Source organism: Haematobia irritans, chromosome 4 (assembly GCF_050003625.1).
Source record: "Haematobia irritans isolate KBUSLIRL chromosome 4, ASM5000362v1, whole genome shotgun sequence".
Lineage (NCBI taxonomy): Eukaryota > Metazoa > Arthropoda > Insecta > Diptera > Muscidae > Haematobia > Haematobia irritans.
The window spans coordinates 212,615,977-212,898,120 of NC_134400.1; the positions used below are offsets into that span (position 1 = coordinate 212,615,977).

Consider the following 282,144-nt stretch of genomic DNA (forward strand, 5'->3'; position numbering starts at 1 on the left):
GTCCGTCCGTCTGTGGAAATCACGCTAACTTCCGAACGAAACAAGCTATCGACTTGAAACTTGGCACAAGTAGTTGTTATTGATGTAGGTCGGATGGTATTGAAAATGGGCCATATCGGACCACGTTTACGTATAGCCCCCATATAAACCGATCCCCAAATTTGGCTTGGGGAGCCTCCCGGAGCAGCAAAATTAATCCGATCCGGTTGAAATTTGGTACCTGATGTTAGTATATGGTCTCTAACAACCATGCAAAAATTGGTCCATATCGGTCCATAATTATATATAGCCCCCATATAAACCGATCCCCAGATTTGACCTCCGGAGACTTTTGGAGGGGCAAAATTCATCCAATCCGGTTGAAATTTGGTACCTGATGTTAGTATGCGGCCTCTAATAACCATGCAAAAATTGGTCCATATCGGTCCATAACTATATATAGCTCCCATATAAACCGATCCCCAGATTTGACCACCGGAGCCTCTTGGAGGAGCAAAATTCATCCGATCCGGATGAAATTTAGTACGTGGTCTTAGTATACGGTTTTTAACAACCATGCAAAAATTGGTCCATATCGGTCCGTAATTATATATAGCCCCCATATAAACCGATCCCCAGATTTGACCTCCGGAGCCTCTTGGAGGGGCAAAATTCATCCGATCCGGTTGAAATTTGGTACCTGATGTTAGTTTACGGCCTCTAATAACCATGCAAAAATTGGTCCATATCGGTCCATAATTATATATAGCCCCCATATAAACCGATCCCCAGATTTGACCTCCGGAGCTTCTTGGAAGAGCAAAATTCATCCGATCCAGTTGAAATTTGGTACATGGTGTTAGTATATGGTCTCTAACAACCATGCAAAAATTGGTCCATATCGGTCCATAATTATATATAGTTCCCATATAAACCGTCCCCAGATTTGACGTCCGGAGCCTCTTGGAGGAGCAAAATTCATCCGATCCGGTTGAAATTTGGCACATGGTGTTAGTATAATGCCGCTAATAACCATGCCAAAATTGGTCCATATCGGTCTATAGTTATATATATCCGATCCCCATTCACACAAAAATTGGTCCATATCGGTCCATAATTATATATAGCTCCCATATAAACCGATCCCCAGATTTGACCACCGGAGCCTCTTGGAGGAGCAAAATTCATCCGATCCGGATGAAATTTAGTACGTGGTCTTAGTATACGGTTTTTAACAACCATGCAAAAATTGGTCCATATCGGTCCGTAATTATATATAGCCCCCATATAAACCGATCCCCAGATTTGACCTCCGGAGCCTCTTGGAGGAGCAAAAGTCATCCGATACGGTTGAAATTTGGTACAGTTTGTCAATATATGGCCTCTAACAGCCATGTAAAAATTGGTCCATATCGGTCTTTAGTTATATATTTCCGATGACTTATTACACAAAAATTGGTCCATATCGCCAAAAATAATCTACCAAAACTTTATTTCCATAGAAAATTTTGTCAAATTTTATTACTGTAGAAAGTTTTGTCAAAATTTCATTTCTATAGAAAGTTTTGTCAAAAGTTTATTTCTATACAAATGTTTGTCAAAATTTTATTTCCATAGAAAATTTTGTCAAAATTTTATTTCTATAGAAAATTTTGTAATCTACCAAAACTTTATTTCCATAGAAAATTTTGTCAAATTTTATTACTATAGAAAGTTTTGTTAAAATTTCATTTCTATAGAAAGTTTTGTCAAAATTTTATTCTATAGAAATGTTTGTCAACATTTTATTTCTATAGAAAATTTTGTAAAAAATTTATTTCTGTAGAAAATTTTGTCAACATTTTATTTCTATACTAAGTTTTGTCAAAATTTCATTTCTATACAAAATTTTGTCAACATTTTATTTCTATAGAAATTTTTGTCAAAATTGTATTGCTATAGAAAATTTTGTCAACATTTTACTTCCATAGAAAATTTTGTCAACATTTTATTTCTATAGAAAATTTTGTCAAGTTTTTATTTCTATAGAAAATTTTGTCAAATTGTTATTTCTATAGAAAATTTTGTCAAAATTTTATTTCTATAGAAAATTTTGTCAAACTAGATTATATACGTATTTAATCGGCCTTTTATTGTTTAATATATACCCCGTATGGGCTAACTTACAATTTAAAAGGCAGTGTTAAAAAGTTTTACGATACCTTGCCATCGGCAAGTGTTATCGCAACCCAAGTAATTCGATTGTGGATGACAGCCTTTAGTAGAAGTTCCTACGCAATCCATGGTGGAGGGTACATAAGATTCGGCCTGGCCGAACTTACGGCCGTATATACTTGTTTGTTTTCTTTTTTTTCTAATAGTTTAAAAAAAGAGGAAGAATAAATAAATTGGTACAAATTATTCAAATTTTGCCATAAAACTGCTAAATCCATTATAGAAAAATCGATAATTTTGGAAATTATTCGAGGAAAAACGTTTCAAACAAGCGTCAGAATGCATTAAAAATCATAAAAACAATAAAAAAATTATTTATTTGGGAAAATATCACAAAATTTTCAAATTCACATTCAAAACACTGAATTCGGATCTCACCTTAAGAAGTGATGCAAATTCATTGAAACGGCTGTTGAAACGGTGGACATTTGTCCTATGACAAGCTCATATTACATTCATTGCTTCTCCGCCAATTTTGCACCACTTCTAGACCCAAAAAGAACATTTTCACTACTTTTTTGGCGACGCTTTTTCGCAGCATTATTAAGATATTAATTTATTAAAGAATAGTTTTAATATCAATATATCAATCAAAAGGTCAACCACAGCTTTATTTCATAAATATCTGACTTCAAACATTGCCATCGGCAACTGCTACCACAACCCAAGTAATTCGATTGTTCATGGAAGTCTTTAGCGGAACTTTGTGCGATTGAATATACTTGTTTAATTGTTATAAAAATTAAAAAAAACTATTGACATTTATTGAAAAATGGAAAATCATAAATAGAGTTTCAAATTCTGGGGGGGGGGGGCTAAAATTTTTCCGGGGGGGTCTAAGCCCCATCCCCAGAGGCCTTCCTACGCTTATGGTGGTCATATGAGTTTAACTCGTCGGAGATATATCTAAATCTGAACCAATTTCAATAAAATTTGGCACACTTGACTACACTACTAATTGTACTCCTAGTGCAAAAGTTCAACCAAATTAGGGTAAAACTCTGGCTTCTGGGGCCATATAAGTCCATATTGGGTGAAATATATATGGGAGCTTTATCTAAATCTGAACCGATTTCTTCCAAAATCAATAGGGTTCTATTCTGAGCCAAAACACATACTTGTGCCAAATTTGAAGTCGAAGATTGGGCTAAAACTGCGACCTAGACTTTGATTACAAAAATGTGTTCACGGATAGACGGACATGACTATATCGACTCAGGAGCCCACCCTGAACATTTTTGCCAAAGACACCATGTGTCTATCTCGTCTCTTTCTGGGTGTTGCAAACATATGCACTAACTTATAATACCCTGTTCCACAGTGTGGCGCAGGGTATAAAAAATGTTTTCAATAAAAGTTCTTTATAAGACTAGAATTTACACATTGGACATATAATTTCTTTACGGGGGTATACCGATTTCACTTCTTGAGGGTATAGAATGCGCACTGATCACGAAAATTGCTTACAACTGAATATAAAATTTCCAGATTTTACTTCTCGTAATTATTTAAATAATGTTTCACCCCCCATTACAGATCTACAGATTTTAGATTTCAAATCAAGGCGTTATTTCATTATTTTCTTGCACACTTACCACAGATATTAATGATTCTTCTAAAACACCAACAAAAAGGGTTCTTATAAATCCAAAATCTGATATAGTCTTCATAGGTAAAATCTTTCAATTTATCTTCGGGAAGTGTACAAGTTGAACTGATCTGCTTGGGAGAATATCTGTCATCAAACCCTGACACACCCCCACCCACCCGGGAAATTTGAAACGTAACTATAATATTTGATTGATGGTGGTGGGTATTTAATATTCGGCCCGGCCGAACTTACTGCTGCTTATACTTGTTATTATTGTAATATGGATTTTATTCACATCGTATTACCACACATCGCTCTTTAGCTAAATTGCTTTAACAGGTGTTTATGAGATTCTGGGTAATAAACGAAAAATCATTGACCCCAAACCAAAAACTCCGGTGATAGTTAACATTAATCGTTGTCTCACATACAAGGATATATTTTAGTGCGTGAGCCTATCCTGTTTACGTTTTAAGGATATCGTAGGTGTTTAACCATAACAAATTAGGGTTATTGTTTATGTGTGCTCATACAGATGCATAGACCACACACACACACACCCACACAAGTGAATTCACATTTTATATAATCGCATTACAGAAGACAACTAATCCATAATCATAATTTTGATAGACTAACATGTAAGGCAATAACGACACAAGTTTATTATACGCATACATTTGGGTCATTCCATGGTAAAGTGTGGATCCTATGTAAGAAATTTCCTTAATGTTAGGTTATTCGACTTAAAAATTGGTATCTTTGCATGAAAGAAAATTTTGTTTGACTAAGGTCACCTTGACTTTAATAAGTCTCAAAAATTCTTTAAAATTAATGAAATCGTTTTGGTATTGTAGTGTATTATGTAGTGTAGTGTATTATTATATATTTTATTATGATGAAAATGAATAAATTATACAAAATTCATAGAATTTTGGCTTTGACTTTCAATTTGAAGTGGGGATATCATTCATACAAATTTAGGTTGAAAAGTATTTGCAGCGATGTTAATTTTGAATTTGATGCATTTCAATTTGAGGATAACACTTGAGATATTATTGCTAATGTGTTGAATTTCACTGTTGAGGGTAATGTCTGTGTTTTGTTGAGAAAGCGATTTTCTCAACAATTTCTCAACTTGAATATTACCCTAATCCTTTGAAAAAATGTTTGAAAAATTGTTGAAATTTAGCATTTTTCAAACGTGGGTTTTAGAGCAATATTTTGATGTGTTACAAATGGAGTGACAAAGTTAATATACCCCCATCCTATGGTGGAGGGTATAAAAAAATTAAATTAAAAGGTGAGCAATATCGACAAGAAAAATAAAATTTTGACAGAACTTTCTATAGAAATAACATTTTCTCAAAATTTTCTATAGAAATAAAATTTTGACAAAATTTTCTACAGAAAATAAATTTTGATAGAATTTTCTATAGAAATTAAATTTTGACAACATTTTCTATAGAATAAAAGTTTGACAAAATTGTCTACAGAAATAAAATTTTGACAACATTTTCTATAAAATTTTTACAAAATTTTCTATAGAAATAAAATTTTTACAAAATTGTCTGTAGAAATAAAATTTTCACAAAAATTTCTATAGAAATAAAATTTGACAAAAGTTTTCGATAGCAATAAAACTTTAACAAAATTTTCTATAGCAATAAAATTTTGACAAAATTTCCTATAGAAATAAAATTTTGACAAAATTATCAATAGAAATTACATTTTGAGAAAATTTTCTATAGAATAAAACTTTGACATGTATAAAGTTTGACAAAATTTTCTATTGAAATAAAATCTTGACAAAATTTTTTATAGAAATAAAATTTTGACAAAATTATCCATAGAAATAAAATTTTGACAAAATTATCCATAGAAATAAAATTTTGACAAATTTTTCTAAATTTAATTTAAATTTAAATTTTAACAAAATTTTCTATAGAAACAAAATAAAATTTTGATAAAATATTCGATAGAAATAAAGTTTTGACAAACATTTTTATAGAAATAAAATGTTGATAAAAAGTTGTTAATGAATGAAATTCTTTCAGTGTTATTAGCACGTTTCATTGGACTAATTGGAATTTCACAATTTGCAATTTCGAACACTCTTCGTACTCAGAGCATATCTTTTAGTGCATTCTGTGAAATGTAAATAAATTTATTCCGTGAATTTCCTGTATGGAAAGAAGCCATATGTATTGCTTGTATATTTGAATGCTTAAGGGTATGATGTCCATAAATTTATGAGAAGTCAGTTTTGCTGGGAAATATGTAATAGAATTATGATAACATATGGTGAGTGCATTTAGGCGAAGCTTATTAATATGCTTGAATGCCAATGTATATCGCTCTCCCTTCAACGAACTACATTTTCTAGAGATTGTGAATAGAATGAATTGCAATTAAATGAGAAAATTGAAGAATTTCAATTAGAATTATTACAGGTAAATTCTTTGTATAAGTATAATATTGTGATACATTAGGGATTAATATGAATAGGGGAATAAAATGGGTTGGCACCGAAAAGTATGCAATGGTTATGGAAATATAAAAAAAAACTACAATCTCTTGAAGATGGTATATTGAAAAAAATGTTATTGTATTATTTTGAGGCTTTTCAAAGAATGCTACAAATAATTATTCTATATTATTCTAATACAGAGTGGTTGATATGTATTAGAACCCACTTAAGGTTGCTATCCGTTTCGAAATCGCTTGTCTGACTGCTGACAGAAGTGTTGCCGGTGTTTTTGTGGCTCTTGTCACCATATTATGACGTTTTCCTATACAAATATCACCAATTTAAATTAAAATTCCTCTAAAAAATCACCAATAAATTTTTAACAAGTTTGTTTTTATGGAAAAAGTTAAAGACATTATAAAAAATCAGTAATAGTGAAACAATTGAAAAAATATAAAAATTTGGTTATATTAGCTGCAATAAGATCAAGATTTCAAAACACAACACCAGGAGACCGGTGATTGTCTTCCAAATACTCGTGAAATGAAAATAGAAAATCGGTCTTTATAACAGGTTGGCTGATAAGTCCGCGGTCTAACAAAGAAAAACACATTTTTTTTTTAAATTCGTTTTTATTATTCAACATAGTTCCCTTCAAGAGCGATACAACGATTGTAACGACCTTCCAATTTTTATACCCTTCACCACTACTGTGGTACAGGGTATAATAAGTTTGTGCATTTGTATGTAACGCCAAGAAGGAGTAATCATAGACCAACCTTTTAGTATACGGATCGGCTTAGAATTAAATTCTGAGTCGATTTAGCGATGTCCGTCTGTCTGTCTGTCCGTCTGTCTGTCCGTCTGTCTGTCCGTCTGTCTGTCCGTCTGTCTGTCCGTCTGTCTGTCTGTCTGTCTGTCTGTCTGTTGATGTATTTTTGTGTGCAAAGTACAGCTCGCAGTTTTGGTCCGATTGTCCTAAAATTTGGTATAGGGTCCTGTTTCGGCTCAAAGACGATCCCTATTGATTTTGGAAAAAATCGGTTCAGATTTAGATATAGCTGCCATATATATTTTTCACCGATCTGGTCATAATTGGCGTGTATATCAACCGATCTTCCTCAAATTCCGTTCATCCGAATATTTTATGACTCTCGAAAAACTTGCAAAATATCAGCAAAATCGGTTCAGATTTAGATATAGCTCCCATATATAGCTTTCGCCCGATGTACACTCATTTGCCCACAGAGGCCAATTTTTTGCTCCGATTTAGTTGAAATTTTGCATAAGGAGTAGAATTAGCGTTGTAACTATGCGTGCTAAATTTGCTTGAAATCGGTTCAGATTTGGATATATCTCCCATATAAAGCTTTCGCCCGATTTACACTCATATGACCACAGAGGCCAATTTTTAACTCCGATTTAGTTGAAATTTTGCACAGGGAGTAGAATTAGCATTGTAGCTATGTGTGCCAAATTTGGTTGAAATCGGTTCAGATTTAGATATAGCTCCCATATATATGTTTTTCTGATTTCGACAAAAATGGTCAAAATACCAACATTTTCCTTGTAAAATCGCCACTGCTTAGTCGAAAAGTTGTAAAAATGACTCTAATTTTCCTAAACTTCTAATACATATATATCGAGCGATAAATCATAAATAAACTTTTTCGAAGTTTCCTTAAAATTGCTTCAGATTTAAACGTTTCCCATATTTTTTTTACTAACATTGTGTTCACCCTAGTGCATTAGCCGACTTAAATTTTGAGTCTATAGATTTTGTAGAAGTCTATCAAATTCTGTTCAGATCGAGTGATATTTAAATGTATGTATTTGGGACAAACCTTTATATATAGCCCCCAACACATTTGACGGATGTGATATGGTATCGAAAAGTTAGATCTACAAAGTGGTGCAGGGTATAATATAGTCGGCCCCGCCCGACTTTAGACTTTCCTTACTGGTTTTTACTAAAATTGTGTTCCACCCTAGTGCATTAGCCGACTTAAATTTTGAGTCTATAGATTTGTAGAAGTCTATCAAATTCTGTCCAGATCGAGTGATATTTAAATGTATGTATTTGGGACAAACCTTTATATATAGCCCCCGACTTTAGACTTTCCTTACTTGTTTTTTACTAAAATTGTTTTTCTTCCTATAATTTTAGATTTACATTTTAAGTACATACTCGTAGATTTTGTAGAAGTGTATACAATTTTGTCTACACGGTTCAGATTCATATTCAAACATATGTGAATAGAAGCCTTTATATAGCTCGAAACAAATTTAAAGGATTTGAGATGGTATCAATAATTTTTGTCCACAATGTGTTGAAGGGTATAATACAATGAGGCCCGTCCAACTTTGAACTATATTTACTTGTTTGATATCATTTTGGTAGTGCTCCTTCGGTTTTGCCTCAAAATAGGCCTCAGTTTCAGCGATCACCTCTTCATTGCAGCCAAATTTTTTCCCTGCGAGCATCCTTTTGAGGTCTGAGAACAAGAAAAAGTCGCTGGGCCAGATCTGGAGAATACGGTGGGTGGGGAAGCAATTCAACGACTTGTGGCACGGTGCGTTGTCTTTTCTTCTTCATATGGGGCCGCGATTTCGACCTTGAAATGCTCCAATAATGCCATATAATAATCACTGTTGATGGTTTTTTCCCTTCTCAAGATAATCGATAAAAATTTTTCCATGCGCATCCCAAAAAACAGAGGCCATTACTTTGCCACCGGACTTTTGAGTCTTTCCACGCTTCGGAGACGGTTCACCGGTCGCTGTCCACTCAGCCGACTGTCGATTGGACTCAGGAGTGTAGTGATGGAGCCTTGTTTCGTCCATTGTCACATATCGAGGGAAAACTCGGGTGTATTACGAGTTAACATCTGCAAACACCGCTCAGAATCATCAACACGTTGTTGGTTTTGGTCAAATGTGAGCTCGCGCGGCACCCATTTTGCACAGAGCTTCCGCATATCCAAATATTGATGAATGATATGACCAACACGTTCCTTTGATATCTTTAAGGCCTCTGCTATCTCGATCAACTTCATTTTACGGTCATTCAAAATCATTTTGTGGATTTTTTTGATGTTTTCTTCGGTAACCACCTCTTTCGGGCGTCCACTGCGTTCACCGTCCTCCGTGCTTATTTCACCATGCTTGAATTTTGCATACCAATCAATTATTGTTGATTTCCCTGGGACAAAGTTCGGAAACTCATTATCAAGCCAAGTTGTTGCTTCCACCGAATTTTTTCCCTTCAGAAAACAGTATTTTATCAAAACACGAAATCCCTTTTTCCATTTTTTTCACATTAACAAAAGTTGCTTCACAAAAGACGCTCTATCTCACAAACTAATCGACTTACAGACGTCAAATTTTGACACGAATCATTCGAAGGTTGGTACTATATAAAAATAATATACATTTAATACTAGCGACGCCATCTATATGTCAGGCCGGGGACTTATCAACCAACCTGTTAAGCGAAAATTTACTTTTTGTCTTAGCTATGCTGATTATATATATCAGGCTCACTTAGACTATTCAGTCCATTGTGATACCACAGTGGTGAACTTCTCTCTTATCACTGAGTGCTGCCCGATTCCATGTTAAGCTCAATGACAAGAGACCTCCTTTTTATAGCCGAGTCCGAACGGCGTTCCACATTGCAGTGAAACCACTTAGAGAAGCTTAGAAACAATCAGAAATGTCACCAGCATTACTGAGGTGGGATAATCCACCGCTGAAAAACTTTTTGATGTTGGGTCGAAGCAGGAATCGAACCCACGGCCTTGTGTATGCAAGGAGGGCATGCTAACCATTGCACCACGGTGGCTCCGTTGATTCGCATTCAAAACCTGGACGAAAAATACAAGTATATACGGCCGTAAGTTCGGCCAGGCCGAATTTTATGTACCCTCCACCATGGATTGCGTAGAAACTTCTACGAAAGACTGTCATCCACAATCGAATTACTTGGGTTGTGGTATCTTAAAACTTCTTAAGATCGTTTTCTAAATTGTGAGTTAGTCCACACGTGGTATATATTAGACAAAAAAGGTGGACTTTTGCACGGTACGTAGAGAGCCAGAACTGAAATATGGGGGTCACTTATATGTGGGCTATACACAATTATGAACTTGACATGGACCAATTTTTGTGTGATTGGGGATCGATTTATCTGAGTGCTATATATAACTATAGACCGATATGGACCTAGTTAGGCATGGTTGTTAACAGCCATATACTAGCACAATGTACCAAATTTCAACTGACTCGGATGGAATTTACTCCTCCAAGTGGCTCCAAAACCAAATCTCGGGATCGGTTTATATGGGGGCTATATATGATTATGGACTGATATGGACCACTTTTGGCATGGTTTTTAAATATCATATACTACCACCACGTCCCAAATTTCAACCAGATTGGATGAATTTTGCTTCTCCAAAAGGCACCGGAGGTCTAATCTGGGGATCGGTTTATATGGGGGCTTTCAAGGGGCTCCGGAGTTCAAATCTGGGGATCGGTTTATATGGAGGCTATATATAATTATGGACCGATTTCGACCAATTTGTGCATTGGTGTTTGAGGCCATATATTAACACCACGTACCAAATTTCAACTGAATCAGATAAATTTTGGTCTTCCAAGAGCCTCCTGAGATCAAATCTGGTGATCGGTTTATATGGGGGCTATATATAATGATGGACCGATGCGGACTAATTTTTGCATGGTTCTTAGAGACCATATACTAACACCATGTACAACATTTCAGCCGGATCAAATGAAATTTGCTTCTCTTAGAGAATCAGCAAGCCAAATTTGGGGGTCCGTTTATATGGGGGCTATACGTAAAAGTGGACCGATATGGCCCATTTGCAATACCATCCGACCTACCTAAATAACAACTACTTGTGCTAGGTTAGGTTAGGTGGCAGCCCGATGTATCAGACTCACTTAGACTATTCAGTCCATTGTGATACCACATTGGTGAACTTCACTCTTATCACTGAGTGCTGCCCGATTCCATGTTAATTTCAATGACAAGGGACCTCCTTTTTATAGCCGAGTCCGAACGGCGTTCCACATTCCAGTGAAACCACTTAGAGAAGCTTTGAAATCCTCAGAAATGTCACCAGCATTACTGAGGTGGGATAATCCACCGCTGAAAATCTTTTTGGTGTTCGGTCGAAGCAAGAATCGAACCCACGACCTTGTATATGCAAGGCGGGCATGCTAACCATTGCACCACGGTGGCTCCCACCTAAGTCTCAAGTCGATAGCTTGTTTCGTTCGGAAGTTAGCGTGATTTCAACAGACAGATGGACGGACATGCTCAGATTGACTCAGAATTTCACCACGACCCAGAATATATATACTTTATGGGGTCTTAGAGCAATATTTCGATGTGTTACAAACGGAATGATAAAGTTAATAAACCCCCATCCTATGGTGGAGGGTATAACAACACCCGAAATTATCCATAATATAAGGGCCAGATTTGATCGAAATCCACGCCTCAGTGGTAAAAAAAGTTGGTCGTGAGTTGAAAATATCGCGAGAACGGAAGGGACTCATATGGGAAAGTGAGCTTGAAAAAGCCATTGGAGTTCCAAAAAGTACACGATATCACCAATCCATAAAAACAATTAGACTAGAAGGACCCAAGGAGTTTTTTTCGCTTGAACGAAATTGGTCTGTTACCGATGAGAACTCATTCCAAATTGAGCAGTTTGTGAACAAACAAACTCATCGGATTTACATGCCAAAAAGGTCAGCTGAAAATGTACACCTTCGATTGGCCACCAAAATTCGAGAGCCGCAGATGTACAAGCCCCATTACGGCCGGTGGACGCTCTCCGTTCTAAAAAGTAGTATGGAAGCCTTGAATAGACGAATATTTCGGCCGCAATCCATGCACATTCCAATAGGACTTAACACCATTGCATTCAGCATGAGTCAACCAAGAATGGCTGAAACACAAGGTTCTTCGCTTCTTTTCTACCGCCCTGTGGCCACCAAAATCCCTGAATCTCAGTCCGTTGAAGTTTTGCTCCTGGGCCAAAATTTTGGAGAGTAAAGTTGGCATTTAACAATATCAAAGAGTCGATTATCTCACAACGGGTATATACCAAACTAACGCAGATCCACTTTCGTGCAGCCAAAGTAGCCAATTTGAACTAATTCTAAAATTTGATGTTAATTCCGACAATAAGAGTTGAAAGAGTTTACCGCTCTACTTTGTTGCATTACATATCAGTCACCCTTAAAGTCTGAAAGTATACCGTGTTTGTTTAGTTTTTGCCTGATATTATAATTATTACGCCTCACTATATGCTATATATTCTTCATCCATTAGTATTAAACCCCTTCCCTTTTAACTCCAAATATTATGCTACAAATTAACACTCATGACTTTGACGCCTATAAGTAGGCTTCAACATCATCATTATACACTAGACAAAGAATTTTTCGTTATAAAAACATAGTCATCACAAAATTAACTTTCAATAATAATTCATTACGAATGTGGATCATATAATTACCTACCAAACCTCCTCCAAGGATCCTTATACCATCATCATCTCCCACTTGATAAAAACAAACGTTGAATGAAATGATAAATTATGGTCTGTCATATAATGGCATCATATTGTTTTCCTTTGGAAAAGTGAAGAATATATGGAGAATATTAAAGAAGAACAATTAATGAATCTATAACCCTAATGATTTCTGGAATATGTACAGTGAAACCTCTGAGAACTGGATATTATTAAGGTCGCCAAAATTTTTTCGAAATTTGGAAGAGGTATTATATGGGAGGTCAATTATAATGTGCTCAATGTTTCACGAAAATTGTCCACTTTTGAGAGGTTTGATTTCTAAGAGATGTCACTGTATAATTGTTCACTGATGCTTTCGAGTATAAATAGCTAAATATAATTATATGTATGGTATGGATTTAATAAATTTCCACAAATAATACACATATTTACATGAAGTTCAATGACGTGCTACACTCAAAAATAAGTTTACATGACCTTCTCTTAAGGATTTTGGTATTGAATCCGAGCCAAAGATGCGGCTTCTTAAAAAAAAAGAAATGTTTTAGCGACCTATCTGGCTTTAAATCTAGGACCAATAAAATTAAAATTAGGATACAGATCTCATTTATCAAATTTTCATTCTCCTTTTGCGGTTTATTAATAAAGGTACTCTCGTACAAACAAATGCCAGTTTAAAAATTTAAATTATAACGGATACTTCAAAGTAAAAAACGTTTTCTTAATTCGAAAAAACTTTAAACAAAAGACGCTAAATCCTCAAAATAAGTCTTAGCCTATATTTGAAGCGTTTGTATCTTAATTGTAAATTTCAATATTTCAGATAATTTAAGGACAATTTCTTTAAATCAAAAATGTGTTTCTTTAATTTAAGGAAGGAATTAGCCTCAGTTCACAGACATGCGACTTTTATGGAGGGATGCAAATTTACAAAATTTGTGTCCTAAATTTAATGAAAAACAAGTATATACGGCCGTAAGTTCGGCCAGCCTGAAGCTTATGTACCCTCCATCATGGATTGCGTAGAAACTTCTACTGAAAACTGTCATCCACAATCGAATTACTTGGGTTGCGGTAACAGTTGCCGATGGCAAGGTATCTTCAAACTTCCTAACACCGTCTTCTAAATTACAAGGTAGTCCATACGTAGTATATATTAAAATTAAAAAGCCGACTAAATACGTATATAATTAAGTTTAAAATTTCTATAGAAATAAAATTTTGACAACATTTTCTATAGAAGTAAAATTTGGAAAAAAAATTCTATAGAAATAAAATTTGGAAAAGATTTTCTATAGGAATAAAATTTTGACAAAATTGTCTATAGCAATAAAATTTTGACAAAATTTTCTATAGAAATAAAATTTTTACAACATTTTCTATAGAAATAAAATTTTTACAAAATTTTCTATAGAAATAAAATTTTGACAATGTTTTCCATAAAAATAAAATTTTGGTAGATTATTTTTGGCTCGAGTGGCAACCATGAATATGAACCGATATGGACCAATTTTTGTGTGATTGGGGATCGGCTATATATAACTATAGACCAGTATGGACCAATTTTGGCATGGATATTAGCGGCCTTATACTAACACCACGTTGCAAATTTTAACCGGATCGGATGAATTTTGCTCCTCCAAGAGGCTCCGGAGATCAAATCTGGCGAACGGTTTATATGGGGGCTATATATAATTATGGACCGATATGGACCAATTCTTGCGTGTTTGTTAGAGACCACATTCTAACACCATGTACCAAATTTCAGCTGGATCGGATGAAATTTGCTTCTCTTAGAGTCTCCACAAGCCAAATCGGGGAATCGGTTTATATGGGGGCTATATATAATTATGGACCGATGTGGACCAATTTTTGAATGGTCATTAGAGAACATATACCAATACCATGTACCAAATTTCAGCCGGATCGGATGAAATTTTCGTTTCTTAGAGGCTCCGCAAGCCAAATCGGGGGATCGGTTTATATGGGGGCTATATGTTATTATGGACCGATATGGACCAATTTTTGCATGGTTGTTAGAGACCATATACTAACACCATGTACCAAATTTCAGCCGGATCGGATGAAATTTTCTTCTCTTAGAGCAATCGCAAGCCAAATTTGGGGGTCCGTTTATATGGGGGCTATACGTAAAAGTGAACTGATATGGCCCACTTTCAACACCATCCGACCTACATCAATAACAACTACTTGTGCCAAGTTTCAAGTCGATAGCTTGTTTCGTTCGGAAGTTAGCGTGATTTCAACAGACGGACGGACGGACGGACGAACATACTCAGATCGACTCAGAATTTCACCACGACCCAGAATATATATACTTTATGGGGTCTTAGAGCAATATTTCGATGTGTTACAAAACGAATGACAAAGTTAATATACCCCCATCCTATGGTGGAGGGTATAAAAATCTTGAAGTAAAGATTATAAATTTTATTTTAATTTAAATTTCATTATTTTAAAAATATTTGTGCTTAATATTTTGTAAATTTCGCATCCTAAAATTTAGGTTGCGTAATCTTTAATATCACGTAAATATTTTTTCAGTGTCATAATAATTTTATATAAATTTTATGGAAAAGTAAATTTGCTTTTTGACATTTATTGTTGATGTTCAAATATACCCCATAAAAATTCAGCCCAAAAAGATCCTCCGTTTTTTGGATCCCTTTATCTGCTTTAGAAGTTATGCCATGGAAGTTTAATTGATTAAGAAAACACTGAAGAAAAAATCCACCTACTTTTCTAAATATTTTTTGCTCTCAATATACAGGAAAAAAATTCAAATTTAAATTATATATAGCAAAAATTTTATTTGTTTGCAGTTAAATTTTATTCTTTTTTGCAAAATTTTCCACAGCCCAATGAAATTTTCCTTGTTTTAAGTATGTCTCAAACGTTTTATGAACTAATCGTGGGTATAAAGTTTAAAATTTTCGTACGATTCCCAAAAATTTTAAGAATGAACTACTGTATGGTTAAAATGGTCCTAATTTTGAGACAATGATTTTTATACCCTGCGCCACGCTGTGGAACAGGGTATAATAAGTTAGTACATATGTTTGCAACACCCATAAGGAAACGAGATATACACATGGTGTATTTGGTAATAATGTTCAGGGTGGGTCCTTGAGTTGATTTAGCCATGTCCGTCCGTCTGTATGTGAACATATTTTTGTGATCAAAGTCTAAGTCGCAATTTTAGTCCAATCGACTTCAAATTTGTCACAAGTATGTATTTTGGGTCAGAATAGAACCCTATTGATTTTGGAAGAAATCGGTTCAGTTTTAGATATAGCTCCCATATATATCTTTCGCCCGATATACACTTATATGGCCCCAGAAACCAGAGTTTTACCCTGAAATTTTTGTAGGGAGTAGAAATAATGTTCTTGATATAGATGCCGATTTTGGTTGAAATCTGTTCAGATTTACATATAGCTCCCATATATAGCTTTCGCCCGATTTACACTCATATGACCACAGAGGCCAATTTTTTGCTCCGATTTAGTTGAAATTTTGCACAGGGAGTAGAATTACCATTGTAGCTATGTGTGCCAAATTTGGTTGAAATCGGTCCAGATTTAGATATAGCTCCCATATATATGTTTTTCTGATTTCGACAAAAATTGTCAAAATACCAACATTTTCCTTGCAAAATCGCCACTGCTTAGTCGAAAAGTTGTAAAAATGACTCTAATTTTCCTAAACTTCTAATACATATATATCGAGCGATAAATCATAAATAAACTTTTGCGAAGTTTCCTTAAAATTGCTTCAGATTTAAATGTTTCCCATATTGCATTAGCCGACTTAAATTTTGAGTCTATAGATTTTGTAGAAGTCTATCTAATTCTGTCCAGATCGTGTGATATTTAAATGTATGTATGTGGGACAAACCTTTATATATAGCCCCCAACACATTTGACACATTTGACTTTCCTTACTTGTTTGTTCTGCATTTTGATATATGGTATAATTTATTTTTATTTGAAGATTTTTCAAAATATTCCTCCCCAACTATGAAATGCTTTATAAATTTTCTACAGAAATAAAATTCAGAGAAAATTTTCTATAGAAATACAATTTTGACAAAATTTTTTATAGAAATAAATTTTTGTTGTTTTTTTATTTCAGCTTAAAACCATACATTGACTAAACTACAAGAGTAGCTTAACCAACAGAGGAAAAGAATGTTTGTCAAATTTATTTGGGCAAAGCCCTATAGACTGCAAGATGGTTGGATGGACGCACGTTTCGGAATTACCACATTCCTCATCAGCATCCTCTACTTGCAGCAAAACTATCAACCAATTATCAGAATAAATTCAGGCAGTTTATTAAACCCAACAAAAACCACACTTGAACCCTCCGAAAAAAGGTTTTACATTGATAGCCGGCTTATGCCAAATAAATTCGAAACAAACATATCTCTTTTCCTATGCCACTGTCAAATCATCGATTTGAATTCACATGGCTGGGTTTATTTTGAGCGAAATTTTTGACGAAATTTTGTATAGAAATAACTTTTTGACAAAATTTTGTATAGAAATTATATTTTGACAAAATTTCCTAAAGACATAAAATGTTGACAAGATTTTCTATAGAAATAATATTTTGACAAATTTTTCTATAGAAATATAAAACTTTTGACAAAATTTCCTATGACAATAAAATATTGGTAGATTATTTTTGGCTCGAGTGGCAATCGTGATTTTCCTGTGATTGGGAATCGTTTAATATGGAGGCTATGGCATAGTTGTTATCGGACATACACTAGCGAAATGTACCAAACTTCAACCGGATCAGATGAATTTTGCTCCTTCAAGAGGCTCCGGAGGTCAAATCTGGGGATCGGTTTATATGGGGGCTATATGTACCTTTGGACCGATATGGACCAATTTTTGCATGGTTGTTACAAACCATATACTAACACCACGTACCAAATTTCGGTCAGATCGGATGACCTTGCCATCAGTAAGTGTTACCGCAACCCAATTAATTCGATTGTGGATGACTGTCTTGAGTACAAGTTTCTATGCAATCCATGGTGGAGGGTACATAAGATTCGGCCTGGTCGAACTTATGGCTGTATATACTTGTTTTTACTTTCACTTCTCGGTTTTGCTACATGTCATAATTTCTCATTTACCGAGAAATTATTAACACTGATTAATATCCACAACTCTTCTATTGTTAAGGTAACCTCCTGCTGCTCCTCTAGCCCACATCATACAGTCCACAAAATTTACTACCGGATTTGGTGTCCACTCATTTCTGTGCCCAGCATCAATGTCGCCAATCCCCCTTTACTCCATTTTTTAAACAGGCCTATTGAATATATGCTGGTCCCACTAAAGCCTGAGTTTGGTTCAATCTTATGATAGGTCACTGGTTTTGAGATTTTGGTTATTACGAAATTCGACTTGGAGTGAGTTACGAGCTCGCTCCTTGACTGAACTCCATCGCCTGACTACCATTTTTGTTGTGGCCCATTCCCAATGTATCAGGGAGGGCTTATAAAGTATGATGACCCAAAGGCAGATTATTTTCATTGTAGATATTTCAAATTATACAATATATAGCACAATATTGGTATCTTCTATGGATTGTGACCATCAAATTGTGATGGTTGAATGTGTTGGGGTGGCGGTAAATACGCAAATCATAAATATGGCGCCAAAATAATAATTGAAATTCATATGGCATTTGGAATCACAATCACAGAAAGAAATTCAAATGGCTGCTATGGTCCAAACCGTGAAAGGCCTGACAACATAAAATCATCATTAAATCGAAACAGAAATGAATGGCAAACAATTATTGACATTGACAAAATTAATGTCATTTGAGCCCCCAAGGAATGGAGCTCCACTATCATCAGTCTCCTTAAGAAAAGTTCTCGTACTTAAATTTCATGCAAGTAATTGAATGTTTGTAATATTTCTCACACCACCACCACTCCCGTTGGAAATTCTTAGCCTATTGATATTAATGAGCAGGAACAGGAGCAGGAGAATTATGTTGGTAGTCATGCTTTATTTGTCCCTTCATGGTCTGGATCGTTAGAGAACGATAGTCAATTAACCCAGTTCGACGAAAAGAAAAGAATGCCAATGGCTCTATATTCCTGTGGATGGCCTATGGCCTGATGATGGCCTTCTGTGTTGTTATTCCACATTTCATCAGTTTGACAATTTCGTTGAACTGTTTTAAATAGATAATGGAGTAATTTAAGACTTTGAAAATAATGTTGGGGAATCCTTTTGAAGACATTTGTGGTTTGATTACTTTTGTTTTGTTTTTTTTTTGTATCCTTGGTAATGAATGTTTGTTCAATGGAAATTGATCACAATGGGAGTTGGAGAAATGATATCACGGTGGGTGGTCTTTTCAAGCCAATTGGGATTTTCACAACTTTGATAGTTAAGATTCTGGACTAGATTTTTTGATGGGATAAATTTTGATTCTACAGAAATGGCGATAAATGATAAATTTGATTCTACAGAAATGGCGATAAATCAAATTTTGTTATTTGTAGTTTTATGGAACCTACAGGGTAGCCGTAGACGTGCAGCCAAGAAAAGCTTAATATTTGTTGCATTAGGCGCGATAAATACTGAAATATATATAAAACTGTAATTTCAGAAAAGATTCTTGCCGTTTATTAATCAGCTTAAAGTGTCTACATATACTTGGCTGAATTTAGTATTATGTACTTATGGCCAAAAGCTCCCATATAAAGGAAATAATCTTTATATGGGAGCCACGGTGGTGCAATAGTTAGTATGCCCGCCTTGCATACACAAGGTCGTGGGTTCGAACCCAGCTTCTAGGAAACACCAAAAAGTTTTTCGGCGTTGGATTATCCCACCTCAGTAATGCTAGTGACATTTCTGAGTGTTTCAAAGCTTCTCTAAAAAATACTAAAGTGGTGACCATCTTAAGACGACGCTGCTCCGGCATCAAGTTCAAGCACCACAGATGCACTTTCGTTGCGGCTTTGTCAGCCATTTGTAGGCCACAAAAAAAAAAAAAACATCTGATTCAATCACAAAATTACGAGGGCAGTTCGGAAACTTCTCAGCCTAGCACAAAAAGCGCGGTATAAACAGAAAAAAGTTAAGTGTTCCATCTCTTTTATGAACACATGTTAAATTTTGTTTCGATCTGGCAACTCCTTCATACAGAAACAGGTGTCCAAAAAAGACGCATCCGTAACTTTTTTTATACCCTCCATCATAGGATGGGGGTATATTAACTTTGTCCTTCCGTTTGTAACACATCGAAATATTGCTCCAAGACCCCATAAAGTATATATATTCTGGGTCGTGGTGAAATTCTGAGTCGATCTAAGCATGTCCGTCCGTCCGTCCGTCTGTTGAAATCACGCTAACTTCCGAACGAAACAAGCTATCGACTTGAAACTTGGCACAAGTAGTTGTTATCGATGTAGGTCGGATGGTATTGAAAATGGGTCATATCGGTCCACTTTTACGTATAGCCCCCATATAAAGGGACCCTCAGATTTGGCTTGTGGAGCCTCTAACAAAAGCATATTTCATCCGATCCGGCTGAAATTTGGTATATGATGTTGGTATATGGTCTCTAACAACCATGCAAAAATTGGTTCACATCGGTCCATAATTATATATAGCCCCCATATAAACCGATCCCCAGATTTGGTTTGCGGAGCCTCAAAGAGAAGTAAATTTCATCCGATCCGGCTGAAATTTGGTACATAGTGTTGGTATATGGTTTTTAACTGCCATGCAAAAATTGGTCCACATCGGTCCATATTTATATATAGACCCCATATAAACCGATCTCCAGATTTGGCTTGCGAAGACTCAAAGAGGAGCAAATTGCATCCGATCCGGCTGAAATTTGGTATATGATGTTGGTATATGGACTCTAACAACCATGCAAAAATTGGTCCACATCGGTCCATAATTATATATGGCGCCCATATAAACCGATCCCCAGCTTTGGCTTGCGAAGTCTCCAAGAGAAGCAAATTTCATCCAATCCGGTTGTAATTTGGAACATGGTGTTAGTATATGATCTTTAACAACCGTGCCAGAATTGGTCCATATCGGTCCATAATTATATATAGCCCCCATATAAAACATTTGACCTCCGGAGCCTCTTGGAGGAGCAAAATTCATCCGATCCGGATCAAATTAGGCACGTTGTGTTAGTATATGGTCGCTAACAACCATACCAAAATTGGTCCAATCACACAAAAATTGGTCCATATCGGTTCAAATCATGGTTGCCACTAGAGCCAAAAATAATCTACCAAAATTTTATTTCTATAGAAAATTTTGTCAAAATTTTATTTCTATAGAAAATTTTGTCAAAATTTTATTTCTAGAGAAAATTTTGTTAAAATTTTATTCGGTTCATAAGAAAATTTTCATCATTGTCAAAATTTTATTTCTATAGAAAATTTGATCAAAATTTTATTTCTATAGAAAATTTTTTCAAATTTTATTCGGTTCATAATCATGGTTGCCACTCGAGCCAAAAATAACCTACCAAGACTTTATTTCTATAGAAAATTTTGTCAAAAGTTTATTTCTATACAAAATTTTGGGAAAATTTTATTTCTATAGAAAATTTTGTTAAAATTTTATTTCTGTAGAAAATTTTGTCAAAATTGTATGTCTAGTTTGTCAAACTGAATTATATACGTATTAGATCGATCTTTTTTCATTTAATATATACCACGTATGGACTTACATACAATTTAGAAGATGGTGTTAGGAGGTTTTAAGATACCTTGCCATCGGCAAGCGTTACCGCAACTTAAGTAATTCGATTGTGGATGGCAGTGTTTAGATGATACTTGTTTACAATGGAAAAATTAGAAATGCGTGCTGTCATTAAATATTTACATAAAAAAGGTTTACGGGACAAGAAATTCATAATGATATGGTGAATGTGTTAGGTGAAAGAGCTCTTTCATATGCAACAGTACAAAATTGGGTTGCTGAATTTAAATGGACACCCAGATTTGGCATGAGGAGCCTCTAAGAGAAGCATACTTCATCGGATCTGGCTGAAATTTGGTACATGGTGTTGATGTGTGGTCTCTAAAACCACACGCAAAAAAATAATTCTTTCCTCCCAAACGAAATTTTAGACAAACAAAGTTCGTTTCTCATTTGCTTTTCGCTGTAAGGAAGTGTATTTGGAAGAAAAGTATATACTTTTTGTGTTAAACGTTTATTCTTTTCCATTATATAAAAACAATTTCATAAAGACAAACTAAAAAAAAAAACATTGTTTTCTTGCTAATTGCATTATCTCTCACATCTTTCTCACATTCCCGTGATTTTTAGTTCTTATCACCTTTTCCCGTAATACCAACAATGTAGAAGGAATTATACGATTTTATAAATTTTTAAAATTTTTTTTACCTTTTGCCTGGACGGAGAATCGAACCGCGGACCATGCACTTTGTAAGCCAACACACTAACCACTGAGCTGTGTACCTGTTATGGTCATCAATAGATAAATGTCCATATAAGTTTTATTTATATAGCATAGCTTGCGGCGCCCACGAACCGAATAAACAAAGTTTATTTAACAGAAACAAACATTTAGTTTGGCACCGTGAAGCAGTGGTTGCTACGTCCGACTTGCATGCCAAGGGTCGTGGGTTCGATCCTAACTTCGACCAAAGTTTTTTTTTTTTTTTTTTTACATATATTCCAGATATGTTAGCAAGATTCAAAAAAATTTTCAACATTACATTATAGTATATTACATTTTGAACTGTAAAATGTGTCTTATTAAAGACCTAAAGTCAGAAAAGAACAGTGTTTGATATAAACGAAATGGACTGTGTTGTTCTTTCAAACATAACTTTTGTTATTGAAAAAATAAAAATTTGTAACAAACGAATTTGTTTGGTGATAAAAGTTTAAAATTTTCGAAGTAATTCAAAACACTCTAACAAAAGAAAAACGTTTTCGGTACACGTTTTCCAAACGTTTTTTTCTTTGCGTGCATGCAAAAATTTGTCCACATCGGTCCATAATTATATATAACCCCCATATAAACCGATCTCCAGATTTGGTTTTCGAGCATCAAGGAGAAGCAAATTTCATCTGATCCGGCTGAAATTTGGAACATGGTGTTGGTACATAGTCTCTAATAGCCATGCAAAAATTGGACCACATAGGTTCATAATTATATATAGCCCCCATATAAACCGATCCCCAGATTTGGCTTGCGGATCCTCTAAGAGCCAAAAATAATCTACCAAAATTCGATTGCCATAGAAATTGTTTTCAAAATGTTATATTTCTATAGAATTTTATTTCTATAGAAAAATTTGTCAAAAATGAAATTTTGTCAAAATATTATTTCTATAGAAAATTTTGCCAGAATTTTATTTCTATAAAAAATTTTGTCAGAATTTTATTTCTATAAAAAATTTTGTCAGAATTTTATTTATGAAGCATTTCGTAGTTGGAGAGGAATATTTTGCAAAACATCAAGAATTCTACCAATCTACCAAACAGTAAAAAAATCTGCCATTTTTGGTAGACTCGTGTTCATAATTGTATATAGCCCCCATATTTCAATTCTGGCTTTATAATTACGGCACAAAAGTTCATATCGGTTCGTAATTATGTCTTCCCTATGGTCAAAAACCTTTGTTGTTAGCACCCAATTTTTTTATATTTATTTTTCATAATTTATTATGATTGTAAATCTTGTAATAAATAAATATTTCTTCCCTATATATACCCGTCAAGAACTGAATATATACTTATTTAATCGACCTTTCTTTTGTCTACTATATATCCCGCATGGATTAACTTACAATTTAGAAGATGATTAGAACTTTTAAGATGCCTTGCCATCGGCCGCAACCCAAGTAATTTAATTGTGGATGACCGTCTTTAGTAGAAGTTCCTACGCAATCTATGGTGGAGGGTACATAAGATTCGGTCTGACCGAACTTACGGCCGTATATACTTGTTTTAATTGATTCAATTAAAAATTTAATTGAGGTTGATATTAAAACTCAATTACTTTCTTAATTGACTAACGGCCATTTTCATGTAGCTCCGTTAGACTTTAACTCCCATTTAACAGAAAGTAAAATGGAAATATATTATATCCGGTTTACTTTAACTAAAAAATTTTTAGCAGTTAAGCTCCTAACTGGCATATAGAATATATAGGCAAAATGATAGATATGTCCATAGTACGGTTTAAAAGTTCGTTAGCTAACCTAGCACTAACGGAGCTTCATGAAAATGGGGGTAAGAGTTTTTAGTTTGAATAAAAAATTGATTTTTTGAAATAAATTTTTAATAAAAACTTCCATCACTTTTTTTAAAACTTCAATCAATGACTGAATTAACTTAATGTTTCTAGCGTGATTCACAAGTTAATTATATCCATTAATTGAAAAAATGTTCAACTGCAATCACCTTTTTAATTAGAAATATTTTTGTGAAATTTTTTCTGTGCATAATTCATGGAAAAGGTTGCCAATTGGAATAAAACTGATGCTAAAATTGGATTTGATGTTTTGAGGTTTTTTGTTTTTGAAAAAAAAAAAAAAATATATATATATAAAATAACAAATATCTACGGCCGTACGTTCGGCCAGGCCGAATCTTATGTACCCTCCACCATGGATTGCATAGAAACTTGTACTAAAGACTGTCATCAATCGAATTACTTGGATTGCGGTAACACTTGCAAGGCAAGGTATCTTAAAATTGCTTAACACCATCTTCTCAATTGTAAGTTAGTCCATACGTGATATATATTAAACAAAAATAAAAAAGGCCGATTAAATACGTATATAATTCATTTTGACAAAATTTTCTATAGAAATTAAATTTTGACAAAATTTTTTATAGAAATAAAATTTTGACAAAATGTTCTATAGATATAAAATCTTGACAAAAATTTGTATAGTAATAAAATTTTAACAAAATTTGATGAGGAATGTGGTAATTCCGAAACGTGAGTCCATCCAACCATCTTGCACTCTATAGGGCTTTGCCCAAATAAATTTGACAAACATTATTTTCCTGTGTTGTAGTTTAGTCAATGCATGTTTTTAGGTTAAATCAAAAAAACAACAATATTTGCTTTTTTCTATAGGAATAAAATTTTAACAAAATTTTCTATAGAAACAAAATGTTGACAAAATTTTCTATAGAAATAAAAATTTGACAAAATTTTCTATAGAAATAAAAATTTGACAAAATTTTTTATAGAAATAAAATTTTGGTAGATTATTTTTGGGGACCGGCTATATATAACTATAGACCGATATGGACCAATTTTGGCATGGTTGTTAGCGGCCATATAGTAGCACAATGCACCAAATTTCAGCGGGATCGGATGAATTTTGTTCCTCCAAGAGCTCCGGAGGTCAAATTTGGGGATCGGTTTAAATGGGGGCTACATATAATTATGGACCAATATGGACCAATTTCTGCATGGTTGTTAGAGACCATATACTAACACCACGTACCAAATTTCAACCGAATGGGATGAATTTTGCTCATCCATGAAGCTCCGGAGGTCAAATCTGGGGATCGCTTTATATGGGGTCTAATATAATTATGGACCGATATGGAGCAATTTTTGCGTAGTTGTTAGAGACCATATACTAACACCATGTACCAAATTTCAGACGGATCGGATGAAGTTTGCTTCTCTTAGAGGCTCCGCAAGCCAAATCCGGGGATCGGTTTATATGGGGGCTATATATAACTATGGACCGATGTTGACCAATTTTTGCATGGTCGTTAGAGACCATATACTAACACCATGTACCAAATTTCAACCGGATCGGATGAAATTTGATTTTCTTAGAGGCTCCGCAATCCAAATCAGGGGGTCGGTTTATATGGGAGCTATACGTAAAATTGGTCCGATATGGCCCATTTGCAATACCATCCGACCTACATCAATAACAGCTACTTGTGGCAAGTTTCAAGTCGATAGCTTGGACATGCTTAGATCGACTCAGAATTTCACCACGACAGGATATATATACTTTAAGGGGTCTTAGAGCAATATTTCGATGTGTTACAAACGAAATGACAAAGTTCTTATACCCCCATCCTATGGTGGAGGGTATAAGAACAAAATGGAAAATAAATATACGAAATGAACTGTGATTTTGCAGCGCAAATTATTTTTTTTATTGCAGAAATAAACAATTTTGCTACAAAACATTTTTTTGGTAATCAAATTTTCGAAGTATTTCAAAAACCTGTATCAACAGAACAACGTTTCCGATAACCGTTTTTCAAACGTATTTTTTTCTTTCCGGAGAACTCTTTAATTCTGGCCATATAAAGGCAACATTGGGCTTTAGAGTGTTAATAGAGTCGTTTAAATATAATTTTACCTTTTCGTTTATTATTCTACCTTTTACCATGACCATAATGGTTTTATTGTTGATAACAATTATGAAAACATATGCGTGAATGAAATCCTTCCAATCCTTTATACAAACAACAAACAAACGATTGTGTGTGACTGGGTCACATTGGCAACACACACCCACATACACACTAGCATACGAATTTTGTATGCTATAGTAAATTTATTGAAATTATTTTACTTTAATTCTTATCCGACCCTGTCCATTTTTCTTTTAAATAAATTTATTATTCTTAGAATTTTCCACATAAATTCAATGATTTGAACCATTTTTTTTTTTTTGTAACTAGACAATAATTTTCTATTGATATTTTTTTGTTACAATACTCGCAATGAGACACGTGCAAGTTCGATTTAATAGCTGCCTGAAATTGGTCAGGATTTATTTAGTTGACCTATTTCTATTTAATCCGAAAAAAAACAAAAATGTTTTTCTCTTTGTATCTCTGGTTTGTGATAAGGATGTATTTTCCAAACATATTTAGATTGTGTTTTATGTATGAGCGGATGAAACCACTTGTGAGCAATTTAAATGTTTCCCCAAAATTGAGAGTTTATCTATATACAGTGACGGATAAAATTATTCAGACAGAGAGAACAAAAACTTTCATGCTAGTCAAAGGAAAAACTTTATCAATTTAAATTCAATTTTATTGTAACGGTTGTTTTTTATCACTTGGTGGTAACCTTAATTTATGGTTAAAGAGGAAACTTCACTGAAAAAATATTGTCGTGAGGCCAAAGATTTTATGTCCTTAAAATATGAATGCTAATTTTGCATAGCATACACTAATAGAAAAAAATCCATAATCGTGAACGGACGGTGACAAAATGAAACAGAAACGTTCACAATTAATCAAAATGGAATACTGACATTCGTTTTTTTTTTGTTTTTTTTGGCCAACTCCGCCGGTGGTGCAATGTGCTAAGGTAACGGGTATTGTGCAGACAACACAGGTTCGAGCCAATTTGTGAAAAAATGAAAGTTATACGGTGTTCTCATCAAGCAGGTTTTGGGGTTTGAAATGGTTTTCCTTTATAAGCATTTCAAAACGAGTCGTTTTCCCTATACCAAAAATCAAGTTCAAAACATAAGTTTTCCTCAAAAACACGTCAATTTTAATAATAAATAAATAATAAAAGTGTTTCAAAACCTTTGTGTATCCGTTTTTTCTATGAAATTGATTTCTATAATTTTACATTTATTTTGAAAATGTAAAATTATTGAAATCAATTTCATAGAAAAAACCGATACACAAAGGGATGTGAAAACAAGTATATACAGCACTAAGTTCGGCCGGGCCGAATCTTAAATACCCACCACCATGAACCAAATAGTAGGGTTTCCTTTGAAATTTCAGGAGGGCTTGAGGACACTTCCCGAAGATAAATTTAAAGATTTCACCTATGAGGACTACATCAGATTCTGGATTTGTAAGAACCGTTTTTGTTTGAGTTTTAGAGGAATCATTACCATCTCTTGTAAGTGTGCAAGAAAATTATAAAATAACGTCTTGATTTGATATCTTAAATCTGTAGAAGTAAAATCTGGAAATTTTACATTGAGTTTCAAGCAATTTTCATGATCAGTGCGCCTTCTACACCCTCAAGAAGTGAAGTCGGTCTATATGGAGACATTACCAAATGGACCGATAAAAACTTAATCCGATACACGTTTTTGTGAGCCTAAAATACCAGAATATTTACAATTTCAGGAAAATCAGATAAAAACTACGGTTTCTAGAAACCCAAGGAGTTAAATCGGGAGATCGTTCTTATGGGGGCTATACTAAAATATGGACCGATACTCACTGTTTTCGGCACACCTCTTTATGACCCGAAAATACCTCTAGATTTCCAATTTCAGACAAATTGGATAAAAACTACGGTTTCTATAAGCCCAAGACCCCAAATCGGGATGTCGTTTTATATGGGGACCATACCATAACATGGACCGGTACTCAAAATTTTTGGCACACGTATTTGTGATCCAACAATATCTCTAGATTTCCAATTTCAAGCAAATTGAATAAAAACTGCGGTTTCTATAAGCCCAAGAAGTAAAATCGGGAAATCGGTCTATATGGGGGCTATACCAAAACATGGACCGATACTCACCATTTTTGGCACACCTCTTTATGGTCATAAAATACTTCTAGATTTCCAATTTCAGGCAAATATGATAAAAACTTCGGATTGTAGAAGCCCACGAAGTAAAATCGGGAGATCGGTCTATATGGGGGCTATACCAAAATATGGACCGATACTCACCATTTTCGGCACACCTCTTTATGGTCCTAAAATACCTCTAGATTTCCAATTTCAGACAAATTGGATAAAAACTGCGGTTTCTATAAGCCCAAGAAGTAAAATCGGGAGATCGGTCTATATGGGGGCTATACGAAAACATGGACCGATACTCACCATTTTTGACACACCTCTGTATGGTCCTAAAATACTTCTAGATTTCCAATCTCAGGCAAATTGGATAAAAACTACGGTTTCTATAAGCCCAATAAGTAAAATCGGGAAATCGGTCTATATGGGGGCTATACCATAATATGGACCGATACTCACCATTTTCGGCACACCTCTTTATGGTCCTAAAATACCTCTAGATTTCCAATTTCAGACAAATTGGATAAAAACTGCGGTTTCTATAAGCCCAAGACCCCAAATCGGGAGGTCGTTTTATATGGGGACCATACCAAAACATGGACCTATACTTACAATTTTTGGCACACGTATTTGTGGTTCTGCAATACCTCTAGATTTCCAATTTCAGGTAAATTGAATAAAAACTGCGGTTTATATAAGCCCATGAAGTAATCTCGGGAGATCGGTCTATATGGGGGCTATACCAAAATATGGACCGATACTCACAATTTTTGGCATACGTATTTGTGGTCCTACAATACCTCTAGATTTCCAAGTTCAGGTAAATTGAATAAAAACTGCGGTTTCTATAAGCCCAAGAAGTAAAATCGGGAGATCGGTCTATATGGGGGCTATACCAAAACGTGGACCGATACTCACCATTTTTGGCACACCTCTTTATGGTCATAAAATACCTCCAGATTTCAAATTTCAGGCAAATTGGATAAAAACTACGATTTCTATAAGCCCAAGACCCCAAATCGGGAGGTCGGTTTATATGGGGACTATATCAAAACCTGGACCGATATATCCCATCTTCGAACTTGACCTGCCTGCAGACAAAAGACGAGCTTGTGCAAAATTTCAGCACGATTGCTTCAGTATTGAAGACTGTAGCGTGATTACAACAGACAGACAGACAGACAGACAGACAGACAGACGGACAGACGGACATCGTTATATCGTCTTAGAATTTCTCCCTGATCAAGAATATATATACTTTATATAGTCGGAAATCGATATTTCGATGTGTTACAAACGGAATGACAAACTTATTATACCCCCGTCACCATTCTATGGTGGTGGGTATAACAAGTAAGTAAAGTCTAAAGGCAGGCGGGGCCGACTATATTATACCCTTCACCACTATGTACTCCAAAATATGTGTTACCATCTCAACTTCTTCAAATTTGTTTGGAGTTATTATGAAGGTTTATATTCCCATATTCAAATATCTATATCTTAACCGATTTGATAATATATGGTCTATTGTGGGTTATGATATATTATTTGGCCAAGTCGGGCGATATTTCCACAAGTCGGAGCCTTATTTAAAACTCAACCATTATGTGTAAAGTCTGGCATTACAGTGTGTAAGATATGATTACACAGAAAAAAATTTCACGAAAAATTTTCCAATTAAAATTTTAATTGAGTTTTAAAAAATATTCAATTAAAAATTTAATTGAATCAACAAATTTTTTAATTGAAACAAAAATCAATCACAAAAATTAATAGTATCAATTAATTTTTTAATTGGATCAATTAATTTTTTAATTGACCTTCAATTAATTTTTTAATTGATACTATCATTTCTGTGATTGAAGACATTTCAGTTAAAAAATTAATTGGATCAATTAATTTCGTGATTGAATCAGAAAATTTTTTTTTGTGTGTACGATATTGGGAAATCATCACAGAATTTTGTGTAAAATGTGGGTATTTTTGTAATATTTGTATAGACCGGAAGAACTACTATATTGAGCATTTATTTAAATCTGAACCAAATTAGATCACAATTGACACACTTAAATAGCGAATTAATGATATTCTCTGTAGAAATTATCAAGTCAATTGGAGGAAAATGCCATTAAAAATGGGATGAAAATATGAAACATTCTACCATATTTCCCCAACTCTGGCGTACACATACATGGGAGCTGTATCTAAATCTGAGCCGATTTTGACCAAATTTGACATGCATAGTAAGAATAATAATTCTGCAATCTCTGCAAAATTTCACTTAATTGGGAGTATAACTTTGGACTCCGTGGTCATATAAGTTCAAATCGGACGAAAGATATATATGGGAGCTATATCTAAATCTGAACCGATTTCAACCAAATAACGATACCATCAAACGTACCCCTCGTGCAAAATTTGAAGCAAATCACGGCAAATCTCTGGCTTTTGAGGCCATATAAGTTCAACTCGGACGAAAGATATATATATGGGAGCTATATCTAAATCTGAACCGATTTCAATCAAATTTACCAAGCATTGGTAGAATATCAATACTGCTCTCTGTGCAAAATTTCACGAAAATCGGCAGTAAACTTTGGCCTCTGTGGTCATATGAGTCGAAGACTCATAAAATATTCTGATGTACGGAATTTGAAGAAAATCAGTGGATAAACACGCCAACTATGACCAGATCGGGGATAAATATATATGGCAGCTATATCTAAATCTGAACCGATTTTTTTTTCAAAATCAATAGCGAGTGTCTTTGAGCCAAAGTAAAACTCTGTGCCAAATTTGAGGACCATCGGACTTAAACTGCGAGCTGTAATTTGCACACAAAATTACATATACAGACAGACGGACGGACACACAGACAGACGGACATCGCTAAATCGACTCAGAATTTAATTCTAAGAGAATCGGTATACTAAACTATGGGTCTCACCTTTCTTTCTTTGTTGGCGTTACATACAAATGCACAAACCCTGTACCATAGTAGTGGTGAAGGGCATAAATATGGGAAACATTTAAATCTGAAGCAATTTTAAGGAAACTTCGCAAAAGTTTATTTATGATTTATCGCTCGATATATATGTATTAGAAGTTTACGAAAATTAGAGTAATTTTTACAACTTTTCGACTAAGCAGTGGCGATTTTACAAGGAAAATGTGTTTTGAGAGTTTTTTTCGAAATCAGAAAAAAATAATCGATTTTAACCAAATTTGGCACGCATAGGTATAATGCTAATTATACTCCCTGTGCAAAATTTCAACTAAATCGGGGCAAAAAATTGGCCTCTGTGGTCATATGAGTGTAAATCGGGCGAAAGCTATATATGGGAGCTATATCTAGGTTAGGTTAGGTGGCAGCCCGATGTATCAGGCTCACTTAGACTATTCAGTTCATTGTGATACCACATTGGTGAACTTCTCTCTTATCACTGAGTGCTGCCCGATTCGATGTTAAACTCAATGACAAGGGACCTCCTTTTTATAGCCGAGTCCGAACGGCGTTCCACATTGCAGTGAAACCACTTAGAGAAGCTTTGAAACACTCAGAATGGCACCAGCATTACTGAGGTGGGATAATCCACCGCTGAAAAACTTTTTGGTGTTCGGTCGAAGCAGGAATCGAACCCACGACCTTGTGTATGCAAGGCGGGCATGCTAACCATTGCACCACGGTGGCTCCCGAGCTATATCTAAATCTGAACCGCTTTCAACCAAATTTGGCACGCATAGCTACAATGCGAATTCTACTCCCTGTGCAAAATTTCAATTAAATCAGAGTAAAATATTGGCCACTGTGGTCATATGAGTGTAAATCGGGCGAACGAGATATATGGGAGCTATATCTAAATCTGAACCGATTTCAATAAAATTTGGCACACTTGACTACACTACTAATTGTACTCCTAGTGCAAAATTTCAACCATATTGGGGTAAAACTCTGGCTTCTGGGATCGTATTAGTCCATATCGGGCGAAAGATTTATATGGGAGCTATATCTAAATCTAAACCGATTTCAATAAAATTTGGCACACTTGACTATAGCAAATTAGGGTAAGTTTTAAGCAAATTAGGGTAAAAGTCTGGCTTCTGCACGGATGAAAAAGACTGTTTTTCATAAGTTTGGCTATAAACATTATATGTTTGGAACACAAATTTTTAAACACAATATTTTTGAGTGCTAGCATATAATGTTCATAAACTAGCATAACATGTTTGGGACATATATGTTAATATGTTAGAACATATTATGTTTGGGATATAAAATGTTTGTAAATATAATATGCTTGGATGCAAACATATATTAATTAAGAAATAGCCTATAAACATATATGTGTTTAGTAGCTTGGAGCGCTATTTAACAGGGAGCGATATTGAATTAAGTTGGTGGTTGTTGCTTGTTGTTACAAAATTAACATTTTATTTTTCCTTGGGCAATTGATCAGCTACTTCTTTGATCCTTACAAACTGTGTGGTCCGCTGTTCGAATCCCCGTCCGGCAAAAGGTAAAATTACAATAAAAAAAATTATACAATTGAATAATTTCTTCTACAATGTTTGTATTACAGAAAAAGGTGCTAAGAACTAAAAAATCTCGTGGAAGTGAGAAAGATGTGGGGGAATATACAATTGGGCAGAAACAAAATTTTGAGCATTCAGGTCGAAAACCTATGTTGTTAGCACCTATATTACCTGTTTTTTTCATAATTCATTATGATTGTAAATATATAAATAAATAAATAAAATTTTGAGCACAATATTGTTTGGGAGAATTTTTTTTGAGCATATAATATTTTTGGTTGCAAAATGCTTCCAAACATATTATATGTTCACATATTAACATATTGTTTTTTGGATGACAACATTATTGAATTTGGATGCAAAAATACAAAATGTTTGGAACTTAGACTACCCAAACATATATTGTTTAGACCAATATGCTTTCAAACATATTATATATTGGAAGAGATCAAACATATAAATGTTTGGGCAATACCCAAAAATATATATGCTTGAAGCAAAATATGTTTGGGAGTATATGTTACAGAAGCGATTTTTTGTGAGCGTGTGGGGCCATATAAGTCCATGTTGGGCGAAATATATATATGGGAGCTATATCTAAATCTGAACCGATTTTTTCCAAAATCAATAGGGTTCTATTCTGAGCCAAAACACATACGTGTGCCAAATTTGAAGTCGATTGGACTAAAACTGCGACCTAGACTTTAATTACAAAAATGTGTTCACGGACAGGCGGACATGGCTATATCGACTCAGGAGCCCACCCTGAGCATTTTTGCCAAAGACACCATGTGTCTATCTCGTCTCCTTCTGGGTGTTGTAAACATATGCACTAACTTATAATACCCTGTTCCACAGTGTGGCGCAGGGTATAACAAATTCCTTTGCATCCGCGGTATTTATTTGAGCACACGTTGCATATTTTTGATTTAGTACGTAAATGGGAATTTCTAGTCTAGTAGACGTTTTGGAAAAACGAGTGAGTGAGAACATAGCATAAATGTATTTTTATGAAGTTTCGTTAAGGCAAATTAATTTAAAGCCATTGTGGAATGGTTCCACATGTACTATAAAAATCACATCTGAGACAAACTCTTAAACGGTTGACTGAAAAAAATATTGTCGTGATCCCAAAGATTTCATGTCTTTAAAATACGAAAGCAAATTTTGCTTAGCATAGAAGACGCATTTCTCTAATATAAAGTTTATTTCCTTGTCCAAAAGTCGACAAACTTTTCAATGAAGTCGTATTGTCCTTATAATCATAAGTGATTTGCCTTAAAAATGGGTACTATAACATGAAAGAAAATTTTTTTGGGATAAGGTTAACTTGACTTTAATAGTTCTGAAAAATTCTTTAAAATTAATGAAATTGTCTTTAAATTTATTGTCTTTTTGCATCTTGACTACAAAGCAAAAATTCGTTAAAAAATAGGACATGTTTTTTTAACACTTTATTTTAAATGCGTTTTTTACTTGAAACATAGCAAAAATTCTACTGAAAGTCGAGTGTAAATTTGGAAAATAAAGTTGTCGTTAACTCCTTTTTAATGGACTTTGATGGCTTATGAAAAAAAATCTGAAAAAAAATTAAAATTTGCTTCCTAGAAGCACTTACACAAAACCCAAATTTGAAAGAGAATTTTGTCTTAAAAGTATCCTTACTTGTATTCTCCGCTTCTTTGGCTCGGAATCAATACCAACATTTTTAAAGTAAAGCCAAAATCTTTGGAACAGAGTATGTTTTTTTTCAGTGTTGTCCAAAACTGGTTCATGGTGATTTCTCTATAAACTGCTCCTTGAGATGAGTTCAAGGCATGTCCTAAGTTATAAATTTACTCTGTCATACCACTTTTGGTATGATTTTTTTTTATACATTTCCTATTTAAATTTGAAAACAAAAAAAAAAAATTAAATTGTTTTCGAATTTATAATGATGATGAATCATGTTTCTTTCATTTTACATTGCCTTGAAGAAATTCATGTATATTTAATTTTCCCAGAAATTTAATTTATTTTATGAAGCGTTGTAATTTCTTCTATTTGTACATGGAACATTGCTATGTAATGGTATCAAATACATATCCTTGTGGTGTAATTGTTGCGGGCAAAGCAATCTCATTAGCACCCATTTGCGCCAGCCAAGGTATTCTTGTGTAAATTGCTTACGCGATGAAATGATATGGCATTTTAAAGAAAATGTGAAAACATTAGCAGCTCCTCGCTGACGACGAAATCTCAAAATGCCAACAAACAATGTTTAATCCTTTATCCTATTGATACGTATGAAGCTTGAGGTTAGAGTTGCCACTCTCTAGCACTTTTCCTCAAATCAGGACGATTTCTCCACAAAAAGTATCCAATTTGAATCCCCAGCTTCCGTAACCTTGTACCCTTTAGTTTTATTAAAGACGGAAATTCGGTTTATTTCCACTGTTGCTACTCGAGCAATTTTGTCAACATTTTATTTCTTCTTTAAAAAAATGACCCATTTGGTAACAATAAAAGCATGATTCGGTAGGGCGTATGGGCTTCTGACAGAGATTCTTCATGTGACCGAATTGAGAACAATTGAAACAACGTATGATTTTTGCGTTGTTGGCATATGCAGGATCACTGGATTTATTTGAGCGACGCTTCTCGTATCTCTCGATTCTGCATAATAATGAGTTTGATCCATAGAGAATTGCTATATTATTAGATTTGTCTTCAATTCCGTCAATAATTATATTAATAAGTTCTCTTAGTCGATTTCGGCATCCGCAGCTATAGTTTGCATTGCGACAATATAAGCGACACAAGATTCGGTTGGTTTTAATTTACGCAATCGTAACCTGCGATAAATGTCTTCTCGTGTAATTGTTCTCTTAAATATGCCTAAGAGAGATTTTCTTTAATTCTGGATAGCCAAGAGTTTAGTTGGTTGGTAGAGAGTTGGCTGTACCAACCAACAAAACTCTCATGCACAAATATTTGTCATGCTCCCTCATGTTTTCAATATAGGGGTCGAATATATTAATCCATATCACGGTCATCATTACCAGAATATTTGGGTAATGATGCCCCAATACCAGAATATTGGAAAGTTCTTCGTAATTAATACGTCGTGGGGAGTTTCCTGCATCTTTTTCTAGAATATCTATTTGGTTGCGAAAGGTCAACTTTTCTTGCTTCATTCTTAAAACTCTTATCTCATTTTCGAGCTCAGAAGCTTCTCACGACAACACATTAGGATTGACGGAAACAGCTTCCAATCTTGTATTTGGCATAGTTACGGAAGTTTCAGAAAATTCTTGTGAAACCAAGTTTACGAGAACGGAAGTAGCGGTTACGGAAAAAGGGACGGAATTATTTGGTTGCGGAATATTCTCACAGTTTAAAAGGTCTGCACATATTGTCGAGTTTTGTGTTCCATCAGCATGTGTGGGCGGAATCTCAGAAATTGTGGTTATAACTATAACAGATAACAATTGGATAACAGATAACAATTGGTTTTGAATTCTATCCATGTTATCCTCACCAGATGATTGACGATGGTTGACGATTTGAACTTTCATTTTCAGGATTGACACGTAATGAATCGTAGATAACTCTTAGCTGAGCCACTGATGTAGTGTCTGGAAATGGGACATTCGCTACCTTCAAAGCTTCTATAATCTTCTGTCGAGATTGGCGCAATTCCATTATATAGTAATATTTTTTTTCCAACCCCACAACTGAATTTTAATATTGCTGTCGATGAACTGAATTTTTATTCTTTTTTATACCCTCCACCATAGGATGGGGGTATATTAACTTTGTCATTCCGTTTGTAACACATCGAAATATTGCTCTAAGACCCCATAAAGTATATATATTCTGGGTCGTGGTGAAATTCTGAGTCGATCTGAGCATGTCCGTCCGTCCGTCCGTCCGTCTGTTGAAATCACGCTAACTTCCGAACGAAACAAGCTATCGCCTTGAAACTTGGCAAAAGTAGTTGCTATTAATGTAGGTCGGATGGTATTGCAAATGGGCCATATCGGTCCACTTTTACATATAGCCCCCATATAAACGAACCCCCAAATTTGGCTTGCGATTGCGCTAAAAGAAGCAAATTTCATCCGATCAGGCTAGAATTTGGTACATGGTGTTAGTATATGGTCTCTAACAACCATTCAAAAATTGGTCAATATCGGTCCACTTTTACGTATAGCCCCCATATAAACGGACCCCCAAATTTAGCATGCGATTACTCTAAAAGAAGCAAATTTCATCCGATCAGGCTGAAATTTCGTACATGGTGTTAGTATATGGTCTCTAACAACCATGCAAAAATTGGTCCATATCGGTCCACTTTTACGTATAGCCCCCATATAAACGGACCCCCAAATTTGGCTTGCGATTGCTCTAAGAGAAGCAAATTTCATCCGATCCGGCTGAAATTTGGTATATGGTGTAAGTATATGGTCTCTAACAAACACGCAAGAATTGGTCCACATCGGTCCATAATTATATATAGCCCCCATATAAACCGATCCCCAGATTTGACCTCCGGAGCCTCTTAGAGGAGCAAAATTCATCCGATCCGGTTGAAATTTGGTACGTGGTGTTAGTATATGGTCTCTAACAACCATGCAAGAATTGGTCCGTATCGGTCCATAATTATTATAGCCCCCATATAATCGATCCCCAGATTTGATCTCCGGAGCCTCTTGGAGGAGCAAAATTCATCCGATCCGGTTGAAATGTGCAACGTGGTGTTAGTATAAGGCCGCTAATAACCATGCCAAAAGTGGTCCATATCGGTCTGTAGTTGTATATAGCCGATCCCCAATCAAACAAAAATTAGTCCATATCGGTTCATAATCATGGTTGCCACTCGAGACATAAATAATCTACCAAAATTTTATTTTTATAGAAAACATTGTCAAAATTTTATTTCTATAGAAAATTTTGACAAAATTTTATTTCTATAGAAAATTTTGACAAAATTTTATTTCTATAGAAAATTTTGACAAAATTTTATTTCTATAGAAAATTTTGTCAAAATTTTATTTCTATAGAAATTTTTTCCAAATTTTATTTCTATAGAAAATTTTGTCAAAATTTTACTTCTATAGAAAATGTTGTCAAAATTTTATTTTGTCAAAATTTTATTTCTATAGAAATTTAAACTTAATTATATACGTATCGGCCGTTAATCAGCCTGTTTTACTTTAATATATACCACGTATGGACTATGTGGTATATATTACGGTGTTAGGAAATTTTAAGATACCTTGCCATCGGCTTCAGTAGAAGTTTCTACGCAATCCATGGTGGAGGGTACATAAGCTTCGGCCTGGCCGAACTTACGGCCGTATATACTTGTTTTTCATTCATTCAATCAATTTAAATTCTTAGCCTACTTAGTCTACATACTTATTAAATACAGTACATAAATAACAAGTTGCACATTACAATAGAAAATTTGTCAAAATTGTATTTCTATGGAAAATTTAATCAAATTTTATTTCTATAGAACATTTATGAAGTATCTATTTGCAAAATCTACCAAAGCACAGGCTAATACTTTTAAATACCTGCTGAATTTTATTTCAATAGAAAATTTTGTCAAAATTTAATTTCTATACAATTTTTTGCCAAATTTTAGTTTTATAGAAAATTTTGTCAAAATTTTATTTCTATATAGAAAATGTTGTCAAAATTTTATTTCTATAGAAAAGTTTGTCAAAAAAAGAAAATTTTGTCAAAATTGTATTTCTATAGAAAATTTTGTCAAAATTTCATTTTTATAGAAAATTTTGTCAAACTCTTATTTCCATAGAAAATGTTCTCAAAATTTTATTTCTATAGAACATTTTGTAAAAATTTTATTTCTATTGAAAATTTTGTCAATATTTTATTTCTATAGAAAATGTTGTCAAAATTTTATTTCTATAGAAAATTTTGTCAAAATTTAATTTCTATAGAAAATTTTGTCAAAATTTTATTTCTATAGAAAATTTTGTCAAACTTTTATTCCTATAGAAAATTTTGTCAAAATTTAATTTTTATAAAATTTTTTTGCCAAATTTTAGTTTTATAGAAAATTTTGTCAAAATTTTATTTCTATACAAATTTTGGTCAAAATTTTAGTTATTCACAAAATTTTGTGAAAATTTTATTTCTATACAAAATTTGGTTCTTTTCAAAATTTCGTGAAAATTTTATTTCTATAGAAATTTTTATCAAATTTTTATTTATATAGAATATTTTCTCAAATTTTTATTTCTGTAGAAATTTTTTTCAAAATTTTATGTCTATAGAAAATTTTGTCAAGAAAAAGAATTTTGCCAAAAAAAAGAAAATTTTGTCAAAATTTTATTTCTATAGAAAATTTTGTCAAAGCCTTATTTCTATAAAAAAATTTTGTCAAAATTTTATTTCTACAGAAAATTTTGTCAAAATTTTATTTCTTGTTGTTGTTTTTTATTTCAGCTTAAAACCATACATTGACTAAACTACAAGAGTAGCTTAACCAACAGAGGAAAAGAATGTTTGTCAAATTTATTTGGGCAAAGCCCTATAGACTGCAAGATGGTTGGATGGACGCACGTTTCGGAATTACCACATTCCTCATCAGCATCCTCTACTTGCAGCAAAACTATCAACCAATTATCAGAATAAATTCAGGCAGTTTATTAAACCCAACAAAAACCACACTTGAACCCTCCGAAAAAAGGTTTTACATTGATAGCCGGCTTATGCCGAAATAAATTCGAAACAAACATATCATAGGAAAAGAGATATGTTTGTTTCGAATTTATTTCGGCATAAGCCGGCTATCAATGTAAAACCTTTTTTCGGAGGGTTCAAGTGTGGTTTTTGTTGGGTTTAATAAACTGCCTGAATTTATTCTGATAATTGGTTGATAGTTTTGCTGCAAGTAGAGGATGCTGATGAGGAATGTGGTAATTCCGAAACGTGCGTCCATCCAACCATCTTGCAGTCTATAGGGCTTTGCCCAAATAAATTTGACAAACATTCTTTTCCTCTGTTGGTTAAGCTACTCTTGTAGTTTAGTCAATGTATGGTTTTAAGCTGAAATAAAAAACAACAACAATGCTTAAAGAACAAAACCAACAATAACAAAACAAAACAAATGGAAAAATTTTATTTCTATAGAAAATGTTGTCAAATGTTTTTTTTTCTATAGAAATTTGTTTCAAAATTTTTTTTCTATAGAAAATTTTGTGCAAATTTTATTTCTATACAAATTTTGGTCAAAATTTTAGTTCTATACAAATTTTGATCAAAATTTTAGTTTTATACAAAATTTTGTGAACATTTTATTTCTATAGAAATTTTTGCCAAAATTTTATCAAATTTTTATTTACATAGAAAATTTTATCAAAATGTTTTTTCTATAGAAAAATTTGTCAAAATTGTATTTCTATACAAAATCTTGTAAACATTTTATTTCTATAGAAAATTTTGTCAAAATTTAATTTCTATAGAAAATTGTGTCAAAATTTTATTTCTATAGAAAATTTTGTTAAAATGCTATTTCTATAGAAAAAATCGGCAACATTTTATTTTAATTCTATAAAAAATTTTGTTTCTATAGAAAAATTTGCCAAAGCCTTATTTCTATAGAAAAATTTTGTCAACATTTTATTCTACAGAAAATTTTGTCTAAATTTTTTTTATATAGAAATTTTTGTCAAAATTTTATTTCTATAGGAATTTTTGTCAAAATTTTAATTCTATAGAAAATTTTGTCAAAATTTTAATTCTATAGAAAATTTTGTCAAAATTTTAATTCTATAGAAAATTTTGTCAAAATTTTAATTCTATAGAAAATTTTGTCAAATTAGATTTTTTATAGAAAATTTTGTCAAACTTTTATTTCTATAAAAAATGTTGGCAAAATTTTATTTCTATCGAAAAAGTGTGAAGCACCTATTTGCAAAATCTACCAAAACATCAAGAAATCTACCATTTTTGGTGGAATTCAAGCAATAATGGCAACCGTCTTTCTTTTCCCAAATTGATTTTAATAATATGCCACAAATGATTTTATTTGCTAGTACAGTAGTGGTGTTTTTACGGTGTACCGGGCCGCCCGAGTTTCACTTTACTCACTTGGTTGTCATATCAGTCGAACGGAAGATTTAGTGCGACTTAGAAAAACTGGCAATACTATTACTAGCTAGATTTTTTAAAAATCCGCAAATTTCTTAAAATACCCCGTCAAATTCCCAAGTGCAAATCTGTAGAATATTGTCCTCATTTACAGGGAAAAAATCTTCAAATTGTTGACACTGCATGAGGTCCATGGAGAAATGCTACAAACATTATTGTTTTACTGTCATGTAATTTTAACCCAAAATCATTGTCGTCGTAATCGTTAGTGGGACTAAGAGAAACTGACTGTTACCAATACTTAATAGATTTCGGAAAATGCCAAAATTTCTAAACAATTTTGTCCAAATTCACAGGAAAAAAATTCCAAATTGAGAAAATATCCCTAGTACTGGCAACCCTAGATGAGGTGAAAGGAGAAATGCTATATAAGCGTATAAGCATTATTATCAACATAAGCAAATTGTTTTACTGCTAAGTAATTTCCCCCCGTAAGCATTGTCGAGATAATCGCCATTGTTTTTGTTGTTGTTACTGTTATTTAAGAAAACAATCACGCCATTGTCATATTTACATATCGTTTTGAAGGAAATCTACCATCCCCCTTTACTCACCTCGTTACCGGCTAATATGGATTGAATTAGCAAAAAGAGGTTTCTTAGAATGTAATCTCATTGTCATACAGATTTGTCTCCTTCTTGGAGAGACACATGCACACACACACACATACGTAATATATGGTCCTAACATTAATAGGCCCTTTTATAAACATTTGTATAATTAAAATCTGTACAAATTAATTCCAAGTCATCATTAAAATAATATATACATATACATATACACATATGTATATCTACATATACATATATGTATATCGGTTTACTAAAAGTAAGCTAATCTTGAAATTGATTGTGCCAACGGCATTCATTAGACTACCAACTCTCACCACAATATTTTTGATATTGCATACTTTCAGGCATTTAATATTATATATTCAGGGGTAATTGCTTTAAAACATTAACCTTGCCCTCCTTTATTATACGAATGGTGAGGCTTTAAGGATTTGTTGCAAAAATCTATTTTTGCAAATAAATTTTATGTTATTACTTTGATATAAGTTTTTTGTTTGTTGCCCATTAAAGGCTTACACCATACTTAACTGAATGTTAAGCTTTATGGATATTTTGTAGACAAGAGATTGTTACTTTAACTATCTTTTTCGAGAGGGGAAAAAGCTAAAGAGATACAATATTAAAATATTTCCTTGACTGTATTTCTAAGAATTATTGTTTTCTGTTTTATACATCTTCGTTTTTTTTCTATTGTTAAGCATTTATTTTAAAATACTGTTGTTTGTATGGGTGGTTCCATGATATTCTTGTTTGTGCGAATGCTCTAGTTATCATCTCGATAATAAGGTATTTGCATTTAAATTATAAGGCAGAAAATGATAGAAGAACTGAAAATTTCGCATGAAATATGTGCCAGCATAATTCAGTAGCGACGAAATGTGAAAAAAGATTTTTTTCAGTTTTTCTTTTATTTATTAAAATTAAATATGAAATAGTGATGTACACTGAAAAAAAGCATGCCCTGTTCCACAGATTTTGTCTTTACTTTAGAAATTTTGGTATTGATTCCGAGCCCAAGAAGCGGAGAATACAAGTAAGGATATTTTTTAGACACAATTCTCTTTTAAAGTTGGGTTTTGTGTGCTTGCTTCTAGGAAGAAAATTTTATTTTTTTTCAGCTTTTTTCCTTCATAAGCCATCAGAGTCCATTAAAAACGAGTTAAGGACAACTTTATTTTCCAAATATAGAATCGACTTTCAGAAGAATTTTTGCTATGTTTCAAGTAAAACAAGTATATACGGCCGGAAGTTCGGCCAGGCCGAATCTTAAGTACCCACCACCATAAGCGTAGGAAGGCCTCTGGGGAGGGGGCTTAGACCCCCCCAGAAAAATTGTAGCCCCCCCCAGAATTTGAAACTCTATTTATGATTTTACATTTTTCAATAAATGTCAATAGTTTTTTTTAATTTTTATATAAATTAAACAAGTATATACAATCGCACAAAGTTCCGCTAAAGACTTTCATGAACAATGGAATTACTTGGGTTGTGGTAGCAGTTGCCGATGGCAATGTTTGAAGTCAGATATTTATGAAATAAAGCTGTGGTTGAACTTATGATTGATTTAGTTTAGTCAATTTAATTAAAAAAATAGTAATTGATATTAAAACTATTCTTTCATAAAGTAATATCTTAATAATGCTGCGAAAAAACGTTGCCAAAAAGTAGTGAAAATGTTCTTTTTGGGTCTAGAAGTGGTGCAAAATTGGCGGAGAAGCAATGAATGTAATATGAGTTTGTCATAGGACAAATGTCCACCGTTTCAACAGCCGTTGCAATGAATTTGCATCACTTCTTAAGGTGAGATCCGAATTCAGTGTTTTGAAAGTGAATTAAAAAATTTTGTGATATTTTCCCAAATAAATAATTTTTATATTTTTTTTTATGATTTTTAATGCATTCTGACGCTTGTTTGAAACGTTTTTCTTCGAATAATTTCCAAAATTATCGATTTTTCTATAATGAATTTAGCAGTTTTGTTGCAAAATTTGAATAATTTGTACCAATTTACTTATTCGTACTCTTTTTTAATCTATTTGAAAAAAAAGAAAACAAAAAATTACACATTAAAATATGAAAAAAATGAAGTAAAAAAACTTCCTGTGTAGTTAAAATAATTGAGGACATTTTTGGAAGCACTTCTAAAGTTGTGCCTTTAGAACAACTCACAATTTTTTTGCTGGGAAAAGTGTCGAACTACTTTTAGTTGCTTTATTATAAATTAATTGTCGAGTTATTTTGATGTCTAATTTTTTATTCAATTTTATGAAATAAATCATTAATTGAACCTATAAGTTCAGTCTGTACATTTTTAGCTAGGGGGGCTATAGCCCCCCCTAGGAACATTGTCTAGCTACGCTAATGCACACCACCATGAATCAAATATAATAGTTTCCTTTGAAAATGTCAGGCGGGTTTGATGAGAAATATTTTCCCCAGCAGATCAGTTCAACCAGTACGCTTCCCACAGATAAATGTAAAGATTTTACCTATGAAGACTAGATCAGATTCAGAATTTATAAGAACCATTTTTTGTTTGAGTTTTAGAGGAATCATAAACATCTTGGTAAGTGTGCAAGAAAATGATGAAATAACGCCTTGATTTGAAATCTATAATCTGTGGATTTTCATCCCAATTATATAAATGACTACGAGAAGTATATACTTGTCTATTACAATACAGTACATTAAATTATTTTTAATTGATTTTTTAAGATTTTGTGAATTACAAGTTCTCAGCCGCAGGATACATACATCTCATCCATCTTCCCATAACTTTTGCTTACTCCTTCCCGTGCACAAAAATTACCTCTTTTGTTTCTTCGATAAGGGAATGTCGGGTATCTCATAAAAACCTGGTGTATTATTCCAATCACGTAAAAGACATTAACATATTTTATACTTTAGCCATCTAAGGGATAGAAAAAGGAATACAAAACAAAGCAAAGCCTTTATCTTTATCCTTTAATCGCATTTTATATAGAGATGGTGGGATGAATGAAATCTACCTGGGAAAAAAGTCATACAATTTACAACCAAATATGGATGAAAGTCGTCGAGGAGATTTGATACAATTTTCTAACTCTTTCTGGATTGTAAAAGTGGGTGTGAGTCACCCCATATATGATTCCTGTAACCACCACTCACCCACTAAGACTCAATTGCCAAAACCACAATCAACTTGCCACGTATTGTTGTCAAAAAGTTTGACGTGATTGTCATCATTGTTCGAATGTGACGGAATGATGTTAAGATTACCGTTGATGTTTTAATAACAACACGCACGTTACTCATCGTTGTCATTGCTTTGTGATGAGTTCGGATGGGGTGGGAAAGATAGATCGGTTTTTATGTGCGGGCGGATAAAGACATTGTAGTGATATCTTTACAATATGCTAAATAAGTACTAGGTCCACATATCCACGCATATTAAAAAAATTCGGGGAGTGATTCTTATAAATATAATTTTTTTGCGTAAATTTGCTATGATTCGGCATTTTGTTTAGATTGTTGGAGGTTCCACTTTGGCAGGTCAAATTTACCCACTCGTAGAATCCTCTAGGCTTCAACAATAATAAAAAATATTTTTATAACCTCCACCATAGGATGGGGGCTATATTAACTTTGTCATTCCGTTTGTAACACATCGACATATTGCTCTAAGACCCTGAGTCGCTCTAGCCACGTCCGTCCGTCTGTTGAAATCACGCTAACTTCTGAACGAAACAAGCTATCGACTTGAAACTTGAAACAAGTAGTTGTTACTGATGTAGGTCGGATGGTATTGCAATCGGACCATATCGGACCACTTTTACTTATAGCACCCTCTAGGAGAAACATATTTCGTCCAATCTGGCTGAAATTTGGTACATGATGTTGGTATATGGTCTCTAACACCCATGCAAAAATTGGTCCACATCGGCCCACAATTACATATTACCCCCATATAAACCGATCCCCAAAATTTACTTGCATGCAGAGAAGGAAAACGATCACCTCAAACATGTTTTAAGAGCAAAATGTTATTTTCGTATGGTGACCATGTTTTGCCACTAAAATGTTATTTTTTCATCAAATATAACCTGCTTGCCGAAATCAGATGCAAGATTTTCGAGAAAATACCATGTTACATGGTCACCACCCAAAAATAACATTTTGCTCTTAAAACATGTTTGAGGTGATCATATTCCTTCTCTGGGTGTGCGGAGCCTCAAAGAGAAGCAAATTTCATCCGATCCGGCTGAGCAAAATTAATCCGATCCGGTTGAAATTTGGTACATTTCGCTAGAGTACGGTCCGTTTCGATCTATTTTATAGCCCCCATATATTATATTTCTATAGAAATTTTTTGTCAAAAATTTATTTCTATAGAAAATTTTGTCAGAATTTTATTTCTGTAGAAACTTTTGTCAAAATGTTTTTTCTATATAGAAAATTTATGAAGCATTTCATAGTTGGAGAGATTGATGTTTTGGAAGATTTTGCAAAATCTTCAAAAACATCAATCTACCAAACAGTACAAAATCTGAATATATACGTATTTATTGGGAGCCACCGTGGTGCAATGGTTAGCATGCCCGCCTTGCATACACAAGATCGTGGGCTCGATTCCTGCTTCGACCGAACACCAAAAAGTTTTTCAGCGGTGGATTATCCCACCTCAGTAATGCTGGTGCTGGTGACATTTCTGAGGGTTTCAAAGCTTCTCTAAGTGGTTTCACTGCAATGTGGAACGCCGTTCGGACTCGGCTATAAAAAGGAGGTCCTTTGTCATTGAGCTTAACGTGGAATCGGGCAGCACTCAGTGATAAGAGAGAAGTTCACCAATGTTGTATCACAATGGACTGAATAGTCTGATACATCGGGCTGCCACCAAACCTAACCTAACCTAACCTACGTATTTATTCGACCTATCTTTGGTCTACTATATATACCGCATGGACTAACCTACAATTTAGAAGATGATGTTAAGAAGTTTAAAGATGCCTTGTCATCGGCCGCAACCCGAGTAATTTAATTGTGGATGACCGTCTTTAGTAGAAGTTTCTACGCAATCCACGGTGGAAGGTACATAAGATTCGGTCTGGCCGAACTTACGGCAGTATATACTTGTTTTTGTCTAATATATACCACGTATGGTCTAACATAGAATTTAGAAGACGATGTACAGACGTTTTAAGATACGTTGCCATCGGTAAGTATTAACACAAGCCAAGTAATGTGATTGTGGTGGACAGTCTTTAGTAGAAGTTTCTACGCAATTCATAGTGGAGAGTTCATAAGATTAGGCCTGGCTGAACTTACGACCGTATACGCTTGTTTAAACTTAAATATCTTCAAAAGACATATTGGCTAATTCCATTGAAAAATTATTACTATATGTCACTTTCGCAACATTTTTTGAATTTGATACATTTGTGCCATGAAATGCCATATTTTTTAAAGTTTTGTGCCACCTTTATGTCATATTGTGCCACCTTTCAATTTCGCTAAGAGTACGGATGTAATCAGTACCGTAATGCATAATCAAGTTAAAAGCGTCCTATGCTTTTAAAACTGTAAAGCATTCAAACGAAGGCGTGTATAGCCTGAAAGTATGCAAAGCAATATTTATAACATTCGAACGAAACAAGCAAAATTGGGTAGGTAATGATTATATACAAATGGTGGGATGTCCTCAAAAATTAATCTGGCTAATGGACTTAGCATATTCAACCAATCGCTTGGGGAGTATTCATATCTACCCCTTTTATTTTCCATTACACATGGGAAAAACCTGAAGTGAAAATAGTGAATACTAAGTTTACCTATAAAAGAAAATGTTCAATTGAGGATGAAGAATTCCGGCATGTGTGTTGTATTTGTAAAGAATTTTAAGAAGTTTTGGAAACTTGTACAAAATAATCGTAGTTCGTTAAGAGTGAGTAAATGGATAGATTCGGTTGGGTTGTATGAATAACTAAAGCCTTTACCATTTATTTTATTTCAAAGGCATTTAAATTTTATTTTGGTATAAAATTAGATAATTCTGAAGTAATTTTGAAGTTAACGACAGAAGTCATTTTATAAATTATAATGGGAATATTGTTTTCTTTTTCACTTACGACATGCACAGTCTTACACAAGTTTACATACGATTAAAGAATTTGTATTTTATTTAAATAATAAAATGTTATAAATATTATAAACTATGCATATATGTTACATGCTTTCATTTTTGTAAAATAATTTGAAAAACAAAGTATTTGTTAATTTTTAACACAAAATTGTTTAGTGTGGTTTATAAACAACAACAAGCAACATGTTTAGTTAGAAGGTTAAAAACTCAGGGGTATGTAAACTTGTGTAAGACTGTTTATGTATATCAGGGAGCAAGGCCGTATTCAGGTGGGGGGGGGGGGGGGTGAGGGGGATCAAACCCCCCCCGAAATGAATAAATATTTTTATATAAATAAATATATATTTTTAGCTGCATAGAAAAATCTTATCGAAGATGTTGAAGAAAAGCTGGAGGTTTTATTTTGAAAAACGCTTACCTTTAAAACTTGCACAAATCATAGAATACTAGTTGAAAAGCCCGCCAAACGATGGTCGAAAAAAATTGATTGTTTTTGTTCTCGCACCACAAATTTCATTTTTGGAAAATGTCTTTCTGCTTTTTATTTGTGTTTGTTGTTCTTTTTGTGAACATGACTCGCTTTGTTTGGCCATAGCAACAACAACGAAACAGCCAAACACACATGTGTAAATGAAATGGCGCAAAACCTGCGAAAAGAACCTGCCTAATTCAGCGATGGAAGCACTTGGAGAGTGCAATAAAGAGATATTTCCAAACGTGCATATTCTTTTAAAAATTTTGGTCACTTTGCCAGTTACTCAGGGATGGAAAATACAATTTTTAAGGAAGTACAAAAAAGGTATTTTTTGAGCGGAAAGGTACTTTTTACTAAATTTCAACAAAAATTTCACTGGAAAATTATTGTCAAGAGACTAAATTTTAAAGAAAATAAAATTTTGACAAAAGTTTCTATATAAATAAAATTTTGCAAAAATTTTCTATAAAAATAAAAATTTGCAAAAAAATCTGTAGAAAAAAAATGTTGCAAATTTGTTTCTATAGAAATAAAATTTTGCATAAATTTACTATATAAATAAAATTTTCAATTGAAATAAAATTTTGACAAAATTTTCTATAAAAATAAAATTTTGCAAAAATTCTATATAGAAATAAAATTTTGACAACATTTTCTACCGAAATAAAAAATCGATTATATAGAATCGCATTCTTTTTTCGACTAACACATTCTTGATGTTCAATAAAATCCTGTTTTTGACTATGTCTTTTACAAAATCGAGATTTGCTTCCCACATGAACATGTCTGTTTTGCCATATTTGTAAAAGACTATTAGCAAATAAGGTTGATAAAGACTTTCTCAAAATATTAAAATATTTTGTCAAAGCTATTGTACCATAAATCTGATATCGACTCAAAAATCTCTACACAAAAGGTACTAAATCATTCGCGGGGGTACTACGGTACTGACCGGGGTGAAAAAGTATTGAAAAAAGTACTATAGTACTGCATTTTCAACGTACTCATCCGAACTTTCATTTTCAACAATGAAGAGATTAAAGACGTATCTTAGAAATTCGACTACCCTGCCAACATTTTTTGAATTTGAGGGCGCTTCTGAGAATCCCCACTACGTCGAAAACAATCATATACGACATCAAAAACTCGTCGGAAAAGCGCCGTCACTATTGAGAAGTTGTACCACGCCAAGTTACTACGAAAAAGTTTCTCATCAGTGCAATTATTAGGTGCCTATTTAGATCAATTTCGAAGGACGCCAATAAGAACCCCTGCAAACTATCATAAAAAGTGCATTTTAAGGTATTTGTAGAAGAATCATTGTGGTCATGTAAAACACGATTGTGTAGATGTTTATTGATTTGATTAAACATTTATAATTTCTTATAAATAAAACATTTTTCGGTTTATCTCATCACATTTAACATAATTTTTTGCATTAATAAAAGACTGATGTTGAGTTTTAAGTAGCAAGTTACATATTGCAGAGTCTATCAGCCAGTTTGTTTATTTTCGATGGAGACAGCGTACCTGGAAATATATTTGAAAAACGATCACTTTATTCTATTTGGAAAGTCGAAAATTGTTCACCATATACCTTTCACAATTTTAAGCGTAATATCTATGTCTTCAATACTTTATTTTCGTTTTTATTTAAATAAAATATAACAAGCTGGTTGCGCTTGGCGTTTCACAAAAAATAAAATGGCTCTTCTAACAGTAGTGATGGCAAAATACTTTCATGTACATTTTGTACTTTTTGATATGCTTCCCCCATCACAGTTCGCGATGGTTGTGGTGACATTTACGAGTCTGTAGTAGCGATGAGGATGAAATGGAACTTTGAAATGCTGGCAGGGTAGCGAGAGTAGACTCAATGGATTGGTTCATCACCGAATAAATGTGCCGACTGAAGAAGTAATTGATTTATTTGCTGCCCAAAAAGCCCGTCGGCTCAATTTAATATTATAAAAATATTGTATAAATAAAATTTTCTACACATGAGATTATATGAATATTTTTTTTTAAGTTGAATAAACTTGACGTATTTATTTCAATTTTGCATTTAAAAAACCTGAACACCCCTCATTTTGAAGGTGTATGTGTAGAATGTTGCTCCTATTTTGATTCTGGAATTCACTCTTCAGTTGTCAAAATGCCGTCCAAGCAAGAAGAGCAGCGTATCAAAATTTTGCTCGAGCATCGCGAAAATCCGAGCTACTCGCACGCAAAGCTGGCAAAATCGCTAAAAGTTGCCAAATCAACCGTTACAAATATAATTAAAGTGTTTGGGGAACGTTTGTCGACAGCCAGGAAGTCTGGATCGGGGGGAAATCGAAAACCGGAAGCCGCTGAGACGACAAAGAGAGTTGCCGGTAGTTTCAAGCGAAACCCTAACCTCTCTCTCCGAGATGCCGCAAATAAGCTGGGTGTATCGTCTGCAACCGTGCATCGAGCCAAAAAACGAGCCGGACTATCGACTTACAAGAAGGTAGTGACTCCAAATCGCGATGATAAACAAAATACGACGGCCAAAGCGCGATCCCGGAGGCTGTACACGACGATGCTGACGAAGTTTGACTGCGTGGTAATGGACGACGAAACCTACGTCAAAGCCGACTACAAGCAGCTTCCGGGACAGGAGTTTTATACGGCAAAAGGAAGGGGAAAGGTAGCAGATATTTTCAAGCACATAAAACTGTCAAAGTTCGCAAAGAAATATCTGGTTTGACAAGCCATCTGTACCTGTGGCTTGAAAAGCAGCATTTTCATAGCTTCCGGGACTGTCAACCAAGAAATTTACGTGAAAGAGTGTTTGAATAAACGTCTGCTGCCTTTCCAGAAGAAACACGGTTGTTCCATACTGTTTTGGCCGGATTTGGCATCTTGCCATTACGGTAAAAAGGCCATGGAGTGGTACGCCGCCAACAACGTGCAGGTGGTTCCCAAGGACAAGAACCCTCCCAGCACGCCAGAGCTCCGCCCAATTGAGAAATACTGGGCTATTGTCAAGCGGAACCTAAAGAAGACCAAAAAAAAATGCTAAGGACGAGCAGCAGTTCAAGGCACAGATGCTCTCTGGACACGGATACATATTGCCTCTACGAAGAGGAGAATGTCATCGATGATGCGCATCACACGTTTTTCACGTGCATTCGATAGGGCACCGAAAAATTGGAATTAGAGAGACAAGTAGGCGAAATAGATGAGCGGAAACTGAGAAAAAAAATGACGGCAGACGAATGGCATCGCGAAGTATTGCGAAGTCTTATTGAGGAGGAAGAAGATTGTCCTTGGCAATACAAGGGCTACACACACTACGGAATGAGACGGAATGAAAATCTACGGTCTGGACGCAGACATGGTAGACGAAAAGGTCCACCTCGAAGTAATCTGGAAATGGTACCGAAGTGGAGCAACAATCCAGGAGCGATAGGGGTCGGAGTTTTATCCGCTATTATCGATTGGGTCTGGCATACGATGGGAGACGTTCTTGTCTTGTGCGTAAATGTATTTTTACCCACCCTCTTCCCAAAACAAAAAACTGACGGCTGTATGTACTGGTTATACTGAACATATTTCGAAAAATTCCCATAAATATCTGAAAACTCCTTATTAAATCGTCCAACCAAAAAATTTCGTCCCCAGTCATAAAGAAAACAAGTTTATACGGCCGTAAGTTCGGCCAGGCCGAATCTTATGTACCCTCCACCAAGGATTGCATAGAAACATACATATACTAAACACCGATGGCAAGGTCTCTTAGAACTTCTTAACACCGTCTTCTCAATTGCAGTTAGTCCATACGGGATATATATTAAACAAACAAAAAAAAGCCGATTAAATACGTATATAATTCTGTTTGCATAGTAATAAAATTTAGACAGAATTTTATATAGAAATAAAATGTTGACAAAATTTTCTAAAGAAATAAAATCTTGACAAAAGTATGTATAGTACTAAAATTTTGACAAAATGTTCTATAACAATAAAATTTTGACAAAATTTTGTATAGTTATAAAATTTTGACAAAATTTTCTATAATAATAAAATGTTGACAAAATTTTCTATAGATTTAAAATTTTGAAAAATTTTTCTATAGAACTAAAATCGTGACAAAATTTTGTATAGTAATAAAATTTAGACAGAATTTTGTATAGTAATAAAATTTAGACAGAATTTTATATAGAAATAAAATTTTGACAACATTTTCTATAGAATTAAAATCTTGACAACATTTTCTATAGAACTAAAATCTTGACAAAATTTTGTATAGTAATAAAATTTAGACAGAATTTTATATAGAAATAAAATGTTGACAAAATTTTCTATAGAATTAAAATTTTGACAAAATTTTCTATAGAAATAAAATCTTGACAAAATTTTGTATAGTAATAAAATTTAGACATAACTTTATATAGAAATAAAATTTTGACAAAATTTTCTAAAGAAATAAAATCTTGACAAAAGTATGTATAGTAATAAAATTTTGACAACATTTTCTATAACAATAAAATTTTGACAAAATTTTGTATAGTTATAAAATTTTGACAAAATTTTCTATAATAATAAAATGTTGACAAAATTTTGTATAGAAATAAAATTTTTACAAAATTTTCTATATTAATAAAATTTAGACAGAATTTTGACAAAATTTTGTTAAGAAATAAAATCGTGACAAAATTTTGTATAGTAATAAATTTTTGACAACATTTTCTATAATAACAAGTAAGGGAAGTCTAAAGTCGGGCGGGGCCGACTATATTATACCCTGCACCACTTTGTAGATTTAATTTTCGATACCATATCACATCCGCCATATGTGTTGGGAGCTATATAAAAAGGTTTGTCCCAAAATCTGAAGCAATTTTAAAGAAACTCCGCAAAAGTTTATTTATGATTTATCGCGCGATATATATGTATTAGAAGTTTAGGAAAATTCGAGTAATTTTTACAACTTTTCGACTAAGCAGTGGCAATTTTACAAGGAAAATGATGGTATTTTGACCATTTTTGTCGAAATCAGAAACACATACATATGGGAGCTATATCTAAATCTGAACTGATTGCAACCAAATTTGGCACGCATAGCTACAATGCTAATTCTACTCCTTGTGTAAAATTTCAATAAAATCGGAGTAAAATATTCGCCACTGTGGTCATATGAGTGTAAATCGGGCGAACATTATATATGGGAGCTATATCTAAATCTGAACCGATTTCAATAAAATTTGGCACGCGTAGCTACAATGCTAATTCTACTCCCAGTGCAAAATTTCAACTAAATCGGAGCATAAAATTGGCCTCTGTGGTCATATGAGTGTAATTCGGGCGAACGATATATATGGAAGCTATATCTAAATCTGAACCGATTTCAATAAAATTTGGCACCCTTGACTACACTAATAATTGTACTCCCAGTGCAAAATTTCAACCAAATTGGGGTAAAACTCTGGCTTCTGGGACCGTATTAGTCCATATCGGGCGAAAGATATATATGGGAGCTATATCTAAATCTGAACCGATTTCAATAAAATTTGGCACACTTACCGATACTGTTAAGCGTACTACTTGTGCAAAATTTGAACCAAATCACGGCAAAACTCTGGCTTTTGAGGCCATATAAGTTCAAATCGGACGAAAGATATATATGGGAGCTATAACTAAATTTGAACCGATTTCAACCAAATTTGGTACACTTACCGATACTATTAAATGTACTCCTTGTGCAAAATTTGAACTAAATCACGGCAAAACTCTGGCTTTTGAGGCCATATAAGTGCAAATCGGACGAAAGATATATATGGGAGCTATATCTAAATCTGAACCGATTTCTATCAAATTTACCAAGCATTGGTAGAATGTCAATTCTACTCTTTATGCAAAATTTCACGAAAATCGATAGTAAACTTTTGCCTCTGTGATCATATGAGTCTAAATCGGACGAAAGCTATATATGGGAGCTATATCTAAATCTGAACCGATTTAGCTGATATTCTGCAAGTTTTTCGATACTCATAAAATATTCGGATGTACTGAATTTGAAGAACATCGGTTGGTAAACACGCCAATTATGACCAGATCGGGGATAAATATATATGGCAGCTATATCTAAATCTGAACCGATTTTTTCCAAATTCAATAGCGATCGCCTTTGTCCCAAAAAACGACCCTATGCCAAATTTGATGACGATCGGACTTAAACTGCACCCTGTACTTTGCGCACAAAAATACATGAACAGACAGACGGACATCGCTAAATCGACTCAGAATTTAATTCTAAGACGATCGGTATACTAAACGATGGGTCTCAGACTTTTCCTTCTTGGCGTTACATACAAATGCACAAACTTATTATACCCTGTACCACAGTAGTGGTGAAGGGTATAAAAAGGCCGATTAAATACGTATATAATTCAGTTTGCCAAATTTTCTATAGAAATAAAATTTTGACCAAATTTTCTATAGAAATAAAATGTTGACAACATTTTCTATAGAAATAAAATTTTGACAAAATTTTCTATAGCAATAAAATTTTGACAAAATTGTCTATAGAATTAAAATTTTGACAAAATTTTCTATATAAATAAAATCTTGACAAAATTTTGTATAGTAATAAAATTTAGACAGAATTTTATATAGAAATAAAATTTTGACAAAATTTTCTAAAGAAATAAAATCTTGACAAAAGTATGTATAGTAATAAAATTTTGACAAAATTTTCTATAACAATAAACTTTTGACAAAATTTTCTATAACAATAAAATTTTTAAAAAATTTTGTATAGTTATAAAATTTTGGCAAAATTTTTTATAATAATAAAATTTTGACAAAATTTTCTATAGAAAGAAAATTTTGACAAAATTTTGTATAGAAATAAAATTTTTACAAAATTTTCTATAGTAATAAAATTTAGACAGAATTTTATATAGAAATAAAATTTTGACAAAATTTTCTAAAGAAATAAAATCTTGACAAAGTTTTGTATAGTAATAAAATTTGGACAAAGTTTTCTATAATAATAAAATTTTGACAAAATTTTGTCTAGTTATAAAATCATAGCGGTCATATACTAGCGCAATGTACCAAATTTCACCACGTACCAAATTTCAACCGGATCGGATGAATTTTGACCTTCCAAGGGGCTCCGGATGTCAAATCTGGTGATCGGTTTATATGGGGGTACATATAATTATAATTATTTCTGCATGGTTTTTAGAGACCATATACTAACACCACGTACCAAATTTCAACTGACTCGGATGAATTTTTGCTCACCCATGAGGCTCCGGAGGTCAAATCTGGTGATCGGTTTATATGGGGGCTATATATAATTATGAACCGATGTGGACCAATTTTTGCATGGTTGTTAGAGACCATATACTAACACCATGTACCAAATTTCAGTCGGATCGGATGGAATTTGCTTCTCTTAGCCAAATTCTCCGCAAGCCAAATTAAATTATGGACCGATATGGACCAACTTTTGTATGGTTGTTAGATACCATATACTTACAATACAAATTTGGAAGGTCTTCTTAAAATAAAGAACATCTCCCAAAGATGTTCTTTATTTTAACTGCACAGGAAGTTCATTTGAGTCAATTTTTTATAACTCGCTTTTTTCATATTTTTAATGGGAAATTTAAAATTTTATTGTTTCAAATGGTTAAACACATATCAAAAATTAATAAAACAGTGCAAATTATTTAAATTTTGACGAAAAAAAATGCTAAATCCTTTCTAGAAAAATTGCGAATTTTTGAAAATATTTGATGTCAAACGTTCCACAGAAGCGTAAGAATGCATTAAAACTCATAAAAATTTTTTAAAAATTAGTTATTTGTCAAAATATCACAAAATTTCTTTATTCACATCCAAATCATTGGATTCGCATCACACCTTAGGAAAAGATGCGAATTCAGTGCAACGGCCGTTGAAATGGTGGACATCCGTCCTATGACAAGCCCATGTTAAAATCATCGCTTCTGTGCCAATTTTGCACCACTTCGGGTCCCAAAAAGGACATTTTCACTACTTTTTTGGCGACGCTTTTTTGCTGGGCCGAAATGCCCCATTTGCAATACCATCCGACCTACATCAATAACAACTACTTGTGCCAAGTTTCAAGTCGATAGCTTGTTTCGTTCGGAAGTTAGCGTGATTTCAACAGACTGACGGACATGCTTAGATCGACTCAGAATTTCACCACGACCCAGAATATATATACTTTATGGGGTCTCAGAGTAATATTTCGATGTGTTACAAACGGAATGACAAAGTTAATGGGGGGTAATGGTGGGGGTAGATGGGGGTATCATCCTATGGTTGTGGGTATAAAAATACCAATTCGCAGAACAATCTCCTATATTGTTAACACTGCCAAAAAATAGTAAGATCTAGCTATCAAATAAATAATTTGGCATCACTGCCACTGATTATACACACAAATTTCAAAGGTTACAGAGATATGCGCATTATAGGATGTGGAAAACGAAAAAAACATTCTAGTTTTCTTCAAATTTCATTCCATGTGGAATTTGTTCTATAAACGTATACGAATAAACGGCTATAGTCTTCCATTTGATTAATACAATTATTCACCATAATTCTTTTTGGGCTCATTTCATTTTGGCCATACATTATATTTGACCCATACAACATGGAAATGCTGTAAGAGAAATACACATACATCATGGAGTTTATGACGTTATTATTATATGGCTAAGATATATGATCACACACATTAAATTACATTTTTATTAGCTGCTCAATTTCACTTCATAGGCTGCTGGATGCCACAAATTTCTTCTCACCGCCAGAACTAAAGACCTACTATGTGTATCTACTTTAAATGCTCTATGAAATGAGCCAACTTAATCTTAATTTAAAGGACCTACAAATGTGTGTGTGTGTGGTTTCTTGTTGTCAAATACTGAGGATATTACATTGTGACATAAATTAGCATCCCACACAAATATCCTAAGAGCCTATTTGCTGGAAGGCTGCTTTCAACACCTTATAAAAATATGCAGACATGTGTGAAGCCACACGAAAACGCGATAAGTCACATACTAAACTGTCAAATAAATCTCTGATGGACTCACGTTTACACATCTCAGACAGTCATTGCTCACATCCAACAAAGAGAACTTTAGGAATGGTGGCTATCTGAAAATCGCTCTTTTGCCAGTGTCATATGGAAGTGAGTAACCATCCTTTTTACCCAAGTTAATCAGTAGAGTATTACATCTACACCTCAAGAAATAAACTCTCGGTTTGGTTTATAAGATTTTTGTATTTTGCTGCCACAAAGAAATGCCTCACTGGTCTATATTTTCTTTAAAATTTCACTTAAATTTTTGAAACATAACAAAATGGTTTTGTTTGCTTTAAAATTGATGGTACTTGGTTTTTCATTTTGGATTTTCTTAAACAAATATTTGTATACGTAAGTATTTGTTGCCGAGTTAATAACAAATTGTGCAAACAAATATCCTTAGCAAGACAAAGAAGTAATCCCTTTTGGGCTAAAAAGAAGGAAATTCTGCATGCATTACCATGTGACGAATTTGGCTGCGGATAAAAAATGTTGGAAATCTGTTAATGTGGGATATTTAGTAAATTGTAGATACTTCGAAATTTTATTATGGACATATGAGGCCATAACTTTCATATAAATACTCGTATTTTTCAGTGAAATTACTTTAAACAATGTAATGGGAACATAAATTCGAGTTTTTGAAATAACGATGAGAGTCCCTGCAGACAAGAGAGACACGACCGCTGTCCGTTCACACTAGGTAATGGAAACTCAAACATGCCGCACTAAACACTTCGGCGTATAGCTTTCTTCCGCACTAGTAGCATCGACAACTAGCTTGCTTCCGCATTAATTGCTTCGGAGATTAGCACACTTTCTCACTAAGAGCTTCCAATAAACTGGCTTCCACACTAATTGTTTCGGCAATTAACTTGCTTTCGCAAGAACGAATCTTAAATCTTAAAACTTCTTAACACCGTTTTCCAAATTGTAAAATAGTCCATACGCGGTATATATTAAACAAAACAAGTAAGGAAAGTCTAAAGTCGGGCGGGGCCGACTATATTATACCCTGCACCACTTTGTAGATCTAAATTTTCGATACCATATCACATCCGCCATATGTGTTGGGGACTATATAAAAAGGTTTGTCCCAAATACATATATTTAAATATCACTCGATCTCGACAGAATTTGATAGACTTTTACAAAATCTATAGACTCAAAATTTAAGTTGGCTAATGCACTAGGGTGGAACACAATGTTAGTAAAAAACAAGTAAGTAAAGTCTAAAGTCGGGCGGGACCGACTATATTATACCCTTCACCACCATGTAGACCAACATTTGTGTTACCATCTCAACTACTTCAAATTTGCTGGGAGCTAAATATATAAAGGTTTGCATTTCCAGATACAAATACTTATAATGGAGACAATTTTTTGTACTTCTACAAAATCTCTAGAATTAAAATTGAAATCGGCTAACGCCCTGGAATGAAACACAATGTTAATAAAAAACAAGTATATACGGCCGTAAGTTCGGCCAGGCCGAAGCTTATGTACCCTCCATCATGGATTGCGTAGAAACTTCTAAACATTGCCATCCACAATCGAATTACTTAAGTTGCGGTAACGCTTGCCGATGGCAAGGTATCTTAAAACCTCCTAACACCATCTTCTAAATTGTATGTAAGTCCATACGTGTTATATATTAAATCAAAAAAGATCGATCCAATACGTATATAATTCAGTTTGACAAAGTAGACATAAAATTTTGACAACATTTTCTACAGAAATAAAATTTTAACAAAATTTTCTACAGAAATAAAATTTTAACAAAATTTTCTATAGAAATAAACTTTTGACAAAATTTCCTATACAAATAAAATCTTGGTAGATTATTTTTGGCTCGAGTGGCAACAATGATTATGAACCGAATAAAATGTTAACAAAATTTTCTCTAGAAATACAATTTTGACAAAATTTTCTATATAAATAAAATTTTGGTAGATTATTTTTGGCTCTAGTTGCAACCATGATTATGAACCGATATGGACCAATTTTTGTGTGATTGGACCAATTTTGGTATGGTTTTCAGCGACCATATACTAACACTACGTTCCTAATTTTAACCGGATCGGATTTTGCTCCTCCAAGAGGCTCCGGAGGTCAAATCTGGAGAACGTTTTATATGGGGGCTATATATAATTATGGGCCGATATGGACCAATTGTGGCACGGTTGTTAAAGATCATATACTAAACCCATGTTCCAAATTACAACCAGATTGGATGAAATTTTCTTCTCTTGGAGACTTCGCAAGCCAAATCTGGGGATCGGTTTATATGGGGGCTATATATAATTATGGACCGATGTAGACCAATTTTTGCATGGTTGTCAGAGACCATATACCAACATCATGTCCCAAATTTCAGCCGGATCGGATGAAATTTGCTTCTCTTTGAGGCTCCGCAATCCAAATCTGGGGATCGGTTTATATGGGGGCTATATATAATTATGGACCGATGTGAACCAATTTTTGTATGGTTGTTAGAGACCATATACCAACACCATGTACCAAATTTCAGGCGGATCGGATGAAATTTGCTTCTCTTTTAGGCTCCACAAGCCAAATCTGGGGATCGGTTTATATGGGGGCTATATATAATTATGGACCGATGTGGACCAATTTTTGCATGATTGTTAGAGGCCATATACAAACACCATGTACCAAATTTCAGCCGGATCGGATGAAAGATGCTTCTGTTAGAGGCTCCACAAGCCAAATCTGAGGGTCCCTTTATATGGGGGCTATACGTAAAAGTGGACCGATATAGCCCATTTTCAATACCGTCCGACCTACATCGATAGCAACTACTTGTGCCAAGTTTCAAGTCGATAGCTTGTTTCGTTCGGAAGTTAGCGTGATTTCAACAGACGGACGGACGGACGGACATGCTTAGATCGACTCAGAATTTCACCACGACCAAGAATATATATACTTTATGGGGTCTTAGAGCAATATTTCGATGTGTTACAAACGGAATGACAAAGTTAATATACCCCCATCCTATGATGGAGGGTATAATAAAAAATATGGGAAATATGAAGCGAGAGAAATTTTGAGGCAATTGTACAAAAGAGCATTTGCGATTTATCAGGCGATACTTATGTATTCGAGATATAGGACAATTTGAGTAACATTTACAATTTTTGCTACTCAGCAGTGACGATTTTACAAGGATATTGGGTAGATCTTGCCAAGATATGTGGTCAAGTGTGGGTTGTGATATATTATTTGGTCAAGTCGGGCGACTTTGGAGCCTTATTTAAATCTCAACCGTTCTGTGGAAAGTCTGGCATTACAGTGTTTGGGATATGACTAAGATATGGGGAAATTATCACAGAATTTTGTGTAAAGTGTGGGAACTTTGGCCATATTTGTATAAACCGGAAAAACGAATCTATGGAGGCTTTATCTAACTCTGAACCAAATTTGATCAAAATTTCTGCAAAATTTCACATAAATGGGAATTTAACTTTGGCCCCCGTGGTCATTTGAGTATAAATCGGGCGAAAGATATATATGGGAGCTATATCTAAATCTGAACCGATTTCAACCAAATTTGGCACACTTACCGATACTGTTAAACGTACTCTTTGTTCAAAATTTGAACCAAATCACGGCAAAACTCTGGCTTTTGAAGCCATATAAGTTCAAATCGGACGAAAGATTTATATGGGAGCTATATCTAAATTTGAACCGATTTCAACCAAATTTGGTGCACTTATCGATACTATTAAACGTACTCCTTGTGCAAAATTTCAACTAAATCACGGCAAAACTCTGGCTTTTGAGGCCATATAAGTGCAAATCGGACGAAAGATATATATGGGAGCCATATCTAAATCTGAACCGATTTCAATCAAATTTACCAAGCATTGGTAGAATGTCAATTCTACTCTTTATGCAAAATTTCACGTAAATCGGTAGTAAACTTTGGCCTCCGTGGTCATATGAGTCTAAATCGGACGAGATGTATATATGGGAGCTATATCTAAATCTGAACCGATTTCAATCAGATTTACCAAACATTTGTACAATGTAAATTCTACTCTTTATGCAAAATTTCACGACAATCGGTAGTAACCTTTGGCCTCTGTGGTCATATGAGTCTAAATCGGACGAAAGATATATATGGGAGCTATATCTAAATCTGAACCGATTTAGCTGATATTTTGCAAGTTTTTCGAGACCCATAAAATGAATTTGAAGAACATCGGTTGATAAACACACCAATTATCACCAGATCGGGGATAAATATATATGGCAGCTATATCTAAATCTGAACCGATTTTTTCCAAAATCAATAGCGATTGTCTTTGTCCCAAAAACGACCCTATGCCAAATTTGAGGACTGCGACCTGTACTTTGCGCACAAAAATACATGAACAGACAGACAGACAGACAGACAGCCAGACAGACAGACGGGCATCGCTAAATCGACTCAGAATTTAATTACAAGACGATCTGTATACTAAACGATGGGTCTCAGACTTTTCCTTCTTGGCGCTACATACAAATGCACAAACTTATTATACCCTGTACCACAGTAGTGGTGAAGGGTATAAATATGGGAAACATTTAAATCTGAAGCAATTTTAAGGAAACTTTGCAAAAGTTTATTTATGATTTATCGCTCGATATATGTATTAGAAGTTTAGGAAAATTAGACACATTTTTACAACTTTTCGGCTAAGCAGCGGCGATTTTACAAGGAAAATGTTGGTATTTTGACCATTTTTGTCGAAATCAGAAAAACATGTATATGGGAGCTATATCTAGATCTGAACCGATTTCAACCAAATTTGGCACGCATAGCTACAATGCTAATTCTACTCCCTGTGCAAAATTTCAACTAAATCGGAGCAAAAAATTGGCCTTTGTGGTCATATGAGTGTAAATCGGGCGAAAGCTATATATGGGAGCTATATCTAAATCTAAACCGATTTCAACCAAATTTGGCACACATAGCTACTATGCTAATTCTACTCCCTGTGCAAAATTTTAACTAAATCGGAGTTAAAAATTGACCACTGTGGTCATATGAGTGTAAATCGGGCGAACGATATATATGGGAGCTATATCTAAATCTGAACCGATTTCAATAAAATTTGGCACACTTGACTACACTACTAATTGTACTCCTAGTGCAAAATTTCAACCAAATTGGGGTAAAACTCTGGCTTCTGGGACCGTATTAGTCCATATCGGGCGAAAGATATATATGGGAGCTATATCTAAATCTGAACCGATTTCAATAAAATTTGGCACACTTGACTATAGTACTAATTGTTCTTCTTGTGCGAAATTTTAAACAAATTAGGGTAAAACTCTGGCTTCTGGGGCCATATAAGTCCATATCGGGCGAAATATACATGGGAGCTATATCTAAATCTAAACCGATTTCTTCCAAAATCAATAGGTATCTATTCTGAGCCAAAACACATGCTTGTGCCAAACTTGAAGTCGATTGGACTAAAACTGCGACCTAGACTTTGATTACAAAAATGTGTTCACGGACAGACGCAAAGATAATAAAAGAGGAAGATGGGAGATTGGCTTGCGTCATACCAAATGTTGCATTTACCAGATTATTTTAATACATGTTTGTAACATTTTAGTTGTTTTTAGTTTTTATTTTTTAAATGAAAAATTTAATTTTCTTAATGAAACAATGATAAATTTTAGGCAACAACAAAAAAAAATACATTTTTCCATTTATGGAAATTTATTTCGTGCTCTTAATTTCTTTTTATGTGCATTTTAATGCTATGTCAATACTTGTCGTATACGCGTTTGGTTCGAGTATTAAACTAATGTGGTAAATGGTTTGATGTGCTCAGTAGCCAATCTCCCATCTTCCTCTTTTATTATCTTTGGACAGACGGACATGGCTATATCGACTCAGGAGCCCAATCTGTGCATTTTTGCCAAAGACACCATGTGTCTATCTCGTCTCCTTCTGGGTGTTGCAAACATATGCACTAACTTATAATACCCTGTTCCACAGTGTGGCGCAGGGTATAAAAATAAATAAAATGTGGGAACTACTATTGTTTGTGTTACACGACAAGAGTAACGTATGCATATGACGTTGACGAACTTTTCAACGCGTCGAGTGCGTTGACAACAGTAAACATCATGTAAACAAATCAAACGAAAAACAATCTAAAATATGAACGAGGACTTATTATGGAAGTTAAAAAACATAAAGTCCTATATATTAAAGAGTGCTTTGAATAAAAACCTAATAAAAAGCGCAGAGGCGAGGAATGTAATCAGCAAATTTATCGATGTTCCGACGCATGCTGTATAACTCAATTGAAGAATCGTATTCGACAACGCATTCCAATACAATGTACGCACGCATGACCGCATGGTATGTAATTCCACCTTTTGCTTGCTCACGAACTAGTTGCTTTGGCAATAGCCTTTTCGATAGCTTGCTGGTAGACTACGTGTTTCGGTAATTATCTTGCTTCCGAAGCACTGAACAAACAAGCTGAAAGCAGAATTATTGCGTCAATGAACTTATTGCCGAAGCAAGCTAGTTGTCGAAGCTATTAGTGAGGACGAAACAAAAAGTGCAGAAGCAAACTAAAACCCGAAAAGATTAGTGAGGAAGCAAGTTAGCTTGTCGAAGCTACTAGTGCAGAAACAATCAAAATGTCGAAGCAATTAGGGCGGTATGTGAAGTTGCTATTGCTTAGTGTGACTATAGGTCGTTCCAATCGTCGTGTTCATACCCTTGGCTGTCGGGACTCTTCTTTTAATAACTCGAAGTCGTCAGTTAATCCGACCAGTTCGTACAGAGTGCAAATATCGCTCCTTCTTATCTTCGTGCCGTTGTCAGCATATACAATGTGTAGTCTTTCGCTCTTTCCCGGTTAAACTGTCTTCGGCTATAAAGTGATTGTTCAAGTTGTGCATGTCTCTTCGATAAGAAAACTCTCTGGTTCAAGGCGGAATTCAGCTCAATTGGAAATATACCCTCTCTTAACGCGGAACCACCTTAGGGCATTTCCTTGCAGTACCTTAAAAAGGTTTGGTAACAGTCGGTCTGTTGAGAGGCGTTTACACTCGTATAATTCCTCCATTCCTACCAGGAATACCAAAAATCGACCTCTCTAGTAGAGGCGTGCGCGGAGCACGAAATTATCGGGATACGCGTGAAGCACGTGAGTCGTGTCCAAAGCAACTCTCGTGAATGTGGATAAATGGGACTAAATCAAATATGTCGCGATTGAAAAATAATCTTGATTCGTGATTGTGCGTGAATAAGATTTCTAAAAAAGCAGGAGTACAATGTACTCACTGTCCTAGTATACTATTGGTATCATTTGTGCACTGTGGTCATTACCTCGTGGTTAGGAGGTTCGGGTTTATTCAGACTAAAGCTCGGCGCGTGTCATTGGGGTACGTCGTTTGACATTGGTTGTACAGTCTCATTCTCTTCGGATCGCGTAAAAGATCCTCCGATGAAGTTTTCATTCTGTTAGCTCGAACAAATTTTGCTAACTCAGTCCGAAGGCGCTCCACTGTTGACCCATCAGTAAGTGTATTGGCCGATTTACATTCGCGTTCTTCAATAAGCATTTCCATCCTAGGTTAGGTTAGGTTAGGTTAGGTTATGTTAGGTGGCAGTCCGATGTATCAGGCGCACTTAGTCTATTCAGTCCATTGTGATCACATTGTGAACTTCTCTCTTATCACTGAGTGCTGCTCGATTCCATGTTAAGCTCAATGACAAGGGACCTCCTTTTTTAGCCGATTCCGAACGGCGTTCCACATTGCAATGAAACCACTTAGAGAAGTTTTGAAACCCTCAGTCAATGTCACCGGCATTACTGAGGTGGGATAATCCGCCGCTGAAAAACTTTTTGGTGTTCGGTCGAAGCAGGAATTGAACTCACGACCTTGTGTATGCAAGGCAGCATGCCCGCCATTGCACCACGGTGGCTCCCATCCTAAAGACTCGGTGGTCAAGTGCTTAGAATTATTCGTCGTCGTGTGTTGGACCGATATCATCCTTGTTGGCGGTTTTGTTATGGTTTTACGCAGTGCGATTTTAACCCGATCCCTGCTCGGGCGCCAGTTTGTAAGATGATAGGCTCAAATGGCATGGTTTCCGGATATAAATTTGAAGTTTAAGATTTGTAGATTTTTTTTTTTCAATTTTCACAGAGAGAGACTTAATATTCATGACCAAGGGTTCAAAAAATCCTATGAACATATCGGCTTTCATATGATTCGAGACCTAAAAAAGTTTACAACCGCAATTTGCTGTCCATTTATTTCTATGTCCAATTTTAACTGTATTAATACCAGGGATGGAAAATGCAGTACTATAGTACTATTTTCAATACTTTTTCACCCTGGTCAGTACCGTAGTACCCCCGCGAATGATTTAGTACCTTTTGTGGAGACATTTTTGAGCCGATATCAGATTTATGGTACAATAGGTTTGACAAAATATTTTAATATTTTGAGAGTCTTTAACAAACTTATTTGCTTATAGTCTCTTACAAATTTGACAAAACAGACAAGTTCATGCGGAAAGAAAATCTCGATTTTGGAAATGCCATAGAACAATATTTCTTAAATTTGAAGAAAGTTTTAGTAGAAAAAAGCATGTGATTCTATATTACACATCCACACGAACACTTTCTAAATAAGAAGTTATCGATCGCGTACTAAAATAATGCAAACCATTACAGTCACGGTCGAAACTTGAGATAAAAATAATCTACCAACACTTGGAGAAAATCTTATCAAATACTACCAAAAAAGTATTAGTTTTCAAAAATATATTTCTTCAGAAAGTTGTATCAAAATTTTATTTCTACAGAAAATTTTCTCAAAATTTTATATCTATCGAAAAGTTTGTCAAAATGTATTTCTGTGGAAAATGTTGTCAAAATTTAGTTCTATAGAAATTTTTTTGTCAAAATTTTATTTTTATTGAAAATTTTGTCAAAAAAAAATTATAGAAAATTATGTCAAAATTTTATTTTTATTGAAAATGTTGTCAACATTTTATATCTATAGAATTTTTGCAAAAATTTGATATCTATAGAATTTTTGTAAATTTTTTTTCAAATTTTTATTTCGGTAGAAAATTTTGTCAAAATTTTATTTCTATAGAAATTTTTTTCAAAATTTTATTTCTATTGAAAATTTTGTCAAAATTTTATTAGTATAGAAATTTTGTCACAATTTTATTTCTATAGAAAATTTTGTCAAAATTTTATTTCTATAGAAATGTTTTTTTTTTCAAAATTTTATTTCGGTAGAAAATTTTGTCATAATTTTATTTCTATAGAAAATTTTTTCAAAATTTTATTTTGGTAGAAAATTTTGTCAAAATTTTATTTCTATAGCAAATTTTGTCAAAATTTATTTCTGTGGAAAATTTTGTCAAGGTTTTATTTCTATAGAAAAATTTTCGTAAAAATTTGATTTTTATTGAAAATTTTGTCAAAATTGTACTTCTATAAAAAAAAAATTTCAAAATTTTATTTCTATAGAAATAAAATTTCTACCAATCTACCAAACTGTAGAATTCTACCAACTGTAGCGACCGTGATTACAATGCTACGGTAGTCTTTGTAGGCGGATATAAAACTAAACCAAAAAATATATTTAAAATTGAGGTCAACTCAACAAAATTTTATTTTCGTTAAAATTCAGTCTAATGGAGCTCTTGTCAACAATCTCCAATGGAATTTTTGTTGATTTAGGTGAAAAGTACTTTTTCGATCAAAAAAATACCTTTTTTGTACTTTCTTAAAAATTGTATTTTCCATCCCTGATTAATACCTACTTTTTCTCGATTTGACCCATTTGCCGTAGCTCGTCGGTGTACTCTTCCAAGATTCTCATTAAGGTTTCATACATACCATATCCATCTTAAGACTCGGTGGTCAAGAGCTTATAATTATTCGTCGCAGTGTCATCGTATGTAAGGCCGATAACATTCTCGTGAAAATTTAGGTTTTGGTTTTCCGCAGTACGATTTTTACCTGGTCCTTGCTCGGGCGCCATTCATTTTTTCCAACTTTTTTCAATTGCAGTGTAATTGAATTACACTAAAAAAATAGTCTCCAATTAGCCGCAATGGGTTAATTTATTTGCATTAAACGAACCGACAAATTCATGTCGGTCTGCTACATCTCTCTAACCCCTTAATTATTGTTGGTGAAATACTTGCACACACACACACACATTACTTGATGCATACACATGTACACATGTGTTTATCTTCATCTACATTCCAATTGGATTTTTCTCCAACAACGGGAAATTGTTATCCCAATAAAGAAAAACAAAATTCATATCGCCATTATTTTGTTGGAGTCCCTTGAATACGTAAACAATCTCAATGATACTGAAAATTGAGAGCTCACAGAAGAAAAAAAGGGAGCGGAACAAACAAATCAAACGCAACAATGATGCTAATAAAAGTAAATTTAAAAATTTGTTCGCTTCTACGGGCATTCATGAAAAAGGGCACCGGATATACATTTGTTTAATTTGGATTTTCTGTTGCGTGGATACATAAGGGATTTATATTAAATTTCTTTGAGAAATAGAAGTTTAGGCTTTTTTTAAGGAAAAATGATTTTCATTCATTTTTGTTTTTTATTGTTGGTTTGTACTTCAATCATAGTTGTTGTTTTGATCTCAGCTTTAAAACCATTGCGTTGACTAAACTACAAGAGTAGCTTAACCAACAGAGGGAAAGAATGTTTGTCAAATTTATAGGCAAAGCCATATAGACTGCAAGATAATTGGATGGACGCACGTTTTGGAATTACCACATTCCTCATCAACATCCTCTACTTGCAGCAAAACTATCAACCAATTATCAGAATAAATTCGGGTAGTTCACTAAACCCAAAGTGAACCACACTCGAACCTTCCAAAAAAAAAGGTTTATGATAGTTGGCCTCTCTCTCTTTTCCTTTGCCACTGTCAAATCGTCAATTTGAGTACAGTTGGCTGGGTTTATACTGAGCGTGCTTCCTCTCAAAATAAACCCTTCCAAACAAATTTGACAAATATTATTTTCCTCTGTTGGTTAAGCTACTCTTGTAGTTCAGTCAACGCAATGGTTTTAAAGCTGAGATCAATAGAACAAATATGAAAACATTATTTTCTTTTAAAGAAAATCAATTAAAAATGGCGACGCTGAATTTTATGTACACCCCACACAGGAAAAATGACATATCTCGTGCGAAAATTGAACTAAAGTATATTCCAAATTTTGATATTCATTGAATTAACGAAAATTTTCTGACATTTTTGGATTTTTAACTACCTTTTACGAAATGCGCCCATCTCAAAAAGCAAAAATGAACTAAAAACATGTATAAACGGCCATAAGTTCGGCCAGCCCGAATCTTAGGTACCCTCCACCATGTATTGCGTAGAAACTTCTATGAAAGACTATCATCCTCAATCGAATTACTTGGGTTGTGGTATCTTAAATCGTTTTCTAAATTGTGAGTTAGTCCATACGTGGTATATAATAGACAAAAAAGGTATGTGTAGGTAAGTCTACAAATAATTAGGAATCGATATGGACTTTTGCACGGATCGTAGGGAGCCATAATTGAAATATGGGGGAAGCTTATGATGCGGGTTATGATTATTTGTACCACCACGTACAAAATTTCAACCAGATCGGATGAATTGTGCTTCTCCAAAAAGCACCGGAGGTCAAATCTGGGGATCGGTTTATATGGGTGCTATATATAATTATGGACTCATATGAACCAATTCATGCATGGTTGTTGGATACCATATACTAACATCACGTACCAAATTTCAACCGAATCGGATGAATTTTACTATTCGAAGGGGCTCCGGAGGCCAAATCTGGGGAACGGTTTATATGGGGGCTATATATAATTATTGACCGATTTCGACCAATTTTGGCATGGCCATTAGAGACCGTATACTTACACCATGTACCAAATTTCAGCCGGATCCAATGAAATTTGCTTCTCTTAGAGGCTCCGCAAGCCAAATCGGGGGATCGGTTTATATGGGGGCTATATATAATTATTGACCGATGTGGACCAATTTTTGTATAGTTGTTAGAGACTATATACTAACACCATGTACCAAACTTCAGCCGGATCGGACGAAACTTTCTTTTCTTAGAGGCTCCGCAAGCCAAATCTGGGGATCGGTTTATATGGGGGCTATATATAATTATGGACCGATGTGGACCAATTTTTACATAGTTGTTAGAGACCATATACTTACACCATGTACCAAATTTCAGCCGGATCGGATGAAATTTGCTTTTCTTAGAGGCTCCGAAAGCCAAATCGGGGGATCGGTTTATATGGGGGCTATATATAATTATGGACCGATGCGGACCAATTTTTGCATGGTTGTTAGAGACCATATACTAACACCATGTACCAAATTTCAGCCGGATCGGATGAAATTTGCTTCTCTTAGAGGCTCCGAAAGCCAAATCGGGGGATCGGTTTATATGGGGGCTATATATAATTACGGACCGATGCGGACCAATTTTTGCATGGTTGTTAGAGACCATATAACACCATGTACAAAATCTCAGCCGGATCGGATCGGCCGGATCGAATTTGCTTCTCTTAGAGGGTCTGCAAGCCAAATTTGGGGGTCCGTTTATATGGGGCTATACGTAAACGTGGACCGATATGGCCCATGTGCAATACCATCCGACCTACATCAATAACAACTACTTGTGCCAAGTTTCAAGTCGATAGCTTTTTTCGTTCGGAAGTTAGCGTGATTTCAATAGACGGACGGACGGACGGACGGACATGCTCAGATCGACTCAGAATTTCACCACGACCCAGTATATATATATACTTTATGGGGCCTTAGAGCAATATTTCGATGTGTTACAAACGGAATAACAAAGTTAATATACCCCCATCGTATGGTGCAGGGTATAAAAATAAGAAAAACTCTCAACCGCGCTGTAGTTCATTCTTACTCTTGTTTAGAAGTGTACGAAAAACTTCTTCTGTTATATATAGAAACTTTTTATCCGATTTGCCTTAAATTGAAAATCTAGAGGACCAAAAATTGGTGTGTCGAAAATGGGGTTATCGGTCCATGTTTTGGTATAGACCCCATATAAACAGATCTCCCGATTTTACTTATTGGGCGTCTAGAAACTGTATTTACAACCCTATTTGCCTGAAATTGGGAATCTAGAGGTATTTTGAGACCATAAAGAGGTGTGTCGAAGATGGTTTTTATCGGTCCATGTTTTCGTACAGCCCCCATATAGACCGATCTCCCGATTTTATTTCTTGGGCTTCTAGGAACTGTATTTTCTTTCCAAATTGCTTGAAATTGAAAATCTGGATGTATTTTAAGACCACAAATATGTGTATCGAAAATAGGGAGTATCGGTCCAGGTTTTGACATATCTCCCGTATAAACCTCCCGATCTGGGGTCTTTAGCTTCTAGAAACCGTAGTTTGTATTCGATTTGCCTAAAATTGAAAATATAAATGTATTTTAGGACCACAAATAGGTGTATCGAAAATGGGGAGTATCGATCCAGGTTTTGACATATCTCCCATATAAATAAACCCCCCGATTTGGGGTCTTGAGCTTCTAGAAACCGTAGTTTGTATTCGATTTGCTTAAAATTAGAAATCGAGATGTATTTTAGGACCACAAATAGGTGTGCAGAAAATGGGGTGTATCGATCCTTGTTTCGATGTAGCCCCCATATAGACCGATCACCCAAATTTACTTCTTGGACTTATAGAGCCCGTAGATTTCATCCAATTTGCCAGAAATTAGAAATCTAGAGGTATTTGAGAAACATTAAAAGGTGTGTCGAAAATGGTCCGTATCGGTCCAAGTTTTGGTATAGCCCCCTTATAGATTGATCGCCCGATTTTACTTCTTGGGCTTCTAGAATTCGTAGTTTTTATCCAATTTGTCTGAAATTTGAATTCTAGATGTATTTGAGGAACTTTACGAGGTGTGTCGAAAATTTTGAGTATTGGTCCATATTTTGATATAGCCCCCATATAGACCTACCTCCCGGATTTATTTCTTAGGCTGCTAGAATCTGTAGTTTTTATCCACTTTGCCTGAAAATGTAAATATACTGATATTTTAAACCCTCAAAATTTTGTATCGCATTTATTTCTACCGGTCCATTATGTAAGACATTGATCGATCATCTGATTTCACTTCTTGAGGGTATAGCAGGAGCACTGATCATAAAAATTGCTTGAAACTAAAAGTAAAATTTCCAGATTTTACTCCTCGTTATCACTTAAATAATGGTGGTAAAAATCTACAGATTTAAGATTTCAAATCAAGGTTTTTTTTCATCATTTACACGATATGTTTATGATTTCTCTAAAATTCAATCAGATCTAGATCAGATCTAGTCTTCATAGGTAGAATCTTTAAATGTATCTTCGGGAAGTGTACTGGTTGCTTGGGAAAATATCTGTCATCAAACCCCCTGAAATCCTACATATATTATCAAGATACCCGCACCGACGAAGAGTTTTCAAAGGAAACTATTATATTTGATTCATGGTGGTGGGTATTTAAGAGTCGGCCCGGCCGAACTTACTTCTGTATATACTTGTTTTGCAATAATTTTAGCATCAGTTTTACAACTTTTTTTTCTGTGCACCATGGATTGCGTACAGAGTTCTATTAAAGACTGCCAACCACAATCGAATTACTCGGGTTGCGGTAACAACTTCCAATGGCAAAGTATATTTTTATTTCTTATCATTGTCTTTTAAATTTGCAATTAGTTCATATAGAGCCCATGTCAGATAATAAAGGCACAAATAAGCCTCTTTAGTTCTCGATAGGCTTATATAGAGGAGTCCATACATATTTTTGAACCAACTTTTACATTGGGACTTTTAATTAAGGACCACACATACCAAATTTCAACCGGGCGGGATGAAATTTACTCCTTCAAGAGGGTCTGGAGGTCAAGTCTGGAGATCGATTTATATGCACGCTCACAAAAAATCGCTTCTGTAACATATACTCCCAAACATATTTTGCTTCAAGCATATACATTTTTGGCTATTGCCCAAACATTTATATGTTTGATCTCTTCCAATATATAATATGTTTGAAAGCATATTGGTTTAAACAATATATGTTTGGGTAGTCAATTTCCAAACATTTTGTATTTTTGCATCCAAATTCAATAATGTTGTCTTCCAAAAAACAATATGTTATTATGTGAACATATAATATGTTTGGAAGCATTTTGCACCCAAAAATATTATATGCTTAAAAAAAATTCTCCCAAACAATATTGTGCTCAAAATTTTATTTATTTATTTACATATTTACAATTATAATGAATTATGAAAATAAACAGGTAATATAGGTGCTAACAACATAGGTTTTCGACCTGAATGCTCAAAATTTTGTTTCTGCCCAATTGTATATTCCCCCACATCTTTCTCACTTCCACGAGATTTTTTAGTTCTTAGCACCTTTTTCTGTAATACAAACATTGTAGAAGAAATTATTCAATTGTATGATTTTTTTATTTTAATTTTACCTTTTGCCGGACGGGGATTCGAACAGCGGACCACACAGTTTGTAAGGATCAAAGAAGTAGCTGATCAATTGCCCAAGGAAAAATAAAATGTTAATTTTGTAATAACAAGCAACAACCACCAACTTAATTCAATATCGCTCCCTGTTAAATAGCGCTCCAAGCTACTAAACACATATATGTTTATAGGCTATTTCTAAATTAATATATGTTTGCATCCAAGCATATTATATTTACAAACATTTTATGTCCCAAACATAATATGTTCTAACATATTAACATATATGTCCCTAACATGTTATGCTAGTTTATGAACATTATATGCTTGCACTCAAAAATATCGTGTTTAAAAATTTGTGTTCCCAACATATAATGTTTATATCCAAACATATCAAAAACAGTCTTTTTCATCCGTGTGGGAGCTATATACAGTTATGGACCGATATGAACCAATTTCGGAAGGTATAAAAAACTTCCACAATTATCGGAGATTTCTCGTAACCTTACTGTATTGCAGTGATGAAACGATCTACAAATTGATGAAGATTGGCACAAAAATGTTTTTTTTGGCAATGCATTACCATAGGTTAGGTTAGGTTAGATTAAAATGGCAGGCCGATTAAGTTTCAGGCTCACTTAGACTATTCAGTCCATTGCATTAGCTAAACATTAGCTAAAAGTACGTATTACATATGGGCACTTCTAGTTTTAACCGCTGAACCTTCTCGATTATTTTCTTATCTTGAAGCAACCAGATTGTTCTAAAAACATAAGCAGACGGCTTAAGCTATATGCCTCTACAATACCCTTACGCCTTCCACAAAATGCAGCTCACTCACACAAGATGTGTTTAATTGATTCCTTTTCCTCCGAATCGTGACAGCTCATACAATAGTCGTAATACTTCGCACATATCAGGAGTGATATCTGACGTCTCGAGAAAACTAGCATAACAGGTTGGCTGATAAGTCCCCGGTCTAACAAAGAAAAACACATTTTTTGTCAAAATTCGTTTTTATTATTCAACATAGTTCCCTTCAAGAGCGATACCACGATTATAACGACCTTCCAATTTTTTGATGCCATTTTGGTAGTACTCCTTCGGTTTCGCCTCAAAATACGCCTCAGTTTCGGCGATCACCTCTTCATTGCTGCCAAATTTTTTCCCTGCGAGCATCCTTTTGAGGTCTGAGAACAAGAAAAAGTCACTGGGGGCCAGATCTGGAGAATACGTTGGGTGGGGAAGCAATTCGAAGCCCAATTCATGCATTTTTGCCATCGTTCTCAATGACTTGTGGCACGGTGCGTTGTCTTGGTGGTACAACACTTTTTTCTTCTTCATATGGGACCATTTTGCCGCGATTTCGACCTTCAAACGCTCCAATAACGCCATATAATAGTCACTGTTGATGGTTCTTCCCTTCTCAAGATAATCAAAAAAATTATTCCATGCGCATCCCAAAAAACAGAGGCCATTACTTTGCCAGCGGACTTTTGAGTCTTTCCACGCTTCGGAGACGGTTCACCGGTCGCTGTCCACTCAGCCGACTGTCGATTGGACTCAGGAGTGTAGTGATGGAGCCATGTTGCATCCATTGTCACATATCGACGGAAAAACTCGGATGTATTACGAGTTAACAGCTGTAAACACCGCTCAGAATCATCAACATGTTGTTGTTTTTGGTCAAATGTGAGCTCACGCGGCACCCATTTTGCACAGAGCTTCCGCATATCCAAATATTGATTAATGATATGACCAACACGTTCTTTTGATATCTTTAAGGCCTCTGCTATCTCGATCAACTTCATTTTACGGTCATTGAAAATCATTTTGTGGATTTTTTTGATGTTTTCGTCTGTAACCACCTCTTTGGGGCGTCCACTGCATTCACCGTCCTCCGTGCTCATTTCACCACGCTTGAATTTTGCATACCAATCAATTATTGTTGATTTCCCTGGGGCAGAGTCCGGAAACTCATTAAGTTTTTGCTTCCACCGTATTTTTTCCCTTCAGAAAACTGTATTTTATCAAAACACGAAATTCCTTTTTTCCATTTTTTCACAATAAAACAAGTTGCTTCACAAAAGACGCTCTATCGCACAAACTAATTGACTTACAGACGTCAAATTTTGACATCAAACATTTGAAGGTTGGTACTATATAAAAATAATATGCATTTAATACTAGCAACGTCATCTGTGTGTCAGACCGGGGAATTATCAGCCAACATGTTATCTAGTGTGCGGTTTAAGTTTAAATGGGGCCATATTTGTTTGGTGTCGTTACAACCTTGGCAATTCTCCGATCGAAAATTTGCCATCATAACAGCCTTCTAACGCAGTAAGGGCTTGCAGGTAGCCAGAGGCATACCAACAGATTCTAGTTCCCCTGGAATATGTAAGGTAGTCCTTAGATTTGCTAACTCATCCGCTTCGCAGTTCCGCGGTATGTTCCTATGGCCAGACACCCATATTAGGTGAATATTGTGCTGTTAGCCATCTCATTGAGAGATTTGCGGCAGTCGATGGCCGTTTTAGAGTTAAGCAACACAGACTCCAAGGATTTTATTGCAGGTTGACTGTCTGAGAATATATTAATGCCCACATTTTTTGGAACATTACTTCTCAGCCAATTCGCCACCTCTCTTATTGCTAATATTTCAGCCTGAAAAACACTACAGTGATTAGGTAATCTTTTCGCTATTCGAAGTTCCAGATCATTAGAATATACTCCGAAACCCATTTGTCCATCTAATTTGGAGCCATCAGTAAAGACATCTATATGACGTTTATTCCCCGGGGTCTGTGTGCACTACGCCTCACTGTTGGGGATTAGAGTCTCAAACTTTTTGTCGAAAAGTGGTTTCGCCAGAGTGTAATCCCCTACGTTTGGCACATCTGGCATTATTGTGAGGACCGAACTGTGACCGTAACTTTTTTCCGACTACAGCGATAGCTCGCGCAACCGCACAGCCATTGTTACAGCTGACTGTTTGGCCAAAATGTCTAAAGGCAATAAAGGGTGATACGGTCAAAATTTGGTCAAGGGAAAACGCTTGTAAATCGGTGAAATCGTTTATTTAAAAAATCAAATTAAATTTCTTTTTCATGTTCAATTAGTATAAAATTCAGGAAAAATATTTTCCAAATCCGAATTGCCGGGCCTCACGCTTGAAACCTGCCATCAGATTTTGTACAGCCACCTTGTCCACCTTCTTTGCCGCAGAAAGCCAGTTTGCCTTGAACTGCTGCTCGTCCTTAGCAGTTTTTTTGGTCTTCTTTAGGTTCCGCTTGACAATAGCCCAGTATTTCTTGTCCTTGGGAACCACCTGCATGTTGTTGACGGCGTACCACTCCATGGCCTTTTTACCGTAATGGCAAGATGCCAAATCCGGCCAAAACAGTACGGAACAACCGTGTTTCTTCAGGAAAGGCAGCAGACGTAAATTTCTTGGTTCACGTAAATTTCTTGGTTGACAGTCCCGGAAGCTATGAAAATGCTGCTTTTCAAGCCACAGGTACAGATGGCTTGCCAAACCAGATATTTCTTTGCGAACTTTGACAGTTTTATATGCTTGAAAATATCTGCTACCTTTCCCCTTCCACTACGTTTGGCACATCTGGCATTATTTTGAGGACCGAACTGTGACCGTAACTTTTTTCCGACTACAGCGATAGCTCGCGCAACCGCACAGGCAAGATGCTAAATCCGGCCAAAACAGTACGGACGGCAGTTTCACAACTGAAGAGTGAATTCCAAAATCAAAATAGAAGCAACATTCTACACACACACACACCTTCAAAATGAGGGATTTTTTAAATGTATCACCCTGTAGATGCAGCATGACATTATGGGAATCTGTTCCTGTCTTACTGAATGCGCCTGAGATACACAAACATGCCATACGCTGAAATTTGTCTAAACTTTTGGGCTGCTGAAGTGCCGGCCATCAGACTACAACACCGTATAGCATTATAGGTCTAACCACTGCCGTGTATATCCAATGTACAATTTTCGGTTTTAGTCCCCACTTTTTCCCTATTGACTTTTTGCACGAGTACAAAGCTACTGAGGCTTTTCTCGCCCATTCTTCAATATTAAGCTTAAAGCTCAGATTCCTGTCCAAAATAACGCCAAGGTATTTTGCACACTCACCAAAGGGAAATTCAATACCCCTTAAGGATATGGGCTTAACCGTGGGAATTTTGCGATCTTTGCAGTACATGACTAGTTCAGTCTTTGCAGGATTTAACCCAAGACCATTCTCTGTCGCCCAGTTCTCATTCATCCGGGGGGCTCTCTGTATTATATCTCTGATTGTGGATGGGAATTTTCCCCTGACTGCTAGCGCCACATCATCTGCCACTACCTTTATTCTTTCTTTTTCTAGGGAAACCAGAAGGTTGTTTATAGCAACATTCTAAAGAAGAGGTGATATAACTTCTCCTTGGGTAGTGCCTCCGTTCACATACCTTTTATATTTGATTGTCGTAGTGTGGCTGAAATATATCTCTTCATTAGAAGTTCGTTTAACAGCCTAAGTATACCTGGATCAACATTCATAGTTTTCAGTCCATTTAATATCGAGTCCGGATGAGCGTTATAGAATGCCCCTTCGATGTCTAGAAACGCCACGATTGTGTATTCATTGACAGATAGTGAGCTTTCAATAATGCTGACTAGTTCATGCAATGCGATCTCAGTAGACCTTCCCTTCGAGTATGGATGTTGTCGTTTCGAGAGCAAACTTGAATCGACACTAGAGCTAAGATAAATATCTATCATCCTCTCCAGAGTTTTAAGTGGGAATGAGGATAAGCTGATTGATCGGAAATCCTTCGCACTCGAGCGGGAGGCTTTTCCCGTTTTAGGTATGAAAACTTTTGTTACCCTCCACTTTTCTGGAATATATGTTAAGTTGAAACATCCTGTATTTAGAGCCGACAACCAGGTGATAATTCTGTCAGTCACTGCTTGTAACTTCGCCGGAGTAATTCCATCAGGTCCGGGGGATTTGAATGGTCCAAAGCTATAACCATAGCACCACGGTCAACGCATATCCGACTTGCATATAAACGGTCGGGGTTTGATAAAATTTCGAAACTGGGTCTGCGGTATTTGGAATTTGGAGTTTTGGACAATTTGGAATTTTTAGTGACCATTTTTCCCTCCAATATGCCTCAGGCGTGTCAAAGTCCATCGAATTGAGAGCACGGTTGCCACTCTTGCCAAAGATAACATACCACAATTTTAAGAAGTTATTGAGAGACGGAGACTTTGACGGCCAATCTGCAGTAGAAATAAAACGTCTCTTGCTGAAGGCAATGGCGCTGAGTCCTGTTGGAATGTCTATGGTTAGGTTAGGTTAGGTATGCTGCCCGATTCTATGTTTATATCAGTGATAAGGGACCTCTTCTTTATAGCCGAGTCGAAACGGCGTTCCACATTGCGGTGGAACAACTTAGAGAGCTTTGAAACACTCAGATATGTCACCAGCATTACTAATGCGCTTTACAGACTATCAGTTATTCCGGACGGAATGTCGGTGTTTGTTAAGAATCATACAGTGTGTCGGATCGATACGACATGTCGGCGATGACTAAATAATCGGTAAATGTGTTATCGATCCCATAAACATACAGCAGTATCGATTATGCCTTCGGACTTAACTTATAATGTGCACAATATATGGGATATGTTCGACACAAGCACTGTCGTCCGGAATAACTGATAGTCTGAAAGGGCATAAAAGGGGTTAATATACCGCAGAAACAACTTTTTGCTGTTTGGTCGAAATTGGGATTGAACTCATGACACGGTGTCTGCCTGGAGTGTCCTTGGTCAGCGGCCGATATGATTGTGTGTCCAGGAGTTCAATACTCTCTTTAGGAGATTATTTCCGATAATATTGGACATTTATTTTGACCCCCGCGGTTGAAAAATAGAAGCGAGGAGCTACCATCGTTCGTTACGGCGGCGTTTGAGTTCTGGTGGCCAATCGAAGGTGTAGATTTTCAGTTGACCTCTTTGGCCTGATCATTTTGTTTGGTCACAAACTCCTCAATTTGGAAAGGCTTCTTTTGGGAGAAAACGAAATTTGCGAAAACCTAAGTTTGTGAAAGCAAAGCATCTCTGAATCGGTGAGCTTTTCCAATTTTTGCAAATCCAATGGATTTTGCCCAAGCTTATTTTTCAAATAGGTGGCATCCTTTCTCGCGATATGTTTAGCTCACGAGCAAGTATTCTACTACGATCAAATCTGGTCTTCACTTTTCGGATCATTTCTGGTGAATTCCATCATAAATAACTTCATTTCTGAATGTAATTGATCAAAATTCTTTTGTAAGCGGGAGCCACCGTGGTGCGATGGTTAGCTTGCCCGCCTTGCATACACAAGGTCGTGGGTTCGATTCCTGCTACGACCGAACACCAAAAAGTTTTTCAGCGGTGGATTATTCCACCTCAGTAATGCTGGTGACATTTCTGAGGGTTTCAAAGCTTCTCTAAGTGGTTTCACTGCAATGTGGAACGCCGTTCGGACTCGGCTATAAAAAGGAGGTCCCTTGTTATTGAGCTTAACACGGAATCGGGCAGCACTCAGTGATAAGAGAGAAGTTCACCAATGTGGTATCACAATGGACTGAATAGCCTAAGTGAGCCTGATACATCGGGCTGCCACATAACCTAACCTAAGCTTGTAAAATGAATTGTCACTAGAGTAAAATCGTTTAGAAATTATAACAACCTCTAGTTGATTGCTATACATATCATTGCGAAATCATCTAATCTTCATCATACTCCTTCTAACCCAATTTTCATATTAAAAAAAAGTTGCATACTTTTAGGTTTTTTCTTTCTTCGCTTAAAAACTGTAAGATATGAGAAAGGATGGAAATCAAAAAGCGAAAAATCGAATTTTTAAATCCGAGAGTGCTCGCCAATACATTCAACGTTTCAATATTATCATAAGATATAACTAAGATGGTTGAATACTAACTTTTTATCGCTTTTCATTCAATTTCATGTTGCATAGTATAAGGGGCAAGTCACTGGTAGTTGGACATTACATCTTGTAATATACACCACAGAAATAATTTTACACCTCACCCTCAACACTACTCTTTGGGTGCTGTGTTCGGACATCAATCATTCTTCGCTTTCTTTTCAGGGCTTTTAAATGATTTAATCAAAAGAACTTTTCTATCTGTTTACACCAATGACACATGGAATATCTGTAGACTTTTATCGTCTATCTTTTTATGGATATCTGTCTACAATGAAATTTGTTCTCGTCCATGCCATTGTCATTTTCTTTTCATTTGAATTCGATAGACGTTGTCAATGGACAAATAATGATGATGCTGATAATGACGATGCACACTTCTTTCTAGTCCTTATCGCAATTTTTCAACTTTAACTACAGAAGCTTTGTGTTCATGTAAACTCAGAAACTCAATCAAAATTGAGGATAATTTTTACACCATTTAGGTAAGAGGGTCCTCTTCAGTTCTTGTCATGACAAAAATCGTTAATGATTTGCTTCGTGGTTCAAATTATGGGGGCGATAGAGGGTTTGTGATATCGTTTACTGCGTTTACCCGTCTAGCTTTTGTAAACATATTTCAATAATGATGTTATAGTATTGAATTTTACTCACAAAAAAAAATCCATTAAAATTGAGTCAACTAACCTTTTCATGGGCAATGAAAATGTTCATTACTAATATGTAATACTTCGTTATTAAATCAAAAATTCACAACAATAACGAAAGCTTTCATTGTATTTATGAAATAGTTTCCTTGGCTCAATTTTTATGAAAACAAGTGGTATATGACCGTAAGTTCTGTCAGACCGAATCTTATGTGTGTATCTTATGGACCGATAAGGACCAATTTTTGCATGGCTGTTAGCAGAACTATGGAGTTGGAGTCGGAGTCTGAAGATTTTGCTGGAGTCGGAGTCGTACAAATTTTGCTCGACTCTGACTCCGGCTAAACTAAATTTTTTAAAAGACTTCGCATTTTTGTAACTAAACAAAAAGTGTTTACGCAAATTAGTTTCCATTGCGTTATTCATTCGATCAATGTACGGTCTGACAGTAAATGAAAAGCGATTTCCAATTACTGAGACCATTATACCCTGCACCACACTGTGGAACAGGGTATTATAAGTGAGTGCATATGTTTGCAACACCCAGAAGGAGACGAGATAGGCACATGGTGTCTTTGGCAAAAATGCTCAGGGTGGGCTCCTGAGTTGATATAGCCCGTCCGTCCGTCTGTCCCTGAACACATTTTTGTAATCAAAGTAAAGGTCGCAGTTTTAAACCAATCAACTTTGGCACAAGTATGTGTTTTGGCTCAGAATAGAACCCTATTGATTTTGGAAGAAATCGGTTCAGATTTAGATATAGCTCCCATATGACATATATTTCGCCCGATATGGACGTATATGGCCCCAGAAGCCAGAGTTCTACCCAATTTGCTTGAAATTTTGCACAAGGAGTACAATTAGTAGTGTAGTATGCCAAATTTTATTGAAATCCGTTCAGATTTAGATATAGCTCCCATCTTTCGCCCGATATGGACTTATACGGTCCCAGAAGCCAGAGTTTTACCCCAATTTGGTTGAAATTTTGCACTAGGAGTACAATTAGTAGTGTAGTCAAGTGTGCTAAATTTTATTCAAATTGGTTCAGATTTAGATATAGCTCCCATATATATCGTTCGTCCGATTTACACTCATATGACCACAGAGGCCAATTTTTTGCTCCGATTTAGTTGAAATTTTGCACAGGTAGTAGAATTAGCATTGTAGCTATGCGTGCCAAATTTGGTTGAAATCGGTTCCGATTTAGATATATCTCCCATACATAGCTTTCGCCCGATTTACACTCATATGACCACAGAGGCCAATTTTAACTCAGATTTACTTGAAATTTTACGCAGGGAGTAGAATTAGCATTTTAGCTATGCGTGACAAATTTCGTTTCGCGCACGGCGATGAACTCATAAAAATTGCTTAAAATTTAAGCACTTCCCTTTTGTGCGACTAAAGTCGCACATTTTACATCCATCATACCCACAGAACATATTCTTTATAAAAATTCATTAAAGAAAACAATTTCAATGTGGACAAAAACGAGTAGACGGCTTTTGTCCTCACAATCCATTCTTGTAACAAAAAGTGGGTTAAAAATTTATATATTACAATTTTTTTAATTTAAATTCCCTTTAATTAAAACTCTCATAGCTTATCTTTACATAACCGTCAAAAAAAAAATCCAAACATTTTTTAGTTTAATTGTTACACATTTTTGTCACAAACATGGGCCAAATTACCCATAGTGCAGTGTAGAGCAAGTGGGAAATGATTTTCTTTTGTTTAAAACAAAAATGATATAAATAATAACAAATATAGGGCATTACATTATTTCATTACATATCAGCCATCCTGTATATTTTATATGGTTCAAAATCATTACATCGATGTATTACAAATGGAATGGCAAACGTATTATACCTCCATCACTATCCTATGATGGTGTGTATAAAAAAATATGAGCCAATAGAGGGTTAAAGTCCCTCATAGTGCCTTCCAAATCACTGAGTTCTTGTAACCTATCATAGCAAGGAAAGAGTTGTCTAACTTAATGCACTTTCATGATTCCAAGCTTTACCACCTATCATAACTTTCCGGCTTTCTTTGGCACGCACACAGTTCACTTGCACTTGAACACATACCAATAAGTTTTGTAAGTAAGGCTGTTACAAAAATCAATAACTCGATGTGATAGCGCAAAGGCACTATGCCTGAGGTTTTTTCCAATATTTGACGAGTTGTGAACCAAAAACATGAAGAACCAAAAAAAAAAAAAATATTCTTTAAAAACAAAAAAAGAAACATAAATACCAGCAACCACAACCCCCACGGCAAAATTGCAATTTCTGGAGTCTTTAAATCTTAGCCTTGAAATATACTTTGACTTTGAATTTTAACGAACTTTTTGTCACAAGAGCAGTTGAATAAAGTCAGAAACTAAATGGATTGTCGGTGTTCGTTAAAAAATGCCAAAGGGATGAAAGTTATTGGAGAAATTTATGGTATAACAGCCAAACTATAAGTCACACACTAATAGAAAAAATTACGTTCCAAAATTGTGAACGGATGGTAACAAAATGAAATGGAAACATTCACGAAAAATAACAAGTATATACACGCTCACAAAAAATCGCTTCTGTAACATATACTCCCAAACATATTTTGCTTCAAGCATATACATTTTTGGGTATTGCCCAAACATTTATATGTTTGATCTCTACCAATATATAATATGTTTGAAAGCATATTGGTCTAAACAATATATGTTTGGGTATTCTAAGTTCCAAACATTTTGTATTTTGCATCCAAATTCAATAATGTTGTCTTCCAAAAAACAATATGTTATTATGTGACCATATAATATGTTTGGAAGCATTTTGCACCCAAAAATATTATATGCTTAAAAAAAATCTCCCAAACAATATTGTGCTCAAAATTTTATTTATTTATTTATATATTTATAATCATAATGAATTATGAAAATAAACAGGTAATATAGGTGCTAACAACATAGGTTTTCGACCTGAATGCTCAAAATTTTGTTTCTGCCCAATTGTATATTCCACATTCTCACTTCCACGAGATTTTTTAGTTCTTAGCACCTTTTTCTGTAATACAAACATTGTAGAAGAAATTATTCAATTGTATGATTTATTTTTTATTTTAATTTTACCTTTTGCCGGACGGGGATTCGAACAGCGGACCACACAGTTTGTAAGGATCAAAGAAGTAGCTGATCAATTGCCCAAGGAAAAATAAAATGTTAATTTTGTAATAACAAGCAACAACCACCAACTTAATTCAATATCGCTCCCTGTTAAATAGCGCTCCAAGCTACTAAACACATATATGTTTATAGGCTATTTCTAAATTAATATATGTTTGCATCCAAACATATTATATTTACAAACATTTTATGTCCCAAACATAATATGTTCTAACATATTAACATATATGTCCCAAACATGTTATGCTAGTTTATGAACATTATATGCTTGCACTCAAAAATATTGTGTTTAAAAATTTGTGTTCCAAACATATAATGTTTATAGCCAAACATATGAAAAACAGTCTTTTTCATCCGTGTACGGCCGTAAGTTTGGCCAGGCCGAATCTTAAGTACCCTCCACCATGGATTGCATAGAAACTTCTACGAAAGACTGTTATCCACAATCGAATTACTTGGGTTGCGGTAAAGTATCTTAAAACTTCTTAACACCGTCAAAAAAGCCGATTAAATACGTATATAATTCAGTTAGACAAAATTTTCTATAGAAATAAAATTTTCAAAAAAAGCAATAAAATTTTGACAAATTTTCAATAGAAATAAAATTTTGACAAAATTTTGTATGGTAATAAAATGTTGACAAAATTTTCTATAGAAATTTTAGTAGATTATTTTTGTAGATCATGTACCAAATTTGAGCCGAATCGGATGAAATTTGCTTCTCTTAGCGGCTCCGCAAGCCAAATCTGGGGATCGGTTTACATGGGGGCTATATATAAATATGAACCAATGTGGACCAATTTTTGCATCGTTGTTAGAGACCATACACTAACACAATGTGCCAAATTTCAACCGGATCGGATGAATTTTGCTCCTCCAAGAGGCTCCGCAAGCCAAATCTGAGCGTCGGTTTATATGGGGGCTATACGTAAAAGTGGTCCGATATGGCCCATCTGCAATACCATCCGACCTACATCAATAACAACTACTTGTGCCAAGTTTCAAGTCGATAGCTTGTTTCGTTAGGAAGTTAGCGTGATTTCAACAGACGGACGGACGGACATGTATAGATCGACTCAGAATTGCACCACGATCCAGAATATATATACTTTATCATAAGTTTTTTCTGTGGATGAAATTTCAACATTTTGGAAAAAAATACTAGAACTATTAATACATTTTTTTTTATTAATTGTCGGCTAAATTTGAATCGAGATGAGTCGACATATTCGGCAGCGTCTTCAGCCGGTATGCACATCTAGCGACATTTCCACTTCCCATAAAAATTGGTACACACAAAATAATATTATAAATTGTTGTTAAAGAAAATTTTTAAGTTAAACATTTTTTTTTGATATAACAAAATTGGTTGCTAATGTGACAAAATATTACTAAAATCGTAATTGTATTTACAAATTACATAGTTAGCTCAAATTTAAACATAATTTTAATTGTCTTGACAAGAAAATTAATTGATATTTTTCTGTGTTTATTTGGGCAAAGGAAATTTCTGAGGGACGTTGCTATCGATTTTTACATTTTATTATCATACGAAATAAAAACACCGCTCTATTTCGAGCCAGAGCAGTTTGAAACATAAAACGATAGCACTGTTTAGCTGCGACATAAACTATTTTAACTACGTTTTTGAAAAATGCCGATAAAAATGTTATTTGGTAAAGTCCGGTATGTATATCTTACGAAAATTGGTTGCTAATAATACTGTTTTTGCTATTTATTTTATGTGGAAGCAAAATCGATAATAACGCTTCGCAGGACTTTTGTTAACAACGCTTTTCGTATGTGTAGCGGAAGGTGCCGCCTAGAGCTGAATATCGCGGTTTACCAACTAACTTTTTTATCGGTAATTTTTCTAACATGGTGTAGCTCAACAGTATAATCATTGAATTAAATACCCCAATGATTTTAATGTGTGGAACGTAATTTGTACTCTACAGTTTAAATGTCTCTATCAACGGTTTGAAAAGCTCTGCTACTAATTCTCCTGGAAAAAGTACTGTACCTGATTTCTTAAATACCACCATGTAAATGGTTAACATATGTCCCAAAATATTATCCACAACCATAGTGTCCACATTCAGTCCACAATGGAAACCTCCCCTATATTCATATATTCAAACCAAATCATATATTCACCACCAGTGGACTATTTGCAAATTCTTTCTAAATTCTTAATGGTGACAGCGAATTGTCCTAACTATCGATAACATAGTAATCTTTTTTTCTTTAAAGCCCCCTAGCGGGAAATTCGACTATGCATCACGGTTGTCACTCGAGTCAAAAATAATCTGCTAAAATTCAGAGCAAAATTTTATCAAACAAAATAATCTTATATTGTCAAAATTTTATTTCTAGAAAAATTTTTCCAATATTTTATTTCTATAGAAATTTTAGTCCAAATCTTATGTATATAGAAAGTTTTGTCAAAATTTTATTTCTATAGAAAATATTGTCAAAATTTAATTTTTATAGAAAATTTTGTCAAATTTTTTTCATAATTTTATTTTTAAGAAAATTTTTTCAAAATTTTATATCTATAAAAAATTTCGTCAAAATTTTATTTCAATAGAAAATTTTGTCATAATTTTCTTTCTATACTCGTAGGACATTTTGCAAATATTTTATTACTATAGAAAATTTTTTCAAAATATTATTTCTATAGAAATTTTGTCAAATTTTATTTCTATAGAAAATTTTGTAAAATTTTATTTCTATAGAAAATTTTGTCAAAATTGTATTTCTATAGAAAATTTTGTCAAAATTTTATTTCTATAAAAAATTTTGTCAACATTTTATTTCTATAGAAAATTTTGTCAACATTTTATTTCTATAGAAAATTTTGTCAAATTTGTATTTTTATGGAAATTTTTTCTAAAAAAATTTATTGAAAATTTTGTCATTTTTCAAATTTTGGTAATTTTTTTATAGAAAATTGTGTAATATTTTATTTTTATAGAAAATTTTTTAATATTTTATTTTTATAGAAAATTTTGTAATATTTTATTTTTATAGAAAATTCTGTCAACATTTTGTTTTTATAGAAAACTTTATTAAAATTTTTATTTTCATAGAAAATTTTGTCAAAATTTTATTTCTATAGAAAATTTTTTCAAAATTTTATTTCTATAGAAGATTTTGTCAAAATTTTATTTCTATAGAAAATTTTTTCAAAATTTTATTTCTATAGAAGATTTTGTCAAAATTTTATTTCTATAGAAAATTTTGTCAACATTTTATTTCTATAAAAAATTTTGTCAACATTTGTATTTCTATGGAAATTTTTTCTAAAAAAAAATTATTGAATATTTTGCCATTTTTTTTAATTTTTGTCTATTTTTTTAAAGAAAATTTTGTAATATTTTATTTTTATAGAAAATTTTTTCAATATTTTATTTTATAGAAAATTCTGTCAATATTTTCTTTTTATAGAAAATTTTGTTAATGTTTTATTTTCACAGAAAATTTTGTCAAAATTTTATTTCTATAGAAAATTTTTTCAAATTTTTATTTCTCTAGAAAATTTTGTAAAAATTCTATTTCTATAGAAAATTTTTTCAAAATTTTATTTATATAGAAGATTTTGTCAAAATTTTAGTTCTATAGAAAATTTTATTTCTATAGAAAATTTTTTCAAAATATTATTTCTATAGAAATTTTGTCAAATTTTATTTCTATAGAAAATTTTGTAAAATTTTATTTCTATAGAAAATTTTGTCAAAATTGTATTTCTATAGAAAATTTTGTCAAAATTTTATTTCTATAAAAAATTTTGTCAATATTTTATTTCTATAGAAAATTTTGTCAACATTTTATTTCAATAGAAAATTTTGTCAAATTTGTATTTCTATAGAAATTTTTTCTAAAAAAATTATTGAAAATTTTGCAATTTTTTTTTAATTTTGGTCAATTTTTTTATAGAAAATTGTGTAATATATTATTTTGATAGAAAATTTTGTAATATTTTATTTTTATAGAAAATTTTTCCAATATTTTATTTTTATGGAAAATTTTGTTAAATTTTTATTTTCATAGAAAATTTTGTTAAAATTTTTTTCTATAGAAAATTTTGTCAAAATTTTATTTCTATATATACTTTTGTCTAAATTTTATTTCTATAGCAAATGTTGTCAAAATTTTATTTCTATAGAAAATTTTGTCAAAATTTTATTTCTATAAAAAATTTTGTCAACATTTGTATTTGTATGGAAATTTTTTCTAAAAAAAATTATTGAAAATTTTGCAATTTTTTTTTTAAATTTTTGTTAATTTTTTTAAAGAAAATTTTGTAATATTTTATTTTTATAGAAAATTTTTTCAATATTTTATTTTATAGAAAATTCTGTCAATATTTTCTTTTTATAGAAAATTCTGTCAATATTTTGTTTTTATAGAAAATTTTGTTAAATTTTTATTTTCATAGAAAATTTTGTCAAAATTTTATTTCTATAGAAATTTTTTTTCAAAATTTTATTTCTATAGAAAATTTTTTCAAATTTTTATTTCTATAGAAAATTTTGTTAAAATTTTATTTCTATAGAAAATTTTGTCAGAATTTTATTTCTATAGAAAATTTTTTCAAAATTTTATTTCTATAGAAAATTTTGTCAAAATTTTAGTTCTATAGAAAATGTTGTCAAAATTTTATTTCTATAGAAAATTTTTCCAAAAAAAGTTGTAGAAAATTTTGCCATTTTTGTTTAAATGTAGTCAATTTTTATACTCACCACCATAGAATGGTGACGGGGGTATAATAAGTTTGTCATTCCGTTTGTAACACATCGAAATATCGATTTCCGACTATATAAAGTATATATATTCTTGATCAGGGAGAAATTCTAAGACGATATAACGATGTCCGTCTGTCCGTCTGTCTGTCTGTCTGTCTGTTGTAATCACGCTACAGTCTTCAATAATGAAGCAATCGTGCTGAAATTTTGCACAAACTCGTCTTTTGTCTGCAGGCAGGTCAAGTTCGAAGATGGGCTATATCGGTCCAGGTTTTGATATAGCCCCCATATAAACCGACCTCCCGATTTGGGGTCTTGGGCTTATAGAAATCGTAGTTTTTATCCAATTTGCCTGAAATTTGAAATCTAGAGGTATTTTATGACCATAAAGAGGTGTGCCAAAAATGGTGAGTATCGGTCCATGTTTTGGTATAGCCCCCATATAGACCGATCTCCCGATTTTACTTCTTGGGCTTATAGAAACCGCAGTTTTTCTTCAATTTACCTGAAATTGGAAATCTAGATGTATTGTAGGACCACAAATACGTGTGCCAAAAATTGTGAGTATCGGTCCATGTTTTGGTATGGTCCCCATATAAAACCACCTCCCGATTTGGGGTCTTGGGCTTATAGAAACCGTAGTTTTTATCCAATTTGCCTGAAATTTGAAATCTAGAGGTAGTTTAGGACCATAAAAAGGTGTGCCGAAAATGGTGAGTATCGGTTCATATTTTGGTATAGCCCCCATATAGACCGATTTCCCGATTTTACTTCTTGGGCTTCTAGAATCCGAAGTTTTTAACCTCTTTGCCTGAAATTGGAAATCTAGAGGTATTTTCGGGTCATAAAGAGGTGTGCCGAAAACGGTGAGTATCGGTCCATATTTTAGTATAACCCCCATAAGAACGATCTCCCGATTTAACTCCTTGGGTTTCTAGAAACCGTAGTTTTTATCTGATTTGCCTTAAATTGTAAATATTCTGGTATTTTAGGCTCACAAAAACGTGTATCGGATTAAGTTTTTATCGGTCCATTTGGTAATGCCTCCATATAGACCGACTTCACTTCTTGAGGGTGTAGAAAGCGCACTGATCATGAATATTGCTTGAAACTCAATGTAAAATTTCCAGATTTTACTTCTACAGATTTAAGATTTCAAATCAAGACGTTATTTTATAATTTTCTTGCACACTTACAAGAGATGTTAATGATTCCTCTAAAACTCAAACAAAAATGGTTCTTATAAATCCAGAATCTGATATAGTCCTCATAGGTGAAATCTTTAAATTTATCTTCGGGAAGTGTCCTCAAGTCCTCAAGCCCTCCTGAAATTTCAAAGGAACCCCTAATATTTGGTTCATGGTGGTGGGTATTTAAGATTCGGCCCGGCCGAACTTACTGCTGTATATACTTGTTTATAGAAAAATTTGTCAAATCTTTATTTCTATAGAAAATTTTGTCAATATATTATTTTTATAGAAAATTCTGTCAAAATTTTATGTTTATAGAAAATTTTGTTATATTTTTAATTTTATAGAAAATTTAGTTAGCATTTTACTTTTATAGTTAGCATTTACTTTTATATTTTTAATTTTATAGAAAATTTAGTTAGTATTTTACTTTTATAGAAAATTTTGTCAAAATTTTATTTTTATAGAAAATTTTGTCAAAATTTTATTTGTAAAGAAAATTTTGTTAAAAAATTATTTGTAAAGAAAATTTTGTTAAAATTTTATTTGTAAAGAAAATTTTGTTAAAATTTTATTTTTAAAGAAAATTTTTTCAAAATTTTATTTTTTTAAAAATTTTTGTCAAAATTTGATTTTAATAGAAAATTTTGTAAAAATTATATTTTTATGAATATTTTAGTCAAAATATTATGAATGTTAGAAAATTTTTTCAAATCTTTATTTCAATAGAAAATTTTGCCAAAAAAAAATATAAAAAATTTTGTCAATGTTTTTTTTATAGAAAATTTTGTCAAAATTTTCTATAGATGTCATCCGCATAGATGTCATCTGCACTCCGCACGAAAATATTCACTTTTAATGAGAATTTTGCCGTTCATAAGAAATTGCTTCGTTTAATAGCGATAGAAATTATCGACTGTTTACATTTCTCCCGTAACAACCGGTATACAATCCTTGCAAAAATTCCTATTACATGTCAACAATGCAGTTGGGATAACGATCGATAACAATGTGCTAAGTTAATATCGGTAGCAAAAAAGCCAAATGGATTTTTTATGGTTACCTGAAATTTCGTTTGATGTTTAAAGACACACGTGGCAAAACACAATTTTAGTTACTAAAAAATAGTTATGTACTAAAAAATAGTAATGGAGGAACAGTTTTATTTTATGATGAAAGAAATTTTATTCTATTCGAACTATCTTCCTTAAGAATATTAATTAAATTTTAAATGTTTCCTTTTGGATTCTTCTCAAATCTAAGGTGGAGCCATTGGTGACAATTTATTAATGCGCAGATGAATTGGTTGATACTTTCGTGAAAGTTGTCGAAAATGTGATGCTTCGCCTTGGTATTATTGTGGGTGTAGTGCCAAAACTAAAAAAGAAATAATAATTTTTGATGGGATTTACACTAGGAAAAAAAAGAAATTAACTGCATAATACGTACCACTTTTTAATTGATTCGAAAACATTTCCTTTGAGAACAAATAGGGCAAATATTGAAACTCCTTGTATGGCATTACAGAAATCAGTGACCATGAATAAATGATTTGCCCATTTGTAATAACGCAGGCAAAACGATATGATATCCATAATCCAAGATATACCCATGACAATGAAGAGTCTTAGAATAACAACGCCACTAGAAAAGAATAAAAACAAAATAATTAATTCCAAATCAAAAAATTAAAAATTCGTAATTAATTAAAAAATAATGGAATAAATTACTCTTTCATAATTGGAGTCGACATTTGGAAACTCGAATAGTACAATTAAAAAAAAAAGTCCTACTTCGACCTTGGCAAATTTTTTTTAAACTTAAAACCTTTGTTTTTATACCCTGCGCCACACTGTGGACAGGGTATTATAAGCTAGTGCATAAAGTGTGATACGGTCAAAATTTGGTCAATATAAACTTGACGTATTTCTTTCAATTTTGCATTTAAAAAACCTGAACACCCCTCATTTTGAAGGTGTGTATGTGTAGAATGTTGCTCCTATTTTGATTTTGGAATTCACTCTTCAGTTGTCAAAATGCCGTCCAAGCAAGAAGAGCAGCGTATCAAAATTTTGCTCGCGCATCGCGAAAATCCGAGCTACTCGCACGCAAAGCTGACAAAATCGCTAAAAGTTGCCAAATCAACCGTTACAAATGTAATTAAAGTGTTTGGGGAACGTTTGTCGACAGCCAGGAAGTCTGGATCGGGGGGAGATCGAAAACCGGAAGCCGCTCCGAGATGCCGCAAATAAGCTGGGTGTATCGTCTACAACCGTGCATCGAGCCAAAAAACGAGCCGGACTATCGACTTATAAGAAGGTAGTGACTCCAAATCGCGATGATAAACAAAATACGACGGTCAAAGCGCGGTCCCGGAGGCTGTACACGACGATGCTGACGAAGTTTGACTGCGTGGTAATGGACGACGAAATCTACGTCAAAGCCGACTACAAGCAGCTTCCGCGACAGGAGTTTTATACGGCAAAAGAAAGGGGATATTTTTCCTGAATTTTATACTAGTTGAACTTGAAAAAGAAATTTAATTTGATATATATATATATATATATATATATATATATATATATATATATATATATATATATATATATATATATATATATATATATATATATATATATATATATATATATATATATATATATATATATATCAAATTAAATTTCTTTTTCAAGTTCAACTAGTATAAAATTCAGGAAAAATATCCCCTTTCTTTTGCCGTATAAAACTCCTGTCGCGGAAGCTGCTTGTAGTCGGCTTTGACGTAGATTTCGTCGTCCATTACCACGCAGTCAAACTTCGTCAGCATCGTCGTGTACAGCCTCCGGGACCGCGCTTTGACCGTCGTATTTTGTTTATCATCGCGATTTGGAGTCACTACCTTCTTATAAGTCGATAGTCCGGCTCGTTTTTTGGCTCGATGCACGGTTGTAGACGATACACCCAGCTTATTTGCGGCATCTCGGAGCGGCTTCCGGTTTTCGATCTCCCCCCGATCCAGACTTCCTGGCTGTCGACAAACGTTCCCCAAACACTTTAATTACATTTGTAACGGTTGATTTGGCAACTTTTAGCGATTTTGTCAGCTTTGCGTGCGAGTAGCTCGGATTTTCGCGATGCGCGAGCAAAATTTTGATACGCTGCTCTTCTTGCTTGGACGGCATTTTGACAACTGAAGAGTGAATTCCAAAATCAAAATAGGAGCAACATTCTACACATACACACCTTCAAAATGAGGGGTGTTCAGGTTTTTTAAATGCAAAATTGAAAGAAATACGTCAAGTTTATATTGACCAAATTTTGACCGTATCACACTTTATGCACTAGCTTATAATACCCTGTCCACAGTGTGGCGCAGGGTATAAAAACAAAGGTTTTAAGTTTAAAAAAAATTTGCCAAGGTCGAAGTAGGACTTTTTTTTTTAATTGTACTATTCGAGTTTCCAAATGTCGACTCCAATTATGAAAGAGTAATTTATTCCATTATTTTTTAATTAATTACGAATTTTTAATTTTTTGATTTGGAATTAATTATTTTGTTTTTATTCTTTTCTAGTGGCGTTGTTATTCTAAGACTCTTCATTGTCATGGGTATATCTTGGATTATGGATATCATATCGTTTTGCCTGCGTTATTACAAATGGGCAAATCATTTATTCATGGTCACTGATTTCTGTAATGCCATACAAGGAGTTTCAATATTTGCCCTATTTGTTCTCAAAGGAAATGTTTTCGAATCAATTAAAAAGTGGTACGTATTATGCAGTTAATTTCTTTTTTTTCCTAGTGTAAATCCCATCAAAAATTATTATTTCTTTTTTAGTTTTGGCACTACACCCACAATAATACCAAGGCGAAGCATCACATTTTCGACAACTTTCACGAAAGTATCAACCAATTCATCTGCGCATTAATAAATTGTCACCAATGGCTCCACCTTAGATTTGAGAAGAATCCAAAAGGAAACATTTAAAATTTAATTAATATTCTTAAGGAAGATAGTTCGAATAGAATAAAATTTCTTTCATCATAAAATAAAACTGTTCCTCCATTACTATTTTTTAGTACATAACTATTTTTTAGTAACTAAAATTGTGTTTTGCCACGTGTGTCTTTAAACATCAAACGAAATTTCAGGTAACCATAAAAAATCCATTTGGCTTTTTTGCTACCGATATTAACTTAGCACATTGTTATCGATCGTTATCCCAACTGCATTGTTGACATGTAATAGGAATTTTTGCAAGGATTGTATACCGGTTGTTACGGGAGAAATGTAAACAGTCGATAATTTCTATCGCTATTAAACGAAGCAATTTCTTATGAACGGCAAAATTCTCATTAAAAGTGAATATTTTCGTGCGGAGTGCAGATGACATCTATGCGGATGACATCTATAGAAAATTTTGACAAAATTTTCTATAAAAAAAACATTGACAAAATTTTTTATATTTTTTTTTGGCAAAATTTTCTATTGAAATAAAGATTTGAAAAAATTTTCTAACATTCATAATATTTTGACTAAAATATTCATAAAAATATAATTTTTACAAAATTTTCTATTAAAATCAAATTTTGACAAAAATTTTTAAAAAAATAAAATTTTGAAAAAATTTTCTTTAAAAATAAAATTTTAACAAAATTTTCTTTACAAATAAAATTTTAACAAAATTTTCTTTACAAATAATTTTTTAACAAAATTTTCTTTACAAATAAAATTTTGACAAAATTTTCTATAAAAATAAAATTTTGACAAAATTTTCTATAAAAGTAAAATACTAACTAAATTTTCTATAAAATTAAAAATATAAAAGTAAATGCTAACTATAAAAGTAAAATGCTAACTAAATTTTCTATAAAATTAAAAATATAACAAAATTTTCTATAAACATAAAATTTTGACAGAATTTTCTATAAAAATAATATATTGACAAAATTTTCTATAGAAATAAAGATTTGACAAATTTTTCTATAAACAAGTATATACAGCAGTAAGTTCGGCCGGGCCGAATCTTAAATACCCACCACCATGAACCAAATATTAGGGGTTCCTTTGAAATTTCAGGAGGGCTTGAGGACTTGAGGACACTTCCCGAAGATAAATTTAAAGATTTCACCTATGAGGACTATATCAGATTCTGGATTTATAAGAACCATTTTTGTTTGAGTTTTAGAGGAATCATTAACATCTCTTGTAAGTGTGCAAGAAAATTATAAAATAACGTCTTGATTTGAAATCTTAAATCTGTAGAAGTAAAATCTGGAAATTTTACATTGAGTTTCAAGCAATATTCATGATCAGTGCGCTTTCTACACCCTCAAGAAGTGAAGTCGGTCTATATGGAGGCATTACCAAATGGACCGATAAAAACTTAATCCGATACACGTTTTTGTGAGCCTAAAATACCAGAATATTTACAATTTAAGGCAAATCAGATAAAAACTACGGTTTCTAGAAACCCAAGGAGTTAAATCGGGAGATCGTTCTTATGGGGGTTATACTAAAATATGGACCGATACTCACCGTTTTCGGCACACCTCTTTATGACCCGAAAATACCTCTAGATTTCCAATTTCAGGCAAAGAGGTTAAAAACTTCGGATTCTAGAAGCCCAAGAAGTAAAATCGGGAAATCGGTCTATATGGGGGCTATACCAAAATATGAACCGATACTCACCATTTTCGGCACACCTTTTTATGGTCCTAAACTACCTCTAGATTTCAAATTTCAGGCAAATTGGATAAAAACTACGGTTTCTATAAGCCCAAGACCCCAAATCGGGAGGTGGTTTTATATGGGGACCATACCAAAACATGGACCGATACTCACAATTTTTGGCACACGTATTTGTGGTCCTACAATACATCTAGATTTCCAATTTCAGGTAAATTGAAGAAAAACTGCGGTTTCTATAAGCCCAAGAAGTAAAATCGGGAGATCGGTCTATATGGGGGCTATACCAAAACATGGACCGATACTCACCATTTTTGGCACACCTCTTTATGGTCATAAAATACCTCTAGATTTCAAATTTCAGGCAAATTGGATAAAAACTACGAGCAGCTTCCGCGACAGGAGTTTTATACGGCAAAAGAAAGGGGATATTTTTCCTGAATTTTATACTAGTTGAACTTGAAAAAGAAATTTAATTTGATATATATATATATATATATATATATATATATATATATATATATATATATATATATATATATATATATATATATATATATATATATATATATATATATATATATATATATATATATATATATATATATATATATATATATATATATATATATATATATATATATATATATATATATATATATATATATATATATATATATATATATATATATATATATATATATATATAGATATATAGATATATATATAGATTTGGTTATGTGGCAGCCCGATGTATCACGCTCACTTTGACTATTCCGTCCATTGTTATACCACGTTGGTGCACTTCAAACTTTTTTTTAAGAAGTTTATTTCATTATTTCCAACATTATATATTATGATACCTCCTAAACTTTTGGCGTATATAAATATCCCTTGATTGTAATGTTTTACATGTCCTTTGAGAAAAATTCAAATTTTTGGAGAAATTGAATTTAAAAACAAGTATATACAGCACTAAGTTCGGCCGGGCCGAATCTTAAATACCCACCACCATGAACCAAATATTAGGGTTTCCTTTGAAATTTCAGGAGGGATTGAGGACTTGAGGACACTTACCGAAGATAAATTTAAAGATTTCACCTATGAGGACTATATCAGATTCTGGATTTATAAGAACCATTTTTGTTTGAGTTTTAGAGGAATCATTAACATCTCTTGTAAGTGTGCAAGAAAATTATAAAATAACGTCTTGCTTTGATTTTCACCCGAGAAGTATCTGAAATCTGAAAATTTTACATTGAGTTTCAAGCAATTTTCATGATCAGTGCGCCTTCTATACCCTCAAGAAATGAAGTCGGTCTATATGGAGGCATTACCAAAAGGACCGATAAAAACTTAATCCGATACACGTTTTTGGGAGCCTAAAATAATATTTACAATTTCAGGCAAATCGCATAAAAACTACGGATTCTAGAAACCCAAGAAGTAAAATCGGGATATCGGTCTATATGGGGGCTATACCAAAACATGGACCGATACTCACCATTTTTGGCACACCCCTTTATGGTCCTCAAATACCTATAAATTTCCAATTTCAGACAAATTGTATTTAAACTACGGATTCTATAAGCCCAAGACCCCAAATCGGGAGGTCGTTTTATATGGGGACCACACCAAAAAATGGACCGATACTCACAATTTTTGGCACACGTATTTGTGGTCCCACAATACCTCTAGATTTCCAATTTCAGGTAAATTGAATAAAAACTGCGGTTTCTATAAGCCCAAGAAGTAAAATCGGGAGATCGGTCTATATGGGGGCTATACCAAAATATGGACCGATACTTACCATTTTCGGCACACCTCTTTATGATCCTAAAATACCACTAGATTTCCAATTTCAGACAAATTGGATAAAAACTACGGTTTCTATAAGCCCAAGACCCCAAATCGGGAGGTCCTTTTATATGGGGACCATACCAAAACATGGACCGATACTCACAATTTTTGGCATACGTATTTGTGGTCCTACAATACTTCTAGATTTCCAATTTCAGGTAAATTGAATAAAAACTGCGGTTTCTATAAGCCCAAGAAGTAAAATCGGGAGATCGGTCTATATGGGGGCTATACCAAAATATTGTCCGATACTCACAATTTTTGGCACACGTATTTGTGGTCTTACAATACCTCTAGATTTCCAATTTCAGGTAAATTGAATAAAAACTGCGGTTTCTATAAGCCCAAGAAGTAAAATCGGGAGATCGGTTTATATGGGGGCTATACCAAAACATGGACCGATACTCACCATTTTTGGAACACCCCTTTATGGTCATAAAATACCTCTACATTTCTAATTTCAAGCAAATTGGATAAAAACTACGATTTCTATAAGCCCAAGACCCCAAATCGCGAGGTCGGTTTATATGGGGACTATATCAAAACCTGGACCGATATAGCCCATCTTCGAACTTGACCTGCCTGCAGACAAAAGACGAGTTTGTGCAAAATTTCAGCGCGATTGCTTCATTATTGAAGACTGTAGCGTGATTACAACAGACAGACAGACAGACAGACAGACAGACGGACAGACGGACATCGTTATATCGTCTTAGAATTTCTCCCTGATCAAGAATATATATACTTTATATAGTCGGAAATCGATATTTCGATGCGTTACAAACGGAATGACAAACTTATTATACCCCCGTCACCATTCTATGGTGGTGGGTATAAAAAAATATGGAAAATTTTGTCCAAAATTCATTTCTATGGAAAATTTTCTCAAAATTGTATATCTATAGAAAATTTTCTCAATTTTCTTTGTCAAAACTTTATTTCTGTAGAAAATTTTCTCAAAATTTTATTTCTATAAAAATTTCTGTCCAAATTTCATTTCTAGGGAAATTTTCTCAAAATTTTACTTCTATAGAACATTTTATTTCTATAAAAAATTTTATTTTTTTAAGTTTGAACAATTTAATTTCTATAGAAAATTTTCTCAAAATTTTGTCAAAATCTTATTTTCACAAAACTTTATTTCTATAGAAAATTTTCTCAAAATTGTATTTCTATAGAAAATTTTCTCAAAATTTTATTTCTGTAAAAATGTTTGTCAAAATTTTATTTCTATAGAAAAATTTTATTTCCATAAGATAATTATTTACAATTTTATTTTTTAGAAAATTTTGTCAACATTTTAGTGTTTAGAAAATTTTGCCAAATTTTATTTTTTAGAATATTTTGTCAAAATTTTATTTCTCGAAAAATGTGTGTCAAAATTTTATATATTTTAGAAATTTTTGTCAAAATTTTATATATTTTACAAAATTTTATCAAAATTTATTTAGAAAAATTTGTGAAATTTTTATTTTTATAGAAAATTTTCTCAATTTTTTATTTTTATAGAAAATTTTGTCAAATTTTTATTTCTATTGAAAATTTTCTCAAAATAAGATAATTATTTACAATTTTATTTTTTAGAAAATTTTGTCAACATTTTAGTGTTTAGAAAATTTTGTCAACATTTTAGTTTTAGAAAATTTTGTCAAATTTTATTTTTTAGAACATTTTGTCAAAATTTTATTTCTCGAAAAATGTGTGTCAAAATTTTATATATTTTAGAAATTTTTGTCAAAATTTTATATATTTTACAAAATTTTATCAAAATTTATTTAGAAAAATTTTGTCAAATTTTTATTTTTATAGAAAATTTTCTCAATTTTTTATTTTTATAGAAAATTTTGTCAAATTTTTATTTCTATCGAAAATTTTCTCAAAATTTTATTTCTATCGAAAATTTTCTCAAAATTTTATTTCTATAGAAAATTTTAACTAAATGACAAATGTTGCATACCTTATATAGGTAGGTGGAGGCAGCGGTGCCAACTCTGACGATTTTTCGTCATTTTGACGATTTTTGACGGTAAATTTTGCCTTTGACGATTTGACGACGATTTTAAACAACGTAGTTATGAGTTGATGATTTTTTAAAATGCTCGACACAAATGTTTCTTTTTAAAGTTTTTTTATGACGATTTTACGATTTTTCAAAGTGATCAAGTTATAAGTTTACAAATTTCATAAGGTGTAATGTAAACAAGCTTTTTTAATCTCAAAATATGACAATCGTCTCCAATGTAGAAAGAAATTTCAAAGCAATCAATATAAATAAACTTAAAATGTGGAATTTCTTTGAAACTTAAACATTGCAAGGTATTCTTTTGTCTTGGTTTAGTTAAATTCACTTTATTCAGAAATAAAAATTATACTCGAGCCAGTAATAAGGATTTAAATTCGCTTGGAGAATAGGGCATTTTTCTGTCAAGAAAATTTTTTTAAACAATGTAGTACATGTAGTCACAATCAGAAATATTACTTTTAATTAATTAAAAATTTAATTTAATTAATCTTCGTTAAAAAAAACTGGAAACTAAATGACTTAATTCGAGAGTTAAACGGAATTATTAATGTTTTTTTAATAAAACTTTTAATTTGTTCCTTTTTCAGGTATTTTATGGTTGACGATTTTCAGCCCAAAACAGTTGGCACCACTGGGTGGAGGGTGTGTATAAGAAATCAAAAATGTATTGCACTTACTTCTCATGTAAGAATTTCTGCTTCTGTGTCATTACCCCTATATTACGACGTATTCGGTAAATGCGCATAGACAAATGGGCAAATGTTACAATATTGCAAAATATAATAATTAAATTTGGCCAATAGAAATATATTCCAGCAGCCCATTTATCAGCTATAATAAAAATTAAAAACAAAGAAAGGAGAGAGAGAAAAAACAACTCAAAATATTAATATGCTCATTTGTGGCTTCATCAATGTCATACAATACAATATGAGAACTTACTATCTATCCAGCATATTTCGACACCAATACCAGGTTTATAATACTCAGGAATTGCAGATGAAAATTGAGACCATATGGTCAGTCCGGTCAACAAGTAAGCCGTACCCCATGCATATAGGGAATACCATAGGAAACGAAATAATTGTTTGTGTTTTGAGTAAACCACTTGGTGATCCTTGAAATTAATCCATATATCGAAGCATAAGACATTCAACCATAAAAATGCCGCCATAAAAAAGAAGTAACAGGTAAAACCTAGATAAATAATCAAATAGTTAGTAGTTAGGAGAAGTGAACACATATAGAGGTTGATTTTTAGCGTTTATCTTTTTGTCACCACTGGTTTAAACAGCTGACAGACGTTTTATGTTTTGTTTCACTGCCACACATTTTCAGTTTGGTTTATAATTTAACCATGAATCGTCTCAAAAATAAACAACTCTTGCAAATTATTGAATTTTATTATCAAAATGCGTGATCTGTAAGGCAAGTTCATCGCCCTTCTCCCATGCTTCAAAAGTTTATTTCTAATTTTGTAAAAATTTTATTTCGTTTTTGTTTTTATTGTTGGTTTGTACTTCAATCATATTTGTTGTTTTGATCTCAACTTTCAAACCATTGCGTTGACTAAACCACAAGGGTACACGCTCACAAAAAATCGCTTCTGTAACATATACTCCCAAACATATTTTGCTTCAAGCATATATATTTTTGGGTATTGCCCAAACATTTATATGTTTGATCTCTTCCAATATATAATATGTTTGAAAGCATATTGGTCTAAACAATATATGTTTGGGTAGTCTAAGTTCCAAACATTTTGTATTTTTGCATCCAAATTCAATAATGTTGTCTTCCAAAAAACAATATGTTATTATGTGAACATATAATATGTTTGCAAGCATTTTGCACCCAAAAATATTATATGCTTAAAAAAAAATTCTCCCAAACAATATTGTGCTCAAAATTTTATTTATTTATTTATATATTTACAATCATAATGAATTATGAAAATAAACAGGTAATATAGGTGCTAACAACATAGGTTTTCGACCTGAATGCTCAAAATTTTGTTTCTGCCCAATTGTATATTCCCCGACATCTTTCTCACTTCCACGAGATTTTTTAGTTCTTAGCACCTTTTTCTGTAATACAAACATTGTAGAAGAAATTATTCAATTGTATGATTTTTTTTATTTTAATTTTACCTTTTGCCGGACGGGGATTCGAACAGCGGACCACACAGTTTGTAAGGATCAAAGAAGTAGCTGATCAATTGCCCAAGGAAAAATAAAATGTTAATTTTGTAATAACAAGCAACAACCACCAACTTAATTCAATATCGCTCCCTGTTAAATAGCGCTCCAAGCTACTAAACACATATATGTTTATAGGCTATTTCTAAATTAATATATGTTTGCATCCAAGCATATTATATTTACAAACATTTTATGTCCCAAACATAATATGTTCTAACATATTAACATATATGTCCCAAACATGTTATGCTAGTTTATGAACATTATATGCTTGCACTCAAAAATATTGTGTTTAAAAATTTGTGTTCCAAACATATAATGTTTATAGCCAAACATATGAAAAACAGTCTTTTTCATCCGTGTAGCTTAACCAACAGAGGAAGAAAATGTTTGTCAAATTTATTTGGGCAAAATTATTCAGTTTGACAAAATTTTCTATAGAAGTACAATTTTGACAAAACTTTCTATAGCAATAACAGGTAAGGAAAGTTTAAAGTCGGGCGGGGCCGTCTATATTATACCCTGTACCACTATGTAGATCTAAATTTTCGATACCATATCACATCCGTCAAATGTGTTGGGTGCTATATAAAGGTTAGTCCCAAATACATACATTTAAATATCACTCGATCTGGACAGAATTTGATAGACTTCTACAAAATCTATAGACTCAAAATTTAAGTCGGCTTAGTGCATTAGGGTGGAACACAATGTTAGTAAATAAGCAGTGGCCATTTTACAAGGAAAATGTTGGTATTTTGACAATTTTTGTCGAAATCAGAAAAACCTATATATGGGAGCTATATCTAAATCTGAACCAATTTCAACCAAATTTGACACGCATAGCGCCAATGCTAATTCTACTCTCTGTCCAAAATTTCAACTAAATCGGAGTTAAAAATTGGCCTCTGTGGTCATATGAGTGTAAATCGGGCGAGCTATTGGAGGAGCAAAATTAATCCGATCCGGTTAAACTTTGGTACGTGTTGAAATTTGGTACATCGCAGTAGTATATGGTCCATATCGGTCTATAGTTATATATAGCCGATCCCTAAAAATAATCTACCAAAATTTTATTTCTATAGAACATTTTGTCAAAATTTTAGTACTATACAAAATTTTGTCGAGATTTTATTTCTATAGACAATTTTGTCAAAATTTTATTTCTATACAAAAATTGTCAAAAATTTTATTGCTATAGAAAATTTTGTCAAACTGAATCATATACTTATTTAATCGGCCTTTTTTAATATATACCCCGTATGGACAAACTTACAATTGAGAAGACGGTGTTAAGAGGTTTTAAGATACCTTGCCATCAGCAAGTGTTACCGCAACCCAATTAATTCGATAGTGGATGACAGTCTTTAGTACAAGTTTCTATGCAATCCATGGTGGAGGGTACATAAGATTCGGCCTGGCCGAACTTAAGGCCGTATATACTTGTTATACCCTGCGCCACACTGTGGAACAGGGTATTATAAGTTAGTGCATATGTTTGTAACACCCAGAAGGAGACGAAATAGACACATGGTGTCTTTGGCAATAATGCTCAGGGTGGGTCCCTGAGTCGATATAACCATGTCCGTCTGTCTGTCTGTCCGTCCGACCGTCTGTCTGTGAACACATTTTTGTGATCAAAGTCTAGGTCGCAATTTAAGTCCAATCGCCTTCAAATTTGGCACATGTTACTAATTTGGGATAGAATAGAACCCTATTGATTTTGGAAGAAATCGGTTCAGATTTAGATATAGCTCCCATATATATATCTTTCGCCCGATATGCACTAATATGGACCCAGCAGCCAGAGTTTTATACCGATTTGCTTGAAATTTTGTACAAACATAGCTCTTAGTCGTATAGTCAAGTGTGCAAAATTTGATTGAAATCGGTTCAGATTTAGATATAGCTCCCATTATATCTTTCGCCCGATATGAACTAATATGGTTCTAATAGCCAGAGTTTTGGCCCAATTTGGTTGAAATTTTGCACACGTAGTAGATTTACCATTGTAGCTATGCGTGCCAAATTTGATTGAAATCGGTTCAGATTTAGATATAGCTTCCATATATATTTTTCGCCCGATATGGACTTATATGGCCCCCAGAAGCCAGAGTTTTGGACCAATTTGGTTGAAATTTTGCACATGGAATACAATTAGTAGTGTAGTCAAGTGTGCTAAATTTTATTGAAATCGATTCAGATTTAGATATAGCTTCCATATATATCTTTCGCCCGATATTGACTAATATGGTCCAAGAAGCCAGAGTTTTGGCCCAATTTGGTTGAAATTTTGCATTAGAAGTACAATTAGTAGTGTAATCATGTGTGCTTAATTTGGTTGAAATCGGCTCAGATTTAGATATAGCTCCCATATATATCTTTCGCCCGATATGAACTAATACGGTCCCAGAAGCCAGAGTTTTACCCCAATTTGGTTGAAACAGGGAGTAGAATTAGCATTGTTGCTATGCGTGCCGAATTTGGTTGAAATCGGTTCAGATTTAGATATAGCTCCCATATATAGCTTTCGGCCGATTTACACTCATATGACCACAGAGTCAAATTTTTTGCTCCGGTTTAGTTGAAATTTTGCACAGGGAGTAGAATTGGCATTGTTGCTATGCGTGCCAAATTTGGTTGAAATCGGTTCAGATTTAGATATATCTCCCATATATAGCTTTCGCCCGATTTATACTCATATGACCACAGAGGCCAATTATTTGCTCCGGTTTAGTTGAAATTTTGCATAGGGAGTAGAATTAGCATTGTTGCTATGCGTGCCAAATTTGGTAGAAATCGGTTCAGATTTAGATATAGCTCCATATATATGTTTTTCTGATTTGGACAAAAATGGTCAAAATACCAAAATTTTCCTTGTAAAATCGCCACTGCTTAGTCGAAAAAATGTAAAAATGAATCTAATTTTCCTAAACTTCTAATTCATATATATCGAGCGATAAATCATAAATAAACTTTTGCGAAGTTTCCTTAAAATTGCTTCAGATTTAAATGTTTCCCATATTTATAGATTTGTAGAAGTCTATCAAATTCTGTCCAGATCGAGTGATATTTAAATGTATGTATTTGGGACAAACCTTTATATATAGCCCCCAACACATTTGACGGATGTGATATGGTATCGAAAATTTAGATCTACAAAGTGGTGCAGGGTATAATATAGTCGGCCCCGCCCGACTTTAGACTTTCCTTACTTGTTTTTTAATTGACTTTGGTGATTGATACTATCATTTATTTGATTGAAGACATTTCAATTAAAAATTAATTGGATCTATTAATTTCGTGATTGAAGACAAAAAATATTTTTTTGTGTGTAGATGGACATAATTTTTACTCCACAAAAATTTATTTTTAGGTGATACATAAAGTTGCACTACTTCCGGATCCGAAAAGAAAATTTCCATTGCCTTTTCTAGCTACGCTTTTTTTGCTGGGTAAACATATAGTTGACTGAAATGATTAATAGATGCAATTGACTTACCCAGTGCTGAACAGGTCTTCTCATCTAATATGGCACCGGATATATTAATGAAGCTTATAATGGTATAGCATCCAATCAATGATATCAAATAGCAAATTAAAAGTTTCCCCCGCATATTACATCTAAGATCGTAAACCGATAGATATATCAGTACGGTGGGTACTAAAAATACAACTGATATGGCCATGGCTAATGCAAGAGAGGGAGAGAGAGAGAGAATATGGAATTTATTTTTTAATATAGAGGTTTCATACAAACGATACTTACCATAGGTATTCAAAAGTAATACAAATGTCGGTTCATTGGGCATCGGACAACTTAAAGCGACTAGATCATATTTATCGGTATTGTTTTTTCGATATGGTGATAGACAATAATTGAGGATATCGAGATATTGATCATCGTTATAGACATGCAATTCACCTTTCTGAAAAAAAACGAACACATTTTTAATAAAAGACATCACATTCTCAATGTATTTGGAGCTGTATTTATATCTAATCCAAAATCGCAATCTCAATTTGGACCCCAAACTTGTGATCTGAAACAGTATTGATGGCAGTCCGATGTATCAGGCTCACTTCGACTATTCAGTCCATTGTGATACCACATTGGTGAACTTCTCTTTTATCACTGAGTGCTGCCCGATTCCATGTTAAGCTCAATGACAAGGGACCTCCTTTTTATAGCCGAGTCCGAACGGCGTTCCACATTGCTTAGAGAAATGTCACCAGCATTACTGAGGTGGGATAATCCACCGCTGAAAAACTTTTTGGTGTTCGGTCGAAGCAGGAATCGAACCTACGGCCTTGTGTATGCAAGGCGGGCATGCTAACCATTGCACCACGGTGGCTCCCGGGGTGCAGATAAAAATTTCGGCTGCAGACCCTAGGCATTACAATTGGACACAGTACGCGTCAACCAAGAATGGCTTAAATTGTCATTCTTGTATCTTCAAAAAAATCGCCTCTATAACATAACTATATAATACGTCCTCCATCATACATACCTCGGTTAAAGCCCAGCTATCGCCATCATGTGTTAAACTTTCTGGTTCATCACAGGGTCTTCCCACTTGGGGTATGAAATGATTGAAAATATTCACCAAGTCTTCATGACCATCAGCCATCACCATATTCATTTCATTAGGCATGGAAAAATTCTCTGGTATATCCTCACATTCATAGGTATCCTCATTGAAAAATTGACCGATCTCACAACACAATTTTATACAACGTTTAGGATTGCCACATACACATCCACGCAAATGGCTATCCGTTTCCCGTTCTTTGTAACGAAATTGTATTGTATAATTGTATGCGGAAATTTTAGTATCCGGTATTAAGATATTGTGATAGAGGTACGATCCATTTTCGTAAGGTTCGTAATCGGTAAGATCTACTGTATCCTTGAAGGGACATATTTCTCTAGGTTTTAATTCCAGTTGAGTTTCGTCATAACCTTGTATTAAGGCTCCGTTAATCAATAGAATGAAAGCGGCAAGTATTATTGAGATGTTGGGATTATCTCGCGATAAATGCATAATGGAGACTGATTATGTGCTTCATCATCAGTGGGTGATTTCTTGCAGAGAGAAGCTTATAGATGTAAACCGCAAATATTAAAATACATTGTCTGTGTATTAAAGTGGTTTTAGAGGCATTGCTCTATTAATATTTTAATTAATTTATATAGAATTAAACTACAATAACAAACAACTAAATCAGGAAAATGCTTTCTTTACATAGTGGATTGAAACTGAAAAAGTTTTCAATCGCAAAATTTATAAATAAATCATTAATTAAATTTGGGAAAAATATATTAATTTAAATTCTATTTTTTTTTAATTTTTGTAGTAAAAAATTGATTATAAAAATTTAGATCTTTCTTTCTTGTTTTCTTTTGATAAAACAAATTAAATAAATTAAGTCACCCTAGCAAAGTTCATAAAATTAAACTACAAGAATAAAGAATTTTTAATTAAACAAGTAAGGAAAGTCTAAAGTCGGGCGGGGCCGACTATATTATACCCTGCACCACTTTGTAGATCTAAATTTTCGATACCATATCACATCCGTCAAATGTGTTGGGTGCTATATAAAGGTTTGTCCCAAATACATACATTTAAATATCACTCGATGTGGACAGAATTTGATAGACTTTTACAAAATCTATAGACTCAACATTTAAGTTGGCTAATGCACTAGGGTGGAACACAATTTTAGTAAAAAATATGGGAAACATTTAAATCTGAAGCAATTTTAAGGAAACTTCGCAACAGTTTATTTATGATTTATCGCTCGATATATAGGCATTAGAAGTTTAGGAACATTAGTCATTTTTACAACTTTTCGACTAAGCAGTGGCGATTTAACAAGGAAAATGTTGGTATTTTGACCATTTTTGTCGAAATCAGAAAAACATATATATGAGAGCTATATCAAATCTGAACCGATTTCAATCAAATTTGGCACACATGACTATATTACTAATTGTACTCCTTGTGCAAAATTTCAAGCTAATTGGGATAAAACTCTGGCTTCTGGGTCCATATAAGTGCATATCGGGCGAAAGATATATATGGGAACTATATCTAAATCTGAATCGATTTCAACCAAATTTGGCACGCACAGCTACAATGCTAAATCTACTCCCTGTGCAAAACTTCAACCAAATTGGGCCAAAACTCTGTCTTCTGGGGCCATATAAGTCCATATCGGGCGAAAGATATATATGGAAGATATATCTAAATCAGAACCGATTTCAATCAAATTTGGCACACATGACTATACTACCAATTGTACTCCTTGTGCAAAATTTCAAGCAAATCGGTATAAAACTCTGGCTGCTGGATCCATATTAGTGCATATCGGGCGAAAGATATATATGGGAGCTATATCTAAATCTGAACCGATTTCTTCCAAAATCAATAGGGTTCTATTCTGACCCAAATTAGTAACATGTGCCAAATTTGAAGGCGATTGGACTTAAATTGCGACCCAGACTTTGATCACAAAAATGTGTTCACACACAGACGGACGGACGGACAGACGGACATAGTTCTATCGACTCAGGGACCAACCCCGAGCATTATTGCCAAAGACACCATGTGTCTATCTCGTCTCCTTCTGGGTGTTACAAACATATGCACTAACTTATAATACCCTGTTCCACAGTGTGGCGCAGGGTATAAAAATTTCCGTAGTTGAACTAACGCTAAATTTCACTTATTTTTATTAAAAAAAAATTATTTGCTTGTAGTTAAATTTATCGAAATTTTCACAGCTTAATGAAATCTTACTTTTTTGAAGTATGTCTCAAAAATTTAATGAAGTAAACGTGAGTACAAAGTTCAATGACCGTACACATAAGTTCAATATGGACTAAAGCAAAAGAAGATTTTCGTACGATTCCCAAAAATAGTAAGAATGAGTTGGTATATGGTCTCTAACAACCACGCACAAATTTGTCCATATCGGTTCATATTAATATATAGCCCCCATATAACCCGATCCGCAAATTTGTCCTCCGGAGCCTTTTGAAGGAACAAAATTCATCCGATCCGGTTGAAATTTGTTACATTTCGCTATCGGCCATACGATAACAAGGCTAGGTACACTTGTTTGTGGACCTAAACTACCTCTAGATTTCCAATTTCAGGCTAAAAATTGCGGTTTCTAGAAGCCCAAAATGTTCTAATCGGGAGATCGGTCTATTTGGAGGCTATACCAAAACATGGACCGATACACACCATCTTCGGCACACTTATTTATGGACCTAAAATACGTCTAGATTTCCAACTTCAGTCAAATAGGATAAAATTTGCGGTGTCTCGAAGACCAGGAAATACAATCGGGAGATTGGGCTATATGGGCGCTATAGCGAAATATGAACCAATTCACACCATATTCGCCACACCTATGTACGCATCTAAAATATCTTTATTTTTCCAATTTCAGGCAAATCGGATACAAATTGCGGGTAGGGTGAGTAGCGAACGAGACGGATACTCACCGTGAGTCTGTATATACGTATCCCGTAAAAAAACGATAAGGTAAGTGTTTTATTTGTTTAAAATATAAGGGACTTACTATGTGTCGAAATAATGAGGTGAAAAACAAGGTACTTGATTTTTTGTGCCAGTAAGGAGCTTCCCTGGGCCTCATTCTTTAAAATAGTACAAAACTTTCCGCAAAAACCGGTTCAATAGGATTTCTATCTACTTTGTCATATGTTATTTCCGAATTAGAACTTTTTGTAGAGAAATACTGAAAATGAGAAACTTGCAACAGTTTTGAACTAAGTAACATAAAATAATGTTTTCCTACACTCTACTCGTATATGGGCCGTTTTTGCATTATTTGATAAAATTGCAAATTACGATTAATTATTACGAGATTTTTAAAATATTGTTGAAATGTAACTGGGTAGAAGTGCGATTATCTAATTTGAAGGCTATATTCACTTTGTCATTCCGTTTGTAACACATGGAAATATTGCTCTAAGACCCCATAAAGTATATATATATTCTGGGTCGTGGTAAAATTATGAGTCGATCTGAGCATGTCCGTCCGTCTGTTGAAATCACGCTAACTTCCGAACGAAACAAGCTATCGACTTGAAACTTGACACAAATAGTTGTTATTGATGTAGGTCGGATGGTATTGCAAATGGGCCATATCGGTCCACTTTTACATATAGCCCCAATATAAACGGACCCCCAAAGCAAGAGAAGCAAATTTCATCCGATCCAGCTGAAATTTTGTACATGTTGTCATCATATGATCTCTAACAACCATGCAAAAATTGGTCCACATCGGTCATCCGATCTGGCTGAAATTTGGTACAAGGTGTAAGTATATGGTCTCTAACATCTATTCAAAAATTGGTCCACATCGGTCAATAATTATATATAGCCCCCATATAAACCGATCCCCCGATTTGGCTTGCGGAGCCTCTAAGAAAAGCAAATTTCATCCGATCCGGCTGAAATTTGGCGCATGGTGTTAGTATATCGTCTCTAATGACCATGCAAAAAATGGTCCACATCGGTTCATAATTATATATAGCCCCCATATAAACCGATCACCAGATTTGACCTCCGGAGCCTCTTGGAAGACCAAAATTCATTTGATTCAGTTGAAATTTGGTACATGGTGTTATGGCCTCAAACACCCATGCAAAAATTGGTCGAAATCGGTCCACAATTATATATAGCTCCCATATAAACCGATCCCCAGATTTGACCTCCGGAGCCCCTTGGAAGAGCGAAATGCATCTGATTCGGTTGAAATTTTGTACATGATGTCAGTATATGGTATCCAACAACCATGCAGGAATTAGTTCATATCAGTCCATAATTATTTATAGCCCCCATACAAACCGATACCCAGATTTGACCTCTGGTGCCTTTTGGAGAAGCAAAATTTATCCGATCTGGTTGAAATTTGGTACGTGGTGGTAGTATATGATATTTAACAGCCATGCCAAAAGTGGTCCATATCAGTCCATAATCATATATAGCCCCCATATAAACCGATCCCGAGATTTGGTTTTGGAGCCCCTTGGAGTAGCAAATTTCATCCGAGTCAGTTGAAATTTTGTACATTGTGCTAGTATATGGCCGTTAATAACCATGCCTAACTTGGTCCATATCGGTCTACAGTTATATATAGCCCTCAGATAAATCGATCCCCAATCACACAAAAATTGGTCCATATCAAGTTCATAATTGTATATAGCCCCCATATAAGCGACCCCCATATTTCAATTCTGGCTCTCTACCACGTATGGACAAACTCACAATTTAGAAAACGATCTTAAGAAGTTTTAAGATACCACAACCCAGGTAATTCGATTGTGGATGACAGTCTTTCGTAGAAGTTTCTAGGCAATCCATGGTGAAGGGTACATAAGATTCGGCCTGGCCGAACTTACGGCCGTATATACTTGTTCTGTATTGGAATACATCATTAAAAACAAGTAAGGAAAGTCTAAAGTCGGACGGGGCCGACTATATTATACCCTGCACCACTCTGTAGATCTAAATTTTCGATACCATATCACATCCGTCAAATGTGTTGGGGGGCTATATATAAAGGTTTGTCCCAAATACATACATTTAAATATCACGCGATCTGGACAGAATTTGATAAACTTTTACAAAATCTATAGACTCAAAATTTAAGTCGGCTAATGCACTAGGGTGGAACACAATGTTAGTAAAAAAATGTGGGAAACATTTAAATCTGAAGCAATTTTAAGGAAACTTCGCAAAAAATTATTTATGATTTATCGCTCAATATATATGTAATAGAAGTTTAAGAAAATTAGAGTCATTTTTACAGCTTTTCGACTAAGCAGTGGCGATTTTACAAGGGAAATGTTGGTATTTTGACCATTTTTGTCGAAATCAGAAAAACATATATATGGGAGCTATATCTAAATCTGAACCGATTTCAACCAAATTTGGCACGCATAGCTGCAATGCCAATTCTACTCCCTGTGCAAAATTTCAACTAAATCGGAGTTAAAAATTGGCCTCTGTGGTCATATGAGTGTAAATCGGGCGAAAGCTATATATAGGAGCTATATCTAAATCTGAACCGATTTTAACCAAATTTGGCATGCATAGCTATAATGCTAATTCTACTCCCTGTGCAAAATTTCAACTAAATCGGAGTTAAAAATTAGCCTCTGTGGTCATATGAGTGTAAATCGGGCGAAAGCTATATATGGGAGCTATATCTAAATCTGAACCGATTTCAACCAAATTTGGCACGCATAGCAACAATGCTAATTCTACTCCCTGTGCAAAATTTGAACTAAATCGGAGTTAAAAATTGGCCTCTGTGGTCATATGAGTGTAAATCGGGCGTAAACTATATATGGGAGCTATATCTAAATCTGAACCGATTTCAACCAAATTTGGCACGCATAACTACAATGTTAATTCTACTCCCTGTGCAAAATTTCAACTAAATCGGAGAAAAAAATTGGCCTCTGTCGTCATATGAGTGTAAATCGGGCGAAAGCTATATATGGGAGCTATATCTAAATCTGAACCGATTTCAACCAAATTTGCTAATTCTACTCCCTGTGCAAAATTTCAACCAAATTGGAGGAAAACTCTGGCTTCTGGGACCGTATTAGTCCATATCGGGCGAAAGAAATATATGGGAGCTATATCTAAATCTGAACCGATTTCAATAAAATTTTGCACATTTGACTATACTACTAATTGTACTCCCTGTGCAAAATTTCAACCAAATTGGGGTAATACTCAGACTTCTAGGGCCGTATAAGTGCATATCGGGCGAAAGATATATATGGGAGCTATATCTAAATCTGAACCGATTTCTTCCAAAATCAATAGGGTTCTATTTTGACCCAAAACACATACTTGTGCCAAATTCGAAGTCGATTGGCCTTAAATTACTTTCTAATCCCTTGGTTACAAGAATGTGTTCACCGACAGACGGACAGACGGACATGGCTATATCGACTCAGGAACCCACCCTAAGCATTTTTGTCAAAGAAACCATGTGTCTATCTCGTCTCCTTCTGGGTGTTGCAAACATATGCACTAACTTATAATACCCTGTTCCACAGTGTGGCGCAGGGTATAAAAATAGAAAACCCCAATTATATGTTGTTTGTGATTATGACTAAAATAGAATGCATTTTTGCTATTGTGGTTTTGTTAGTAGACATTTAAATCACTCATAGTTATTTTATATATTTTTATAGCAAACATCTTATGCGAAACAACAAAAATGTTCTCTTTTCCTGTTTCCCGGTGTTTTTGATGTCAATATAGATTGATTAATTTGCAATAGTCAAAATTGGAGTTGAATAGAAACATATAATGTCTTGTTATTTGTAGTCTTATTTCAAGAAGAAAAGTATTCACATGGCAACACTATCCCATTTTCCGCCAAGGCGGAAAGGAATGAAAATAGGTCCCAGGAAATTAGGCCCCAAAACCCACATGACACAGATCCACAAATGTGGGCGGCGCTTCATAATGAATATAAGCCCCAACAAAATGTAACTGAAGCATGAAAATCGACCCCAAAAAGAAGTATCGCGATAGCCCACTTTTGACTCTGTCCATAGCAGCAAGCCTTAAACCACGGCCACACCAAAACCAAATCTGGTAAGATACAATGTTATCCAGAAGTTACCACTATTGTTAAATCCCAGAATGCGAAAATAGGCCTCACTTGAAAGCGATGAACAATCCCAATCGTGGTTGCCACAATTGGTAGAATTCTACCAAAAATGCTACAGTTTTTACTTTTGGTAGATTGGTCGAATTCTTGGTGTTTTGATAGATTTTCAAAAATATTCCTCTGCCACTAAGAGGTCTGTACAAATTTCCTATAGTAATTAAATTTTCACAAATATTTCTTTAGACATAGAATTTTGACAAAATTTTCTATAAAAATAAAATGTTGACAAAATTTTCTATAGAAATAATTTTTTTTTTCGTTTTTGTTTTTTATTGTTGGTTTGTTCTTCAATCATATTTAGTTGTTTTGATCACTCGTAGTTTAGTCAATGGTTTTAAGCTGAGATCAAAACAACATATATGAAATAAAATTTTGACAAAATTTTCTATAGAAATGAAATTTTGACAAAATTTTCTATAGAAATAAATTTTTTATTGTTTTTTTCGATTTCAGCTTAAAACCATGCATTGACTAAACAACAAGTGTAGCTTAACCAACAGAGGAAAAGTATGCTTGTCAAATTTCCTCATCAGCATCTTCTACTTACAGCAAAAATATCAACCAATTATCAGAACAAATTCTGGTAGTTCACCAAACCCAAAGTGAATGACACGTGAACCTTACGAAAAAAGGTTTGTGATAGTCGGCTTTTGCCGAAATATAAAATTTTGACAAAATTTCCCAGCAAAAAAAGCGTCGCCAAAAAAAATTTAGTGAAAGTGTTCTTTTTGGATCCGGAAGTGGTGCAAAATTGGCGCAGAATTTAACACGGGCTTGTCATAGGACGGATGTCCACCATTTCAAATGCCGTTGCACTGAATTTGCAGCACTTCTTATGGTGTGATCCGAATTCAGTGTTTTGGATGTAAATTTAAAAATTTTTCAATAATTTGCCAAATAACAAATTTTTATAAATTTTTATGATTGTTACGGCCATTTTCATGTAGCTCCGTTAGACTTTAACTCCCAGTTAACAGAAAGTAAAATGAAAATATCTTCTCTCCGGTTAACTTTAACTGAAAATTTTTTAGCAGTTAAGTTCCTAACTGGCATTTTGAATATATTAGCAAGATGGCAGATTTGTCCATAGTACGGTTTAAAAGTTCGTTAGCTAACGTAGCACTAACGGAGCTTCATGAAAATGGGGGTTAAAGCATTACACTTGTCTGAAACATTTGACATCAAATATTTTCAAAAATTTGCAATTTTTTAACAATGGATTTTGCATTTTTTTCGAAAAAATTTTAATAACTTGCACCATTTTATTAATCCTTATTCTGTTTTTAACCTATTTGAAATCGAAAAAGTTAAAATTTCCTTTCAAAATTATGAATAAAGCGAGTTACAAAAAATTAAATTAAAAGAGCTTCCTAGTTAAAATAAAGAATATCTTTGGGAGAACATTTTTGGAAGTGCTTTTAAAGTTGTACATTCCATTTTTTTTTTTCTGGGAATTTCTATAGAAATAAAAGTTTGACAAAATTTTTATAAAAATAAAAGTTTGACAAAAATTTTTTATAGAAATAAAATGTTGACAAAATTTTCTATAGAAATAAATTTTTGACAAAATTCTCTATGGAAGTAAAATTTTGACAAAATTTTTTACAGAAATAAAATGTTGGCAAAATTTGTATAGAAATAAAATTTTGACAAATTTTTCTGTAAGTTTGTTGTTTTTGGTTTTTGACCTTTTTGTTTATAACCTTCTGTTTTCTTTTTGTAAATTCAAGCTTCTATCGAAATAAAATCGTGACAAAATTGTCTATAATATAAAACTTTGATAAAATTTTCTATAGATATAAAACATTGACAAAATTTTCTATAGAAATAAAATTTTGACAAAATTTTCTATAGAAAAAAAAAATATATATATCGCCCGATTTCGACAAATGGGGTCACGTTGCGCGTTTTTTCAAACGGATCGTCACCAAATTTGGCAAAACGTAATCTTTTCCATCTCCCTTCAAGTCTGCAAAATTTCATCCGAATCGGTTTAGATTTAGATATCTCATATATATGTATCGCCCGATTTTCCCTAATTTGGCCACAAAACCTTTATTTATCAAGCGATCTTACTCAAAGTTGGCTAAATATAATCTCGTATAGCACTAACTATATGTGCAAAAAATCATCAAAATCGGTTCAGATTTAGCTATAGCTCCCATATATATGTATAGCCCGATTTTCCCAAATTTGGCCATAGAACCCTTATTTATTAACCGATCTTACTAAAAGTTGGCTAGATCCAGTCCTCTATAGTACTAACTATATGTGCAAAATTTCATCGAAATCGGTTCACATGTAGATATAGCTCCCATATATATGTATAGCCCGATTTTCCCAAATGTGGCCATAGAACCCTTATTTATTAACCGATCTTACTAAAAGTTGGCTAGATCCAGTCCTCTATAGTACTAACTATATGTGCAAAATTTCATCGAAATCGGTTCACATGTAGATATAGCTCCCATATATGTATCACCCGATTTTGAAAAATTCGCCCCTAATAACCTTATGTTTGACCATACAGGCCTCATTTCTTAACTGATCTTACTCAAATCTTGCACAAGGTAACCTTTTGTGGTATTAATCAAACCCGCAAAATATTATGCAAATTGGTTCAGATTTAGATATAGCTTCCATATATATGTATCGCTCGATTTTTCCAAATTTGGCCATAGTACTCTTATTTATTAACCAATGTTACTCAAATTTCAAATTTTGATGTACTAGCCGATCGTACTTATACGTACTTGTAGCTCTTACATAAGAATATTGCTCGATTTTTACAAATTTGTATTTATTACCCACACTAAATAATTTAACGATTTTCTCTTTTTTAATAATGGACTCAATATTAGTGGCATACTAACTCCGTAGGTGCAATATCAACACGGCCAGTGTTGCTAGAAATAGGGGAAATTCCCTATATGTAGGGTTTTTCTAATATTTAGCGTCTTGTAGGGACGTAGGGCCACAATGTAGGACATTTTCACTCAACACAATTTGTAATAATTTTTACATTTTGGTGGCTCTAGAGGAGGAAATTAGAAGCCAGCAAGAATTGATCTTTAACAATGTGTGGTAAACCTTATTCCTGTAGAAAATTTAGTCAACATTTTATTTCTATAGAAAATTTTGTCAAAATAGTATTTCTATAGAATTTTTTTTCAAAATATTATTTCTATAAAAAATTTTCTCAAAATTTTATTTCTTATTTTTTCAAAAATTTTATTTCTATAGAATTTATTGTCAAAATTTTATTTCTATAGAAAAATTTCTCACAAAAATTGGTTTATAGAAACTTTTTCCAAAATTTTATTTTTATAGAGATTTAACAAAAAAGATTACTAATTTGGGTAGAATTCTACCAACTGCCCGCAGAGAAGGAATATGATCACCTCAACCATGTTTTAAGAGCAAAATGTTATTTTTGTATGGTGACCATGTAACATGTTTGTCACTAAAATGTTATTTTCTCGTCAAATATAACCTGCTTGCCGAAATCAGATACATGATTTCCGAGAAGATAACATGGTTGCGAAAACCATGTTACATGGTCACCACCCAAAAATAACATTTTGCTCTTAAAACATGGTTGAGGTGATCATATTCCTTCTCTGGGTGTGTGACAACCGTGGTGGTAATACAAATTTATATTCTAAGTTATATACGTTGCATATTCATGTTTTAAAATAATAAAGTACTTAGAACCATTTTTGTTTTGAAAATTAAATTTAACGAAAAATATAGTAGGGAAAATTATTTGGGAATGTATGGGAAAGTAGGGAACTTTTTTTGACCTTGTAGGGTAAACCGAACATTTTCCCTGGTAACATTGACTATGAGCTATAGTCAGATTGACACAAAGCACCCATAGACATGTACCCCTTAATTTTCTTAAATATGCAACTGCGGTTTATCTCCCAGACCTATATGTTGCCCCACAAATGCTTATGATTACTAATTCTGTAATGGTGGTTTAGGGTATGATATAGTCGGCCCCGCCCGACTTTAGACTTTCCTTACTTGTTGTTTATTTAGATTTGATCAACCACTACAAATACATACAGTGGTCTTATACCCATCTACACACAAATCTCACTATTTATATCAATGCACAAGCAACGCTAACAATCAAACTGTTCTATTTAGAGGTCACATTGTTGGACACACACAAGTAGATTAAAATAAACTTTATTTAAAGGAAAGAAAGCTTCAAAGAAAAATTTGTAAACGGAAATAAAATAATTTTTAATATTTTCCAAATATTATCACATGATTTTCCGACAGCATTCTAGAAGCCCAAAAAGTAATATAGGGAGATCGGTCTATCTGATGGCTATATCAAAACACCATTTTTGGCACACCCCTTTATGGTGCTAAAATACCTCTAGATTTCCAATTTCAGGCAAATTGGATAATAACTACGGATTCTAGAAGCCCAAGAAGTAATATCTGGAGATCGGTCTATATGGGGGCTACACCAAAACATGCACCGATACCCACCATTTTCGGCACACCTCTTTATTGTTCTAAAATACCTCTAGATTTCCAATTTCAGGCAAATTCGATAAAAACTACGGATTCTATAAGCCCATGACCCCAAATCGGGAGATCGGTATAAATGGGGGCTATACCAAAACATCAATCTATAGTCACCATTTTTGGCACACCCCTTTCTGGTGCTAAAATACCTCTAGATTTCCAATTTGAGGCAAGTTGGATAAAAACTACGGTTTCTATAAGCCCAAGAGTAAAATCTGGAGATCGGTCTATATGGGGGCTATACCAAAACATGGTTCGAAGCCCAACATTTTCAGCACACCTCTTTAGTGTTTTAAAATAACTCTATATTTCCAATTTCAGGCAAATTCGATAAAAACTACGGATTCTATAAGCCCAAGACCCCAAATCGGGAGATCGGTCTATATGGGGGCTATACCCAAACATCAACCTATAGTCACCATCTATGGCACACCCCTTTATGGTGCTAAAATACCTCTAAATTTCCATTTTCAGGCGAATTGGATAGAAACTACGGTTTCTATAAGCACAAGACCCCAAATTGGGAGACCGGTTGGGGGTATGGGGACTATATCAAAAGCTGAACCGATATAGCCCATCTTCGGACATGACCAGCCTGCAGACAAAAGACAAGTTCGTGCAAATTTTCAGCACAATTGCTTCATTATTGAAGACTGTAGCGTGATTACAACAGACAGATGGACGGACATGTTATATATGTTATATATATATATATATATATATATATATATATATATATATATATATATATATATATATATATATATATATATATATATATATATATATATATATATATATATTTATATATATATATATATATATATATATATATATATATATATATATATATATATATATATATATATATATATATATATATATATATATATATATATATATATATATATATATATATATATATATATATATATAGTCGCAAATCGATATTTCGATGTGTTACAAATGGAATGACAAAGTTATTATACCCTCGTCACCATTCTATGGTGGTGCGTATAAAAATTGTTCCATGTCGGTTCATAATTTTATATAGCCCTCATATTAAACGGATACCCAGATTTTACCTCTAGGGTATCATGGAGAAGTAACTTTCATTCAAACCGGTTGATTATCAATTAGTAAGGGTTCTTCATGATTTCTAACCACCACCACAAAATGAGAAACAAATCGTATATAAAATTGAAACATATACTCGTATATAACTGTCACAATTCAGTTTTATGATGACGACACCAAAAGCGATTTCATCAAAGCATATACTTATATATATATATTTTTTTTTTTAAATCCAATCCCTTTCAATTATAAGAACTCCAACTATTCAAATCATATTATGGCAAATTAAATGTGGGTACTGTAGGTGTTGGAGGAACGGTGGATGCAGAAAGTTTTGAGAATTGAGTTGTCATTGTGAAACCACTTTTATGGGATCTTCCCGATGTGTTCTTGATACCAAATCTAGAAATAACAAAACAAGGAAAAGTTAATGCATGACGATACTAAGACTACAGCATATTGTACTTACCTAGCTTTAATTAGAACGATAACCTTCTGTCTCATTATGAATAGGAAAAATATCAATACACCCTGGGAGGCATTGCATATATCGGTTAAAACAAATATATAATCGGCCCAGGGGTAATCCCTTAGGCAATAGGAGATAATGTCAGTTATCCATGATACACCCATAATCAGGAAAAGGCGCATGATCACAATTATACTGTAAAGAAGAAAATGAAAATGAATCAAAACATTATATATGTGCAACGTGTAAATTTATGTTCTAGTCTTATAAAGAACTTTTATTGAAAACATTTTTATACCCTCCATCATTGGATGGGGGTATATTAACTTTGTCATTCCGTTTATAACACATCGAAATATTGCTCTAAGACCCCATAAAGTATATATATTCTGGGTCGTGGTGAAATTCTGAGTCGATCTAAGCATGTCCGTCCGTCCGTCCGTCCGTCTGTTGAAATCACGCTAACTTCCGAACGAAACAAGCTATCGACTTGAAACTTGGCACAAGTAGTTGATATCGATGTAGGTCGGATGGTATTGAAAATGGGCCATATCGGTCCACTTTTACGTATAGCTCCCATATAAAGGGACCCTCAGATTTGGCTTGTGGAGCCTCTAACAGAAGCCTATTTCATCCGATCCGGCTGAAATTTGGTATATGGTGTTGGTATATGGTCTCTAACAACCATGCAAAAATTGGTCCACATCGGCCCGTAATTATATATAGCCCCCATATAAACCGATCCCCAGATTTGGCTTGCGGAGCCTAAAAGAGAAGTAAATTTCATCCGATCCAGCTGAAATTTGGTACATGATGTTGGTTCATAATCATGGTTGCCACTAGTGCCAAAAAAAATCTACCAAAATTTTATTTCTAGAGAAAATTTTGTTAAAATTTTATTCGGTTCATAATAAAATTTTCATCATTGTCAAAATTTTGTTTCTATAGAAAATTATGTCAAAATTTTATTTATATAGAAAATTATGTCAAAATTTTATTTCTATAGAAAATTTTGTTCAAATTTTATTCGGTTCATAATCATGGTTACCGCTCAAGCCAAAAATAATCTACCAAGATTTTATTTCTATAGAAAATTTTGTCAAAAGTTTATTTCTATAGAAAATTTTGTTAAAATTTTATTTCTGTAGAAATTTCATCCGATGAGGCTGAATTGTGGTACATGATGTTGGTATATGGTCTCTAAAAACCATGCAAAAATTGGTCCACATCGATCCATAATTATATATAGACCCCATATAAACCGATCTCCAGATTTTGCTTGCGAAGCCTCAAAGAGAAGCAAATTGTATCCGATCCGGCTGAAATTTGGTAAATGGTATTGGTATATGGTCTCTAACAACCGTGCAAAAATTGGTCCACATCGGTCCATAATTATATATAGCGCCCATATAAACCGATCCCCAGATTTGGGTTGCGGAGCCTCAAAGAGAAGCAAATTTCATCCGATCCGGCTGAAATTTGGTACATGGTATTGGTATACGGTCTCTAACAACCATGCAAAAATTGGCCCACATCGGTTCACAATTATATATAGCCCCCATATAAAACGTTCTCCAGATTTGACCTCCGGAGCCTCTTGGAGGAGCAAAATTCATTCGATCCGGTTCAAATTAGGAACGTGGTGTTAGTATATGGTCGCTAACAACCATACCAAAATAGGTCCAATCACACAAAAATTGGTCCATATCGGTTCATAATCATGGTTGCCACTAGAGCCAAAAATAATCTACCAAAATTTTATTTCTATAGAAAATTTTGTCAAAATTTTATTTCTAGAGAAAATTTTGTTAAAATTTTATTCGGTTCATAATAAAATTTTCATCATTGTCAAAATTTTATTTCTATAGAAAATTATGTCAAAATTTTATTTCTATAGAAAATTTTGTTCAAATTTTATTCGGTTCAAAAGTTTATTTCTATATAAAATTTTGTTAAAATTTTATTTCTGTAGAAATATTTGTCGAAAGTTTCTTTCTATAGAAAATTTTTATTTCTATAGAAAATTTTGTGAAAATTTTATTTCTGTAGAAAATTTTGTTAAAATTTTATTTCTGTAGAAAATTTTGTCAAAATTGTATGTCTACTTTGTCAAACTGAATTATATACGTATTGGATCGATCTTTTTTGATTTAATATATCCACATATGGACTTACATACAATTTTGAAGATGGTGTTAGGAGGTTTTAAGATACCTGGCGATCGGCAAGCGTTACCGCAACTTAAGTAATTCGATTGTGGATGGCAGTGTTTAGAAGAAGTTTCTACGCAATCCATGATGGAGGGTACATAAGCTTCGAACTGGCCGAACTTACGGCCGTATATACTTGTTTTTCTTATTTTATCTACACTTTTGTACGTTACTAAAATACATAAATTAAATCTTTACTTAACGTTTACTTTGACAGAAAATACATACTTAAATTTTTAGTCATAGAAAATATTTATATGTGCAAAATTATATTTTAGCTATATATGTCAAAACAAAACAAGTATACGATGGCGGTTCGGAAACTTCTTAGCATATCTATGAAAGAGAATACTTAGTTTTTCAAAAATATTTTTTTTTCAACGAATTTCAGATGATTATATTGAAATAATCATCTGAAATTCGTTGATTTTAGCCATTGTTAAAACACTCTTGTACGCTGGTGCGTTACCGCAACCCAAGTAATTTGAATGTGGATGGCAGTATTTAGAAGAAGTTTCTACGAATCCATGGTGGAGGGTACATAAGCTTCGGCCTGACCGAACTTACGGCCGTTTATATTTGTTTTTGTTTTTTTTTTTTTTGCAGTTTCCTAAATTTCTTTATTCTAATGAACTTCCAAGGCACAACTTCTAAGGCAATGCAAAGCATCAAAAACTGATGTACTTCCGACCTATGACAAGCCCATATAAAATTCATTGGCGATGCTCCAATTTTGCACTACTTCCGGATCACAAATTGCGGATCCAATCTACTTTTTGGAAGCTCTTTTTATACCCACCACCATAGAATGGTGACGGGGGTATAATAACCCAGCAAAAAAATTTGGAAGTTCTTCCAAAGGCACAACTTTAAAAACACTTCCAGAAGATGCACTCCCAATGATGTTCTTTATTTTAACTACCCAGGAAGTTCTTTTAATTCAATTTTTTAAAACTTGGTTTTTTCATACTTTTAATGGGTAGCTTTAACTTTGTTTGTTTCAAATACGTTAAAAACAGAGTAAGAATTCATAAAATGGTTCAAATCATTTAAATTTTGTGGAAAAAATGCTTAATCCAATTTGAAAAAATTGTGAATTTTTGAAAATATTTGAGGTCAAACGTTTCCGTCAGGCATTAGAAACCATTAAAAGTTATAAAAAATTATAAAAATTGTTTATTTGCACTGAAAAAAATATTGTCGTGAAGTCAAAGATTTTATGTCTTTAAAATATGAATACAAATTTTGCTTAGCATAGAAGACGCATTTCCCTAAAATAAAGTTATTTTCCTTGTCCAAAAGTCGATAAACTTTTGAATGAAGTCGTATTGTCCTTATAATTAAGTGATTTGACTTAAAAATGGGTATCTTAACATGAAAGAAAACATTTATAGGCTAAGGTCAACCTGACTTTAATAATTCAGAAATTTTTTTTAAATTTAATGAAATTGTCTTTAAATTTGTTGTTTTTCAAAACTTTATTTTAAAGAAGTTTTTTACTTCAAACATAGCATAATTTCTACTGGAAGTCGAGTCCTAATTTGGAAAATAAAGTTGCCGTTAACTCATATGAAGAAAAAAAGCTGAGAAAGCGAAAAATTAAAATTTGCTTCCTAGAAGCAAGTACACAAAACCTAAATTTAAAGGAAATTGTGTCTTAAAAGTATCCTAACTTGTATTCTCCGCTTCTTTGGCTCGGAATCAATACCAAATTTTTTAAAATAAAGACAAAATCTTTGGAACCGAGTATGCTTTTTTTTCAGTGTGACAAACTATCACAGAATTTTTTAATTTACATCCAAAACATTGAATTCGGATCACACCTAAAGAAGTGATGCAAATTTAGTGCACCGGCTGTTTAAATGAAGGACTTCCGTCCTATGACAAGCCCATGTTAAATTCATCGCTTCTGCGTCAATTTTGCACCACTTCCGGATCCAAAAAGAACATTTTCATTACTTTTTTGGAGACGCTTTTTTTGCTGGGAAGTTTGTCATTCCGTTTGTAACACATCGAAATATCGATTTCCGAGTATATAAAGTATATATATTCTTGATCAGGGAGAAATTCTAAGACGATATAACGATGTCCGTCTGTCTGTCTGTTGTAATCACGCTACAGTCTTCAATAATGAAGCAATCGTGCTGAAATTTTGCACAAGCTCGTCTTTTGTCTGCAGGCATGTCAAGTTCGAAGATGGGCTATATCGGTCCAGGTTTTTATATAGTCCCCATATAAACCGACCTCCCGATTGTATTTCTTGGGCTTATAGAAACCGCAGTTTTTATTCAATTTACCTGAAATTGGAAACCTAGAGGTATTGTAGGACCACAAATACGTGTGCCAAAAATGGTGAGTATCGGTCCATGTTTTGGTATGGTCCCCACATAAAACGACCTCCCGATTTGGGGTCTTGGGCTTATAGAAACCGTAGTTTTTATCCAATTTGTCTGAAATTGGAAATCTAGAGGTATTTTAGGACCATAAAGAGGTGTGCCGAAAATGGTGACTATCGGTCCATATTTTGGTATAGCCCCCATATAGACCGATCTCCCGATTTGGGGTCTTGGGCTTATAGAAACCGCAGTTTTTATTCAATTTACATAAAATTGCAAACCTAAAGGTATTGTAGGACCACAAATACGTGTGCCAAAAATGGTGAGTATCGGTCCATGTTTTGGTATGGTCCCCACATAAAACGACCTCCCGATTTGGGGTCTTGGGCTTATAGAAACCGTAGTTTTTATCCAATTTGTCTGAAATTTGAAATCTAGAGGTATTTTATGACCATAAAGAGGTGTGCCGAAAATGGTGAGTATCGGTCCATATTTTGGTATAGCCCCCATATAGACCGATTCCCCGATTTTGCTTCTTGTGCTTCTAGAATCCGAAGTTTTTATCCTATTTGTCTGAAATTGGAAATCTAGAGGTATTTTCGGGTCATAAAGAGGTGTGCCGAAAACGGTGAGTATCGGTCCATATTTTAGTATAGCCCCCATAAGAATGATCTCTCGATTTAACTCCTTGGGTTTCTAGAAACCGTTTTTTTATCCGATTGGCTTGAAATTGTAAATATTCTGGTATTTTAGGCTCACAAAAACGTGTATCGGATTAAGTTTTTATCGGTCCATTTGGTAATGCCTCCATATAGACCGACTTCACTTCTTGAGGGTGTAGAACGCGCACTGATCATGAAAATTGCTGGAAACTCAATGTAAAATTTCCAGATTTTACTTCTACAAATTTAAGATTTCAAATCAAGACGTTATTTTATAATTTTCTTGCACACTTACAAGAGATGTTAATGGTTCCTCTAAAACTCAAACAAAAATGGTTCTTATAAATCCAGAATGTGATATAATCCTCATAGGTGAAATCTTTAAATTTATCTTCGGGAAGTGTCCTCAAGCCCTCCTGAAATTTCAAAGGAAATCCTAATATTTGGTTCATGGTGGTGGGTATTTAAGATTCGGCCCGGCCGAACTTAGTGCTGTATATACTTGTTTTTGCTGGGTTGATACTCACTTTTCACGAAAATTTTCCTCTCGTGTTGTCATCTTAGAAACGTTCCTTTTAACATTATAAATCAGCAAGGTCAAATGTATAAATGCTCCTATGTTGAAGATCATAATAAATAAATTTGGTACATAGAAATAGATAGCAGCAGACCATCGTCTAGCTAAAATGAGAAAATAATTTTAAACAAATTTACTATTTGCCCATGAAGATTTCGAAAAATTGTCTATTTCGTTACATACTATCCAACCAGCATATATCCAAGCCAATGCCTGGCGTATAGTTTTCCTCAATCATATCGGATTGTTGGGCCCATATGGAAATTATTGTGAATAGACCAGCAATACCCCAAGCATACAGTGAATAAGCAATGAAACGAAGTGCATTTTCTTGACTATCATTATAATCCAAATTGAATTCTTTGAAATTTCTCCACATGTCAAAGCAAAGAACATTCAACCATAGATACATGGACATGAAGAAAAAGTATCCGGTAAAACCTGCAAAAGAAAATAGTTCTCTTAAAGGAAATCGAAACAAACGTTAGTTCTTTTAGAGGTCACAGAAAAGCTATCACCAAAATATTTTCAATTAACAAGCTGACTGAAGTTTTCAAAATGAACACACAAAAAAAATCAATCACGAAATTAATTGAGACAATTAATTTTTTAATTGAAATGTCTTCGATCACGAAAATGATAGTATCAATCACAGTTTTACTTGGACACAAAAAATATTTGATTAAAAAATTAATAGATTTCATCAGCAAATTTCTATTAATTTTTTAATGGAAAAATTAATTGATATTGATTGCAAATCGCAATTATTTTTTTTTATTAAAAACACAACTAAATTCAATTAATTTCTTAATTGACTTAGTCTTCCGAGTTTGATTAAGTTGTTAATTGTATCAATAAACTTTTTAATTAAAAATTTTAAAATTTTCAATCATGACTTAATTAATTTAATGTTTCTATCTTGATAAAAAGGTGATAAACTTTTTAATTGGAAGTATTTTGATGATATTTATCTTAAATCAAATTAAAAAATAAAATAAATGATTGAAAATTTTATTTTAAATTTATTGATTAAAAATTATTATATATGTATTGTTTATTTTATTTCATTGACTATAATTAATGAACTACAAACAAAAACGATATAAAAATTATTAAAATATCATTTTTCCCAATTAACAGTTTAATTAAATAAAAAATATTTCGAATTAAAAAAATCCAACTATTTGTGGTCGGAAAATTCATCAGCAGATTTTGACTTTTAAGATCTTGCACGAAAATTAAAAAAATACAAGTAAAGTCGGGCGGGGCCGACTATATTATACCCTGCACCACTTTGTAGATCTAAATTTTCGATACCATATCCCATCCGTCAAATGTGTTGGGTGTTATATATAAAGGTTTGTCCCAAATACATACATTTAAAAATATCACTCCATTTGGACAGAATTTGGATAGACTTTTACAAAATCTATAGACTCAAAATTTAAGTTGGCTAATGCACTAGGGTGGAGCACAATTTTAGTAAAAACAAGTAAGGAAAGTCTAAAGTCGGGCGGGGCCGACTATATTATACCCTGCACCACTTTGTAGATCCAAATTTTCGATGCCATATCACATCCGCCAAATGTGTTTGGGGCTATATATAAAGGTTTGTCCCAAATACATATATTTAAATATCACTCGATCTGGACAGAATTTGATAGACTTCTACAAAATGTATAGACTCAAAATTTAAGTCGGCTAATGCACTAGGATGGAACACAATGTTAGTAAAATAATATGGGAAAATATTTAAATCTGAAACAATTTTAAGGAAACGTCGCAAAAGTTTAATTATGATTTATCGCTCGATATATATGTATTAGAAGTTTAGGAAAATTAGAGTCAGTTTTACAACTTTTCGACTAAGCAGTGGCGATTTTACAAGGAAAATGTTGGTATTTTGACCATTTTTGTCGAAATCAGAAAAACATATATATGGGAGCTATATCTAAATCTGAACCGATTTCAATCAAATTTGGCACACATGACTATATTACTAATTGTACTCCTAGTGCAAACTTTCAACCACATTGGGCCAAAACTCTGGCTTCTGGGGCCATATAAGTCCATATCGGGCGAAAAATATATACGGAAGCTATATCTAAATCTGAACCGATTTCAATCAAATTTGGCGCACATGACTATACTACCAATTGTACTCCTTGTGCAAAATGTCAAGCTAATCGGTATAAAACTCTGGCTTCTGGGTCCATACAAATGCATATCGGGCGAAAGATATATATGGGAGCTATATCTAAATATAAATCGATTTCAACCAAATTTAGCCCGCATGGCTACAATGCTAAATCTTCTCCCTGTGCAAAATTTCAACCAAATTGGGCCAAAACTCTGGCTTTTAGGACCATATTAGTCCATATCGGGCGAAAGATATATATGGGAGCTATATCTAAATCTATACCGATTTCAATCAAATTTTGCACACTTGACTATACGACTAAATGTTATGTTTGTACAAAATTTCAAGGAAATCGGCATAAAACTCTGACTGCTGGGTCCATATTAGTGCATATCGGGCGAAAGATATATGTGTGAGCTATATCTAAATCTGAACCGATTTCTTCCAAATTTGGTTGAAATTTTGCACAGGGAGTAGAATTAGCATTGCAGCTATGCGTGCCAAATTTGGTTGAAATCGGTTCAGATTAAGATATATCTCCCATATATATGTTTTTCTGATTTCGACAAAAATGGTCACAATACCAACATTTTCCTTGTAAAATCGCCACTGCTTAGTCGAAAAGTTGTAAAACTGACTCTAATTTTCCTAAACTTCTAACACATATATATTGAGCGATAAATCATAAATAAACTTTTACGAAGTTTCCTTAAGATTGCTTCAGATTTAAATGTTTCCCATATTTTTTACTAAAATTGTGTTCCACCCTAGTACATTAGCCAACTTAAATGTTGAGTCTATAGATTTTAAAAAAGTCTATCAAATTCTGTCCAAATCGAGTGATGTTTAAATGTATGTGTTTGGGACATACCTTTACATATAGCCCCCAACACATTTGACGGATGTAATAATATGGTATCGAAAATTTAGATCTACAAAGTGGTGCAGGGTATAATATAGTCCGCCCCGCCCGACTTTAGACTTTCCTTACTTGTTGTAATTAATTTAATCATTTAATTTTTTCTTGAATATTTTTCGAATACATTTAAGATATTAAAAATTTGTTCTAAAAAATCGTTGTGCCTACCACTTACCAAGAGTACTACACACTATGAAGCCCCATCGTGTCCCATCTATGTTGATGAAACTTATTATGGAGTATGAGACGAGCATTGACACAAGATAACATATCTGCATTTTACCGGTGAAATTTGTACGCAATTTCTTAACAAACAAATAAATCAGTATGGTTGGTATCAAAAATATCACAGACGCTGCCATACCTGTAAATGTAAAGAGTGAACAGATTCAGGATTATTTGGAGCAATTATATCGTCTGTTTAGTTTATAGGCAAACAAATGTAATATAAACATGTATCTACAGTACTAAATTCGGCCGGGCCGAATCTTAAATACCCACCACCATGAATCAAATATAATAGTTTCCTTTCAAAATTTCAGGGGGGTTTGATGACAGATATTTTCCCAAGCAGATCAGTTCAGCCAGTACGCTTCGCACAGATAAATGTAAAGATTTTATCGATGAAGACTAGATCAGATTCTGAATTTATAAGAACCCTTTTTGGAGGCCTTACCAAATGGACCGATAAAACTAAATCATATACACTTTGTTATGGGTCTAAAATGCCAGTATATTTTCAATTTGTGGCAAATCGGATAATAACTACAATTTCTGGAAACACTAGGAGTTAAATTTTTTTCTGAGTGTATATATATGTTTTTTTTTCTGAGTGTATATATATATGTATATGGGTATATAAACCTTTATACAGCTTCCAAAATAATTGAATGGTTTTTGGGTTTTTACTATTTTCTTTGAAGCAATGTCTATCTTTAAAATGTATTCTATTTTTAATCATTTTGTGGATATACTAAATATGAATTTAGATTAAACATACTAGTGTTCATACATACTCACTATATGTATTCAAAGTCATTTGAATCGATACTTCAGTCTTGATGGGGCAACTCATGGGAATTAGCTCATAGGGTTTCGAAAGATTTCGACGATATGGTGCGATACAATAACTGAATGTTTCAAGCTCTGCATAATCTGGTAAGACTATATCCTTTTCATCGAGAACTGATAAAACACCATTCTAAGTAAAGAAAAAAGAAATATTATAGAATTTAAACATTTTCTAAACAAATTTTTATTTAATGCTAAAAATGTTCTTTTTTTGTCGTGAACGTCCACAGCAAAAACTCTCATTATCAAATATCCAAAATATGACAGATACATGAAACTAAAAAATATTTTACATATTATTACAATGTTTTCCTAATTAAAAAAAAAAAAAAAAAAAACAAGTATATACGGTCGTAAGTTCGGCCAGGCCGAATCTTATGTACCCTCCACCATGGATTGCGTAGAAACTTCTACGAAAGACTGTCATCCACAAATTTCAACTCACTCGGATGAAATTTGCTCCTCCAAAATCAAATCTCGGGATTGGTTTATATGGGGGCTATAATGATTATGGGCTGATATGGACCACTTTTGGCATGGTTGTTAAATATCATATACTACCACCACGTACGAAATTTCAACCAGATCGGATGAATTTTGCTTTTCCAAAAGGCACCGGAGGTCAAATCTGGCGATCGGTTTATATGGGAGCTATATATAATTATGGACTGATAGGAACCAATTCCTGCATGGTTGTTGGATACCATATACTAACATCACATACTCCGGATACTCAGCCGGATCGGATGAAATTTGCTTCTCTTAGAGGCTCTGCAAGCCAAATTTGGGGGGTCCGTTTATATGGGGGCTATACGTAAAAGTGGACCATTATGGCCCATTTGCAATACCATCCGATCTACATCAATAACAACTACTTGTGCCAAATTTTAAGTCGATAGCTTGTTTCGGTCGGAAGTTTGCGTGATTTCAACAGACGGACGGACGGACATGCTCAGATCGACTCAGAATTTCACCACGACCCAGAATATATATACTTTATGGGGTCTTAGATTAATATTTCGATGTGTTACAAACGGAATGGCAAAGTTAATATACCCCCATCCTATGGTGGAGGGTATACAAATAATTATTAACATTCCAACAAAAAACGAGCTTCCAAAAACGTAGTTTGGATCCCCAATTTGTGACCCGGAAGTACTGCAAACTTGGATCATTTCCAATGAATTTTACATGGGCTTGTCATAGGATAGAAGTACTCCACTTTTGGATCCTTTGCATTGCTTTAGAAGTTGTACCTTCGAAGTTCATTTTGATGAAGAAATTTAAAAAACGAAAAAAAAAACAAAAATTTTTTTTCCAATTTCACTTTTTATTTTTATCAGTATTTTTTGTTACACTTTTATTTTCTTATTATCCAATTTTTACAAATTGAAAAACTTCTTCGCTTCCACCGGCGGTTGAACCTATTTTTGTATAAATATATTTTTCCATTCGATTAGGTTAGGTTAGGTTATGTGGCAGCCATAAGCGTAGGAAGGCCTCTGGGGAGGGGGCTTAGACCCCCCCAGAAAAATTTTAGCCCCCCCCAGAATTTGAAAACCTATTTACGATTTTCCATTTTTATAAAAAATAAACAAACCCAGCCAAAAAAGCGTCGCCAAAAAAGTAATGAAAATGATCTTTTTGGATCCGGAAATGGTGCAAAACTGGCGAAGAAGCGATGAATTCAACATGGGTTTGTCATAGGACGGAAGTCCTCCATTTCAACAGCCGTTGCACTGAATTTGCATCACTTTTTTAGGTGTGATCCGAATTCAATTTTTTGAATGTAAATTAAAAATTCTGTTATATTTTGTCAAATAAATAATTTTTATAATTTTTAATGGATTCTAATGCTTGTCGGAAACGTTTGACCTCAAATATTTTCAAAAATTCACAAGTTTTTCAGATTGGATTTAGAATTTTTTTCGACAAAATTTAATTTATTTGTACCATTTTATGAATTCTTACTTCGTTTTTAAGGTATTTGAAACAAAAAAGTTAAAATTTCCCATTAAAAGTATGAAAAAGTATGAAGTTATAAAAAATTGAATTTAAAGAACTTCCTGAGTAGTTAAAATAAAGAACATCATTGGGAGTACATCTTCTGGAAGTGCTTTTAATGTTGTGCCTTTGGAAGAACTTCCAAATTTTTTTGCTGGGAAATGTGTGGAATTACTTTTACTTGCTTTATGATAAATTAATTTTCGAGTTGTTTTGATGTCAATTTTTTTTTATACATTTTTATGAAATAAAACATTAATTGAAATATAAATAAATGAAATATAAATTTTTAGCTAGGGGATTTTTAGCTAGGAAAATTGTCTAGCTACGCTAATGGTGGCAGCCCGATGTATCAGGCTCACTTAGACTATTCAGTCCATTGTGATACCACAGTGGTGAACTTCTCTCTTATCGCTGAGTGCTGCCCGATTCCATGTTAAGCTCAATGACATTTTTCCATTAAAAATCAACAAAAAATTTGAAATTATCGTAATTTGCAAAACCTTCTCAAAAGAACATACATGGAAGTAAAAAAGTCAAACGGCACAGGTTCAAATCCCAGCGGGGATGCATTTTTATACCCTCTACCATAGGATGGGGGGGTATATTATCTTTGTCATTCCGTTTGTAACACATCGAAATATTGCTCTAAGAGCCCATAAAGTATAAATATTCTGGGTCGTGGTGAAATTCTGAGTCGATCTAAACATGTCCGTCCGTCCGTCTGTTGAACTCACGCTAACTTCCGAACGAAACAAGCTAAAGGGTGATACGTTCAAAATTTGGTCAAGGGAAAACGCGTGTAAATCGGTGAAATCGTTTATTTAAAAAATCAAATTAAATTTCTTTTTCAAGTTCAATTAGTATAAAATTCAGGAAAAATATTCAGTTAGGATTTCGCTTTTCCAAATCCGAATTGCCGGGCCTCACGCTTGACACCTGTCATCAGATTTTGTACAGCCACCTTGTCCACTTTCTTCGCCGCAGAAAGCCAGTTTGCCTTGAACTGCTGCTCGTCCTTAGCAGTTTTTTTGGTCTTCTTTAGGTTCCGCTTGACAATAGCCCAGTATTTCTCAATTGGGCGGAGCTCTGGCGTGTTGGGAGGGTTCTTGTCCTTGGGAACCACCTGCACGTTGTTGACGGCGTACCACTCCATGGCCTTTTTACCGTAATGGCAAGATGCCATATCCGGCCAAAACAGTACGGAACAACCGTGTTTCTTCAGGAAAGGCAGCAGACGTTTATTCAAACACTCTTTCACGTACATTTCTTGGTTGACAGTCCCGGAAGCTATGAAAATGATGCTTTTCAAGCCACAGGTACAGATGGCTTGCCAAACCAGATATTTCTTTGCGAACTTTGACAGTTTTATGTGCTTGAAAATATCTGCTACCTTTCCCCTTCCTTTTGCCGTATAAAACTCCTGTCCCGGAAGCTGCTTGTAGTCGGCTTTGACGTAGGTTTCGTCGTCCATTACCACGCAGTCAAACTTCGTCAGCATCGTCGTGTACAGCCTCCGGGATCGCGCTTTGGCCGTCGTATTTTGTTTATCATCGCGATTTGGAGTCACTACCTTCTTGTAAGTCGATAGTCCGGCTCGTTTTTTGGCTCGATGCACGGTTGTAGACGATACACCCAGCTTATTTGCGGCATCTCGGAGAGAGAGGTTAGGGTTTCGCTTGAAACTACCGGCAACTCTCTTTGTCGTCTCAGCGGCTTCCGGTTTTCGATTTCCCCCCGATCTAGACTTCCTGGCTGTCGACAAACGTTCCCCAAACACTTTAATTACATTTGTAACGGTTGATTTGGCAACTTTTAGCGATTTTGCCAGCTTTGCGTGCGAGTAGCTCGGATTTTCGCGATGCGCGAGCAAAATTTTGATACGCTGCTCTTCTTGCTTGGACAGCATTTTAACAACTGAAGAGTGAATTCCAAAATCAAAATAGGAGCAACACACACACACACACCTTCAAAATGAGGGGTGTTCAGGTTTTTTAAATGCAAAATTGAAAGAAATACGTCAAGTTTATATTGACCAAATTTTGAGCGTATCACCCTTTATCGACTTGAAACTTGGCACAAGTGGGCCTTTCGGACCACTTTTACGTATAGCCCCCATAGAAACCGACGTTCAGATTTGGCTTGCGGAGCCTCTAAGAGAAGGAAATTTCATCCGATCCGACTGAAATTTGGTACATGGTGTTAGTATATGGTCTCTAATAACCATGCCAAAATTGGTCCGTATCGATCTATATTATATAGTCCCCAAATAAACCGATCCCCAATCACAGAAAAATCACGATTTCCACTCGAGCCAAAAATAATCTACCAAATTTTATTGCCATAGAAAATTTTGTCAAAATTTTATTTCTATAGAAAATTTTGTCAAAATGTTATTTCTATAGAAAATTTTGTCAACATTTTATGTCTTTAGGAAATTTTGTCAAAATATAATGTCTATACAAAATTTTGTCAAAATTTTATTTCTATAGAAAATTTTGGCAAAATGTTATTTCTATAGGAAATTTATGAAGCATTTCATAGTTTGAGAGGAATATTTTGCAAAATCTTCCAAAACATCAAGAATTTTACTAATCTACCAAACAGTAAAAAATCTGCCATTTTTGGTAGACTCGTGTTCATAATTTTTGTATCCCCCATATAAAGCGACCCCCATATTTCAATTCTGGCTCTATAATTACCGCGCAAAAGTTCATATCGGTTCGTTCGTTCGTTTCTTCCCTATATATACCGGTCAAGAATTGAATATATACGTATTTAATCGACCTTTTTTTTCTACTATATATCCCGCATGGACTAGCTTACAATGTAGAAGATGATGTTAAGAAGATTTAAGATGCCTTGCCATCGGCCGCAACACACACAAAAATATTTTTCTGATTCAATCACGAAATTAATTGATCCAATTAATTTTTTAATTGAAATGTCTTCAATCACAGAAATAATAATATCAATTAAAAAATTAATTGATCCAATTAAAAAATAATTATATATAGCCCCCATATAAATCGATTCCCAGATTTGTCCTCCGGAGCCTCTTGGAGGAGCAAAATTCATCCGATCCGGTTGAAATTTGGAACATGGTGTTAGAATGTGGTCTCTAACAAACACGCAAGAATTGGTCCATATCGGTCCATAATTATATATAGCCCCCATATAAACCGTTCCCCAGATTTGATCTCCGGAGCCTCTTGGAGGAGCAAAATTCATCCGATCCGGTTGAAATTTGCAAAGTGGTGTTAGTATAAGGCCGCTAATATACATGCCAAAATTGGTCCATATCGGTCTATAGTTATATATAGCCGATCCCCAATCACACAAAAATTGGTCCATATCGGTTCATATTCATGGTTGCCACTCGAGCCAAAAATAATCTACCAACATTTTATTTTTATAGAAAACATTGTCAAAATATTATTTCTATAGAAAATTTTGTCAAAATTTTATTTCTATAGAAAATTTTGTCAAAATTTTATTTCTAAAGAAAATTTTGTCAAAATTTTATTTCTAAAGAAAATTTTGTCAAAATTTTATTTCTATAGAAAATTTTGTCAAAATTTTATTTCTACAGAAAATTTTTTCCAAATTTTACTTTTATAGAAAAGTTATAGGAAGTTTTAAGATACCTTGCCATTGGCAAGTGTTACCGCAACCCAAGTAATTCGATTGCGGATGACAGTCTTCAGTAGAAGCTTCTACCATGGTGGAGGGTACATAAACTTCGGCCTGGCCGAACTTACGGCCGTATATACTTGTTTTTGCTGGATTTATTAATATACCGCAAAAGAGAATGAATGGTCGCTGTTTTGTCGGTGTACTTTCTTCCGGAACGAAATTTTAGACAAACGAAATTCGACTTTGTCAAATAACCTGAATTTGATCACAAGTGTTACAACGATTATTTCCATCTATTCGTTTTATTTTTAAAGAACATTTCTTTGTCTAAGAAAAAAGAAAGAAAACTCTTCCTTCAGTGTAATGACATTGCATATTTTAGTTGATTCACATGTCCATTTATTATAACGTTGACTAATCTTACCTTATTCAAATGCCAGACATCATCTATTAACGGCTCAGGTCTTATGCACGGCCGTTCCACTTTATAGATAAAATGTTGAAAGAGATTAACATTCACTACTTTGCTGATATTTTCCAAACGAATCGGTATATGCGTGGGGGGCCTACTCATAGCCGTCATCATAGCTGGTTCACATTGAGCTGTAGACGAATTGAAAATTTCACCCACTTCACAGCACAGACTTATGCAATATTTTCCCTTGCTCAGATCACAAATGCATCCCCTAAGATGTAGTTCATCGTCTTGCTTTTTACCACGAAATACCAAACGATGCTTGTAGTAGGCCAATTTATCTGGGCCTATTAATATATCGTGATACAGATAGGATCCATTGGATAATTTTGTCTGATTTCGTAGATCCACTGTCTCATTGTAGAAACACTTTTCAGGGGGAATTTGGGAATTTTGTGCCCGTACTGGCACCATCAACAGTAGGCAAACATCCAGAAATAGAGTTAGCAGCATTAGGATTAAGATTTTTTTGTTCAATGGCCTGGCTAATAATCGTGTTGCTCATTCACCGACCCATATAAGTCAACTGACCAACCATGAGAGCGTCTTAGTTTCATGTACCAAACCAATAAGTGCCAGCTCGTGCTGAGCTTCCAAGTGTACATAAATTACTCGGACATTTAATTTGCACATGTCGATCTCTCTCTCTCTCTCTCTCTCTGGAGAACAATAAAACCACATAACTCATAAATGAAAGAATACCCACCATTAGTGTGGCTTTTATACACGTAAAAAATTTTGGTATTTTGGCCATTTTTGTCGAAATCCGAAGAACATATATATGGGAGCTATATCTAAATCCAAACCGGTTTCAACCGAATTTAGCATGCATAGTTACAATGTTAATTCTACTCCCTGTGCAAAATTTCACGTAAACGTTGACATCTGTGTTCATATGAGTGAAAATCGTGGGAAGGCATGCATAGTTACAATGTTAATTCTACTCCCTGTGCAAAATTTCACGCTAACGTTGACTTCTGTGGTCGTATGAGTGAAAATCGTGGGAAGGATATATCCCTTTCCGACCGTGTACGCACAATTGTGCGGGTAAGTTTAAGTCTCTATAATTTCTTTAATATATGACGTACTGCGATAAGAGCGGCAAAAAAATAATTGTGTGTGCTTCTTTGTCTAAGAATGTGAAGAACCGTTCTAAATATTTGTTTTTCATATTAATTTTGTAGTTTCAGCAGTGTACCTTGCGCATTTGTAAAAATGAGTGGAAGAGGTAAGTTTGCAAATAAATTAAAATTATTTAAGTTGTGGAATATTTCATCAAACAAGTGTTTTCAATAAGAAAACATATTAAATATTGTATGCAAACAGTAACTTCGTTATTATTTTGTGTTTTTTGATATTTTTACATCCGGACTTTTACCGGAATTTACCGGACTGCAACAATTATGCGTATCCTGAAAAAACAGGATACAGGATCAAACTGAACAAACTTAATAATTTAAAATGTTCTATGTACACATAAATAACAGAATTCAAAAATTTAGGAAAATCTATCACGTAGATCGGCTATAGGTCGGAAAGGGATATATGGGAGCTATATCGAAATATGAGCCGATTTCAACCAAAATTGGCATGCATATCTGGCACGTTAATTCTACTCCCTGTACATTATTTAAATCAATGCAAACCTCTTGCTTCTGGGGCCATATAAGGCCATATTGGGAGAAAGATATATATGGGAGTTATATCTAAATCTGAACCGATTTCAACCAAATTCGGCACACTTTAAGACTCTATTTACTGCACTCCTTGTGTAAAATTTAAAACAAATCAGGCTGAAATTCTGGCTTCTGAGGCCATATTAGTAGATATCAGGCGAAAGATATAAAATTGCAAGGGCCGATGTTGATTTTGAATAAAACACCAACTATTTAGGAAATTATTGTAATTTTATTTTATTATGATATATTGGTATTACTCAATTATACATGGAACACAATATTGGCCAAATGGATGCCGCGACCTCGGTGGCACACCTTCATCCGATGGTCCAAATTTTCGATGACGCTGAGGCATAATGGAGGTTCTATGCCGTTAATGTGCCGAATTATCTCATCCTTTTACTCTTGAATTGTTGCTGGCTTATCGACGTACACCTTTTCTTTCAAATAACCCCAAAGAAAAAAGTCCAACGGTGTCAAATCACATGATCTTGGCGGCCAATTGACATCGCCATTACGTGAGATAACACGGCCATTGAATTTGTTGCGCATAAGAGCCATTGTTTCGTTAGCTGTGTGGCAAGTGGCACCGTCCTGCTGAAACCACATATCGTCCACATCCATATCTTCCAATTCGGGCCATAAAAAGTTCGTTATGATCTCACGATAGCGAACACCATTCACAGTAACTGCCTGACCGGCCTCATTTTGGAAAAAATACGGCCGCCAGCCAGCCCATAAACCGCATCACACAGTCACTCTTTGCGGGAGCATTGGTTTTTGGACAATCACTCTTGGATTCTTATTCGCCCAAATGCGGCAATTCAGTTTATTGACGAATCCACTGAGGTGAAAATGTGCCTCATCACTGAAGATGATTTTCTTCGAAAATTGATCATCCACTGTTGACATTTCTTGGAACCATTGTGGCCATTCACGACGCCCATGGTTCAAATTGAGTAAGTTTGAAATAGAGAAATGTCAAATAAAATTCGGAAAAAAACTTGGCGTTTAGGTGTGGTTCACATTCAACATCGGCCCTTACAATTTAACCATATGGGAGCTATATCTAAATTTGAATCGATTTCAAACAAAATTGGCATGTATATTGAGAACGTTAATTCTACTCCCTTTGCAAAGTTTCACGTAAATCAGAGTAAAATTTTGGTCTCTGTGGTTGTATGAGTGTAAATCGGGCAAAAGATATATCTGAAACGATTTCAACCAAATTCGGCACACTTTACGACACTATCAATTGCACTCTTTGTGAAAAAATTTCAAAAAAATTAGACTGAAATTCTGGTTTTCGGGGCCATATTAGTAGATATTGGGCGAAAGATATATGGGAGCTATTCATGAACCGATTTCTTCCAAAATCAATAGGTTTCCATTCTGACCTAAAACACATACATGTGCCAAATTTGAAGTGGATTGGACTAAAATTGCGACCTAGATTTTGATCACAGAAACAGACGGACATGCCTAGATCGGCTCATGGGCCGGCCCTGAGCAATATTGCAAAAGACACTATATGTCTATCTCGTCCCCTTCTGGGTGTTGCAAACATATGACTAACTTATAATACCCTGTTCCAAATAAGTAAACATTTTGGCGGTTTTACACAGAAAAAAATTTCACGAAAATTTTTTCAATTAAAGTCTTAATTGAGTTTTAAACACTATTGAATTGAAAATGTAATTGATTCAACAAATTTTTTAATTGAAACAAGTATATACAGCACTAAGTTCGGCTGGGCCGAATCTTCAATACCCACCACCATGAACCAAATATTAGGGTTTCCTTTGAAATTTCAGGAGGGCTTGAGGACACTTCCCGAAGATAAATTTAAAGATTTCACCTATGAGGATTATATCACATTCTGGATTTATAAGAACCATTTTTGTTTGAGTTTTAGAGGAATCATTAACATCTCTTGTAAGTGTGCAAGAAAATTATAAAATAACATATTGATTTGAAATCTTAAATCTGTAGAAGTAAAATCTGGAAATTTTACATTGAGTTTCCAGCAATTTTCATGATCAGTGCGCCTTCTACACCCTCAAGAAGTGAAGTCGGTCTATATAGAGGCATTACCAAATGGACCGATAAAAATTTAATCCGATACACGTTTTTATACCCTCCACCATAGGATGGGGGTATATTAACTTTGTCATTCCGTTTGTAACACATCGAAATATTGCTCTAAGACCCCATAAAGTATATATATTCTGGGTCGTGGTGAAATTCTGAGTCGATCTAAGCATGTCCGTCCGTCCGTCCGTCTGTCCGTCTGTCCGTCCGTCCGTCTGTCCGGCTGTCCGTCCGTCTGTGGAAATCACGCTAACTTCCGAACGAAACAAGCTATCGACTTGAAACTTGGCACAAGTAGTTGTTATTGATGTAGGTCGGATGGTATTGAAAATGGGCCATATCGGACCACGTTTACGTATAGCCCCCATATAAACCGATCCCCAAATTTGGCTTGGGGAGCCTCCCGGAGCAGCAAAATTAATCCGATCCGGTTGAAATTTGGTACCTGATGTTAGTATATGGTCTCTAACAACCATGCAAAAATTGGTCCATATCGGTCCATAATTATATATAGCCCCCATATAAACCGATCCCCAGATTTGACCTCCGGAGACTTTTGGAGGGGCAAAATTCATCCAATCCGGTTGAAATTTGGTACCTGATGTTAGTATGCGGCCTCTAATAACCATGCAAAAATTGGTCCATATCGGTCCATAATTATATATAGCCCCCATATAAACCGATCCCCAGATTTGACCTCCGGAGCTTCTTGGAAGAGCAAAATTCATCCGATCCAGTTGAAATTTGGTACATGGTGTTAGTATATGGTCTCTAACAACCATGCAAAAATTGGTCCATGTCGGTCCATAATTATATATAGTTCCCATATAAACCGTCCCCAGATTTGACGTCCGGAGCCTCTTGGAGGAGCAAAATTCATCCGATCCGGTTGAAATTTGGCACATGGTGTTAGTATAATGCCGCTAATAACCATGCCAAAATTGGTCCATATCGGTCTATAGTTATATATATCCGATCCCCATTCACACAAAAATTGGTCCATATCGGTCCATAATTATATATAGCTCCCATATAAACCGATCCCCAGATTTGACCACCGGAGCCTCTTGGAGGAGCAAAATTCATCCGATCCGGATGAAATTTAGTACGTGGTTTTAGTATACGGTTTTTAACAACCATGCAAAAATTGGTCCATATCGGTCCGTAATTATATATAGCCCCCATATAAACCGATCCCCAGATTTGACCTCCGGAGCCTCTTGGAGGAGCAAAAGTCATCCGATACGGTTGAAATTTGGTACAGTTTGTCAATATATGGCCTCTAACGGCCATGTAAAAATTGGTCCATATCGGTCTTTAGTTATATATTTCTGATGACTTATTACACAAAAATTGGTCCATATCGCCAAAAATAATCTACCAAAACTTTATTTCCATAGAAAATTTTGTCAAATTTTATTACTGTAGAAAGTTTTGTCAAAATTTCATTTCTATAGAAAGTTTTGTCAAAAGTTTATTTCTATACAAATGTTTGTCAAAATTTTATTTCCATAGAAAATTTTGTCAAATTTTATTTCTATAGAAAGTTTTGTCAAAATTTTATTCTATAGAAATGTTTGTCAAAATTTTATTTCTATAGAAAATTTTGTAAAAAATTTATTTCTGTAGAAAATTTTGTCAACATTTTATTTCTATACTAAGTTTTGTCAAAATTTCATTTCTATACAAAATTTTGTCAACATTTTATTTCTATAGAAATTTTTGTCAAAATTGTATTGCTATAGAAAATTTTGTCAACATTTTACTTCCATAGAAAATTTTGTCAACATTTTATTTCTATAGAAAATTTTGTCAAGTTTTTATTTCTATAGAAAATTTTGTCAAACTAGATTATATACGTATTTAATCGGCCTTTTTTTGTTTAATATATACCCCGTATGGGCTAACTTACAATTTAAAAGGCAGTGTTAAAAAGTTTTACGATACCTTGCCATCGGCAAGTGTTATCGCAACCCAAGTAATTCGATTGTGGATGACAGCCTTTAGTAGAAGTTCCTACGCAATCCATGGTGGAGGGTACATAAGATTCGGCCTGGCCGAACTTACGGCCGTATATACTTGTTGAGCCTAAAATACCAGAATATTTACAATTTCGGGCAAATCGTTCTTATGGGGGCTATACTAAAATATGGACCGGTATTCACCGTTTTCGGCACACCTCTTTATGACCCGAAAATACCTCTAGATTTCCAATTTCAAGCAAATAGTATAAAAACTTCGGATTCTAGAAGCCCAAGAAATAAAATCGGGAAATCGGTATATATGGGGGCTATACCAAAATATGGATCGATACTCACCATTTTCAGCACACCTCTTTATGGTCCTAAAATACCTCTAGATTTCCAATTTCAGACAAATTGGATAAAAACTACGGTTTCTATAAGCCCAAGACCCCAAATCGGGAGGTCGTTTTATATGGGGGCCATACCAAAACAAGGACCGATACTCACAATTTTTGGCACACGTATTTGTGGTCCTACAATACATCTAAATTTCCAATTTCATGTAAATTGACTAAAAACTGCGGTTTCTATAAGCCCAAGAAGTAAAATCGGGAGATCGGTCTATATGGGGGCTATACCAAAACATGGACCGATACTCACCATTTTTGGCACACCTCTTTATGGTCATAAAATACTTCTAGATTTCAAATTTCAGGCAAATTGGATAAAAACTACGATTTCTATAAGCCCAAGACCTCAAATCGGGAGGTCGGTATAGCCCATCTTCGAACTTGACCTGCAGACAAAAGACGAGTTTGTGCAAAATTTCAGCACGATTGCTTCATTATTGAAGACTGTAGCGTGATTACAACAGACAGACGGACATCGTTATATCGTCTTAGAATTTCTCGCTGATCAAGAATATATATACTTTATATTAGAGGTGTGCGCGTGACACGAAATTCTCGCGACACGCGTGATTCACGCGTGAATCACGTGAGTCGTGAACAAATTCCAAATCAAGTCTCGTGAATGTGCGTGAATGGGACTAAAATAAATATGTCGTGCGTGAGCGTGCGTGAGAAATAAAATCGGTTCGTGAATGTGCGTGAATAAAATTTCCGCAAAATCACGCTCACGAAAAAAATCAAGATTTAATTCATACTCGTATTTTAACTGAAATTAATTTAGCTTTCGAACTATATTCTATTTTTGAAGTTTGTTACCTTCGCAGATTTCCGTTTGGAAAATGTCGTGAGGTTCGTGAATCACGAGAATTGTCGTGAATCGTGCGTGAACGTGAGTCTTTAAAAGTAGTTCGTGCGTGAGCGTGCGTGAGTACTGGTTTTCATTTCGTGAATGTGCGTGAGTGGGATTGGCTACAACACGTATCGTGCGTGAGCGTGCGTGAATAAACATGTTGTTTCGTGAATGTGCGTGAGTGTGAGTGAAATTTCAGTCACGCGCACACCTCTACTTTATATAGTCGGAAATCGATATTTCGATGTGTTACAAACGGAATGACCAACTTATTATACCCCCGTCACCATTCTATGGTGGTGGGTATAACAATAAGCAATTACCAGAATTAATAGTATCAATTAATTTTTTATTGAATTTTAATTAATTTTTTTTAATTGATATGATCATTTCTGTGATTGAAGACATTTCAATTAAAAAATTAATTGAATCAATTAATTTCGTGATTGAATAAGAAATTTTTTTGATGTGTATTGAACAATTAATTATTCCAATTAATAATTTAATTAAATTTTTTTGCAAAATTCCATTAACTGTTTATCTAATTTTATTAAAACGTTATTTGGAAATTGGATTGAAGTTTAACTAAATAATTATTAAAAAAATTAAAATTAAATTAATCGATTAAAAACTGATTCAATTAAATTTTTGATTGAATCAATTAAAAAATTAATCGTTTTTGTTAATCAACACCAATTAAAATTTTAATTGAATCAATTAATAATTTATTGATTTTTGCAGTCAACATCAATTAAATTTTTAATTGAATCAATTAAAAAAGGAATTGAATTTTTCAAATCAATTAGTTTTTTCAATTAAATATTTCTTTTATACCCAATTAAAACTGTGATTGATACTATCATTTTTGCGATTGATGACATTTCAATTAAAAAATTAATTGGATCTATTAATTTTGTGATTGAATCATAAATTTGGTTTTAAGTGTATCTAACACTTAAATAAACAGATCCATAGATTTGACTTCTGGAGCCTCCAGGAGGAATAATTTTAATTTTATCCGGTTAAAATTTGATACGAAATGTCTGTTTATGCCCTATAATAAGCACGAAAATGAAAAGTTAGAGATCATATCCATCTTTAATTTTATATAGCCCCCATATAAACCGTACCCCAGATTTTACTTCTGGAGCCGCATGGAGAAGCATTCCATACGGTTGAAATTTGGTACATGATGTCTATATATATCTCCCAAAAACTATTGGTCCATATCGGTCTATATTTATATATAGACCCAATCTAAACCGATTCCCACATTTCACTTCCAGAGCCTTCCAAATTTCTGCAGTGGATTATCGCTTCTCAGCACTGCTGGTGACATTGTGTGGTTTCAAAATCACAACGAAAAAACAACAAAAACATAAAAACACAACAATAACATATATTTTTTTCAGACCCACATATATTTATTTAGAACCCAGCAAAAAATTTTGGAAGTTCTTCTAAAGGCACAACTTTAAAAGCGCTTCCAAAAATGTCCTAACAAAAATGTTCTTTCTTTTAACTGCACAGGAAGGTCATTTGAGTGAATTTTTATACCCTGCGCCACACTGTGGAACAGGGCATTATAAGTTAGTGCATATGTTTGCAACACCCAGAAGGAGACGAGATAGACACATGGTGTCTTTGGCAAAAATGCTCAGGGTGGGGTCCTGAGTCGATATAGCCATGTCCGTCTGTCCGTCTGTCCGTGAACACATTTTTGTAATCAAAGTCTAGGTCGCAGTTTCAGTCCAATCGACTTCAAATTTGCACAAGTATGTGTTTTGGCTCAGAATAGATCCCTATTGATTTTGGAAGAAATCGGTTCAGATTTAGATATAGCTCCCATATATATATTTCGCCCGATCTGGACTTATATGACCCCAGAAGCCAGAGTTTTACCCTAATTTGCTTAAAATTTTGCACAAGAAGAACAATTAAAACTGTAGTCAAGTGTGCCAAATTTTATTGAAATCGGTTCAGATTTAGATATAGCTCCCATATATATCTATCGCCCGATATGGACTAATACGGTCCCAGCAGCCAGAGTTTTACCCCAATTTGGCTGAAATTTTGCACAGGGAGTAGAATTAGCATTATATCTATGCGTGCCAAATTTGGTTGAAATCGGTTCAGATTTAGATATAGCCCCAATATATAGCTTTCGGCTGATTTACACTCATATGACCACAGAGGCAAATTTTTTGCTCCGATTTAGTTGAAATTTGGCACAGGGAGTAGAATTAGCATTGTAGCTATGCGTGCCAAATTTGGTTGAAATCGGTACAGATTTAGATATAGCTCCAATATACAGCTTTCGGCCGATTTACACTCATATGACCACAGAGGCCAATTTTTTGCTCAGATTAAGTTGAAATTTTGCACAGGGAGTAGAATTAGCATTGTTGCTATGAGTGCCAAATTTGGTTGAAATCGGTTCAGATTTAGATATAGCTCCCATTTATATGTTTTTCTGATTTCAACAAAAAAGGTCAAATTCCAACATTTTCCTTGTAAAATCGCCACTGCTTACTCCAAAAGTTTAAAAATAACTCTACTTTTCCTAAACTTCTAATACATATATATCGAGCGATAAATCATAAATAAACTTTTGCGAAGTTTCCTTAAAATTGCTTCAGATTTAAATGTTTCCCATATTTATAACCTTCACCACTACTGTGGTACAGGGTATAATAAGTTTGTGCATTTGTATGTAACGCCAAGAAGGAGTAATCATAGACCAACCTTTTAGTATCCGGATCGGCTTAGAATTAAATTCTGAGTCGATTTAGCGATGTCCGTCTGTCTGTCTGTCCGTCTGTCTGTTGATGTATTTTTGTGTGCAAATTACAGCTCGCAGTTTTAGTCCGATTGTCCTAAAATTTGGTATAGGGTCCTGTTTCGGCTCAAACACGATCCCTATTGATTTTGGAAAAAATCGGTTCAGATTTAGATATAGCTGTCATATATATTTTTCACCGATCTGGTCATAATTGGCGTGCATATCAACTGATCTTCCTCAAATTCCGTACCTCCGAATATTTTATGAGTCTCGAAAAACTTGCAAAATATCAGCCAAATCGGTTCAGATTTAGATATAGCTCCCATATATAGCTTTCGCCCGATTTACACTCATTTGCCCACAGAGGCCAATTTTTTGTTCCGATTTCGTTGAAATTTTGCACAGGGTGTAGAATTAGCATTGTTGCTATGCGTGCCAAATTTGGTTGAAATCGGTTCAGATTTGGATATATCTCCCAAATATAGCTTTAGCCCGATATGGACTAATACGGTCCCAGAAGCTAGACTTTTATCCCAATTTGGTTGAAATTTTGCACTAGGAGTACAATTAGTAGTGTAGTCAAGTACGCCAAATTTTATTGAAATCGATTCAGATTTAGATATAGCTCCCATTTATATGTTTTTCTGATTTCGACAAAAATGGTCAAAATACCAACATTTTCCTTGTTAAATCGTCACTGCTTAGTCGAAAAGTTGTAAAAATGTCTCTAATTTTCCTAAACTTCTAATACATATATATCGAGCGATAAATCATAAATGAACTTTTGCGAAGTTTCCTTAAAATTGCTTCAGATTTAAATGTTTCCCATATTTTTTTTACTAACATTGTGTTCCACCCTAGTGGATTAGCCAACTTAAATTTTGAGTCCATAGATTTTGTAGAAGTCTATCAAATTCTGTCCAAATAGAGTGATATTTAAATGTATGTATTTGGGACAAGCCTTTATATATAGCACCAACACATTTGACGGATGTGGTATGGTATCGAACATTTACATCTACAAAGTGGTGCAGGGTATAATATAGTCGGCCCCACCCGACTTTAGATTTTTCTTACTTGTTTATAACTCGCTTTTTTCATATTTTTAATCGGAAATTTAAAATTTTATTGTTTTAAATGGGTTAAAAACATATTAAAAATTAATAAAAATAGTGCAAATTATTTAAATTTTGCCGAAAAAAATGCTAAATCCTTTCTAGAAAAATTGCAAATTTTTAAAAATATTTGATGTCAAACGTTCTAGACATAACGCTTGCATTAAAAATCATAAAGAATTTTAAAAATTATTTATTCGTCAAAATATCACAAAATTTCTTAATTCGCATCCAAATCACTGGATTCGCATCACACCTTAAGAAGTGATGCAAATTCAGTACAACGGCTGTTGCAATTGTGGACATCCGTCCTATGACAAGCCCATGTTAAAATCATCGCTTCTGCGCCAATTTTGCAATACTTCCGGATCCAAAAAGAACATTTTCACTACATTTTTGGCAACACTTTTTTTTTGCTGGGAAGTGAATAATTGTTTACTCGCAAGTAATCATATTAATCAGTACAAACCCCAAAAACCCCTCAATGAAAAATCTTTAACAACTAAAGCTTCTTTGGATTAAAATTTGACTTCTCTTCTTTGCGCGTGGCTCAGTTGTAATGACAAATTTCATTAACATTACGAAGCTTTTTTCTGCCAGTGTATGTGCTTAGTGGTTTCGGTGTTCCTTATCAACTTCTTTTGTTTTATTATTTTTTTTTTTTTGTTATTGGACTAATAATTTTAATTTCATTTCATTTGAACAGGCTCCGTGTTAAATGAATAGAATAGATGAAGAGATTATAATTTATATGAACTGTGCGTGCTAAACAAATATATGTTAGAAATTCATTTTGTAATTTTAGTTAATTCATTATCATTGAGGACTCCTGTGCTAGCTTTTTCAGGGAATATCTTACGTTTTTTTCACATCAACTAAAAGTGTGTTGGATTTCGCATTAGGAATATTAAAAGTTTATTTGAGTGTTTGTATGTATAAATCCCCGGCCTGGCATGTGGATAGATGTTGTACACATACATCCTTCGGTTTTTGGATTTTAATCAGAGATACCACATTCTGAGCTTTTGATTAAAAACAAAAATAAAAAAAACCTATTTTTTCAATTGTGTCTCTTACAAGTTAGGTAAATTGTCCTTAAAGACCAGAAGTTGGTCCAAAGCCTTAATATAATACACTGCATGCAAGAAAAGTCTAAAGTCGGGCGGGTCCGACTATAATATACCCTACACCATTTTGTAGATCTACATTGCCGATACCATCTCAAATCCTGCAAATTTGTTGGGTGGTATATAAGGGTGCAAAGGTTTATATATTTAATTCTGAACAAAATTGGACAACATTTTCTTCAACATCTACAAAATCTCTATACTAAATCTCAATACTACCCAGAAAAACAAATTTTTTCACAACCATTTCCCAGCAAATAAAAGTAATGAAAATGTTCTTTTTGGATCCAGAAGTGGTGCAAAATTGACGCTGAAGCGATGAATTTAACATGGGCTTGTCATAGGACAGCTGTAGCACTGATTTTGCATCACTTTCTTTAGTTGTGATCTGAATTCATTGCTTTGGATGTAAATTAAAAAATTCTGTGATATTTTGTCAAATAAATAATTTTTATAATTTTTTTTTTATTTTTGTAATAGATTCTAACGCATGTCGGAAACGTTTGACCTCAAATATTTTCAAAAATTCACAATTTTTTCAGATTGGATTTAGTATTTTTTTCATCAACATTTAAATTGTTTGTACCGTTTCATTAATTCTTACTCAGTTTTCAACTTATGTGAAACGGAAAAAAGTAAAAATTACACATTAAAAATAAGAATAATTAAAATAAAAAACAAGTATATACGGCCGTAAGTTCGGCCAGGCCGAAGCTTATGTACCCTCCACCATGGATTGCGTAGAAACTTCTACTGAAGACTGTGATCCACAATCGAATTACTAAAAAAGGCTGATTAAATACGTATATAATTAAGTTTAAAGTTTCTATAGAAATAAAATTTTGACAAAATCAAATTTTGACAACATTTTCTATAGAAGTAAAATATGGAAAAAATTTTCTATAGAAATAAAATTTTGACAAAATTTTCTATAAAAATAAAATTTTGACAAAATTTTCTATAGAAATAAAATTTTTACAAAATTTTCTATAGAAATAAAATTTTGACAAAATTTTCTGTAGAAATAAAATTTTTACAAAATTTTCTATAGAACATTTTGACAAATAAAATTTTGGTAGATTTTTTTTTTGGCTCGAGTGGCAACCATGAATATCAAACGATATGGACCAATTTTTGTGTGATTGGGATCGGCTATATATAACTATAGACTGATATGGACCAATTTTGGCATGGATATTATACTAATACCACGTTGCAAATTTCAACCGGATCGGATGAGTTTTGCTCCTCCAAGAGGCTCCGGAGATCAAATCTGGGGAACGGTTTATATGGGGGCTATATATAATTATGGACCGATATGGGCCAATTCTTGCGTGTTTGTTAGAGACCACATTCTAACACCATGTTCGAAATTTCAATCGGATAGGATGAATTTTGCTCCTCCAAGAGGCTCCAGAGGACAAATCTGGGAATCGATTTATATGGGGGCTATATATAATTATGGACCGATATGGACCAATTTTTGCATGGTCATTAGAGAACATATACCAACACTATGTACCAAATTTCAGCCGGATCGGATGAAATTTTCGTTTCTAAGAGGCTCCGCAAGCCAAATCGGCGGATCGGTTTATATGGGGGCTATATATAATTCTGGACCGATGTGGGCCAATTTTTGCATGGTTGTTAGAGACCATATACTACCACCATGTTTCAAATTTCAGCCGGATCGGATGAAATTTGGTTCTCTTAGAGCGATCGCAAGCCAAATTTGGGGGTGCGTTTATATGGGGGCTGTACGTAAAAGTGGACCGATATGGACCAATTTTTGCATGGTTGTTAGAGACCATATACCAATACCATGTACCAAATTTCAGCCGGATCGGATGAAATCTGCTTCTCTTAGAGCGATCGCAAGCCAAATTTGGGGGTGCGTTTATATGGGGGCTGTACGTAAAAGTGGACCGATATGAACCAATTTTTGCATGGTTGTTAGAGACCATATACCAATACCATGTACAAAATTTCAGGCGGATCGGATGAAATTTGCTTCTCTAAGAGGCTCCGCAAGCCAAATCGGGGGATCGGTTTATATGGGGGCTATATATAATTCTGGACCGATATGGACAAATTTTTGCATGGTTGTTAGAGACCATATACTACCACCATGTACCAAATTTCAGCCGGATCGGATGAAATTTGGTTCTCTTAGAGCGATCGCAAGCCAAATTTGGGGGTGCGTTTATATGGGGGCTGTACGTAAAAGTGAACCGATATGGACCAGTTTTTGCATGGTTATTACAGACCATATACTAAAAGCATGTACTAAATTTCAGCCGGATCGGATCAAATTTGCTTCTCTTAGAGCAATCGCAAGCCAAATTTGGGGGTCCGTTTATATGGGGGCTATACGTAAAAGTGGACTGATATAGCCCATTTGCAATACCATCCGACCTACTTCAATAACAACTACTTGTGCCAAGTTTCAAGTCGATAGCTTGTTTCGTTCGAAAGTTAGCGTGATTTCAACAGACGGACGGACGGACGGACGGACATGCGACCCAGAATATATATACTTTATGGGGTCTTAGAGCAATATTTCGATGTGTTACAAACGGAATGACAAAGTTAATATACCCCCATCCTATGGTGGGGGGTATAAAAAACGAATTATAAAAAATTGAATTAAAAGAGCTTCCTGTGTAGTTAAAATGAAGAACATCTTTTGGAGGAAGGGCTTTTGGCAAAGACACCATGTGTAATTAATGGAGGATCCCAGGATGCCCTTAAAAAAAATCTTTGCGGGACAACTTCCAATTTGTTTACTGTGGTATCTTAAATAATTTCATTTATTTGCTCATTTATAAACAACAACAAAAATATTGTGGTAAAATATGCATAAATACAATATATAATAACTCAATTGTTATGACGCTTTATTTGTGTATTGCGGTTTTTATTTTGCCTTATCGTCAGTCTTAATCTGGTCAAAGTCATCACATATTTGTGGTCATCGATGCTTGGCTATTGTAAACCATTGACATACCGTCTGTTCTTGGTGTGCCAAGTAATCTAGAAAAAAAAACAAACGTTGTGATAAATTTTCAAAAATAGTTTCACAGACGACTCTTTTTTATCTCCAAAGAGACGTGTAGAAATTCTAGAGAGGTTACTTACCTATCCTTTAGTAACCACAGTACTTTGGGTTGCAACACGAAGAGAATAAATATCAACACTCCCTGAATTGCATTACAAAAATCAGTCAACAGGAATATAAATTCCGATTGTGGATAATTACGGAAGCAGTATGATAAAATGTCCATTGTCCAGGATATACCCATAATTATGAAAAGACGTAGTAGAACTACAGAGCTGAAAATAAATATTATTATTTAAAAAAAATTGAATATTTAAGTAACCAATGATTTTCAAATAACAAAAAAAATTGGTGTTTATATCCATACACAAAAAATAAGCATTTTTTCTATTTTCAATCTCGCAATTAATTGATCAATTAATTTTTTACTTAAAATTTTTTCAATCACGAAAATAGCCACAGAATTAATTAGCAAGTTAAAAATTATAATTGATTAAAAAATTAATTGATTCAATTAATAAAATAATTAATCTTGATTGAAAAACTCAATAAGTTTTTTTATTTAAGACACGTATTTTTTTTATTGTATTAATGTTTATTTATTTGTAAGTATTTTTCCTTAAGGTGAAATAATTTCGTGTAATTTTTCAAGAGTTTATACTTTGTTGTGAACTTTCCGATTCATGAAAATAAGCATCAAAATCTAAATCAAGTATAACCCAAAAAAAAATTTGCAAACGGACAACAATTTTTTTATATATTTTTGGGTGTAACTTTGTTTTATTTTTAGGGCTCAGTTGCATTATGAAAATAAACCCAAATATTTCAAATGAACATGAACCCCAATTTCATTATTTGGATTGGTCGAACTCTCACTGTTTAGTACATTGGCCGAATTCTCTATGTTTTAATAGATATTGCCAAATATTCCTCTGCAATTAGGAGGTCCATCACAAACTTTCTATAGAAAATCAAATTTTGACAACATTTTCTACAGAAATAAAATTTTCTATAGAAATAAATTTTTGACAAAATATTCCATAGATTTTTTTTTTGACTAAAGTTTCCACAAAAGTAAAATTTTGACAAATTTTTCTACAGAAGAAAACTTTTGACAAACTTTTCTTTAGAAATAAAATATTAACAAAACTTTTCTATATAAAAATAAAATGTTGACAAAATTTGCTATATAAAAATCACATTTATATATAAATAAAATTTCTATAGAAATAAAATTTTGATCAAATTTTCTATAGAAATAAAAATTTGAAAAAATTTTCTATAGAAATAAAATTTTGACAAAATTTTTTATGAAAATAAAATCTCGACAAAATTTTGTATAGTAATAAAATTTTGACAAATTTTTCTATAGAAATAAAATGTTGACAAAGTTTTCTATAGAAATAAAATCTCAACAAAATTTTGTATAGTAATAAAATTTTGACAAAATTTTCTGTAGAAATAAAATCTCGACAAAATTTTGTATAGTAATAAAATTTTGAAAAATTTTTCTATAGAAATAAAATTTTAATCAAATTTTCTATAGAAATAAAAATTTGACAAAATTTTCTATAGAAATAAAATTTTGACAAAATTTTCTATAGAAATAAAATTTTTACAAAATTTTCTATAGTAACAATATGTTGACAAAATTTTCTATAGAAATAATATGTTGACAAAATTTTCTATAGATATAAAATTTTCAAAATATTTTCAATAGAAATAAAATTTTGACAAAATTTGCTATAGAAATAATATGTTGACAAAATTTTCTATAGAAATAAAATTTTGACAAAATTTTCTATAGAAATAAAATTTCGACAAAAGTTTCTATAGAAATAAAATTTTGACAAAAATTTCTATAGAAATAAAATTTTGACAATATTGTCTATAGAAATAAGATTTTGACAACATTTTCTATATAAATAAAATTTTCACAAAATTTTCTATAGAAATAAAATTTTGACAATATTGTCTATAGAAATAACATTTTGACAACATTTTCTATAGAAATAAAATTTTGACAATATTGTCTATAGAAATAAAATTTTGACAATATTTTCAATAGAAATAAAATGTTGACAAAATTTTCTATAGAAATAAAATTTTGACAAAAGTTTCTATAGAAATAAAATTTTGACAAAATTTTCTATAGAAATAAAATTTTGACAAAAGTTTCTATAGAAATAAAATTTTGACTAAATTTTCTATAGAAATAAAATTTTGACAAAATTTTCTATAGAAATAAAATTTTGACAAAATTTTCTATAGAAATAAAATTTTGACAAAATTTTCTATAGAAATAAAATTTTAACAAAATTTTCTATAGAAATAAAATTTTGACAAAATTTTCTAAAGAAAAAAATTTTGACAAAAGTTTCTATAGAAATAAAATTTTGACAAAATTTTCTATAGAAATAAAATTTTGACCAAATTTTCTATAGAAATAAAATGTTGACAAAATTTTCCATAGAAATAAAATTTTGAAAAAAAAATCTATAAAATAAAATGTTGACACAATTTTTTTTAGAAATAAAATTTTGACAATATTTTCAATAGAAATAAATTTTCTATAGAAATAAAATGTTGACAAGTTGTATATAGAAATAAAATTTTGACAAAATTTTCTTTAGAAATAAAATGTTGACAAGTTGTATATAGAAATAAAATTTTGACAATATATAGAAATAAAATCTATAGAAATACAATTTTGACAAAATTTTCTATAGAAATAAAATTTTGACAAAATTTTCTATAGAAATAAAATTTTGACAAGTTGTATATAGAAATAAAATTTTGACAAAATTTTCTGTAGAAATACTATTTTGACAAAATTTTCTATAGAAATAAAATTTTGACAAAATTTTCTATAGAAATAAAATTTTGACAAAATTTTCTATAGAAATAAAATTTTGACAAAATTTTCTATAGAAATAAAATTTTGACAAAATTTTCTATAGAAATAAAATTTTGACAAAATTTTCTATAGAAATAAAATTTTGACAAAATTTTCTATAGAAATAAAATTTTGACAAAATTTTCTATAGAAATAAAATTTTAACAAAATTTTCTATAGAAATAAAATTTTGACAAAATTTTCTAAAGGAATAAAATTTTGACAAAATTTTCCATAGAAATAAAATTTTGACAAAAGTTTCTATAGAAATACAATTTTGACAAAATTTTCTATAGAAATAAAATTTTGACCAAATTTTCTATAGAAATAAAATGTTGACAAAATTTTCCATAGAAATAAAATTTTGAAAAAAAAAATCTATAAAATAAAATGTTGACACAATTTTTTTTAGAAATAAAATTTTGACAATATTTTCAATAGAAATAAATTTTCTATAGAAATAAAATGTTGACAAGTTGTATATAGAAATAAAATTTTGACAACATTTTCTTTAGAAATAAAATGTTGACAAGTTGTATATAGAAATAAAATTTTGACAATATATAGAAATAAAATCTATAGAAATACAATTTTGACAAAATTTTCTATAGAAATAAAATGTTGACAAAATTTTCTATAGAAATAAAATTTTGACAAGTTGTATACAGAAATAAAATGTTGACAAAATTTTCTATAGAAATATAGAAATAAAATTTTGACAAAATTTTCTATAGAAATAAAATTTTGACAAAATTTTCTATAGAAATAAAATTTTGACAAAAGTTTCTATAGAAATAAAATTTTGACAAAATTTTCTATAGAAATAAAATTTTGACAATATTGTATATAGAAATAAAATTTTGATAAAATTTGCTATAGAAATAAAATTTTGACCAAATTTTCTATAGAAATAAAATTTTGACAAACTTTTCCATAGAAATAAAATTTTGAAAAAAAATTCTTTAAAATAAAATGTTGACACAATTTTTTATAGAAATAAAATTTTGACAATATTTTCAATATAAATAAATTTTTGACAAAATTTTCTATAGAAATAAAATTTTGGTAAAACTTTCTATAAAAATAAATAAATAAAATTTTGCACAATAATATTTTTTTGATAATTTTTTTTTCCACATTTTGTTAGATTATTTTTGGCTCGAGTGGCAACCATGATTATGATTCGTTTTCAAGTGTGGCCTATTTGCTCTTTCTGGTATTTGATATTTTCAATCACTTTCTTAACTGACTTGGTAGCCGTCCGAGGTTGACTAAAAATTTAATTGAATTAATGAGTGTTTTAATTGAAAAGGGTTTCAGCTTCAGTCAACAGTTTAATTGGAAGTATTGCAGTGACATTTTCTGTGTAGGTTTCGTATTCAAATCCAAAGTGAAATTCAGTCCTAATTCTGCATTGGGTCCATATTCATATTCTTATTTTTAAATATATATTTAGAGAAAGTTTTTCTGGTTCAATCATGAAATTCCTTAATCCAATTAATTCTTTAATTAAAATGTATTCAATCTGGAATATTATAGTATCGATCAAAGAATTGATTCTTTTTCGCCACAATTATCGAACATTAATTTTTTAATTGAGGAAATTAAATATTTAATGTTTTTCTGTAGTATGAAACAAACTGTTTCCAAATAAATTTTTCAATTATTTTTCCAATAGAAAATATTTATTTATTTAATTAAAATTTTAATTGTAATTAATAATATGTAACTGTCTACGTGGTGGTAAAATTTACCCCCTCAACACGTGTTTTCTATGTATTAAGAATTAAGAATTTTGAAATAAAGTGCCTGTTAATTTTGGAAAGTACATATAATATTGCGAAATATGGTTTTATTTTCATTAAATATAATGTGTTCTAATCAACCCATGTACTAATAATAAAAAAGGAAAAATTTATAAACCAAAAATATTATATAAAAGAAGGGTCACATTTGCCGCTGTTACAAAGTACGCAGTTAAGTACACCAGTTAAACGTTAATATCTTAATTGAAAATTTAAAAATTTCCTTCGATCATTTTCTTAATTAACTTTATTTTTAATTATAATAATTTTCGTGATAATTTTTTCTGCGTATAATGAAATATTTCACTATTGAAATAAAATGCCCTTTAAATAATATTTCATTGTATATTACAGAATTACTTACTTTTCCTGGAAGAAATTTTGACTTTCAATTGTTACATTGGAATCATGACTTTTGTACATAGTACATATCAAATAGACGAAAGTTATAATACTGAACATTAAAATAATCGTATTTGGTCCATAAAAATAAAAGGCAGCAGACCATTTTCTTGCTAAAGATAAGATTTAATTATTTTAGAACGCAAATACGAAATTAAATATTTCACGATGTACTTACTATCGAGAAAACATATTTCAACACCAATTCCTGGCTTATAGATGACATCAATATGTTTGGACTTCTCGGCCCAAATTACCAATGCGGTTAGGAAAGCCGGTATAGCCCATGCATACAAAGAATATAAAATGAATCGTTTCGTTCGTTGGGATGAACTAGAATTGTAGATACAGAATTTAAGACTATACCAGATGTCGAAGCATAGAACACTTAGCCAAACAAATGCTGACATTAAGAAGAAATAACCCATGAATCCTAAAAGTAAAGAAAAAAAACGAAACAGCGTATTATAAATAGATTGCATATGAACATTGTTCCACAAGTGTGGAACACGCCAAACTGACACCATTCATGGACGATATTCTTATAATTTAATAAAATACTAGAATTGTACTACCTTTAGTTTATGAGCTAGTCTGTAAGGATTTTTATACCAACAGACTTAATAAATATAATAAATTATAATTTTAATTGTTTTCATTTTTATACACTCCACCATAGGATGGGGGCTATACTAGGTTAAGTGACAACCCGATTTATTTTAGGCTTGCTTAGACTATTCAGTCCATTGTGATACCACATTAACTAAAAATACCAGTAATCTAAAGCTAAATTCCCCTTAAATTCTCTTACGCCTTACACAAAATGGAGGACACTCACACAAGAGGTTTTTAATGGATTCCTTTTCCACAGATTCATGACAGCTCATACAGTAGTCATTATAATTCGTGCCAATAGTTTTTGCAAACTAGCAGCGACCACAGTTGCCATTCGAGCCAAAAATAATCTACCAAATATTGGAGAATTTTTTACCAAAAACCTACCAACAACAAAAAAAAATATTTTGCAAAATTTTATTTCTATCGAAAATTTTGTCAAAATTTTATTTCTATAGAAAATGTTCACAAAATTTTATTTCTATAGAAGAGTTTGTCAAAATTTTATTTCTATAGAAAATTTTGTCAAAATTTTATTTCTATCGAAAATTTTGTCAACATTTTATTTCTATAGAAAATTTTGTCAAAATTTTATTTCTATAGAAAATTTTGTCAAAATTTTATTTCTATAGAAAATTTTGTCAACATTTTATTCCTATAGAAAATTTTGTCAAAATTTTATTCCTATAGAAAATTTTGTCAACATTTTAGTTCTATAGAAAATTTTGTCAAAATGTTATTTCTATAGAAAATTTTATTTCTATAGAACATTTTGTCAAAATTTTATTCCTATAGAAAATTTTGTCAAAATATTATTCCTATAGAAAATTTTGTCAAAATTTTATTTCTATAGAAAATTTTGTCAAAATTTTATTTCTATAGAAAATGTTCACAAAATTTTATTTCTATAGAAAATTTTGTCAACATTTTATTCCTATAGAAAATTTTGTCAAAATTTTATTTCTATAGAAAATTTTGTCAACATTTTAGTTCTATAGAAAATTTTGTCAAAATGTTATTTCTATAGAATATTTTATCAAAATTTTATTTCTATAGAAAATTTTGTCAAAATTTTATTCCTATAGAAAATTTTGTCAAAATATTATTCCTATAGAAAATTTTGTCAAAATTTTATTTCTATAGAAATTTTTGTCAAAATTTTATTTCTATAGAAAATTTTGTCAAAATTTTATTTCTATAGAAAATTTTGTCAAAATTTTATTTCTATAGAAAATTTTCACAAAATTTTATTTCTATAGAAAATTTTGTCAACATTTTAGTTCTATAGAAAATTTTGTCAAAATTTTAGTTCTTTAGAAATTTTGTCAAAATTTTATTTTTTTAGAAATTTTGTCAAAATGTTATTTGTATAGAAAATTTTGTAAAAATGTTGTTCCTATAAATAATTTTGTGAACATTTTATTTCATTGGAAAATTTTATGTTTTTAAGAAAATTTTGTCCAAATTTTATTTTTTATAGAAAATTTGTGAAGTACCTCTAAGTTTGAAAGGAATATTTGAAAAAATCTACGAAAACATCAATAATTCTACCAATCTACCAAACAGTAAAGAATCTACCATTTTTAGTAGAATTCTACCAACTGTGGCAAGCGTGGCAGCGACCCATTGTAACAGATATTAGGAGTGATATCTAACGTCTTGAGGACACTAGCATATTTAGTGTGCGGTTTAGGTTCAAATGGGGCCATATTTGCTTGGTGCCGTTGCACACCCAGAGAAGGAATATGATCACCTCAAACATGTTCATGTTCATGGTTTTCGCAACCATGTTATTTTTTCGGAAAGCATGTATCTGATTTCGGAAAGCAGGTTATATTTGACGAGAAAATAACATTTTAGTGACAAACATGTTACATGGTTATCATACAAAAATAACATAACATCTTGAAACATGTTTGAGGTGATCATATTCCTTCTCTGCGTGCAACTACATGACCTAACAACCTTCTCACGCAGTATGAGCTTGCAGGTATCTGCTGGAATATGTAAGGTAGTTCCTAGCCCTGCTAACTCATCCGCTTCGCAGTTACCCGGTATGTTCCTGTGGCCAATCACCCATATTAGATGAATATTGTACTGCTCGGCCATTTCGTTGAGAGATTTGCGGCAGTCTATGGCCGTTTTCGAGTTAAGGAGCGCAGAGACCAAGGATTTTATTGCAGATTGACTGTCTGAGTATATAAAGGGTGATACGGTCAAAATTTGATCAATATAAACTTGACGTATTTCTTTCAATTTTGCATTTAAAAAACCTGAACACCCCTCATTTTGAAGGTGTGTGTGTGTAGAATGTTGCTCCTATTTTGATTTTTGGAATTCACTCTTCAGTTGTCAAAATGCCGTCCAAGCAAGAAGAGCAGCGTATCAAAATTTTGCTCGCGCATCGCGAAAATCCGAGCTACTCGCACGCAAAGCTGGAAAAATCGCTAAAAGTTGCCAAATCAATAATTACAATTGTAATTAAAGTGTTTGGAGAACGTTTGTTGACAGCCAGGAAGTCTGGATCGGGGGAAATCGAAAACCGGAAGCCGCTGAGACGACAAAGAGAAACCCTAACCTCTCTCTCCGAGATGCCGCAAATAAGCTGGGTGTATCGAGCCAAAAAACGAGCCGGACTATCGACTTACAAGAAGGTAGTGACTCCAAATCGCGATGATAAACAAAATACGACGGCCAAAGCGCGATCCCGGAGGCTGTACACGACGATGCTGACGAAGTTTGACTGCGTGGTAATGGACGACGAAACCTACATCAAAGCCGACTACAAGCAGCTTCCGGGACAGGAGTTTTATACGGCAAAAGGAAGGGGAAAGGTAGCAGATATTTTCAAGCACATAAAACTGTCAAAGTTCGCAAAGAAATATCTGGTTTGGCAAGCCATCTGTACCTGTGGCTTGAAAAGCAGCATTTTCATAGCTTCCGGGATTGTCAACCAAGAAATTTACGTGAAAGAGTGTTTGAATAAACGTCTGCTGCCTTTCCTGAAGAAACACGGTTGTTCCGTACTGTTTTGGCCGGATTTGGCATCTTGCCATTACGGTAAAAAGGCCATGGCGTGGAACGCCGCCAACAACGTGCAGGTGGTTCCCAAGGACAAGACACGCCAGAGCTCCGCCCAATTGAAAAATACTAGGCTATTGTCAAGCGGAACCTAAAGAAGACCAAAAAAAACTTCTAAGGACGAACAGCAGTTCAAGGCAAACTGGCTTTCTGCGGCGAAGAAGGTGGACAAGGTGGCTGTACAAAATCTGATGGCAGGTGTCAAGCGTGAGGCCTGGCAATTCGGATTTAGAAAAGCGAAAGCCTAACTGAATATTATTTCTGAATTTTATACTAATTGAACTTGAAAAAGAAATTTAATTTGATTTTTTAAATAAACGATTTCACCGATTTACACGTGTTTTCCCTTGACCAAATTTTGACCGTATCACCCTTTATTAATGGCAATATTTGTTGGCAAATTACTTCTCAGATGGTGATAAAAAACTTCCTTGGGGAGTGCCTCTGTTCACACACCTTTGTATGTGTGGCTGAAATACGTATATTCGTTAGAAGTGGGTCTAACAGCCTAAGTATTCCTTGATCAATATTCCGAGTTATGAATCCATTTAATATCGAGCTCAAATGGACGTTATTGAATGCCCCTTCGATCTCTAGAAAAGCCACAATTGTGTATTCAGATAGTGAGCTTTCAATAAAGCTGACTAGTTCATGCAATGCGGTCTCAGTAGAACTGCCCTTCGAGTAAGCATGTTGTCGTTTGAAGAGCAATCCTGAATAGGTGCTAATTCTATGATAAATATCGATCATTTTCTCCATAGTCTTAAGAAGGAATGAGGATAAACTGATTGGCCGGAAATCCCCACTTTAGGTATGAAAACGACTTTTGTTTAACTCCACTCTCCTGGCATATAAGGTAAGTTGATACATCCTTTATATATCACCGACAACCAAGGGATAATTCTTTCAGTCACTACTTGCAACTCCGCCGGAGTAATTCCATCAGGTCCGGGGGATTTTGTTATATTTTCAGATACAATTTCCTCGATAGGAAATGACCGCTGAGCCACTGTGGCATCGCCAGAACAAGGTTCAACCGTTTGATTTCCAATATGATGGTACTAAGCTAATGTACAATTTGAAGCGCAGTCGCCGTCAACATTTGCATGAAATAATCTTCAAACATTAAATTATATAAATTAAATTTTAAAATTTCGAAAGAAATTTAAAATTTTTATTCATCATCATCATCATCATCATATAAATTCTACTCACCAAGTGTGCTACATGCCAAATAATTAAATTTTGTCTGAGATATATTTATGTATGATATTATTGAGTAACCCACAGCAATGGAGAATAGGTAGGAAATCAAGATACGATTTCCTAGTTTTTCGCGCAAATCTTTCAGGAACAAATACACCAAAATTGTGGGTATCAGAAATACAACCGATAATGCCATTGCTACAAAAAGAAATAGTTTGAAATAGAATTAATAAATAAAACGAAATACTATTATCATACAGTGAAAAAAAAAAATATAATAATAATAAAAAAGATAGTAATATATATATATATATATATATATATATATATATATATATATATATATATATATATATATATATATATATATATATATATATATATATATATATATATATATATATATATATATATATATATATATATATATATATATATATATATATATATATATATATATATATATATATATATATATATCTTGTTTTGGTTTAATCACAAAATTAATTGATCTAAATACACACAAAAAATATCAATTAACTTGATTGCCAATACAATTAAAATTATGTTTAAAATTCAGCTAACAACGTAATTTGTAAATACAGTTAAGATTTTAGTCACTTAACAACCAATTTTGTTATATCAACAAACATTTTGTTATATAAAAAAAAAATTTTTTGAACTTGAAAATTTTCTTCACAATAATTTATTGTTAGCTCAAAAATTATAATATTATTTTCTGTGTAATATTTAATGGATTACCAACATGATAATGGGCTTAAATATAGTGACAGCCGGTTATTTCAGGCTCACTTGGACTATTCAGCCCATTGTGGTTAATAGAGAGTTAATTGGTCGAATTACATAATTCAATTATTTTACGTGGTAGATTCCTAATTTAGTTACATATTTCATTGAATTATTTATTTTTTAGTTGAATATTGGTCTAATCTAATATTATATATAATCTTATCGAATAGTACGTAACATACCATCCACACAAAAAAAATTGTTTTCTGATTCACTCACGAAAATGATAGTGTAGATCACTTTCAAATTGGACATAAAAACTACTTGATTAAAATATTAATTAGCAAATTTCAATTAATATTTTAATTGATTCAATTACCAATTTAATTAATATTGATAGCATATCTCAATTACTTTTTTAATTAAAGATGCAACTATTTTCAATCACTTTCTTAAATGACTTAGTGTTTTTTAGTTTGATTAAAAATGAATTGCTTCAAAGAAATGTTTTTATTCAAAATTAAAAAAACAAGATTCCAACTCTTTATACCCTCTACCATAGGATGGGGGGGTATATTAACTTTGTCATTCCGTTTGTAACACATCGAAATATTGCTCTAAGACCCCATAAAGTATATATTCTGGGCCATGCTGAAATTCTGAGTCGATCTAAGCATGTCCGTCCATAGAATTGGAATAGGTTATATATCGTCTCTAACAACCATGCAAAAATTGGCCCACATCGGTCCATAATTATATATAGCACCCATATAAACCGATCCCCCAATTTGGCTTGAGGAGCCTCTAAGAGAAGCATATTTCATCCGATCCGGTTGAAATTAGGAACATGGTGTTAGTATATGGTCTCTGCTTGGATGCAAACATATCTGAATTTAGAAATAGCTTATAAACATAACAGGTTGACTTATCAGCCCCGGTCTAACAAAGAAAAACACATTTTTTTGTCAAAACTCGTTTTTATTATTCAACATAGTTCCCTTCAAGAGCAATACAACGATTATAACGACCTTCCAATTTTTTGATACCATTTTGGTAGTACTCCTTCGATTTTGCCTCAAAATAGGCCTCAGTTTCAGCGATCACCTCTTCATTGCAGCCAAATTTTTTCCCTGCGAGCATCCTTTTGAGGTCTGAGAACAAGAAAACGTCTGAGAACAAGAAAACAGATCTGGAGAATAAGGTGGGTGGGGAAGCATTCGAAGCCCAATTCATTAATTTTTGCCATCGTTCTCAATGACTTGTGGCACGGTGCGTTGTCTTGGTGGAACAACACTTTTTTCTTCTTCATATGGGACCGTTTTGCCGCGATTTCGACCTTCAAACGCTCCAATAACGCCATATAATAGTCACTGTTGATGGTTTTTCTCTTCTCAAGGTAATCGATAAAAATTATTCCATGCGCATCCCAAAAAACAGAGGCCATTACTTTGCTAGCGGACTTTTGAGTCATTCCACGCTTCGGAGACGGTTCACCGGTCGCTGTCCACTCAGCCGACTGTCGATTGGACTCAGGAGTGTAGTGATGGAGCCATGTTTCATCCATTGTCACATATCGATGCAAAAACTCGGGTGTATTACGAGTTAACAGCTGCAAATACCGCTCAGAATCATCAACACGTTGTTGTTTTTGGTCAAATGTGAGCTCGCGCGGCATCTTTTTGCACAGAGCTTCCGCATATCCAAATATTGATGAATGATATGACCAACACGTTCCTTTGATATCTTTAAGGCCTCTGCTATCTCGATCAACTTCATTTTACGGTCATTCAAAATCATTTTGTGGATTTTTTTGATGGTTTCGTCGGTAACCACCTTTTTCGGGCGTCCACTGCGTTCACCGTCCTCCGTGCTCATTCCACCACGCTTGAATTTCGTATACCAATCAATTATTGTTCATTTCCCTGGGACATAGTCCGGAAACTCATTATCAAGCCAAGTTTTTGTTTTCACCGTATTTTTTCCCTTCAGAAAACAGTATTTTATCAAAACACGAAATTCCTTTTTTTTCCATTTTTTTCCCAATAACCAAAGTTGCTTCACAAAAGACGCTCTATCTCACAAACTAATTGACTTACAGACGTCAAATTTTGACACGAATCATTTGAAGGTTGGTACTATATAAAAATAATATGCATTTAATACTAGCGACGCCATCTATGCGTCAGACCGGGGACTTATCAGCCAACATGTTATATGTGTTTAGAAAGAGAGAACTAGAGAGTATGCTGCAAGTAAAAGAATGGAAGTAACCAATTGGCGCCTTCAAAATATATATAACATACACAAAGGAAATTTAATTAATTTTTTTTCTACCCGTGTATCTAAACATAATATGTTTGAACAATACAAACAATATTTTGTTTGGACCACTCCTGAAAATATATATGCTTGAAGCAAAATGTGTTTGGGGTATATGTTACAGAAGCGATTGTTTTAGGGTGTATAGAAGGGACAGGATGCATCTTGGACTCATCCCAAAGGACACGTCCTGGGACAATTTAGCAGGAGCACCCCATAGACAGGTCCTCAGGAACCAGTCTCGGACAAACTCTGTTTCAATTTGGGCATCCCAATCGAACCCGAAATGAAAAAAACTTTTGTCGAACAATAGCTTATTCTGATAATTTTATTTCACTAAATGTGGAAATGCTTGATATTAAAATCATAACCCTCCGATGAGTGACAGTTCTGAACTTCACGGCCGTGTGAAAAGGTCCCTACGGACCTTTTTTGTAAATCATGTTTTTATACCCTCCACCATAGGATGGGGGTATATTAACTTTGTCATTCCGTTTGTAACACATCGAAATATTGCTCTAAGACCCCATAAAGTATATATATTCTGGGTCGTGGTGAAATTCTGAGTCGATCTGAGCATGTCCGTCCGTCCGTCCGTCTGTTGAAATCACGCTAACTTCCGAAGGAAACAAGCTATCGACTTGAAACTTGGCACAAGTAGTTGTTGTAGGTCGGATGGTATTGAAAATGGGCCATATCGGTCCTCCTTTACGTATAGCCCCCATATAAACGGACCCCCAAATTTGGCTTGCGATTGCTCTAAAAGAAGATCCGGCTGAAATTTGGTACATGGTGTTAGTATATGGTCTCTAACAACCATGCAAAAATTGGTCCATATCGGTCCACTTTTACGTATAGCCCCCATATAAACGGACCCCTAAATTTGGCTTGCGATTGATCTAAGAGAAGCAAATTTCATCCGATCCGGCTGAAATTTGGTTCATGGTGTTAGTATATGGTTTCTAACAACTATGCAAAAATTGGTCCATATCGGTCCATAATTACATATAGCCCCCATATAAACCGATCCCCCGATTCGGCTTGCGGAGCCTCTAAGAGAACCAAATTTCATCCGATCCGGCTGAAATTTGGTACATGGTGTTAGTATATGGTATCTAACAACCATGCAAAAACTGGTCCATATCAGTCCATAATTACATATAACCCCCATATAAGCCGATCCCCAGATTTGACTTCCGGAGCCTCTTAGAGGAGCAAAATTCATCCGATCCGGTTGAGATTGGGTACGTGGTGTTAGTATATGGTCTCCAACAAACACGTAAGAATTGGTCCATATCGGTCCATAATTATATATAGCCCCCATATAAACCGTTAACCAGATTTGATCTCCGGAGCATCTTAGAGGAGCAAAATTCATCCGATCCGCTTGAAATTTGCAACGTGGTGTTAGTATAAGACCGCTAATAACCATGCCAAAATTGGTCCATATCGGTCTAAAGTTATATATAGGCGATCCCCAATCACACAAAAATTGGTCCTTATCTGTTCATAATCATGGTTGCCACTCGAGCCAAAAATAATCTACCAAAATTTTATTTATATAGAAAACATTGTCAAAATGTTATTTCTATATTTTGTGAAGGTTTTATTTCTATAGAAAATTTTGTCAAAATTTGATTTCTATAGAATATTGTGTCAAAATTTTATTTCTATAGAAAATTTTGTCAAAATTTTATTTCTATAGAAAATTTTGTCAGAATTTTATTTCTATAGAAAATTTTATCAAAATTTTATTTCTTTAGCAAATTTTTTTTCAAATTTTACTTCTATAGAAAATGTTGTCAAAATTTTATTTCTATAGAAACTTAATTGTATACGTATTTAATCGGCCTTTTTTAGTTTAATATATATCACGTATGGACTATGTGGATATATTACGATGTTAGGAAGTTTTAAGATACCTTGCCATCGGCAAGTGTTACCGCCGAAAGACATTTAGGGATTACTTCACTGATGCGCAGAAATAAAGTTGAGAATGTATGTGGGAGAAAAAATAATCATAAAAAACAATAAACACATACATTCGGTGCACATGTACTTTTGTTGCTCTCTCAATGACGACTAAAAAAAAATATGTGTGTATTTTTGTTCTTAGAATTTTTTGTTTTTCTCATCATCCCTAATGTCTTTGAGTTTAGGTCTGAAGTAGGAGTAATTTCAGTTTGAAAAGGCAAAAAGGTCCCTAGGGACCTTCTCAATCATCGGAGGGTTAATGGATCTAAGGTTTTAATATCAAGCGAGTACGGAAATAAATAAATTACGACTGTTGATGGGAGTCGTATGGTACTCTGTCAGTGGACAAGTACACTATTGCAAAGGCAATTTGTGGGACGAAATTACACCTGCGGGGGAATCGGGAGATAAGCAGATGTTATCACATAGACAGTAATTCCCTATGAATTTTGTCGTAGCGCTTGATGAAATGTCGAAGATATATTCCCAAAGAGAGATCACCAGTATAGCGATAGCAAGCAAATGAGACAGATGCAAGAAGAATTTTGCGGAAGTCTAAATATGACATTGGGGGATTCTGCGGCGAAAATTTTCCTTTTGGTTGGCAAATCATTAATAATTGTCAAAAATATTGGTATTGGGGATTTCATGACTGGAAATCGGAATTAAGTATAGAATGCGTAGGGTTTATGTTGTGGTAACATAAACATTCCGCCCCCTCTTGCAGTATCTCTGCAATACATTAGGTAGTGCCATATTTAGATATCCTACATACATATGTAAAACAATAATTGGTAAAATCTAATTGCAGATCGAATACAATAAAATATTTCTAAATATATCATGTATAAGTTTAAATTGATTCTAAGTTCACATTCCAATTCATTTTTTAAAGATATTATATACTACATTAATTCGAACGTGCACAATGTAATTCATGGATTAAATTAAATTAATAAAAATCTGACAATTCAATTCATGGATTAAAATAGTATCTAAGAAATACATATGGTGACTGTTGGTGTATACTTTGCTACGTATCTCTTATCAATATAATTCAAGTGGGTTATAGTATTCTTTTGGTTTTGTTTGTTTGGTTTTGCATTGTCAAAAAATGTTATAGGACTGTATTCATTTTAAAAATCGGTTGGTTTATATTCAGTTTTTTTTTTTAAATTGGACAATTGCCATAAATAGTCCAACCAAAAATTGTATTTTGCGCAGTTGGTAGGCCAGGTCGGCTTGAAATGCCTTCGCTAATTACACGCGAGTAAGTATCTGCACCGAGAATTATGTCTATCGGGCTAGACTTGTAGAATTCAGTATCCGCGAGCAGGATATTGTGAAACCGTGTCTTGTAGGATTTGGAAATGGATTTTTCGGGGGTGTGGATAGATATGCGGCTATTAACCCGCAAAATGACTTCGATTGTTATAGTAGAGTCATAAACGGAGGACATAGTGGTAGGACAAAAGGTCTCATCGTTGAGTGTATATGTAGTAAGACGGAACTTGTTAACCACTGCCGAGGATATACGGCTATAATTGGACGCAGAGTCTAGGAGGCATCGTACCTTATGTCTCTCATTTTTGGCTATTATGCGGACTAAAACTGTGGGGAGCAGGGTGACATTGTTCTGCTTAAGGAGAGTGGACAATGATGCGCTTTGGGAGGTGGAAGCGGATTGCGTTGCTGCTTTCTTACTAGGTGAGAGAGTTGATGTGGATTTTGGATTTTCATATTGCTTTCTACAGGATGATGTATTTTCATGGCGCTTGGATGTTACTACGTTTGATGGCCGATTTCGGTGACGTTTGTCTTTTCCTTTCGGTAATGATGGCTGTTGTGACTGCAGTCTCTTATGTGTGTGCAGCAAACTATGGTGGTTTTGATGGCAGTAACGACATCCAGTAGTAGTGAAACATTTTCCTTGCGAATGTTTATGGGCTAGGCAATTTTTACAATAGCCATATGTGTTGACCACCTGTAGGCGTCGTACAGTATTCATCTCTAAGAATCGCCTGCACTTGCGTAATGCGTGTGGATGTCTGCACAAACGACAAATATAGCAGCCAGTAACTCTTTGATTGGTGTTGTTACGCATCGTAGATGGTTTATTAGGACCTGAGGAAAACATATTAAAAATGGATGAAAGCAAGCTATTGGGAAGATTCGTTAAAGAGGACAACAAGTTACGAGATTGGTCTTGTTATAGTCCCCCTGCCCGTTAGAATGTCAGCAACTCGAACTCGCCCGTCAGAGCCTGGACGAACCTTTTGAATTCGGCCCAGACGCCACTCGTTTGGAGGAATATTTTCTTCTTTCACCACAACCATCGCATTATCTTGCAGGTTCTCGTTTGGCATTTTCCATTTGTAGCGCTTATGTAGCTCTTTCAGATATTCCTCCTTCCATCGGAGGCAAAAATGCTGATGGATAACTTTCAATCGTTGCCACCTATTTAACAACGACGCCTGACATTCTCGGACATCCGGATCAACTGGCATTAATATCGGAGTACCGATTAAGAAATGACCAGGGGTAAGAGCAGCGAGCTCAGAGGGATCATCGGATAAAGGACACAATGGACGTGAGTTCAAGCACGCTTCTATTCTTGCAAGTAAAGTTTGGAACTCCTCAAATGTATGCTTAAAGTTCCCCGCCACCTTGCGAAAGTGGCTTTTGAAACTTTTGACGCCAGCTTCCCAAAGCCCTCCCATATGGGGAGCTCCAGGTGGAATGAAATGCCAAGTAATCCCCTGGAATCCATACCTGGACTGAACAGCGAGATGTGACGTCTTAATAAAATCTTTCGCCAAAGATCTAGAGGCACCAACAAAATTGGTACCGTTGTCAGAATGGATATGAGCTGGACAACCTCTTCGGGAAGCAAATCGAGAGAACGCGGCTAGAAACGTGTCTTTAGAAAGATCGGATGTGGCCTCAAGGTGAATTGCTTTGGTTGAGAAGCATATAAACACGCATACGTACCCCTTCGTAATGCGACAACATCGACCAGTGTAATGTTTAATGTCGAACGGCCCCGCAAAGTCCACCCCAGTGTGGGTAAATGGTCTTGAAAGATCGGTTCTTTCAGGGGGCAATGCGGACATTAACTGTGTCTGACATCTGTGTTTATATACGATGCATGGTTTGCATTTATTAATTGTGGTTCTGATCAAGTTTTTTGCCCTGATAATCCAATATTTGGATCTTAAGAGACGCAAGACCAATTGATTTCCTCCATGGATAGAAACCTCATGTATAAACTTGACTAATAAACGAGAAAACTGGCAGTTATGTGGGAGTAGGATGGGGTGCTTTTCGTTGTATGACAAGACTGGAGAAGATACTAATCTGCCACTTATTCTTATAATGCCCTCCGCATCAATAAATGGGTTTAAACTTAATATGGGACTGTTCGAAGCAATGGGTTTCTTAGCAGATAGAGCCGAATACTCATTTGGAAAATTTGCTTTCTGAGAAACAGCAATGAGGCGGTCATGAACCATCAATATCTCAGAAGTAGAAATGTTTATTGAATCCCTTTGATAATTTGAACGAAACTTAGGATGGGTGCTAAATAAAAACCTATAAATATAAGCAATGACTCGGATTGCCCTTGGCAGCGAGGAAAATCTTTCCAGCACATCACTAAAATCCTTGAAGTATGAGAAATGGACCTTAATATTTCTTCGCTCGATATCTATCGTGTCGGTTGAAGGGCAGTTGAATTTTGGCCAATTTTCCTCGGGGTCACTAAGCCATGGAGGACCATTCCACCACATGAAATTATCTATAAGGCCCTGTGGACCCACTCCACGACTAGCCATGTCAGCTGGATTATGTTCTGATCTTACATGATGCCAGTTCGACGGACATATGACTTGAGAAATCTTTGACACCCTATTAGCTACGAAAGTGGACCAAAAATTTGGAGGCTTACTCAACCAGGACAACACAATTGTTGAATCCGTCCAACAGTAAAGCGAATATTTCGGAATATTTAGCTTGGGAACAAAGTGATCGATCATTTCCGAAAGAAGTGTTGCCCCACATAACTCAAGTCTCGGGATCGAAATCGTTTTAAGAGGGGCTACTTTAGTCTTACATGCGACAAGATGGACAGAAACGGATGTACCTTGAACGACACGGACATACAGGACTGCGGCATAAGCTTTTTCCGATGCGTCACTGAACCCATGAAACTGAACATCGGATGATGGAGTATACCCAAACCACCGCGGAATTTTAATAGAATTTATCAAAGGATATGAAGATTGAAAAGCTTTCCACAGGGACAATGATTCATGAGAAATTTCTTCATCCCATTTAGTACCTTCTGCCCAAATCCTTTGCATTATCATTTTCGCAATGACCACGCATGGGGCAAGCCATCCCGCAGGGTCAAAAAGACTGGAAATTCTTGAAAGAACTTCCCTTTTGGTATAATTGGACATATCGGGGAATTCTATAGAGGAAAAGAAAAAGGAATCAGATGAAGCGTTCCAACGTATGCCTAACGTTTTTGTCGTGCTTCGGTCATCAAATTCCAGGAAATCCTCAGAAAGGAGCTGACTCGGAAGAAGATCTGAAAGTATTTCCTTCGTATTGGAAGTCCATTTTCTCATGGAAAAACCGGCAGAGTTCAATGCGGCTATCAACTGATCCCTGGATTTAACCGTGTCACAAATGGAATGACCGCCTGCTAAAGCATCGTCGACGTACATCGAATTCAACAATATATCGGATGCAAGGGGATACTCAGAGCGAATGTCATTTGCCAATTGAATAATCGTCCTAATGGCCAAAAATGGGGCACAGTTAACCCCGAATGTGACAGTGTTTAGTTCGTAATCATGGATAATGTCAGTTGGATCGTGCCGAAATAGTATCCGCTGATATGGCCTGTGATCCGGATGGACCAGGATTTGCCTATACATTTTTGTTATATCTCCGTTGAAGACATAACGAAAGAATCTCCACCTCAGAATGAGTACCACAAGATCCTGTTGTAATACAGGACCTGTGTGTAATACATCATTCAAGCTAAACCCGTTTGATGTAGGGGAAGAAGCATTAAAGACTACACGGACTTTTGTAGTCTTACTCTCCGGCCTGACGACGGCGTGATGTGGCAGGTAGTAATGTCTGGAAGAGTCGGAAGATTTGAGAGACTGCACTACAGTCATATGACCCAATGTTCCGTACTCTTCTATAACCCTATCATACTCAATCTTGAAGTCCGGATTCCGAAGAAGGCGCGCCTCATTTCTAAAGAACTGAGCCATAGCAGATTTTCGTGATTCACCGATATCAATCGACTGGGAAAATTCCTCCTTAAATGGAAGATTCACTATGTATCTGCCTTCGTGGTTCCTAGTTGTCGTGGCAGCATACAGATCCTCACAAAATTGCTCAGAGGGTGATAAAAACGTTTTTCGAGGAAGGTCTTCCAACTCCCAAAAGCGAGAAATCTCCTTATCTAGAGAGATTTCACAAAAATAGGACACGATGTGAGGAGATGCATTGGACGTTTCACTTGGAATGGGGCCCGTAAGAACCCATCCAAAGACAGTCTCCTGTGCAACCAAAGTTCCACAGACATGTCGTTGCACACCTGGCAACATAACGGAAGGAAGTAAGTCCCCACCTATGAGCAGATCTATCCTCGAGCTTTCAAAAAATCGAGGATCTGCTAGGGGGATATTTGGAATCTCTCTCAAAGATGAAGGATCAATTGTCCTTGAAGGTAGACTCCCCGATAAATGGGGAACAACTAGGGCAGAAGTGGGTATCCCGACCCCTTCATCAATGTTGGAAGCCAAAATGAATCTACATTCTCTTTGAACTGAGGCGGAGGTGGTATTATTCAAGCCCGATATGGTCGCGGAAGTGCGCTTGAATGGAAGTTGTAGGTTATGGAATAGTCTCTCTGAGATAAAAGTGCCCTCCGATCCCGAATCCACCAAGGCACGAGCAAGGTAGGAAAAACCATTATGACATATTTTTACAATAGCCGTACCCAATAGTACAGCTTTCGATTGACTGGAAAAACATGTTTGTACTACCCCTCTGTCATTACTAGTGGACTGTATAGAAGATAATTTGTTATCTGTGGGAGCTGGAGAAGGAGTAGTGGCCGATGTAGCCTTGGGGTTTGAGGAAGCCTGCTCTCGATGAAGGAGTGTATTATGGCGTTTACTACATTTGAAGCAGGTGTATTTGCTAGTGCAATTGTTTACCGAATGCACCTTGGAAAAACAGTTCAAACACAGCTTAAACCTCTTAATTTCTTTAAGCCGTTGGTTTGGAGTCATATCCAAAAATTTTGGACATTTCCGGAAAGCATGGCTTCCATTCGAACATAGACGACACGAGGATTCAGTTACTTTATTTTGAAAGGTCTTCACAGTCTTGCCACCAATCTTCGGGCAAGAATTATTGGTTGAGGGCTGTCTTGAGTTCAAATCCTTCCTACGAATTTCTGACACAGACTCCAAGGTCCTGTGACGATTCGTCAGGAAGGTATTAAGGTCAGTCCATTTTGGTAGCTGTGTCTTGTCGTCCAGGGTCTGCTCCCATAACGTAAGGGTGACATCTGGAAGCCTATTGCAACACACAAAAACAAAAATAGGATCCCAACTCTCGACATCAATTCCATACAGTTTCAACAAGGATATACATCCATTTATATCCCTCTGTAAGCTTTTGATGGATGTAGAGGATTCGGACTGGATAGGAGCTAGGTTAAATAAAGTCTTTAGTTGGATGTTTACTAAAACTCGTTTATTTTCGTATCGTTGGGTTAAATTCCCCCAAGCTATAGGAAAATTCTCATTGGTTAGTGGCACTTTCCCAACAATATCGTGGGGTTCCCCTTTTGTCCGTTGACTCAAATGGAACAGTTTCTCAACCGGACTAAGCCTTGGATTCCGTATGCACACCGCGGTAAACATATCGCGGAAAGTGGGCCAAGAAGAGTAGTCCCCGCTAAATATTGGAACTTCGCAGGGTGGTAGTCTGAACCCTTGGGTTTGCGCTGGAGCTACGTTGGACGTCGGGATATCTATCTCCTGCAGCAATACCCCCAAGTGTTCCACACAGCGACAATAAGTCGCAAAGGCACTGTTATACTTGGACTTCACCATCTCAATCTCAGCGGCATTTACTGATGCCCTTTCCTCGATATCCTTCGAGCTCCCCCCAGGATCTTGAGCGTCATCAGCCGCCTCATGCTCAATGTCGGCGAGGCACTCCTCGTAAACAGGCTTTAAACGTTCCCATAGGTCTTTAGCCTCAACCTTATGGGCTTCAATAATAAACTTGGAGGTGAGTGGTGTTCTCTTGTCCTTAAGGCTGGCTTCGAATTCAACCAGTCTATCTGACAAGCGGATATACCGATCGAGAGACATATCGACAAAGGGCGACCCCGATAGTTCTGGGAAAAGTAAAATAAACACTGATAGAAGCGCTGAGACCACGAAAGACAGAATATCTCTGATCCAACTAACTTTCACTTGAAATGGCTGAAGTTACGGGAATGATCACATCAATAACACCGATCAAAAAAAGCACCACCACCTACTTGGCTATTTCCGACCTTAGGTCTAATCGAAATCGATGAGGATATTCCCTTGTAGGTTAGAGGACAGCGATTTGTAGAATTTATCGCTTCAATGAATAATGGATTATTTGTAAAACACAAAGTAAAATATATCTCGAGTTTCAGAAATTCTGGATCACACTGACCCAAATAATCACATCAATAGAATCGAAAGTATACAACAAAAGTGGTATAACCATATAGTTGAGGACACTTATAGGGAAAAGGCTTAATATTATACCCTCAAAGAACAGTGAATCCACAAAAAATTTGCTGGTGATTTGTATCAAATTTTAACTAAACTGTATTACAAAAGAAAATTTCTTGTTAAGTTCACAAATCTAAGTATTTAATTTCTAAGCAAATTCAAGAAAATTTATTAGACATATAATTTATTCACTTCTCAAAAAAAATTTGTAGTTGGAACAAATTGGAGTTCAAAATTGCATAGTGTCTTTCGAGCCATAAGAAGTTCAAGATGGGCACAATATTGGTATAATTCACAACTTCTAAGAAATTCTGAACTATATTGATGGGGACATGCATTCGGAATGTCCTTATGCTTCCGTTGCGAATAAAACTCAACTAAGATTTTAATTGGAAACAAATTTCTTTTTTCTTTTGAAATCTTTTGAAAAAATTTTTTTTTTCTGTGTATAGTTTTACCAGTAATATTTCACATTCATAAGGGTTTTCGTCCAATACACATTTCGATCCATAATTTTTCAGATATTTACGTCTTCCTTTTTTCCAGTTTTTCAAGTGATGTACGGAAAAATTATTGAAGTCAAGAAAATGTTTCAAAACATAATTTCACGAACTAAAAATAAAATTAAACTGGACTTAGTGCCATGGAGGCGAACCTCTCTTCTTTCTGAGTGTAGGCTCACGTATGTAAATTAGTTATGTGGAAATGCTCACCACCATAATAATCAAATATGTGCCGTCATAGAAATATTTAAATATAAAGGAAATCCATAGAAAATATAATTTATTTTCTCACCAACTCGAATATATTTGTATACGTATATCATATATAAATCAGTTTGGTGCAGAAACACAATTGTCACCGAATAAATCCCAATCATATAACATTCATATGGAAACTAGATTAAAGAAAAATATCCTTTAATTATCGACAATTTGAAGATAGAACGACATGTGTACTTATGCTGGCAACCAACAGTATTAAAAAGAATGTTAAACAACAGCTGACTGGTGAAAACATTCACCTAAGAGTTCATTGACCTATATTTTGGAGAAAGTGCATGCTAACAACGCAGTGCTGCTTGCAGTTCTGCCGCTGCGCCAATCTTACAGTAGTGTCAATCGAGCGAGCGAGAGAACGTACTATAGAGAGTAGCCGAGAGTAATGTTCATATCATTGATGGTAAACCAGTCACCAGTGATGGAAAAATCTGTTACTTATACCGATCTAGACGATATCAATAGCACATAGAAAAAATATATAATCACTATAAATGAAGTACACCTGGATAGCAATAAATGATTTCTATAAACACAAAAAAGGTTCCAAAAGATGCGACTCGTTTAATGAACAAGAAAGTAAATATACATATCCATAAATATAGTAGTATGATATGCTCAGTAATACTGCCATGTACTTTCGAGAAATGCTTGAGGGGTTTGGGAGAGTCGTGTGCTATGGAGGGGAATGTGATCGAATGGAGAGAAAAATTGGGAGAAGCTAAAACGTGGAGTCTGAGTGACGATGGATAGAGTTGGGAGATGATGGGGGAAGTAAGCGGATCGATGGGCTGAGAATATTTTACATGGATGGTTGTGTTAGTAGAGAGGAGAGGATAGGCTTTGCTGAAATGTGGAGTATTAAAGGGGAGCTGGAAGAAAATAGCATACATTCATCGTGACCACGTAGCAACAACAACGCAGTATTTGTAGTGAAGTGCGCTACTGGTCACCGCATGGCATATGGAGTAGTAACTGAGGGCTTACTTACAGAGAAAGCCCACCGAATATTTTGAGACACGTGGTATTCCTCTAGGCAGAATTAAATGAGGTTCGATGTATGTATTTATATGTTATTACACAACTCACCGCTGAATATGTGCGAACAAAGAGTAAATTCTTTCCCAAGCTTCGTTTAGATTTTTTTTAATTATATTTTGATTACTGTCTTGCCCACGATTTTGTTCGATGACGTTTTTATGTTTATGCAAAAAAGTTATTTTTCCAGCAATATCTTCTTGTATTTAATATTTAATTATTTTTTCTTTCAGGCCGTCGTTTACTTTTAATAAAAATATTCGTTCGTTTTTCTCAAAATTGTTAATTTAGCTTTCGAAATTTAGCTGGATGGTTTATTATCATCCACACAACCACCGCACTATACCACACTTGCTTCACAAATGATGAGAGACACAAAAATCAAAGTATACCAACCTGTTTTCCTCGGTATGCTGCTTCTTGAAACGTTGGTAATGAAACTTGCGAGAACCCAATGATGAAATTGCTCTTGGTGACCCGGTTCGAATTGGACCAAATGTTGATGGGAGTCGTATGGTACTCTGTCAGTGGACAAGTACACTATTGCAAAGGCAATTTGTGGGACGAAATTACACCTGCGGGGGAATCGGGAGATAAGCAGATGTTATCACATAGACAGTAATTCCCTATGAATTTTGTCGTAGCGCTTGATGAAATGTCGAAGATATATTCCCAAAGAGAGATCACCAGTATAGCGATAGCAAGCAAATGAGACAGATGCAAGAAGAATTTTGCGGAAGTCTAAATATGACATTGGGGGATTCTGCGGCGAAAATTTTCCTTTTGGTTGGCAAATCATTAATAATTGTCAAAAATATTGGTATTGGGGATTTCATGACTGGAAATCGGAATTAAGTATAGAATGCGTAGGGTTTATGTTGTGGTAACATAAACAACGACTATTTAAAAATTGCAACTAACTGGAGCACAGGTACCAGTTCTGTGATAGGTCCGTCAGTGGCAATTTGTACCAATTCCCATACAAGACGATAGCTTTTTTCATTCGGAAGTTAGGGTGATTTCAATAGACGGATAAACGGATGGACATCGCAAGGTCGACTCAACATTTCACTACGGCCCTGAATACTTTATGGCGTCTGAGACCAATACTTCAATGTATTACAAACGGAATGACAAAGTTGTTCCCAAGAATACCCAATTTAAAAATCAAATTTTTGAAAACTTTGATGAAAAAAAACCTAAACACCATTTAACCACAAAACATTACATTTCAGTGTACTAAAAACGGAATGTCAAACTTATTATACCACCATCCTATGGTGGTGGTGGTTGGTTTATTTTGTATGATTATGTACACTTACCGTAGGTATTTATAAGAAGGGAAAATGTAGCATCGGATTTCATTGGACAACTCATTGGTATGAGAAAAGTTTTGGCATCATGATATGGAGTCAGACAGTAGCTAACTGTATCAAGAACGGTGTTGTCCGAATATATAAGCAGTCGACCATCCTAAAAAAACATAAATCAAAAATAAATAAATAAAATAAAATCTTTATACTGACTAATATTGTCCATCTACGGCTCGTCAGCTTTGTGAACCGTCGAATTCCATTTATGACAACCTAAATCACTGTTTGGTAACAACAGAAAACAAGTATATACGGCCGTAAGTTCGGCCAGGCCGAATCTTATGTACCCTCCACCATGGATTGCATAGAAACTTGTACTAAAACCTGTCATCCACAATCGAATTACTTGGGTTCCAGTAACACATGCCGATGAGAAGGTATCTTAAAACTTCTTAACACCGTCTTCTCCATTGTAAGTTAGTCCATACGGGGTATATAAAGGGTGATACTGTCAAAATTTGGTCAATATAAACTTGACGTATTTCTTTCAATTTTGCATTTAAAAAACCTGAACACCCCTCATTTTGAAGGTGCGTGTGTGTGTAGAATGTTGCTCCTATTTTGATTTTGGAATTCACTCTTCAGTTGTCAAAATGCCGTCCAAGCAAGAAGAGCAGCGTATCAAAATTTTGCTCGCGCATCGCGAAAATCCGAGCTACTCGCACGCAAAGCTGGCAAAATCGCTAAAAGTTGCCAAATCAACCGTTACAAATGTAATTAAAGTGTTTGGGGAACGTTTGTTGACAGCCAGGAAGTCTGGATCGGGGGGAAATCGAAAACCGGAAGCCGCTGAGACGACAAAGAGAAACCCTAACCTCTCTCTCCGAGATGCCGCAAATAAGCTGGGTGTATCGTCTACAACCGTGCATCGAGCCAAAAAACGAGCCGGACTATCGACTTACAAGAAGGTAGTGACTCCAAATCGCGATGATAAACAAAATACGACGGCCAAAGCGCGATCCCGGAGGCTGTACACGACGATGCTGACGAAATTTGACTGCGTGGTAATGGACGACGAAACCTACGTCAAAGCCGACTACAAGCAGCTTCCGGGACAAGAGTTTTATACGGCAAAAGGAAGGGGAAAGGTAGCAGATATTTTCAAGCACATAAAACTGTCAAAGTTCGCAAAGAAATATTTGGTTTGGCAAGCCATCTGTACCTGTGGCTTGAAAAGCAACATTTTCATAGCTTCCGGGACTGTCAACCAAGAAATTTACGTGAAAGAGTGTTTGAATGAACGTCTGCTGCCTTTCCTGAAGAAACACGGTTGTTCCGTACTGTTTTGGCCGGATTTGGCATCTTGCCATTACGGTAAAAAGGCCATGGAGTGGTACGCCGCCAACAACGCGCAGGTGGTTCCCAAGGACAAGAACCCTCCCAACAGGCCAGAGCTCCGCCCAATTGAGAACCAACAACGTGCAGGTGGTTCCCAAGGACAAGAACCCTCCCAACAGGCCAGAGCTCCGCCCACTTGAGAAATACTGGGCTATTGTCAAGCGGAACCTAAAGAAGACCAAAAAACTGCTAAGGACGAGCAGCAGTTCAAGGCAAACTGGCTTTCTGCGGCGAAGAAAGTGGAAAAGGTGGCTGTACAAAATCTGATGGCAGGCGTGAGGCCCGGCAATTCGGATTTGGAAAAGCGAAAGCCTAACTGAATATTTTTCCTGAATTTTATACTAATTGAACTTGAAAACGAAATTTAATTTGATTTTTTAAATAAACGATTTCACCGATTTACACGCGTTTTCCCTTGACCAAATTTTGACCGTATCACCCTTTATACAGACAGACGGACGGACGGACAGACAGACAGACGGACGGACGGAAAGTACAGCTCGCAGTTTTAGTCAGATTGTCCTTAAATTGGGTATAGGGTCCTGTTTCGGCTCAAAGACGATCCCTATTGATTTTGGAAAAAATCGGTTCAGATTTAGATATAGCTGCCATATATATTTTTCACTGATCTGGTCATAATTGGCGTGTATATCAACCGATCTTCCTAGAAAAACTTCTAGAGTCTAGAAAAACTTGCAAAACATCCGCCAACTCGGTTTAGATTTAGATATAGCTCCCATATATAGCTTTCGCCCGATTTACACTCCTTTGTCCACAGAGGCCAATTTTTTGCTCCGATTTAGTTGAAATTTTGCACAGGGAATAGAATTAGCATTATACCTATGCGTGTCAAATTTGGTGGAAATCGGTTCAGATTTGGATACATCTCCCATATATAGCTTTCGCCCGATTTACACTCATATGACCACAGAGGCCAATTTTTAACTCCGATTTAGTTGAAATTTTGCACAGGGAGTAGAATTAGCATTGTGGCTATGCGTGCCAAATTTGGTTGACATCGGTTCAGATTTAGATATAGCTCCCATATATATGTTTTTCTGATTTCAACAAAAATGGTCAAAATACCAACATTTTCCTTGTTAAATCGCCACTACTTAGTCGAAAAGTTGTAAAAATGACTCTAATTTTCCTAAACTTCTAATACATAAAGGGTGATACGGTCAAAATTTGGTCAAGGGAAAACGCGTGTAAATCGGTGAAATCGTTTATTTAAAAAATCAAATTAAATTTCTTTTTCAAGTTCAATTAGTATAAAATTCAGGAAAAATATTCAGTTAGGCTTTCGCTTTTCCAAATCCGAATTGCCGGGCCTCACGCTTGACACCTGCCATCAGATTTTGTACAGCCACCTTGTCCACCTTCTTCGCCGCAGAAAGCCAGTTTGCCTTGAACTGCTGCTCGTCCTTAGCAGTTTTTTTGGTCTTCTTTAGGTTCCGCTTGACAATAGCCCAGTATTTCTCAATTGGGCGGAGCTCTGGCGTGTTGGGAGGGTTCTTGTCCTTGGGAACCACCGGCACGTTGTTGGCGGCGTACCACTTGTAATGGTACGCCGCCAACCGTAATGGCAAGATGCCAAATCCGGCCAAAACAGTACGGAACAACCGTGTTTCTTCAGGAAAGGCAGCAGAAGTTTATTCAAACACTCTTTCACGTAAATTTCTTGGTTGACAGTCCCGGAAGCTATGAAAGTGCTGCTTTTCAAGCCACAGGTACAGATGGCTTGCCAAACCAGATATTTCTTTGCGAATTTGACAGTTTTCTGTGCTTGAAAATATCTGCTACCTTTCCCCTTCCTTTTGCCGTATAAAATTCCTGTCCCGGAAGCTGCTTGTAGTCGGCTTTGACGTAGGTTTCGTCGTCCATTACCACGCAGTCAAACTTCGCAGCATCGTCGTGTACAGCCTCCGGGATAGCGCTTTGGCCGTCGTATTTTGTTTATCATCGCGATTTGGAGTCACTACCTTCTTGTAAGTCGATAGTCCGGCTCGTTTTTTGGTTCGATGCACGGTTGTAGACGATACACCCAGCTTATATGCGGCATCTCGGAGAGAGAGGTTAGGGATTTCGCTTGAAACTACCGGCAACTCTCTTTGTCGTCTCAGCGGCTTCCGGTTTTCGATTTCCCCCCGATCCAGACTTCCTGGCTGTCGACAAACGTTCCCCAAACACTTTAATTACATTTGTAACGGTTGATTTGGCAACTTTTAGCGATTTTGCCAGCTTTGCGTACGAGTAGCTCGGATTTTCGCGATGCGCGAGCAAAATTTTGATACGCTGCTCTTCTTGCTTGGACGGCATTTTGACAACTGAAGAGTGAATTCCAAAATCAAAATAGGAGCAACATTCTACACACACACACCTTCAAAATGAGGGGTGTTCAGGTTTTTTAAATGCAAAATTGAAAGAAATACGTCAAGTTTATATTGACCAAATTTTGACCGTATCACCCTTTATATATCGAGCGATAAATCATAAACTTTTGCGAAGTTTCCTTAAAATTGCTTCAGATTTAAATGTTTCCCATATTTTTTACTAAAATTGTGTTCCACCCTAGTGCATTAGCCAATTTAAATTTTGAGTCTATAGATTTTGTAAAAGTCTATCAAATTCTGTCCAAATCGAGTGATATTTAATTGTATGTATTTGGGACAAACCTATATACACGGATGAAAAAGACTGTTTTTCATATGTTTGGCTATAAACATTATATGTTTGGAACACAAAATTTTAAACACAATATTTTTGAGTGCAAGCATATAATGTTCAAAAAATAGCATAACATGTTTGGGTCATATATGTTAATATGTTAGAACATATTATGTTTGGGACATAAAATGTTTGTAAATATAATATGCTTGGATGCAAACATATATTAATTTATAAATAGCCTATAAACATATATGTGTTTAGTAGCTTGGAGCGCTATTTAACAGGGAGCGATATTGAATTAAGTTGGTGGTTGTTGCTTGTTATTACAAAATTAACATTTTATTTTCCCTTGGGCAATTGATCAGCTACTTCTTTGATCCTTACAAACTGTGTGGTCCGCTGTTCGAATCCCCGTCCGGCAAAACGTAAAATTAAAATAAAAAAAAATCATACAATTGAATAATTTCTTCTACAATGTTTGTATTACAGAAAAAGGTGCTAAGAACTAAAAAATCTCGTGGAAGTGAGAAAGATGTGTGGGAATATACAATTGGGCAGAAACAAAATTTTGAGCATTCAGGTCGAAAACCTATGTTGTTAGCACCTATATATCCTGTTTAGTTTCATAATTCATTATGATTGTAAATATATAAATAAATAAATAAAATTTTGAGCACAATATTGTTTGGGAAAATTTTTTAAGCATATAATATTTTTGGGTGCAAAATGCTTCCAAACATATTATATGTTCACATAATAACATATTGTTTTTTGGAAGACAACATTATTGAATTTGGATGCAAAAATACGAAATGTTTGGAACTTAGACTACCCAAACATGTATTGTTTATACCAATATGCTTTCAAACATATTATATATTGGAAGAGATCAAACATATAAATGTTTGGGCAATACCCAAAAATGTATATGCTTGAAGCAAAATATGTTTGGGAGTATATGTTACAGAAGCGATTTTTTGTGAGCGTGTATATATAGCATCCAACACATTTGACGGATGTGATATGGTATCGAAAATTTAGATCTACATAGTGGTGCAGGGTATAATATAGTCGGCCCCGCCCGACTTTAGACTTTCCTTACTTGTTTTTAATATATACCACGTATGGACTTACTTACAATTTAGAAGACTGTGTTAGGAGGTTTTCAGATACCATCGGCAAGCGTTACCGCTACCCAAGTAATTCGATTGTGGATGGCAGTGTTTAGAAGAAGTTGCTACGCAATCCATGGTGGAGGGTACATAAGCTTATACTTATACGGCCGTATATACTTGTTTTTTTTTTTTGCCATAGTTTATAAAAAAATGTTAAAGTCAAGACAATTTTATCATACTGGAGAAATTTTAACTGAAACGTAATAATTTGCATGATCTAAAATAACGTTAAATTGGCTTCAGTGTCCTGGTGGGTCCATTTTGTAAAATTTTAATATCTCATACACATAAAATAACTTATGCTTAATTTTCAATGAAGTTACACACACAAAATTAATTTCCTTTCTCGAAAAAAAAATGTTTGAATTGTATTGTAAAAGTTTTACATTGAAGGTCACACTTGAATGAAAATGCTGCATAATCGAGTTTGGTTAGCATGCCCGCCTTGCATACACAAGGTCGTGGCTTCGATACCTACTTCGACCCTACACCAAAAAGTTTTTCAGCGGTGGATTATCCCACCTCAGTAATGATGGTGACATTTCTGAGGGTTTCAAATTTTCTCTAAGTGGTTTCACTGCAATGTGAAACGCCGTTCGGACTCGGCTATAAAAAGGAGGTCCCTTGTCATTGAGCTTAACATGGAATCGGGCAGCACTCAGTGATAAGAGAGCAGTTCACCACTGTGGTATCACAATGGACTGAATAGTCTAAATGAGCCTGATATATCGGGCTGTCACCTAAACTAACCTAAGATAGATTCTTGAAACGGGGCACATTGTTGATCCCAGTAACATTCCGTATTTAATTTAAGATTTTCAGACAGACTAGAAATTTAATATGCATTTTTTTTTTTAATCTAAGTTGGGAGGAGATGTCCTTTTTCCTAATTTCCCATTATACCCACTTACTTACACTGAAAGAAGAGGTTTCTTTTCAGAGGAACGAAATTGCGGACAAACGAGATTTTCTTTTGATTTTTTTTTTTTAAATTTAGTTTCGCTGGAAACTTAAGATTTTGATACAGTGATTGGTAGGGTGATTTTCTACACTTTTTCTAATCGAAATAAGTAAACGAATTTATTCTGAAAAACTGATGACGTTCGTGTCATACATCTCATACAATTAGAGGGAATCCCATACCATACCATGAAAAGCAAAATCATTTGTTGTTTAATACCATTATCCCCTGTCACTTACATCATAAAAATCCCACAAGTCCAAGGAAGGCGAAAACATTTCAGGCCTAGAACATGGAAGTCCAACTTGATATATAAATCTACTATAAATATCCACTTCCATCCGTTGACCCGCCTCCGTTATAACATCCAGTTGTGTGGGTTCAATGTCATTTTCGGGCAAATGTTCACACCGTAACGATAACTCGCTATAGGCTTGTCCACGTTCACAGCATAATTTTATGCAATATCTTCCATTGAGGGGATCACAAACACAACCCCTGACATGAGATGTGGCCGAGATCTTTTTATTACGAAAATTCAAACGGTACCGATAAATGGAGACATGCTCTTTTGGTATAAGCGTATCATGGTAGAGATATGATCCATTCTCGTATACCAGGTAGTTGGTAAGATCAACCGTATCTCTGTAAGGACATTTTTCACCGTGGGCCTTTAGAGCTGACAAGAGGAGAATCAATGACCCAAATAGGTAAGTCACTATATTCATATCAAGCTTATTATTTTTATTGATTTTAGATTTGATTTTTCCGAGTTGTCTCTACGCTATGGCTATAAGAAATGATGCTTATCGTTGAACTGAGAGCAGATGACTGTAATACTTGTTTTTCAAATAAACTTGTATATAGAATGTATTTGTCATTTAATGGTGAGACAAGAGTTCAGTGGCTTTCAGCAGAAACTGCTTAAGTCGAAGTTGAGACTATTCGATTTTGTCTTCAACAGATTCTTCAACAGATTTACCTTTAATTTCTAACATAATATTATAAGAAAAAGTATACATGCAAAAAGTTTACAGAAGGAATATGGTCACCCCAAACATGTTTCAAAAACATAATGTTTTTTTTTTTAATGGTGAATATGTAACATAAAAATCGATTTAGGTTTTTGCATATATTTTTTTAGCACTGGATACCCTAAGCCATGAAGAAGTAACAAGTATATACGGCCGTAAGTTCGGCCAGGCCGAAGCTTATGTACCCCCCACCATGGATTGCGTAGAAACTTCTACTGAAGCCGATGGCAAAGTATCTTAAAACTTCCTAACACCGTAATATATACCACATAGTCCATACGTGGTATATATTAAACTAAACAAGTATATACAGCAGTAAGTTCGGCCGGGCCGAATCTTAAATACCCACCACCATGAACCAAATATTAGGGTTTCCTTTGAAATTTCAGGAGGGCTTGAGGACTTCAGGACACTTCCCGAAGATAAATTTAAAGATTTCACCTATGAGGACTATATCAATTCTGGATTTATAAGAACCATTTTTGTTTGAGTTTTTGAGGAATCATTAACATCTCTTGTAAGTGTGCAAGAAAATTATAAAATAACGTCTTGATTTGAAATCTTAAATCTGTAGAAGTAAAATCTGGAAATTTTACATTGAGTTTCAAGCAATTTTCATGATCAGTGAGCCTTCTACACCCTCAAGAAGTGAAGTCGGTCTATATGGAGGCATTACCAAATGGACCGATAAAAACTTAATCCGATGCACGTTTTTGTGAGCCTAAAATACCAGAATATTTACAATTTCAGGCAAATCAGATAAAAACTACGGTTTCTAGAAGCCCAAGAAGTAAAATCGGGAAATTGGTCTATATGGGGGATATACCAAAATATGGACCGATACTCACCATTTTCGGCACACCTCTTTATGGTCCTAAAATACCTCTAGATTTCCAATTTCAGACAAATTGGATAAAAACTACGGTTTCTATAAACCCAAGACACAAATCGGGAGGTCGTTTTATATGGGGACCATACCAAAACATGGACCGATACTCACAATTTTTGGCACACGTATTTGTGGTCCTACAATACCTCTAGATTCCCAATTTCAGGTAAATTGAATAAATACTGCGGTTTCTATAAGCCCAAGAAGTAAAATCGGGAGATCGGTCTATATGGGGGCTATACCAAAATATGGACCGATACACACAATTTTTGGCACACGTATTTGTGGTCCTATAATACCTCTAGATTTACAATTTCAGGTAAATTGAATAAAAACTGCGGGTTCTATAAGCCCAAGAAGTAAAATCGGGAGATCGGTCTATATGGGGGCTATACCAAAATATGGACCGATACTCACCATTTTCGGCACACGTCTTTATGGCCCTAAAATACCTCTAGGTTTCCAATTTCAGACAAATTTGATAAAAACTACGGTTTCTATAAGCCCAAGACCCCAAATCGGGAGGTCGTTTTATATGGGGACCATACCAAAACATGGACCGATACCCACAATTTTTGGCACACGTATTTGTGGTCCTACAATACCTCTAGATTCCCAATTTCAGGTAAATTGAATAAATACTGCGGTTTCTATAAGCCCAAGAAGTAAAATCGGGAGATCGGTCTATATGGGGGCTATACCAAAATATGGACCGATACTCACAGTTTTCGGCACACGTATTTGTGGTCCTACAATACCTCTAGATTTCCAATTTCAGGTAAATTGAATAAAAACTTCGGATTCTAGAAGCCCAAGAATTAAACTCGGGAAATCGGTCTATATGGGGGCTATACCAAAATATGGACCGATACTCACCATTTTCGGCACACCTCTTTATGGCCCTAAAATACCTCTAGGTTTCCAATTTCAGACAAATTTGATAAAAACTACGGTTTCTATAAGCCCAAGACCCCAAATCGGGAGGTCGTTTTATATGGAGACCATACCAAAACATGGACCGATACCCACAATTTTTGGCACACGTATTTGTGGTCCTATAATACCTCTAGATTTACAATTTCAGGTAAATTGAATAAAAACTGCGGGTTCTATAAGCCCAAGAAGTAAAATCGGGAGATCGGTCTATATGGGGGCTATACCAAAATATGGACCGATACTCACCATTTTCGGCACACCTCTTTATGGCCCTAAAATACCTCTAGGTTTCCAATTTCAGACAAATTTGATAAAAACTACGGTTTCTATAAGCCCAAGACCCCAAATCGGGAGGTCGGTTTATATGGGGACTATATCAAAACCTGGACCGATATAGCCCATCTTCGAACTTGACCTGCCTGCAGACAAAAGACGAGTTTGTGCAAATTTTCAGCACGATTGCTTCATTATTGAAGACTGTAGCGTGATTACAACAGACAGACAGACAGACAGACAGACAGACAGACGGACAGACGGACATCGTTGTATCGTCTTAGAATTTCTCCCTGATCAAGAATATATATACTTTATATAGTCGGAAATCGATATTTCGATGCGTTACAAACGGAATGACAAACTTATTATACCCCCGTCACCATTCTATGGTGGTGGGTATAAAAAGGCTGATTAAATACGTATATAATTAAGTTTAAAGTTTCTATAGAAATTAAATTTCGACAAAATAAAATTTTGACAAAATTTTCTATAGAAATAAAATTTGGAAAAAAATTTCTATACACGGATGAAAAAGACTGTTTTTCATATGTTTGGCTATAAACATTATATGTTTGGAACACAAATTTTTAAACACAATATTTTTGATTGCAAGCATATAATGTTCATAAACTAGCATAACATGTTTGGGACATATATGTTAATATGTTAGAACATATTATGTTTGGGACATAAAATGTTTGTAAATATAATATGCTTGGATGCAAACATATATTAATTTAGAAATAGCCTATAAACATATATGTGTTTAGTAGCTTGGAGCGCTATTTAACAGGGAGCGATATTGAATTAAGTTGGTGGTTGTTGCTTGTTATTACAAAATTAACATTTTATTTTCCCTTGGGCAATTGATCAGCTACTTCTTTGATCCTTATAAACTGTGTGGTCCGCTGTTCGAATCCCCGTCCGGCAAAAGGTAAAATTAAAATAAAAAAAATCATAAAATTGAATAATTTCTTCTACAATGTTTGTATTACAGAAAAAGGTGCTAAGAACTAAAAAATCTCGTGGAAGTGAGATGTGAAGGGAATATACAATTAGGCAGAAACAAAATTTTGAGCATTCAGGTCGAAAACCTATGTTGTTAGCACCTATATTACCCCTTTATTTTCATAATTCATTATGATTGTAAATATATAAATAAATAAATAAAATTTTGAGCACAATATTGTTTGGGAGAATTTTTTTAAGCATATAATATTTTTGGGTGCAAAATGCTTCCAAACATATTATATGTTTACATAATAACATATTGTTTTTTGGAAGACAACATTATTGAATTTGGATGCAAAAATACAAAATGTTTGGAAATTGACTATAGTTCTTAGCACCTTTTTCTGTAATACAAACATTGTAGAAGAAATTATTCAATTGTATGATTTTTTTTATTTTAATTTTACCTTTTGCCGGACGGGGATTCGAACAGCGGACCGCACAGTTTGTAAGGATCAAAGAAGTAGCTGATCAATTGCCCAAGGAAAAATAAAATTTTAATTTTGTAATAACAAGCAACAACCACCAACTTAATTCAATATCGCTCCCTATTAAATAGCGCTCCAAGCTACTAAACACATATATGTTTATAGGCTATTTATAAATTAATATATGTTTGCATCCAAGCATATTATATTTAAAAACATTTTATGACCCAAACATAATATGTTCTAACATATTAACATATATGTCCCAAACATGTTATGCTAGTTTATGAACATTATATGCATGTACTCAAAAATATTGTGTTTAAAAATTTGTTTTCCAAACATATAATGTTTATAGCCAAACATATGAAAAACAATCTTTTTCATCCGTGTATGCATAGTTTATAATATTTATAATATTTTATTATTTAAATAAAATACAAATTCTTTAATCGTATGTACACTTGTGTGAGACTGTGTATGTCGTAAGTGAAAAAACATCAATATTCCCATTATAATTTATAAAATGACTACTGTCTTCAACTTCAAAATTACTCAGAACTATCTAATTTTATACCAAAAAAAAATTTACATTCTTTTGAAATAAAATAAATGGTAAAGGCTTTAGTTATACATACAACCCAACCCAATCTATCCATTTACTCACTCTTAACGAACTTCGATTATTTTGTACAAGTTTCCAAAACTTCTTAAAATTCTTTACAAATACAACACACATGCCGGAATTCTTCATCCTCAATTCAACATTTTCTTTTTTTTTTAGCAGCTATATTACCTGTTTATTTTCATAATTCATTATGATTGTAAATAAATAAATAAATAAAATTTTGAGAATTTTTTTTTAAGCATATAATAGTTTTGGGTGCAAAATGCTTCCAAACATATTATATGTTCATATAATAACATATTGTTTTTTGGAAGACAACATTATTGAATTTGGATGCAAAAATACAAAATGTTTGGAACTTAGACTACCCAAACATATATTGTTTAGACCAATATGCTTTCAAACATATTATATATTGGAAGAGATCAAACATATAAATGTTTGGGCAATACCCAAAAATGTATATGCTTGAAGCAAAATATGTTTGGGAGTATATGTTACAGAAGCGATTTTTTGTGAGCGTGTAGAAATAAAATGTTGACAAAATTTTCTATAGAAATAAAATTTGGAAAAATTTTCTATAGAAATAAAATATTGCAAAATGTTCTATAGAAATTACATTTTGACAAAATTTTCTATAGAAATAACATTTTGACAATATTTTCTATAAAAATAAAATTTTGGTAGATTATTTTTGGCTCGAGTGGCAACCATGATTATGAACCGATATGGACCAATTTTTGTGTGATTGGGGATCGGCTATATATAACTATAGACCGATATGGACCAATTTTGGTATGGTTATTAGCGGCCTTATACTAACACCACGTTGCAAATTTCAACCGGATCGGATGAATTTTGCTCCTCCAAGAGGCTCCGGAGGACAAATCTGGGGATCGATTTATATGGGGGCTACATATAATTATGGACCGATATGGACCAATTCTTGCGTGTTTGTTAGAGACCACATTCTAACACCACGTACCAAATTTCAACCGGATTGGATGAATTTTGCTCCTCTAAGAGGCTCCGGAGGTCAAATCTGGGGATCGGCTTATATGGGGGCTATATATAATTATGGGTCGATGTAGACCAATTTTTGCATGGTCATTGGAGACCACATTCTAACACCACGTACCAAATTTCAACCGGATCGGATGATTTTGCTCCTCTAAGAGGCTCCGGAGGTCAAATCTGGGGATCGGCTTATATGGGGGCTATATATAATTATGGATCGATGTAGACCAACTTTTGTATGGTCATTAGAGACCATATACTAACACCATGTACCAAATTTCAGCCGGATCGGATGAAATTTGCTTCTCTTAGAGGCTCCGTAAGCCAAATCGGGGGATCGGTTTATATGGGAGCTATATATAATTATGGACCAATGTCGACCAATTTTTGCTTGGTTATTAGAGACCATATACTAACACCATGTACCAAATTTCAGCCGGATCGGATGAAATTTGCTTCTCTTAGAGCAATCGCAAGCCAAATTTGGGGGTCCGTTTATATTTGGGCTATACGTAAAAGTGGACCGATATAGCCCATTTGCAATACCATCCGACCTACATCAATAACAACTACTTGTGCCAAGTTTCAAGTCGATAGCTTGTTTCGTTCGGAAGTTAGCGTGATTTCCACAGACGGACGGACAGCCGGACAGACGGACGGACATGCTTTGATCGACTCAGAATTTCACCACGACCCAGAATATATATACTTTATGGGGTCTTAGATCAATATTTCGATGTGTTACAAACGGAATGACAAAGTTAATATACCCCCATGCTATGGTGGAGGGTATAAAAAAAAAACTGAGTACTCGTTTATCCAGGAAATCTCCAAAAATATGCAACACTGGCTGTGTAAAAACAATCACAGAAAACAAGTAAATCTTTCATTTTTAATGTATGAAATGCTCCAATTAGCAATAAATATTTACTGCTGCGATTATTTATGACACTGTACCACTTTGAAATTCAAATTAGATTGCTATTATGATAGCCCATACAAATGTTGCATCCAGTGATAAAAGAAAAACGGTGACAGTATCCTAGTATTTAAAAGAAACCTCTTATCTTTCAACTAGTTTTCCACGATAGTCATGGCTTTCAATTACTCCTTAAATTATGCTTTAATTTCTATCAAGTCAATCTGTATGTATTGTACGAGAGTAACAGAGCGTCATCTGTATGCCAATAGCATACAATTCTTCTTTCTCGGCATTGATTGGCTCCCTAAACTATGCTACAATTTTTTTAGAAATTATAAGTAGGGTTAACAAAGTTGGTAGAGTTCTAGCAAAATTTTAATTTTTTTGTATTGCTTATAAGATTGGCAGTTTCGATAGATTTTTCAAAATATTCCCAAACAACTTCACAGAGATATAGTCACCGAAGGAATGCGCGTATTTATTCTGTAATTGTCGCAATATTCATGTCGATTTATAACTAACTTAATGAGGATGCTTCCGAAAGCCAAAGAATTCAATCTTTGAATTCTTTTATCCAAATAAACATGGTGGTGGTATTTTAACTTTGTCATTCCGTTTGTAACACATCGAAATATTGCCCTAAGACCCCATAAAGTATATATATTATGGGTCGTGGTGAAAAAGTCGATCTAAGCTTGTCCGTCCTTCCGCCTGTTGAAATCACGTTAACTTCCGAACGAAACAAGCTATCGACTTGAAACTTGGCACAAGTAGTTGTTATTGATGTAGGTCGGAAGGTATTGCAAATGGGGCATATCGGTCCACTTTTACGTATAGCCCCCATATAAACGGACCCTCAGATTTGGCTTGTGGGGACTCTAAAAGAAGCAAATTTCATCCGATCCGGCTGAAATTTGGTACAAAGTGTTGGTATATGGTCTCTAACAACCAAGCAAAAATTGGTCCACATCAGTTTTTAATTATATATAGCCCCCATATAAACCGATCCCCAGATTTGGCTTGCGGAGCCTCTTGGAGGAGCAAACTTCATCCGATCCGGTTGAAATTTGGTGCATGGTGTAAGTATATGGTCTCTAACAGCCATGCAAAAATTGGTCCACATCGGCCCATAATTACACAATTTTTTTTTTCTGATTCAATCACGAAATTAATTGATCCAATTAATTTTTTAATTGAAATGTCTTCAATCACAGAAATGATAGTATCAATTAAAAAATTAATTGACAGTCAATTAAAAAATTAATTGATCCAATTAAAAAATTAATTGATACTATTAATTTGTGTGACTGATTTTTATTTCAATTAAAAAATTTGTAGATTCAGTTAAATTTTTAATTGAATATTTTTTAAAACTCAATTAAAATTTTAATTGGAAAAATTTTCCTGAAATTTTTGTTTGTGTATATAGCCCCCATATAAATCGATCCCCAGATTTGGCTTGCGGAGCCTCTAACAGAAGCATATTTCATCCGATCTTGCTGAAATTCGGTACATGGTGTTGGTATATGGTCTCTAACAACCAAGCAAAAATTGGTCCACATCGGTTTTTAATTATATATAGCCCCCATATAAACCGGTCCCCAGACTTGACCTCCGGAGCCCTTTGGAAGAGCAAAATTCACCCGATCCGGTTGAAATTTGGTACATGGTGTAAGTATATGGTCTCTAACAACCATGCAAAAATTGGTCCACATCGGCCCATAATTATATAGCCCCCATATAAACGGAACCTCAGATTTGGCTTGCGGGGACTCTAAGAGAAGCAAATTTCATCCGATCCGGCTGAAATTTGGTACATGGTGTTGGTATATGATCTCTAACAACCAAGCGAAAATTGGTCCACATCGGTTTTTAATTATATATAGCCCCCATATAAACCGATCCCCAGATTTGGCTTGCGGAGCCTCTTGGAGGAACAAAATTCATGCGATCCGGTTGAAATTTGGTACACGGTGTTAGTATATGGTCTCTAAGAACCATGCAAACATTGGTCCACATCGGTTCATAATTATATATAGCCCCCATATAAACCGATTACCAGACTTGACCTCCGGAGCCTCATGGATGAGCAACATTCATCCGAGTCAGTTGAAATTTGGTACGTGGTATTAGTATAACAACCATGCAGGAATTGGTCCATATCGGTCCATAATTATATGTACCCCCATATAAACCGATCACCAGATTTGACCTTCTGAGCCCCTTAGAAGGGCAAAATTCATCCGATCCGGTTGAAATTTGGTACGTGGTGAAATTTGGTACATTGCGCTAGTATATGGCCGCTAATAACCATGCCAAAATTGGTCCATATCGGTCTATAGTTATATATAATAATCTACCAAAATTTTATTTCTATAGAAAATTTTTGTCAAAATTTTATAACTGTAGAAAATTTTGTAAAAATTTTATAACTATATAAAATTTTGTCAATATTTTATTTCTTTAGAAAATGTTGTCAAAATTGTATTTCTATACAAAATTCTGTCTCAATTTTATAAGATTTTGTCAAGATTTTATTTCTATAGAAAATTTTGTCAAAATTTGATTTCTATAGAAAATTTTGTCAACATTTGATTTCTATAGAAAATTTGGTCAAAACTTTATTTCTATACACCCAAAGAAGGAATATGATCACCTCAAACATGTTTCAAGAGCAAAATGTTATTTTTGGATGGTGACCATGTAACATGTTTGTCGCAAAAATGTTGTTTTCTTCCCAAACATAACATGCTTTCCGAATACATGATTGCACCGAACATGTTACATGGTCACCATCCAAAAATAACATTTTGCTCTTGAAACATGTTTGAGGTGATCATATTCCTTCTCTGGGTGTAGAAAATTTGGCAAACTTAATTATATACGTATTTAATCGGCCTTTTTTTGTTTAATATATACCCCGTGTGGACTAACTACATTTGAGAAGTCGGTGTTAAGAAGTTTTAAGATACCTTGCCATCGGCAAGTGTTAACGCAACCTAAGTAATTCAATTCGATTCGATGGATGACAGTCTATAGTATATGGAAGGTACATAAGATTCGACCTGGCCGAATTTACGGCCGTATATACTTGTTTTTTTATTGCAATGTGTTCAATCCCAGAAATGATAGTATCAATTAAAAAATTAATTGACATTTAATTAAAATATTAATTGATATAATTAAAAAACTAATTGATACTATTAATTTGTGAGATTGATTTTTGTTTCAACTAAAAAAAATTGTTAAGTCAATTAAATTTTTAATTGAATATTTTTTAAAACACGATTGAGATTTTAATTGGAAAAATTTTCGTGAAAATTGTTTCTGTGTACTTCAATGAAAACACTTTCTTTCTGTCCTTTGGATAATATCAACATTATTAACTTATGATTTTATCAGCTTCGAGATTTCAGATATCCTACTGTTAGTACAATTCAGACTGCATATTTACAAAATATTCATAATTGAGTATTGTTCTTGCTAAATCACATGCGATTTGATTACAAAAAAAATCCATAGCAAATCGTTTGTGGTATTTGGTAGATGCTGCCTCCATTTAAACTCTTCAAATTGAATGTAATACCCATATGAGTGGCCCCGTTGCCCCAAATTAAAATCTGTCATAAGAATTAGGACCATCTTCGTTTTTAAATCCAGGTGTATCGGCTAAAGTAATGCCTTCATCCAAAGGATCGTAATTTGGACCATTCTCTTGGAAACGTGTTTTTCTAAAAATATATGATAATTTTTTTGGATAGCTAGGATATTTTGTTTTTTTGAATTGAACATTTTACCTTATTTCAATGACTGGTTTAACAGCAAATATCCAAAATATCATTGGTCCTTCAAGTGCATCGACAAAATCTGAAACAAAATACCAAACGTTCTCTCTGTCAGGATGAAGAACACTTTCAATGTTGGAAATTGTTTCGAAGCAACAGAGGACAACCATTAGGATTAATAAACGTCCATATTGATCAGCACTAGAATGAAAGATTGTATAGATAATTTTATTTTAACAGATAGATAATTTTATTTTATTTTTTCATAACCTACACTCAAAAAAAGTGAACTCTCTATTTCACTAAAGCCAATTTAACTTTATTTTAGTTCATAGAAATATTATGTTTGGAGAAAGTTTTCTTTACTCTAATAATTTTTTGTAGACGTTAGTTAAATTAACTAAACCCGAGGAAAAAATATACTCAAATGAAGCATAAAGAATAATTAAATTTGTGTCTTCCACAAAATAGTTCAGAATTTCTTTAAATTTATAAATTTTACCAAAAATGCGTCCATCTTGAACTTCGTATGTCACTAAAGACATTCTTGCAATTTTGAACTCCAATTTTTATACCCTCCACCATAGGATGGGGGGTATATTAATTCCGTTTGTAACACATCGAAATATTGCTCTAAGACCCCATAAAGTATATATATTCTGGGTCGTGGTGAAATTCTGAGTCGATCTGAGCATGTCCGTCCGTCCGTCTGTTGAAATCACGCTAACTTCCGAATGAAACAAGCTATCGACTTAAAACTTGGCACAAGTAGTTGTTATTGATGTAGGTCGGATGGTATTGCAAATGGGCCATATCGGTCCACTTTTACGTATAGCCCCCATATAAACGGACCCCCAAATTTGGCTTGAGAGGCCTCTAAGAGAAGCAAATTTCATCCGATCCGGCTGAAATTTGGTACATGGTGTTAGTATATGGTCTCTAACAACCATGCAAAAATTGGTCCATATCGGTCCATAATTATATATAGCCCCAATATAAACCGATCCCCCGATTTGGCTTGCGAGGCCTCTAAGGCAAGCAAATTTCATCCGATCCGGCTGAAATTTGATACATGGTGTTGGTATGTGGTCTCTAACAACCACGCAAAAATTGGTCCACATCGGTTCATAATTATATATAGCCCCCATATAAACCGTTCCCCAGATTTGATCTCCGGAGCCTCTTGGAGGAGCAACATTCATCCGATCCGGTTGAAATTTGCAATGTTGTGTTAGTATAAGGCCGCTAATAACCATGCTAAAATTGGTCCGTATCGGTCTATAGTTATATATAGCCGATCCCCAATCACACAAAAATTGATCCATATCGGTTCATAATCATGGTTGCCACTCGAGCCAAAAATAATCTACCAAAATTTTATTTTTATAGAAAACATTGTCAAAATGTTATTTCTATAGGAAATTTTGTCAAAATTTTATTTCTATAGACATTTTTTCCAAATTTTATTTCTATAGAAAATTTTGTCAATATTTTATTTCTATAGAAAATTTTGTCAAAATTTTATTTCTATAGAAAATTTTTTCCAAATTTTATTTCTACAGAAATTTTTTTCCAAATTTTATTTCTATAGAAAATTTTGTCAAAATTTTATTTCTATAGAAAATTTTTTCCAAATTTTATTTCAATAGAAAATTTTTTCCAAATTTTATTTCTATAGAAACTTTAAACTTAATTATATACGTATTTAATCGGCCTTTTTAGTTTAATATATACCACGTATGGACTAAATATGTGGTATATATTACGGTGTTAGGAAGTTTTAAGATACCTTGCCATCGGCAAGTGTTACCGCAACCCAAGTAATTCGATTGTGGATGACAGTCTTCAGTAGAAGTTTCTACGCAATCCATGGTGGAGGGTATATAAGCTTCGGCCTGGCTGAACTTACAACCGTATATACTTGTTTTTTTTTAATACATATTTTTTTTTTGTGAAAAATGTGGTATGCTTTATCTTTATTTACAATTTTGCATATTATATATTTTTTTCGGAGAAATCGGTAACCTTGTGGATTTTGAGGGTTAAAGTGGCAACCCGATTTATATCAGGCTCACTTAGGCTATGCAGTCCAATGTGGTACAACATTAACTAAAAATTGCCGATAGGCACTACGAACAGATATTTGTTTGCAAAAAAAATAAGTTAAATTTGGCGTTAGTTCAACTACGGAATTTTTTCCGTGTAGAAAATTAAAAACGGACATTAAAATCATTTGTCATTCACTTGTCATTGAGCTTAGCATGGAATCGGGCAGCACTCAGTGATAAGAGAGAAGTTCACCACAGTGGTATCACAATGGACTGAATAGTCTAAGTGAGCCTGATACATCGGGCTGCCACATAACCTAACCTAACCTAACCTAAGATCATTTAATATCTTACCTTTTTTCTAAATCCTCTTTTCTCGTAGGCTGATGTTGTAATATTGTCTTCATCTTTCTCCATGTTGTAATATAGCAAATTATGTTCAGCAAGAGAAGAAATGCATTAATGGAATAAAAATAAAAAAGCGCCGACCAATTGTATGCTTCATTTGAATAAAGAAAAAAAAAGCAAACATAAAAATACAAATTAATAAAGAGAATAATTTTAACAATATATCTAAAAAACAAGTATATACAGCACTAAGTTCGGCCGGGCCGAATCTTAAATACCCACCACCATGAACCAAATATTAGGGTTTCCTTTGAAATTTCAGGGGGGCTTGAGGACTTGAGGACACTTCCCGAAGATAAATTTAAAGATTTCACCTATGAGGACTATATCAGATTCTGGATTTATAAGAACCATTTTTGTTTGAGTTTTAGAGGAATCATTAACATCTCTTGTAAGTGTGCAAGAAAATTATAAAATAACGTCTTGATTTGAAATCTTAAATCTGTAGAAGTAAAATCTGGAAATTTTACATTGAGTTTCAAGCAATTTTCATGATCAGTGCGCCTTCTACTCAAGAAGTGAAGTCGGTCTATATGGAGGCATTACCAAATGGACCGATAAAAACTTAATCCGATACACGTTTTTGTGAGCCTTAGAACTTGACCTGCCTGCAGATAAAAGACGAGTTTGTGCAAAATTTCAGAACGATTGCTTCATTATTGAAGACTGTAGCGTGATTACAACAGACAGACAGACGGACATCGTTATATCGTCTTAGAATTTCTCCCTGATCAAGAATATATATACTTTATAAATCGATATTTCGATGTGTTACAAACGGAATGACAAACTTATTATACCCCCGTCACCATTCTTTGGTGGTGGGTATAATGAGAAATATATACGGCCGAACTGTTACCAGTGCAGCCTACCCAAAATGTGAATGTTCGATTGGCGGCGTATTAGCCATCACAAGACCAAAATTGTAACCCATTCTGCACTGTAGTCTACGATGTAGATGGTTACACTTTCAATCAGCTGTTTGAAAACGATTTTATTCTTCGACCTAAATAATAGCGTTGTTGACGATACAAAGGAAAGTGTATGACGAGGGTATTGACGAGGGGTTGCTTATCAATTTCTTCACCACAGCTGATTAATTTAACAAGAAGAAGCATTTCATTTGTTTAGTGCCGCGAAAACAAATTCGATATTAAAAATTTTGTAAATAATAGTTATTAACAACACTCGAAATATTTCCGCGAATTTTCGTGTGTTTGCAAACCATTTTTTTGTTTGGTTTTGTATCAGTGTTGCTCATTTTTGTTCGTTTTCAAACGTAAGCGGTGTGGGGGGTTTCGGCAACATTGTGGTAACAACCAAAGAACGGCTGCGATCTACCGCAACCGACCAGTGTATTTAGTAAATACCAATATTTGCAATCTTGCAAATATTTGCAAAACACCAATTGGTAAAAAAAATTCAACCACCAATATCCAATGCAACCGACGACTATCGGTGTTTGTTAGTATGAGTATTGGTCTCTTGAAAACACCGTAGTAAAACAATCACACAAATTTGTTACCCATATCTCAGCAGTTTGGTATTCTCTTATTTGGTACTCTCTCAATTCTCTTGAGCTAATGCCAACTGCTGGTAATTGTTGTTGCTGAGTGCAATCATACTTAAGTGCAGTGTTGCCAGGGGATTTTAGATTCTTCCCCCCAAATCTTAAGAAAAAAACCCCTAAATTGGTCTAGACTTTTTTCAAAAACCCCCAAAAATTTTAAGAATGTTAATAAGTCAAAAAGGTGTCCCAAATTTCGTTAAAAAATCCTGCATTGATACACTTTACAAATTAAATTTAACACAAATATATATACTGAAAGATTTTTTTTTTCTGAAGAACAAATTTTTTTTGGAAGTAAATAAAAATCAGTAGATAACATCATTATACCACTTTTCACAAATTCTGGCTTATTTGTCTAAAATTTCGTTCCTGAGGAAAGTAATTTTTCTATCTATAATACAAAATGTATATCAATATAAAGAGCAGACAAAACAATATAATTCAATGTATAAATCTTTCAAATCAAATTAATTAAAACAATGGCTTATAAAGTACAAATAATAGAAATAAAAAATAAACAAAAATTAAAGTTCAGTAAATATATACATTATTCGCCAAAATTGTAGGCGTGAAATTATGAGACCAATAATTTAATGTTACAATACCATTTCTTAATTTGTTTTTAATAGTATCAAATATTAAAAATGCCCCTTCAACAGATGCGTTTAAAACAGAATGTCATTGCTTACTTGCTTGTATATAAGGACATGAGTTGACTTCCCTCATTTTTTTTTCAAAATTCATGCCAGAATTGTTCCAAATTTTGTTGAGAATTGCTCCAGTTTATAGGGTCTAAAATAATTTTTTACCCCCAAAAATCCCCCCAAATATATGTTACCCCAACCTAGCAACACTGCTTAAGTGCCACACTCGTTTTTTGTTTACCGAGCGTTGTTACGATGTCGATTGGTTTAAGATTGCAAGACACTGCATACGAACATTGTTATATACTAGTGGTGTTTTTATTCTCGAATTTGTATCAATGTAAAAGATAGCATTATAATTGGAGTCTTACCGAACAAATGAAATGCTTCTTCTGCCACCGACATCTTGTGGGTAAGATTGCAATACGAAACAAGTATATACGGCTGTAAGTTCGGCCTGGCCGAAGCTTATGTACCCTCCACCATGGATTGCGTAGAAACTTCTAATGAAGCCGATGGCAAGGTATCTTAAAACTTCCTAACACCGTAATATATGCCACATAGTCCATACGTGGTATATATTAAACTAAAAAAGGCCGATTAAATAGGTATATAATTAAGTTTAAAGTTTCTATAGAAATAACATTTTGACAACATTTTCTATAGAAGTAAAATTTTGACAAAATTTTCTATACAAATAAAATTTGGAAAAAATTTTCTATAGAAATACAATTTTGACAAAATTTTCTATAGAAATGAAATTTTGACAAAATTTTCAATAGAAATAAAATTTTGACAAAATTTTCTATAGAAATAAAATTTTGACAAAATTTTCTATAGAAATACAATTTTGACAAAATTTTCTATAGAAATAATATTTTGGTAGATTATTTTTGGATCGAGTGGCACCCATGATTATGAACCGATATAGACCAATTTTTGTGCGATTGGGGATCGGCTATATATAACTATAGACCGATATGGACCAATTTTGGCATGGTTATTAGCGGCCTTATACTAACAACCACGTTGCAAATTTCAACCGGATCGGATGAAATTTGCTTCTCTTAGAGCACTCGCAAGCCAAATCGGGGGATCGGTTTATATGGGGGCTATATGTAATTATGGACCGATATGGACCAACTTTTGCATGGTTGTTAGAGACCATATATTAACACCATGTACCAAATTTCAAACGGATCGGATGAAATTTGCTTCTCTTAGAGCACTCGCAAGCCAAATCGGGGGATCGGTTTATATGGGGGCTATATGTAATTATGGACCGATATGGACCAACTTTTGCATGGTTGTTAGAGACCATGTATTAACACCATGTACCAAATTTCAAACGGATCGGATGAAATTTGCTTCTCTTAGATCACTCGCAAGCCAAATTTGGGGTCCGTTTATATGGGGGCTATACGTAAAAGTGGACCGATATGGGATATATATATACTTTATGGGGTCTTAGAGCAATATTTCGATGTGTTACAAACGGAATGACAAAGTTAATATACCCCCATCCTATGGTGGAGGGTATAAAAAGCCATTGGTTGCAGTTCTCTGGTAACAACATGAAATTTACCATTTGTATGCAACACTCTTTTTCCCCAAATAAAATCACCATTATATAAAATAGCAGAATACAAATTTTTTCAAATTCAATCACGAAATTAATTGATCCTAGTTTTTAATGGAAACTTCTTCAATCACGAAAAAGTAACATAAATAATGTTATCTTTTACGGAGAACATGTATGTAATAATTTTTACGACAAAAATCTTCCAAGTTCACCGTCCAAAAATAATATTATGCTGCTAAAACATTTATGAGATGATCATATTCTTTCTCTGCACATTCGATTTAGTAGACGCATTGTTAGAATTTTCTATCACAACTTCCACTTACCATCAAACCAGCATGAATCTTCACCAATACCCGGCTTTAAATAATCCAATAAATTTGAATTCTGTACAAGAACTAACAATAACGTAAGAGCTGCTGGAATACCCCAACCATATGCCAAATATGTTAGAAAATGATTTTCTCTATTCACAATACTCTTCATTAAATCGAAATAGATGACATTTAACCAGAAATAGGAAACCACTGAGAAAAAGAATCCAGAGAAACCTAAAATGAAAAAACAAACAGGAAACAAATCAAATTCAATGATTCAAAAAATTTTTTTTCCAAGACTCTTTGTCCATACCCACAAGACTACATAAAAATCCGGATAATTGGGCATCAGATATATACATAGAGGCCAGTATAATATTGCCAATGGCCAATGAGATTAGAAAACAAAGCAAACAATTCTCTTGTAGATTACATTTTTCAGGTTTTACCAAAATCACCACAATGGTCAGAATGATAAATGTGATCGATATAACATCAGCTGTAATGGGAACAAAAAAATAAAAATTTTAAATTGATAAATTGTAAATTAAATCCCTAATGCACCCTTCGCACTACACTTTTATTCGTAGAAAATGTCTATGTCTGGTGTGTATCTTGTAATGTGTCCATAACTTAAGATTAGCTGCAGTATCAATTATGTTGCTGAACACAAATTTTAGTGCGGCCAAATTTTTGTCTCGAAAAGCTGGGCAACAACTTTATACATAGGAGGGTCAGACAAGGAGAACTGTGATATATTGTGTCAGGGATTTTGACCTTTCATCCATACATCGCAAGGTTATGAACATATGCTGGATGTTTATCAACCAAAAGAAAGCCAAGTGGGACATGTAAACGGATCGCCGCTTCAATGAGCTCCCTTTTCCCTCCCATGTTCATATTTCCCAGAGGGTGTTCCAGGACATCATCGACGCAGCAGCCGCTCGCTTCATACCCGCTCGTCGAACTGCCCAGGAGAAGTCCAACATCCCAGCAGAAGCAGAGGGACTTATAGAAGAGCATAATGAACGCCGTCCTGCTAACCGTGCAGATTCTTTAATCAGGAAGCTGAACCTAGAGATAAATAATATTGTTGACGAGCACAAGCGGAACACATGGTTAGAGCACCATGCACGGGTAAGTTGTGGTCTACAATGAGAGCCCTCTCAAACCCCGCCACAAGGGATAATGATCACCTTTGGCGACTTGACGGTGACTGATCCGAAAATATGCACGAGGTTCTTATACCGACAGTTTATTAAGCATTCCGAGAATGATAGAGCTAAAAGGAGAGCCATTCGTCGCATTCGTGATCTCAATTTACCTCCCTTCCCAATGTTCGTGTTACCCAGGGGGTGTTTCGGGACATCATCAAGACAGCAGCCGTTTGCTAGAGCGAAACGAGAGCCATTCGTCACACTCGTGGTCTCCGAGTCAGCGACATATCACAATTTACCTCTGTGTCCCTTCCCATGTTCATGTTGGGCCGAGGGTGTCCCTGTACATCATCAATACAAAATCGGCGGGACTCGCAAACGAGCGTGATGAGCGCCATCGAAATACCCCTGCTGATCTTAGATCAATGATCTGAATCCAGAGATTAGTGAGATAGTCGACGAGAACATAGTAAGACTATCTGAAGCAATGCAACCTAGACTCATGCACAGTTAGGTTGTGGTTTACACTAAGAGATTTCTCAAACCCCGCTACAAAGTATGATAGGAACCAATTCAGCTTTGGCGACGTGATGGGGATTAATCCCAAAAGATGCGTGATCACTCTCGAACCTTGCAACAAGGGATCCTAGTCACCTTTAATGATGTGTCGGTGAGATCAGTGCGGCTATTTAATGACGGTTTATTGAGCATCCCGAAAGTGACTGAGCGAAAAGGAGAGCATTGGTCACATTCGTAGTCTCCGAGCCAACCACACACCACAATTTCCCACGGCCAAAATTAGCAATATCATAAAATTTCGCAAAACCCTCCCGGTCTCTTAGCCCATTCGGAATTTATATGTTAATGTTGAAACATTTGGTAATACTGGGAGTTGACTTCTTCACCAGGTCCCTCAATTTGTCTTTGTAATTACTCATTATACCCGTTGTCTGGAAAATGGGTAGGGTGCCAAAACAATTGAGGCATTACTCCTTCTCAGCCTGGAGAATTTTCCAACTGCCAGCATGGTTTCCGTGCAGTTAACCATAGGACGGGCTCTTGACCTATCGATAGTTTTCAATACGATCAATCATGCCAGACTGTTCATGGCAGGAACCTTGGGTTCTTAATTATCTGTACGAACGCGAGTTATACCTGGAATTTAGAGATAGAAAATCTAGTCATCATAGAGAGCAACAGGGATATCCCCAAAGCGAGGTGATATCTCCAACATTCTTCAACATGTACCTATGTTCTATTCTACCCTCTTCTGACGGCGTTGAGATTGTATAATAGGCATATAACTGGGCAATCATGTCATCGTTGTTGATGACATCCATCTGATCTTACCAGCTATTTCACTCACCGACACTCTTTACGCCATGGACCGCAGAAGTAAGTATGTTAGAGTAACAGTAAGTATGTTAGCAGGAAGCAAAGCTGTCGAAGTCACATTCGACAGCTTTGCTTCCTGCCAGGAAGCTGGCTTCAGAACAGTAACGGAGTGTCTCCGCTGTACTCTTCTAGACCATTTTTATGTGGAGAGCAAGATCCTCAAAGCAGTATCTCCTGGGAGTTTATCGCAGTAACCATTCAAATCACCATCGTGTGTATAGACAACTTCCACACGGGAATGTAAGGGCTTCCCGACCTTCACCTTCACGAGATCTAGCGTTACAAAAGGGAGCATGTATGTAAGGCAGTATACCAGACCTATTTGAAAAGGAATCATGAAGATCCCTAAGCTGAAGTGGTGAGAAGCTACAAGGTTAATCCTGTCCTCGGAGTCCGACTACTGCCCGTAGTACCTTCCACGGTAGAAGGCTTGGGAGCCATTATCGTTTAGCATGTCCGCCCTGCCCCAACTAAGATCAGGCTTGGGAGTCATTATCGTTTAGTATTTCCGCCCTGTATATAAAGAGTCAAGGGTTCGATCTCAATTTCGACCAAACACCAAAAAGTTTTTCAGTGGTGGAAAATCCCCTCTCAGTTATGCTAGTGACATTTCTGAGTGTTTCAAACTTTTCCAAGTGGTTTTACTGCAACTCGGCTACAAAAAGGAAGTCCCTTGTCAATGATCTAAACATAGAATCGGGTAGCACTCATTGATAAGAGACAAGCTAATCCCATGTGGTATTACAATGTACTGAATAGTCTAAATAAGCCTGAAATAAAGGGCTGCCACTAACGTATTCTAAAATCAAGCAAATGCAGCCACCTCAATTCCTACTTATCAGTGATTGATATCAGCGTACCAGACGTGTGTCCAACGTATAATCTAGGCCCACATGACATGCGTCATCTTTTCGCTTGCCTAGCCAAACCTTCCCGACTAGCCACCAGATCACTCTGGACCCATTCCATTTTAGTTGCAGTGTTCCTCGAACTGGATGCCATCTGATGTACCAACAGCGGAACATAAAAATGGACATACACATTTTTATATCTGCACAACGAAAGATCATAATCCCTAGCATATATAAAAATAAAGGGTGATACGGTCAAAATTTGGTCAATATAAACTTGACATATTTCTTTCAATTTTGCATTTAAAAAACCTGAGCACCCCTCATTTTGAAGGTGTGTGTGTCTTGCTCTTATTTTGATTTTGGAATTCACCCTTCAGTTGTCAAAATGCCGTCCAAGCAAGAAGAGCAGCGTATCAAAATTTTGCTTGCTCATCGCGAAAATCCGAGCTACTCGCACGCAAAGCTGGCAAAATAGCTAAAAGTTGCCAAATCAACCGTTACAAATGTAATTGAAGTGTTTGGGGAACGTTTGTCGACAGCCAGGAAGTCTGGATCGGGGGGAAATCGAAAACCGGAATCCGCTGAGACGACAAAGAGAGTTGCCGGTAGTTTCAAGCGAAACCCTAACCTCTCTCTCCGAGATGCCGCAAATAAGCTGGGTGTATCGTCTACAACAGTGAATCGAGCCAAAAAACGAGCCGGACTATCGACTTACAAGAAGGTAGTGACTCCAAATCGCGATGATAAACAAAATACGACGGCCAAAGCGCGATCACGACTATGCTGACGAAGTTTGACTGCGTGATAATGGACGACGAAACCTCAAACCTGTCAAAGTTCGCAAAGAAATATCTGGTTTGGCAAGCCATCTGTACCTGTGGCTTGAAAAGCAGCATTTTCATAGCTTCCGGGACTGTCAACCAAGAAATTTACGTGAAAGAGTGTTTGAATGAACGTCTGCTGCCTTTCCTGAAGAAACACGGTTGTTCCGTACTGTTTTGGCCGGATTTGGCATCTTGCCATTACGGTAAAAAGGCCATGGAGTGGTACGCCGCCAACAACGTGCAGGTGGTTCCCAAGGACAAGAACCCTCCCAACACGCCAGAGCTCCGCCCAATTGAGAAATACTGGGCTATTGTCAAGCGGAACCTAAAGAAGACCAAAAAACTGCTAAGGACGAGCAGCAGTTCAAGGCAAACTGGCTTTCTGCGGCGAAGAAGGTGGACAAGGTGGCTGTACAAAATCTGATGGCAGGTGTCAAGCGTGAGGCCCGGCAATTCGGATTTGGAAAAGCGAAAGCCTAACTGAATATTTTTCCTGAATTTTATACTAATTGAACTTGAAAAAGAAATTTAATTTGATTTTTTAAATAAACGATTTCACCGATTTACACGCGTTTTCCCTTGACCAAATTTTGACCGTATCAACCTTTATAGTACGAACGGCGTTTAATGTTCCATTTGCATGATACTTACCCACATTATTAAAAAGTCTTGATACAGTAACTGGCTTTGTAATGGGACAAACCATAGGTGTTAAGAACCATTCACCTTTATCACCTCCCTGCACAGTTGGCTCGGGCATCATACAAAAATCTCGTTTACTTAACAAACGCAAATTGTAGTAAAGTAAGAGGGAACCATTCTCGAACAGCGACCATTTCTCATGAAGATTTGTATCGGGATCCAATGGATAGGCATTTTCACAGGGTACACCCAAGACCATAGTGAATGCTTTGGTTATGTCAACTTTTCTCCTTGTGCCATTTGCTGATATCACCTTTATTGTGTGATCAAATTTTGGCACCTCATACAAATCTGTACACTCTCGCGTATTATTCCAGATTGTCTCTTTTGTTGGATGGCAACAGAATTTAATACAATTCCTTGAATCTGGTTTGCAAACACAACCCCTGGGATGTGATTCACGGGGAATTTGTTCTCCATCATAGATGATTTCATAGTTGTAGAAGGTAACTTGTTCCGGTGGTATTATAACATCCTCTCCATAAAGATAGGAACCATTGGGGAATTTTTGGGAGTGCGTCAAATCGACCGTATCTTCAAAATTACAATAGGGTATATCCTCTGAACGATAAAGTTTTGTGCAACACAATAGAATCACAATGTTTAAAATACTGCGCAGGTACATTTTAGATCTGAAAACGAGGGGAGAGGATTTTGTAAAATTTGGTAAGAAAAATGGTTTCGCATGCGAAAAAATGCTACCCATAAACCAAAAATTTTTACTATAATCAAGATCTTTGATGGATGGATTTTTGGACTCTTGTTTACGATGACCCTGTAAGATATTCATCACAATCATGTTCAACCAGTTAACATAGTGCTACTAACATATATACCGACCATTCTATTTGATTTCTTGGTCGTCTAGACACCACAATTTGTCTTCAAATTGTCTGAAATTCAAACTCGGTATGCCGAATGTGTGTATAACGATTCATATTTTGGTATAGCGCTCATATAAACCGATCTCCCAATTTGGCTCTTGGGCTTTTTTCCGATTTTCCTGAAATTCAAAATCTAGACGTTTTGTTGATCGAAAAATGTGAATTCCGAATATGATGTGTATCGGTCCATGGTTTTGTATAACCCCCATAAAGACCGATCTCCCGACTTGCCTTCTTGGTCTTCAAATTTTTATACGATTTGTCTGAAATTCAAAATCCAGAGGTATTTTAGGTCCACAAATAGATACGCCCAATATCGTGTTTATTGAGCCATGTTTTGATATAAAACCCATATAGACCGGTCTTCCGATTAGACTTCTTGGGCTTCTAGATACCGCAATTTGTATTCGATTTGACTGAAAATCAAAATCTACAAGCGTTGTTGGTTAATACATAGGTGTGCTGAATATCGAGTGTATCGGTTCATGTTTAACTGAACACCCCCATAGAGCCCGATCTCTCTATTTGACTTCAGGAGCTTCTAGACACTGTAACTTTTTAACAGTAGAAAGAAAAGATTTGGTTAATTTTAGAAAATGTTAAATAAACCGTGTCATAAACGTCGTTATCACAAAAGTAAGAAAGTATTTATCGACAAGTTCAAAAAAAATTTGTTAGGCACAGTTATTTTTTCACTTGTTAGTTTGAAGGCAAAAATTGGACTTCAAGATGACAAAAATGTCTTTAGTGCCAAATTGGAGCATTATTGGAAAAATTTTAAGAAATTCTGAACTATTTAGTATTGGGCGTCCACAAGTCGACGTAATAAAACTTTATTTAAAAGATTCATACCTTTTGGTCGGCCCCTTTCTTACAAAAAATGCACTAATGCATAAAATTTTTGCAAATTTTTGACAAACAGGATGTTTGTGAAGAAGAAAATATATATTTTTTGTGATAAGCGTTGATTCTTTTACAGGATGTAAAAACAATTTCATAAAGACCAACTCAAAAAAAAAGTTTTTCTGTTCTGGCTAGGGAAGATCCACTTTCTACTTCTACGATAAATTAGAAGAAATTATTCGACGGACGGAGAATCGTGTATGCCTAACCACTATACACTGGGCTCCGTAGCAGTTGATGATATCAACAGACAATTATCGCTGTAGCTATCAATTATATTTATATAGCATAGTTTTTGGAGCCCACAAGCCGATGTAAAGAAACTTTATTTAACAGAAACATAAATTTAGTGGGCCACCGTGGATCACTGGTTAGCATGCCCGCCATGCATACAAAGGGTCGTGGGATCAATGTCTGCTTCGACCGAGTTGTTTCTTACATATATATTCTAACAAGTAAGGGAAGCCTAAAGTCGGGCAGCGCCGACTATATTATACCCTGCACCACTTTGTAGATCTAAATTTTCGATACCATATCACATCCGTCAAATGTGTTGGGTGCTATATATAAAGGTTTGTCCCAAATAGATACATTTAAATATCACTCGGTCTGGACAGAATTTGATAGACTTCTACAAAATCTATAGACTCAAAATTTAAGTCGGCTAATGCACTAGGGTGGAACGCAATGTTAGTAAAAGAAATATGCGAAACATTTAAATCTGAAGCAATTTTAAGGAAACTTTGCAAACGTTTTTTGTTATGATTTATCGCTCGATATATTAAGTTTAGGAAAATTAGAGTCATTTTACAACTTTTCTACTAAGCAGTGGCGATTTTACAAGGAAAATGTTGGTATTTTGACCATTTTTGTCGAAATCAGAAAAACATATATATGGGAGCTATATCTAAATCTGAACCGATTTCAACCAAATTTAGCATGCATAGCTACAATGGCAATTCTACTCCCTGTGCAAAATTTCAACTAAATCGGAGTTAAAAATTGGCCTCTGTGATCATATGAGTGTAAATCGGGCAAAAGCCATATATGGAAGATATATCTAAATCTGAACCGATTTCAATAAAATTTGGCACACTTGACAACACTACTAATTGTACTCCTAGTGCAAAATTTCACCCACATTGGGGTAAAACTCTGGCTTCTGGGACCGTATTAGTCCATATCGGGGGAAAGACATATATGGGAGCTATATCTAAATCTGAACCGATTTCAATCAAATTTACCAAACATTGATAGAATGTCAATTCTACTCTTTATGCAAAATTTCACGAAAATCGGTAGTAAATTTTGGCCTCTGTGGTCATATGAGTCTAAATCGGACGAAAGATATATATGGGAGCTATATCTAAATCTGAACCGATTTAGCTGATATTTTGCAAGTTTTTCGAAACTCATAAAATATTCGGATGTACTGAATTTGAAGAACATCGATTGATAAACACGCCAATTATGACCAGATCGGGTATAAATATATATGGCAACTATATCTAAATCTTAACCGATTTTTTCCAAAAACAATAGCGATTGTCTTTGTCCCAAAAAACGACGCTATGCCAAATTTGAGGACGATCGGACTTAAACTGCGACCTGTACTTTGCGCACAAAAAACATGAACAGACAGACAGACGGACGGACAGACAGATAGACGGACATCGCTAAAACGACTCAAAATTTAATTCTAAGACGATCGGTAACTGAGACTTTTCCTTCTTGGCGTTACATACAAATGCACAAACTTATTATACCCTGTACCACAGTAGTGGTACATGCTACTATATTATTATACCCTTCACCACTACTGTGGTACAGGGGTGTATTTGTATGTAACGCCAAGAAGGAGCAATCATAGACCAACCTTTTAGTATACGGATCGGCTTAGAATTAAATTCTGAGTCGATTTAGCGATGTCCGTCTGTATGTCTGTTGATGTATTTTTGTGTGCAAAGCACAGCTCGCAGTTTTAGTCCAATTGTCCTAGAATTTGGTATAGGGTCCTGTTTCGGCTCAAAGACGACAATCAATAGGGGATTGTGGAAAAAATCGGTTCAGATTTCGATATAGCTGTCATATATATTTATCACCGATCTGGTTATAATTAGCGTGTTTATCAACCGATCTTCGTCAAATTCAATACAACTGAATATTTTATGAGTCTCGAAAAACTTGCAAAATATCATCCAAATCGGTTCAGATTTAGATATAGCTCCCATATATAGCTTTCGCCCTATTTACACTCATTGGCCCACAGAGGCCAATCTTTTTCTCCGATTTAGTTGAAATTTTGCATAGGGAGTAGAATTAGCATTGTAACTATGCGTGCCAAATTTGGTTGAAATCGGTTCAGATTTGAATATATCTCCCATTTTCCTTTTAAAATCGCCATTGCTTAGTCGAAAAGTTGTAAAAATGACTCTAATTTTCCTAAACTTCTAATACATATATATCGCGCTATAAATCATAAATAAACTTTTGCGAAGTTTCCTTAAAATTGCTTCAGATTTAAATGTTTCCCATATTTATACCCTGCGCCACACTGTGGAACAGGGTATTATAAGTTATTGCATATGTTTGTAACACCCAGAAGGAGACGAGATAGACACATGGTGTATTTGGCAATAATGCTCAGGGTGGGTCCCTGAGTCGATATAACCATGTCCGTCTGTCCGTCCGTCCGTCTGTCTGTGAACACATTTTTGTGATCAAAGTCTAGGTCGCAATTTACGTCCAATCGCCTTCAAATTTGGCACATGTTCCTAATTTGGGTCAGGATAGAATCCTATTGATTTTGGAAGAAATCGGTTCAGATTTAGATATAGCTCCCACATATATCTTTCGCCCGATATGCACTAATATGGACCCAGCAGCCAGAATTTTATACCGATTTGCTTGAAATTTTGTACAAACATAACACTTAGTCGTGTAGTCAAGTGCGCAAAATTTGATTGAAATCGGTTCAGATTTAAACATAGCTCCCATATATATCTTTCGCCCGATATGGACTTATATGGCTCCCGAAGCCAGATGTTTTGGCCGAATTTGGTTGAAATTTTGCACTAGGAGTACAATTAGTAGTAAAGTCAAGTATAACGATAGTCTTAGAATTAAATTCTGAGTCGATTTAGCGATGTCCGTCTGTCTGTCCGTCCGTCTGCCTGTCTGTCTGTTCATGTATTTTTGTGCGCAAAGTATAGGTCGCAGTTTAAGTCCGATCATCCTCAAATTTGGCATAGGGTCGTTTTTTGGGACAAAGACAATCGCTATTGATTTTGGGAAAAATCGGTTCAGATTTAGATATAGCTGCCATATATATTTATCCCCGATCTGGTCATAATTGGCGTGTTTATCAACCGATGTTCTTCAAATTCAGTACATCAGAATATTTTATGAGTCTGGAAAAACTTGCAAAATATCAGCTAAATCGGTTTAGATTTACATATAGCTCCCATATATACCTTTCGTCCGATCTAGACTCATATGACCACAGAGGCCAAAGTTTACTACCGATTTTCGTAAAATGTTGCATACAGAGTAGAATTGACATTCTACCAATGTTTGGTAAATTTGATTGAAATCGGTTCAGATTTAGATATAGCTCCCATATATATATTTCCCCCGATATGGACTAATACGGTCCCAGAAGCTAGACTTTTACCCCGATTTCGTTGAAATTTTGCACTAGGAGTACAATTAGTAGTATAGTCTAGTGTGCCAAATTTTCTTGAAATCGGTTCAGATTTAGATATAGCTCCCATATATATCGTTCGCCCGATTTACACTCATATGACCACAGTGTCCAATCTTTTACTCCGATTTAATTGAAATTTTGCACAGGGAGTAGAATTAGTATTGTAGCTGTGCGTGCCAAATTTGGTTGAAATCCGTTCAGATTTAGATATAGCTCCCATATAAAGCTTTCGCCCGATTTACACTCATATGACCACAGAGGCCAATTTTTTGTTCCGATTTAGTTGAAATTTTGCACAGGGAGTAGAATTAGCATTGTAGCTGTGCGTGCCAAATTTGGTTGAAATCCGTTCAGATTTAGATATAGCTCCCATATAAAGCTTTCGCCCGATTTACACTCATATGACCACAGAGGCCAATTTTTAACTCCGATTTAGTTGAAAATTTGCACAGGGAGTAGAATTAGCATTGTTGCTATGCGTGCCAAATTTGATTGAAATCGGTTCAGATTTAGATATATCTCCCATATATATCTTTCGCCCGATTTACACTCATATGACCACAGAGGCAAATTTTTAACTCCGATTTAGTTGAAATTTTGCACAGGGAGTAGAATTAGTATTGTAGCTATGCGTGCCAAATTTGATTGAAATCGGTTCAGATTTAGATATAGCTCCCATATATATGTTTTTCTGATTTCGACAAAAATGGTCAAAATACCAACATTATCCTTGTAAAATCACCACTGCTTAGTCGAAAAGTTGTAAAAATGACTCTAATTTTCCTAAACTTCTATACATATATATCGAGCGATAAATCATAAATAAACTTTTGCGAAATTTCCTTAAAATTGCTTCAGATTTAAATGTTTCACATATTTATTATACCCACCACCATAGAATAGTGACGGGGGTATAATAAGTTTGTCATTCCGTTTGTAACACATCGAAATATCGATTTCCGACTATATAAAGTATATATATTCTTGATCAGGGAGAAATTCTAAGACGATATAACGATGTCCGTCTGTCCGTCTGTCCGTCTGTCTGTCTGTCTGTCTGTCTGTCTGTCTGTTGTAATCACGCTACAGTCTTCAATAATGAAGCAATCGTGCTGAAATTTTGCACAAGCTCGTCTTTTGTCTGCAGGCAGGTCAAGTTCGAAGATGGGCTATATCGGTCCATGTTTTGATATAGTCCCCATATAAACCGACCTCCCGATTTGGGGTCTTGGGCTTATAGAAATCGTAGTTTTTATCCAATTTGCCTGAAATTTGAAATCTGGAGGTATTTTATGACCATAAAGAGGTGTGCCAAAAATGGTGAGTATCGGTCCACGTTTTGGTATAGCCCCCATATAGACCGATCTCCCGATTTTACTTCTTGGGCTTATAGAAACCGCAGTTTTTATTCAATTTACCTGAAATTGGAAATCTAGAGGTATTGTAGGACCACAAATACGTGTGCCAAAAATTGTGAGTATCGGTCCATATTTTGGTATAGCCCCCATATAGACCGATCTCCCGATTTTACTTCTTGGGCTTATAGAAAACGCAGTTTTTATTCAATTTACCTGAAATTGGAAATCTAGAGGTATTGTAGGACTACAAATACGTGTGCCAAAAATTGTGAGTATCGGTCCATATTTTGGTATAGCCCCCATATAGACCGATCTCCCGATTTTACTTCTTGGGCTTATAGAAATCGCAGTTTTTATTAAATTTACCTGAAATTGGAAATATAGAGGTATTGTAGGACCACAAATACGTGTGCCAAAAATTGTGAGTATCGGTCCATATTTTGGTATAGCCCCCATATAGACCAATCTCCCGATTTGGGGTCTTGGGCTTATAGAAACCGTAGTTTTTATCCAATTTGTCTGAAATTGGAAATCTAGAGGTATTTTAGGACCATAAAGAGGTGTGCCGAAAATGGTGAGTATCGGTCCATATTTTGGTATAGCCCCCATATAGATCGATTTCCCAATTTTACTTCTTGGGCTTCTAGAATCCGAAGTTTTTATCCTATTTGCCTGAAATTGGAAATCTAGAGGTATTTTCGGGTCACAAAGAGGTGTGCCGAAAATGGTGAGTATCGGTCCATATTTTAGTATAGCCCCCATAAGAACGATCTCCCGATTTAACTCCTTGGGTTTCTAGACACCTTAGTTTTTATCTGATATGCCTGAAATTGTAAATATTCTGCTATTTTAGGCTCACAAAAACGTGTATCGGATTAAGTTTTTATCGGTCCATTTGGTAATGCCTCCATATAGACCGACTTCACTTCTTGAGGGTGTAGAAGGCGCACTGATCATGAAAATTGCTTGAAACTCAATGTAAAATTTCCAGATTTTACTTCTACAGATTTAAGATTTCAAATCAAGACGTTATTTTATAATTTTCTTGCACACTTACAAGAGATGTTAATGATTCCTCTAAAACTCAAACAAAAATGGTTCTTATAAATCCAGAATCTGATATAGTCTTCATAGGTGAAATCTTTAAATTTATCTTTAAATTTATCCTCAAGTCCTCAAGCCCTCCTGAAATTTCAAAGGAAACCCTAATATTTGGTTCATGGTGGTGGGTATTTAAGATTCGGCCCGGCCGAACTTACTGCTGTATATACTTGTTTTTTACTAACATTGTGTTCCACCCTAGTGCAGCCGACTTAAATTTTCAGTCTATAGATTTTGTAGAAGTCTATCAAATTCTGTCCAGATCGAGTGATATTTAAATGTATGTATTTGGCACCCAACACATTTGACCGATGTGATATGGTATCGAAAATTTAGATCTACAAGGTGGTGCAGGGTTTAGACTTTCCTTACTTGTTTTTTACTGGAATACTACCAAATTAGATTTTTACTACGAAATCTCCAAAAGTGTCTTATTTCAAATTTAAGGCAAGAAAATATCAGTGCTTGATATAAACGAAATGAACTGTGATTTTGTAATATTTTTGTTTTGTTTTTTTTTTTGGTTTTATTGCAAAAATAACAAATTTTTAATATAAAGGAATTTTTCATTTCGTTTACTAATTTACGCAAAATTCTAATGAACAATTAATATCATATTCTACACATTAGTTGACTTTTAGTGCTAGATTTCCGTTGAAAATATATGCCAACTTAACTTCACTATTATGGTAATATGTGTTTTTTTTCTCTCTGCACATATAAAGCGCATAAAAAAATTCACTGTTTTGATTTGTATCTTCGGTCACATTGAAAATACCACAATAAGTACCGGTAAACGATATTTGAAATGTAAATATTATGCAAAACACGTTTGTCACTCAATTCGCCCGCCGCCTTAGAAATTCCGATTGATTTTGTCACTTTTTTGGATTCTGATAAGAGGGGTATTCTCTTCTAATATGGTCTGTCGATATCATCACCTTTTGTTGGTCTTATTAGTTTTTGTTGTCGTCTTATCTTTGGTTTGGTTTGGCAAACAATCGTGGCACACACCGGAAAATGGTTTTGATTCATAATCTCAGATATATTTTTGGGTGTGATTACCTCACTGGTCCACAAAAGTAACGAAAAAAAAAAACGGAGCAGATAAAACTTGATGGCTGTGTTCGTTTACCTTGGATTGAAAATCATGTTTTTCCCTTCACGTAGTTTTATGTTGCTTATGTTTTTTTTTCTCTTAGTTATGATATATTAGCCTTGGTTTATGTGGAAATGTAATGTAATCATTTCGCCCTTTTGATCTTTGTTCCAATTTAAAATCTGCCTACCTCAGTCTTCAATTAGAGCATTACTTAAAGTTTTATTTTTATTCTAAGCTATTATTAAATATCATTTCTAAACGCTTAACAATGGTTGATTATAAGTAGCCGTACTTGTGTTTTTATTTTCTGTTACTGAATTTAATCGCCCACCAGTATGTTCACAGTGGCTTTAATCCAACTCGCTCTCAACGCATGTATTCGTAAGCCCGATGTACTTTTGACCACAACCGCTTCAGTTCAGGTTTGAATTAAAACTAAAAGCTTTTATCCATACTTCTTCTTAGCATACCTGAGATTTGTTGTTAACATAATACGAGTATGGTATTTAGCAGCTACAGAGTAGAGCAGCGAAAATCTCTCTAAGTTTTCTTAATATTGTTGTTGTCCATTGGTTGGTTTCACTCTATTGCATAGAGGAAAATGAGGCAGAAGCCAAGCTCTCTGTTTTGAAATTGCTTTTGTTTATTGATATGACGTCATATCTTATAGATGTTTTATGCCACCTTGCACAATGGGGTTAAATATAAAAAAGTATATATGGCCGAAAGTTCAGCCAGGCCGTGGGTTCAATCCCTGCTCCGACCTAAAATTTATTATTATAGAAAATTTTGTCTAAATTTTATAACTATACAAAATTTTGTCAAAATTTTATTATTATAGAAAATTTTGTCAACATTTTATTATTATAGAAAATTTTGTCAACATTTTATTATTATAGAAAATTTTGTCAAAATTTTATTATTATGGAAAATTTTGTCAAAATTTTATAACTATACAAAATTTTGTCAAAACTTTATTATTATAGAAAATTTTGTCAACATTTTATTATTATAGAAAATTTTGTCAAAATTTTATTATTATAGAAAATTTTGTCAAAATTTTATTACTATACAAAATTTTGTCAAAATTTTATTATTATAGAAAATTTTGTCAAAATTTTATTACTATACAAAATTTTGTCAAGATTTTATTTCTTTAGAAAATTTTGTCAAAATTTTATTTCTATACAAAATTCTGTCTAAATTTTTTTACTATACAAAATTTTGTCAAGATTTTATTTCTTTAGAAAATTTTGTCAAAATTTTATTTCTATACAAAATTCTGTCAAAATTTTATTACTATACAAAATTTTGTCAAGATTTTATTTCTTTAGAAAATTTTGTCAAAAACATCTAATACATATCTATTGACTCACGCACAGAAAAAACATGTTTGGACATGTTTGCCGCATCCATTTAATGCTGATCAAAGACAATAAACTCTAGGAAGATAGGAAATTGGCTACTGAGGAGATCAAACCATTTACCGTGTTAGTTTCATACTCGAACCAAACGCGTATACGACAAGTATTGACATATCATTAAAATGCAACTAAAAATAAATTAAGTGCACGAAATAAATTTCCATAAAGGGGAAAATGTAATTTTTTTGTTGTAGCCTAAAATTTAGCATTGTTTCATTAAGAAAATTAAGTTTTTCATTTAAAAAATAAAAACGAAAAATAAATAAAAAATTACAAACATGTATGGAACTAACATGGTAAATGCAACATTTGGTATGACGCAAGCCAATTTCCTATCTTATTGTCTTTGATGCTGATCTAGAGCATGTAATTGTCGCGAAAACCATGTATTTTGTAAAAATAATTTTCGAGCGGAGAAAAATATATGTTGGCAATAAGCATTTAAATGGTTCTCAAATGCGGCAAACATGTTCTATTATTTAAATGTCAGAATTTGAGGCCATTACATGGTCGGGAAAATCACGTACTTGATCATGATCACCTCAAACATGTTTTAAGAGCAAAATGTTTTTTTTTTCGTGGTGACCATGTAACATGGTTTTCGCAACCATGTTATTTTCTCGGAAATCATGTATCTGATTTCGGCAAGCAGGTTATATTTGACGAGAAAATAACATTTTAGTGACAAACATGTTACATGGTCACCATACGAAAATAACATTTTGCTCTTGAAACATGTTTGAGGTGATCATATTCCTTCTCTGCGTGTGCTTTAATTTTTTAAATCAAGTTAATAAAACGAAAGTTGCAAAAATTTAATTTTAAATTCATCACATTCAGTTCGTCCTCAATTTCTTGAAATTTTCGTTTATTAACTTATTCTAAACATTAAAATTGGAAAGAGATGAGATCATCGACGTGCTGCTGATGAGTACTTGAAAGAAATCGGGCGCTCGATTTTGAATTCAGTGTAAAACCAAGATATTTTCCTTAGTTTGAAAAAGTCACTTGTTCATTGCCTATTTTTAGGGGTTTGTATCGTGAGACACTTTTTTCGCAAAGTCCCCCGAAAACATGGGTTTACCTTATTTAAAGACGCCTGGTGCTTATGTACGGATACATCTGTAGTTTTTCCAGTTGACATTGGAAAAATCGTCTCATGGATTGTTTCAGCTGTAGCTAAGTCTGTATGCATGAGAGAATATTCCAGTAATTTTTGGAATCTTTGATTTATTTCGAACACTCTGAAAATCGGTCATTTGTCTAAAATAAAAATTTTCACAATATATGTGATATATGGCAGAGACTGTTGGTCTGAGAAGCATAACTATTTCATATATATGGTATATACATTTACCTGAATATTAAATTTATTACGAGCAATAGAAATCGAAATTTATTACGTTTAGCAAACTTAATTCATTTATTCCATAGAAAAATTATAAATTCAAAAATAGTTGTTATAAATTCAAAAATAGTTGTTATCTATGACTATATTAAACAATATTTATAATAAAATATTCGCTCAGTTCTTGGAACAAATTTAAATGTGAACTTATCGTACAACACTGGTAACAAGCAAAGGGGAAGTAGATGGACTATCGATTACATCACCTGCATTCGGGACCTTATCGGTTTGCAGCTTCAATTCACAGTGGGCTGGCAAGTTGCTAGATTGATTCCCAGTGGGCGTGTCATCAAGTTGAGTCACAAATTCACTGCTGCCTAGGTATCTATCGCGTACATTCAAGCATGCAAATATCAAGAAAGAAAAATCACCAAAGAAATTTTCTATTAAAACAAATTTTATATAATAATAAGAAGCAAACATTATTTAAAAAAATTTATTTCAATCAATTTTTAAATCAAAGCAATAATCAAAGACACAATATAATTGAACCAATTATTTTTTTCTTAAAATTAAATATTAACAAGCATATACGGCCCGATAATTCGTCCAGGCCGAATTTTTTGTACACAAAACAAAAAAAAAACAAGTATATACGGCCGTAAGTTCGGCCAGGCCGAATCTTATGTACCCTCCACCATGGATTGCGTAGAAACTTCTACGAAAGACTGTCATCCACAATCGAATTACTTGGGGTGTGGTATCTTAAAACTTCCCAGCAAAAAAATTTGGAAGTTCTTCCAAAGGCACAACTTTAAAAGCACTTCCAGAAGATGCACTCCCAATTATGTTCTTTATTTTAACTACCTAGGAAGCTCTTTTAATTTAATTTTTTATAACTTGGGTTTTTCATACTTTTAATAGGTAATTTTAACTTTTTTGTTTCAAATAGGTTAAAAAATGAGTAAGAATTCATAACAATCAAATCATTTAAATTTTGTCGAAAAAAAATCTAAATCCAATCTGAAAAAATGTAAATTTTTAAAAATATTGTATGTCAAACGTTTCCGACAAGCGTTAGAATCCATTAAAAATTATAAAAAATTATAAAAACTATTTATTTGACAAAATATAACAGAATTTGTTAATTTACATCCAAAACATTGAATTCGGATCACACCTAAAGAAGTGATGCAAATTCAGTGCAACGGCTGTTGAAATGGAGGACTTCCGTCCTATGACAAGCCCATGTTAAATTCATCGCTTCTGCGTCAATTTTGCACCAATTCCGGATCCAAAAAGAACATTTTCATTACTTTTTTGGCGACGCTTTTTTTGCTGGGTTCTTAACATCGTTTTCTAAATTGTGAGTTAGTCCATACGTGGTTAATATTAGACAAAAAAGTGGTTAATATTAGTTAAAAAAAGTTAGTCTACAAATAATTACGAATCGACATGAACTTTTGCACAGTACGTAGAGAGCCAGAATTGAAATATGGGGGTCGTTTATATGGGGGCTAGAATTATGAACTTGATATGGACCAATTTTTGTGTGATTGGGGTCGATTTATCTGAGGTCTATATATAACTATAGACCGATACGGACCTAGTTAGACAAGGTTGTTAACGGCCATATAACATACTAGCACAATGTACCAAATTTCAGCTGACTCGGATGAAATTTGCTCCTCCAAGAGGCTCCAAAACCAAATTTAGGGATCGGTTTATATGGGGGCTATATATGATAATGGGCTGATATGGACCAATTTTTGCATGGTTGTTAGAGACCATATACTAACACCATGTACCAAGTTTCAACCGGATCGGATGAAATTTGCTTCTCTTAGAGCAATCGCAAGCCAAATTTGGGGGTCCGTTGATATGGGGGCTATACGTAAAAGTGGACCGATATGGCCCATTTGCAATACCATCCGACCTACATCAATAACAACTACTTGTGCCAAGTTACAAGTCGATAGCTTGTTTCGTTCGGAAGTTAGCGTGATTTCAACAGACGGACGGACGGACGGACGGACATGCTCAGATCGACTCATAATTTCACCACGACCCAGAATATATATACTTTATGGGGTCTTAGAGCAATATTTCGATGTGTTACAAACGGAATGACAAAGTTAATATACCCCCATCCTATGGTGGAGGGTATAAAAATACTTAGATCCAATGATTTTTACCTTCCCTTGATTCCGAGCCAAAGATGTGTCTTCTTTAAAATAAAGACATTTTTAGCGACCAAATTTAAAGTCGATAGCTTGTTTCGTTCGAAAGTTGGATTGATTTGCACAGACGGAGGGACATTGCTAGATCGACTCAGAATTTCACAATGACTCAGAATATACATATTTTATGCGGTCTGAGACCAATATTTCGATGTGTTACAAATGACATGACAAACTCAACTTAGTACAATTATTATTTCAATTTTCGTTATTGAATAAAATTTAAATGTTCAAATTCCGTGATTTATGACAACTTACTTCCTTTTCAAAATCGGCCTACAAACCAGAACATAGAATATCAAGGGACCCTCGGCTATACAAATACTCTCAGCTATATAAACTATTATCGGGCTTGGATTAAGAGTCTGCAAATCGAGTAGATATACATAAAATTTAGCTCCAAATGACGCAGATATAATTGCTAAGAGTAGCAAATGAAGATAGAGGCTGAAAAACCAAAATAATTACATTAAATTTTAATTTAATTTTAGTAAATTTTATATTAATCAATTACCTTCTCTCCACTACATATATATAGCTCCGAGATTGTTCATATTTCTTTATATATGGCAATTCCTTTAATAATGCTAATAAACAAAAAATAATGTTGATACCAATTATCAGGGAATTTAATCCAAAATAGTAAAGAATTCCGGCCCAACCGTAAGCTGGAATAAAATAGAAAAAAATTATGGACACCATACACAGAAAAAACTATCACCAAAAATTGTGAAATCAAATTAAACAAGTATATACGGCCGTAAGTTCGGCCAGGCCGAAGCTTATGTACCCACCACCATTGATTGCGTAGAAACTTCTTCTAAACACTGCCATCCACAATCGAATTACTTGGGTTGCGGTAACGCTTGCCGATGGCAAGCTATCTTAAAACCTCCTAACACCGTCTTCTAAATTGTAAGTAAGTCCATACGTTGTATATATTAAATTAAAAAAGACCGATTAAATACGTATATAATTCAGTTTGACAAAATTTTCTATAGAAATAAAATTTTAACAAAAATTTTCTACAGCAATAAAATGTTAACAAAATTTTCTATAGAAATAGAATTTTAACAAAATTTTCTACCGAAATAAAATGTTGACAAAATTTTCTATAGAAATAAAGTTTTGCCAATTTATCTATAGAAATGAAATTTTCCAAAATTTTCTATAGAAATAAAATTTTAACAAAATTTTCCATAGAAATAAAATTTTAACAACATTTTCTATAGATATAAAATTTTTAAAAAAATTTTTATAGAAATAAAATTTTTACAAAATTTTCTATAGAAATAAAATTTTGGTAGATTATTTTTGGCTCGAGTGGCAACCATGATTATGAACCGATATGGACCAATTTTTGTGTGATTGGGGATCGGCTATATATAAAGGGTGATACGGTCAATATTTGGTCAAGGGAAAACGCGTGTAAATCGGTGAAATCGTTTATTTAAAAAATCAAATTAAATTTCAAGTTCAATTAGTATAAAATTCAGGAAAAATATTCAGTTAGGCTTTCGCTTTTCCAAATCCGAATTGCCGGGCCTCACGCTTGACACCTGCCATCAGATTTTGTACAGCCACCTTGTCTACCTTCTTCGCCGCAGAAAGCCAGTTTGCCTTGAACTGCTGCTCGTCCTTAGCAGTTTTTTTGGTCTTCTTTAGGTTCCGCTTGACAATAGCCCAGTATTCCTCAATTGGGCGGAGCTCTGGCGTGTTGGGAGGGTTCTTGTCCTTGGGAACCACCAGCACGTTGTTGGCGGCGTACCACTCCATGGCCTTTTTACCGTAATGGCAAGATGCCAAATTCGGCCAAAACAGTACGGAACAACCGTGTTTCTTCAGGAAAGGCAGCAGACGTTTATTCAAACACTCTTTCACGTAAATTTCTTGGTTGTCAGTCCCGGAAGCTATGAAAATGATGCTTTCCAAGCCACACCCAGCAAAAACTAGGTAACCACATCTCATTACAATTGACATTACCAGGAGTAAAGCTGTCATTACACGTTGCATTACATTGCGGCGAGTTATAATGACCAACTTGTAATGACAAAAATAAATACTTCTCGGTAATTTTCGAATTGTTATTCTCAAATTTTTAGGCAGTTGTAGTTAATATAATTATTGACATAATCAAGCACTTACATAAAAAATCAAAAAGAATATGTAATGTAAAGGCAATTCTGAAAATTTTGCCGTTAAGAATTTTTTATCACAAATATTTCATAATAATTGTGTTTAATGGCATTATCACATTATGTTTTAAATAAATGCTTTCTTATACCTCATTGACATTACACTTCCAAAATGCGCTTAAACTAAATTTCAAATGCCATTTGCCTTATAAAAAAGAGACTTAAAATCCATTTTTGGTAGATTTCGAACCTTATGTGAATTGGTTATTGGATATATTATAACGTAATTCACGAATCCAACTCCCTTAAACAACCTACATTTATTTCTATTTTAAGTGTGAAATTAATTTGAGTGTAATCTTATTTAGATTATTTATTAGATTTTTTGTTTATTTATACAATATTCTATTTCTATTCAAGTAGTTCTCCTATTACAGCACCACTCGCCATATTTTGATCCATTGTAATCGGCGATAGAAATCAATATTTTCGAGATTTGGTTGCCTGAGACAATAAGTGGCTATTTTGCAAGCTTTGGTGTATCTACGAATAAGTCATTACATATTAGGCGATTATATGCTTAAATGCACTACTTATTTTATGGCCGAAAGTATGCCTGGGGAGAAGTACTTTCCTCCTAGGACATGCGTATGTAAATGTAATCCGAAGCGATGCCAATTAATAAGTGGTTATTAATTTTTAAATAGGCTTACCTACAAGATTACCGGGTAATGAGAGTTTTTGCTGGGCAGGTACAGATGGCTTGCCAAACCAGATATTTCTTTGCGAACTTTGACAGTTTTATGTGCTTGAAAATATCTGCTACCTTTCCCCTTCCTTTTGCCGTATAAAACTCCTGTCCCGGAAGCTGCTTGTAGTCGGCTTTGACGTAGGTTTCGTCGTCCATTACCACGCAGTCAAACTTCGTCAGCATCGTCGTGTACAGCCTCCGGGATCGCGCTTTGACCGTCGTATTTTGTTTGTCATCGCGATTTGGAGTCACTACCTTCTTGTCGATAGTCCGGCTCGTTTTTTGGCTCGATGCACGGTTGTAGACGATACACCCAGTTTATTTGCGGCATCTCGGAGAGAGAGAGGTTAGGGTTTCGCTTGAAACTACCGGCAACTCTCTTTGTCGTCTCAGCGGCTTCCGGTTTTCGATTTCCCCCCGATCCAGACTTCCTGGCTGTCGACAAACGATCCCCAAACACTTTAATTACATTTGTAACGGTTGATTTGGCAACTTTTAGCGATTTTGCCAGCTTTGCGTGCGAGTAGCTCGGATTTTCGCGATGCGCGAGCAAAATTTTGATACGCTGCTCTTCTTGCTTGGACGGCATTTTTACAACTGAAGAGTGAATTCCAAAATCAATTTAAATGCAAAATTGAAAGAAATACGTCAAGTTTATATTGACCAAATTTTGACCGTATCACCCTTTAGAAATAAAATTTTGACAAAATTTTCTATAGAAATAAAATTTTGACAAAATTTTCTAAAGAAATAAAATTTTGGTAGATTATTTTTGGCTCGAGGGGATTGGGGATCGGCTATATATAACGATAGAGCAATTTTGCAATGGTTCTTAGCGGCCATATACTAACACTACGTTCCACATTTGAACCGGATCGGGTGAAATTTGCTTCTCTTTGAGGCTCCGCAACCAAAATCTGGGGATCGGTTTATATGGGGGCTATATATAATTATGGACCGATGTGGACCAATTTTTGCATGGTTGTTAGAGACCATATACCAACATCATGCACTAAATTTCAGCCTGATCGGATGAAATTTGTTTCTCTTTGAGCCTCCACAAGCCAAATCTGGGGATCGCTTTATATGGGGGCTAAATACAATTATGGACCGATGTGGACCAATTTTAGCATGGTTGTTAGAGACCATATAACAATACCATGTACCAAATTTCAGCAGGATCGGATGAAATATGCTTCTCTTTGAGGCTCCGCAAGCCAAATCTGGGGATCGGTTTATATGGGAGCTATATATAATTATGGACCGATGTGGACCAATTTTTGCATGGTTGTTAGAGACCATATACCAAAACTATGTACCAACTTTCAGCCGGATTGGATGAAATTTGTTTCTCTTTGAACCTCCGCAAGCCAAATCTGGCGATCGGTTTATATGGGGGCTATATATAATTATGGACCGATGTGGACCAATTTTAGCATGGTTGTTAGTGACCATATACCAAAACCATGTACAGCCGGATCGGATGAAATATGCTTCTGTTAGGGGCTCCGCACACCAAATCTGAGGGTCCCTTTATATGGAGGCTATACGTAAAAGTGGATCCATATGGCCCATTTGCAATACCATCTGACCTACATCAATAACAACTACTTGTGCCAAGTTTCAAGTCGATAGCTTGTTTCGCGCGGAAGTTAGCGTGATTTCAACAGACGGACATGCTTAGATCGACTCAGAATTTCACCACGACCCAGAATATATACTTTGTGGGGTCTTAGACCAATATTTCGATGTGTTACAAACGGAATTATAAAGTTAATATACCCCCTATTCTATGGTGGAGGGTATAAAAATATATTGACCACAAGCAAGATTAACCAAATAGACAAAACAAATCACAAATTGTATCTTACATGGCCACCAACAATAATCCTCATCCATATGCGGTTGAATTTGATGGGGTGCATCCTTTACGATGAAAAATACTAAAATCGTTGTTATAACCACTGGAATGCCCCATCCATATTCTGAATAATTGAGCAGACGTCTCCTTTCATTGAATATGGCTATAAATGTTTTGGAGGTTCGCCATATGTCATAACTTATGAGGGTAAGCCAAATAAAACTGCATTCCAGCAATAAATGGGCGATAAGTCCTGAAAAATATCAACGACATCTTAGTAATGATAACAATAAATGTACACTGAGCTTTGTTAATATATCTCAAACAAATAATGAAAATTCGATAAATGACATGGGTTCTAATTTGAATTTTATAGAAAGTACAGTAAACAAAAAATATCGACCTAATATGAAAGATAATGCAATGTGAATTTTATGTGGTACACAATTTACACAATATTAAGAAAAACAAGTAAGGAAAGTCTAAAGTCGGGCGGTGCCGACTATATTATACCCTGCACCACTTTGTAGATCTAAATCTTCGATACCATATCACATCCGTCAAATGTGTTGGGGGCTATATATAAAGGTTTGTCCCAAATACATACATTAAAATATCACTCGATCTGGAAGAATTTGATAGACTTCTACAAAATCTATAGACTCAAAATTTAAGTCGGCTAATGCACTAGGGTGGAACACAATGTTAGTAAAAAATTATGGGAAACGTTTAAATCTGAAGCAATTTTAAGGAAACTTCGAAAAAGTTTATTTATGATTTATCGCTCGATATATATGTATTAGAAGTTTAGGAAAATTAGAGTCATTTTTACAACTTTTCGACTAAGCAGTGGCGATTTTACAAGGAAAATGTTGGTATTTTGACCATTTTTGTCGAAATCAGAAAAACATATATATGGAAGCTATATCTAAATCTGAACCGATTTCAACCAAATTTGGCACGCATAGCAACAATGCTAATTCTACTCCCTGTGCAAAATTTCAACTAAATCGGAGTTAAAAATTGGCCTCTGTGGTCATATGAATGTAAATCGGGCGAAAGCTATATATGGAAGATATATCTAAATCTGAACGGATTTCAAACAAATTTGGCACGCATAGCTACAATGCTAATTCTACTCCCTGTGCAAAATTTCAACTAAATCGGAGCAAAAAATTAGCCTCTGTGGTCATATGAGTGTAAATCGGGCGAAAGCTATATATGGGAGCTATATCTAAATCTGAACCGATTTCAACCAAATTTGGCTGGCATAGCTACAATGCAAATTCTACTCCCTGTGCAAAATTTCAACCAAATTGGTGTAAAACTCTGGCTTCTGGGACCGTATTAGTCCATAACGGGCGAAAGGTATATATGGGAGCTATATCTAAATCTGAACCGATTTCAATAAAATTCGGCACACTTGACTATAGTACTAATTGTTCTTCTTGTGCAAAATTTTAAGCAAATTAGGGTAAAACTCTGGCTTCTGGGGCCATATAAGTCCATATCGGGCGAAATATATATATGGGAGCTATATCTAAATCTGAACCGATTTCTTCCAAAATCAATAGGGATCTATTCTGAGCCAAAACACATACTTGTGCCAAATTTGAAGTCGATTGGACTAAAATTGCGACATAGACTTTGATTACAAAAATGTGTTCACGGACAGACGGACATCGCTAAATCGACTCAAGAGCCCACCCTGAGCATTTTTGCCAAAGACACCATGTCTATCTCGTCTCCTTCTGGGTGTTGCAAATAGAGGTCTGCATCGAATAACTTTTCACTACATGTATGCAATTCGCTGTCGAATATAGTACATACACTGTCTTTCTCTCAGAGCGCAAGTAGTGAATTGAAGAGAACACTTGCTTGTCAAATACCACCAAGTACTTATCCGAAACAATATGTGTTCCGAAAAAAAGGAGCAATAAAAATGTGAGTACTTGAGAAAAAGTACAACATGGATTCTCTTCACTTCACGTGGTACCACAAGTATTGCTCAGTTATGTGCGAAGCAAAACTTTCCATTTCTATTAATCATAGATATGTATGTATGTCACATATTTCATATATTTATGTATGACACACACTTACCTTAACGTTTGCCGTTCTTTATATCAATCCGAAAACATATATTATGGAGAGTAACTGTTTTCTTGTATTTCTGAAACTGCACGTGGTACATGGAGTACTCTACAGTGCTGCCGCTAGTGACAAATTGAGTGAAGTAGATTTTGGAAAAAAGTGGAGTAGATTGAATACAATTGAAGTAGCATACATTTTTGAAAACAAACAATAGAATTAATTTTATTATACCCTCCACCATAGGATGGGGGGTATATTAACTTTGTCATTCCGTTTGTAACACATCGAAATATTGCTCTAAGACCCCATAAAGTACATATATTCTGGGTCGTGGTGATATTCTGAGTCGACCTGAGCATGTCCGTCCGTCTGTTGAAAAACGCTAACTTCCGAACGAAAGAAGCTATCGACTTGAAACTTGGCACAAGTAGTTGTTATTGATGTAGGTCGGATGGTATTGCAAATGGGCTATATCGGTCCACTTTTACGTATAGCTCCCATATAAACGGACCCCCAAATTTGGCTTGCGGGGACTCTAAGAGAAGCAAATTTCATCCGATCCAGCTGAAATTTGGTACATGGCTTCAGCATATGATCTCTAACAACCATGCAAAAATTGGTCCACATCGGTCCATAATTATATATAGCCCCCATATTAACTGATCCCCCGATTTGGCTTGCGGAGCCTCTAAGAGAACCAACTATGCAAAAATTGGTCCACATCGGTTAATAATTCAATGATTAAAACCGCTATGTTCATCGTAATTAAAGGAATAGGAAAAACAATTAGGTAATATGGGGAAAAATTTAAAAATTTGAAGCAGAACAAAAAGTGAAGCAGATTTTTGAAAGAAGGAGTGACGAAGTAAATTTTGTGAAAATGAAGCAAAATACTTCGATTGAAGTAGTAGCGGCAGCACTGGTACTCTATGAAGTTTTGTCCTCGCAACATACTCGACGTAATCACTCTGAGTACACTTCAATAAGAGAGAAAGAGGAATATGTGTTTGTTGGTAGTAAAGACATCAGAGTAGCAACAAGAAGTTACTCGTGGCTTTTGGTGTTCATTAAAATGTGTACCAATTGTTTTGCGACTCTCTCAAATATATGTACTCATTTAGCAAGTACACGTGTACTCTGCATTTACAAATGGAATTGTGCAGACCTCTAGTTGTACTAACCTGTTCCACAGTGTGGAGCAGGGTATAAATATCTTTAAACTAATACAATTGTTTATTAAAAGAAAGTTTATTATCTTTGCATAATTTTTTATACCCTGCGCCACACTGTGGAACAGGGTATTATAAGTTAGTGCATATGTTTGTAACACCCAGAAGGAGATGAGATAGACACATGGTGTCTTTGGTAATAATGCTCAGGGTGGGTCCCTGAGTCGATATAACCATGTTCTTCTGTCCGTCCGTCCGTCTGTCTGTGAACACATTTTTGTGATCAAAGTCTAGGTCGCAATCTAAGTCCAATCGCCTTCAAATTTGACACATGTTCCTACTTTGGGTCAGAATAGAACCATATCGGTTCAGATTTTGATATAGCTCCCATATATATCTTTCGCCCGACATGGACTAATACGGTCCCAGAAGCCAGAGTTTTACCCCAATTTGGTTGAAATTTTGCACTAGGGATACAATGAGTAGTGTAGTCAAGTGTGCCAAATTTTATTGACATCGGTTCAGATTTAGATAGCTCCCATATATAGCTTTCGCCCGATTTACACTCATATGACCACAGTGGCCAATCGTTCACTCCGATTTAATTGAAATTTTGCACAGGAAGTAGAATTAGCATTGTAGCTATGCGTGCTAAATTTGTTTGAAATCGGTTCAGATTTAGATATAGCTCCCATATATATCGTTCGTCCGATTTACACTCATTTTCAGTCTATAGATTTTTTAGAAGTCTATCAAATTCTGTTCAGATCTCGTGATATTTAAATGTATGTATTTGGGACACACCTTTATATATATCTCCCAACATATTTGACGGATGTGATATGGTATCGAAAATTTAGATCTACAAAGTGGTGCAGGGTATAATATAGTCGGCCCCGCCCGACTTTAGACTTTCCTTACTTGTTTTTTTACTAAAATTGTGTTTCGTCCTATAATGTTAGATTTACATTTTAAGTACATACTCGTAGATTTTGTAGAAGTGTATACAATTTTGTCTACACGGTTTAGATTCATATTCAAACATATGTGAATATAAACCTTTATATAGCTCGAAACAAATTTAAAGGATTTGAGATGGTATCAATAATTTTTGTCCACAATGTGTTGAAGGGTATAATACAATGAGCCCCGTCCAACTTTGAACTATATTTACTTGTCTATAAATACATATACTGAAGACTGGTGGTATCTGCTCTTATTGTTATGGGTATTTATATGATTATTTTATTTATTAAACATAGGACCGACATTGCCTTAAATTTGAAATATATAGATCAATTTGCATCAAATGTGGAATTAAGATCTTTTTGCACACATAAATAAATACTATTATTTATATCGATCCATTTACGGTACCCCCCACAATAGAATTACAAATTAGTGGTATTAAAATGAGATTTAGTTATATTATCCGGAGTCGACTCCGGAGTCGGAGTCGAGGCTGATGAAAAATGCTGGAGTCGAGCAAAATTGGCTCGACTCCACAGCCCTGTATTTTACGTTTAACCTTCAAACGAAACCAAAAGTCTTTGAGATCAATAGAAAAAATTATATATATACTTACCCATAGATTGACACAGTAATGGCGAATAGTTAGTACCGCTAAAGGATGTAGTTGCCAAAATTGTATTACCCAAAGCCATTGATGTTAGACAACGAATGACACATTTACCTCTGAGATTGCTATGCTCCGGTCGTATAATATGCATGAGGATAGTTAAAATGATGAAGGGCGTCGATATGATACCAATAGCGAAGTGACCATCTTTATTTGGATTAAAAGCAACTGTTGTCGTATTAGACCATATCTGCTCATTTGTAGAATTACATGTCAAAGCTTTTAATGTCCAGCCATCATCGTGCATTCCTTGAAATGGCATTAGGCAATAATCTCGTTTGGTCAATAGTTGACCACTATCGGGTAACATGAGTATGCCATTTTCAGTTAAAAACCATTGACCGGAAATAGGTTGAAGCATTTCAGTATTTTCACAGACTATACTTTGTATCTTTATGAAATATACCTCAAAATTTGCCCTCAATACAACGGTCTTGTTGTTAAGTAAAATTGGAACTTTGGAATCATAACTAAAATCCCAATCCATTTTTTCACAATATCTGCTATTGGGTTTCAAATATTCATTGTCAGGATTACAGCAAAATTTCAAACAATTCCTCGTATCACATAAGCAACCCCGAATATGAGGCTCCTGTTCCAATCGTTGTCCATTGAAAATTTCCTCATAATCATAAACAGATACACGATTTGCCGGTATAATTATATTGTTTTCATAGAGGTATGAACCATTTAAGTATCGTTCAGCATAGGATAGATCAACTGTGTCTTCAAAATTACATTTGGAGAATTCCATGCCTTTGACTTGGGTAAATGTGAAAGCATATACAGCGTAGTTCCAAAACCTCCACAAATTCATTTTCGCTATAGCTATGGCCGCCAATAAATAATAAATATGAAAAACTAATAAATTAATTTATAGTCAAGAAATTAAAAACAAAAATTTAATGCTTTATTGTTTGCCATTTTATTGTTTAAATGCCACTGTCGGAAATAATATCATATTTTAGACTCAGTTTAGATTTGTTCCATTTGGCTACCATTGGCACGAATTATGGCCTTAAAACGGTCAACAAAACTATTACACGCTGCACAACTGTGGCTTTCACGTTTGCCACTCGAGGCAACAATAATCTACCAACATTTGGAGAAATTTTTAACAATACAAGTATATACGGCCGTAAGTTCGGCCAGGCCGAATCTTATGTACCCTCCACCATGGATTGCGTAGGAACTTCTACTAAAGGCTTGCCGATGGCAAGGTATCGTAAAACTTTTTAACACTGTCTTCTAAATTGTAAGTTAGTCCACAAGGGGTATATATTAAACAAAAAAAAAAGGCCGATACGTATATAATTCAGTTTGACAAAATTTTCTATAGAAATAAAATTTTGAAAAAATTTTCTATAGAAATAAAAACTTGACAAAATTTTCTATAGAAATAAAATGTTGACAAAATTCTCTGTGGAAGTAAAATGTTGACAAAATTTTCTATAGCAATAAAATTTTGACAAAATTTTCTATAGAAATAAAATGTTGACAAAATTTTCTATAGAAATAAAATGTTGACAAAATGTTCTATAGAAATAAAATGTTGACAAAATTGTCTATAGAAATAAAATGTTGACAAAATTTTCTGTGGAAGTAAAATGTTGACAAAATTTTCTACAGAAATAAATTTTTTACAAAATTTTCTATAGAAATAAAATTTTGACAAAATTTTCTATGGAAATAAAATGTTGACAAACATTGCTATAGAAATAAACTTTTTACAAAACTTTCTATAGAAATGAAATTTTGACAAAACTTTCTATAGTAATAAAATTTTACAATTTTTACATGGCTGTTAGAGGCCATATACTAACGAAATGTACCAAATTTCAACCGCATCGGATGACTTTTGCTCCTCCAAGAGGCTCCGGAGGTCAAATCTGGGGATCGGTTTATATGGGAGCTATATATAATTATCGACCGATATGGACCAATTTTTGCATGGTTGTTAGAGACCATATACTAACACCACGTACTAAATTTCAATTGGATCGGATGAATTTTGCTCATCCAAGAGGCTCCAGAGTTCAAATCTGGGCATCGGTTTATATGGGAGCTATATGTAATTATGGACCGATATGGACCAATTTTTGCATGCTTGTTAGAGACCGTATACTAACATCAGGTACCCAATTTCAAACGGATCGGATGAATTTTGCCCCTCCAAGAGGCTCCGGAGGTCAAATCTGGGGATCGGTTTATATGGGAGCTATATATAATTATGGACCGATATGGACCAGTTTTTGCATGGTTGTTAGAGACCATATACTAACACTACGTACCACATTTCAATCGGGTAGGATGAAGTTTGCTCCTCCAAGAGGCTCCGGAGGTCAAATCTGGGGATCGGTTTATATGGGAGCTATATATATTTATGGACCGATATGGACCAATTTTTGCATGGTTGTTAGAGACCGTATACTAACATCAGGTACCAAATTTCAACCGGATCGGATGAATTTTGCCCCTCCAAGAGGCTCCGGAGGTCAAATCTGGGGATCGGTTTATATAGGGGCTATATATAATTATGGACCGATATGGACCAATTTTTGCATGGTTGTTAGAGACCGTATACTTAGACCACGTACCAAATTTCAACCGGATCGGATAAATTTTGCTGCTCCGGAAGGCTCCGCAAGCCAACTTTGGGGATCGGTTTATATGGGGGCTATACGTAAACGTGGGCCGATATGGCCCATTTTCAATACCATCCGACCTACATCAATAACAACTACTTGTGCCAAGTTTCAAGTCGATAGCTAGTTTCGTTCGGAAGTTAGCGTGATTTCCACAGACGGACGGACAGCCGGACAGACGGACGGACATGCTTAGATCGACCAGCGTTACCGTTGGAAATTTTCAAAAAGTGGCACAAAAAGTGGCAAACGTCGAAAAAAGGGGCACAATTATTTTTGAAAAGTGGCACAAAAAGTGGCACATTCTTTTTATTAACTTATACAAAAAAAAACTTAAGAAATAAATACTGCTATGAGGTCAAGTTAAAATATATTTTGCGAATTCATACAAATTGGTGAACAAATCCTATTTAAAATTATTTTTTAAGCGTCTATAAAATAATCAGGCCTTTCAATTATATCTTTAAATTTATTTACGATATCAAAATAATTTATATCATCATTGGTTTTTAAGTAATGCGGTACCCCCTTTTCTTCAGTTTTTTGTCATTTATGTCAATTTATTGTAAAATTTGTCCACAACTTTCGGATTGTGATGTCGTTTTGTGACCTATCTATATTGTTTTAATGTTTTTAATATACAAAGAATTTTTATAGTCGATATCTGCTAAATCACGTTTTTACAAACTTTCTTACAAAATTTATGTATATTTGTAATAAAATATTTTTGTTAAATATAATTAATAAACAATTTAAGGTAAGCACTATGTTCGATTTTCGAGTTGAAATTTTCGCGGTTACTTTACTAAACCAGTTCAATATAAAGCAGATAAAATAACTCAATAACTCAATCATTTATAATTTTGATTATTTCAGGAAAAGTAATTGCGAAAATAAAGTGATTTTCAACTCGAAAACCGAACATAGTACTCACGTTTAGGAGGATTCGCTTTGGAATGTTTTGTTAACTGTATTCATACTTTTGATAATATAAACTAAAAATTTAAGATAAATCTTTGGTATTTGAAAGTGCATTTTGGATCTTTAACATATACTTTCTCCAATTTCTTAGGACACTTTTCTTCCAATTTTTCTCTAATGAGGTCATGCTTCAATACTGTCCACTGCTCCAGCATTCATTTTGAGGAATATAGTAGAATTGGAACAATCTGTCTCAAAGGCGGTCGTAATACAAACCTTAAACATTTTCATATTCATCCTGATATTTCATGCCACAATAAATTTGGCATATTCAAAGTACGGTTTACCAAATAAGTTGAATCGTAACTGTTCTCGTAATAAGAACTAATGAGCGAAGGCTGTTGATGCACAATATTAAATTTTCTTAATAACACATCTATGGTGATAACTACCCATAATATTTAAACTTTTGAAAAAGTGGCACGAATTATTGGAAAAGTGGCACAAAATCGTAAAAAGTATCACATTTAGTGGCACAAACAAAAAGTGGCGCAAAAGTGGCACCGCCCAAGAAAAGTGGCAAATTTGCCACTAAAGTGGCACAACGGTAACGCTGAGATCGACTCAGAATTTCACCACGACCCAGAATATATATACTTTATGGGGTCTTAGAGCAATATTTCGATGTGTTACAAACGGAATGACAAAGTTAATATACCCCCATCCTATGGTGGAGGGTATAAAAATCTTATTGTGTCAAAATTTTATTTCTATAGAAAATTTTGTTACAATTTTATTTCTCTAGAAAATTTGGTTAAAATTTTATTTCTATAAAAAATTTGGTCAAAATTTTATTACTATAGAAAATTTGGTCAAAATTTTATTTCTATAAAAAATTTGGTCAAAATTTTATTTCTCTAGAAAATTTGGTTAAAGTTTTATTTCTATAAAAAATTTGGTCAACATTTTATTACTATAGAAAATTTGGTTAAAATTTTATTTCTATTAAAAATTTGGTCAAAATTTTATTTCTATGGAAAATTTTGTTAAAATTTTATTTCTATAGAAAATTTTGTCAAAATTTTATTTCCATTGAAAATTTTGTCAAAATTTTATGTCTATAAAAAATTTTTGTCAAAATTTTATTTCTAGAGAAAATTTTGTTTAAAGTTTATTTCTATAAAAACATTTTCAACATTTTATTTATTTTCATTTATTTAAGCAATTCAAAGCCTTTGAAAGACCGATTTAGCGAATTACAATGAACTACTCTAACGTATATTACAATACTATATGAAAATATAAAGTATCAACTAATCAAAAACCACAATCTTATATGCAATTGAACTACCAATCTTAATTTTAGTTCTATAAAAAAAATTTCTTAAAATTTAATTTCTATAGAACATTTTGTGAAAATTTTATTTCTATAGAAAATTTTATCAAAATGTAATTTCTATACAATATTTTGTCATAATTTAATTTCTATACAATATTTTGTCATAATTTAATTTCTATAGAAAATTTTGCCATATTTTTTTTTATAGATAATTTTGTCAAAATTTTATTTCTATAGAAAAGTTTGTCAAAATTTAAATCTTTTATAGAAAATCTGATTAAAATCTCATTTCTTTAGAAAATTTTGTCAACATTTTATGTTCATAAAAAATTTTGTCAAAATTTTATTTTTATAAAAAACTTTGTCAACATTTTATTTCTATAGGAAATTTTGTCAAAATTTTATTAATACAGAATATTTTGTTAGCATTTTATTAATATAGAAAATGTTGTCAAATTTTATTGTTATAGAAAATTTTATTAAAATTTTATTTCTATAGGAAATTTTATCAACATTTTATTTCTATAGGAAATTTTGTCAAAATGTTATTCTGTAGAAAATCATGTTAAATTTCTACACCCTCAAAAAAAAATCGCTTCTGTAACAAATACCCCACTTCAAGTATATATATTTTCAGGATTGGTCCAAACAAAATATTGTTTGTATTGTTCAAACATATTATGTTTCACATACACTGGTAGAAAAAAATTTAATGAAATTTTCTTTGTGTGGATGTATTTTTAAGGCGTCAATTGAGTACTTCCATTATTTTACTTCCAGCATACTCTCTAGGTCTCTCTTTCTAAAATCATATATGTTTATAGGCTAAATTAATCTAAGCATATTATATTTACAAACATTTTATGTCCCAAACAAAATAGGTTCTAACATACTAACATATGTTTATGTCACAAACATGTTATGCTAGTTTATGAACATTATATGCTTGCACTTAAAAATTTTGTGTTAAAAAATTTGAGTTCCAAACATATAATTTTTACATCCAAACATGTGAAAAATAGTCTTTTTCGTCCATGTATTGCTATAGAAAATTTTGGCAAAATTGTGTCTGTATAAACTATTTTTATACCCACCACCATAGAATGGTGACGGGGGTATAATAAGTTTGTCATTCCGTTTGTAACGCATCGAAATATCGATTTCCGACTATATAAAGTATATATATTCTTGATCAGGGAGAAATTCTAAGACGATATAACGATGTCCGTCTGTCCGTCTGTCTGTCTGTCTGTCTGTCTGTCTGTCTGTCTGTCTGTTGTAATCACGCTACAGTCTTCAATAATGAAGCAATCGTGCTGAAATTTTGCACAAACTCGTCTTTTGTCTGCAGGCAGGTCAAGTTCGAAGATGGGCTGTATCGGTCCAGGTTTTGATATAGTCCCCATATAAACCGACCTCCCGATTTGGGGTCTTGGGCTTATAGAAACCGTAGTTTTTATCAAATTTGCCTGAAATTTGAAATCTGGAGGTATTTTGTGACCGTAAAGGTGTGCCAAAAATGGTGAGTATCGGTCCACGTTTTGGCATAGCCCCCATATAGACCGATCTCCCGATTTTACTTCTTGGGCTTATAGAAACCGCAGTTTTTATTCAATTTACCTGAAATTGGAAATCTAGAGGTATTGTCGGACCACAAATACGTGTGCCGAAAATTGTGAGTATTGGTCCATATTTTGGTATAGCCCCCATATAGACCCATCTCCCGATTTTACTTCTTTGGCTTATAGAAATCGCAGTTTTTATTCAATTTACCGGAAATTGGAAATCTAGAGGTATTGTAGGACCACAAATACGTGTGCCAAAAATTGTGAGTATCGGTCCATATTTTGGTATAGCCCCCATATAGACCGATCTCCCGATTTTACTTCTTGGGCTTATAGAAACCGCAGTTTTTATTCAATTTACCTGAAAATGGAAATCTAGAGGTATTGTAGGACCACAAATACGTGTGCCAAAAATTGTGAGTATCGGTCCATATTTTGGTATAGCCCCCATAAAGACCCATCTCCCGATTTTACTTCTTTGGCTTATAGAAATCGCAGTTTTTATTCAATTTACCGGAAATTGGAAATCTAGAGGTATTGTAGGACCACAAATACGTGTGCCAAAAATTGTGAGTATCGGTCCATGTTTTGGTATGTTCCCCATATAAAACGACCTCCCGATTTGGGGTCTTGGGCTTATAGAAACCTTATTTTTTATCCAATTTGTCTGAAATTGGAAATCTAGAGGTATTTTAGGACCATAAAGAAGTGTGCCGAAAATGGTGAGGATCGGTCCATATTTTGGTATAGCCCCCATATAGACCGATTTTCCGATTTTACTTCTTGGGCTTCTAGAATCCGAAGTTTTTATCCTATTTGCCTGAAATTGTAAATATTCTGGTATTTTAGGCTCACAAAAACTTGTATCGGATTAGGTTTTTAAAGGTCCATTTGGTAATGCCTCCATATAGACCGACTTCACTTCTTGAGGGTGTAGAAGGCGCACTGATTATGAAAATTGCTTGAAACTCAATGTAAAATTTCCAGATTTTACTTCTACAGATTTAAGATTTCAAATCAAGACGTTATTTTATAATTTTCTTGCACACTTAAAGAGATGTTAATGGTTCCTCTAAAACTCAAACAAAAATGGTTCTTATAAATCCAGAATCTGATATAGTCCTCATGGATGAAATCTTTAAATTTATCTTCGGGAAGTGTCCTCAAGTCCTCAAGCCCTCCTGAAATTTCAAAGGAAACCCTAATATTTGGTTCATGGTGGTGGGTATTTAAGATTCGGCCCGGCCGAACTTACTGCTGTATATACTTGTTTCAATTATTTTTATACCCACCACCATAGAATGGTGACGGGGGTATAAAAAGTTTGTCATTCCGTTTATAACACATCGAAATATCGATTTCCGACTATATAAAGTATATATATTCTTGATCAGGGAGAAATTCTAAGACGATATAACGATGTCCGTCTGTCTGGCTGTCTGTCTGTTGTAATCACGCTACAGTCTTCAATAATGAAGCAATCGTGCTGAAATTGTGCACAAACTCGTCTTTTGTCTGCAGGCAGGTCAAGTTCGAAGATGGGCTATATCGGTCCAGGTTTTGATATAGTCCCCATATAAACCGACCTCCCGATTTGGGGTCTTGGGCTTATAGAAATCGTAGTTTTTATCCAATTTGCCTGAAATTTTAAATCTAGAGGTACTTTATGACCATAAAGAGGTGTGCCAAAAATGGTGTGTATCGGTTCATGGTTTGGTATAGCCCCCATATAGACCGATCTCCCGATTTTACTTCTTGGGCTTATAGAAATCGCAGTTTTTATTCAATTTACCTGAAATTGGAAATCTAGAGGTATTGTAGGACCACAAATACGTGTGCCAAAAATTGTGAGTATCGGTCCATATTTTGGTATAGCCCCCATATAGACCGATCTCCCGATTTTACTTCTTGGTCTTATAGAAACCGCAGTTTTTATCCAATTTACCTGAAATTGGATATCGAAGGTACTTTAGAACCGTAAAGAGGTGTGCCAAAAATGGTGAGCATCGGTCCATGTTTTGGTATTGTCCCATATAGACCGATCTCTCGATTTTACTTCTTGGGCTTATAGAAACCGCAGTTTTTATTCAATTTACCTGAAATTGGAAATCTAGAGGTATTGTAGGACCACAAATACGTGTGCCAAAAATTGTGAGTATCGGTCCATATTTTGGTATAGCCCCCATATAGACCGATCTCCCGATTTTACTTCTTGGGCTTATAGAAACCGCAGTTTTTATTCAATTTACCTGAAAATGGAAATCAAGAGGTATTGTAGGACCACAAATACGTGTGCCAAAAATTGTGAGTATCGGTCCATATTTTGGTATAGCCCCCATATAGACCGATCTCCCGATTTTACTTCTTGGTCTTATAGAAACCGCAGTTTTTATCCAATTTACCTGAAATTGGATATCGAGAGGTACTTTAGAACCGTAAAGAGGTGTGCCAAAAATGGTGAGCATCGGTCCATGTTTTGGTATTGTCCCATATAGACCGATCTCTCGATTTTACATCTTGGGCTTATAGAAACCGCAGTTTTTATTCAATTTACCTGAAATTGGAAATCTAGAGGTATTGTAGGACCACAAATACGTGTGCCAAAAATTGTGAGTATCGATCTATGTTTTGGTATGGTCCCCATATAAAACGACCGCCCGATTTGGGGTCTTGGGCTTATAGTATCCAAAGTTTTTATCCAATTTGCCTGAAATTGGAAATCTAGAGGTATTTTAGGACCATAAAGAAGTGTGCCGAAAACGGTGAGTATCGATCCATATTTAGTATAGCTCCCATAAGAACGATCTCCCGATTTAACTCCTTGGGTTTCTAGAAACCGTAGTTTTTATCTAATTTGCCTGAAATTGTAAATATTCTGGTATTTTAGGCTCACAAAAACGTGTATCGGATTAAGTTTTTATCGGTCCATCTGGTAATGCCTCCATATAGACCGACTTCACTTCTTGAGGGTGTAGAAGGCGCACTGATCATGCAAATTGCTTGAAACTCAATGTAAAATTTCCAGATTTTACTTCTCGGGTGCAAATCTACAGATTTAAGATTTCAAATGCAGACGTTATTTTGTAATTTTCTTGCACACTTACAAGAGATGTTAATGATTCCTCTAAAGCTCAAACAAAAATGGTTCTTATAAATCCAGAATCTGATATAGTCCTCATAGGTGAAATTTTTAAATTTATCTTCGGGAAGTGTCCTCAGGTTCATGGTGATGGGTATTTAAGATTCGGCCCGGCCGAACTTACTGCTGTATATACTTGTTCTTCTTCATATGGGACCGTTTTGACGCGATTTCGACCTACAAACGCTCCAATAATGCCATATAGTAGTCAATGTTGATGGTTTTTCCCTTCTCAAGATAATCGATAAAAATTATTCCATGCGCATCCCAAAAAACAGAGGCCATTACTTTGCCACGCTTCGGAGACGGTTCACCGGTCGCTGTCCACTCAGCCAACTTTCGATTGGACTCAGGAGTGTAGTGATGGAGCCATATTTCATCCATTGTCACATGTCGACGGAAAAACTTACACCCGAGTTTTTCCGTCGACATGTGACAATGGATGAAATATACAAGTTAACAGCTTCCAACACGGCTCAGAATCATCAACACGTTGTTGTTTTTGGTCAAATGCGAGCTCGCGCGGCACCCCTTTTTCACAGAGCTTCCGCATATCCAAATATTGATGAATGATATGACCAAAACGTTCCTTTGATATCTTTAAGGCCTCTGCTATCTCGATCAACTTCATTTTACGGTCATTCAAAATCATTTTGTGGATTTTTTGATGTTTTCGTCGGTGCCCACCTCTTTCGTGGGTCTACTGCGTTCACCGTCCTCTGTGCTCATTTCACCACGCTTGAATTTTGCATACCAATCAATTATTGCTGATTTCCCTGAGGCAGAGTCCGGAAACTCATTATCAAGCCAAGTTTTTGCTTCCACCGTATTTTTCCCCTTCAGAAAACAGTATTTTATCAAAACACGAAATTCCTTTTTATACCCTCCATCATAGGATGGGGGTATATTAACTTTGTCATTCCGTTTGTAACACATCGAAATATTGCTCTAAGACCCCATAAAGTATATATATTCTGGGTCGTGGTGAATTCTGAGTCGATCTAAGCATGTCCGTCCGTCCGTCCGTCCGTCTGTTGAAATCACGCTAACTTCCGAACGAAACAAGCTATCGACTTGAAACTTGGCACAAGTAGTTGTTATCGATGTAGGTCGGATGGTATTGAAAATGGGCCATATCGGTCCACTTTTACGTATAGCCTCCATATAAAGGGACCCTCAGATTTGGCTTGTGGAGCCTCTAACAGAAGCATATTTCATCCGATCCGGCTGAAATTTGGTATATGGAGTTAGTATATGGTCTCTAACAACCATGCAAAAATTGGTCCACATCGGTCCATAATTATATATAGCCCCTATATAAACCGATCCCCAGATTTGGCTTGTGGAGCCTCTAAGAGAAGCATATTTCATCCGATCCGGCTGAAATTTGGTACATGGTGTTGGTAGATGGTCTCTAACAATCATGCAAAAATTGGTCCACATCGGTCCATAATTATATATAGCCCCCATATAAACCGATCCCCAGATTTGGCTTGTGGAGCCTCTAAGAGAAGCATATTTCATCCGATCCGGCTGAAATTTGGTACATGGTGTTGGTAGATGGTCTCTAACAATCGTGCAAAAATTGGTCCACATCGGTCCATAATTATATATAGCCCCCATATAAACCGATCCCCAGATTTGGCTTGTGGAGCCTCTAAGAGAAGCATATTTCATCCGATCCGGCTGAAATTTGGTACATGGTGTTGGTAGATGGTCTCTAACAATCATGCAAAAATTGGTGCACATCGGTCCATAATTATATATAGCCCCCATATAAACCGATCCCCAGATTTGGCTTGCGGAGCCTCAAAGAGAAGCAAATTTCATCCGATCCGGCTGAAATTTGGTACATGATGTTGGTATATGGTCTCTTATAACCATGCAAAAATTGGTCCACATCGGTCCATAATTATATATGGACCCCACATAAACCGATCTCCAGATTTGGCTTGCGAAGCCCCAAAGAGAAGCAAATTGCATCCGATCCGGCTGAAATTTGGTACTTGGTATTGTTATATGGTCCCTAATAACCATGCAAAAATTGGTCCACATCGGTTCATAATTATATATAGCCCCCATATAAGCCGATCCCCAGATTTGGCTTGCGAAGTCTCCAAGAGAATCAAATTTCACCCAATCCGGTTGTAATTTTGAACATGGTGTTAGTATATGATCTTTAACAACCGTGCCAGAATTGGTCTATATCGGTCCATAATTATATATAGCCCCCATATAAAACGTTCTCCAGATTTGACCTCCGGAGCCTCTTGGAGGAGCAAAATTCATCCGATCCGGTTCAAATTAGGAACGTGGTGTTAGTATATGGTCGCTAACAACCATACAACAATTGGTCCAATCACTCAAAAATTGGTCAATATCGGTTCATAACCATGGTTGCCACTAGAGCCAAAATTAATCTACCAAAATTTTATTTATATAGAAAATTTTGTCAAAATTTTATTTCTATAGAAAATTTTGTCAAAATTTTATTTCTAGAGAAAATTTTGTTCAGATTTTATTCGGTTCATAATCATGGTTGCCACTCGAGCCAAAAATAATCTACCAAGATTTTATGTCTATAGAATATTTTGTCAAAAGTCTATATCTATAGAAAATTTTGTTAAAATTTTATTTCTGTAGAAATTTTTATCAAAATTTTCTTTCTATAGAAAATTTTGTCAAAATTTTTATTTCTATAGAAAATTTTATTTCTATAGAAAATTTTGTTAAAATTTTATTTCTGTAGAAAATTTTGTCAAAATTTTATGTCTACTTTGTCAAACTGAATTATATACGTATTGGATCGATCTTTTTTGATTTAATATATACCACGTATGGACTTACATACAATTTAGAAGATGGTGTTAGGAGGTTTTAAGATACCTTGCCATCGGCAAGCGTTACCGCAACTTAAGTAATTCGATTGTGGATGGCAGATGAAGTTTTTACGCAATCCATGATGGAGGGTACATAAGCTTCGGCCTGGCCGAACTTACGGCCGTATATACTTGTTTTCCATTTTTTTTTCACAATAACAAAAGTTGCTTCACAAAAGACGCTCTATCTCACAAACTAATTGACTTACAGACGTCAAATTTTGACACGAATTTTTGAATTTGAAGGTTGGTACTATATAAAAATAATATGCATTTAATATTAGCGACGCCATCTATGTGTCAAACCGGGGACTTATCAGCCAACCTGTTAATTACTTTTTATTTGCATTTTAATTCTATGTCAATACTTGTCGTATACGCGTTTGGTTCAAGTATTAAACTAATCTGGTAAATGGTTCGATCTCCTCAGTAGCTAATTTCCTATCTTACTACAATTTATAATCTTTGGTCATAACTACCATACAGTTCTTGGCTGTGATCATTTTATTTGAGGGCAATATCGACAAAAATTTTTGTTCTATTTCATCATCTTTCAGTTCATAAATATACACAATTTCCATGAAATAAACATTTCATGGGCTCGGTGCGAAAAACCACAGATTCTGATAAGGTAATTTTGTTTTCCTTCATTAATTTGGGATCGAAAGCTCATTGTTTATTTTGTTCGTTCTTCAAATACGTGTGTGTGTGTGTGTGTTTGTATATTCAACGTACGCATCTACTGGATGTTTGTATCTTTTTTAACATGTATCCTACTCACTGACTCCTTACTTTCCTTTCGTTTCAATTTGTTCACTTCTTCTTATAACCAGCATTTGGATAAATATGTAAAGGGATACACAAAATTCACTTCGATTGCTGTTAATTTATTCACTGAATTCAATTTTATGTTTTTAAGTAAATTTGCGGGGTATTTTTTTATATTTATATTGGCAATGTTCACAACGACGATAATATGTTGGCAAAATTTCTGCTCGAGTAATGCATAAACCACTTGGTATCTTGGCTCCCCCGGTACAACTGAAATTCCATGGCATCAGTGTTGCGATTTTTGGAACAATGATCGATAACTCTTAAAATACGTACGTTGCAAAATGAGTTATCGTACAGTGTGAAGTATGTTTTCCATCATTGAGTGCATTGGGTAGTCGAAGAAGTTTTTTTCGTATGCCTAATTAAACTTCAACTCATTTTTATACCGTCCACCATAGGAGGGGGCATATCGGACCACTTTTACGTATAACCCCCATAGAAACCGGCGCTCAGATTTGGCTTGCGGAGTCTCTTGGAGGAGCAAAATTCATCCGATCCGGTTGAAATTTGGTACATGGTGTAAGTATATGGTCTCTAACAACCATGCTAAAATTGGTGATAACTATGCAACAATTGGTCCATAATTATATATAGCCCCCATATAAACCGATCCCCAGATTTGGCTTGCGGAGCCTCAAAGAGAGGTAAATTTCATCCGATCCGGCTGAAATTTGGTACATGGTGTTGGTATATGGTCTCTAACAACCATGCTAAAATTGGTCCACATCAGTCCATAATTATATATAGCCCCTATATAAACCGATCCCCCGATTTGGCTTGCGGAGCCTCTAAGAGAAACAAATTTCACCCGATCCGGTTGAAAATTGGAACATGGTGATAGTATATGGTATCTAACAATCGTGCCACTATTCAATATTCGATCAAACCCATTCCCGAAGTTCTTGCAACCAAAGATTATAGATTTGAGGAAGATGGGAGATTGGCTACATACCAAATGTTGCATTTACCACATTAGTTTAATACATGTTTGTAATCTTTTAGTTGTTTATACCATTCACCACTACTGTGGTACAGGGTATAATAAGTTTGTGCATTTGTATGTAACGCCAAGAAGGAAAAGTCTGAGACCCATCGTTTAGTATACCGATCGTCTTAGAATTAAATTCTGAGTCGATTTAGCGATGTCCATCTGTCTGCCTGGCTGGCTGGCTGTCTCTCTGTTCATGTATATTTGTGCGCAAAGTACAGGTCGCAGTTTAAGTCCGATCGTCCTCAAATTTGGCGCAGGGTCGTTTCGGGAAACAAAGACGATCGCTATTGATTTTGGAAAAAATCGGTTCAGATTTAGATATAGCTGTCATATATATTTATCCCCGATCTGGTTATAATTAGCGTATTTATCAACCGATGTTCTTCAAATTCCGTACATCCGAATATTTTATGAGTCTCGAAAAACGTGCAAAATATTATCCAAATCGGTTCAGATTTAGATATAGCTCCCATATATATCTTTCGTCCGATTTAGACTCATATGGCAACAGAGGCCAAAGTTTACTACCAATTTTCGTGAAATTTTGCACAGAGAGTAGAGTTGGCATTCTACCAATGCTTGCTAAATTTGATTGAAATCGGTTCAGATTTAGGTATAGCTCACATATATAGCTTTCGCCGATTTGGACTTATATGGCCTCAAAAGCTAGAGTTTTGCCCTGACTTGCTTCAAATTTCGCACGAGAGGTACGTTTAACGGTGTCGTTATGTGTGCCAAATTTGGTTAAAATCGGTTCAGATTTAGATATAGCTCCCATATATATCTTTCGTCCGATTTGGACTTATATGGCCACAAAAGCCAGAATTTTGCCCTGAATTGCTTCACATTTGGCACAAGTAGTACGTTTAATAGTATCGGTAAGTGTGCCAAATTTGGTTGAAATCGGTTCAGATTAAGATATAGCTCCCATATATATCTTTCGCCCGATTTACACTCATATGATCACGGAGGCTATAGTTATACTCCATTTGCGTGAAATTTTGCAGAGATTGTAGAATTATTATTCTAAGTATGCATGTCAAATTTAGTCACAATCGGTTCAAATTATATATAGCTCCCATACATACGTACACCAGAGATGGGGAAATATGGTAGACTGTTTCATATTTTAAACCCATTTTCAATGAGATTTTCCTCCAATTGACTGGATAGTTTCCACAGAGAATATATTTAATGTGATATTTAAGTGTGCCAAGTTTGATCTAATTTGGTTCAGATTTAGATAAAGCCTCCATATATTCGTTTTTCTGGTTTGTACAAATATGGCCAAATTCCCACACTTTACACAAAATTCTGTGATGATTTCCCCATATCTTAGTCATATCCTATACACTGTAATGCCACAGAACGGTTGAGTTTTAAACAAGTATATACGGCCGTAAGTTCGGCCAGGCCGAAGCTTATGTACCCTCCATCATGGATTGCGTAAAAACTTCATCTGCCATCCACAATCGAATTACTTAAGTTGCGGTAACGCTTGCCGATGGTATCAAGGTATCTTAAAACCTCCTAACACCATCTTCTAAATTGTATGTAAGTCCATACGTGGTATATATTAAATCAAAACAGATCGATCCAATACGTATATAATTCAGTTTGACAAAGTAGACATAAAATTTTGACAAAATTTTCTACAGAAATAAAATGTTAACAAAATTTTCTATAGAAATAAACTTTTGACAAAATTTTCTATAGAAGTAAAATCTTGGTAGATTATTTTTGGCTCGAGTGGCAACCATGATTATGAACCCAATAAAATTTGAACAAAATTTTCTATATAAATAAAATTTCGACAAAATTTTCTATAGAAATAAAATTTTGACAATGATGAAAATTTTATTATGAACCGAATAAAATTTTAACAAAATTTTCTCTAGAAATAAAATAAAATTTTGGTAGATTATTTTTGGCTCTAGTGGCAACCATGATTATGAACCGATATGGACCAATTTTTGTGTGATTGGACCAATTTTGGTATGGTTGTTAGCGACCATATACTAACACCACGTGCCTAATTTGAACCGGATCGGATGAATTTTGCTCCTCCAAGAGGCTCCGAAGGTCAAATCTGGAGAATGTTTTATATGGGGGCTATATATAATTATGGACCGATATGGACCAATTCTGGCACGGTTGTTAAAGATCATATACTAACACCATGTTCCAAATTACATCCGGATTGGATGAAATTTGCTTCTCTTGGAGACTTCGCCGGCCAAATCTGGGGATCGGTTTATATGGGGGCTATATATAATTATGAACCGATGCGGACCAATTTTTGCATGGCTGTTAGAGACCATATACCAATATCATGTACCAAATTTCAGGCGGATCGGATGAAATTTGCTTCTCTTTGAGGCTCCGCAACCCAAATTTGGGGATCGGTTTATATGGGCGCCATATATAATTATGGACCGATGTGGACTAATTTTTGCATGATTGTTAGAGACCATATACCAACACCATGTACCAAATTTCAGCCGGATCGGATGAAATATGCTTCTCTTAGAGGCTCCACAAGCCAAATCTGGGGATCGGTTTATATGGGGGCTATATATAATTAAGGACCGATATGGACCAATTTTTGCATGGTTGTTAGAGACCATATACCAACATCATGTACCAAATTTCAGCCGGATCGGATGAAATTTTCTTCTCTTTGAGGCTCCGCAAGCCAAATCTGGGGATCGGTTTATATGCGGGCTATATATAATTATGGACCGATGTGAACCAATTTTTGCATGATTGTTAGAGACCATATACCAACACCATGTACCAAATTTCAGCCGGATCCGATGAAATATTCTTCTGTTAGAGGCTCCACAAGCCAAATCTGAGGGCCCCTTTATATGGGGGCTATACGTAAAAGTGGACCGATATGGCCCATTTTCAATACCATCCGACCTACATCGTTGTTATCGATGTTGTGCCAAGTTTCAAGTCGATAGCTTGTTTCGTTCGGAAGTTAGCGTGATTTCAACAGACGGACGGACGGATGGACGGACATGCTTAGATCGACTCAGAATTTCACCACGACCCAGAATATATATACTTTATGGGGTCTTAGAGCAATATTTCGATGTGTTACAAACGGAATGACAAAGTTAATATACCCCCATCCTATGATGGAGGGTACAATAAGGCTCCAAGTCGCCTGACTTGACCAAATAATATATCACAACTCACACTTGACCAAATATCTTGGCAAGATCTAACCAATATCCTTGTAAAATCGTCACTGCTGAGTAGCAAAAATTATAAATGTTACTCAAATTGTCCTATATCTCGAATACATAAGTATTGCCTGGTAAATCATTAATGCTCTTTTGTACAATTGCATTAAAACTTCTCTCGCTTCATATTTCCCAAATTTTTTTTTTATTAACATTGTGTTTCATTCTAGGGCGTTAGCCGATTTCAATTTTCATTCTAGAGATTTTGTAGAAGTACAAAAAATGGTCTCCATTATAAGTATTTGTATCTGGAAAGGCAAACCTTTATATAGCCCTCCCAGCAAATTTGAAGTAGTTGAGATGGTAACACAAATGTTGGTCTACATGGTGGTGAAGGGTATAATATAGTCGGCCCCGTCCGACTTCAGACTTTACTTACTTGTTTTAGTTTTAATACCCACCACCATAGAATGGTGACGGGGGTATAATAAGTTTGTCATTCCGTTTGTAGCACATCGAAATATCGATTTCCGACTATATAAAGTATATATATTCTTGATCAGGGAGAAATTCTAAGACGATATAGCCATGTCCGTCTGTCTGTCTGGCTGTCTGTCTGTCTGTTGTAATCACGCTACAGTCTTCAATAATAAAGCCATCGTGCTGAAATTTCGCACACACTCGTCTTTTGTCTGCAAGCAGGTCAAGTTCGAAGATGGGCTATATCGGTCCAAGTTTCGATATAGTCCCCATATAAACCGACCTCCCGATTTGGGGTCTTGGGCTTATAAAAACCTTAGTTTCTATCCAATTTGCCTGAAATTGGAAATTTAGAGGTATTTTATGACCACAAATGGTGAGTATCGGTCCATGTTTTGGTTTATCTCCCAAATAGACCGATCTCCCGATTTTACTTCTTGGGCTTTTAGAAACCATAGTTTTTATCAAATTTGCATGAAATTTTAAATTTAGAAGTATTTTAGGAACATAAAGAGGTGTGCCGAAAATGTTGAATATCGGTCCATGTGCACTGATAATGAAAATTGCTTGAAACTGAATTATAGTTTCCAGATTTTACTTCTGGTAATCATTTAAATAAGTGGGGTAAAAATCTACAGATGTTAGATTTTAAATCAAGGCGTTTTCATTTCATTTTCTTCCACACTTGCACACGATGTTTATGATTCCTGTAAAACTCAAACATATATGGTTCTTATAAATCCAGAATCTCATCTAGTCTTCATAGGTAAAATCTTTGAATTTATCTTCGGGAAGTGTACTGGTTGAACTGATCTGCTTGTCACCAAATCCCCCTGAAATTTTCACAGAAAACTATAATATTTAATTCATAGTGGTGGGTATTTAAGATTCGGCCCGGCCGAACTAACTGCTTTATATACTTGTTATTTTTTAAATGAAAAATTTAATTTTCTTAATGAAACCAAAGATAATAAAAGAGGAAGATGGGAGATTGGCTACTGAGCACATCAAACCATTTACCACATTAGTTTAATACTCGAACCAAACGCGTATACGACAAGTATTGACATAGCATTAAAATGCAAATAAAAAGAAATTAAGAGCACGAAATAAATTTCCATAAAGGGGAAATTTAATTTTTTTTTGTTGTTGCCTAAAATTTATCATTGTTTCATTAAGAAAATTAAATTTTACATTTAAAAAATGAAAACTAAAAACAACTAAAAGGTTACAAACATGTATTAAACTAATCTGGTAAATGCAACATTTGGTATGACGCAAGCCAATCTCCCATCTTCCTCAAATCTATAATCTTTGGACATAGCATGAAACAATGATAAATTTTAGGCAACAACAAAAAAAATTAAATTTTCCCCTTTATGGAAATTTATTTCGTGCTCTTAATTTCTTTTTTTTGCATTTTAATGCTATGTCAATACTTGTCGTATACGCGTTTGGTTCGAGTATTAAACTAATGTGGTAAATGGTTTGATGTGCTCAGTAGCCAATCTCCCATCTTCCTCTTCTATAATCGTTGATTGCAAGAACTTCGGGAATGGGTTTGATCGAATATTGAATACAGAAAGAGATTGATGGCTTTCGCTCTTGTTGTCATGAAATGTTTAGGCAATAAGAGAGATAATATGATGACGTATATGGTATATGTTCCAAGAGAGATGACTGTGGTGGCCAATGGTGCCAACTATTTTTGGCTGAAAATCGTCAATTTTAAAAATATTTTTCGTCAAAATCGTCAATTCATCCCAAAGAATTCGTCAAAAAATCGTCACCTATAAAACAGATAAAAAAAGATTTAGAAACAAAATAAAAGTTTTATTCAAACATCTGAGGTATACATATATTGTATTTACAATAAAGCTGTAATATAAAAAAAGGGTTTAATTCATTTTAGTTACATGAATAATGCCGTTAAAATCTCTAATTAAGTCATATAGTTTCCAGTTTATTAAACGGCGATTTAGACAGAAAAATGTCCTATTCTCCAAGCGATTTTAAATCCTTATTACTTGCTCATGTATAATTTTTATTATAATTACTATTATCGGTAATGAATAAATAAATAAGGTGACTTTAACTAAACTGGCTTCATAGCAATCAGAAATATTTAGCTTTAAATAGTTTTTAGACAAATGAATACCTTGCAATGTTTAAGTTCCAAAGGGATTCCGAATTTTAGGTTTATTTATATTGATTGCTTGGAAATTTATTTCTACATTGGAGACGGCTACATATAAATTGTCATATTATTGAGATTCAAAATAACTTGTTTACATTACAACTTATGAAAATCGTCGACTTATAACTACATCACTTTGAAAAATCGTCAAATCGACATAAAAACCCTTAAAAGGAAACACTTGAGTCGAGCATTTTAAAATATCGTCATCTCATAACTACGTTGTTTAAAATCGTCGTCAAATCGTCAGAGGCCAAATTTACCATCAAAAATCGTCAAAATGACGAAAAATCGTCAGAGTTGGCACCGCTGGTGGTGGCTAATGTTGTATGTGTGGAATGGTGGTGGCAGGGCTGCCAATAAAATGTTAAGAAAATTAGTCACTTTTTCCCGAAAAAATCGTCATAATCGGCACTTGCATTTTAAAAATTGTCAAAAAATCGGGAATTTAAATAATATTAAAATAAAACATATGTTTTGGTTACTCATTCTGAGTAAGCATAGCCGAAAAGTACGCGAACGCCTTCCAGTAACTATTTGCATATTCCAATTCCAGCTTCTAAACATTAAAAACAATAAATGCATCCAGATTTTATATCCCAACCCACATAGTACTTAGGGTATAATAACTTTGATCCGAATAAAAATGTGCCTACCAGAAATATTGATTTTATACTCCATAAAACATACTGGTCGACTCAGAATCATCTTCCGAGTCGATCTATTCGTATTCGGCCGTTCATCGGTTGGTCTGTCAATGTATTGTTCGCAGGATTCCGGTCCAAATCTTTTGAAGAAACTTACTTCAGTGCTTTTTTTGGCACAAGGACGAGCGCTATTGAATTTGGAGAAAAATCGGATCAAATTTAGATAAGGCACCCATATAAAGGGTGGTTAAAATTTCAAGGGCCGATGTTGATTTTGAATAAAACACAAACTATTTAGGAAAATATTGTAATTTTATTTTATTATGATATATTGATTTTACTCAATTATGTATGGAACAAAATATCGGCCAAATGGGCGCCGCAACCTCGGTGGCACACCTTCATCCGATGGTCTAAATTTTCGATGACGCTGAGGCATAATGGAGGTTCTATGCCGTTAATGTGCCGAATTATCTCATCCTTTAGCTCTTGAATTGTTGCTGGCTTATCGACGTACACCTTTTCTTTCAAATAACCCCAAAGAAAAAAGTCCAACGGTGTCAAATCACATAATCTTGGCGGCAACTTGACATCGCCATTACGTGAGATAACACGGCCATTCAATTTGTTGCACAAAAGAGACATTGTTTCGTTAGCGGCACCGTCCGGCTGAAACCACATATCGTCCACATCCATATCTTCCAATTCGGGCCATAAAAAGTTCGTTATCATCTCACGATAGCGAACACCAGGGTTGCTAAAGTTGACACTTTTGTCCTTTTTTTGGTACATTTCGACGGCCAAAAGCACCGTGGCACGACCGCGAGCCATTTGGTACTTTTTCAACACAATTACTATTATAGAGTTATTCTGTCCTAAATGTGAACGTTTCTCAGATATCAACTCAACTCTAAAAATTATAAATAGCGGACATTGAAGAAATAAATATATTCCAAAATGAGGATATTTTAGTTTTAATTAAAGGATGTCAACATTTTTGAGAGAAATACCACATTCGTCCGCAACTGTGAAACTTGAAATATGATTTTTTTTTCGCCACACTGAGGAACAGAGTATTATAAGACAGTGTATATGTTTGAAACACCTAGAAGAAGACGAAATACACACATGGTGTCTTTAGCAATAATGCTTAGAGCTGGCCTCTGAGCCGGTTGCCATAGTTGGTAGAATTTTCTAAATAAAATTTTGTAAAAATTTTCTATAGAAAAAAAATTTTATAAAAATTTTCTATAGAAATAATATTCTGACAAAATTTTATATAGAAATAAAATATTGTCAAAATTTTCTATAGGAATAAAATGTTTACAAAATTTTCTATAGAACTACAATTTTTACAAAATTTTCTATACAAATAAAATTTTTACAAAATGTTCTATACAAATAAAATTTTGACATAATTTTCAATAGAAATAAAATTTTGATAAAATTGTCTATTGAAATAAAATGTTGACATTTTCTATAGAAATAATATTTTGACAAAGTTTTCTATAAAAATAAAGTTTTGACAAAATTTTCTATTTAAATTTACTATAGAAATAATATTTTGACAAAATTTTCTATAGAAATAAAATTTTTAAAAAATTTTCTATAAAAATAAAGTTTTGACAAAATTTACTATAGAAATAATATTTTTACAAAATTTTCTATACAAATAAAATTTTTACAAAATTTTCTATAAAAATAAAGTTTTGACAAAATTTTCTATAAAAATAAAGTTTTGAAAAAATTTACTATAGAAATAATATTTTTACAAAATTTTCTATAAAAATAAAATTTTGACAAAATTTTCAATAGAAATAAAATTTTGATAAAATTGTCTATAGAAATAAAATGTTGACATTTTCTATAGAAATAATATTTTGACAAAATTTTCTATAGAAATAAAATTTTGTCAAAATTTTCTATAGGAATAACATTTTTACAAAATTTTCTATAAAAATAAAGTTTTGACAAAATTTTCTATAAAAATAAAGTTTTGACAAAATTTACTATAGAAATAATATTTTGACAAAATTTTCTATAGAAATAAAATTTTTACAAAATTTTCTATAAAAATAAAATTTTGAAAAAATTTTCAATAGAAATAAAATGTTGACATTTTCTATAGAAATAATATTTTGACAAAATATTCTAAAGAAATAAAATTTTGTCAAAATTTTCTATAGAAATAAAATGTTGAAAAAATTTTCTATAGAAATAAAATTTTGTCAAAATTTTCTATAGAAATAAAATGTTGACAAAATTTTCTATAGAAATAAAATTTTGTAAAATAAGATTTTTTCGAAAATCTAAAAAAAGTTGTCCAAATCGGTGTAGATATTAATATACGTATACTTTTACAATAGTCTTTAAATTTGATATTATGTAATTTTAGCACCTTTGGGCTTCGAAAAGTACTTTTTTAATAGATTTTTAGTACTTTTTCGTCAACATCATTTATCATCCCTGGCGAACACTATTCACAGTAACTGCCTGACCGGCCTCATTTTGGAAAAAATACGGCCCGATGATGCCGCCAGCCCATAAACCGTACCAAACAGTCACTCTTTGTGGGTGCATTGGTTTTTCGACAATCACTCTTGGATTCTCATTCGCCCAAATGCGGCAATTCTGTTTATTGACGAATCCACCTAGGTGAAAATGTTCCTCATCACTGAAGATGAAAATTGTTCATCCACTGTTGCCATTTCTTGGAACCATTTAACACGTTGTTGGATTGTGTATCTCTCCATGGTTCAAATTGAGTAAGTCTGAAATAGGAGAAATGTCAAATAAAATTCGGAAAAAAACTTGGCGTTTAGGTGTGGTTCACACTCAACATCGGCCCTTACAATTTAACCACCCTTTATATGTATCGCCCGATTTCAACCAATGGGGTCGTGTTGAGCCTATTTACTAAACGGTCGTCTTCAAATTTAATGCAAGGTAATTAGGTAAGCAACATTTACTCAAAATCGGTTCAGATTTCGAGTTCGCTCGATTTTCCCAAATCTTTGATCGGAGTAAATATCGTCATTTTCGAGGCAAAAATCGGAAACTGCTATTTTTTGAGTCAAAAATCGTCAAAATGCTGATAAATCGGCAAAATTGGCAGCCCTGGGTGGTGGTTTATCGGTGACGTAAGCAAAGGGCTGTTGTTTGTTTGTTGCCGCAGATATTGATGACGTAGATAGAGTACATAAGGCTATGGTCACACTAGGCAAATATTTGACCAAACTGAGGGTCAAACATTTTTCCAGAACTATTTTCCAAATATCTGGATACGGTTTTTGGAAAATATGCCTACCATGATGTTATATATCCAATATGAGCTAACAATGTCTTTTGGTGTGGCTGTGGCGACGGATTCTGTTTTGATTTCTGTCAAATATTTTCCCAGTGTGACCATAGCATAAGAATTCCAAATGTATGTATGATTTTGTTCAGCCTTTGTGTTATTGAATTGTGCATGGAGAACACTGTGGTTTGATTGTCAAAATGTTTTGGATAAAAAACGATCGACCGTCGGGTTGATGTTTATTTTATGTACCTATAAAACAAATTCCATTAGTGATATAATCTGCATAAAATGGAGTTCTTATTATCGAAGAAGGCAGCAAATAAATATTAATGGTTGAACAAATTAAAACTCACATTTACCGAATTTTGGTTCGATTGTTATATGCGTCAAATGTGACGAATAGAGCACTTTTCTATCAACACAGAAAAAAATATCACGAAAATTTTTCCAATTAAAATTTTAATTGGTTTTTAAAAAATATTCAATTAAAAATTTAATTGATTCAACAATTTTTTTAATTGAAACAAAAATCAATCACAAACATTAATAGTACCAATTAATTTTTTAATTGGATCAATTAATTTTTTAATTGACCTTCAATTAATTTGTTAATTGATACTATCATTTCTGTGATTGAAGACATTTCAATTAAAAAATTAATTGGAACAATTAATTTCGTGATTGAACCAGAAAAAAAATTTTTTTTTTGTGTGAATAGGAAGAAATTGCTAAAGTCTCCTTTGGACTTATACGCACTTTGGATAGAATATGTTTGAGAAAAACTTACGGTTGACAGGTTTCTAAATAATTATTGCTTAGTACGCCTTGGTATATCTGAAAAAAATGAGCATACAAAAATGACCAACGAATCGGTTGTTTCTGCCGTTTAGCGATTGTCCGACGTGGTTGTCTTTGCCTTGATGGGGAAAAATGTGGACAGTAGTTATCTTCAGCAATGGTATTGTTGTGTTTTTTGGTCATTGCGGGAGCGTACAAATAAGAAAACGTTTGGCGAATATGGGGCCGATGGTATTAGCCATAAATGGGTAAAATAAAATGTCCGTTGTATATCGTTTACCTGTCACTTCTCCACAAAATGAGCGCTGGAGGCTGCTACTGTAGGTATCCCTTATATTATACGATTATCGTTCACCTTTTACACGCAAAGAAAAAAAACGTTTGGAAAACGTGTACCGAAAACGTTTTTCTTTTGTTAGAGTTTTTTGAATTGCTTCGAAAATTTTAAACTTTTATCACCAAACAAATTCGTTTGTTACAAAATTTTTATTTTTTCAATAAAAAAAAATTATTTTTGAAACAACAACACAGTCCATTTCGTTTATATCAAACACTGTTCTTTTCTGACTTTAGGTCTTTAATAAGACACATTTTACAGTTCAAAATTTAATATAGTACAATGTAATGTTCAACATTTTTTCGGAATCTTCCGAACATATCTGGAATACATGTAAAAAAACAAGAAAAAAAACTTTGGTCGAAGCAGGGATCGAACCCACGACCCTTGGCATGGAAGTCAGACGTAGCAACCACTGCTCCACGGTGCCAAACTAACTGTTTGTTTCTGTTAAATAAACTTTGTTTATTCGGCTCGTGGGCGCCGCAAGCTATGCTATATAAATATAACTTGTATGGATAATTATCTATTGATGACCATAACAGGTACATAGCTCAGTGGTTAGTGTGTTGGCTTACAAAGTGCATGGTCCGCGGTTCGATTCTCCGTCCAGGCGAAAGGTAAAAAAAAATTTAAAATTTATAAAATCGTATAATTTCTTCTACATTGTTGGTATTACAAGAAAAGGTGTTAAGAACTAAAAAACCTCGTGGATGTGAGAAAGATGTGAGGGAAAATGCAATCAACAAGAAAACAATGTTTTTTTTTTTTTGAGTTAGTCTCTATGAAATTGTTTTTACATCCTGGAAAAGAATAAACGTTTATCACAAAAAGTACATACTTTTCTTCCAAATACACTTCCTTACAGCGAAAAGCAAATGAGAAAAGAACTTTGTCTAAAATTTCGTTTGGGAGGAAAGAATTATTTTTTTGCGTGTAGTGGGCGGCACTTGGTTTGTCTTCCAACAGATTTTTATGAGTTTTTCCTTTTTGTTGCATGGAAGATTTTTAGTCCCCTGACAGCTTGGTTTTTCAGTTTTGTGGTGGACGATGGTTTTTTGGTCTCCCAACAAATCTTTGTTCTTGTAGGTAACTTTCCACCAGCTTTCAATAATTTAAAGAGGTTTTGATGGCTACATAAAATTTTTAATAGCTTTTAATAAAAAATAGTTCTTCGAAATAAATGTGGTGTGCGGGCTTTTGCTACTTATACAAAATGGTTACTTTTACAAATGGCAAATTGCGGGACGTTTTTTGTCCCTCTTTTGCAAATTTGCAACAGCTTTCTGAACACTTCCTATGGTACATTTAATGATGGAATAGTGTTGCTAGAAAGGTACCCCATAAATTTTGACACTTGTTGGTTAAGCTACCCTTGTAGTTTAGTCAACGCCATGGTTTTAAAGCTGAGGTCAAAACAACAAATATGAAATAAAATTTTGACAAAATTTTCTAAATAAATAAAATTTTGACAAAATTTTCTAAAGAAATAAAATTTTGACAAAATTTTCTAAAGAAATAAAATTTTGACAAAATTTCCTATAGAAATAAAATTTTGACAAAATTTTCTATAGAAATCAAATTTTGACAAAATTTTCTATAGAAATACAATTTTGACAACACTTTCTATAGAAATAAAATTTTGACAATTTTTTCTAAAGAAATAAAATGTTGACAAAATTTTCTATAGAAATAAAATTTTGACAAAATTTTATTTAGAAATAAAATGTTGACAAAAGTTTTTAAAGAAATAAAATGTTGACAAAATTTTCGATAGAAATAAAATTTTGACAAAATTTTCTATAGAAAAAACTAAGATAAATTTTCTTCAGAAATACAATTTTGATAAAATTTTCTATAGAAATAAAATTTTGACAAAATTTTCTATAGAAATACAATTTTAACAAAATTTTCTATAGAAATAAAATTTTGACAAAATTTTCTATAGAAATAAAATTTTGACAAAATTTTCTATAGAAATACAATTTTGACAAAATTTTCTATAGAAATAAAATTATGACAAAATTTTCTATAGAAATAATATTTTAACAATATTGTCTATAGAAATAAAATTTTGACAATATTTTCAATAGAAATAAAATGTTGACAAAATTTTGTATAGACATAAAATTTTGACAAAATTTTCTATAGAAATAAAATTTTGACAAAAGTTTCTATAGAAATAAAATTTTGACAACATTTTCTATAAAAATAAAATTTTGACAATATTGTCCATAGAAATAAAATGTTGACAAAATTTTCTATAGAAATAAAACTTTTACAAAATTTCCTATAGATAAAAAACTAATATAAATTTTCTTCAGAAATAAAATGTTGACAAAATTTTATATAGAAATAAAATGTTGACAAAATTTTCTATAGAAATAAAATTTTGAAAAAATTTTCTTTAGAAATAAAATGTTGACAAAATTTTCTTTAGAAATAAAATTACTCCATATATATATAAAACGATCGAGAACTAAAGATGTTTATCAAGTAATTCGATTGTAGTTGACAGTCTTTTCCAAAAGTTTGTTCGCAATCCATTGTGTAGGTATCATATAATTCGGTCTGGTCGAAATTTTGGACACATTTACTTGTTAATATTAATTTTAAGCCGATAGCCTTTGTAGCTAGTGCTTTAATGTTTATTATAGTTTAATATTAATTTGATATTTTTAATGTGGGACAGAGAAAAGACACAATTATTCTTTTGCGACAACACTGACCTATCTTGCAAATTTATCAGCATTAAGTAGAGAAGAGAACATATTGAGTTTTGTGGTGGTTTTTGGGAGATCATTTAATATGTTTGTTTTCACATGAGATCAGTTATCCTTCAAATATGACACTGTGCTGTACGCTTAAAATTAGATAAGCGAATTTGTGCGATTAAAAAATACCACAGCTAAGGGGATTTCGAAAAATTTAAGAGCATATACACATATGTATATGTTTATAATTTATAATGTGTTTTGGATTGAATGGCCGGCAATAGGAAAAAAATGTTTCAGACATAATGTTAGAATGCCTACGTAAATATCGAAAATAAACAATGTGATCATGAAAAACTATAAAATAGGTACCAAAAATGTATATAACAAGTATATAGAGCAGTAAGTTCGGCCGGGCCGAACCTTAAATACCCACCACCATGAACCAAATATTAGGGTTTCCTTTGAAATTTCAGTAGGGCTTGAGGACTTGGGGACACTTCCCGAAGATAAATTTAAAGATTTCACCTATGAGGACTATATCAGATTCTGGATTTATAAGAACCATTTTTGTTTGAGTTTTAGAGGAATCATTAACATCTCTTGTAAGTGTGCAAGAAAATTATAAAATAACGTCTTGATTTGAAATCTTAAATCTGTAGAAGTAAAATCTGGAAATTTTACATTGAGTTTCAAGCAATTTTCATGATCAGTGCGCCTTCTACATCCTCAAGAAGTGAAGTCGGTCTATATGGAGGCATTACGAAATGGACCGATAGAAACTTAATCCGATACACGTTTTTGTGAGTCTAAAATACCAGAATATTTACAATTTCAGGCAAGTCGGATAAAAACTACGGTTTCTACAAACCCAAGGAGTTAGATCGGGAGATCTTTCTTATGGGGGCTATACTAAAATATGGACCGATACTCACCGTTTTCGGCACACTTCTTTATGGCCCGAAAATACCTCTAGATTTCCAATTTCAGGCAAATTGGATAAAAACTTCAGATTCTAGAAGCCCAAGAAGTAAAATCGGGATATCGGTCTATATGGGGGTTATACCAAAACATGGACGGATACTCACCACTTGTGGCACACCTCTTTATAGTCCTAAAATACCTATAAATTTCCAATTTCAGGCAAATTGTATATAAACTACGTATTCTAGAAGCCCAAGAAGTAAAATCGGGAAATCGGTCTATATGGGGGCTATACCAAAATATGGACCGATACTCACCATTTTCGGCACACCTCTTTATGGTCCTAAAATACCTCTAGATTTCTAATTTTGGACAAATTGGATAAAAACTACGATTTCTATAAGCCCAAGACCCCACATCGGGAGGTCGTTTTATATGGGGACCATACCAAAACATGGGCCGATACTCACAATTTTTGGCACACGTATTTGTGGTCCTACAATACCTCTAGATTTCCAATTTCAGGTAAATTGAATAAAGACTGCGGTTTCTATAAGCCCAAGAAGTAAAATCGGGAGATCGGTCTATATGGGGGCTATACCAAAACATGGACCGATACTCACCATTTTTGGCACACCTCTTTATGGTCATAAAATACCTCTAGATTTCCAATTTCAGACAAATTGGATAAAAACTACGGTTTCTATAAGCCCAAGAAGTAAAATCGGGGGATCGGTCTATATGGGGGCTATACCAAAACATGGACCGATACTCACCATTTTTGGCACACCTCTTTATGGTCATAAAATACCTCTAGATTTCAAATTTCAGGCAAATTGGATAAAAACTACGATTTCTATAAGCCCAAGACCCCAAATCGGGAGGTCGGTTTATATGGGGACTATATCAAAACCTGGACCGATGTAGCCCATCTTCGAACTTGACCTGCCTGCAGACAAAAGACGAGTTTGTGCAAAATTTCAGCACGATTGCTTCATTATTGAAGACTGTAGCGTGATTACAACAGACAGACAGACAGACAGACAGACGGACAGACGGACATCGTTATATCGTCTTAGAATTTCTCCCTGATCAAGAATATATATACTTTATATAGTCGGAAATCGATATTTCGATGCGTTACAAACGGAATGACAAACTTATTATACCCCCGTCACCATTCTATGGTGGTGGGTATAAAAATGTGAATATTCCCTAAAAAAGCAATGATAACAACGCAATGATAACGGCCAGGTCGAATCTTATGTACCCTCCACCATGGATAGCATAGAAACTTGTACTAAAGACTGTCATCCACAATCGAATTACTTAGGTTCCGGTAACACTTGCCGATGGCAAGGTATCTACAAACTTTCTATAAGAATAAAATGTTGACAAAATTTTCTATATAAATAAAATTTTGACAAAATTTTCGATATAAATAAAATTTTGACAAAATTTTCTATAGAAATAAATTTTTGACAAAATTTTCTATAGAAATAAAATTTGACAAAAAATTTTCTATAGAAGTAAAATTTTGACAAAATCCCCAGATTTGACCTTCGGAGCCTCTTAGAGGAGCAAAATTCATCCGATCCGGTTGAAATTTGGTACGTGGTGTTAGTATGCTCTCTTACAACCATACAAAAATTGGTCCTTCTCGGTCCATAACTATATACAGCCCCCATATAAACCATTCTCCTGATTTGACCTCCGGAGCCTGTTGGAGGAGCAAAATTCATCCGATCCGGTTCAAATTTGAAACTTGGTGTTAGTATATGGCAGCTAACGACCATACCAAAATTGGTCCATATCGGTCTATAGTTATATATAGCCGATCTCCAATCACACAAAAATTGGTCCATATCGGTTCATAACTATGGTTGCCCCTCTAGCCAAAAATAATCTACCAATATTTTATTTCTATAGAAAATTTTTTTAAATTGGATTTCTATAGAAAACTTTGTCAAGATTTTATTTCCATAGAAAATTTTGTCGTAATTTTATTAGTATAGAAAATTTTGTCAAAATTTTACTTCTATAGAAAATTTTGTCAAAATTTTATTTCTATAGAAAATTTTGTCAAAATTTTACTTCTATAGAAAATTTTTGTCAAATTTTATTTCTATAGAAAATTTTGTCAAAATTTTATTTCTATAGAAAATTTTGTCAAAATTTTATTTATATAGAAAATTTTGTCAAACTTTTATTCTTATAGAAAATTTTTTCAAAATTTTATTTATATAGAAAATTTTGTCAAAATTTTATTCTTATAGAAAGTTTTTAGATACCTTGCCATCGGCAAGTGTTACCGGAACCTAAGTAATTCGATTGTGGATGACAGTCTTTAGTACAAGTTTCTATGCTATCAATGGTGGAGGGTACATAAGATTCGACCTGGCCGTTATCATTGCGTTGTTATCATTGCGTTTTTAGGGAATATTCACATTTTTATATAAATTTTTGGTGCCTATTTTATAGTTTTTCATGATCACATTGTTTATTTTCGATATTTACGTAGGCATTCTAACATTATGTCTGAAACATTTGTTTCCTATTGCCGGCCATTCAATCCAAAACACATAATAAATTATAAACATATACATATGTATATGCTCTTAAATTTTTCGAAAATCCCCTTAGCTGTGGTATTTTTTAATCGCACAAATTCGCTTATCTAATTTTAAGCGTACAGCACAGTGTCATATTTGAAGGACAACTGATCTCATGTGAGAAAAAAAAATATTAAATGATCTCCCAAAAACCACCACAAAACTCAAAATGTTCTCTTCTCTACTTAATGCTGATAAATTTGCAAGATAGGTCAGTGTTGTCGCAAAAGAATAATTGTGTCTTTTCTCTGTCCCACATTAAAAATATCAAATTAATATTAAACTATAATAAACATTAATGCACTAGCTACAAAGGCTATCGGCTTAAAATTAATATTAACAAGTTAATACGTCCAAAATTTCGACCAAACCGAATTATATGATACCTACACAATGGATTGCGAACAAACTTTTGGAAAAGATCGAACTACTACAATCGAATTACTTGATAAGCATCTTTAGTTCTCGATCGTTTTATATATATGGAGTAATTTTATTTCTACAGACAATTTTGTCAACATTTTATTTCTAACGAAAATTTTGTCAAAATTTTATTTCTGAAGAAAATTGATCTTAGTTTTTTTCTATAGAAAATTTTGTCATTTTATTTCTATAGAAAATTTTGTCAAAGTTGTATTTCTATAGAAAATTTTGTTAAAATTGTATTTATATAGAAAATTTTGTCAAAATTGTATTTCTATAGAAAATTTTGTCAACATTTTATTTCTAAAGAAAATTTTGTCAAAATTTTATTTCTATAGAAAAATTTTTCAAACTTTTGTTTCTATAGAAAATTTTGTCAAAATTTTATTCTATAGAAAATTTTGTCAAAATTTTATTTCTATGAAAAATTTTGTCAACATTTTATTTCTATAAAAAATTTTGTCAACATTTTATTTCTATAAAAATAACATTTTTATTTCTATAGAAAATTTTGTAAAAATTTTATTTCTATAAAAAAAAAATTTATTTCTATAGAAATTTTGTCAAAATATTATTTCTATAGAAAATTTTGTCAATATTTTATTTCTATAGAAAATATTGTCAAAATTTTATTTCCATAGAAAATTTTGTCAAAATTTTATTTCTATAGAAAATTTTGTCAAAATTCTAATTCTATAAAAAAAAATTTTGTCAAAATTTTATTTCTATATGTGTTTATTTGTAAACATTTTATTTGTAAACATTTTATTTCTATAGAAAATTTTGTCAAAATTCTAATTCTATAAAAAATTGTGTAAAAATTTTATTCCTATAGAAAATTTTGTCAAAACTTTATTTCAATAGAAAATTTTGTTAACATATTATTTCTAAAGAAAAGTTGTCAACATTTTATTTCTAAAGAAAATTTTGTCAAAATAACAAACATACAAACCGATTGTTCAAATTGTAATTTTAAAGCCTCCTGGATAAGCAAATTTCATCCGATCGAGTTGAAATTTGGTACGTGATGTCAATATATAGCCTCTAACCACCATACAAAAATTATCCATATCGGTCCATACCCAGCAAAAAATTTGGAAGTTCTTCTGAAGGCACAATTTCAAAAGCACTTCCAAAAATGTCCTCCCAAAGATGTTCTTTATTTTAACTACACAGGAAGTTCTTTTAATTCGATTTTTTATTACTCGCGTTTTTCATATTTTTAATGGGTAATTTTAAGTTTGTTTGTTTCAACTAGATTAAAAAAAAGGTAAGAATTCATAAAATGGAACACTTTATTAAAATGTTGTCGGTAAAAATGCTAAATCCATTCTAGAAAACTTGCGAATTTTTGAAAATATGTGAGGTCAAACGTTTCAGATGCATTAAAAATCATAAAAAAGTATAAAAATATTATTTATTTGTCAAAATATCGCAATTTTTTTTAATTCACATCCAAAACACTGAATTCAGATCACATCCTAAAAAGTGATTCAAATTCAGTGAAATGGTGAACATCTATCCTATGATAAGTCCATGTTAAATTCATCGCTTCTGCGCCAATTTTGCACCCCTTCCGCATCCAAAAATAATATTTTCACTACTTTTTTGGCGACGCTTTTTTTTTGCTGGGTAATTATATATAAACACCCTATAAACCGATCCCTTGATTTGATTTCCGGAACTTCCTGGAGGAGTAAATTTGATACGATCCAGTTGGAATTTAGTATATGGTGTTCGTATATGCCCTCTAACAACCTACCGCTAAATTCTGAATCCTCCGGAAGGAAACAAATTTTGCTGGGTAATTATATATAAACTCCCTATAAACCGATCCCTTGATTTGATTTCCGTAACTTTCTGGAGGAGTAAATTTGATACGATCCAGTTGAAATTTGGTATATTGTGTTCGTATATGCCGTCTAACAACCTACCGCTAAATTCTGGATCCTCCGGAAGGAAACAAATTCATACGATCCGCTTGAAATTTAGCTCTCTACTTACCGTGCGAAAATATTTTCAATAAATATGGCCAAATAGCGTATTTTTAGGATTTGCCCAAGACAACTTTCTCGGATGTAGACAAAAATTGAAAGAGGATACCGAGGTGCGCTTAAGGAAGAAACGTTTTCGGAAATAACTTCCACGATAGAGTGCATTCCATGGGTGTGGATAAAAAATTCAAACAACATTTGATTTAATCATTTTTTTTATGTATTTTCAAAATTATTATATTGATTATAGAGTATAAATAATAAACATGAATATCATTAGCTGCTATTGCTTATAGTTTTCTAAATTAATTTAACAATGTAAATCAGTAAATAATTAAGCTCAAAGTCTTTGATTATTTACTGATTTACATTGGACAATTAAAAAGATTAAATGAACACAAAAACAAAATTTATTAAATATATTATATAAGTTATAATAGAGATTAGAATAAAATAAAAATAAATACATGAACATTTCTAACATAACTTTACTCTTTCGAATGATAAACACAATAACAGTTGCCATAAATTATAAATAAAATTTGGTGAGCTTCACATTTCATTAGGTAGTACAGCAAAACTTGAGGTAATCATTTATTTATTGTATTATTATTTATTTACTTATAATTATATTACTTTTATATGGAATTTCTTATCTATTGTCCAATTATAATTATAATTGGATTTTTCTTTGGATTCTAGGCAAAATTTAATATGGAAATATTTTTTAATTGAATAAAAATGTTATTTGGGATAATTATTATTTTAATTAAAAACATATAATTTTTAATCATTTTTTTTAATTCTAATTTGATTAAAATCAGTATCAGTTAATTTTTTAATTGATTACGTTTTCAACTTCAATCAACTTTTTAATTGGAAATATTTTGGCGATAGGTTTTCTGTGTAGTAGACTTCCTAAAAGCCTTAACAATTAACCGATACAATTAATAAGTTCAGAAAAATTACAGTTGTTTAATTAAAATATTAATTATCCCATTTAAGATTCTAAAAAAAATGCAAAATATTTCCTTTTCAAAATGTAATTAGCAATTTTGTTGGTATTATTTTTATTGTATTTCTACACAGAAAAAAATGTTACCAAAATTTTTCCGATTAAAATTTCAAAATTAAAAACATTTATTATATCAATTAATTTTTTAATTGACTGCTGTGTTTGAAGAAATTTCATTTTTTTTTTTTGAGTATGTGCGATTATTTTTTTTTTTATGAAAAAAAAATAAGATACTTCCAATCCAAAAAGCTGAACCCTCCATGGCACTAACGCCAACTTAAAACTCTAATTTATTTCACGGAAACTATTTTTAGTTAAAATTTCTACTAAATAATACTATAATAATTTTGTGCGAACATTAATTACAAATGAAGTATAAAGATTTACTAAACTCATAAGATCACAAAATACTTCCGTTTCTTCCTTCAAAATATGAAATTTTCTCTAACAAGTAAAAAAAAAAATTATTTATAAGTTAATAAATTTGCCTAAAATTTGAATTACATTTTCCTTCCTGGGGGGTTCAAATAAAAAAAAAAAATAATTTGACTAAATAATAATAATAATATTAATAATAATAATAATAATAATAAAGTAAAAAATTTATATATATATATATATATATATATATATATATATATATATATATATATATATATATATATATATATATATATATATATATATATATATATATATATATATATATATATATATATATATATATATATATATATATATATATATATATATATATATATATATATATATAATTTTTTTTTTGTCAATAATAAAAAAATCTTAAATTTTGCATCACTTTAAAGATGGACTCAATTTTTCAAAAACAAACTAAGATTAGAACAGAGGTAATTATCAATTTTACTTGCGAGGTTATTGAAATTCTCGCTGAAAAGGCAGCATTATCCATTGCATTTTCATCATATGATTTGGTTGTGTATAATTCCCTTTCTTTAGTTGCAAAATCGTGTCTTCCATTGGACTCCTTATCATTTTCCTCAACATATCCAAATGACGAACTATTCGAAGTTTTTAATTTAATTTCAATATTAACGATATCATCTACATTGTTTCCTTTAAAATCATCGAAAACATATTCTGTGGTCTTTTGAATCGTATATATTGAATTCACGTTCGACTTCAAATTTACTCCGGAATATTTTCCATTAGGATATGGATTCACGACATCATTATTCTTTGGAATTGCAGCCTTGTTCTTTGTTTTCTTTGCACAATGTCCTGTGGGATTTACGGAGTCACAATTCTTCATTATCCGCAATTTTGCAATCGAATTTGCCAATGGAAATAAGAAGGCAAGCGTTGTTAAAACGTATATGTGGTAAATCTGCATCTTGGGCTATATACTAAATATATAGTTCAAGGCAATCAATATCGGGAATGAGATTTATTGGTGCAGTGAACTGTAAAGATAAAAACAATATTTATTAAAGGGTGATACGGTTAAAATTTGGTCAATATAAACTAGACGTAGTTCTTTCAATTTTGCATTTAAAAAACCTGAACACCCCTCACTTTGAAGGTGTGTGTGTAGAATGTTGCTCCTATTTTGATTTTGGAATTCACTCTACAGTTGTCAAAATGCCGTCCAAGCAAGAAGAGCAGCGTATCAAAATTTTGCTCGCGCATCGCGAAAATCCGAGCTACTGGCACGCAAAGCTGGCAAAATCGCTAAAAGTTGCCAAATCAACCGTTACAAATGTAATTAAAGTGTTGGGGAACGAAATAAATTTCCATAAAGGGGAAAATGTAATATTTTTTGTTGTTGCCTAAAATTTAACATTGTTTCATTAAGAAAATTAAATTTTTCATTTAAAAAATAAAAACGAAAAACAACTAAAAGTTTACAAACATGTATTAAACTAATCTCGTAAATGCAACATTTGGTATGACGCAAGCCAATTTCCTATCTTCCTCAAGTTTATTGTCTTTGGATCTGACCACGAGCTGAAAGCGTACACGCAAAAAAATAATTCTTTCCTCCCAAACGAAATTTTAGACAAACAAAGTTCGTTTCTCATTTGCTTTTCGCTGTAAGGAAGTGTATTTGGAAGAAAAGTATATACTTTTTGTGATAAACGTTTATTCTTTTCCAGGATGTAAAAACAATTTCATAAAGACTAGCTCAAAAAAAAACATTATTTTCTTGCTAATAGCATTGTCCCTCACATCTTTCTCACATCCACGAGGATTTTTAGTTCTTAACACCTTTTCCTGTAATACCAACAATGTAGAAGAAATTATACGATTTTATACATTTTTAAAATTTTTTTTACCTTTCGCCTGGACGGAGAATCGAACCGCGGACCATGCACATTGTAAGCCAACACACTAACCACTGAGCTATGTACCTGTTATGGTCATCAATAAATAAATAACCATATAAGTTATATTTATATAGCATAGCTTGCGGCGCCCACGAACCGAATAAACAAAGTTTATTTAACAGAAACAAACATTTAGTTTGGCACCGTGGAGCAGTGGTAGCTACGTCCGACTCTCATGCCAAGGGACGTGGGTTCGATCCCTGCTTCGGCCAAAGTTTTTTTTTTTTGCTTTTGTTTTTTTTTACATATATTCCAGATATATTCGGAAGATTCCGAAAAAATGTTCAACATTACATTGTAGTATATTAAATTTTGAACTGTAAAATGTGTCTTATTAAAGACCTAAAGTCAGAAAAGAACAGTGTTTGATATAAACGAAATGGACTGTGTTGTTATTTCAAAAATAACTTTTTTTATTGAAAAAATAAAAATTTTGTAACAAACGAATTTTTTTGGTGATAAAAGTTTAAAATTTTCGAAACAATTCAAAAAACTCTAACAAAAGAAAAACGTTTTCGGTACACGTTTTCCAAACGTTTTTTTTCTTTGCGTGTATAATATAAAAATGAATGAAATCGTAATAAACTTTTGCAACAACAACAGCACTCAACGTTTTCTACACCCAGTGTATGGTAGAGAGTGAGTGTTGCAGTGTTGTTGTTGCTAAAGATCATTTCTCCTTTGCTTTGCCCTTGACCAACATAAAGAGAAGCAAGATGTTAGTTGGTCGTTGACTTTCGTAACATTCGGCGACATTGCAACCAAAGACAATACATTTAGAAGATGGGAAATTGGCTGCTGAGAACATCAAACCATTGACGGCGCTAGTTCAAACCATTTTCCGTGTTACTTTCATACTCGAACCAAACGCGAATACGACAAGTATTGACATAGCCTTAAACGGGAAAACGTATTTTTTTTGTTGCCTAAAATTGAACATTGTTTCATAAAGAAAATTAAGTTTTTCATTAAAAAACACGTAACGAAAGTCTAAAGTCGGGCGGGGCCGACTATATTATACCCTGCACCACTTTGTAGATGTAAATTTTCGATACCATATCACATCCGTCATATGTGTTGGGGGCTATATATAAAGGTTTGTCCCAAATACATACATTTAACAAGTAAGGAAAGTCTAAAGTCGGGCGGGGCCGACTATATTATACCCTGCACCACTTTGTAGATCTAAATTTTCGGTACCATATCACATCCGTCAAATGTGTTGGGGGCTATATATAAAAGTTTGTCCCAAATACATACATTTAAATATCACTCGATTTGGACAGAATTTGATAGACTTCTACAATATCTATAGACACAAACTTTAAGTTGGCTAATGCACTAGGGTGGAACACAATTTTAGTAAAAAAATATGGGAAACATTTAAATCTGAAGCAATTTTAAGGAAACTTCGCAAAAGTTTATTTATGATTTATCGCTCGATATATATGTATTAGAAGTTTAGGAAAATTAGAGTCATTTTTACAACTTTTCGACTAAGCAGTGGCGATTTTACAAGGAAAATGTTGGTCGAAATCAGAAAAACATATATATGGGAGCTAAATCTAAATCAGAACCGACGTCAACCAAATTTGGCACGCATAGCTACAATGCTAATTCTACTCCCTGTGCAAAATTTCAACTAAATCGGAGTTAAAAATTGGCCTCTGTGGTCATATGAGTGTAAATCGGGCGAAAGCTATATATGGGAGCTATATCTAAATCTGAACCGATTTCAACCAAATTTGGCACGTATAGCTACAATGCGAATTCTTCTCCCTGTGCAAAATTTCAACTAAATCGGAGTTAAAAATTGGCCTCTGTGGTCATATGAGTGTAGATCGGGCGAAAGCTATATATGGGAGCTATATCTAAATCTGAACCGATTTCAACCAAATTTGGCACGCATAGCTACAATGCTGATTATACTCCCTGTGCAAAATTTACAACGAAATCGGAGCAAAAAATTTGCCTCTGTGGTCATTTGAGTGTAAATCGGGCGAAAGCTATATATGGGAGCTATATCTAAATCTGAACCGATTTCAACCAAATTTGCACGTATAGCTACAATGCGAATTCTTCTCCCTGTGCAAAATTTCAACTAAATCGGAGTTAAAAATTGGCCTCTGTGGTCATATGAGTGTAGATCGGGCGAAAGCTATATATGGGAGCTATATCTAAATCTGAACCGATTTCAACCAAATTTGGCACGCATAGCTACAATGCTGATTATACTCCCTGTGCAAAATTTCAACGAAATCGGAGCAAAAAATTGGCCTCTGTGGGCAAATGAGTGTAAATCGGGCGAAAGCTATATATGGGAGCTATATCTAAATCTGAACCGATTTGGCTGATATTTTGCAAGGTTTTCGAGACTTATAAAATATTCTGATGTACGGAATTTGAGGAAGATCGGTTAATATACACGCCAATCAATAGGGATCGTCTTTGAGCCGAAACAGGACCCTATACCAAATTTTAGGACAATCGGACTAAAACTGCGAGTTGTACTTTGCACACAAAAATACATCAACAGACAGACAGACGGACAGACAGACGGACATCGCTAAATCGACTCAGAATTTAATTCTAAGACGATCGGTATACTAAACGATGGGTCTCAGACTTTTCCTTCTTGGCGTTACATACAAATGCACAAACTTATTATACCCTGTACCACAGTAGTGGTGAAGGGTATAAATATCACTCGATTTGGACAGAATTTGATAGACTTTTACAAAATCTACAGACTCAAAATTTAAGTTGGCTAGTGCACTAGGGTGGAACACAATTTTAGTAAAAAAAAATATGGGAAACATTTAAATCTGAAGCATTTTTAAGGAAACTTCGCACAAGTTTATTTATGATTTATCGCTCGAAATATATGTATTAGAAGTTTAGGAAAATTAGAGTCATTTTTACAACTTTTCGACTAAGCAGTGGCGATTTAACAAGGAAAATGTTGGTATTTTGACAATTTTCGTCGAAATCAGAAAAACAAATATATGGGAGCTATATCTAAATCTGAACCGATTTCAATCAAATTTGGCACACATGACTATATTACTAATTGTACTCCTAGTGCAAAATTTCAACCAAATTGGGCCAAAACTCTGGCGTCTGGGGCCATATAAGTCCATATCGGGCGAAAAATATATATGGAAGCTATATCTAAATCTGAACCGATTTCAGTCAAATTTGGCACACATGACTATACTACCAATTGTACTCCTTGTGCAAAATTTCAAGCTAATCGGGATAAAACTCTGGCTTCTGGGTCCATATAAGTGCATATCGGGCGAAAGATATATATGGGAGCTATATCTAAATCTGAATCGATTTCAACCAAATTTGGCACGCATAGCTACAATGCTGTGCAAAATTTCAACCAAATTGAGACAAAACTCTGGCTTTTAGGACCATATTAGTCCATATCGGGCGAAAGATATATATGGGAGCTATATCTAAATCTGAACCGATTTCAATCAACTTTTGCACACTTGACTATACTACTAATTTTACTCCTAGTGCAAAATATCAACCAAATTCGGCCAAAAACCTGGCTTCTGGCGCCATATAAGACCATATCGGGCGAAAGCTATATATGGGAGATATATCCAAATCTGAACCGATTTCAACCAAATTTTGCACGCATAGCTAAAATGCTAATTCTACTCCCTATGCAAAATTTCAACTAAATCGGAGCAATAAATTGGCCTCTGTGGGCAAATGAGTGTAAATCGGGCGAATGCTATATATGGGAGCTATATCTAAATCTGAACCGATTTGGCTGATATTTTGCAAGTTTTTCGAGACTCATAAAATATTCGGGTGTACGGAATTTGAGGAAGATCGGTTGATATACACGCCAATTATGGCCAGATCGGTGAAAAATATATATGGCAGCTATATCTAAATCTGGACCGATTTTTTCCAAAATCAATAGGGATCGTCTTTGAGCCGAAACAGGATCCTATACCAAATTTTAGGACAATCGGACTAAAACTGCGAGCTGTACTTTGCACATAAAAATACATCAACAGACAGACAGACAGACGGACAGACATCGCTAAATCGACTCAGAATTTAATTCTAAGCCGATCCGTATACTAAAAGGTTGGTCTATGATTACTCCTTCTTGACGTTACATACAAATGCACAAACTTATTATACCTTGTACCACAGTAGTGGTGAAGGGTATAAAAATTCTACCGGATACCTTGAGATTGCTATTGTAGAAGACTCCTGAAATCGAATCTATGGATCGGTTTATATGGGGATTATGGATTTCTTCAACTTCTGCATGGTTATTAGAAGGCTTGTAAATACTAATATCACGTATCAAATTTCAACCGGATCGTATAAAATGTACTTCTCCAAGAGGCCCCGAAAGCCAAGTTTGCAGAGTGGTCCGATATGGCCAATTTATAATACTATCGACCTACATAAATAACAATAACCACATTTCAAACGGATAGTTTTTCTTTTGTATGGAAATTGTTGTAATTTCAACAAACAGACTGACATCGCTAGATCGAATCTGGCTTTCACAACGACTAAGAATATATTAATGGAGAATGGAAAAATGTTAGTGATATTTTTATACCCACCACCATAGAATGGTGACGGGGGTATAATAAGTTTGTCATTCCGTTTGTAACGCATCGAAATATCGATTTCCGACTATATAAAGTATATATATTCTTGATCAGGGAGAAATTCTAAGACGATATAACGATGTCCGTCTGTCCGTCTGTCTGTCTGTCTGTCTGTCTGTCTGTTGTAATCACGCTACAGTCTTCAATAATGAAGCAATCGTGCTGAAATTTTGCACAAACTCGTCTTTTGTCTGCAGGCAGGTCAAGTTCGAAGATGGGCTGTATCGGTCCAGGTTTTGATATAGTCCCCATATAAACCGACCTCCCGATTTGGGGTCTTGGGCTTATAGAAACCGTAGTTTTTATCAAATTTGCCTGAAATTTGAAATCTGGAGGTATTTTGTGACCGTAAAGGTGTGCCAAAAATGGTGAGTATCGGTCCACGTTTTGGCATAGCCCCCATATAGACCGATCTCCCGATTTTACTTCTTGGGCTTATAGAAACCGCAGTTTTTATTCAATTTACCTGAAATTGGAAATCTAGAGGTATTGTCGGACCACAAATACGTGTGCCGAAAATTGTGAGTATTGGTCCATATTTTGGTATAGCCCCCATATAGACCCATCTCCCGATTTTACTTCTTTGGCTTATAGAAATCGCAGTTTTTATTCAATTTACCGGAAATTGGAAATCTAGAGGTATTGTAGGACCACAAATACGTGTGCCAAAAATTGTGAGTATCGGTCCATATTTTGGTATAGCCCCCATATAGACCGATCTCCCGATTTTACTTCTTGGGCTTATAGAAACCGCAGTTTTTATTCAATTTACCTGAAAATGGAAATCTAGAGGTATTGTAGGACCACAAATACGTGTGCCAAAAATTGTGAGTATCGGTCCATATTTTGGTATAGCCCCCATAAAGACCCATCTCCCGATTTTACTTCTTTGGCTTATAGAAATCGCAGTTTTTATTCAATTTACCGGAAATTGGAAATCTAGAGGTATTGTAGGACCACAAATACGTGTGCCAAAAATTGTGAGTATCGGTCCATGTTTTGGTATGTTCCCCATATAAAACGACCTCCCGATTTGGGGTCTTGGGCTTATAGAAACCTTATTTTTTATCCAATTTGTCTGAAATTGGAAATCTAGAGGTATTTTAGGACCATAAAGAAGTGTGCCGAAAATGGTGAGGATCGGTCCATATTTTGGTATAGCCCCCATATAGACCGATTTTCCGATTTTACTTCTTGGGCTTCTAGAATCCGAAGTTTTTATCCTATTTGCCTGAAATTGTAAATATTCTGGTATTTTAGGCTCACAAAAACGTGTATCGGATTAGGTTTTTAAAGGTCCATTTGGTAATGCCTCCATATAGACCGACTTCACTTCTTGAGGGTGTAGAAGGCGCACTGATTATGAAAATTGCTTGAAACTCAATGTAAAATTTCCAGATTTTACTTCTACAGATTTAAGATTTCAAATCAAGACGTTATTTTATAATTTTCTTGCACACTTAAAGAGATGTTAATGGTTCCTCTAAAACTCAAACAAAAATGGTTCTTATAAATCCAGAATCTGATATAGTCCTCATGGATGAAATCTTTAAATTTATCTTCGGGAAGTGTCCTCAAGTCCTCAAGCCCTCCTGAAATTTCAAAGGAAACCCTAATATTTGGTTCATGGTGGTGGGTATTTAAGATTCGGCCCGGCCGAACTTACTGCTGTATATACTTGTTTTGTGTATGTTGTGTATGGAAAAATTTTAGTAATACTTTTTTCTGTGTATGCTTTTATGCTAACTCCTAATGCAAACTGTTTTCAATGTTAAATGCTAATGGAGAAAGCAACAGAATTTCCTTCCCAGTTCTTATCACACAAAAGTTGCTGCACTCAATAATTCACAGACTAATAACCCGATAGCTGTCAAATGTATACACGTGCTTGGTCTAAATAAGAATCATTGTAATTAAATCCGGTAGATACGGAAACGTAATTTATGGAATTGTACCATCATTTTCACTGTCTTTATGAAATGTAGGAACCTAACCTTAGACAATAACAAATCTTTCGATTCACACATTTTAAGACCAACAATATTGGGCAAGGGAGATTCCCTCCCTATTAAGACATACATATATGTAAGAATCGCTTCAATTCTGTAGAGTTTGTGCCTGATGAAATTCCTGTCGACCTAATCTCACATGGCCAGACAATAAAAAAATCTCACATATATCAATATCAAATGTATTGGGTAAGGAAAGGTTTTCGCTCGTCAGCCAAATATCAAAACATTTACCGTGTACGGTTGTAGTTGTATTGTACCAGCTTCATAGTTATATAAGTGACTGAGAACCCATCTAATTCCGTAGAGTTTAAGCATGGTGAAATATGTGTCATTCATATGCCCGTTGTTTTTATTAGCATATCATCGCCCCCTCATAACCAATAATGAATTGAGTTGTTTTTTTTATCAAAATAAACAAAAATATAAAAGATAATCTAAAAAATTGTTTCATGCTTACCTGGTCAATAAAAATATACAGGAATCAACAAATAAAACAAAAAGAATGAAATATTTAATAACAATGCATGTGATTCAATCCGATTACAAAAAACACACAATATTTTCGCGTAAACGTCTTAACACTGATCCTTTACCAACGCAACTGAGTGATAATGAAAGAAGACGAATCGAATACATGCAGAGAGTGACGTATTCAACCGATAAATAAATATTAACAATTTCGCTCCGAATCCAGTGTTATCATGGTTGCATTTACATTTAAGGTAGCGACTTAAATCAGCTGATTTGAAACGACAGTTTTTCATACAGGGTTGCATGGAGAAAATTGTTATACCCTGAGCCACACTGTGGAACAGGGTATTATAAGTTAGTGCATATGTTTGTAACACCCAGAAGGAGACGAGATAGACACATGTTGTATTTGGCAATAATGCTCAGGGTGGGTCCCTGAGTCGATGTAACCATGTCCGTCTGTCCGTCTGTCTGTGAACACATTTTTGTGATCAAAGTCTAGGTCGCAATTTAAGTCCAATCACCTTCAAATTTGGCACATGTTCCTAATTTGGGTCAGAATAGAACCCTATTGATTTTGGAAGAAATCGGTTCAGATTTAGATATAGCTCCCATATATAGCTTTCGCCCGATTTACACTCATATGACCACTGTGGCCAATTTTTAACTCTGATGTAGTTGAAATTTGGCACAGGGAGTAGAATTAGCATTGTAGCTATGCGTGCCCAATTTGGTTGAAATCGGTTCAGATTTAGATATAGCTCCCATATATAGCTTTCGCCCGATTTACACTCATATGACCACAGAGGCCAATTTTTAACTCCGATTTAGTTGAAATTTGGCACAGGGAGTAGAATTAGCATTGTAGCTGTGCGTGCCCAATTTGGTTGAAATCGGTTCAGATTTAGATATAGCTCCCATATATAGCTTTCGCCCGATTTACACTCATATGACCACAGAGGCCAATTTTTAGCTCCGATTTAGTTTAAATTTTGCACAGGGAGTAGAATTTGCATTGTAGCTATGCGTGCCAAATTTGGTTCAAATCGGTTCAGATTTCGATATAATTCCCATATATAGCTTTCGCCCGATTTACACTCATATGACCACAGAGGCCAATTTTTAACTCCGATTTAGTTGAAATTTGGCACAGGGAGTAGAATTAGCATTGTAGCTATGCGTGCCAAATTTGGTTGAAATCGGTTCAGATTTAGATATAGCTCCCATATATGGCTTTCGCCCGATTTACACTCATATGACCACAGAGGCCAATTTTTAGCTCCGATTTAGTTGAAATTTGGCACAGGGAGTAGAATTTGCATTGTAGCTATGCGTGCCAAATTTGGTTCAAATCGGTTCAGATTTCGATATAGCTCCCATATATAGCTTTCGCCCGATTTACACTCATATTACCACAGAGGCCAATTTTTAACTCCGATTTAGTTGAAATTTGGCACAGGGAGTAGAATTAGCATTGTAGCTATGCGTGCCAAATTTGGTTGAAATCGGTTCAGATTTAGATATAGCTCCCATATATAGCTTTCGCCCGATTTACACTCATATGACCACAGAAGCCATTTTTTAACTCCGATTTAGTTGAAATTTGGCACAGGGAGTAGAATTAGCATTGTATCTATGCGTGTCAAATTTGGTTGAAATCGGTTCAGATTTAGATATAGCTCCCATATATAGCTTTCGCCCGATTTACACTCATATTACCACAGAGGCCAATTTTTAACTCCGATTTAGTTGAAATTTGGCACAGGGAGTAGAATTAGCATTGTAGCTATGTGTGCCAAATTTGGTTGAAATCGGTTCAGATTTAGATATAGCTCCCATATATAGCTTTCGCCCGATATGGACTTATTGACCCCAGAAGCCAGAGTTTTGGCCCAATTTGGTTTAAATTTTTCACTAGGAGTACAAATAGTAATATAGTCATGTGTGCCAAATTTGATTGAAATCGGTTCAGATTTAGATATAGCTCCCATATATATGTTTTTCTGATTTCAACAAAAATGGTCAAAATACCAACATTTTCCTTGTTAAATCGCCAGTGCTTAGTCGAAAAGTTGTAAAAATGACTCTAATTTTCCTAAAATTCTAATACAAATTTATCGAGCGATAAATCATAAATAAACTTTTGCGAAGTTTCCTTAAAATTGCTTCAGATTTAAATGTTTTCCATATTTATACCCTTCACCACTACTGTGTTACAGGGTATAATAAGTTTGTGCATTTGTATGTAACGTCAAGAAATAGTGGTCATAGACCCATCTTTTAGTATACCAATCGGCTTAGAATTAAATCCTGAGTCGATTTTGCGATGTCCGTCTGTCTGTCTGTCCGTTCGTCTGTCTGTATATGTAATTTTGGCAACAAAGTACAACTCGCAATTTCAGTCCGATCGTCCTCAAATTTGGCATAGGGCCGTTTCTTGGGACAGAGACAATCGCTATTGGTTTTGGAAAAAATCGGTTCATATTTAGATATAGCTGACATATATATTTATCCCCGATTTGGTCATAGTTAGCGTGTTTATCAACCGATTTTCTTGAAATACCGTACATCCAAATATTTTATGAATCTCGTAAATCTTGCAAAATATAAGCCAAATCGGTTCAGATTTAGATATAGCTCCCATATATATCTTTCGTCCGATTTAGACTCATATGACCACAGAGGCCAAAGTTTACTACCGATCTTCGTGAAATTTTGCACAGAGGGTAGAATTGACATTCTACCAATGCTTGTTAGATTTGATTGAAATCGGTTAAAATTTAGATATAGCTCCCATATATATCTTTCGTCCGATTTGAAGTTATATGGCCACAAAAGCCAGAGTTTTGCCGTGGGTACGTTTAATAGTATCGTTAAGTGTGTCAAATTTTGTTAAAATCTGTTCAGATTTAGATATAGCTCACATATATCTTTCGCCCGATTTGGACTTATATGGTCTCAAAAGCCAGAGTTTTGCCCAGACTTACTTGAAATTTTGCACAAGCGGTAATTTTAACGATACTATTGTATGTGCCAAATATGGTCAAAATCTATTCAGATTTAGATATAGCTCCCATATATATCTTTCGTCCAATTTGAACTTAAATGGCCTCAAAATCCAGGGTTTTGCCGTGATTTGCTTCAAATTTCGCACAAGGAGTACGTTTGGTAGTATCGGTAATTGTGCCAAATTTGGTTGAAATCGGTTCAGATTTAGATATGGCTCCCATATATATCTTCCGTCCGATTTGCACTCATATGACCAGGGGGCCAAAGTTATACTCCCATTTACGTGAAATTTCGCATAGATAGCAGAATTATTTTTCTAACTATACATGTCAAATTTATATACGTACACCAGAGTTGGGGAAATATGGTAGACTGTTACACATTTGAGACCCATTTTCAATGGAAGTTTCCTCCAATTAACTGGATGGCGTTAGCCGATTTAAATTTTAATTCTAGAGATTTTGTAGAAGTAAAAAAATTGTGTCCTTTATATATGTAGCTTCCAGCAAATGTGAAGTAGTTGAGATGGTAACACAATTTTTGGCCTACATAGGGGTGAAGGGTATAATATAGTCGGCTCCGCCCGAATTTAGACCTTACTTATTTTTTTTTACTAAAATTGTGTTCCACCCTACACGGTTGAAAAAGACTGTTTTTCATATGTTTGGCTATAAACATTATATGTTTGGAACACACATTTGTAAACACAATATTTTTGAGTGCAAGCATATAATGTTCATAAACTAGCATAACATGTTTGGGACATATATGTTAATATGTTAGAACATATTATGTTTGGGACATAAAATGTTTGTAAATATAATATGCTTGGATGCAAACATATATTAATTTAGAAATAGCCTATAAACATATATGTGTTTAGTAGCTTGGAGCGCTATTTAACAGGGAGCGATATTGAATTAAGTTGGTGGTTGTTGCTTGTTATTACAAAATTAACATTTTATTTTTCCTTGGGCAATTGATCAGCTACTTCTTTGATCCTTACAAACTGTGTGGTCCGCTGTTCGAATCCCCGTCCGGCAAAAGGTAAAATTAAAATAAATAAATCATAAAATTGAATAATTTCTTCTACAATGTTTGTATTACAGAAAAATGTGCTAAGAACTAAAAAATCTCGTGGAAGTGAGAAAGATGTCGGGGAATATACAATTGGGCAGAAACAAAATTTTGAGCATTCAGGTCGAAAACCTATGTTGTTAGCACCTATATTACCTGTTTATTTTCATAATTCATTATGATTGTAAATATATAAATAAATAAAAAAATTTTGAGCACAATATTGTTTGGGAGAATTTTTTTAAGCATATAATATTTTTGGGTGCAAAATGCTTCCAAAAATATTATATGTTCACATAATAACATATTGTTTTTTGGAAGACAACATTATTGAATTTGGATGCAAAAATACAAAATGTTTGGAAATTGACTACCCAAACATATATTGTTTAGACCAATATGCTTTCAAACATATTATATATTGGAAGAGATCAAACATATAAATGTTTGGGCAATAGCCAAAAATGTATATGCTTGAAGCAAAATATGTTTGGGAGTATATGTTACAGAAGCGACTTTTTGTGAGCGTGTAGTGCATTAGCCAACTTAAATTTTGAGTCTATAGATTTTGTAAAAGTCTATCAAATTCTGTCCAAATCGAGTGATATTTAAATGTATGTATTTGGGACAAACCTTTATCTATAGCCCCCAACATATTTGACGAATGTGATATGGTATCGAAAATTTAGATCTATAAAGTGGTGCAGGGTATAATATAGTCGGCCCCTCCCGACTTTAGACTTTCCTTACTTGTTTTAAATAATTTTGCTTTTTTTACTTTATTCAACCTTACATTAGACGTCACTGAAACGATATCAAATACATTCCAGTACCATCGGAAAATTCAGTTGATAATTAAAAAAGAAAACAACAACAAATTTGCATATTTGGGAACAAAATTACTTAACATAAATGGGAACATAAAATATCAATCGGGAGAATTATGAATCACAAGGCCACACAACCTAAGGCTGATGACAGATTGCAAGCGAGAATCGTTGCTATGAAATGGCGCTATACGCTGCTATAAACCTCTGTGTGTGCTTTGTTATGGTTAGCGCAAAAGCTGTCAGAGTAAATACTTAGCTATAGCTAATATATAAGCGAGACGGCGCTAGTTGGAGCGACAAAGCGTGCTGTGCAATGATTTATAGTAAGAACTCGCTTTGCTTCTGTTTGATTTTCTTTTTGTATTTTTATACATTCCACCATAGGATATATAGGGGGTATATTAAGTTTGTCATTCCGTTTGTAACACATCGAAATATTGCTCTAAGACCCCATAAAGTATATAAATTCTGGGTCGTGGTGAAATTCTGAGTCGACCGAAGTACGTCCGTCCGTCTGTTGAAATCATTCTAACTTCCGAACGAAACAAGCTATCGACTTGAAACTTTGCACAAGTAGTTGCTATTGATGTAGGTCGGATAGTATTGCAAATGGGCCATATCGGACCACTTTTACGTATAGCCCCCATATAAACGGATCCCCAGATTTGGCTTGCGCAGCATATTTCATCCGATCTGGCTGTAATTTGGTACATAGTGTTGGTATATTTGCTCAAAGAGAAGCAAATTTCATCCGATCCTGCTAAAATGTACATGGTATTAATATATGGTATCTAACAACCATGCAAAAATTGGTCCATATCGGTTCAGAATTATATATAGCTCCCATATAAACCGATCGCAGATTTGAATTGCGGAGCCTCAAAGAGAAGCAAATTTCATCCGATACGGTTGAAATTTGGTACGATGAGTTAGTATATGGTATCTAACAACCATGCAAAAATTTGTCCATATCGGTTCATAATTATATATAGCTCCCATATAAACCGATCCGCAGATTTTACCTCCGGGGCCGGAAATCTGGAGGTGTTTTAGACCCATAAAGAAGTGTGCCAAAAATGGTGAGTATCGGTTTATGTTTTGGTATAGCCCCCATATAGACCGATCTCCCGATTTTACTTTTTGGGCTTCTAGAATCCGTAGTTTTTATCCAATTTGCCTGAAAGTGGAAATCTAGAGGTATTTTATGGTTTTGGTATAGCTAGGGTTTCCATATGGATAATTTTCAAAAGAGAACTTTCGCTTTAAAAAAAGAGAACATTTTAACTAAAAAAGAGTTTACAATAAAAAAAATTTATTAAATAATTAATAATTTTATTGATGCTAAAATTAAAATAATAATAGTTTGTAATGATAGAAACATCAAAATAAATATAAAATAAAACAATAAAAAAACAAAAGGAATCACATTTTCTTAATTTTTATTTCTAATTTTTCACATTTCACATTTTCTTAATTTTTATTTCTAATTTTTACGCCGTACTTCGAAACGTCGCAATTATGTTCCGGCATTTAATTTGTCAACAGATTTAACCGAGTAAACAATTAGTGGCGAACAATTGTGGCGAATTCCTACTAAATAAATAAAATTCCATCAATCTAGGATTTTTTGAAATAGAGTACATAAAGAGCACTGTTGGACATAAAAATACGGCACCAAAAAAAGAGAGTGAACAAAAAGATACGAACACAAAAAGAGAACATGTTCTCTTTAAAAGAGATGTAATGGACAGCCTAGGTATAGCCCCCATATAGACCGATTTCCCGATTTTACTTTTTGGGCTTCTAGAATCTGTAGTTTTTATCAAATTTGCCTGAAAGTGGAAATCTAGAGGTATTTTATGACCATAAAGAGGTGTGCCAAAAATGGTGAGTATCGGTTTATGTTTTGGTATAGCCCCCATATAGACGGATCTCCCGAGTTTACTTCTTGGGCTTATAGAAACCGTAGCTTTTATCCAATTTGCCTGAAATTTGAAATCTAAAAGTATTTTAGGACCATAAAGAGGTGTGCCGAAAATGGTGAGTATCAGTCCATGTTTTGATATAGCCCCCATATATACAGATCTTCTGATTTTACTTCTTGGGCTTCTAGAATCCGTAGTTTTTTTTTCCAATTTGCCCGAAATTAGAAATCTAGAGGTAATTTAAGACCATAAAGAGGTGTAACGGAAATGGTGAGTATCGGTCTATGTTTTGATATATCCCCCATACATACCGATCTCCCGATTTTACTTCTTGTGCTTGTAGAAACCGCAGCTTTTATCCAATATCGGTCCAAATTTTGATACAGCCTCCATATGGCGTGTATCAGTCCATGTTTTGGTATATATACCACCATTTAGACCGATATCTTCTTGGGCTTGTAGAAACCATAGTTTTTGTCCAATTTTCCTGAAATGTGAAATCTAAGGGTATTTTAGGACCATAAAGAGGTGCGGCGAAAATGGTGAGTATCGGTCCATGTTTTAGTATAGCCCCCATATCACCGAGCCACCGTGGTGCAATGGTTAGCATGCCCACCTTGCATACACAAGGTCGTGGGTTCGATTCCTGCTTCAACCGAACACAGCGGTGGATTATCCCAAAGATTATAGAAGAGGAAGATGGGAGATTGGCTACTGAGCACATCAAACCATTTACCACATTATTTTAATACTCGAACCAAACGCGTATACGACAAGTATTGACATAGCATTAAAATGCAAATAAAAAGAAATTAAGAGCACGAAATAAATTTCCATAAAGGGGAAAATATAATTTTTTTTGTTGTTGCCTAAAATTTAACATTGTTTCATTAAGAAAATTAAATTTTTCATTGAAAAAATAAAAACGAAAAACAACTAAAAGATTACAAACATGTATTATATATATATATATATATATATATATATATATATATATATATATATATATATATATATATATATATATATATATATATATATATATATATATATATATATATATATATATATATATATATATATATATAGAGAGAGAGAGAGAGAGAGATTTCAGTTCAATTTTATAAAAACTACGGTTTCTCGAATCCCAAAATATACTATACAATTTCCTGCTCAGCTATTTATAGTCTTAAAAACCACCTGATTTTCAGTTTCGGGCAAAAACTATGACAAAAACTATGATTTTCTAGAAGCCCAAAAAGTAAAGTCGTGTGATCGGTTTGGTTAGGTTTGGTTAGGTTAGGTTCGGTTGGGTTAGGTGGCAGGCCGATGTATCAGGCTCACTTAGACTATTCAGTCCATTGTGATACCACATTGATGAACTTCTGTCATATTACTGAGTGCTGCCCGATTCCATGTTAAGCTCAATGACAAGGGACCTCCTTTTTATAGCCGAGTCCGAACGGCGTTCCACATTGCAGTGAAACCACTTAGAGAAGCTTTGAAACCCTCAACAATGTCACCAGCATTATTGAGGTGGGATAATCCAAAGATTATAGATTTGAGGAAGATCGGATATTGGCTTGCGTCATACCAAATGTTGCATTTGCCAGATTAGTTTAATACATGTTTGTAATCTTTTAGTTGTTTTTCGTTTTTATTTTTTAAATGAAAAATTTAATTTTCTTAATGAAACAATGTTAAATTTTAGGCAACAACAAAAAAAATTATATTTTCCCCTTTATGGAAATTTATTTCGTGCTCATAATTTCTTTTTATTTGCATTTTAATGCTATGTCAATACTTGTCGTATACGCGTTTGGTTCGAGTATTAAAATAATGTGGTAAATGGTTTGATGTGCTCAGTAGCCAATCTCCCATCTTCCTCTTCTATAATCTTTGGGATAATCCACCGCTGTGTTCGATTGAAGCAGGAATCGAACCCACGACCTTGTGTATGCAAGGTGGGCATGCTAACCATTGCACCACGGTGGCTCGGTGATATGGGGGCTATACTAAAACATGGACCGATACTCACCATTTTCGCCGCACCTCTTTATGGTCCTAAAATACCCTTAGATTTC

The 282,144-nt window shown here is 34.1% G+C and overlaps 2 protein-coding genes and 3 long non-coding RNA genes across 5 annotated transcripts; 1 reads left to right on the forward strand and 4 right to left on the reverse strand.

The window, feature by feature from the left end:
• Positions 1-49,589: 49,589 nt before the first annotated feature.
• LOC142235276 (uncharacterized) lies at positions 49,590-50,288 on the reverse strand. Its single transcript, XR_012721855.1, has 2 exons — positions 49,867-50,288; positions 49,590-49,799 (listed from the first exon to the last, which is right to left on the reverse strand). It is a non-coding gene; the product is annotated as an uncharacterized LOC142235276 (long non-coding RNA).
• Positions 50,289-90,876: 40,588 nt separating this feature from the next.
• On the reverse strand, positions 90,877-106,552 carry LOC142237041 (G-protein coupled receptor Mth2-like). The gene is made up of 7 exons (XM_075308371.1): positions 106,004-106,552; positions 105,262-105,421; positions 104,995-105,183; positions 100,234-100,488; positions 99,969-100,122; positions 91,166-91,360; positions 90,877-91,093 (listed from the first exon to the last, which is right to left on the reverse strand). The coding sequence occupies exons 1-7, from the start codon at positions 106,535-106,537 to the stop codon at positions 91,003-91,005; spliced, it is 1,578 nt and encodes a 525-aa protein (XP_075164486.1). The 5' UTR covers positions 106,538-106,552; the 3' UTR covers positions 90,877-91,002.
• On the forward strand, positions 93,297-93,774 carry LOC142237042 (uncharacterized). The gene is made up of 2 exons (XR_012722308.1): positions 93,297-93,485; positions 93,558-93,774. It is a non-coding gene; the product is annotated as an uncharacterized LOC142237042 (long non-coding RNA).
• Positions 106,553-119,119: 12,567 nt separating the features above from the next.
• Positions 119,120-242,284, reverse strand: LOC142235975 (uncharacterized). Its single transcript, XM_075307226.1, has 26 exons — positions 241,990-242,284; positions 228,713-229,594; positions 223,875-224,117; positions 219,632-219,785; positions 219,376-219,564; positions 217,087-217,262; positions 216,614-216,714; positions 205,001-205,826; positions 200,433-200,618; positions 200,129-200,353; positions 195,953-196,097; positions 193,563-193,751; positions 182,864-183,401; positions 176,430-176,580; positions 160,443-160,631; positions 155,710-155,964; positions 155,494-155,644; positions 150,509-150,703; positions 150,378-150,403; positions 135,302-135,852; positions 129,187-129,367; positions 128,342-128,530; positions 125,291-125,548; positions 125,058-125,211; positions 119,323-119,517; positions 119,120-119,255 (listed from the first exon to the last, which is right to left on the reverse strand). Exons 1-26 carry the CDS (start codon positions 241,991-241,993, stop codon positions 119,129-119,131), a joined length of 6,480 nt encoding a protein of 2,159 aa, XP_075163341.1. The 5' UTR covers positions 241,994-242,284; the 3' UTR covers positions 119,120-119,128.
• Positions 242,285-264,592: 22,308 nt separating this feature from the next.
• LOC142234224 (uncharacterized) lies at positions 264,593-273,391 on the reverse strand. The gene is made up of 2 exons (XR_012721589.1): positions 273,206-273,391; positions 264,593-265,154 (listed from the first exon to the last, which is right to left on the reverse strand). It is a non-coding gene; the product is annotated as an uncharacterized LOC142234224 (long non-coding RNA).
• Between the last annotated feature and the right edge of the window lie 8,753 nt (positions 273,392-282,144).

Coding starts and splice junctions, on each gene's coding strand:
- LOC142237041 (XM_075308371.1), bottom strand. CDS start 106,537: ATGCATTTATCGCGAGATAATCCCAACATCTCAATAATACTTGCCGCT. Junction 100,123..100,233: donor CGAAATATGCTGGATAGATA/GTAAGTTCTCAT, acceptor TTTTTATTATAG/CTGATAAATGGGCTGCTGGA. Junction 91,094..91,165: donor TTCGAATCAATTAAAAAGTG/GTACGTATTATG, acceptor TTTCTTTTTTAG/TTTTGGCACTACACCCACAA.
- LOC142235975 (XM_075307226.1), bottom strand. Junction 196,098..200,128: donor AGATTCATGCTGGTTTGATG/GTAAGTGGAAGT, acceptor ATTCAAATGAAG/CATACAATTGGTCGGCGCTT. Junction 150,404..150,508: donor CTGTGGTTACTAAAGGATAG/GTAAGTAACCTC, acceptor TTTTTTTTCTAG/ATTACTTGGCACACCAAGAA.